This window comes from Gobio gobio (assembly GCF_949357685.1).
Source record: "Gobio gobio genome assembly, chromosome: 25".
Lineage (NCBI taxonomy): Eukaryota > Metazoa > Chordata > Actinopteri > Cypriniformes > Gobionidae > Gobio > Gobio gobio.
Window position 1 is genome coordinate 33,397,382 of NC_137121.1, and position 257,090 is coordinate 33,654,471.

A 257,090-nucleotide genomic window follows, 5' to 3' on the forward strand; every position below is an offset into this window, starting at 1 on the left:
TTCCACACATGCCAGGATCACGAAACTTAGTGTATTTATAGTTGCCATATCAACACTATATAGCGAAACAATTGCGCCAAAATTTTTAAATCTTTGGAAGATATTACCAAACATTTATTTAAGCATAGGAAAAGTAAATTTCTTACTTAAGTTTATTTTTCATTTCTGTTTTTTGTGTTTATTTAAAATAAGACAAATCTGATATTATTGTAATCTTATATCGGTTATTTAACAGTTAACTTTAATGCTGACCTAACAGCAGAAGACACGAGCCGAGCCGTTACAATGAGCCTCTATTAGAACTACGATATTATATTCTACACTTTTATGAATTCTATTGAGAAACCATGAGAAAAAGGTGAATAATGACTGAGATTCAATGTTCAGAAATGCTTAATTATTATTATTTTCTGAACTATGCTGGGGTGCGTTTCCCAAAAGCATTGTTAGCCAACTATGGTTGCAGGTTCTGTGGTTATCAACACACACTCACCTAAAGGATTATTAGGAACACCTGTTCAATTTCTCATTAAGGCAATTGTCTAATCAACCAATCACATGGCAGTTGCTTCAATGCATTTAGGGGTGTGGGCCTGGTCAAGACAATCTCCTGAACTCCAAACTGAATGTCAGAATGGGAAAGAGCGTGGCATGGTTGTTGGTGCCAGACGGGCCGGTCTGAGTATTTCACAATCTGCTCAGTTACTGGGATTTTCACGCACAACCATTTCTAGGGTTTACAAAGAATGGTGTGAAAAGGGAAAAACATCCAGTATGCGGCAGTCCTGTGGGCGAAAATGCCTTGTTGATGCTAGAGGTCAGAGGAGAATGGGCCGACTGATTCAAGCTGATAGAAGAGCAACTTTGACTGAAATAACCACTCGTTACAACCGAGGTATGCAGCAAAGCATTTGTGAAGCCACAACACGCACAACCTTGAGGCGGATGGGCTACAACAGCAGAAGACCCCACCGGGTACCACTCATCTCCACTACAAATAGGAAAAAGAGGCTACAATTTGTACAAGCTCAGCAAAATTGGACAGTTGAAGACTGGAAAAATGTTGCCTTGTCTTATGAGTCTCGATTTCTGTTGAGACATTCAGATGGTAGAGTCAGAATTTGGCGTAAACAGAATGAGAGCATGGATCCATCATGCCTTGTTACCACTGTGCAGGCTGGTGGTAGTGGTGTAATGGTGTGGGGGATGTTTTCTTGGCACACTTTAGGCCCCTTAGTGCCAATTGGGCATGGTTTAAATGCCACTGCCTACCTGAGCATTGTTTCTGACCATGTCCATCCCTTTATGACCACCATGTCCCCATCCTCTGATGGCTACTTCCAGCAGGATAATGCACCGTCACAAAGCTCGAATCATTTCAAATTGGTTTCTTGAACATGACAATGAGTTCACTGGACTAAAATGGCCCCCACAGTCACCAGATCTCAACCCAATAGAGCATCTTTGGGATGTGGTGGAACGGGAGCTTCGTGCCCTGGATGTGCATCCCACAAATCTCCATCAACTGCAAGATGCTATCCTATCAATATGGGCCAACATTTCTAAAGAATACTTTCAGCACCTTGTTGAATCAATGCCACGTAGAATTAAGGCAGTTCTGAAGGCGAAAGGGGGTCAAATACACTATTAGTATGGTGTTCCTAATAATCCTTTAGGTGAGTTTAGTTCAACAAGTCAGTGTTTCCCGAAAACCATCGTTCCAACGAACATCCCCAAACAGCATCGCAAACTTGTGTGGTTGAAACGACAGCTCTCGACCTGTGGTCAGAAGCAGAGTTTCTTGTTTGCATGACATGTGGACTTCCTTAAACCCTTATCTTGAGCAAAATAAGCAAGCTGACATTCAGTACAATCTATATCTTTTATTTAAAATACATAGGCCTACAAATATCATTTACGTCTTTTAGTTTGTCAAGAGATTTAAAGCACCGTTTTTGAAGAGTGTGCATGTGTGCTGTAGTACGTGAGGACGAGCCTATGATTGATTCGCCGTGCTCGGTCGCCGTTCAGGTCGCTCCGCTAAGACTTTGCTTTTATTTATTATTCTACTCTCTTTTACTCTCTATTTTTTCCAACGGATCATCTGCTTTGATCTGTTACGACAGCAAAACACTTCTGGAAATTGGTTACCGCTACACTGACCTGTTTCAGGACACTTTCTCCAATCTTCCATCTGATATTCGCCGGGACGCCGAGTTGAACAATGGCCACTCGAGTCGACGGCGAAGATTCAAAAAACACCGCGGGAAACGCGCTGGGATCCGCAACAGACTGAGAAAAAGAGCATTCAGTCCTCCTCTCCCGAGCATTTTGCTCGCAAATGTCCAATCCTTGGAGAATAAGATGGACGATCTTAGAGCCAGGATAAGTTTTCAACGGGACATGAGAGACTGCAACATCTATTGTCTGTCCGAAACATGGCTCACGCCAGCGGTCCCGGATACAGCCGTGACGCCGTCCGAGAACTTCTCTGTTTTTCGGATGGACAGAACAGCCGAGGCCGGGAAATCTAAAGGCGGTGGAGTGTGTTTCATGATAAACAAGAAATGGTGCGATCCTAGGAACATCTCCATTCTTTCGCGATCCTGCTCGCCTCACTTGGAACATTTAACTCTCATGTGCCGGCCTTTCTACCTGCCGAGGGAGTTTTCCTCGGTCATCGCCACTGCCGTTTATATTCCACCACAGGCAGACACGGGGCTGGCTTTATCTGCCCTCCATGATGTGACCAGCGGCTTCATAAACAAACACCCCGACGCTGCTTTCATCGTCGCGGGTGATTTTAACAAAGCTAACCTAAAGAAAGTATTGCCAAACTTTCACCAGCATGTCTCCTGTCCCACACGAGGAGCAAACACACTGGATCATTGCTACTCTCCGTTTAAGAACGCCTACAAAGCTCGTTCACAGCCAGCTTTTGGCAAATCGGACCATGCCGCCATTTTCCTCACACCGGAATATAAACAAAGGCTCGTTCAAGAGCCCCCGGTGAGGAGGGAAGTCAAACGCTGGTCATCCCATTCAGAGATCACGCTACAGGCAGCTCTTGATGACGTCGACTGGGACATGTTCCGCGCGAGTTCTGAAGACGTCAGCGAGTTCACAGAAGTGGCGCTCTGCTTTATTAACACACTGACAGAGCAAGCCACACAAACAATAACTATAACGTCCTTCCCTAATCAGAAACCGTGGGTGGACAGTTCAATCCGCACTGCAGTTAACACGCGCACTATCGCGTACAATGCCGGTCTCCAAACGGGGGATATGAGGGAGTACAAAGCTTCATGTTACGCCCTCCGGCGCGCCGTTAAAGCCGCAAAACTCCGCTATAAAGACCGAGTGGAATCTCATTTCCAACTCAACGACTCCCGGCGGATGTGGCAGGGACTGAGGACCATCTGTGCTTTTGGAACTAAATCCTCTGCAGAGGTGAGAGCTGATCCGTTGCTGGTGAACGAGTTAAACTCTTTCTACGCTCGCTTTGATGGTAATCGCGGCAGCGCGACTCCGGCGAGTGACGCGTCAGAGAGAGTCCCTCAGAGCAGCAACGGTCACGTGATCTCTGTCTCGGAGGACGAGGTTCGGAGGGCACTCAAACGTGTGGATGTCAGGAAAGCTGCTGGGCCGGATGGTATTTCAGGTCGTGTTCTGCGGTCCTGTGCTGATCAGCTCGCAGGGCTCTTTACATCCATATTTAACGAGTCCCTTGCTACATCTGTTGTCCCCACCTCCTTCAAACGATCCTCCATCATCCTTGTACCTAAGATCAGTAAACCCTCTTGCCTAAATGACTATCGTCCAGTGGCTCTCACATCTTTAGTCATGAAGGTCTTTGAGAGACTCATTAAAAACAACATTTGCTCCTCCATTCCTGACACTTTGGACCCTCTTCAGTTTGCCTATCGTCCCAATAGATCGACTGAAGATGCCATTTCTCACGTCCTTCACTCCTGCCTCACTCACATCGACAGCAAAAGTGGGAACTATGTCAGGCTGCTATTTATTGACTATAGCTCAGCCTTTAACACCATAGTTCCCATTAAGCTAACACACAAACTCCTGGATCTAGGCCTGAATTCTTCTCTCTGCCTCTGGATTGAAGATTTCCTCACTGGCAGACCCCAGGCGGTGAGAGTAGGCCAGTTCACCTCCACCTCCATCACCCTGAGTGTTGGAGCTCCACAGGGCTGTGTGCTGAGTCCCCTGCTCTACTCTCTCTACACCCATGACTGTTTGTCCACACACAGCTCCACCTCGATCATCAAGTTTGCTGATGATACTGTTGTCCTGGGTCTCATCTCCAACAACAATGAGACGGCATACTTGGACGAAGTGGAGCAACTGACATCATGGTGCCAGGACAACTGTCTCTCTCTGAATGTTAACAAGACCAAAGAACTGATTGTGGACTTCAGGAAGAGACAGCATCAGTCATACTCCCCTCTCATGATCAGCGGGACACCGGTAGAGAGAGTGAGCAGCTTCAAATACCTGGGTGTGAACATCTCCGAGGATCTGACCTGGACTACACACATCCAGACACAGGTGAAAAAAGCCAGGCAAAGACTGTACCACTTGCGCCAGCTGAGGAAATTCAGGGTTTCACCAGCCATCCTGAAAACTTTCTATCGAGGGGCGATAGAAAGTGTCCTGACTCAGTGCATCACAGCGTGGTACGGTAACAGCACCAGTCACGATGGCAAAGCCCTGCAAAGAGTGGTGCGCTTATCCGAGCGCATCTCAGGCTCAGCTCTCCCGTCTCTGCAGGACATCTACACCAAACGCTGCAGAGGTAGAGCTACCAAAATCATCAGAGACATTAATCACCCTGCAAACTCTCACTTCACCCTGCTGCCATCTGGTAAGCGCTTCCGTAGCCTGATGGCAAAGACTGAAAGACTCAGGAGGAGTTTCTTCCCCCAGGCCATCAGACTCCTGAACTCAGTCACGTGACTTCACTTCACCCCCGCACACACATAAACATCCAGTTTAAACATTAACATCCACATACTGCCATTGCACTGCACTTTACTTTCCTATTGTTACTGCGTAACAACCTGTAATAAACCTTGCACATTATACTTCTTTATATATACATATATATATATTTATGTTAACCACTTATTTCTAAGTCTACAGTTTATCTCACTTATCATATCCACTTATTTTTTTATTTAAATTTTTATATTTTTATTTTTATCTTATTTCCTATTTTTATCTTTTACTTGATTTATTTATAATTCTACTTATGTTAATACTTTTTATTCTAATGTTATTCTATTTCTATTTTAATTTCTTGTAACTGTTATTTGCACTGTCCATGGAGCGGACCTGTTTACATTTCACTGCCAGTTGTATATTGTGTATATAACTGTGTATGTGACAAATAAAACTCTTGAATCTTGATTCTGGATATAAAGCTAAGTAACTGAGAAAAATTACAATTAGTCCTCAGGTGCCATGTCTGTAATTTATAGCAAACAAATCTAGTATGAATTCGATCTCAAACTAATTAAATAAAATAAGATAATACACCTGCGTGACATTATTACCCAATGTGGTTGAACGACAGATTTGCGACAATGCGGTTTCGGGAAACAGTCGTGACTAGGGCCTTAATTAAGAAAAAAGTATTAATGAAACAAAACCACATTATTGTACTAGACGTGTGGGAAATTGATGTGGGGAAAAATAAATACTCTGAACCCCAAGTGGATTTACACAAACTGAGACAGTCAAAAAGCGTTAGGTTGTGCCCGCTGTCCCTTACTTCAGGCCATATTCTATATCCTATTTGATGAAGGTTCCAGAAATCCACTGAACTAAGAGTTTCTGCAGAGTCAGACATCTGTGCAAACACACGGATGTGGATTCTCTCTTGTTTTTTTTTTCATTTCAGATTCCAGCGTATTAAGAAAGCGAGATGCTGTGTTAGCAAACCCTTCTTCCAAAGCATGCTAATGTTTTACTGAAACAGATATTCACATCCTGACCTGAAAAAACACTGAAGCAGTCACAGGCATTACAGTTACTGGGAAATCTCCAAATTTGTTCCTGATTTTGCAATTTCTTTTTTCCTTCATTTTTAATGTTTCTGACGCAAATATGGAAATGGAGAGTTGATTTGGAAAATTTTAATGTTTACCACAGTTAAAAGACCCTACCCTACCCAAATGTGAACATCGACTGACACATGATCTTCTAAAACAATATTTTCCACACTTTACTCACAGACAACTAGAGAAAAAAAAAGATTTCATTGCAGAAGTCTTGGATGACATTGAAAATCTGCTGTAAATTCTAATGTAGACCTGCAAATAAATTTTTTATAAATAAATCAATTAATTAAATGTAATTTTCACTCAAAATGTTGTGTTATGATAATACAATTAGTTGTGAAAAAGTATTAAATTATGAAAATGCAAAATAGATGTATTAATTTTCCCAGACCTGTGAACCCTCTGGCCAGTTTACAGAGAACTCTGGAATTATGTTGAAGAACAGGCCAAAAAAACACCATCCAATAAGAACTTTGTGAGAAAAAAAGCTATACCACATGAGAAATGCACACGTTTTCTTTGCTAAACCGCTGCACATTGAAAATATTCTAAGTCAAGCAATATTTTTTGAATGAACTGTTTTTTGTTTGGTTTGAATCTAAAGAATGCTTAGCTTGGATGAGGCAAATCTTCTGTCCGAGGTCATGGTGGATTTGGTTTGGAGGAGTGAAGATCTCAGGAACCCAAAATAAAGTTCATGACTTCTGTTCCCTCAGGCACTGAAATAGGAGCTTCACAAATCCTAAAAATAAGCACAACCAGAGTGCATGAAAGTAAGGGTCTGGTGTACTGAGGTTTCAGTACATCTGTCAGAAGTTACTAAACCCATTGTAAACATATTGTGTTGTGTGACGTCCTGTTCTATGTACAGTTTTATACTGAATGAACTGGATATTTGTGTTTGTGGGTAAGATACAAATATTTGTGCAGACTGGTTTCCAGAATTACTCAGCATTAAGCCAAAAAGTTGAGTTGCTGTGTGAGTTTGATGGTGATGGAAGATCAGACATGGTTATTTCTTTATTTATAGTGTTTGTTAATTTATTTATTTTTTCAGTAAAATGTTACTTTGAGTTGAGGTTATAAAATTGAGGTTCATTGAATCGGAGAGGTTGTGGCATATGTTTATTCCTAATGTAATATTATTTATTGTGAATGGTGTTTCCATGCTAGTGTCATGTGGCTTCATATTCAATGGTATGATTGCTGATTTGGTCCAGTTTATGGTGTACTCTGATATAGTAGAACATTCATTGATGAGTTTCATTATTTCTGTCAGTGATGTTTTGCAATTTTGTACTAAGAGTAATATGTCATCAGCATATAAGCGAAATGTTATGATTGGTGTTGTGTGAAGAAATTAAAAAAAATAATAATAATAATAATTTATATAGCGCTTTTCTAGGCACTCAAAGCGCTTTACATATAGAAAGGGGGGGAATCTCCTCAACCACCACCAATGTGCAGCACCACCTGATGATGCGATGGCAGCCATATTGTGTCAGAACGCCCACCACACACCAGCTGATTGGTGGAGAGGAGACTGAGTGATGAAGCCAATCTGTATATGGGGATGATTAGAAGGCCATGATGGACAGAGGCCAATGGGCAAATTTGGCCAGGATGCCGGGGTTACACCCCTACTCTTTATCAAATGACATCCTGGGATTTTTAATGACCATAGGGAGTCGGGACCTTGGTTTAACGCCTCATCCGAAGGACGGTGCTTGTTACAGTATAGTGTCCATCACTATACTGGGGTGTCAGGACCCACACAGACCACAGGGTGAGCGCCCCCTGCTGGCCTCACTGACACCTCTACCAGCAGCATCCTAGTTCCCTTTCGTTCAGTCACTACGACGTAACGTTAGTGACTAACGAATGGGGGTTTCGCTTAGAAGCCAATCATCTTAGAGAATTCAAAAATGCCCAATGGCAGTGCCAATGCCATGGGCATACGGAATTTGCATACGTAACTCCGCCCCACCGTGTGGGTATATAAGGAAGTACGTGGGCAATATCGCATTATGTTTCTGCATCGGAGCCAAGAGCATCTCTTCACTCCTGCAAGCCCAAATTCTGAATTCCTCTCTTCAGTCTTCGAGACGAGCGGTTCTCCAGGGTGTTGGTGTGACGGTGCGTTCCAGCGATCTCACATTGCCTGCCTGCTGATCTGTGCAGTGATCTGCAACAGCTGTGTGTGTGTTTCCCTGGGCGCTTCGGCACTCTGCAGAGCTTTCCTCTCACAAAAAGAGCTTGCGCGTGGCACTTCTTTTTCAAGACGCCTCGCCCACGCACTTCTGGGTGCGATCGATCTCCGTTGCTGTCTATGGGCACATTCACTGCTCGACATGTTTGAGCTTCAGCACGTTCGGGCAGTGTTTGTGGATGTGTCATGTTCCCACTGCGGGAACGTGACCATCGGATGGTCGAGACTCAGTGATATCCGTGAGGAGAGAGAGTCCCCTCTGCCACCCCCCAATCTACCGTCTCTGAGAGAGGTGGTACTTTGGCTGGTGGCCAGGGTGACCTGAGGGCGGTGCTGTGGTATTAAGAACCCCGACGATACATTCCTCGGGCCATGCCCCCCTCTCGCACATCGAGTGCTGATGCCTCGTTCGTTTCGTTCACACTCCAGATAGCATTGAGATGTCGATCGCCGCATCCCAAGGTGGGCTAGAGTCCTTTGGGGATGACGATTAGGTTGTGCTCCGCCTTCGGGTGTGCCAGCGCTGCCTGATCTGACCTAGAGTTGACAGCCATGTTATCTCAGGCAGCCGCGAGCCTCGCGCTGGTGTGGAACTCCACCCTGACGCGAGTGCTCGTGGTTGCGCAATCGGTTTTTGGGGGCGGCACCCGACAGCTGTTGAGCCCCGCCCCCAATGCCTTTCGCTTCCGAGGTGCATGAGGAGATCACGCGGTCCCGGAAGTCTCCGTGCTTCACGCGACCGTTTGGTGGCCTCCTCCGCCTTCTCTGCCTTGATGGGGCCGCGGCCTATGTTACACTGGAACTCTGAACTCTCTTTTGCACACTACGGTGTCCACAGAGGGCTTTGACGTGGCGTGGCTGTCCTAACCACCCTCCCAACCCCTGTGGGCTCATCTACTTCGGTGGTGTGGTCCTGCAGAGCTACGGGGCAGGCCGCCACCCCTTTGCACAAGGGTGGAGCTGACCCAGGGCTTTTCTATGAGCTGCGTGCCACCACTGATCCCGCCCTCTGGGCGGTGAAGGTGGCCACACGCTCCCTCGGTTGGGCGATGTCCACAGCTGTGGTCCGGGAGAAACACCTGGCCTTACCTGGTGATGTGGGGGGGTTGAGTGAGCCCGCCTCCTTAACTCGCCCATATCCCAGGCTGGCCTCTTCGGCGGCACGGCTGAGAACTGCGCCCAACGGTTCTCGGCCGCCCCAGAGCAGGTGGTTGCAGGATGACGCCCAGTCCGCTCCCCAGCCTGGTTAAACGCCAGGCTGGAGACGGACAACTCAGAGATGGGTCCCAGTTGTTTCCAGGGGATGGTAGCAGGGCTTCTCCTTCCCCCGGTGGAGGGCCGGGGGAAAATCCTTCTGCTGCTGGCCCCCGGGCTGGCGGCACTTGGAAAGAACTGGTGTCCCCATCTCTGAGGTCCCAGAGACCCAGGGCCGCGCCGCTCTCTTCCCTCTCTGTCGCCAGCCTCCTCTCAGAGCAGACCCCAGTGGAACGTGCATCCTTCCCTGGTCTCCTCTGTCAGGACGCAGCTAGTGACTGTGCCCCCACACCGGGACGCTACGCCTCCCACGTCCGGGCCAGTCACGCTGCCTCACTGCCCCACCCGGGGTACGTATGTGGTTCGAGTGACCCCGCTGGTTAGTTCCTGGGAGCCTGGCTACAGCTTCAGGGACTGTCCGCTGGGTCGCGAAGACCAGCAGGCTCGGCTATGCGATTCAGTTCGCGTAGGCTCCTCCCCGCTTCCGGGGAGTCCGCGCTCCAGGGTGGGGCCCAATAAAAGGCCACGGAGGTTGCCACCCTACTGGCGAAGGGTGCGATCGAGCCTGTCACTCTAGCCGAAATGAAGTCCAGCTTCCTCAGCCCTTACTTCATTGTACCTTAGGAAACCGGTGGGTTACGGCCAATCCTGGACCTGCCCGTCCGATTTAGTACGATTGCATGCACATCAGCAGCGAACCGTACCGGAGTTCACATGAACCGTACCCCAGACCACCCTTTTCAAGCGGACTCTGGTACGGTTTCACATCATCCAAACGTAGCGAACTCTGACATCAATCGAACCCGGGTGCGCACCAAAACTGCTAGTGTGAAAGCACCCTAAATCAATCTGTGCCAAATTTCGGTACCTGAGAACACATCTGGTGATATAGACTAGTGTCTGTGAATATTAAACCGTAAAAAGACTATTTAAAAATGAATCCTGCGTGTCTCTGTGCGAATGAATGCCGTAGAAGCGCTTTTTACCACATGCACACACTCACTATTGCGCTCACTATCACGCTCACTATCACGCTCACTATCACTATAGTGGGGGTGGCAGTGGCTCAGTGGTTCATGTAGGTTGTCTACAAACCGGAAGGTTGGTGGTTCAATCCCCGGTTTCACCTGACCAAGTGTCGATGTGTCCATGAGCAAGACACCTAACCCCAGCTGCTCCCGATGAGCTGGATGGTGCCTTGCATGGCTGACACCGCCATCGGTGTATGAATGGGTGAATGTGAGGCAAGATTTAAAGCGCTTTGGATGGCCATAGGTCTGCTGAAAGCGCTATATAAATGCAGTCCATTTACATTTACTATGTCGCGTGTTTCCATCTCTGTCATCTCATATGAGGACATGAACGCACAAACGTCATCTCCAGAGTCACTTTATGAGCATTTTACCGTTTTATTTGAGAAAAACTTCCGTCATATTATAAACACAGAAACACAAAGGTCTTCACGGCAACGCGTCAAAATAAAAGTCCAGTTTATCTTGACAAATACATCACTGTTGTACAGTAGAATTGAGATACGTCTCAATGTAATAATAACACTAACACTAATGTAATAATAATAATCAAAACTTAATTTTTTAAGTAATAAACTAAAATTTTTCTGTTTTAATGTTTTAATTTTAACCGTATAAAGGCCTGTACACACCGGGACGAATATCGCACACGCTTATCACCAGCGTTTTTCGTGACGTTTTTCGGCGCGTCTTGAGTGTTCACACCCGAGCAATTTCCACTGGCGATGCGCCGAGTGAACGTGCACATTCAGTAGATGCGCTCCCGGTACACAAGGTGGTGCTGCGGCACTTACGCTTCTGACACTCGCTTGTCACACAGAAGAAAAGGAGAGACAGTATTTACGTGCTTGCCAAAACCACAGATATATTTTGTATATGGACAAAACCATTCACACACTTTTTGCTAACTGGCAAGCAGCATTAGCAGCCCATCTTCTTCTTTGTCTACTTACTACTTCTTCTTCGTATCAATGTGTGCTCTGCAAGACCGATTTTGTGCTTGAGCGCCACCAAGTCGTGTTTTACTGTCACTTCAGCAGCTCCAGGCACGTGAACAAAAGCGCTGATCTCATTGGTCGGCCAGTTTTAAACGCGCCGCGTCAAAATAAAAAAACTAACCCGAGGCGGTTTTTTTTAAATGACGCTTTTACGCCTGCCGTTTTACGCGTCGGTGTGAACACTCACATTGGCGCCCTTTGTTTAGTCACGAGGCGTTAAACGTCGGCGATAAACGCGCACGAAAATCGTCCCGGTGTGAACAGGCCTTAAAGCTCAGTTGTGCAGCACTTTGTTTGACAAAAAAAGTTTAATTAAATTAAAAGATAAATTAAACTAATGTCTTATGTCTTCATTTGATTACCAGAAAATACACAACACATAATTTGTGGGAAATCTTTTCATACAATTGAAATTAAAAAGAAAAAATAATATGGCTGTTTTTATGTATTCATTTAAGTACCTAGTAGCCTGCTATTTACTAGTAAATATTACAGTATACAAACATCACAGACAATGGCAGACAGAGACCAGGGCAGCTCTGGCATATTGTCAATAACGTCTCGGTTACGTATGGTAACCCTCGTTCCCTGAAGGAGGGAACGGAGACGTACGTCGGACGTACCGACTGAATGGGAACACTTCTATAAATGACTTACAGGTTATTTATAGTTATTGATGTAAACATCCCTAATGTAGCGAAAAAAGGTACCGTTGGATACCGATACCGAATTTCGGGTACCGGTACCGATACCAGTTAAAATGTGAACGGTAGCCAACCCTATCCTTCGCTGAAGCTGGAATGATGATATGACGCCATTTATTTAGACGCTAGTGGTGTATTATATAATATTTTAATCCAGTGAATAAGGAGTTTCCCCAACAAAATGTTTAAATGTTGTGTAAAGAATGTACCAATCAACTTTATAAAAAAAGCCTTTTCTGCGTCGATTATTACAACCGCCATTTTCTGCATTGCCCATGATCTCCACCAGAGGGCACTCCTCCCGACTCCTGGGCTATCTTATGAACTGCATTTCCCTTAACCCATTGCCTGGACTTATTATGTTTAGATTTTTTACACCTTTTCATTATCTTGTTAATGCCTGCCTATTTAAGCCCTGTGTTTTCACTCATTCTTCGCAAAGTCTTGTTAAGGCCATTACATACTCTGCAAGAACACAGAAAAAAGTTCTCGCTCCCAGGGCTTGCGAGAACAAAATGACGTCATTTTGTTCTCGCAGCCCTGGTTTGGGAGTTCTTGCAGTTTGTCCTCGACATACCTGAGCAGAACTTTTTTCTTCTGGGTGTCCGAGATCTATTGTGTGATTGGTCAGAAATTGAAATGCATGCTGCAGTGGGCAGGGCCTCTGAGGACTCCCTGGAAGTTTGGCACTTGCTTTTCTCGTGAAGTATGGAATGTCCTGGCCAGAACGAACTTTGTTCTTGTGCTTGCCACCTTGAGAAAACGAACACATTTCTTTGTTCTTTGTACCAAGCTTCAGGCCCAATCCCATTTCTAGCCCTTAGCCCTTCCCTTACCCCTACCCCTTCGTTTTGCGCATTCACATGAAGGGGTAGGGGTGTCTCGATTCTCTTTTGGCTGGAGTGGTAGGGGTAAGGGAAAAGGCCAGATAGCCCTTCAAACGAAGATTTTCAGGTCCACACTTCGAACAAAGGGGTATTATGAGTTTCCCTCCACCAACTACCGTGCTGTATAGAAAGTGTGTATGTTGCCACTCGGGATCGATCGCTTGCGTGTCGCCTGGCTGCCAGTTTCTCCGTAGCTTGCTAAACGCACCATTTGAGTGATTTGAACACATATTAATAATAGTTAAAAAATATATATCTGGTCATCCTTCATAACACAGTCGATATTTACAATACATATCGTCTATAAACTCTTGTGAACTGAAAACAAGGGCCATTTTATTAAGTCAAAATACAGCGCAAAACTCTGTTGGGAGTGAGTAATTTGTTAAACGTGCTCGCGACTGATTTCTGTTAGATATAGCCTACGCACTTCACTGCTGTTCATACTGGTTAAATGGTACAGGACACTAATAAAAGAAACGGGGTATGTTGACGTGTAATGGTATAGTAGTGGTGTCCCATTTCTTAGGGGAATATTTTCACCCCCACGCCTTGGCACTCTGTTTCAAGGGGCAAGGGGAACGGTAGGGGAAGGCAAAGGGGTATAAAATAGAATTGGGATTGGGCCTTGGTGTTGCTCAGCATTTCTGAGCGCTCTCTGATTTCCTGTATAATGGTTCTGATTTTCCTGGATTTGCCTGTTTTTCTGCACTGTTGCCGTTTTGAATTATCTGCCCTGTGTTTTGACCTATTACCTGTTTTATGAATTCTGATTCTGGATTGCCCTAATAAAACTGAATTTGCATCAACCCGTGTGTTTCGGAGCAGTTTTGTGACATTTACATAGGTTCATTATGTTGAATAATCGTCTGCCGTTCTTTGATGAACCCCGTTTGATCTGAATGGATAAGAGACGAAATGATTGATTCAAGACACATGGCCAGACCTTTGATCTTTAAAAAAAAAAAAAATCTGCATTAAAAAGGGATAATTAGTCCTCTGAACATATATTGCCCCCTGTTTAGTTAGTTCATTGTCTGGTGTTGTTTGTGTTGTGCACACTTTGCATTTCCTTTCTCCTGTTTTATAAAAAATAAAAAAGATCTTTTAAGATCTGCTTCACCTCACTTCGTCTCGTCTTCATCCTCAGCCAACCTGTGTATTTATAGTCCTCGGTTCTCACAGTTCTTTGTTCTTTGTCACTGTTATTTTTTTACGTGGTTGTACGTTTCTGTATTCCTTGTTTTCTTCTGCATGTTCCTTGTTGGATTTTGGATTTATTAAAGACTGTTTGTTTGATACTCTCCTGCGTCGTGTGATTACTCCAACCACCTGTGACAGAACACCTAGACCTAGCCAAATAAAATTTACCTACCAGCTGTCTGCATGCTCAGTTCAGAGCAAGAACATCGCACCCTTGAGGACCACACAAGTGACTTTTTAGATCTGGCTCGTCTCACTAACTTTCCCGGTCACTCCCCGTGCTCCCTTTGCCCGATGATCCTCGAGGAAATTTCACTGAGTTTGTGGAGTGGGGGCTGGTCAACTGCTAGACTTTAGCCACAGCCCACATGGACTAAGATCCTGAGCCCACCACAGACACAGAGCCCGGGACCACTGCAATGTCTGCGCTAAAGCCAGCGCCTGAGCGCAATAGAGAGTCTGGCATGATGCGTCTGTCAAGGAGGGCATCCTTGTGGAGTTTGATGGCATGGAATGGAGCCCTCGCCGCCTTGGCTCCACCTGGTACTGACGTCCTTGCGGCTCCACCAGGCTCCCACATCCCTCTGGCTACGCCTTGGTCGGTCATCGCTCTGCCTACCTACACCATGGACTTCCGGGACTTCGACTGAGCCTCGTCCCTCCACCCCTTTAGGTGCATTCATACTACCAGCGACAATGCGTCACGTTCCCATTCATTTCACTGGAGAGCAGGCAATTTCAAGCGACTGATGGGGTATGTCCAGTGACGCGACAAAGTTGAGATATGTTCAACTTTATTCAAATGAAGAGCGACTTTCAGGAGTGACAACCAATAGGAGTGAAGTTAGTGGAGTACGCGTGATTCTTCGCTCTTCAGTGCCGAGGCAAGTTAAAGAATAAGCTCATTTTAGCGGTCAGCAACTGTCCTATAATTTATGATATGTCTCTGTGTACATACAGTGGTACTCGCTGTGCTGACTCTGAGCCTGAATGGTTTTGTGAGCCCAGATAGATGGCATTTGCCCTTTTGCTGCAGATAAATAGATGGCAAAGAGCACTCACTGTTTCTCGTTAATTTTTAATATTAGGCATTTTCTGTACTGATTCAATTTATATTTAGACTAATCATTCCAAATGTTTGTTTGTAGCCGCAAGAAAACTGATTTGTTATCTACAACATGGAGTAAAATCCGTGAATGTCATTCCCAAACATTACTAGGCAACCGGTAGGGGGAACGCCCACTAGCGACCTCATCGTCAGCCACTGGCAACAAAAGTCGCTGGTAGTGTGAATGCACCTTTAGGCTTCGTCGGGCTCCGCCTTTCCTCCAGCTCTGCCTTGGTCTTCAGTCACACCGGCTCCTCCTCAGTCAGCCGGCACCCCGGCTTCACCTCGGCTGCTCGTCGCTGTGGTTCCACCTAGGCCTCCAGGTTCTTTGGTGTCACCCGATCTCATCATCCCCTCAGCTCCACCTGGATCTCCACTTTTCCTGTCTTCGTCGGTCAGCCTCCAGGAAAAAAGGTCCAAAGAAAGCTCCACCCTGTCTCCTCCCTCCGTCATCTCTGCCATTGTGTTTAGCTTTGCACCCACTTCCATCCTCCCTCCTCTGTTGGACTGTTGTTGTTGTTGTTATGCCGTGAGATTGTACATTTACATGTTTGTACATTTGTTTGTATGTACATTCACTTTGGATTTATTAAAGACTGTTTGTTTGATACTCTCTGGTGTTGTGCGATTACTGCAACCACCCGTGACAGTAAGTTACTGTAGCTTATGCATGAGGATTATATTTATAATACAATGCTTTTGGTCTTACTGTAAATTGTTTCAAATGTTTTTTTTTCTAGAAGTATACATTATACATTTCTGGTGAAATTTTTTTTTTTTTAACAAAACAAAATGTGTAATTTACAGTGAAATATTATTAAAATAATCATCAGATTTATGTTATTTGAGTAGGTTGGTATATTAACATATAAGCATTTAGTAATATATGCAGATGATCATTGAGTCATTGTGTGATAAAGTTTTCACAACCATATATGTTTTTAATTCGTATTGTAAAATGTACTTTTAACAGTGTACATTTTCAAACTATCATAACTCTCAAATGTGTCCTGCTCTTCATGGAATGTTTATGTTTAGTCTTTTTTAATATTTGCACCTGGTTTAAGAACAATAATGGAAATATGAAATCTCATTAAAAAACAGTCATCAAAAGTTCAAAGGCTGCAGAACATAACAACCACAGAGATAAATACTTCAATTTGTGGTCTCATTAACTGTGTTTTATGTACCCAGCCAGAAAATCTACTGGAATAAAAAATCCCAGATACATAACAGAACATAATGTTCCAAACTCACTGGCATTATGACTGAACATTGCTTCATAAATCCAAAACAACAAAGTGAATCACATAATAACCAACGAATGATGATTCAGGATCATTTTATTAGAAAAAAAATGTTCATAAATCATATCATAATTTCAAAATAAATATGTCCGGGCTAATTTCTCTTAACACTGCTTTTCAAAAGACTCCCCGATAATGAGGTTGTGCACAAAGAGAGGGTTCATTTTCACATATTGCCTCCAAAATTCGCTTTGCTTGTGCTATTCGACATTTTCATTTTTTGATTTTTTTTGTTACATTTATAGGAAGACACTGAGGACAATAGTATTTATGTATTTGTGCCTTGTTCTGTTGTTCTCTTTTCTACATAGCAGGCAAAGCAAAAACACGGAACAGTTTATTGAACGAAAATATGAATCTGTCATTCTCTGAGACATTTCCACTCTTTTAAATCCATTGAGAGACATAAACAGGGGAAAGGAGGGGAGAAACAGATGGGGGAAGCAAAAGACACAATCATTAAGACAGAGAGAGATAGACAGATATGAACATAATTACAGGCAAAAGATAAAGATAGAAAGAGAGCACCATTAGAGACAGAAATCTTCAGTCAAATATCAGCTATGTATGTACCAGAGAAGAAGTCTGTCTGTCTGCGTTTAGTCTAATCAGTATTTTTGCTTTGTTTTCCAGTAAAAACATCTAAACATCCTTAAAACAATATAAATTCACTTGACACCAGGGCTAGTTGGGGAAGGGTGATCCCTTGTGAAATAAACTTAATTTCATGTTATTTATCATTAAATGAAAACGCATGTAGTTTGAATTTATATTAAATGCAGTTAGTTTGACCCTCTTATATAGCACTTAAGTACATCTTTATGTCTAAATTCATAATTCAGTTGGTTAAAGTGCACTGCCAAATCCACTGATATAGCAGTTATAATAAATGAAAATACATGTTGATGTCATTTCTATTGAAACGTGTGCATCATGTGTTTAAATAATTACACATTTGCAATGTTGAAGGTGCAATTTAGCACATTTCCATTATATTACATTAAAGGGTTAGTTCACCCAAAAATGAAAAAAATGTCATTTATTCCTCACCCTCATGCCGTTCCACACCGTTCATCTTCAGAACACAAATGAAGATATTTGTGTTGAAATCCTATGGCTCAGTGAGGCCTGCATAGCCAGCAATGACATTTCCTCTCTTCAGATCCATTAATGTACTAAAGACATATTTAAATCAGTCCAGAGGACAGTGGTTCAATATTAATTATAAATTATAAAGCCACGAGAAAATTTTTTGGGCGTAACGTGTAATAAACCAATCAGAGTCTCATCTCCCATTCCCTTTAAAAGCCAGTTGTGCTCGCACCGTGGCAGATTCGCTCCTTACATGGAAAGACTGAACGCTTCTCAAGAGAGGAATCCTTTTATTTTAAATATTTAAATGTGTGTGTGCGCTGCTGCGTGCGTCCCTGTTCATAACGCTCCGAACCGCTGATTTAATTCCCTGATTCATAACGCTCCGAACCACTGATTCATAACGCTCCAAACCGCTGATTCAATTCGCTGATTCATAACGCTCCGAACCACTGATTCATAACGCTCCAAACCGCTGATTCAATTCGCTGATTCATAACGGTCCAAACCGCTGATTCAATTCCCTGATTCATAACGCTCCGAACCACTGATTCATAACGCTCCGAGCCGCTGGTTCGATTCGCTGATTCATAACGCTCCAAACCGCTGATTCAATTCCCTGATTCATAACGCTCCGAACCACTGATTCATAATGCTCCGAGCCGCTGGTTCGATTCGCTGATTCATAACGCTCCAAACCGCTGATTCAATTCGCTGATTCATAACGCTCCAAACCGCTGATTCAATTCGCTGATTCATAACGCTCCAAACCGCTGATTCATAATGCTCCGAGCCGCTGGTTCGATTCGCTGATTCATAACGCTCCAAACCGCTGATTCAATTCGCTGATTCATAACGCTCCAAACCGCTGATTCAATTCCCTGATTCATAACGCTCCGAACCACTGATTCATAACGCTCCGAGCCGCTGGTTCGATTCGCTGATTCATAACGCTCCAAACCGCTGATTCAATTCCCTGATTCATAACGCTCCGTACCACTGATTCATAACGCTCCGAGCCGCTGGTTCGATTCGCTGATTCATAATGCTCCAAACCGCTGATTCAATTCGCTGATTCATAACGATCCGAACCGCTGATTCGATACGCTGATTCATAACACTCTGAACCGCTGATTCGATACGCTCCGAACTGCTGATTCGATTCGCTGATTCATAATGCTCCAAACCGCTGATTCAGTTCGCTGTTTCATAACGCTCCAAACCGCTGATTCAATTCCCTGATTCATAACGCTCCGAACCGCTGATTCATAACGCTCCGAGACGCTGGTTCGATTCGCTGATTCATAATGCTCCAAAACGCTGATTCAATTAGCTGATTCATAACGCTCCGAACCGCTGATTCAATTCCCTGATTCATAACGCTCCGAACCACTGATTCATAGCGCTCCGAGCCGCTGATTCGATTCGCTGATTCATAACGCTCCAAACCGCTGATTCAATTCGCTGATTCATAACGCCCCAAACCACTGATTCGATACGCTCATTCATAACACTCTGAACCGCTGATTCGATACGCTCCGAACTGCTGATTCGTTTCGCTGATTCAAAACGCTCCAAACCGTTGATTCGATTTGCTGATTCATAACGCTCCAAACCGCTGATTCAATTCACTGATTCATAACGCCCCAAACCGCTGATTCGATACGCTCATTCAAAACACACTGAACCGCTGATTCGATACGCTCCGAACTGCTGATTCGATTCGCTGATTCAAAACGCTCCAAAACGCTGATTCGATTTGCTGATTCAAAACGCTCCAAACCGCTGATTTGATTTGCTGATTCATAACGCTCCAAACAGCTGATTCGATTCGCTGATTCATAACGCTCCAAACCGCTGATTCGATTCGCTGATTCATAACGCTCCAAACCGCTGATTCAATTCGCTGATTCATAACGCCCCAAACCGCTGATTCGATACGCTGATTCATAACACTCTGAACCGCTGATTCGATACGCTCTGAACTGCTGATTCGATTCGCTGATTGATAACGCCCCAAACCGCTGATTCGATACGCTCATTCATAACACTCTGAACCGCTGATTCGATACGCTCTGAACTGCTGATTCGATTCGCTGATTCATAACGCCCCAAACCGCTGATTCGATACGCTCATTCATAACACTCTGAACCGCTGATTCGATACGCTCCGAACTGCTGATTCGATTCGCTGATTCAAAACGCTCCAAACCGCTGATTCGATTTGCTGATTCGATTTGCTGATTCGATTTGCTGATTCATAACGCTCCGAACAGCTGATTCGATTCGCTGATTCATAACGCTCCGAACCGCTGATTCGATTCGCTGATTCATAAGCTTCATGAAGCTGTGTTTTGACATCGGCCATCACTATATATGTCGTTAATTAGTTTTTGTGGCACACCAAAAATATTCTCGTGGCTTTATAATATTAATATTGCACCACTGTCCTCACATTTAGTACATTAATGGATCTGGAGAGAGGAAATGTCATCGCTGGCTATGCAGGCCTCACTGAGCCATAGGATTTCAACACAAATATCTTAATTTGTGTTCGGAAGATGAACGAAGGTCTTACTGGTGTGGAACGGCATGAGGGTGAGGAATAAGTTACATTATTTTCATTTTTGGGTGAACTAACCCTTTAATGTAATATCAATTAGCACACTACAGATAAAATTATAATCATGTAATTTGCATGTGCTTTGTATGTTAGTCAACATCAAAATAAGTGTACTTCTTTAAAGCATGACAACAGATTAACACTTAGGGCCCTATTTTAACGTTCTGAAGCTCATGGCACAGCTGCACTTAAGGTGTGTCCGAAACCACTTTTGCTAGTCTAACGACGGGAAAAAACGGTCAGCGCGCCCGACCTATGATCCAGAAGGGTTGTACTCGTCTCTTAATGAGTCATGGGTGTGTTTTGGGCGTAACGTGCAATAAACCAATCAGAGTCTCATCTCCCATTCCCTTTTAAAGCCAGTTGTGCTCGCGTCATGGATGATTCGCTCCTTACATGGAAAGACTCCTTTTATTTTTTATATTTAAATGTGTGTGTGTGTGTGTGTGTGCTGCTGCGCATCCCTGTGTGTGTAATAAGCAGAGTGTACGCGCATTGTGCTCCCACCTATAGGCACATATTACTAACACACCCTTTAAATGATAACTGTCGGGCTGAAACTAGCAAAAAACACTGCCTGGTGCCTGGTGTCACATTGCGCCGGGTGTACGATAGGGCCCAAAATGATTTAAAATGCACTTTTAAGTAAAACTGTGTGCGTTTTTTTTTAAAGTACTTAAGTGTGTAAAGAAACACATTCATGAAAGTGCATTTTTTATTCTTATTTTATTAATATTACTATGTCTGCAAGTACAGTTTTTAAAAAATATACTTTTAAGATTTGAAGTACACTACAAGTGCACATTCAGTCCAATAAATGATATGGTATAGTTATTTTTTCTGGAAAATAAGACAATAATACTGATGTAAAAAAAAAAAAAGCTTTGTTTTTGTTTTTTGCAGTGCTTTTTTTCCTTCACCGCCAGAACGTTTAGCTCAGCTGCACTCATGATTTACTTTCACCTTCCTATTATAGAAGTCTTGCAGTGTATCTGCCCAAAGTCTGCTGTGTGTGTGACTGTTTTTCTCTGACCGGTAAAGACACTCGTCTACATCAGTATGACATGTCTCTGCTAACTCTGCACATATGGTGGTGGCAGTGTGCGAGCGTCACACCATGCCGTTCTCCTGTCGTGGTTTGTGTGTGGTGGTGGTGGTGGTGGTGGTGGTGGAGGTCTGGGGACTGTGTAAAGAGGGCGCTAGTGTGCACAGAAACCCAGCCAGCAGCGTCAGGCCCAGACCGCCCCACGCGCTGAACATGGACCAGCCGTACCCGTGGCTGATGTCCTCCGGCAGGCCGTACAGGTAGCGCGGGTACCGCGAGAGCTCGAAATTAATACCGGCCACACATGTACACAAAGAAATGATGCAGCAGGTGCCTGCGAAGCACAATCACAAACAAAACCACACAGTGAGCTTATGGCAACAAACAGCTTGCAAAATTGTGGGTTATTTTCAGGTAAAGGGTTAGTTCACCCAAAAATTAAAATTCTGTCCGTAATTACTCACCCTCATGTTGTTCCAACCATGTAAGACCTTCGTTCATCTTCGGAACATAATTTAGTATATTTTTGATGAAATCTGAGAGCTGTCTCACTCCTCCATAGGCTTTCAGAGGGAATGAAACTTGATGGCCCAGAATAGTAAGTAAAAACGTCATTTAAGGAGTCCAAATGACTACAGTGGCTCTGTATTAAGTCTATCATGCGACGAAAATACTTTTTGAGCGGAAAAACAACAAAAATAACGACTTTATCCCACTATTATTGTTGTTCAATTTGAGCCTCTGACGAGAGTTTGCGGGAGTGCCACGACGCATGCGCGAGAACTGAGATTAACCCTACTCCGAAAGAGTGAGCAGCCAGTAACAAGTAGTAGTAGAAGAAGAACGCCGTAATCTCAGTTCTCGCGCATGCGTCGTGGCACTCCCGCGAACTCTCGTCAGAGGCTCAAATTGAACAACAATAATAGTGGGATAAAGTCGTTATTTTTGTTGTTTTTCCGCTCAAAAAGTATTTTCGTCGCATGATAGAGAGCCACTGTAGTCATTTGGACTCCTTAAATGACGTTTTTACTTACTATTCTGGGCCATCAAGTTTCATTCCCTCTGAAAGCCTATGGAGGAGTGAGACAGCTCTCAGATTTCATCAAAAATATACTAAATTATGTTCCGAAGATGAACGAAGGTCTTACATGGTTGGAACAACATGAGGGTGAGTAATTACTGACAGAATTTTCATTTTTGGGTGAACTAACCCTTTAACTTTTGAAGTATTTCTCTGGCTAACTTAGGGGGCAGCGCGATTCGGACAAAGTCTTTGACAAAACACAAATTTCTAAGCTTTTTGTTCGTAATGTTTTGATGAATCTTACCCACATTTAAGCGTTCATGAGTTCACACTTACAAATAACTGATAGAGTAGAGAGAATGCGTATTTGGCGTGCTGTCCGAGGGGAGGCTCCGAGCTCAGACTTTGGCCTGAACACAGAGTACTCTCCCCGTCTCTCTGTCTGGGATAGGAACCAGCCGAGGCAGCAGAGGGATGCAGAAAAAACTGTTGAGAAACATAGGTGAGTCGGCTTCGTATATACACACTATATTACCAAAAGTTTTGGGACGCCTGCCTTGAAATGCAAACGAACTTTAATGACATCCCATTCTTAATCCGTAGGGTTTAATATGGAGTTGGCCCACCCTTTGCAGCTCTAACAGCTTCGGCTCTTCTGGGAAGGCTTTCCACAAGGGTTAGTGTGTTTATGGGGATTTTTGACCATTCTTCTAGAAGCGTATTAGTGAGGTCAGGCACTGATGTTGGACGGGAAGGCCTGGCTCTCAGTCTCCACTCTAATTCATCCCAAAGGTGTTCTATCGGGTTGAGGTCAGGACTCTGTGCAGGCCAGTCAAGTTCCTCCACACCAAACTCACTCATCCATGTCTTTATGGAGCGACACTTTGTGCACTGGTGCAGTCATGTTGGGACAGGAAGGAGCCGTCCCCAAACTGTTCCCACAAAGTTGGGAGCATGAAATTGTCCAAAATGTCTTGATATGCTGAAGCATTAAGAGTTCCTTTCACTGGAACTAAGGGGTCAAGCCCAATCCCTGAAAAACAACCCCACACCATAATCCCCCTCCACCGAACTTTATACTTGGCACAATGCAGTCAGGCAAGTCCCGTTCTCCTGGCAACCGCTAACCCAGACTCATTCATCGGATTGGCAGACAGAGAAGCGTGATTGGTCACTCCAGAGAACACGTCTCACTGCTCTAGCGTCCAGTGGCGGCGCGCTTTACCCCACTGCATCCCACGCTTTGCATTGCACTTGGTGATGTTAGGCTTGGATGAGCTGCTCGGCCATGGAAATCCATTCCCTGAAGCTCTACACACTGTTCTTGAGCTCATCTGAAGGTCACATGAAGTTTGGAGGTCTGGAGCGATTGACTCTGCAGAAAGTTGGCGACTTCTGTGACCCTCAGCATGCGCTGACCCCGCTCTGTGTTTTTACATGGCCTACCACTTCGTGGATGAGTTGCTGTTGTTCCCAATTGCTTCCACTTTGTTATAACACCACTAACAGTTAAGCGTGGAATATTTAGTAGTGAGGAAATGTCCCGAATGGACTTATTGCACAGATCGCGGTACCACGCTTGAGTTCTCTGAGCTCCTGAGAGCGGCCCATTCTTTCACTAATGTGTGTAGAAGCGTCTGCATGCCTAGTGCTTGATTTATACACCTGTGGCCATGAAGTGATTGCGTCCCAATACTTTTGGCAATATAGTGTATATTGGCCTCCTCTCGAGCTGAAAGTTTGTTCCTCCCAAACTTTGTTCATAAAACCTCATTTGATAAAAAAAAAAGAGTGAATGAATGTATTTTTGTTCATTTGTTTGTTTAAATGTAGAGGCTCTGTTCTTTCATTCACTTTTTACATATTCATTCAACAAAATACTCTGGAGGCCATGACGGTTTAGTTAATATGATTGCAGATTGCAATGATTGAATGTTGCTGGCTGGCAACTTAAATAAAACGCTGGCGGGGAAAGAGTTAATTCAATACAATGGAAAGTCAAGTGGAGCACATTGCATTGTGGAGTACAATTTTCTGTGCATACACAAACACTGCATACTCAGTGCACACTACATTTCTAGTAATATGCCATTCCAAACGTGCCCTTTTTTTCTTCTCTCAGTGTTAAGCTGCCATCTAGTGGTTGTTTGTACTGTTACACGAGACGTGTGTGAGTCTCACCTCCCATCAGGAAGAGCAGTCCCGCCACATACTGCATCAGCTCATTGTGCTTCCAGCAGCCCAGCAGTCCAACGATCCAGCCGAACAAAATGATGGATACAGCCATGCCGATAAAACCTGCGGTCATCCGCTGCAGATCTGCAGGAGAAAACACATTCTTAATTGTACTGAATGTGCGTTTGTACCGTAGCCTACTTTAAAGTTTAAAAGTATATTTTTACTTGCAAAATATTATAATGTTAATACAATAAAGGGTGTAAGTGTACTCACTTCCATGACATTTCTTTAAACACTTAAGTGCAATTTGTAATATTGTCAAATTATTATATACATTAGATTACATTTTGAAATCATTATGGTTCATTTGTCGGACACTTATTTTGATGTGTTGGCTTACATACTACAGCACACGTAAAGTGCAAGAGTACAATCTGTAGTGTGTTGAAAGTTGATATATTTTACAACTTCAGGTAACACTTTTTTTTAAAGACCCAAATTCGCAAGTACATGTTGTTAATTAATATTACTCAGCATGTAAATGATTCATTACACTGTACCAAGGACGACTTAAAGTGTAACCCAACTTCATCATTACAAACGTGTAATTACAAATATATTCATAATAACATTCGAGTGTATTTTAGTTTAACATAACTGCTGGTCAGTGCATTCGGATGTACACTTTAACCGTATTTCAAAGGCAACATACGCAATTATGAAATTACAAATAAAGATGTGCATAAGTCCTATTATTAACCCCTTGAGTCATATGGAGTACTGTTATGATGGATGGATGTGCTTTTTTGGGCTTCAAAATTCAATTCAAGTTACTATTCACAGCCATTATAAAGCTTGGATTAGCCAGGATATTTTTTTAATATAACTCTGATTGTGTTCGTCTGAAAGAAGAATGTCATATACACCTAGGATGACTTGAGGGGGAGTAAATCATGGGATAATTTTATATCGTGGCTGAACTAACCCTTTAATTTAGTGTTTATTACTGTGAAGCTGCATTGAAACAATCCGCATAAAGAGCCATATAAATAAATATGACTTGACTACATGGATTTAAAAACTTCCAACTACTTATACATTTAGACTTCAAACTTTTAAAACTCTTTCAGCTTTCGGACCAGGCTTTCTCAAGCCAATATCAAAGTTGTAATCTAGTTTGTGTTACACAAAAAAACTATTGTAGTGTATTTATTGTGGAGATATATACAGTGGGGCAAAAAAGTATTTAGACAGCCACCAATTGTGCAAGTTCTCCCACTTAAAAAGATGAGAGAGGCCTGTAATTTTCATCATAGGTACACTTCAACTATGAGAGACAGAAGGAGAAAAAAAATCCAGAAAATCACATTGTCTGATTTTTTAAGATTTTCTTTGCAAATTATGGTGGAGAATAAGTATTTGGTCAATAACAAAAGTTCGTCTCAATAGTTTGTTGTATACCCTTTGTTGGCAATGAAGTCTCCACAAGGTTTTTACACTCTGTTGCTGGTAGTTTGGCCCATTCCTCATGCAGATCTCCTCTAGAGCAGTGATGTTTTGGGGCTGTCGCTGGTCAACACGGATTTTCAACTCCCTCCAAAGATTTTCTATGGGGTTGAGATCTGGAGACTGGCTAGGCCACTCCAGGACCTTGAAATGCTTCTTACGAAGCCCCTCCTTCATTTCCCGGGTGTTGTGTTTGGGATCATTGTCATGCTGAAAGACCCAGCCATGTTTCATCTTCAATGCCCTTGCTGATGGAAGGAGGTTTTTACTCAAAATCGCACGATACATGGTCCCATTCATTTTTTCCTTTACACGGATCAGTCGTCCTGGTCCCTTTGCAGAAAAACAGCCCCGAAGCATGATGCCCCCCCCCCCCCCCCCCCTCTCTCATCTTTTTAAGTGGGAGAACTTGCACAATTGGTGGCTGACAAAATACTTTTTTGTTGATTTATTTTATTAAAGATGTTAAACCTTCGCCGGTTCCCGCCTCCTTCTTCCCACACGAACAAACATTACTACAGTTATATTTTTTATTTGAATAATTTGTTACTCATTGTCAAGGATCACAAGATGTTACAGACCATAATATTTTCTGTAAAAGGTGTCTTTAGTTGAAAATAATGATTTCTTGTTGTCTGAATTAGTCAGTGTATATTTTTCTATCATGCATGATTGTGTAATCAAAATATTTTATTTAACTTTTCTTTTGGTAATATTTCATTTGTTGTATTTATAAAAGCCCCAAATAGTAATTTTCCTAATTCTACAACATTAAATTGTTCAAAAATAACTTTTATCTTATAAAAATGTCTCCATAAATATTGCGTCAACTCTGTTACAGTAACACTTTGCCTTTAAATCGGTGGAATTATCTCCCACACGTGTGTAAGATACAGGAAATGATGTCACTTTCCCTCACTGATAAGATCTGGAGCACTGAAAGGTGTGTGTGCTCTCTCTGAGAAAATATTTTAATCTAAAGTTCTTAAACCAAGAGTTATTTTGTAAAATAATTGTTCCCACAATATCAAAGGCTTAACAGCATTGATCACTGAACACACAGTGGGTTGAACAAAGTCTTTTAATCATGATTTCATTAGTGTCATGTGCTCTTAGCATTTATGCTAGCAAGTGGAGTTTTTGGCTAAAAAGTTTGTCAATTCTGTTACCGTCAAACTCTGTTAGAGTAACACTGCTGACAGTATGTAACAGAGTTGACAAACAATACTATAAAGAAATCAGTTTTTTCATTAAAGTAATTTGTCAAGCACTGAATTATTAAAATTGAATATGTTTTTAATTGAATACTAGAAAGGATTTCTGTTAGTGAACAACTTTTTGAAATGCTAAATGTATCTCCAATTATAGAATCACTCACACATTTATTGTTTTAAATACATCATGAACATTTATACATGTACATGTTAGACATCGATATAGTCATAATCTGTCACATATGTCAGTCAGGTTATAGGTTTGGTATTCTCATTATATACAGTAGCATATTATGCAAGTGTTTAGTGTTTATGAGACCATTTCAAGATTTTATCATTATGTGTGTTCTGGAAGGCCAGAAAAACGGCTCTTTTCTTTCTGAGAGATTCTGAGAGCTGGATTTAAACATGGTAAAATGTGTTAAACCAAGCAAAGAGTATTACACCACAATTGATAGTTGAACAAAAATACCAAATTTAATAAATTATTCAATAAACAATCACCAAAGGGTCTGCACTCTCAGAAAAAAGGTACAAAAGCTGTCACCAGGGCAGTACCTTTTCAAAAGGTACACTTTGAGGTGCATATTAGTAGCAAGCCTGCAGCACTCCTCTCAGAAACTGAAGCCTCCGCGCCTCGATCGCCCCCCGGTGGCCGGTCCCAGTATAGCTCCTAAACCCCACCTCTCCATGTATTAGAATGGACGCGAGACACACTAAACAATTCAATTACACTTCAAATACTTGTTTCCTAAAGACGGTTTCTGTAATTTTAGGCAGTTTTTATCACAATGATTTCATTTCAAGTGTTAAAATAAGCTTAGTTTTAGTGAGTTATTTGATACTATAAAAACGGGGGGTGTGACGTCATGATTGACAGCTGAGTGAAGTTGTCACTGAGGCACTAACAGACTTTTTTGCTTTTAATAGAAATAAAAACAATGTAATTAATTTGTATAAGGGTCGCTTCAATTGTAATTGTCTGCTCAGCCAGCGCGGCCTGCAGCAGGAATCACAGATTGCTGATCACGTGACGGGAGTAAGGTGAGATGATCATGGCGGAAGATTCATACGCAAAAGAGCCTGATAGAGTGTCTGATTAATGTCTTATTATCTTGTTATTAAATGCGCGCTCAACACCGCCGCTCCACACAGAGTACGTGCAATCGCGAATCAAAAGCGAAAGTAAACGCGAGCTCCCTGATTCGCGCAAATTAATCGCTCAGAGTTTCACTCGCGGAAAGACGTCCATAAAACTACTTGAGAACAATGTCCCTTAACATTGCATTTACCTCAGGAAAACTTTATGAAAACTACATAATGACATTTCAGTTTCTACAATAGCCTGCCTCCCAATATCAAAGCTATCTTAGGCTTGGCCCTGTAGTTGTAACCACCTCTTAGCTCTGCTCTCTGTTTTGGTCGTTGTTTGCACTTTGAATATTGAGAGAGTACTTTGATTATGGTTGCACTTAAAAAAAGTTTTTTTATTGTTTTTATTTGTGGGTGTTTCTGCAACTAAGGGCACTTTTAAGTCCCAGCAGGGAAATTTTTGATTTATGTTCAAATTTGTCACATGATGCTTTTTAAATATATTCACAGTGCCATTACACACCTTGACAAAAAATATAATTACTGATTAATGTGATTTAATATAATATTATGAAGCATTTATAGCTCAAAACACCATTTTTGTTAATGTCCCACACCTGTGGTCTGAATGTTGAGATGCATTAAAGCTACACTGTGTGATATTTTCCCCCATCTAGCGGTGAAAAGGTATATGACCATCCAGTGAATATTAGTTTCTCTTCCTCTCAATTCCGATTTAGTTCAAGATTAACATGGCTTCCAGTTCGACCTCGTCCACATTCGACACGGTGCCATCGAGTGTTAAAACGCGAAAGGCGAAGCTTGAATTTACGGGTATGTCCCTCTTTGGCTAATGTACTTTCAAGATGGAGGGGCAACATGGCGACCGGCATTCGAACCCATTACCGTATGTATTTACAATGGCATATTATAAACTTACGAGAATACTTTATTACTTGAAAGAAGTAAATATACATTAATGAGGACATATATTTTTGAAAGAACTAAGTGTTTTTAGCTAAGAATAAACTAAAAAAGTTACACAGTGTAGCTTTAAATAAGCTAATTTAATTACAATTTGATATTATTTCAAATGGAATTGTTTCATATACAGATTCATTTACAGCATCATAAAATTCTTTGTATTATTTACTGATCATTTTTATGATTTTTTTAACTAAATGTGTCTGTCCCACACTTTTGAGTCCTTACCGCAACAATGAAAAAAAGCTTTTATTATGAAATTTTATCAAACACAAACAAGTCTAGTTTCTATGGAAACAGAAATGATCACTTGAGCCCATTGCTGACAGACTGGGCCACCACACTGCCTCACTCACAAGATACCAAAAAAAATAAGATTTCTGGGTAACACTTTAGAATAATGGTCATTAGTTAACATTAGTTAACATTAACTAATAATGAACTGCACTTATAAAGCGTTTATTAATCTTTGTTAATGTTAATTTCAACATTTACTAATACATTATTAAAATCTCGTTAACATTAGTTAATGCACTGTGAACTAACATGAACAAACCATGAACAGCTGGATTTATATTAACTAACGTTAACAAAGATGAACAAATACAGTAACAAATGTACTGCTCATGGTTAGTTCATGTTAGTTAATACATTAACTAATGTTAACTCATGACCATTATTCTAAAGCATGCAACGTCAACTGGCGGCCCGCGGGCCAAAACCGGCCCGCCAGTGATTTCCATCCGGCCCCCAGAATAATAGGCTAATGAATTCAGGAATAGCCTTGTAAGAGGAAAAAGTTTAGGGCTGGTCCGAATACCATTTTTTGAGCTTCGAAGCTTCGGAGAGAGGGGCTGAACATATTTTTCTCTCTAATAAAGCCAGGAATTTGTGTCCATTTGCATTTTTATTATTTCGAGAACCGTTCATCCAATCGACTTCACAAGGGAGTGCAGTGTCACATTTGGTGCAATATAGATGGACACACGAGACGCGACACATTCAGAATTAATAAACTTTTAGTAAACTACAGTCAGAACAGCGCGAGCGGGAAGCGGTGCACCTCACGCGGGCAGAGCTTAAGGCCCGGGTATACTTCGGCCGTCCGCGTTCGTGCACCGCCCGCATGACGTAATTTTCGTCATTCGGAGGGCTCGCGGCCGGACGCACACCCCGTCCGCGCGCAGCCCAAATTTTGAGACCGCGCAAACGGTCCGCGTGCAACAGCGCATGCGCCAGCAGTACAGAAGAGTCCACTAGGTGGCAATACACACAGTATTGAGCACAGTGTTCAGCCGTCGAAGAAGAGTGTGCAAAGACCGGTTTAAAAACAACACGCTTGAAAAAAAAGAGAGAATTTTTGATTCTTCAGTGTTTCTTCCAAACTATGTTGCAATGGTGGATCCACTACAGTTCTTCTCCGATCATGCCCAGCAAATGTCCCTTTGATGACAGGACTCAGTGCTGCCCTCCGATGTCTGGTAGAGCATAGACACTTTTTTACTGCGCATGTGTCGAACGCGATCCTCCGCGCGCATCCGTTGTGTAGTATACTTTAAAAGACGCGCGGACAGGGCTGCGCGCGTGACGCGTCCGGGCGCGGTAAGTGAAGTATACCCAGGCCTTAATGCTGCCTTCACGTGCTATCGGAAATTTGATAATTCCCATTTCTGAAGTCGAGATTACGAGCTCATCCCATTTAAATTTCGAAAGTGGAGTGCGTTCATGTGCAATTTTTACCTAGGAAACTCGTATTTAAGATAATTCCGAGAGCACGTGAAGGCAGCATAAGGCCCGGGTATACTTCGGCTGTCCGCGTTTGTGGCTGCGCGCGTGACGCGTCCGGGCGCGGTAAGTGAAGTATACCCGGCCTTTAAGCTCCGAGAATGGACACTAGTGATATAAAACGCACACACACAGGTCTGTTAAATTAAGCAATACTTTTAAGGTAGTCTAATATTTTTCTGACTAACAAATTGGCACAGTAAGGGTAGATTTAAATAAAGAAAAACGAAATTTAAATAAAGAAAAACAAAATTTGAATTAAGAAAAAATGAAATTTAAATAAAGAAAAAACTAAATTTAAATAAAGAAAAAACGAAATTTAAATAAAGAAAAACGAGATTTAAATAAAGAAAAAACGAAATTTAAATAAAGAAAAAACGAAATTTAAATAAAGAAAAACGAAATTTTAATAAAGAAAAACGAAATTAAGTTAAATTAAAAACGAGATTAATTTAGATTGATAATAACGGGTAAAAATGCTAGTACATTTTGCTTCTATTATTCTATTTTCCACAATGTCAAAGCAACAAAACACAAGCTCAGACATGCACTTCGGTCCATACAAACTCTGCTGTTCTGCGCTCTAGCCAGAGAACACTCCCGTTCGCGTTGGTTCTATTTCTAGCATACACGCGTTTTCCGCGTGGCTCGAGTGCGCCTGAGACGCCTGTGTCAGTGTGCAAACTCCAACCTGTTAAATATGGGAGCCGAAATAATGGACACCAAACAGCTGAGACGCTCACGCAGCCAGTGTGTCGCCGGCCTTATTCAAGAGGGAATGAGAACCGTTTCGCGGGGGGTCCCAGGTGTGCAAAAAACAAACAAACGAATATTCCAATGTCAAGCTTTCAAATCGAATACCAACCCACCGAACGAATATTCGAATATTCGGGTCCGTTCCATGTTTATTCATTTTTAAATCTAACGGAAAAAAAGCCTTCTGAAAAGTAGCTTGTGCCAAAGCCTGGCTTCAGTCAAGAATGACGATAAACGCGTTGCTCTCATTGAACATCTTTTATTGTTTCACGTGCTCATATTTTCACAAATGTCAAAATTTTCCTTGCCTGGGATTTGCGCACAATTGCGGTGTCTCAATAAGAACCATCAACATAACAGAGAAGAACATGGTAATTGCAAGCCTTGCACATCAGCAAATAGTTCTAATGACAAATGAAAGCGAAAGGCCTCAGTTTTTTTTAATATTACGAGTATCTGGCCCTTACAGTGTCTGCAGAGAAAAATACTGGCCCTTGGACAAATATAGTTGATGACCCCTGTTCTAAAGTGTTTCTGTTCTAGTATTTATTGTGCGTCCTTACCATTCAGCTTAATAATTGTGTATTTTGAACTACATTTGAAAAATAAATGTATATTACTGTTGAATTCATGTATATTAAGATGCTAAGAGTCAAAACTAATGTAGTAGGCCTTGCTAGCTGCCAATTAGCTAAAATATTGTCATTACCGCAACATGTCTTTACCGCAGCAAATTTAGGTGTTGCGGTAAAGACCTTGTGTCGCGGTACAGACAAATTCAAGGTTTACTGTATATTAAATGACAAATATTCAGTTTATTATTAGTATGCTATGTTGTTCTCTACAGTAGCCTGTTTTTGATTTCGTGGCACTTTAACATTGTGTCCTTACCGACACAAGATGTCATTACCGCAGCACTGCTCTATTTCTATTTTTTGTTTTTTCACATTTTAATTGGCAAAAAAAAATATTGAGATGATTAACACATTGAAATTGCAACATCTGTCATAAAACGTTAAATATGTTATATTTTGTGTGTATGGAAACAATTGACATCTAAGGTTACTGCAACATTTTTACATGGCACAGAAAAAAACAAGAAATTCCCTATTTTGTATATTATTTTTTTATATCAATACTTACAAAACTGCATCAAATTTGAAAAAGCTATTACATTTTTATAGAAATTAATAAAGAAAAATGTATAAAATGAACGTTATTAAGTGACACTTTTTAAGAAGGTGACCCGAAAAACAGAGAAAATAAACATGTTCATGACTACATTCAATTTTGTGTAACTTTTTATATGCATTACAGACTGTTATGGTTAAATTTGATATTCATTGAGATTGAGATTAAAATTGGGGTGCCCGTAGTTGCAGAAACACCCTTATACTGTTCTTATTTCTATGTTCAGTTTGTGGAAAGGAGTTGAATTAGGAGCCTCAGTCAGAAGTTCTGGAAGCTCATAATTCATGTACAGTAATATCTGAAGAGACTCGTGTGAAATCATCATACAGGAGAGAAGCCAGTCAGTGGAGTCTGTTTGCTACAGTGCTTGAGTATTATCGTCTTTCATTGCGTTTGATAATTCATACTCAAAGAGTAGAACTAATTAAGACTATTTTTCCAGTCATGAATTTTGTCATTGAGGATTTCTCAAAAATAATGTGAAATAAAAATACTCGTGAACCTGATCCCGTGTCTCGTCACAGCCCTAATAAATACACTTATTACATTAAGTGTATCAAGTGTGTAGAAGAGCACAATGGTGATGGTTCATCGATCAATGCTTGTGAGACTGAAGCTACAGACTTTCAGACTCAAACCTTGCAGTAAACATGTCATGATCTGACTTACGGAGAGCATGCCATTCGTCTTGTCTTATAGTCTTGGTGATGTTCACTGGCAGATTCCGTGGGATATCCGCGGAGGAATAGTAATACTTCACCGGCGTGCAGCGCTGAAGCAAACCTGCAGACATTCACAGAAACTTCAGTAAGTGGATCGCTTTAACACAGATGAGTGTGTGTGAATGTTTATGTGGAGCAGTCACAAGTAGTCATAGACAAGAACGTCTACACACATTTACAGGCCCTTAAAAGATTAGTTCACTTCAAAATGAACATTTCCTGATATTTTACTCACCCCCGTCTCATCCAAGATGTTCATGTCTTTCTTTCTTCAGTCGAAAAGAAATTACATGTTTTGAAACATTCCAGGATTTTTCTCCACATAATGGACTTCAATGGGAACCAAAATGTTGAAGGTCCAAATCAATGCAGTTTCAAAGGAAGGGCTTCAGAGGCTCTGCACGATCCCAGACGAGGAATAGGGTCTGATCTAGACAAACCATCGGCCATTTAAAAAAAAAATATATATATATATACTTTTTAACCTAAATTGCTCATCTTGCGCTGCTCTGCGACTCAAGGTCACGCTAAACGTAGGCAGAAGTGCCGCCCCCGTGTTTACAAAGCGCTCGTGCGAAGACTAATAAAAACGGCCTTTAGCAAAAAAAGGTAAAACAACGATGTCGGACGATTTTGAAGTTGGATATGGAGTGGTTTTTTTTGGTAAAGGGCGTTTGTATTAGTCCGCTTGGGGCGGTACTTCTGCCTACGTCTAGCGCGACCTTTCCGACGTGCTGTGTCGCAGAGCAGCGCAAGATGAGCAATTTAGGTTAAAAAGTAGGGAAAACCGGGGGGGGGGAGAACAATTTTCTCAGAGCCCTGACTACATTTGCTATGACAAGCTATGACAGCAGGTTCAGCACACAAGCCATATCATGTGATTTTGACATAATTTCCCGCGGTTAGGTCCGAAATACAGTTTTTGAGTAAGGCAAGTAAATGACTGAAGCGGTACTTTTTTTCTAATTACAAGTTGTGTTTCTCATTCCATGTGCCACAGTGATGATCAATCTACAGGTTATTTAGTGCTGTTACACACCCTGAAGGTTTGTCTTTTCAGAGTTTTTCAGTATAAAAGTACATCGCGTTTAAATGTCAGGACTTCCTGTCGGGACGAAAGCAACACTTGTTACTTTTGTCCCTCTATTATATATATATATATATATATATATATATATATATATATATATATATATATATATATATATACACTCACCTAAAGGATTATTAGGAACACCTGTTCAGTTTTTCATTAATGCAATTATCTAATCAACCAATCACATGGCAGTTGCTTCAATGCATTTAGGGGTGTGGTCCTGGTCAAGACAATCTCCTGAACTCCAAACTGAATGTCAGAATGGGAAAGAAAAGTGATTTAAGCAATTTTGAGTGTGGCATGGTTGCTGGTGCCAGACGGGCCGGTCTGAGTATTTCACAATCTGCTCAGTTACTGGGATTTTCACGCACAACCATTTCTAGGGTTTACAAAGAATGGTGTGAAAAGGGAAAAACATCCAGTATGCGGCAGTCCTGTGGGCGAAAATGTCTTGTTGATGCTAGAGGTCAGAGGAGAATGGGCCGACTGATTCAAGCTGATAGAAGAGCAACTTTGACTGAAATAACCACTCGTTACAACCGAGGTATGCAGCAAAACATTTGTGAAGCCACAACACGCACAACCTTGAGGCGGATGGGCTACAACAGCAGAAGACCCCACCGGGTACCACTCATCTCCACTACAAATAGGAAAAAGAGGCGACAATTTGCACGAGCTCACCAAAACTGGACAGTTGAAGACTGGAAAAATGTTGCCTGGTCTGATGAGTCTCGATTTCTGTTGAGACATTCAGATGGTAGAGTCAGAATTTGGCGTAAACAGAATGAGAACATGGATCCATCATGCCTTGTTACCACTGTGCAGGCTGGTGGTGGTGGTGTAATGGTGTGGGGGATGTTTTCTTGGCACACTTTAGGCCCCTTAGTGGCGCCAATTGGGCATCGTTTAAATGCCACGGCCTACCTGAGCATTGTTTCTGACCATGTCCATCCCTTTATGACCTCCATGTCCCCATCCTCTGATGGCTACTTCCAGCAGGATAATGCACCGTCACAAAGCTCGAATCATTTCAAATTGGTTTCTTGAACATGACAATGAGTTCACTGTACTAAAATGGTCCCCACAGTCACCAGATCTCAACCCAATAGATCATCTTTGGGATGTGGTGGAACGGGAGCTTCGTGCCCTGGATGTGCATCCCACAAATCTCCATCAACTGCAAGATGCTCTCCTATCAGTATGGGCCAACATTTCTAAAGAATGCTTTCAGCACCTTGTTGAATCAATGCCACGTAGAATTAAGGCAGTTCTGAAGGCGAAAGGGGGTCAAACACAGTATTAGTGATGTTCCTAATAATCCTTTAGGTGAGTGTGTATACAGGGCTCAACATTAACGCTTGTCTGCTTGGATTTTTTGAAGGGGCAAGTGAAAGAGAATTTTACTTGCCCGACCGGACAAGAGCCTGATTAAAACGTCAATAACAAAAAAATAACCAGGGCATCACCGAAATGCAAGTGATTCTGCGTTCATTTAGAGTAAGTGGCGATCCATAGTGGATAATAGTATAATATATAATGAACTGACGGAAACAAGGTTGCGCTGTTGATGCTTGTGCAGCCTCTCGAGGAGAAATCAAAACAAATGAGCGCCGCTCACACAGAGAAACTCAGTTAACACACTGTGGTAAACATTCAAAATGTGAAGTTTTTATATTTAGAACATATGATACTGCATTACAGTTAAACAACATCACACGACCAAGAGTGCTGTTTTCCTGAATAACATCACGACTGAAAGTGACACTGATATCATATGAAAGCTCCATAAACAATTAACATTAAGTCACTTACATTTTAGATGCAATATTGATTGTTTTTGTTCGATTTCAGCAGCGAAAATAGTTCCAAACAAAGATCACAGCAGAACCATAACGCATCTCACAGCAACAGCGTGTTACTGAACGATTCAGCGTTTTGAATGAATCGGTTGAATCAAAGATTCAATGACCTATTTGTAAACGACTGCCTCATTCTTGAATGAATCGTTTGAATGAATCGTTTGAATGAATGACTCAATGACTCACTTATTCAGACGGTCACCTGCCGCCACCTACTGGTGGTTTAGTTTCATGTTTAACATACTTTCCAACATTTCTTATTTGTTTATTCAAAAATACAAATCTCATAACATTATTTAAAGTAGTTGTACTTTTTCAGTGTAAATTATTTAATTTGAATGGTAACAGCACTATAGTGTCATTTTTTTTATTTAATGTATAGATCAAATTTAAGAATATAATATCAAAGCTGAAGCATATCCTATATTTAATAAGATGAGGGGAACAAATGCCCTTTATAAAAGGTAAAAATGTCACAAATATGCAGATTTAAATATGTCAAAGCTGATCGAACACTGGTGAGAATATTGCTTCAGGATGAATTTTATATTTACAACACACACACAAAAAAATCAAACTTTTTTCACATTTTTTACTCAGACAAGTGAATGACCGACAAGCACATGAAAATGCTTAATGTCGAGCCCTGTTTATACATACATATATATATATATATATATAATGCATATTATGCTAATTTATTTTAATTTAATTTTCATATTGTTCATACTGTTGTATCAAATAGATTGACATTGCAAATAAAAAAATATTATAAACAATTCAAGTTTGTACTGTCGGGTAACATTTGAAACATTTGTTGAAATTTAAAATGAAAATGTAATTTAAAGGACAAAATATGTTTGCAGTTACATATTAGCAAGGTCATAGTCAGGTATGTTTAATAAAAACAGTATTAATACAAAAAAAATCTAGCTTTCATTGTTGTGTTACTTTCGTCCCAACTGATGGGTCACAATTAAGTAACAATAGTGCAGCTTATGTTCAAAGTGAAATTATACTGTAGTCATTCTACATTTATACAAAATACCACCTGCTACTGATAGGCCACACTTGTGAGTTATTGACCACAGCAAAAATATATACATTTATGTTGCCAGTAAGTCATGGAATTACCATGTCCTTGGTCCTTGGACGTCCTTGGTTATCTAATAACGTTAGGAGATCGTACTGGCGACGTTGTGTGTTGGTAATTTGATGGTAATGATATTACAGGCATGCAACGTTGTAGTTACGTTGTCATTGAGTCATAAAATTACCAAAATATTACGTGTGGAGTACGTATCTGGAACGTTGTTGGTAATCTTGTATCGTCCAGAGATCGTACTGACAACGTTGTGAGAAGGTCATTTTATGGTAAGGAAATTACAGACATACGACGTTGAGACTACGTTGTCAGTTGGTAAGTCATGAAATTACCAAAAAGTACGAATAAATTACATAACTGTTACGTCGTGTGTTAGCTGGGTCTCTCTGTCTGAAACATTATCTTTTAAAATGACGTTTTTCTGAAAATTTGTACTTTCGCCCCTGCTCTCCCCCTATATACATTTTGTTTTTGTTTTGGCTGATGGTTTGTCTAGATCAGACCCTATTCCCCGTCTGGGATCGTGCAGAGCCTCTGAAGCCCTTCCTCTGAAACTGCATTGATTTGGACCTTCAACATTTCGGTTGCCATTGAAGTCTATGATGAGGAGAAAAATCCTGGAATGTTTTCCTCAAAAAACTTAATAAAAGAGAGACACGGACATCTTGGATGAGATGTGGGTGAGTAAAATATCAGGAAATGTTCATTTTGAAGTGAACTAATCCTTTAACTTTGGTGACAAACCCTTCATTTGGATTAAGATCAAATCAACTTTATAACTGGGCCACAAACTGCATCGAGAGTGTTTTCCTTTATTAAAAGGGTCTCTCAGACCTCACAAAGAACACGTGTTTTGTCAAATGCACTCTATATTTTTCTGTATTTCAGATGAAATGTGATTAATGTGTGAGCTAGTGTTAATGTGGGACATCGGCACCTGGGATAGCGCCAGACATAAACACACTGTTCCAGATCAACTACTGCTCATCACCTTTAAAAATCAGATCCTCGTTCTCCAGGTCGAACCCTTCTCGGTGGCATTTCCTCCACAGCCCGGTTGTGGTCGAGTTGTAGCGGCGGCTGCAGCGGGACTCCATGACGGGCGCAGAGTGCAGGGATCCCCGCAGAGGAGCGAAGCGCTCAGGCTGCCTCGCTGTCGGTCGCACCCGGAGAGGGAGGTTTTGGTTGGAAATATATATGTATCCTGGGTCATTTCTCTTGCTGGCGTATTTTTTGCATCGGTCCCGGTGTTTCCGCGCATCTGTTTCGTACCAGTAGTCTGTGCTGATGGCCATGGTCAAGAGCCAGATGGAACAGAAGGCCAGGAAGAGCCCGGAAGCCGTCAATATCCTCATGATGCCCGCGGACAGCTGTCACATTTTCCGTCGAGCCCATATCATCCTAAACCCGACATAACAGGCCGGTAAATATGGTGTCGGAGCTCTAGACAGACATGCCTGTGCCTCCGCCGCCGCTGCTCGTTTGGAGTCGGGATGAAGGAGAGCCAATGCCGACACTGGAGACTGCTGATGAAAGCGCTCCGGATTCGCCAGACCACAGCTGTGTTGCCGCTGCCTCCATAAAGGATGCTCGGGCGAATCGAATAAAGCCTGTCAATACGCGTCCGGGTGATGTTTATAATTTTTTTTTTTTTTTAAATAGGAAAATTATATTAACGGATAAAAATGCTGGACCGTCGCGATTTTTGACAGTAAAACAATTTTGTTGAAATGAATCACAACAATTCTCGTTAAAATGGGCCAAATAACGTTGTAGCATCACATCTCTTAACGTTTTTACAGCCAATCACATGAACTGATCTTGCACTTGTTTACATGTAACAATAGTTTTGATTGGTGTGAGTTGTTTATTAGTTGCATGAAGCTTGTCAGAGGAATAGTAAGGTGAGCCTGACATAGTACATTTCATCCTTCATTAATAGTACTAAAGCAATAAGTAAGCTTACCAACACTTTTAAAAAAGAAAATTCGATTTCTGTGTAAAGGGTTTAGGTAGAAATGGCTGGTTAAGCTAAAATGGGCCACAGTTTTTAGCTAAAATGGGCTACACACACACACACACACACACACACGCACACACTTTTACACAGAAATTGAGGGTGAAAATAGGTTTATAGGCCTAGATATGTATCCATACAAAATCTTAACAGTCTTTTAAAAGAAAATTGCATTGCAGTATGACAAGTAAAGAAATGATACAGAGAGATAAGAAGAGAGAAGAGAAATGGAAAGAAAATAATATGTCAGTGCGACCAGTGGAGAAATTGTGTGGGGTGATGTTCTAATCTTTGTTTGACAAATATTTGACAAGCATATGCACACAAAAGACACCAATGCACAGAAACAAACCTTTGATCAATTCATTTTTAATTGCTTTTTTTAATGAAATATTTGTCCAACTTTCTGTTTAACCCTCTGGTGCATCTAAAAATTAAACTTCCCAGTAAAACCAATGCAATTTATTTTTCTTCAATAATATTTTTTCTTTTTAATTTTGAGATGATTTGATGGTATTTTTTCATATTTATGCAATAATTGTGGTCTATTTTGCCATTGAAAATGATACACATTTTTTTTTTTTTTTTTTTTTTTGCAGTATTTCAGGTTAAAATAGAGACTAGGCCTTCAAAAAAAAATGTATAATCAGATTAGCGCCCTCTTTTGGAATTATTTAAAGGTCCCATGGCATGAAATTTTCATTTTATGAGGTTTTTCAACATTAATATGAGTTCCCCTAGCCTGAATATTGTCCCCAAGTGGATAGAAATGTTGATCGGTGTAAAACCGAGTTCTGGCTGTCTCTCTCTGCCTTTGAGAAAATGACAGGCCAGACGAGCCAATCCTGAAGTCTCCTGGTTTGACGTCCAAGCAGGAACGGTTTCCTCCCTTTCCCCCGCCCAGAGAATCTGGCACGCCCATGCAAACGCTCGAGAGATCATGGGTTGTGAACGAGTGAACGCTGCCAGTTTCTCAGTGTTTGGATGTACAAATGAAAACAGAAGTCTTTCTTCAGTTCCTTCTGATCTGTGATCATTGATTTCTTATGTGTAGCTTATTATTTATTATTTGTGGACACGCAGCGGCTTCTCTCTCTCCCGACAGAACAGTGTTTTCGTGTTTTCTATCTTGTGAGTCAGTGTTTTTGTACGTCCTTGTCGCGTCTATCTGTTCTAAAATGTGCATACAGTCTTTTCTGTTTAACATCAGCAGTCACATCTTTAGAGATAAACCTCACACACGCCGAAGCTCGGCCTCCAACATCCCCGACCCCCAGTACTGCATCTGGCCCACAGCGGAGGCACCAAACGCGGCGTTAGATTAAGCAGAAGGGGGGTAAGCGTGAGGGTATCTGGCTAGGCTAGCCAGCTTTCCCCACAATAAACTGGATTACATTCGATTACAGCTGTTGTGTCTTTGTTTGCGCTGTGTACGTTACTCAATGCGCATCACTGACGCTATTCATATGATTGGAACATATCTAGAAATAATGCTTTAATCAAACTTACTAACTCGTTCATCTTGCTGTAATGGTACATTGCATGTGTTACAAAGTTGGTAGAATAATGATGAAGAGGACTCGGTGTGACTGGGACTCGTGTTTATTCAGAACTCTCAGATACAAACACAATAAACTCGCGCTGACAGACAGCGCTCTCATAACTCAGTAGTTACTATAAATAACTTTGTTAGCAATCGCTCCGTCTCCGTGATGTCCGGTTCGCGAACGAATCATTCTTTTGAATCGGTTCTTTTTAGTGAACCGAACCAGTTCACCAAATCGGACTGAATCGTTCTAAACGGTTCGCGTCTCGAGTCAGCGCTGATCCATAATTTACTAAAGTTACTAACTTTCTGACATGAGTGACAGCCTCTCCGACTAGAAATAAACTAATAACCTGAAGTATATGCTAGTAACTACAACAGTTCACCCTGAACTGAGACATGCTGACAGAACTGATGTGAAGTGAACACAGGTCCATCGTCTCTGGCAGACTCGTGCCTCGTTAAACCACGCCCCCTCCGCTCATTTAAAATGCAAAGATGTCAGCCAATCACAACAGTGGTTGTTTTTACTGAAGTCTCACAGCAGACACGCCTCTTGAAGCAGGGCAGTCAGCCACAGGGTAAACAGCAGTATAGAAAAAATGCCTTTTATTTCTAAATTATGACATTTTATGATGTAAAAATCATACTAATAATATAAGTACACCTCAGAAAACACTATAAAATAATAGAAAAATGCCATGCCATGGGACCTTTAAGGAATCATGCAACCATGTGTGTAATCACTAGAGGTCTCTATGGAGACGCTTGAGAATTCACTAGTTCTGTTTTGAACACATTTAATGATTTTTATTTTTTGATGGATTTGAATATATATTTTAAAAATCTCAAAGACTATTTATTATAAAGTTTTAGATAATTTTTTTTTGTTAGAAATATAGATTTTTTTCTGTGAATTTGTGTTTTTGCAGATTTCCCATTAATTTCCTATGGGGGTCATTTTTGACCGAAGAGCACAAGTGGGAGTATTTTTTTTTTGAAGCAATTAGCATGCTCGAATCTTGGCCCCAATTTTTGTGTGTGTTTACATAGCTAATGCTAGGAAAGTCACCAAGTTTAATATCATTCTGATGAAGCTGTGATTTTTAAAAATGTGGTTCATTCAGTTTTTCATAGGTGTGTGTGTGTGTGTGTGTGTGTGTGTGTGTGTGTGTGTGTGTGTGTGTGTGTGTGTGTGTGTGTGTGTGTGTGTGTGTGTGTGTGTGTGTGTGTGTGTGTGTGTGTGTGTGTGTGTGTGTGTGTGTGTGTGTGTGTGTGTGTGTATAAGTGTGTGTGTGTGTGTGTGAGTGGGTGTGTCAATATCACACTCTTGATGTTTTAGAGTGTCACCCCTTGACTGCTGTGTACTTTTTTTCAGCATTGTGGCCGATTTGTTGATTGTACACGCAAATATTCGGAGAATTTTTGTGTTTTTGCCGATTTCCCATTAATTTCCTATGGGGGTCATTTATGACCGAAGACAATGTACGGTACTTTTTTTTTTTTACGACCAATTAGCATGCTCGAATCATGACCACAATTTTTTTGTGTTTACATACCTAATGCTAGAAAAGTTACCAAGTTTCATATCATTCTGATGAAGCTGTGATTTTTAACATTTCAAAACAGAACATTTTTCGGTCAAAAAATGACCGACGAGCACGAGAGGGTTAATTAAATACATTTATGGTGTTGCTGTGGCACACTAAATATTTATATATTAAAATAATATTAAAATAAGGTAGATAACAATTAAAGTTAACAAGATAGTAAAGGCAACGTAACAAAACTAAACACAGATTGTGGCACATACATAAATACATACATACGACAAAATATATGGCATTGACGTATATTTCTGAGATTCCCCATTAGTGCAACTTCATGCAGTATGAATCTAACTGAAGAAATCTCAAAATAACTCTTGACATAGAGTTGACATATTTTTTAGAGCGAAATAATTAATTCATATTAATTGATACTATTATTATTATTATCAAGATAGTATTGCTTGGAATCTTGGAATTCAAGCTGGTCCATATTACTGATCTAAACTCATTTTCAGAAATGAGGTAGAAATACCTCTTCATCACCAGCAGATGTGGACATAAACACGATGCTCTTCATTGCCAGATGATGGAGGTAGAGCATCAGTCCTGCTCTGCTTGCCATGCACTTGCAAACTGCGTATTGGATCACCACAGTTGAGCAGTGATCCCTTTTACCCTTGAGGTATGACTTTCAGAACTTCTTTATCCTCTGTAGGCTGTCATCCAGCACTGCAGTACTTAAAATAATTGGTTGTTAACTGTAGTTTTTAGCATCTTTGTTTAAAAAAAAAAAACAACGTTTTCTCTGTTTCCTTTGGAGGTTATTTGGAGAAAAGTCTTCAGGTTCTTCAGAGTGAATTGGTTCATGAGATCTTAGCACTTGTCACAATAAAAAATCATTTCAAAACAGCTTTATAAAGAATAGTGCCTTTCAGTCCCCAGCAAGCGAGCCAAAGGCGACAAAAATAATAATTTCAACAAGAAAAACTCTATTCCCTCTTATTAATGTTCATCCTCTGGGCCATGGATAGTAGAGAAGTTGTCCATTATTAATGGGGTAGATCGTTACAGGGTGTATGTAAAAATGCTATGGACTGGACAAGTAAACAGTAAAAAGATTATTGGAATTCACCCAAAAGTACATGAAATAATCAGGTCTAATGATGAATAGATGGACTACTTTTTCAGTATCATAATAAGAAAATGTCCTGTAACTGTCAGGGGTTACATGTTTTAAATCCACCAAAGAGTCGCACGATGTAGAATGAATGAGAAATGGTCTTTTAATAAGGGCAAAGTGCAATAACATATACCAACGTAACGTTAACACAAGACCATTGTTACGCCCCTCGTCTAGGGTCAGTGAGGCCAACATAAGATCAAAAAATCCCAAACTGTTGTTACCGTGCTTGTGAACTTTTTTATTCTTTCTGTTAGAGCTTCTTATATGTACACAATAAGGCAATCTCTTCAGGATTGGGTAGTGCCAAAATAAGAAACAAAACTTGACGCTAACCTACGCGAAAGAAAAAACAGCAGTCTTCCCTGGCTCCCTGTCTACAGCCAAAAACAGGAGAAAAGGGTATTTACAATAAAGAAAACTGGCACCCGATCCCTACGGCCTTTAAGATGAAAGGCACGGTAATATTTACAGTGTTTACAATAAAGTACCAAAAACAGCAGCACACTCGCCAACTCACAAAATACAAAAAAAGAAAAGACAACAGTTGACACGGAGAGACAAAGGTTTAAACAATAATGGATATGTACAACAGAGTTAACAACAGAATAAAATTCAACTCCAATTCACAACACACATCAACGCCAACAACAAATCTGCTTTCTCTCTTCCAGTCTCTTCGCGTCTGGATATTTAAAAAGACGCGGGCCTCAGATGACGAATCAGTAGGCACGTCTTTGTATGTCCAATTAGGTCCAATTAGACCTAAGAGCAAGAAAGAGGAGAGAGAGATAGAGAGAGAGAGAGAGAGAGAGAGAGAGAGAGAGAGAGAGAGAGAGAGAGAGAGAGAGAGAGAGAGAGAGAGAGAGAGAGATAGACACCGAAAAATACATCTCCAGACGTAACACCATGAACTGAAGAATAATTTGTTACATTTATATAGCGCTTTTCTAGGCACTCAAAGCGCTTTACATATAGAAGGGGGGAATCTCCTCAACCACCACCAATGTGCAGCACCACCTGATGATGCGACGGCAGCCATATTGCGCCAGAACACCCACCACACACCAGCTGATTGGTGGAGAGGAGACAGAGTGATGAAGCCAATCTGTATATGGGGATGATTAGGAGGCCATGATGGACAGAGGCCAATGGGCAGATTTGGCCAGGATGCCGGGGTTACACCCCTACTCTTTATCGAAGGACATCCTGGGATTTTTAATGACCACAGAGAGTCGGGACCTCGGTTTAACGTCTCATCCGAAGGACGGTGCTTGTTACAGTATAGTGTCCCCATCACTATACTGGGGTGTCAGGACCCACACAGACCACAGGGTGAGCGCCCCCTGCTGGCCTCACTAACACCTCTACCAGCAGCTACCTGGTAGGCATGTGCCGGTATCAAATTTTCATGTTGCGATTAATTGCTGAAGCTTTTATCGCGGTATACGGTATCACGATATTGAAATAAGTTGCAAAAAGTGTTGTCATACTATAACAGGTTAAATCACTTTCTTATAACAAAAGAACCAAACATTTAAATACAATAAAGCAATACACAAAAATGCATAAAGTAAACAAATATTTAAAACAGATTAAAGTGCAAAAGAATTATAAAGAACAATAGGTATGCTGAAATGTACATTTAACTAAGATTAATACATGCTTTAGAAGTATTTTTCATTGTCAGCTTGTTAATGAAGGAACTAATGTTAAATACCTTGTAAAGTGTGTGATTGAACAACAGTCAGAACATATTCAAACAATATCTAGGGCATGTAATTTAGTCCAGATTAAAATATAAAATGCAAGTTTGAAAATGAATAGCCTTAAGTCTTTAAGTATTATGTATTAGGTTATGTGATTACTGGGGAAACGGCTGCATTTCTGCAGTTGCGTCAGCGCCTTCTGCTGTCGAAGAGTGAATGTGCACTTCAGCGAGTCTCCTCATTCTGCCATGTGCTCGGCTCATGCACGCTCTATTTACATCAGTGCGCGTTCCTCTTTGACGTGTTTTTCATTTTAAACGGTTGATGGGTAAAGTATTCTTAAAATTCATTCTAAAAATCTGAATAATTCGTAATAAATAATTATTCACGGTATTTTGAAGTGCCCACGATAACAATATTGTGCATGTTCATTATTGCGGTATATCGTATTACCGTTCACCGGCACATGTCTACTACCTGGTTTTCCCAGTTGGTCTCCCATCCAGGTACTAACCAGGCTCAGCCCTGCTTAGCTTCAGTGGGAAACCAGTCTTGGGCTGCAGGGTGATATGGCTGCTGGTGAAGAAACTGAGGGCTTGTGAGGGCTTGTGCTGTGGGTGATAATCAACAGAACAGGGGACAGGTGATAATCAATCATGTCCTTGTGCTGCAAACCATACTCCAAGGCTGAATCCGAAATCGCCCCCTATACCCTCAAACCGGAATTATTTGAGGGGACAGCCATTTGTAGTGGTGTCCGAAACCCTAGTGGACGTTATTGAGTGCACTCATTCTATCCCACATTGCACCACAATAACGAGTGTACAGCTGATGAACACTCAATGGATGTCCAAATGTCCTCACTTGTTTTCATTTACTCCTTCAAGTGAACTGTATTAGTGGACTAAAGTAGGAAATAGTGATTGAAGGTTTAGGGGGTGATTTCGGATCAGGGGCTCTGGAGGAGGATGAGGAGCAGGCAGAGGAAGACCCAAATGGTACACTTCATATGCACTTTCGGTCTTACAATGGCTGCCGTGTGCTTGTTAAATTCATAAGACTGTAGGGTGTCCCATTTGTCATTTTAGGTTTCAGAAGTCTTCATCTCGCGAGCACCCTCCTTTTTGGTTGATATGCGCCCTCGATGCACACTTTTGCCGAGCCTGCACTGGTGCGAGCTCTGCAGCACATTTCTTCCTGACAGTCAAAGCAGTGTTACGTCAAGAAAGAGCGGACTCGTTGGAAGACCATGAGTGTTTATGGGACAGGGCCACCGATAGGACGATGACCAGGGAAGAGATTAAAGTGGGAAGTGCCAGGGCAGAGACAGGAGGAACCTAAGCAGAGACATAAAATGTTTGACGCTCTATTCGCATTTGGTGTGAATGCAGCATAAGAATTACAAAAAACTAGGTTAAAAAATAATAATCAAAGTACAACGAGATCATACGACTCCTTATGCTTTTGAATCGCTCATGCGGTATTTTGATGTCATATGCTGATCGGTCTGCGAAGCGCCGATGCATCTCGAACAAGCCTGGTGTGTGTGTGTGTTTCCCGCTGCCTCGCTAGCGTTGCTGAAAAAAGACGAGACGTATATGTACCCCTTTTCCACCAAGGCAGAGCTAGAGCTAGATCGGAGCCAGAGCCTAGTTTCAAATCGTTTCTTTGTGTTTCCACACCCAAAGCCCCAGCTCCGAGCCAGGAATAGTGGTTCTTAAGTAGCACCAAAACATTGCTGGGCTTGAACAGGGCTAGAAGTAAGAACCGATTACGTCAGGCGCTGGGGGGGGGGGGGGGGGGGGGGGTCAACAAGACCAACACAAACTGGAGATCTGCCATTGTTGAAATAGCAGCTAATGGAGCTAACAGCTGCTGCTCGTTTGTAATCTCCGTCTATACAAATTACGGCGAACTGCATTAAAGCGTTGGATTCGCTGTGTTTTCGTTGTGTTTTGATGCCGATGTAGGATCGTAAAGCCATGTGAATCAATAGTAACGCAACGTTTGCATTGTTGATGGAAGGCTTGTTCGCAGCGGTGCTGTGCAGACCGATCGCCGTATGACAACGAGTCCAGCGAGAGCACACGACTCCTTTTGATTCACTCATGCGTTTTTTTGTTAATATCATACGTGGATCGGTCTGCGCAGCGCCGATGCATCTCGAACAAGCCTGGTGTGTTTGTGTTTCCCGCTGCCCAGGGTTGCCAGGTTTTCACAACAAAACCCATCCAATTGCTACTCAAAACAAGCCCAATCGTGTTTCAGGGGGGCTTCCCCGGTAAAAAGCACATTTGGGGGTAAAATATGTGTTTTTTTGGCATGGTTGCCTACTTAAATTCGCATTCCCGGGGCTAAATATCACATAATTGTGGTCGCCTTAACCCGCGGAGATGAAAAACAGCCCGCAGCAACAGTGATGATGTAGCCCAACTTGGCAACACTGCCGCTGCCTCGCTAGCGTTGCTGAGAGAGATGAGACGTACACAGTGACGTAAGACATGGCTCTGTTGTGGCTCTCAGCCCGTGGAAAAGCAAACGGTTCTTAGGAGGCTCCTCAGTCGAACCAACTATGAACTGGGACTAGCACTGGCTCTGAATTAGCTCTAGCACTGCCTTGGTGGAAAAGTGATGTAAGACTGGCTCTGTGATGGCTCTCTAGCCCGTGCAAGGGCAAACCGGTTCTTAGAAGGCTCGTCAGTCGAACCGACTCTTAACTAGCACCTGGTTCATGCTGGCGGATAAGGGGTATGGGAGGTATGAAAAAATAGTTGTTACTGATTAGCTAATAGTGAACTACCACACCAAATGCTATTATGCTAATTTGTTAATTAGAGTTTCTTGTTAGTTAAAGGGTTAGTTCACCCAAAAATGAAATTTACTCTCCCTCAAGTCATCCTAGGTGTTTATGACTTTCTTCTGTCAGACGAATACAATCAGAGTTATATTAAAAAAGTCCAGGCTCTTCTAAGCTTTATAATGGGAGTGACTGGCTGTTTCTGTTTTGAAATCCATAAAAGTGCATCCATCCATCATAACTGCTCCACGCGGCTCTGGGGGGTTAATAAAGGCCTTCTGAAGTGAATCGATGGGTTTGTGTAAGAAAAATATCCATATTTAAAACGTATATTAAAAACTTTCGCAGTTCAAAATGCTTACGCTACGTCTGACGACAATGCACAACAGTTACGCTCGTCATTTTGAACTGCGAGAGGCACTTTCAACACTTTTTCCGTAAGTTGAATACGGAAGGCGATCGGCCGGAACTTTATTTTGTAAAGTTTTAAATATGGATATTTTTCTTACATAAACGCATCACTTCGCTTCAGAAGGCCTTTATTAACCCCCCAGAGCCGTGTAGAGCAGTTATATGATGGATGGATGCACTTTTATGGACTTCAAAAACAGAAACAGCCATTCACTGCCAAGAGCCAGGACTTTTGTAATATAACTCTGATTGTATTCGTCTGAAAGAAGAATATCATATACACCTAGGATGACTTGAGTGTGAGTAAATTATGGGATAATTTTCATTTTTGGGTGAACTAACCCTTTAATAGTAGTTACTAGAGTGTTAATGCATTTCTCATTTGTTCCTGTGTAGTTATTCATTAATGATGGAACAGTATTCTAAAGCAGGGGTTTTCAAACTTTAACATGCCAAGGACCCCCGAATATGAAGGCATACTTAATGTTGGAAGTATAAACTCGAAGAAGAAATTTTCATTTAAAACTTGTATTTATAAGCAACTTTCACAATAAATGTATGTAAGCATACTGCGTTAAGAATATTGCCTTACAACCCCAGTGAGCGAGATAAAGGACTATAGTGAGAAAAACTCACTAGAAAGATACAAAGCAAACATATACAATTCTGGAAAGTACGTTTACGGCAAGAAAAGAGAGAAACGTTTAGATTTAACATGAGATTTAACATTTAACATGAATGTTCGGTAGAACTTTATCCATTTTTGCTTTATTCTCTGAAATTTTCTGGGGACCCCTTAGAACCTTCTGGAGGACCCCTGGGGGTCCCTGGAGCCCAGTTTGAAACCCCTGTTCTAAAGTGTTACCATTTAAATTATTTAGCATGTATACTTTGATTCCACATGTGTTGGCCAGAGGAGAACTGGCACCCCGACTGAGCCTGGTTTCTCCCAAGGTTTATTTTTCTCCATTAGGTCACCTAATGGGATTTTGGTTTCCTTGCCACTGTTGCCTCTGGCTTGGCGTGCTCAGTTGGGGACACTAAATTTTTCAACTAAACATCGAAATAAATCTAATTAATAAACTAAATTAACCATATAAACTAAATTACTGATCTAATTATTGATCTAAAGCCCACACTGTCACTGTATGATAATTGAAATGAACTGATGACATCAGCATTTTCTCCAGAATGGCTATACAGCTGAATAAAAATTATGCTGCATTATTTTCCTGTTTAACACTGTAAAGCTGCTTTGAAACAATCTACATTGTTAAAAGCGCTATATAAATAAAGCTGACTTGACTTGGAATTATGAATTATTTTGGCTAATCCGCCAACAGGACCCCGATTTTGGCCTCGCTAAAATTCTTTTTCTTGCCGCCCAGGCACCCACCTTTCTCAAGTAAAGAATTTGGATGTTGACTGGTGCTCTTTTATATATTAATGACATTAATTAGGCGCCGTTTGCAAGGTGGAGATCTGAAACCATTCAGCTGCGCACAATTTCAAGATCATTTGCGATTTATAGATTTCACATCTGGAAGACGTGGAATATGCATGTTTCTTTTGTGCGTACATGTTTTTTTCGGGACATGATCTCAGATCACATGTAGGACGGTGTCTACAACATTCTATAAATGAAGCCTCAGGTGTGTAACTAATCAGAGCTCAAGCAATGGCAATGAGAACCATGACAAAGAAACCCGTTAAAATAAACATAACTGTGACAGGCAATATTTCTGAGGTGGAAACTGTTGTTCTAGAGACATTAGATATGTATAGCTATCAAAATACAAAGTCATCTAGACAAATGTTATTGGAATTATGATTATAATTTAATTGTCTTCCTTAATATTTTGTATATTTTTCTATAATTTTATCTGGAGGATATATATAAAGCTGTGTCAACTATGAAAATGAATGCCATGCTGCCTAAAAATATCACCAAAAGCGATCATGTACATTGAGAACAAGAAAGGGCACAAGACTGAGCCTTGTGGCACACCATACCTGGGTTGAGTCAGACAGCTAATTTACACAAATGAAATACAGTGGATAGATCATTTTCTGAATAACTAGGAAATAAAAAGTTCAATGTGGAACTTAATGTTCTCCTATGACATCATGCTGAAGAAATTGAAGAAGAAAAAAAACCCACATTAAATATTAATTTATTTTGTTTATTGCGTGTTGATTTTTTGTAACAGGTGTTTCCGGCACTCCTGTACACATACAATTACTAAGAATCTTACATGATTTCCAGTATATGAACAGTGTCTTTGCGAAAGACCCGAAGACGAGAGAAAGCGAGAAAACCTGCTCAAACATGTGGCTAGTCAGAGTGTGGTGCGGTTATCATGGCTGTAGTGGCTGTAACCTACAGGAAGTTTGTTCACAGAGATAAAGACCAAGACAAACAGCTGTCATTCATCTCATTGCCTTTGTTACGGTCATTCCCTGTGACTCACTCATCATGCCCTTGCCTGTGATGTGTGTGTGTGTGTGTGTGTGTGTGTGATAGATGTATAAAATCTGTATTATAGAGAATTATGCTTTTATATTCATGGCAGCCAAGTTACCAACATTTTTAAGGCACTTTCCACAAATAAGGTACAAAATAAGGCCTGAAAAAATGAGAAAATCAGTTGTTCAACAAATGGTCAGTAATGGTAAATTCTGAACAAAGAATATTGATTGTCATCTTTAGGATGTCAAATTATAGTTGTTTTGTATATTATGAATAAGGTCTGATTTTTTTTCCCAACCCTGTTATCAAAATTTGGGACGTCTGAATTCAGTATAAAATTCTGATTTGTATATGATTTTGTAGTTATCAAATTATACACAAATTAAATAGGCAAATTGGTCATTTTTTGAGCGAGATGCTAATGGTCTAATCAGATTCAATGATCTATGCTAAGCTATGCTAAAAGTGCTACCGCCAGACCCGGAGATCGGCTGAATGGATTCGAAAACGGTAAAACTCAACTGTTTAACTCTAGGGGAGTTGGAAAATGAGTCTATTTTCAAAAAAAAGTGCCGTGTTCCTTTAAAACAACTTACATTTGAAACTATTTAATGTTAAAATTTAGAAGTTTAATGTTAAATGATTTGATAAAGTGATTTAAAAGACCAAAAAATGCAGTATTTAACTGCACCTTGCATTATTAAATTGAACATTGCATAAAATTATGGTTTGAAATAAATATTTCAATTGTCAACCCTCAGTGTTTATTTTATTAGAATTTGCCAATTCAATTTGTGTATAATATTTATTTCTTAAGCTATGCTAAAAGTGCTATCGCAAGACCTGGAGATCGGCTGAATGGATTTGAAAACGGTAAAACTCAACTGTTTAACTCTAGGGGAGTTGGAAAATTTGCTTTTCACAAATAGTGGCGTGTTCCTTTAACATTAAATAGTTTTTACTACAATTGATCCGAGATCAATTTAACAGATTATATCAAAACTACAATTTTAATTAATGATTTTAGTTATTGTATACAGTCAAGAAAGTCTGATGAGGCACAGACCAAATTTTATCACAGTTTTAAGTGAGGACAGATATAGACATTTGATGTGTGAATGATCAATTTTTTATGGTTGGTTAATAATAATAACTATTTTATCTCGTGTGTCAGTCCCACTTTATATTAGGTGTCTTGAACTACTGTGTACTAGCATTTAAATTAATGATTTTTAATCGTTTTTACGTTGTACTTATATTTCAGAAATACCTGAATGTAATTAATTACATCTATAATTACACAGTTGACTTTCCCCATACCACCAAACCTGTCCCTAACCTTATCCGTATCCACCTCAGTATCAGTGTTTTGCAGCACAACATGAACATAAAAAAGTACATTGTACCTTTTTTGATGCAAGTACATACACTCTCAGAAAAGTGGAGGTACAATTATGTTCCTTGTGGAACAAAACGTATAACGGTACCTTTAAAGGTACACAATTGGTCCTTAGGGTACAATTATACCATTGTTTAGATCAGGGGTAGGCAAGTTCAGTCCTAGTGAGTTGCTGTCCTGCAGAGTTTGGCTCCAACTCTGAAAGACATTACTCTTTTTGAGAATTAACTGAGGTTTAGATGTTGATGTTTTATTGAAAATATTTGGTCGCCATTATGGTGATCAGTGTTTCCTTTAGTTGGGCAGTTTGACTCTTGTCTTTTTATGTGAGTTTGTGGTTTTTGTTACAGTGTTAACAAGACAGTGTTAGCATGTGTATCTCAACAATGGTGACATACTCAATGTTGCAATGCATGCTGGGAGCCATGAGTTTTATGGTGGCTTAGTAGGGTTGGAGCTAAACTCTGCATGACGTCAGCTCTCTAGGGCCGAACTTGCCAACCCCCTGACATAGAGGTACAAAAACCCCAATTTTGCACTATTTTCTTTGAGAGTGTAGTAGTTACAGACACCTAATATAAAGTGTTACCTGCATATCTAATAGGTCTTATGACTTCATAATACTTACTTTTACCATACATACATACAACATTTTCATACCTTTTTTTCTTTATTATAAGGAAAGCCTTTTCTGACCAATATAACAATATAAACTCAAATCTTATCAGGCTTAATGTTGGGGTGTTGTGGCTGTTGTCCTCTGTTCTACAGTGAGACAGTTAGTTATAGAGCTCTTCAGGGCTGTTGTGCAATAGAGACAGTGACTGTGTGTGAGAGAGAGAGTGTGCGTGTGTGTGTGTGTAGATGTAACGGACTTCCTGTGGTGCCTGAAAATACCCTGCAATGCACTATTGGGAAAACATGAGAGCACACAGACAAAACCCTCGGGTTCCCACTCAGGAGTCACAGTGTACCGGTCAGCTAGTTAAAAACTAGCCACAATACCAACTCGGTACAAACTCAGAATCCAAGCTCACTTGTTATGTTGATATAAAAACAACATTTGAATCTCCATTAAGGTCAGATTCCTTTTTGAAATACAAAAATAAACACTTGCAGAGTACTCAACTCCAGAAAAGAGATGACATTACACAAGTGTCCATAAAAGTCTCTCACATTCACATTTAGGGAAGTGAATGTGAAAGCTCCAAACTTCCCCATTTGTGTGTGTGTGTGTGTGTGTGTGTGTGTGTGTGTGTGTGTGTGTGTGTGTGTGTGTGTGTGTGTGTGTGTGTGTGTGTGTGTGTGTGTGTGTGTGTGTGTGTGTGTGTGTGTGTGTGTGTGTGTGTGTGTGTGTGTGTGTGTGTGTGTGTGTGTGTGTGTGTGTGTGTGTTTGCGTGTGTGCGTGCGTGCGTGTGTGTGTGGTTCAGGTACTGTATACCCTCAGTTATGGAGACAAAATGTCCGAAATCCTTGTCCTTTTCGGACATTATTGGTCCCCATGAGGAAAACAGCATATCAATCTTAGGTGATGTTGAAAATGTAAAAATGCTGAAAGTTGTTTTGTGATGGCTAGGTTTAGTGGGATAGGGGATAGATAGATCCATTTCACAAATGGACTTATTTCACAGGTGTCAACCGATCACGGTACCACGGGTTTAGGAGTGGTTTAGGAGTGTGTTTATGGGGATTCTTCTAGAAGCGCATTTGTGAGGTCAGGTCAGGCACTGATGACTGAGAGACTCTCAGTCTCCGCTCTAATTCATCCCAAAGGTGTTCTATCAGGTTGAAGTCAGGACTCAAGTTCCTCCACACCAAACTCGCTCATCCATGTCTTTATGGACCGACGCTTTGTGCACTGGTTCAGTCATGTTGGGACAGGAAGGGGCCGTCCCCAAACTGTTCCCACAAAGTTGGGAGCATGAAATTGTCCAAAATGTCTTGATATGCTGAAGCATTAAGAGTTCCTTTCACTGGAACTAAGGGGTCAAGCCCAACCCCTGAAAAACCACCCCACACCATAACCCCCCTCCACCGAACTTTATACTTGGCACAATGCAGTCAGGCAAGTCCTGTTCTCCTGGCAACCGCCAAACCCAGACTCATTCATCGGATTGGCAGACAGAGAAGCGTGATTGGTCACTCCAGAGAACACGTCTCACTGCTCTAGAGTCCAGTGGCGGCGCGCTTTACCCCACTGCATCCCACGCTTTGCATTGCACTTGGTGATGTAACTGTGTGTTCATACCGCCGCCGGCGAGAGCGTCAAAGTGGCCGGAAGTCATTCATTTTCAATGGGAGCCGGCGGCGAGCTCCGGTGAGAGCGGTGTGGCGCCTTTTGGGCGATTTGGGCGTTGAGGAGAGTTGAAATCAGCTCAACTTTATGGTAATGAGCTATGACGCGGTTCGGCGGCAACCGGGCGGCAATCAATCGGGATGTAGAAGTGCTCCGCTTGAGAGGATTCCAGAGAGCACATGGTTGTAAAGTCTGGTTCCGACCACATTAGTTCCCAAGCAAAATAGAGGAGAGATTAATCATTGCTGTGGCGGTTTTGATAAGAAGGCACTCTATTTATAGGCAACATTTTCATAACACCAGTTTGACCAATTGCATTAATACTGCACTTCAACCAGGACTGTTATTGTAATGTAGGCTGCACACAAATGAATGTTAATGTTAATTAAAGACCACAGCTAGCAAACGTCTCCTATAAACTGCATGTTGAAATTAAACTAGTACATAACCATGAACACAAAAGCCACACCACAATTGTTTTATTTCGTGAACAAACATGCAACTATAAATGTTGTCAGTCAGCACAAATGGCTATCAACATGACTGTTTGCTTTGTCCCCTTTAAATAATGTTTAAAGCATTCAATCTACGTCAGCGCATCCACAAATATTTCTACAGTATAGCGTCGATGGCAGGGCGGCCAGAGCGAATTTTGACGCTCTCGCCGGCGGCGGTGTGAACGCACAGTAAGGCGTGGATGAGCTGCTCGGCCTTGGAAACCCATTTCCTGAAGCTCTACACACTGTTCTTGAGCTCATCTGAAGGACACATGAAGTTTGGAGGTCTGGAGCGATTGACTCTGCAGAAAGTTGGCGACTTCTGTGACCCTCAGCATGCGCTGACCCCGCTCCGTGATTTTACGAGTTGCTGTTGTTCCCAATTGCTTCCACTTTGTTATAACACCACTAACAGTTGAGCGTGGAATATTTAGTAGTGAGGAAATGTCCCGAATGGACTTATTGCACAGATCGCGGTACCACGCTTGAGTTCTCTGAGCTCCTGAGAGCGGCCCATTCTTTCACAAATGTTTGTAGAAGCGTCTGCATGCCTAGTGCTTGATTTATAGATAGATAGATAGATAGATAGATAGATAGATAGATAGATAGATAGATAGATAGATAGATAGATAGATAGATAGATAGATAGATAGATAGATAGATAGATAGATAGATAGATAGATAGATAGATAGATAGATAGATAGATAGATAGATAGATAGATAGATAGATAGATAGATAGATAGATAGATAGATAGATAGATAGATAGATAGATAGATAGATAGTTTTATTTAGCTCTTACAATGCAAAATTTCCCACTTTCAAAACAGCTCCTGAAACACCTCATGTCAATCGAGTTTAACATATGAAAATCCAAGTCAAACACAGAATAATGCATTTGTCTATGCTGCAATAGTAGTTGCTTCCTCAAAACATGCGATAACAGTACAATGCTTTGATTAAAAAGGGAACAAAGTTCTCTCGGAACTTCACTTTGGCCAAACGCTGAAGTTTATGATTCTCAGACAATAGCACATGTAAATTTCCCCCCGACTGCCTGACTGGAGGCCACAACAACACGGCCTATTCGCTCGACAACTCAGACAAACTCAGGGCTTTCCATTACAAATGCAACTCAATGTATTAGTGCAAAACTCTTCAATAGAATCCATGAGTAAGATCTTTTTAAAAATGAAAAAAAAAAATCTATTTCATGGCAGAAAGTTTGATGCATTTTAATGAGGACCTTTCTATGTGTGAGTTTGTTCAATAATCGCTCTAAAATTAACACTTGACACACAATCATTAAAAGGAATTAATCATCTGAGAGATGGTGGAGATGCACATAAGGCCATCCCATCAACCGGATCACGATTGGCCGATATCCCTTGACAGTGTCACAAATGAAAAACCACGAGTCATCGCCACATTTGACCTATCAGAGGCCAGATCCTTCAGTAAAGTCAGGGCTAATCGCTCATGGGCGATACAGGAAATTTAGTCTTTTTTTCACATCAGGACAGTGAAGCTGAAGGCAGAAGAGTTTGAAAAACGAGATTTGACGCATTTGCCCATTTGAAAAGAGATACCACAGTAGAGCGCTCTGTGAAGTAATTTCCACGTTATGCAATATTCTGTAAATAAGTGTGAAACTGTGAGATAGACACCACAGAAGACGGTATACTGTATGATCGAAGGGCTTCATGTTGCATTACAGGATGGAGAGCTGTGTTATTTCTCCTGTAAGTATGTGTGATTGACTTCTCTTTCAAATGTTTACATTTCCTAAAAAAGTATTTTTAAAGTCAAATTTGATCCTTTTTATATCTTTTTTTTGGGGGGGGGTTAAGTTTTGCATGCAACACAACATTTTGTAAACTTCTAACTAAATGTAATTTTCAGTTGTCTGAAGAAATAATTCCGTATGACCACGACGCTCGGCCGATATATGACTTCTACCCATATCTCAGTACTGACCCTGAGACTCATCCTGGTGAGTTTGAAAAAATCTTTCGGTTTTTTTCCCATATACATTTGACTCTCATTGTCTCATAGTGTGATGATCCATTGGTTCTAAATGTCCGGATCTGGTTTGTTGGTTATTGACACTGCAACGAGCTCTACAGTCTTTACTTTAACTTTGAGCGCACTTTTGTTCACCCTTTGTCATGGAAGAAAGTGGATGGGAATACACAAGTGTTCATGCCCACCACAGTGAATTTGAGCCGCCTCAAGGAAACCATTTCACGGAGCTTCATCCCACCGCATACCGCTATGGAGACGCCGAGTCCTTCCATCCATCTGTAGACGCAGGGATGGGAACACTTCTACCTGTGATTCCCCCACAGGTTAGTGGCATAATGGTATACAATCTCTTATATTTATTTAATAACTTATTCTTATCGTATGTATTGAAATGGCTCTGTTTTGCTATATGAAGCCTGAAATCTTACATCAGATTTTAGTGCGATGGCATCTCTCAAAATGTACAAATGAAGTAAAATAAGACATTAGAGGTGTGGCTATTTTACTTAACACTCAAATTATTTTGCAGAGATGACAATATTCAGCTATTAATATTAACTCAGTAACCCATAGGGCACTGCAATCAGAGAAAAGGTCTGAGAGAAAGAAAGAGAGATGGGCAGGATGTGAGTGGAGGAGACAGACTGATTGCTCAACACTGTCTTTTCCTGACTAAAGACTGTTGCTAATACACAGTGACACACACACACACAAACACACACGCACGTTCGCTAAACACAATCTCAGTCAAACCTCAATAATGACAGGCTCTGGGTTTAATGCAAACTAGGCGTTTTGAATTTGGTTTGGTAACATAAGCGATTTCAATGCAAATATCTGACTAAGTGCCGTTCACCAACATATCAGTAAAATTATAAAGAAGAAAAAAAAAAACCTTGTTCTGTATTTACTCACCTTGTTTTGTTCTAAACCCATCGGATTGTCCTTGTTCTGCAAATTGGCCCATATATGGAGATGTTTCAAACCGATCTCACGGGAAGTATTTTACGAGGTGGCGATTTCGGATTAATTCGTACGATTTGATGCGTACATAAGCTAAAGTATCTCATTATGAAGGATCACTGAGGTTTAAACAGACCGCCACCATTTCAGCAAAACGTAAAATAGATATGAATTACCGTGAGATTGTGTTGGATATTTAGCAAAATATCCAAGCTGCTCCTCTCCGTACAACAGAAGTGAATTAAAGGTGCGGTATGTAAGTTTGACAGCTAGTGGCCGAAATTGGTACTGCAGTCCAAATTCAAAATATTGGAGAGTCGTTTGCCCCGCCCCCTCCTCCTCAGACTCGACGCTCACGCGGGTTGCCAGATTGAGGACACGCAACAGGATCGAGCGCAATTGACAATGGAAGCCAAGGAGACTTACACACTGTAAGTTGATGAGTTGATTTATCCGTGTTTATAATATTATAATATGTTGGATTTAATGTGGATGAAAACAAGGCTGACGTACAGTCTTTACAGTGGCAAGGTTATTTTCGTAAACGAAAACTAAAACTAAGACTAAAACTATTGGTCAAAAAACATTTTCGTAAACTGAAATAAAATTTAAAAATCGTAATAAATGAAAATCTAAAACTAAACGAAACTAACAACTCTTACTGAAAAACTAACTGAAATAAAATAATAATTGGCAAAAATAAATATTAGTTTTCGTAATTAATAAGCTCTCTTTACTGTGGCGGAAAATCTGACCTGTTGCGGTTGAGGGAGTGTCTGTATATTGAGCTACAGCGCGTGACGCGAGCAGTGAACACACATCGCGCTACAAAGAATGCGTTCGTCGCAGTGAAATGGGAAATGACAGAAGGTAACAAGACGCACGTTGAACTTCTTTTAACTTAAGCTCACTGCTTTTAGAACGCCATTTCATACGCGACGAGAGACGCAGGTGCAACAGCAACTATAGTAGCACGTACTACTGAGTGTTTGAGATTTCATGTTTGCAATATTGACAGGCTCAAAGGTGTTATCATTGGTTTTACGAATCATTTACTACTGATAATATTAGTAGTAAATGATCCGTGTGGAGACATTTCCCCACAAAGTAGGGAATACCAGGACACACACACACTCACAGACAGACAGACACACACACACAGCATATAGGCTACACTTCATTATTTAATCACACTTTCTAAACAACAGTTAGTGTTGGCTGTAGTCAGATGACTTTAGCTGTGGTCAGTCACACTGCTAGCCTACATTGTACTACTCAAATAAACTTTAAATTGTTTAACAATATTTCATCTTTAATATGAATGAGTTTGTCTGGAATTTATAATTTTTACTTTTATATATTTACATTGCATTTAGTTGGTTCTTTGTTCAATCTCAGACCATTGTTTGTCGTATAGGTCATAGTTTGACTCTTAAAGGTGAAGACCCAACTTTATGCTTGTTTTGTAAGATTCCCCTCTCCGTAAACATTTTGTTGGACTGTCCTGGGTTAAAACAAGAACGCTCTTTTATCAAGTTATTTCACTTAAGCACTTATTTAGTAAGATTATGCATGAAAAGCATCATACATTTTTTTATCATAAATTGATTTAAAAAATCTTGTATAATATGACTTGTTGTGTTTGTTTGCTCTATTTTATTGTATTTTTATGATATTTGTATTTTGCCATGAATATAGCTTTAGATGCTGACATGACATTAAATAAAACAATCTGTATTCCATTATTTTATTTTTATTATTAAGATGTCTGCATTAGAGCAAACTCTAATCTGTGCAAACATTAAACTTTGCTGAAATTAAAAATATTTATTTGGTCTCTACACTGCGTTCTGGTAACTCTGCTAAACTATAATTACTAAAACTAAAACTGAAACTAAATATATAAAAACTAAATAGAAATGTGATCACAAAATAAAAAATAAACTAAAACTAGCAAAACAATGTATAAAACTAACTAAAACTAAACTGAAATTTGTAGAAAAATTGAAAACGATAATAAAATAAAAACTAATTTAAAAATGCAAAACTATAATAACCTTGGTCCCAAGCAATGCATAAAGGTCCTAGATCACATAATTTTCACAACTCACAACCTTCACAAGATTTATTAACAGCTTGCTCCAGCACAAAAACTACTGTCAGGATTTACTAAAGACACGCAGTGAAACATTAGCACTGAAAAGGCGTGAACAGGGTTATTTTTGCAGCTGATCTTATTGCATATGCATTTGTAGGAGAGTTAAGATGCAGTATTTATGGGAGGAGAGTATATCACCCTTAAACCCATACCTCGGGTCTTTAGTGACCTGGGACGTCATTCACCACCTCCTTTTATTTTTTTTAAAATTAGACATCAACCTTAGTATTTCTCAATCAATTCATTATAAACAATATAACAAGAAAAAATAATAATAAAGGTATAAAAGATTGTTTTCCCATTCATTTTTTGGTAAAAACTGCACTCTAAAAAAAAAAAGGTTCTATATGGCACCAAAAATAGTTCTTGGCTCGTAATCATAGGGGAACCTTTTTTAGTGCTATATAGCACCATTTTTGGTGCTTCAGTGGTTCTTCACCGGTTCTTCACCGGTTCTTTGACTAAGGTGCTATATAGCACCTCTGAAGAACCACTGAAGCACCAAAATTGGTGCTATATAGCACTAAAAAGGTTCCCTTATGATTACGAGACTTTTTTTTTAGAGTGTGTATAGGGTCACTAACGACCCGAGTTGTGTAACAGTGTAAGTATATTATTCTCAGCACAACAATAATTGAATCTTTGATGACTGAATAAGCGCAGTTCACCTTTATTCCACAAGGGGACAGTGTCTGATACTCAATGATGAAGTGACGTTTCACTCATAGTCACCGCAGGCAGAAAACAAAAGAATAGGAGGAACCATCAGCAAAACTTGAAACGGCTCAGATTTACTGCAGAGCAAGTTCTGAACGCAGTCAAACATGAGTGTCACTGTCACTGGATCTGCTGAAGAAGCTGTCAGCGATCAAAACATTGATTCTGAAGATGTTGAAAATGATAGTTTTGAGTTTGAGATGGTGAATATGGGGCAGATGCTGAATGCACTGAGAAATGAGCTCAGATGAGGACAGTGATGATGGGATAAAACATCTGCTCAAACTGAACGCTTACAAGCTCCAAAAACTAACAAAATATGCTTTATTTTATTCTTCTGTAATTGTTACTCTAATATCAGGAGAGTTTTATATTATCGTGACAGGCAGAGATCCATCCGTGTTAGAAATAGATCTGGGTCACTTAAGACCCCAATATGTAATAATGATTGCCAAAACATTCATGCATTTCACCCAAAAATAAAAAAATTCTATGGAGGGGTCAGAGAGCTCTCGGATTTCATCCTAAATATTTAAATTTGTGTTCTGAAGATCTTAGAAGGTTTTACGGGTTTGGAACGACATGAGGGTGATAAAATAATGACAGAATTTCATTTTTGGGTGAACTTTCCCCTTAAGTGAATTACGCAAGCTGATTTGCTAAGGTTTATGCTCGTCAATTTACTGGTATTTGCACCATTATTTACAGGGCAAAAAAGCATGTCTTAATCCAGACGCTAATTTGTGCTGCTCTTGGTAGATTGTGTTGGTCATGATGGAAATGATCCGGCTGCGTCTGTGTTCAGTAATTTGTTTGTCGTCAGTAGATCACGCGCTGAACTTTACACTCCAATCAGCGCTTTTATGGAATTGCGCTCTCAAGCTAATTTGCGTAATCGCGTAATTGCGTAAATTAAATTTTTATTTTCATTTAATTTCGTTTCAATTCATTTCGTCAGCTGAAAATGTATGCTGATAAACAACAGTGCAATCCGTTGAACGCATTGTAATTCTGTCCCTCACAGCCTCGTTTTCATTCCTGTCCGCTTGACACAAACCTTAGTAAATCAATTAAATGCTCTCCTCCCATAAATTTTGTGTCTGAAAGGGAAACTCTTGTCTGGCTATCAGCAGACCAAGCTCAATCTTTTAAGAATGAACATTGGACTGGGGAGTCTGCTCTGTAGTTCTAAGAGACGTGATCAACGGGCATAGTTCAAATGACTCTGTACTCAATTGGATAGTCCTTCAACCAATCAGACCACAAGAGGCGTGATCAACAGGCATAGTTCAAATGACTCTGTACGAAATTGGATAGTCCTTAAACCAATCAGACCACAAGAGGCGCGATCGACGGGCATAGTTCAAATGACTCTGTATGCAATTGGATAGTCCTTCCACCAATCAGACCACAAGAGGCGTGATCAACGGGCATAGTTCAAATGACTCTGTACGCAATTGGATAGTCCTTCAACCAATCAGACCACAAGAGGCGTGATCAACAGGCATAGTTCAAATGACTCTGTACGCAATTGGATAGTCCTTCAACCAATCAGACCACAAGAGGCGTGATCAACAGGCATAGTTCAAATGACTCTGTACGCAATTGGATAGTCCTTCAACCAATCAGACCACAAGAGGCGTGATCAACAGGCATAGTTCAAATGACTCTGTATGCAATTGGATAGTCCTTCCACCAATCAGACCACAAGAGGCGTGATCAACGGGCATAGTTCAAATGACTCTGTACGCAATTGTATAGTCCTTCAACCAATCAGACCACAAGAGGCGTGATCAACAGGCATAGTTCAAATGACTCTGTACGCAATTGGATAGTCCTTCAACCAATCAGACCACAAGAGGCCTGATCAACAGGCATAGTTCAAATGACTCTGTATGCAATTGGATAGTCCTTTCACCAATCAGACCGCAAGAGGCGTGATCAACGGGTATAGTTCAAATTACTCTGTACACAATTGGATAGTCCTTCAAGCAATCAGATCACAAGGCGTGATCAACAGGCATAGTTCAAATGACTCTGTACGCAATTGGATAGTCCTTTCACCAATCAGACCACAAGGCGTGATCAACAGGCATAGTTCAAATGACTCTGTACGCAATCGTATAGTCCTTCAACCAATCAGACCACAAGAGGCGTGATCAACGGGCATAGTTCAAATGATTCTGTATGCAATTGGATAGTCCTTCAACCAATCAGACCACAAGGCGTGATCAACAGGCATAGTTCAAATGATTCTGTACGCAATCGTATAGTCCTTCAACCAATCAGACCACAAGAGGCGTGATCAACAGGCATAGTTCAAATGATTCTGTATGCAATCGTATAGTCCTTCAACCAATCAGACCACAAGAGGCGTGATCAACGGGCATAGTTCAAACGACTCTGTACGCAATTGGATAGTCCTTCCACCAATCAGACCACAAGAGGCGTGATCAACAGGCATAGTTCAAATGACTCTGTATGCAATTGGATAGTCCTTTCACCAAACAGACCGCAAGAGGCGTGATCAACGGGTATAGTTCAAATTACTCTGTACACAATTGGATAGTCCTTCAAGCAATCAGATCACAAGGCGTGATCAACAGGCATAGTTCAAATGACTCTGTACGCAATTGGATAGTCCTTTCACCAATCAGACCACAAGGCGTGATCAACAGGCATAGTTCAAATGATTCTGTACGCAATCATATAGTCCTTCAACCAATCAGACCACAAGAGGCGTGATCAACGGGCATAGTTCAAATGATTCTGTATGCAATTGGATAGTCCTTCAACCAATCAGACCACAAGAGGCGTGATCAGTGGGCATAGTTCAAATGACTCTGTACGAAATTGGATAGTCCTTCAAACAATCAGACCACAAGAGGCGTGATCGACGGGCATAGTTCAAATGATTCTGTATGCAATTGGATAGTCCTTCAACCAATCAGACCACAAGAGGCGTGATCAGTGGGCATAGTTCAAATGACTCTGTACGAAATTGGATAGTCCTTCAACCAATCAGACCACAAGAGGCTTGATCGACGGGCATAGTTCAAATGACTCTGTATGCAATTGGATAGTCCTTCAACCAATCAGACCCCAAGTGGCGTGATCAACAGGCATAGTTCAAATGACTCTGTACGCAATTGGATAGTCCTTCAACCAATCAGACCACAAGAGGCGTGATCAACAGGCATAGTTCAAATGACTCTGTACGCAATTGGATAGTCCTTCAACCAATCAGACCACAAGAGGCGTGATCAACGGGCATAGTTCAAATGACTCTGTACACAATTGGATAGTCCTTCAAGCAATCAGACCACAAGAGGCGTGATCAACGGGCATAGTTCAAATGACTCTGTATGCAATTGGATAGTCCTTTCACCAATCAGACCACAAGAGGCGTGATCAACAGGCATAGTTCAAATGACTCTGTATGCAATTGGATAGTCCTTCCACCAATCAGACCACAAGGCGTGATCAACAGGCATAGTTCAAATGACTCTGTGCGCAATTGGATAGTCCTTCAACCAATCAGACCACAAGGCGTGATCAACGGGCATAGTTCAAATTACTCTGTACACAATTGGATAGTCCTTCAAGCAATCAGACCACAAGGCGTGATCAACGGGCATAGTTCAAATAACTCTGTACGCAATTGGATAGTCCTTCAACCAATCAGACCAATGATCCATCGCTTCTCTATCCATCATTGTCCTAAAACCGCCAATAGCACACCAGGTGGATAAGCCGGTTTGTGATTGGTCCCCGCAGATTTGTAACAGAAGCAGGATAGAAATATGTACAGGTTTCCAGCCTGAGCTGCAGGGAGAAATCAAATCTCCAGCAGATCGGGCTGGGTTTACCCAGTCTAGAAACTCTCCTTTTCACTGCATCTTTAGTAAATCCTGACAGTAGTATTTTAACGCCAAAAGAGGGGTTTTCGCCGGAGCAAGCTGTTCATAAATCTGGCACAAAAGCTCCATAAAAGTTAGTGAGTTGTGAAAATGATGTGATCTAGGACCTTAATGCAGTGCTTGCCACTGTAAAGACTGTACGTCTATCCCACACAGCCTTGTTTTCATCCACATTAAATTCAACATGGCGTCTGACCTGACTGAGGTTTCGGTGTCGACGTTTGCTATAAACGTTTGCTATAGGCGAGCTAGGCGGTTGCCTAGGGTGACAAATTTGTTGGGGGGCGCAGCCAGGCGCCCTCTAGTGGCGCCCTTAAACTTACTTCCCATTAAGCATAGAATTAAAACAAGCGAAATAAAACATACTGTTTATTAAACATGATCATCCTTGGGCGCCCCCTCAGCCACACGTTTAATTACTTAACCTGATTATTAGATTGAATAGATGGTGAGTATTGTCGAGCACAGGCGTTCAGGCGTTAGGTCAGGCAAGTGCTCATCACTGGCGCGTTCTTCAAAAATGAAGCGGTCTAAACCCTCGAGTACACAGGGACGGAAAAAGAGAAAGGCAGAAGATCAAAAGAAAGCCCAGTATAGAGGTAAGTCTTCTCATCTCAGCCATAAAGCTGTCAAACGAAATAAATTTACTTCGTATTATCGATATTATCAACTAATATTGGACGGCATTGGACGTTTCATTGCTGTCACTAAGCTATCACTAGCTAGCTAGTTATCTACATATTACTACGCATTTCACTGACAATAAGGAAATCCAGACGAGCCAAATTTGAATGCTGCGTCAATTTTGAAGGTGAATAGAAATGCCAGAAACAACTGTTCATCTTTTATTATTTAAGATAGGTATAGAGCTACAAGAACTTGTATATTTTAATTTTGTAGTGGTAAGTACAGTGTATCCATAATAGCACTTTTGTTTGTAGAGGGGTTAGTTAATCCAGTTTATGGGTCATAATTTGCTTAAGTGTCTTTACAGGTGCTTAAGAGAGTTTTTGCACAGTTTATGGAGTTAATATTTGGTAAATATCCTTGAACATTCTTTCTAGCATTTGTGTATGACCAATTTATTGCAGTTGATCCTTCAAGTCTTAATTTTCTTGATTAAGTGTTGGAGTGACTATAAAAGCATTTTTGTTTGTTCATCCATAGTTTGAGTCATAATTTGTTAAATATGCTCCAACGTTCTTTGTAGCATTTTTGTATGTGCAATTTATTAGAGTGTATTAAGTCATAATTAGCTTTTTAAGTCTTGGAGTAACTATAGGAGCATTTTTGTTTGTATAGTTTTTATAAATACTTAACCCATTTGTGCCCAATTTTTTCTGAATGGCATGTTCTGCATTTATTTCCCCCAGGTTTTTGTATTTTTTCTTGAAAATCGTATTTGAATCTGTGGCAACTATAGTTGCCGGTGGGCAAATATGTCGTATGCACCCCTTCAATGTCAAATATGAATGAGAGGAGAACATTTAGCATCTAACTCAAAATAACTGCTTTCAACAGATCAATCTTTATTCATAATCAAATTTATTATGTTTGACTAAGTATACTAAAAACTATAGATCTGTTGTAAGTTTTGTTTGGATGATTTCTAGAGACCTTCATGATTATGTTGATATATATATATATATATGTCAACAAAAATACTTATTAGGAACACGAAAATATCCTTTCTTTGGGAGGGTTTGCCTTCGTTATGCTCCCTGGAAGTAGGGGTAGGAAGTTGGCAGTCTCATGTGACAGGAAGGAAGCTAATACTTTTTTTTCGCAAAACTCAATCTCGCCTAGGGCAACCAAAGAGCTAGAGCCGGCCCTGGGTGTAGGTTAGAGTTAAGGGTTAGTATTTATTTAGCATTATGTAGGCAGTCGTCATTGCGATTGACAGGACTAATAACTGACACTAACTGGTTTGGGGAAAAAATTATGCGTATGATCTCAAAATAATATATTTTTTATTGTGTGTTTTTGTCATTTTTGGAGCTTGACAGCACCAGTCCTTAATTCACTTCTGTTGTATGGAAAAGGGCAGCTCGGATATTCTGCTAAATATCCAACTCAATCTAACGCCGTAACTATTTTATGTTTCGCTGAATTGGTGAATTGGTGGCTAAACTGCACACACTCACACAACAAAAACTCTCTTATCTAGTTACTTATTAGAAACCTAAGTTTTCAACAATGAACTGCTTCAAAATGTGCGTTTTCGGTATGGGTGTGTGTAGAACAAAACATGAAAGTGATGAAAATCAAGGTTTTACTGTTGTTTTTATGTCTATGTGGTGTTTTTAATATGCTTTCAGACAAACCATGTGCAAATTCATGTCAACACGATTGCTGAGTATGTTTTTACAGAGTCCCACACATGACATGCAGGGAAAAAATAGTAGGCTAAATTGTGCACGCGATTTATAAAGCGAGGGAACGAATTATTAAATTAGTTCATGTGTGGGGCTCCGAATGTTCTCCTTAAAACTGCAGTGAACCAAAGTCTCATAAACGCAGTTTGAAATCGCTGGTGTTTCTGACGTCACAAACTACCTTGTAACCAATCATGTCAACGCATGATCATCAACGAGTGGCTCTCTGAGCTGGTGTGAGTGAGTGGAGGCGGCAGTGGCGCAAAAAGTGGGTATGCGCTATATGCGGCGCATAGGGGCGCAGCACCTTGGGGGCGCCAAAGCGATGGTATGAAAACATTTTTTTTTTGTGGTATTTTCTATATGCTGTTGTGCGTCTCTAAATAATTTCTGTATTTCCTCAATATTATATAACATTTTAGAGGACTAACAGGCTAGATTAGGCGCCCTCATAAGATTCCATAATAGAATTTTGGATAACAATGAAATATCGCGAGTGGGCGCGCCGGCGGCAAGCCAAAGTGTTCATACACCCTACGCTTGGGCGGGCGTCTGATTGCGCATTGACACGTCAAAAGCGTGCGATTTGACAGCAAAACCCGAGTCCTTGACGCGTGATTTACCACAAAAACAATGCAGGTTTTTATATCAAAGCGCACGTCCTCGACGCGTGATTTGCTATTTAAAAAACCGACGCGCGTTTTCCGTGACCCCAGTGCGCACGGGGGCTTATATGATAAATCACGCGTCGAGGACGCGCGCAATGAGTCGGACAAAACGCACGTTATTTAGGCTAAACAGGTAAACCAAACAGGCAGTGCAAACTTGTGTTTGAAGAATCCAAACAGACTAAAGAATGTGCTCTTTGTGTTCTCAAAATTGCATGCTTACTTTTTAGGGCACACCTCTTATAAAGTAAAGTTACATATTGTTGACCATCTTTTTAAGTCATTACACTATTTACCACGATACACTATGGCTGTTATAAGAATTAAATTAAATTAAATCAGTATCAACAAAATCCATCTTACCATTTATCAAAATCCACTTACACTGTAATTACAATTGCCTAAATAATGTAATGAGATTTTTAGATTTATGTTCTAAATATAATATTTCAATTATAGAAATTTGAAATTATTCCAGGCCTATGAAATTATAAACTGCCAGTATATTTGGCGGCGTGAGTGGATTCTAGAATCATTCAACTAATTTGTTCTAACCGACTGTTCAAAAATGGTGAATTATTCGAGAACGAAACCTATACTTTGTTTGAATCTATTTTTGTTGGAAAAATAGAGCAAAACTGTAAAAAATGACAACTTGTTGTTTATTGAACTGTTGTATAAAATTAATATCGGATTTTGCAATTGTGCTGATATAGGCTACTCTGGAAAATAGCACTCTTGCTCGTATGATATTGCTTAACGCATAATTTCCTCTTTAATTACTTTCAAGCAAATGTTTATTTTTATGTTTGTTTTTAGCCTATTAATAAGTAGCCTATTTGTTACTGCATACCCCTCTGGCACTGGGTAGTTGCGCCCCTGGGAGGCGGGGCTAATTTGCATATTTAATGAGCCGCGGCGAGGGTGTAGAGTTACAGTCAAGCTATTTTAAGGCATGAAGACATTTTTTTACACAGGGAAAAACATTTAAATATGCAATTTTGGTGATCAAATATGAGTTTTAAGGGATACAATTATAGACTACAGGGGGAATTTAAAGTATCATCAGGTTATGTTTACCACAGGCTTTATTTTACTCATAATTGAAAACCCCCATTATAAAACCCCACAGGAAAATCTCGAAGGAACCAGCGGTGAATTAGTCTTCCGGGTTTTGACGTCATCCCTGCACCACTCTATAGGTCTATAATATTCGGAGAAAGCTGTTAGCATTGCCACTCATTTAAATGGCTATATGAAATCCACATCTTTGCACACTCAGTTCCTGAAATATATATTTTGAGCCACTCAGCAGAGATGTAACACCATGTGGCTAATGGTCTGCAGCAAAATGGCGTCCAGATTAGTTGATGGCTGAAGTCCATCATTAGCGACTAACTTTAAAACAGGTCTCTGGCAAAACATCTACTATAATACAACACAATATTTGTGATTCATTTTATCAGTAAACAGGGTTACTTCTGAACATCCAGCCAATGTTTTGTTTGTTAGTTTGTTTTTTGCTTGTTGCGACATCTAACTCGATCATGCTAACCAGTCAAAAATCTCTTTAAAGAAGTTTAAAATAAGAGTAACTTAAGTTTTTAGATGCAACCCTATGATTACGAATATAACTAAATAATAAACAGGCCATACCTATATACCAAATGTGTTTGTGTGGTATTATTCTGCTGATAGAAATGAAACTTTGTGGCTCTCTGAGATGATTTGGAAGCAAAACGTGATGTGCACTTGATTTGTAAACCTGGGACCACATCATTGTGTGTCCCTTTCTGTTGACACTGACTTTTTGTACTTCCTCTTTCAATGTAAAGCAATTCTGTGGTTTCCAAGTATTGGTACCACTAATATAAGATCATGCTAAACCAGCATTTTCTTCTCGAAAATAAGTATGTGGGAATGTACAGTCGATAAACTTTTCAAAAAACATTGCATGATCATTTGCATTTTTCAGACATTTTGCTTTTTCCAGTGAAACGAGTCCTCATGACAATTTTAACTCGCAAACTGTTGACAAAAATGTGTGCATTTGCACATGTTTCTCATCTCATTCACATGTTTTCGAATAACCTGTTCATGCCCCACTGAGGGTTAGTTTTAGGGTTGCAGGTCCAATGTTTTTTTTAACTCTTTCCCTGCCATTGACGGAAATTTTCTGGCTTTTAATGTTTTCACTGTTATAATTTGGGGGGGGGGGGGGGGGGGGGGCGCTATTACACATCTTCTGAAAGAGCACAGAATCTCCTGAAAAACACAGGCGAAAAAGAAGCAGAAACAAGTGATCGTATGTAAGCAGGTGCATATGTAAAATAACGTGATCATCAACATTAAACAGCATATAAATAAAAACTATCTAATGTTACTGAATGAAATGTAGACCCAGGGTGAGCTCTAGGACTGTGAAGCTTTGGAGGTGTTGATGGACTCCAACTGTGTTTTGATCATCGTTCTGAATCCCATCCGGACATGGTCTTTGACAAAAACATGATTTTCTCCACTTTTTGTTCAAAATTTTGTTGTTTTTAACCCACATTTAAGTGTTGATAAAAAAAGAATACATGGTGCTAGAATAAAACTTATTTTTTATAAGTTAAAAATCACTAACTTTTGATTTATTGCATGTTCAGATATTCATACAAGAAAATATTCTGGGGGCCATGAAACTTTTGTGAAAATGATCAAAAATGCAATTTTTTTCACTGGCAAGGAAAGAGTTGAAAATCATGTTTTCTCTTGAGATCGAGTTGGTCATTGATTGCTTTGATTCTGTGAGTTCCTGTGTCTTGGTTAGCACAACAACTAGGGCTGTCAATCGATTATTTATTTTTTTACTTATCGTAAAATTAAGCATACGCAATTAATCTCATTAAAGACATTCATTTTGTCATCAATTGCTTTATCCAGCAAAGTAAACAATCAGAAAACTGTATTTTCTGCAAGCTTCAATTGGAGACTCCAAAAGGACACCAAATAACCAAATATAAGGAGTCCATATAATTCTATTATATAATATATTTATACACACCTAAGCACCCATGAAAAAAAACATTACAGAAAAAAAAGTTACAGAATTCACAGTGTATAGTGTGTGTACAGAGCAACAACAACGAGATTGTTTTCATTTTAGACTAGTCAAGCTGCAATACCGAACATGACCACAAGAAGACCCCAAAAAAACTCCTAAATCAACCGCTTTGACTGCATAAACCAGGGGTGTCCAAACTCGGTCCTGGAGGGCCACTGTCCTGCAGAGTTTAGCTCCAACTTGCCTCAACACACCTGCCTAGATGTTTCTAGTATCCCCAATAAGACCTTGATTAGCTGGTTAAGGTGTGTTTATTTGGGGTTGGAGCTAAACTTTGCAGGACAGCGGCCCTCGAGGATCAGGATTGGACACCCCTGGCATAAACCTACGATTACTAAACACAACAACGTACACATGACAAATCAAACATTATCCTTCCCGAGTGTGTGTGGAAACGACGTGAATGTACTGAAATGTGTCTGTACATGAATGCAGCGATCAGTGATCGAGAGCGCACACACACGGTTTGTTCTTTTTGCATCAATATAACAGACTCTCATGCGCTTACTGTACAACACCAACGCTCTTCAGAAACAATCGCAGAATACGACAGAGCTCTTGTTTTAAAGCAAAGCACATTCTGAAATGAATAATTCGCTAAAAACGCGATGTGAGTCTCTATTCTCTCTGATATGTGTGACGTGATCAGCCTGGCCTTCTTTACATTAGCACTGCTTTGGACTGTTTGAATGAATTCGATTACTGGATCACTGAACACTTTCCCAGAGTTTAACTGCGTGAAATGTCCTGATCCCAAACAGAGAAGCAGAATCGGTAAAGGAGTTAGAATGGACATTTCCTCCAGGGTTACAGGTGCTGTAGATGCTCAGTGTGATTTTGATCAACTCCCGACTTCTGACATCATCTCTGACTGCGTGACGAACATTACATTAATGACGCAGCTTCATGTTCTTCTGTAATTTATTTGCGTTAATTGTGTGAAATTCTACACATTAACGCGTTAAGGACTTTAAATTAATCGCATGCGTTAACACGTTAACGGAGACAGCCCTAATAATAACATTCATATTATGGAGGTAGGACTGATGATTGATGGTCTATTTCTACAGTATACTTATGTCCCCCACCCGCTGTACCAACGGTCCCCCGTCCCCCACTGCAGTACTGATGATGAGGACCCTGGGGGACGCAGTCCACCCTTTGAGGTGTCAGAAGGTGAGGAGGACAACGATGGACATCCGGGCACCTCCAGCACTCTCTCAGGTGAGCTCTCGAAAATGAGTCCAAGACTATGACTGTGTCCGAAATCACACACTCTTGAAGTAGGTACAATTACTTCACACTAAAAAAAATATGTTCTATATAGTATGAATGTAATCTGAGCATACTACAGTCGCCATGTGACCTACCAGTGTCAGTTCATCACTGCTATTCATAAATCCTCTCCTGTGGCCTCATGGGATAGTTAAGTGCATCAGATGGACACTCGGAAGTAGTCAGTCATCCGCATACTTTTTGCTTACTCTTTATGAGTACTGTAAATTCAGACATACTTATTTTGTCACATACTGTTTGTCGCCTACTTTATAGTAGGGAAGTATGCGATTTCGGATGCAGCCAATATTGTTATGGTCTTATCATGGACTCAACCCTCTTCTGGTCTCGATTACAACACTGCAGCATACTATCATAACACTCTTATTTCTTCTGTAGTATGAATTAAATGACAGGTGTGGTGGGATGGGTAAGTTTAAGGGTAAAGTTAGTGACAGGTGTGGTGGTGTGGGTAAGTTTAAGGGTAAAGTTAGTGACAGGTGTGGTGGGATGGGTCAGTTTAAGGGTAAAGATAGGGACAGGTGTGGTGGGATGGGTAAGTTTAAGGGTAGGGTTAGGGACAGGTGTGGTGGGATGGGTCAGTTTAAGGGTAAAGATAGGGACAGGTGTGGTGGGATGGGTAAGTTTAAGGGTAGGGTTAGGGACAGGTGTGGTGGGATGGGTCAGTTTAAGGGTAAAGATAGGGACAGGTGTGGTGGGATGGGTAAGTTTAAGGCTAGGGATAGGGACAGGTGTGGTGGGATGGGTCAGTTTAAGGGTAAAGATAGGGACAGGTGTGGTGGTGTGGGTAAGTTTAAGGCTAGGGTTAGGGACAGGTGTGGTGGGATGGGTCAGTTTAAGGGTAAAGATAGGGACAGGTGTGGTGGGATGGGTAAGTTTAAGGCTAGGGATAGGGACAGGTGTGGTGGGATGGGTCAGTTTAAGGGTAAAGATAGGGACAGGTGTGGTGGGATGGGTAAGTTTAAGGGTAAAGTTAGGGACAGGTGTGGTGGGATGGGTAAGTTTAAGAGTAAAGTTAGGGACAGGTGTGGTGGGTTGGGTAAGTTTAAGAGTAAAGTTAGGGACAGGTGTGGTGGTAGGGGTAAGTTTAAGGGTAAAGTTAGGGACAGGTGTGGTGGGTTGGGTAAGTTTAAGAGTAAAGTTAGGGACAGGTGTGGTGGGATGGGTAAGTTTAAGAGTAAAGTTAGGGACAGGTGTGGTGGGATGGGTAAGTTTAAGGGTAAAGTTAGGGACAGGTGTGGTGGTGTGGGTAAGTTTAAGAGTAAAGTTAGGGACAGGTGTAGTTGGATGGGTAAGTTTAAGGGTAAAGTTAGGGACAGGTGTGTTGGTATGGGTAAGTTTAAGACTAGGGTTAGAGACAGGTGTGGTGGTGTGGGTTAGTTTAAGGGTAAAGTTAGGGACAGGTGTGGTTGGATGGGTTAGTTTAAGCGTAAAGTTAGGGACAGGTGTGGTGGTGTGGGTTAGTTTAAGGTTAAAGTTAGGGACAGGTGTGGTGGTATGGGTAAGTTTAAGGGTAAAGCTAGGGACAGGTGTGGTGGTATGGGTAAGTTTAAGGGTAAAGTTAGGGACAGGTGTGGTGGTATGGGCAAGTTTAAGGCTAGGGTTAGGGACAAGTCTGGTGGTATGGGTAAGTTTAAGGGTAAAGTTAGGGACAGGTGTGGTGGTAGGGGTAAGTTTAAGGGTAAAGTTAGGGACAGGTGTGGTGGTATGGGTAAGTTTAAGGGTAAAGCTAGGGACAGGTGTGGTGGTATGGGTAAGTTTAAGGGTAAAGTTAGGGACAGGTGTGGTGGGATGGGTAAGTTTAAGGGTAAAGTTAGGGACAGGTGTGGTGGTGTGAGTCAGTTTAAGGGTAAAGTTAGGGACAGGTGTGGTGGGTTGGGTAAGTTTAAGACTAGGGTTAGGGACCGGTGTGGTGGTGTTGGTTAGTTTAAGGGTAAAGTTAGGGACAGGTGTGGTGGTATGGGTAAGTTTAAGGCTAGAGTTAGGGACAGGTGTGGTGGGATGGGTAAGTTTAAGGGTAAAAATTAGGGACAGGTGTGTTGGTATGGGTAAGTTTAAGGCTAGAGTTAGGGACAGGTGTGGTGGTATGGGTGAGTTTAAGGGTAAAGTTAGGGACAGGTGTGGTGGTATGGGTAAGTTTAAGGCTAGAGTTAGGGACAGGTGTGGTGGGATGGGTAAGTTTAAGGGTAAAAATTAGGGACAGGTGTGTTGGTATGGGTAAGTTTAAGGCTAGAGTTAGGGACAGGTGTGGTGGTATGGGTGAGTTTAAGGGTAAAGTTAGGGACAGGTGTGGTGGGATGGGTAAGTTTAAGGGTAAAGTTAGGGACAGATGTGGTGGGATGGGTCAGTTTAAGGGTAAAGTTAGGGACAGATGTGGTGGTGTGGGTCAGTTTAAGGGTAAAGTTATTGACAGGTGTGGTGGTTTGGGTAAGTTTAAGGGTAAAGTTAGAGACAAGTGTGGTGGTTTGGGTAAGTTTAAGGGTAAAGTTAGGGACAGGTGTGGTGGGATGGGTAAGTTTAAGGGTAAAGTTAGGGACAGGTGTGGTGGGATGGGTCAGTTTAAGGGTAAAGTTAGGGAAGTGTGTTGGGATGGATAAGTTTAAGGGTAAGGTTAGGGACAGGTGTGGTGGTATGGGTCAGTTTAAGGGTAAAGTTAGGGACAGGTGTGGTGGTATGGGTCAGTTTAAGAGTAAAGTTAGGGACAGGTGTGGTGGTATGGGTCAGTTTAAGGGTAAAGTTAGGGACATATGTGGTGGTGTGGGTCAGTTTAAGGGTAAAGTTATTGACAGGTGTGGTGGTTTGGGTAAGTTTAAGGGTAAAGTTAGAGACAAGTGTGGTGGGATGGGTAAGTTTAAGGGTAAAGATAGGGACAGGTGTGGTGGGATGGGTAAGTTTAAGAGTAAAGTTAGAGACAAGTGTGGTGGGATGGGTAAGTTTAAGGGTAAAGATAGGGACAGGTGTGGTGGGATGGGTAAGTTTAAGGGTAAAGTTAGGGACAGGTGTGGTGGGATGGGTAAGTTTAAGAGTAAAGTTAGAGACAAGTGTGGTGGGATGGGTAAGTTTAAGGGTAAAGATAGGGACAGGTGTGGTGGGATGGGTAAGTTTAAGAGTAAAGTTAGAGACAAGTGTGGTGGGATGGGTAAGTTTAAGGGTAAAGATAGGGACAGGTGTGGTGGTGTGGGTAAGTTTAAGGGTAGGGTTAGGGACAGGTGTGGTGGGATGGGTAAGTTTAAGGGTAAAGTTAGGGACAGGTGTGGTGGGATGGGTAAGTTTGAGAGTAAAGTTAGGGACAGGTGTGGTGGGATGGGTAAGTTTAAGACTAGGGTTAGGGACAGGTGTGGTGGTGTGGGTTACTTTAAGGGTAAAGTTAGGGACAGGTGTGGTGGGATGGGTAAGTTTGAGAGTAAAGTTAGGGACAGGTGTGGTGGGATGGGTAAGTTTAAGAGTAAAGTTAGAGACAAGTGTGGTGGGATGGGTAAGTTTAAGGGTAAAGATAGGGACAGGTGTGGTGGGATGGGTAAGTTTAAGAGTAAAGTTAGAGACAAGTGTGGTGGGATGGGTAAGTTTAAGGGTAAAGATAGGGACAGGTGTGGTGGTGTGGGTAAGTTTAAGGGTAGGGTTAGGGACAGGTGTGGTGGGATGGGTAAGTTTAAGGGTAAAGTTAGGGACAGGTGTGGTGGGATGGGTAAGTTTGAGAGTAAAGTTAGGGACAGGTGTGGTGGGATGGGTAAGTTTAAGACTAGGGTTAGGGACAGGTGTGGTGGTGTGGGTTACTTTAAGGGTAAAGTTAGGGACAGGTGTGGTGGGATGGGTAAGTTTGAGAGTAAAGTTAGGGACAGGTGTGGTGGGATGGGTAAGTTTAAGACTAGGGTTAGGGACAGGTGTGGTGGTGTGGGTTAGTTTAAGCGTAAAGTTAGGGACAGGTGTGGTGTGGGTTAGTTTAAGGGTAAAGTTAGGAAGAGGTGTGGTGGGATGGGTAAGTTTAAGACTAGGGTTAGGGACAGGTGTGGTGGTGTGGGTAAGTTTAAGGGTAAAGTTAGGGACAGGTGTGGTGGTGTGAGTCAGTTTAAGGGTAAAGTTAGGGACAGGTGTGGTGGGATGGGTAAGTTTGAGAGTAAAGTTAGGGACAGGTGTGGTGGGATGGGTAAGTTTAAGACTAGGGTTAGGGACAGGTGTGGTGGTGTGGGTTAGTTTAAGCGTAAAGTTAGGGACAGGTGTGGTGTGGGTTAGTTTAAGGGTAAAGTTAGGAAGAGGTGTGGTGGGATGGGTAAGTTTAAGACTAGGGTTAGGGACAGGTGTGGTGGTGTGGGTAAGTTTAAGGGTAAAGATAGGGACAGGTGTGGTGGGATGGGTAAGTTTAAGAGTAAAGTTAGAGACAAGTGTGGTGGGATGGGTAAGTTTAAGGGTAAAGATAGGGACAGGTGTGGTGGTGTGGGTAAGTTTAAGGGTAGGGTTAGGGACAGGTGTGGTGGGATGGGTAAGTTTAAGGGTAAAGTTAGGGACAGGTGTGGTGGGATGGGTAAGTTTGAGAGTAAAGTTAGGGACAGGTGTGGTGGGATGGGTAAGTTTAAGACTAGGGTTAGGGACAGGTGTGGTGGTGTGGGTTACTTTAAGGGTAAAGTTAGGGACAGGTGTGGTGGGATGGGTAAGTTTGAGAGTAAAGTTAGGGACAGGTGTGGTGGGATGGGTAAGTTTAAGACTAGGGTTAGGGACAGGTGTGGTGGTGTGGGTTAGTTTAAGCGTAAAGTTAGGGACAGGTGTGGTGTGGGTTAGTTTAAGGGTAAAGTTAGGAAGAGGTGTGGTGGGATGGGTAAGTTTAAGACTAGGGTTAGGGACAGGTGTGGTGGTGTGGGTTATTTTAAGGGTAAAGTTAGGGACAGGTGTGGTGGTGTGGGTTAGTTGAAGGGTAGGGTTAGGGACAGGTGTGTTGGTATGGGTAAGTTTAAGGCTAGGGTTAGGGACAGGTGTGTTGGTATGGGTAAGTTTAAGGCTAGGGTTAGGGACAGGTGTGTTGATATGGGTAAGTTTAAGGCTAGGGTTAGGGACAAGTGTGGTGGTATGGGTAAGTTTAAGGCTAGGGTTAGGGACAAGTGTGGTGGTATGGGTCAGTTTAAGGGTAAAGTTAGGGACAAGTGTGGTGGTATGGGTAAGTTTAAGGGTAAAGCTAGGGACAGGTGTGGTGGTATGGGCAAGTTTAAGGCTAGGGTTAGGGACAAGTGTGGTGGTATGGGTAAGTTTAAGGGTAAAGTTAGGGACAGGTGTGGTGGTATGGGTAAGTTTAAGGGTAGGGTTAGGGACAGGTGTGGTGGGATGGGTAAGTTTAAGGCTAGGGTTAGGGATAGGTGTGGTGGTATGGGTAAGTTTAAGGCTAGGGTTAGGGACAGGTGTGGTGGGTTGGGTAAGTTTAAGGGTAAAGCTAGGGACAGGTGTGGTGGTATGGGCAAGTTTAAGGCTAGGGCTAGGGACAAGTGTGGTGGTATGGGTACGTTTAAGGGTAAAGTTAGGGACAGGTGTGGTGGTATGGGTAAGTTTAAGGGTAGGGTTAGGGACAGGTGTGGTGGGATGGGTAAGTTTAAGGCTAGGGTTAGGGATAGGTGTGGTGGTATGGGTAAGTTTAAGGCTAGGGTTAGGGACAAGTGTGGTGGTATGGGTCAGTTTAAGGGTAAAGTTAGGGACAAGTGTGGTGGTATGGGTAAGTTTAAGGGTAAAGCTAGGGACAGGTGTGGTGGTGTGGGTTAGTTGAAGGGTAGGGTTAGGGACAGGTGTGTTGGTATGGGTAAGTTTAAGGCTAGGGTTAGGGACAGGTGTGTTGGTATGGGTAAGTTTAAGGCTAGGGTTAGGGACAGGTGTGTTGATATGGGTAAGTTTAAGGCTAGGGTTAGGGACAAGTGTGGTGGTATGGGTAAGTTTAAGGCTAGGGTTAGGGACAAGTGTGGTGGTATGGGTCAGTTTAAGGGTAAAGTTAGGGACAAGTGTGGTGGTATGGGTAAGTTTAAGGGTAAAGCTAGGGACAGGTGTGGTGGTATGGGCAAGTTTAAGGCTAGGGTTAGGGACAAGTGTGGTGGTATGGGTAAGTTTAAGGGTAAAGTTAGGGACAGGTGTGGTGGTATGGGTAAGTTTAAGGGTAGGGTTAGGGACAGGTGTGGTGGGATGGGTAAGTTTAAGGCTAGGGTTAGGGATAGGTGTGGTGGTATGGGTAAGTTTAAGGCTAGGGTTAGGGACAGGTGTGGTGGGTTGGGTAAGTTTAAGGGTAAAGCTAGGGACAGGTGTGGTGGTATGGGCAAGTTTAAGGCTAGGGTTAGGGATAGGTGTGGTGGTATGGGTAAGTTTAAGGCTAGGGTTAGGGACAGGTGTGGTGGGATGGGTAAGTTTAAGGGTAGGGTTAGGGACAGGTGTGGTGGTATGGGTAAGTTTAAGGCTAGGGTTAGGGACAGGTGTGGTGGTATGGGTAAGTTTAAGGCTAGGGTTAGGGACAGGTGTGGTGGTATGGGTAAGTTTAAGGGTAAAGTTAGTGACAGGTGTGGTTGGATGGGTAAGTTTAAGGGTAAAGTTAGGGAAAGGTGTGGTGGGATGGGTAAGTTTAAGGGTAAAGTTAGGGAAAGGTGTGGTGGGATGGGTAAGTTTAAGGGTAAAGTTAGGGACAGGTGTGGTGGTATGGGCAAGTTTAAGGGTAAAGTTAGTGACAGGTGTGGTGGTATGGGTAAGTTTAAGGGTAAAGTTAGGGACAGGTGTGGTGGTATGGGTAAGTTTAAGGGTAAAGTTAGTGACAGGTGTGGTGGGATGGGTAAGTTTAAGGCTAGGGTTAGGGACAGGTGTGGTGGTATGGGTAAGTTTAAGGGTAAAGTTAGTGACAGGTGTGGTGGGATGGGTAAGTTTAAGGGTAGGGTTAGGGACAGGTGTGGTGGTATGGGTAAGTTTAAGGGTAAAGTTAGTGACAGGTGTGGTGGGATGGGTAAGTTTAAGGGTAGGGTTAGGGACAGGTGTGGTGGTGTGGGTAAGTTTAAGGGTAAAGTTAGGGACAGGTGTGTTGGTATGGGTAAGTTTAAGGGTAAAGTTAGTGACAGGTGTGGTGGTATGGGTAAGTTTAAGGGTAAAGTTAGGGACAGGTGTGGTGGTATGGGTAAGTTTAAGGGTAAAGTTAGGGACAGGTGTGTTGGTATGGGTAAGTTTAAGGGTAAAGTTAGTGACAGGTGTGGTGGGATGGGTAAGTTTAAGGCTAGGGTTAGGGACAGGTGTGGTGGTGTGGGTAAGTTTAAGGGTAAAGTTAGGGACAGGTGTGTTGGTATGGGTAAGTTTAAGGGTAAAGTTAGTGACAGGTGTGGTGGGATGGGTAAGTTTAAGAGTAAAGTTAGGGACAGGTGTGGTGGGATGGGTAAGCTTAAGGCTAGGGTTAGGGACAGGTGTGGTGGTGTGGGTAAGCTTAAGGCTAGGGTTAGGGACAGGTGTGGTGGTGTGGGTAAGTTTAAGAGTAAAGTTAGTGACAGGTGTGGTGGGATGGGTAAGTTTAAGAGTAAAGTTAGGGACAGGTGTCAACAGTGTAATTATAAATGTAACTACAGAAATTAATTACAGATGTAATTACATGCAGGTATTTTTTTTTAAATGTAAGTACAATGTAAAAACATGTATGTACACAACAAGTGCATTGTATCAAATGATTAATTTAAATGCTAGTACATAGTAGTAAGGCCACCTAATATAAAGTGGGTCCAATGCACGTTTATATGGTATTTTATGGGTTAGTTCACCCAAAAATGAAAATTATCCCATGATTTACTCACGCTCAAGCCATCCTAGATAAATAAAGGCCTTCTGAAGTGAAGTCATGCATTTGTGTAAGAAAAATAACCATATTTATAACTTTATAAACTATAATCACTGGCTTCCAGTAACGGTTTGTAAAGTAATAAATATGGATCTTTACACAAACGCATGGCTTCGCTTCAGAAGGCCTTTATTAACCCCCAGGGGCCGCATGAAGTACTTTTATGATGGAGGGAAGCACTTTTTTCAAGTTATTCACTCCCATTATAAAGCTTGGAAGAGCCAGGACATTTTTAATATAACTCAGATTGTATTCGTCTGAATGAAGAATGTCATATACACCTAGAATGGCTAGAGGGGGGAGTAAATTATGGGATAATTTTCATTTTTGGGTGAACTATCCCTTTAAGAGCAGTTCACTAACGCTATCCACAGATCTCATTGTGTACTTTACCCACAAAATTCCTTGAAAAACTGTCTGATGCATTGCACTTACATACTAACTCTCACTAGTGTTAGTAGACTGGTAGGTTTAGAAGAAGTGGACACGTAGTTGCAAAGTTACTGAACAGGATGTTCTAAAAGGACCATCAAAATAAAGTGTTTGGGGATTGTGTGCCGTCCAGACTTTCAAATGAATGTCAACTTCTACAGGAAGCAAGAGGAAAGTGCGTCTCTATCAGTTCCTCCTGGACCTTCTGCAGGACGGAGACATGCGGGACTGCATCTGGTGGGTGGACAGAGAGCGCGGCGTCTTTCAGTTCTCCTCCAAACACAAGGAGATACTCGCCGGCCGCTGGGGTCAGCAGAAGGGCAACCGCAAGAGAATGACCTACCAGAAGATGGCCAGGGCCCTGCGCAACTACGGCAAGACGGGCGAGGTCAAAAAGGTCAAGAAGAAGCTGACGTACCAGTTCAGCGGCGACGTGATGAGGAGGATGACCGTGGACAGGAGGCAGTATCACCACTGACACAAAGCTTTCCCTTCAGATCCAGCGTCTCTTACCTACGAATGCTCTCCTGTCACTGTTCTGCAGCAGAAATGTAATCTCAGGGATATGTAATGTGTAATAGTTGGGTAGCTGACCAATGGACATGGACAACAGACGTTATTTTCAACTTTTTTAGCTTAAATGTTTATATATGTGTATAAGGGAACAAGTATATGCTTGCAGGTTTTGATGCTGTATTTTTTTCACCAGCTTTTTTGATTATTTCACTAAACATTTCAACAGACCAGTGATGTGACACATGGATTAAAAAGTCTCTCAATTAATATGGTCATGATAATAATAATACATAAAAAAAGAAAAGAAAATGCTGTTTAACATGTTATACTGCAGGACATTTCGTACAGGTTGACTGCCATATGCTTCAAACTAAAGCCGTAACTTATTTTATGCTTATTAAAAAGTCTTTCTTTATATTGTGTGGTGTCCCACTGCTAAATAAATGAACCTGAAGTCTGCTACAACATCCGCTTATTTACTTCCTAATGGGTTTCTTGTTGCATTTGTTGTAGCAAAACAGTTAAAGATAGAGGCCTACAACAATATAAGTAGCATTATTACTGTGTAATTACATACTAAATAGCATTATTACTGTGTAATTACATACTAATGTTCATTTGACCAGTACAACATGTGACAGACATGCCACCTTCCTTAGTTTACACATGTCAGCTTTCCAATTCAGCCTGTGTCATGATAATAACATGCATTTTTAAGCCTAAATTCAAGGTAATTATACGTTGATTTACTTTATGAAAAATTATTTGAACTGGCAATCCAAAAAATGATTAGTTCACCCAAAAAAATGCAAATGAGCCCATGATTTACTCCCCCTCAAGTCATCAGTGATGTAGTTCATTATTAGTTCATGTTAACTAATGAAACCTTGTTGTGAAGTGTTACCAAAAAAAACATCTTACTCAGTATTTTTGTCTTTTTTTTTTTGATTGAGTACAAATATATAAACACAAAATACTTGAGAAGCAAAATGAAAAGATACGTCTTGTCTGATTACAAATTGATTCAAACTTAAAGCGTTTATGTGTAAAACAAGAAAAATGAGGCCAGAAAAATAAACGTGTGTAACTTGCTTCTCAAGTAAATATATCTTGGGTATTTTTATTAGAAAACCAGACAAAACACTTTAGGTTAGGGTCCAATTCTCACTTCGAGAAGCGTTACGTGTAAGCCGAAAACAGAAGGCGGTCCAGTGGAAGCTAGATATTTTACTTTATAACGTGTTAAATATGGATATTTTTCTCACACAAATCCCTTGATTGGCTTCAGAAGGCCTTTATTAACCCCCGGAGCCGCGTGGAGCAGTTATATGATGGATAGACTCGCCCCTGTAAATGCCTCATGGACACGGCATCCTCAATAAACCCGTCTCCAGCGTGATGCCTCCGATCTATCAAATGTTCTGATGTAATATGACCTCTGACCTGTTTGTTCGTTGGCCAGAGGAGAACTGGCCCCCGACTGAGCCTGGTTTCTCACAAGATGTTTTTCTCCATTCTGTCACTGATGGAGTTTGGGTTCCTTGCCACCGTCGCCTTAGGCTTGCTCAGTTGGGGACACTAAATATTCCACTATATTACTGATCAGCTCATTTCAATTATCATAAAATATCATTTATCAAAAAATATGATTTTAAAAGTCATAATAGTGAAATAAAAAGTTGATAATACGACATGCTGTCATAATTATAAGATAAATGTTGAAAACATGATTTTAAAAGTCCTCATTATTAGATAAAAAGTCAAAAATATGATTTTAAAAGTCCTCATTATTAGATAAAAAGTCAAAAATATGATTGTAAAAGTCATAATAGTGAGATAAAAAGTTGAAAATATGACATGCTAAGTCATAATTATAAGATAAAATGTTGAAAATATGATTTTAGAAGTCCTCAATAGATAAAAAGTCAAAAATATGATTGTAAAAGTCATAATAGTGAGATAAGTCGTAAATACGACATGCAAAGTCATAATTACAAGATAAAATATTGAAAATATGATTTTAAAAGTCATCATTATTAGATTAAAAAGTCAAAAATATGATTTTAAAAGTCCTCATTATTAGATAAAGTCAAAAATATGATTTTAAAAGTCATAATAGTGAGATTAAAAGTCAAAAATACAACATGCAAGTCATCATTATTAGATAAAAAGTCAAAAATATGATTTTAAAAGTCCTCATTATTAGATAAAAAGTCAAAAATATGATTTTAGAAGTCCTCATTATTAGATAAAAAGTCAAAAATATGATTTTAAAAGTCCTCATTATTAGATAAAAAGTCAAAAATATGATTTTAGAAGTCCTCATTATTAGATAAAAAGTCAAAAATATGATTTTAAAAGTCCTCATTATTAGATAAAAAGTCAAAAATATGATTTTAAAAGTCCTCATTATTAGATAAAAAGTCAAAAATATGATTTTAAAAGTCAAAAATACAACATGCAAAGTCATAATTATAAGATGAAATGTTGAAAATATGATTTTAAAAGTCCTCATGCTAAGACATGCTAAGTCATTGTGAGATTAGAATAGAGATACAAATTCAAAATTTGGGATTTAAAGTCAAAATCATGACTTAAAATCTAAATTATGATTAAAAGTCCAAATTATGAGATACAATTTTTTTGATTCACACTTATAATAATAATAATAATAATATTTACATTATTGTTTTCATTTTGTGCAATATATTTTTTACGTGCGTTTTGAACTTTTGAAATCAGTTTTTACAACAGAAATGAATCAATCAAAAACTAGCTTTAGCTTTTCATCTAAAACTAAACTCATCTCCTATCATCAGTGTAAAGCTGCTCTGAAGCGTCTGTGTGTGAAAGAGCTGCAGAGATAAAGCTGACTTGACCTTATGGACTTCATAAACGAGACAACAATTCACCTCCATTATAAAGCTTGCATTAGCCTGGACTTTTAGATATAACTCAGATTGTGTTCGCCTGAAAGAAGACCTAGGATGATGTGAGGGGGAGGAAATGATGGGCTAATTGTCCTTTTTGGGGGTGAACTAAGCCTTTAATGTCTAATGTAGTGATGTTGCTCTACGCTGCCACCCTGGGGTCAATCAATAACATGATTGCCCCATAAACAAAAACAAATTAATTCACAGAACATGTGATTTCTTTGCTCTGTAGGGACTTTCCAAAGTTATTTTCATCACTCAAAAAGTCATGTTACGGCTTAGTTTCTGATTTGGTTTCTGTTTTTAAAGTGGAAATAAACGGCGGGCAGAAAAATAGAGCAAAAGCGAAACCAGAGAAATCTTGAAATGACAGTCTGGTCTTTAGATTTGTGTGCCAAGAGTTAAACAGAAACCAAAACGAGCCGCACAAAACCAGAAATGACCACCACAGAGCGACTGCATAGAAAACGAGTGCAACTTATAGTTTATTATCACATTGCTCTGGTTCAGCTCTGAACAGTTAAAAACGAGATGTACGTAACATTACACACAGAGGCGTGTGCTGGAGAACTGAACCTCATGGTTAAAACAGAGTGTGTCCTGCTGAATGCTGGGTGTGTTATGCACCCAAAAATACTAAAATTTGACATTTTGAAATTTCACATAATCCGTATACTTTCATTAGAATCTTCACAAACCAACAAAAAGCAAAAAAACTGAATAAAATCACCCTTTAAGTATAGAATAATTATCTTTAGATCACCAGAGGTTGAAAATAAGCTTGAGCTCTACTATGTTAGTGTATTTTTTGTTTGTTTTTTAAATAACACTGTCATATCGTTTCCTCTTTAGGTTATTAAATAGTACTAAATGTTCTGTGTGCTGTCATTAAACACCTACAACGCTGCTCTGGGTTTAGGTCCGGCTGGAAGGAGTCCATGAGGAGGCCTTGTGCTGTCTAACAGCGATGATGTGCTAGCGTTAGCCTGACGATGTGCTAGCATTAGCCTGGCGTTCAGTTGTTGGCGGCGTCGGCGTGTCTGAGCCAGTTGTCTTCCTCAGCGGCCGGGTCAAACTCTTCCTCGGTTTCTTTAGGAGGAGCTCTGGATCACAGACACACAAACATCAACGTTTATCTGCACATGCTTAGACTCAGAAACTGACTATGGGGGCTACCGACATGACATATTAAAGAGTCAAATGACAGAATCACTCATAGATAGTTCATGCTCGAGGACGAATGAATGAATTGTTGAAGATATATCGCAGTAGTTGCTGATCTACAAAGTGATTTGAAGAACTAAAAGGGTCATAAGTAGGGCTGCCTCCGATTTAAGATTTTTCTAGTCGACTAGTAGTCGTTCATTCAAGCCATTAATCGACTAAATCGCACGTTTATATTCATTTAATTACTTAAAAATATACTAGGAGGAATACTAAATCATAAAGAGTTTAATATATATAGTAAGTAAAACAAATTAATCACATTTTTTTCTGTAATTAATCACGATTAATCGCAGTTTTTTATATTTTGATATTGTAATAATTTCAGTAACTCTCCAAATGAATGAATTTAAAGACAGCATATTTTAAATATGTGTTGTAATGGCATCTTTTTATGAATGAAGGCCAGTATCACTGATGTCTCTATGAAACATTAATGACGTTATATTACAATAGAACTGAAAGCTGCCGATTTCAACATTTATTAGACTTTACCCATATAAACCCATTATAATAAATGTTATATTTACCCATGGCCTTCCCTGTTAGACAGAGCCTACACAGAAATTAAATAAAGTTATAAACCCCTTTCTTAACTGCATAAATACTAAATGAAATATAGATTAATCATCATTAAAGCTACACTTTTCCCTGTTCCCGTTGTTTTTTGATGAATATTAATGACAGGCATCATCAGTGCTGCTGTCACTTTAAGATCGGCCGCTGCTGAACATGACGCGGATCATTTAAATCACAAGTTCATTTAAGACGTTGTTTAACTCATTTAAGACTCCTAATATGAGAATACTCCACACAACTGCATTTTGGCAAAATTCTCTGTGTTGTTGTTATTGTTTGTTCATGAGCAAAATAGAACTGGATGTGTGCACGAGACTGGCGTGTGTGTGTGTGTGTGTGTCAGCTCCCTAGCTTCCTGGTGAATCAGTATATCGTGTACATGAATGTGGCTGATCCCTGATCAGTGCCCTGACTACTGAACTAGGGAGCGGATTGAGACGCACACACACACACAGACAGGACATTGACATACAGCGCGTTCTCTTGTGTCTTGTCGTGCTTAGATTGTTTAAAAGCATTTACATGGATAAGAGCGTGATCATATAATGTAACGCTGGGTAAAAATGGATATAAAAACGGATGCTGCATTAATTGAGTTCAATATTTTTAAACGGAAAAAATTAATCGCCCGCGTTAACTCGTTAATTTTGGACAGCACTAATAGTAATATATGTTGAATACGAAAAGTACCTGCATAAGTAATCATTATGAATGTGTTGGAAAACATAGCAAGGAGACGTTTTACTTGTTTATTAATAAACTAGAGAGTCAGTGTCACTGCAAAGATGAATTTCACAATGCTGACTCATCTCCGCTATTTAGAAATAAATGCACTTTTCATGCGAATTACATCACTTGTTTTCGAATTGGTTAGTTTAAAAGTTGACATTTCATGATATATATATATATATATATATATATATATATATATATATATATATATATGCGCACACACCAATCAGGCATAACATTATGACAGGTGAAGTGAATAACACTGATTATCTCTTCATCACCTGTTAGTGGGTGGGATATATTAGGCAGCAAGTGAACATTTTGTTCTCAAAGTTGATGTGTTAGAAGCAGAAAAATGGGCAAGCGTAAGGATTTGTGCGAGTTTGACAAGGGCCAGATTGTGACGGCTAGACGACTGGGTCAGAGCATCTCCAAAACTGCAGCTCTTGTGGGGTGTTCCCGGTCTGCAGTGGTCAGTCTCTATCAAAAGTGCTCCAAGGAAGGAACAGTGGAGAACCGGCCACAGGGTCATGGGCGGCCGAGGCTCATTGATGCCCGTGGGGAGCGAAGGCTGGCCTGTGTGGTTTGATCAAACAGACGAGCTACTGGAGCTCAAACTGCTCAAGAAGTTAATGCTGGTTCTGATAGAAAGGTGTCAGAATACACAGAGCATCTCAGTTTGTTGTGTATGGGGCGGCACAGCCGCAGATCAGTCAGGGTGCCCATGCTGACCCCTGACCCCGCCCAAAGCACCAACAGTGGCACGTGAGCATCAGAACTGGACCACAGAGCAATGGAAGAAGGTGGCCTGGTCTGATGAATCACGTTTTCTATTACATCACGTGGATGGCCGGGTGTGTGTGCGTCTCTTACCTGGGGAACACAAGGCACCAGCTGCACTATGGGAAGAAGGCGTGGCGGCAGAGGCAGTGATGCTTTGGGCAATGTTCTGCTGGGAAACCTTGGGTCCTCCATCCATGTGGATGTTACTTTGACACACACCACCTACCTAAGCATTGCTTAGACCATGTGCACCCTTTCATGGAAACGGTATTCCCTGGTGGTTGTGGCTCTTTCAGCAGATAATGCGAATTTAAGTTGTTTCCGCTGTTATTAAGAAAAAAATGCCAGTGCCTCCAGTCGTACAGTAAGTGCGCTAATACTTCAGCTTCCACACAAACACAAACACTTGGATATGCGCCTAATAATAGTGCACATTTATCTAGGATAACGTTAGAGCGAGTGACCATGTAAAGCTGATACTACTAACATGTTATAAATGATAAGCTATATTTGAGGTCGATGGATGATAGGCAAACGTTTGGATTTCCTGCCCGACATACCGTTAACGGACTGTGTTACTTAGCCACTGTAGAGTATTAGTTTTTTCTCTGACTAACCAACTACATAAACCAATTTTGCTCGACTAAGCCTCTTCTTGTCTAATATCGACTATTAGGGGGCAGCCCTCCTCATAAGGGCGATTTATTGCTGTATTTTTTCATGGAACATTGATAGGAATGTTTGGGTGAAATATTCCTTTTATAATAAATGCTAACATAGTGATTAACAAGACTAATTAAAATGGTAGTCCATGTAAAAAGGTCGCTGTACCTAATGTAGCGTGGTTCACACTTGCCCTGGACCACATCCTTAGTCAGTTCCACAGCAATGATGTCAGATTGAGGCACCTCAAACATGGGCTCCAGCAAGAGCTTCTCCTGAATGACCAGAGATTACACACATCAGAGACACTGGAAGAACATTCATGACTAGATGAATGTGTTCTGTTGTTTACCATGATGGAGCGGAGACCCCTGGCTCCCGTCTTCCGTTCCAGTGCAAAACGGGCAATTGCCCTTAACGCATCTGGGGTTACACTCAGCTCACACTGGCAAAAACACACAAAACCAGAAGATGAATAACTAGATTTACTAGTGCCCATAACGTCAGCTTATGTACGTGCGTGATATACATACTTTATCCATACTGAAGAGGGCCTGATACTGAGGGACCACTGCGTTACGAGGCTCTGTCAGAATCTGCACCAGCATCTCCTCGTCCAGACTGTGCAGTGGGACCACCACAGGCAGACGGCCCACAAACTCTGGGATCATGCCGAACTCGATGAGGTCCCGTGCTTCGACGTGCCGCAGGAGCCGGTCCTTTTCCTCGATCTCTGCCATTGCGTCCACATCACTCCCTGAACTGTTGGCCAGATCGGCAGCTGCTGCAGCTCTACGCCCTTTGCCCATATTAGAGGGCGTCCCGAAACCAAGATACTGTAGGGGACAAGAAGAAACTATAACATCCTGAGAGTCGAATAAACGTTGAACAACCTGCAAATAAAATCACCTTTTCATTCTTCCTACGGCTGATGATTCGGTCCAGCCCGTTGAAAGCACCTGATGCCACAAACAGGATGTTGGTTGTGTCCACTTGTACGGTCTCTCCTCTCAACTTCCTGCTGTTCTTCTCTGGAACACTAACGATTGTTCCCTCGAGCAATTTCAGCAAACCCTGCAGACACACACAAACTTCAACGTCGACAATCTGACAATAATGACAGAAATTACACACTACAGAAATATAATTCAGCTTGAACTTTCTCTTGCACAGTCAATCACTAGATTCTTCCGTCTGTCCTACTCTGACCACTTGAGAAGGATTAGCCCTTTAAGCTACAGGTTGTGTGGAAGAGAAATCCAACTGACCAACACAATATTCTGTTGTTTATTTTGCTCGCAGCTCTTTAGATTTGGATGCAATGTGATGATGAGTTAACCAATAGCTACATAAATAAATTTGACTTGTATATCATTAGTTGCACATGGATTACTTTACTCAACATTCCTGATTGTACGATCAGACAGAGATTTCCAGCAGTGTGAAGTAGTTCAGTAGGCCAGCGACACACAGCTCTGAGAGAGATGAATGTGGTTGAAATATAAATCACACCTGCTGAACTCCTTCCCCCCCGACATCTCTCAGCTGATGAATTCCAGGCACGCTGCCGATCTTATCCACCTCATCCAGGAACACTATGCCTGCAAAAGAACGGGAAAGACGAATCACAGACCTCCGACTGGAAAGGGTTAATTTAAAAAAATAAGTTCACATGGAAAGAGGAATCAAAATGCTTCAGTGATGGAGGCGTTTTATATTTGTTAACTTCTGTTCCTCATAACGAAAGAATATGACATTGCTTATTAAATTATGTTTTTTTAGAGTTGGGCGGCAGTATTTTAGTGTCCTTGCTTCACTGGAATGCAGAACATAAATGTACAACGTTACAAAAATACCTTCAGCTCCATGAAACCATTCTCCAGTACACATTTTTTGAAATACCTTCTCTAATGCACACCAATTAAATCTCATACTCATACGGATTCATGAAAACAACAAAACTAGTCGACACTATTATTCATGCAGGCCAGTAGTTGGCGATTCCGCTTTGTAAAGAAACACTACGCACCTATAGACTGAACACATAATACACATGCGCATGAAGTCACTGTTTCCAAATTGGCGTTTTTGTAATTTACACAGAGACAATAACGGTTGTTTTCAAAAACTTGCACTTTGAAACCTGTTTTCAAAAGTGGGTTAGATATCCAAAATGCTATTTTTGTGTCAATAAGTGGTTCCCAAACTGGGGAACGTGAGGTGACAGACTTTTGTTAGGTGACGCTAACAAAATGCTGAGTTTTGCCATTAATTTAATCCATTAATTAACATTAAAATCAAGCATTTATTTCCAACATGCAAAATGCCACATCTAGTATAAAAATGGGAACATTGTAGAGCTGTAAAAAGTCAAATACATGATATCCAATCATCTATAGAGGTTAAAACCGACTGCATCCACACAAGCAGCGTGCTCATGATAATAGCTGCCTTAGCTAATCGCCCTACAATACTGCCGTTTTCAACAATATACCTTTGTAAAAGTGGGGATTTATCACTTACTAACATGAAGAACAAATATAGACACGGACTGTGCATAGAGATCGATTTAAGACTCAAACTCTATTGGATACAGAAACATATATCCATGTTTTTAATGTTGATCACATATTATATGAATTTGTGTGACTGATCTTATACAACAGTTCAACAAACAAAAAAGGTAGAGTCAAAAGGTTGGTATTGTTTGAAACTCAAGGGGAATTCACATCCATATATTATTTACATATGGATCTTGCGGGACTTCACGTACAAAAACTCACTCAAGTTCACTTAAAACAATTGTTTGTTGTATTATACGCCTTGAGACCTTTCAAATGACACATGCCTGTCTCTCAGCTGTGTGATGTTTTTGTACATAGTACAAATATTTCATAAATTATAGTACAAATATTTCATAAGAACACTTTTTTTATCAGCAAATAACTCAGCACTACTTAGGAGAGTTCACCAAATTGGTGTGCACTGTAGAGTTCAGACTCTAAACACTCAAATTACACCTATTTTGTGTTGATCAAGGCAGTAGTTTGGAAAAAATATGATAATTTTTTCCGTAGCTAGGTGGCGCCCACTGGCGGTGAACTCTGGTTTAGAGGGACGACTCAGCACTCATTAAGAGTTGATGGTTAGATGCATTAAGCTTTAAGATGATACATATTTTGTGTTAATCCATTCAGTGGTTGCTTAATAATTTGATTATTATGGGTTTAAAGGGGTTAATGTTTAAAAGTATTACTTCGTTTTTACCATCGTTTCATATTTCTCCATTGAACATTTTTATTTAAAAACTTGAATTGACTGACATTAATTTAATTTATTGCTTTATTTACTATATACATAAATAAATTAAGAGAATTTTTAGAATTTGACAGAATTAATGGGGTTTAGGTACGATAAAGCCTAAAAATTATATCACAATATTTCAAGAATATTTGCGATAATGATATTTATGACTATATAGAATTGCTGATTGCAGCTGGTAGGCAGCAGCATTTATTAGTGCAAACAAAATGAAGGGCATTTTCCATCCTTTTCCAAAGAGCTCCTGTCATTGATGAGAGAATACTTGATTCCAAGTGTAAAAGTATTGTCATAAGGTGGCGGCAGCTTTACAGTCACACAGCACGAGTCAAATGAAAGCAAAGTAAAAAAAAAGTAGCCTTGGTACGAGTTGGGAGTGTTTTCACAGGAAATCTTAAAGGGTTAGTTCACCCAAAAATGAAAATTCTGTCATTAATTCCTCACCCTCATGTCGTTCGACACCCGTAAGACCTCCGTTCATATTCGGAACACAAATGAAGATATTTTTGTTGAAAGCTGATGCTGAGAAAGGCTTCAGATAGGCCTCCATTGGCATTCAGTACATTCACACTTCCAAGATCCATGAAAGGCACTTAAAACGTTGTTACAAAGTCCATCTCACCACAGTGGCTCTACAATAATTTTACGATGTGACGACAATAGTTTTTGTGCGCAAAAAAAAAATCAAAATAACGCTTTTATCCAGCTTGTTCTTGTCTTCCGTGTGTGCCTCCACGACGCATGCGCGAGAATATGACGTAGCGCCGGCGTTCGGGAATCCATGAAATACACACTTAAGCCCCATTTTGAGAACTACGCCGAGACCTAAAGCACGATCAATGTAGAATCCAACAGCTTAGATACGCGCGTCTTCCTCTGCTTGTGAACAAATCCCTTCTGGGTCATGTGTCCGAACGCCGGCGCTACGTCATATTCTCGCGCATGCGTCGTGGAGGCACACACGGAAGACAAGAACAAGCTGGATAAAGGTGTTATTTTGAGTTTTTTTTGCGCACAAAAACTATTGTCGTCGCATCGTAAAATTATTGTAGAGCCACTGTGGTGAGATGGACTTTGTAACAACGTTTTAAGTGCCTTTTATGGATCTTGGAAGTGTGAATGTACTGAATGCCAATGGAGGCCTATCTGAAGCCTTTCTCAGCCATCAGCTTTACACTAAAATATCTTCATTTGTGTTCCGAATATGAACGGAGATCTTACGGGTGTCCAACGACATGAGGGTGAGGAATTAATGACAGAATTTTCATTTTTGGGTGAACTAACCCTTTAAGTAAAGTATAACACAACTTCTTAACACTTTAGTGTAACAATAACCCAAAGTAATTTATGCCATGTACTGTCTAAATATTCGATTCTGATTGGCTGGACGTCATTGATATCGCGAGATGACACTTTTTTATCATGTACAAATGTATACCGGTGTTATCGTGGACAGTATGATATGGCACATCCCTAATGGGGTTAAAAACTTTGCCTTATAAAAGGCAAAAAATGCATCTGAAAATCAATTTAAGGGGGGAAATATTGTCTGCAGTCGAAGAGGAAGAGAGGGGGTACACAGAAGGATGTTAAACACCTCAGGGGGTAAAGTTTGGTGACCCATACTTGGAATTTGTGCTCAGCATTTCACTCATCCCAGTGCACACACACACACACCGTGAACACACACCCAGAGCAGTGGGCAACGATATTGCTGCGGGAGCAGTGCCTTGCTCAAGGGTCTCACTTGAGGGTGGAGGAGAGCGCTGGTTATTCACTCCCCCACTGACAATTCCTGCCGGACCTGAGACTCGAACCCGCAACCTTCAGGTTACAAGTCCGACTCTCTAACATTAGGCCACGACTGCCCCAACCCTCTAAAGTATGGGAACCACTGGGGCAAATGAACGGCCAAAATGAATTCAAAAGTTTTTAGTTGAAAACAGTGTCATGTTGTCACGTGTTTGAAACTCTGAAGTCTGAGAGTCTGACCTTGCTGGGCTTTCTCCACCGAGTAGTTGGCGTCCTGCAGAAGTTTGGCAATGACAGATTCAATGTCCTCGCCCACATACCCCGCCTGGGTCAGGGTGGTGCAGTCGCAGATGGCGAAGGGCACATCCAAGCATTTAGCCAGAGTCTGAGCCAGCAGGGTTTTACCTGCAGTGTTGAATGTGAACAATATCATGTCAAGATTAGCAAAATGTCGAGCTTCAAGACACATTAAAATGAGCAAACATTTGATCCATCCAAGCTTTTGTTTCAAATACATTTGTCATTATTTTACTTGCATAGCTTGAATATTGTCAGAATGGAGGGGGGGGGGGGGGGGGGTCTTAATGGAATTAAAAAGGCTAAAATTTCATGCTTTATGCTTCAAAACATTTTCATTTTTGGCGTGAATTCTTGGTATTTTCATGATGTTCGCACTAAAATATAAATTGGATAAATATTTATCAATAGCCATTAAAGTTTAGGCGTCCCTTCAGGACGTCCACAAGAGGCAGTGCACCAAATATTGTAAAAATGGGCCAAAGTGTTTTGAGGAAAACCTGTACTAACCTGATCCAGTAGGTCCCAGTAGCACAATGTTGCTTTTCTCCAGTTTGATATCGGTGTGGGTGGCGTCAAGCACTTCCCCGCCCCTTTTGTCTTGCGGAGCTTGCTGATTGGTCTGCTGCTGCACAGATGCACCCAGAGCGTTGCCATGGGGACTGATGCCGGCGATCTGAAGCAGCTCTGAAAGAACAGCAGCACCACTTCATCTCAATCCAGTAAAGCATCTGCTGTTTATTTAAACACACAAAAGCGACATGACTCCGCAGGAATTGTGCTGTCAAAGCTGCTTTATCCCGGAACTCCTGTGGGAGAAATCTCTAAAAATATGAAGTAATCAAACACAGATGGGCCCAGATTTTGTTTCCTCAAACGTCTACTTTTGGTCGAGTGTGGAATGAGCTATTTTTATCTTCTGAGGGGAAAAAAGGTTTTAAAATCTTTTTACATTTTACAAAATATCTAATAGTATCTTATGGAAGGAAAAAATGACAGTTATTAATTTTGGGCAAACATTTATTTGATAAATATCGTAATTTAGAATCTATTTTTCACAAATTCATCACTTTTTTATCTTTATTTCATATCTCAGGGTCTAAGCTATGCTAGCTGTCACTGTTACGCAAACCAAATAATGATCAGTCATCAGAAGGGCCCAGTTTCCAGCCCGTGTCCAGACCGGAGGCCCAAGTCCACACTATAAATAAGAAGCAGTCGGTTCGAGGCCCAGTGTGAAATCAGAATGGGCAGACCGTGTGCTGGCCAAGTACAGACAGTAACTAGGTCATTGTGCTACTTTTTCCAACTTTCTGGAGGTCAGCGATGAGCCCGACTGATCCTGGAGCACAGAATGTTGATATGTGGACATAAACCTGGAGTCATGTCGGGTCTTTCAATGTTTGAATAAATCAAAGCCAAAGTCACTCCAAGGTGTTTCCTCTGATACATTCTTTTATGTAAAAGTGAAGAACACTAAAGAATCACTTACTTGTAAACCGGTATTCATCTTCACGTCTTCTGATCTCTAATTCTACAGAGAGAAGGAAGGTCAAATTACCACAACAACAGCACAAAATGAGTTGTGTAACAGTGACAGTAGGGGAAAGTTCAGACACCGTTAGCTGCCTAGAAACAACACAGATGCCACTGATCCGTGAGCTGGAGACTAGGGAAGCTATGGGTTCAAATATTGCATTGCATTGTTACAAAAAATAAATCTATTTTAAATAAATCCTGCTTGGACTTTCAATTCATCAAAGAATCCTGGATCCTTCACAAAAATATGAAGCAGCTCGACGGTTTTCAACACAGATAATAATCATAAATGTTTCTTGAGCAGCAAATCAGCATATTAGATTGATTTCTGAAGGGTCACGTGATCACAGGAATAAACTACATTTTAAAATATATTTAAAGAGTGATTTTAAATTGTAATGATCAGCCAGGGTCCTGTCCCCTGATTGGTGTTGTTTTCTGTCTGGGCAGGTGGCGGATGAGTGAGTGTGTTGGTCATGTGCTCTTCTGTCAGTCTTGTGTTTGTCAGAGCTGTGTCATGTGATGCGCAGGGGGCGTTAACGCTTCTCGTTTACTCTGAATGGGTGACGGCATGAGGAGCCGAACTGAAGGGAAGGAAACAAGGCAGGTAACGAGGGCGGACAGGTGGGGCATATGCACATGGCGCTTTGTTTGTTTCGTTGTGCCATGTGCTCTTCTGTGAGTCTTTAGTTTTGGCCCCGCCCCCCTTGTTACCCGGTCATTGGTTTATTTGCCCCACCTGCCCTCCCTCGTTACCTGCCCTATTTAATCTCCTTTGCTGCGTCCCAATTCGCATACTATCCGTACTAAATAGTATTCGAAAAAATAATTAGTATGTCCCAAATCGTAGTATGTTGAAAAAAGTATTCCAAAGATTCCCGGATGGTTTACTATTTCCGGTCAGAATCCGAAGTGCAGATCGATGCGCACTCTGACGGCTGATATTTCCCACAACCCATTGCGAGATGGACGAGGATTCGATTAGAACTACAAACGCGGATAAAAAGTGTTAAAAAACTACAAACATGACGGTTATGCGAGTCTGACGGTTAAGTGGAGAGGATTAGATAAAGTGTTTTGAGTATTTAACCTGACGAAAAGATATTTATACAATATTATCCACATTATATTTCACCTTCAGCAGCACTGAGAACTTTTGTAATGATACTTTTGGCCATTAACTTTGCAAACACATGAGAGGAGTCTCTGCATTAAAGACCCACGAAAGGCAGATCAACATGCGACTGCATTTCTCTCCGATATGGTAGGAAATGAAATTGAATGTGGAGGATTTGAACTGTGACGATGATTGACAGGGCAGTTTAAACGGTGACGGGACGCACAGAGTCCGTTAAAGATGATGAAGTAGTTTGTCCCAAAGCTTGCATACTCTTCTGCTACACACTCAAAAGTATGTACTTTTGTCTTCACAAAAAGAGTACATACTTTTAGGTCGTAGTATAAGTAGGCGAATCGGGACGCAGCACTAGTGTTTTTCTGTCTTGTTGGTCGGTTCTGTCAGTCTCAGGTGATTCCTGCTGTTTCGCCTGCCCCTACAGAGTGGGTTTTGTTCCGTTTTGTTTGTTTTTTGACCTTAAATAAAGCTTCATTCTGCATTTGAGTCCTTGCCATCTCGCTGTACCCGCACTTGACAGAATGAATCAGCCAAAGAGGAGTAAGAGCTCCTTCCCTCTCTCATCTTCCACCACCCCACCGTGAGTCCCATCATCCTGCGCTTTCACCAGTTTAGACTGAGTCCCCTTCGTCAGCGGAAGGGAAATTACCTCTGAGTTCCAGCCCAGTGAACCTGGACCACACACACACACACACACACACACACACACACACACCTCCCTGCTGGTCTTTTTAAGGCTTTACTTTTAAGGCTTTAATTTGATTAAGGGTGAATTGAGTGAAGGTTAATTTTAAATACCTTTTTAAAAAACATACTGCTGTCAAAAGACTAAAATTAGTGGAAACATTTAACAGTAACTTCTCATGAATAACAATTTTTACAGCATTTATATATTGATTCCTGATAAAATACAAACCTCTGGGAGAGAGGGAACTCTGTTTCTCTGTTTCCGCTTGCTTTTGGCCCACTGGTGGGAGGTTTTTGTAGATCCGTTTGTAATGATTATAGACGGCAACCGACAACACTTTCTTGGCATACGACTGGCCAACAACAAATTTGTCAAGGTAGGCATAGATCTAAAGACGTTGAGACAACAGAAGAGATGTTTACTGCATATCCAAGATACCGATTCTAAGAGCAGTCGTCACAGGATTGGCTTTGAGAAGTTTACTTGATGCAATAATAATAATAACAACACTGTGTATGGTGTGTTTGAATCGTACCTTTTTAGGAGGCGGAGGGGGTTTCTGAGCTAATGCAAATTGAACATGCTCAGCGCTCTCTGCTTCCTTATTCAAACCTTTCTTGGAGTCAGTCTCAGACAGAACCACAAAGAAATGGTGGCACTTTTCACATTTCACAAACCGTGTGGAGGCTGTATGGAGTAAATACAAGACAGTCATTCAGTTGATGTATTAGCACAGACATGAATACTTGAACCGTTTGGAAATCTGTACATTCATAGTTTGAGCAGTTAATATCATATACCATTAGTTTTCAATATTGTACAAAAATTAAACAAAACGTCCAGGTCAATGATGTGATGCTCATTCTTTGTCCTATCTATTCATTAATTAAAACACATTTTATGTAAGAATCGCATTTTTTATCCATTTTATAATGCATTTGGTTTTAAACTCCAAATGTTTATATTTTATTGTGGGAATAACGTCGAAAATGTGACTGTGGTACAAATGTCCTGAATAGCCCCTTTCACACACACAGCCTTTACGGTAAATGACCGGTTAAGAGATCATGTGAGAACAAACAGGACCTTTTCGGAAATACCTGTATATCACTCCTGGCAATTTCCTGGTATGAGAAGTTGTAACATCAGCAGTAAATTACCAGTATGATGCCATGTGTGAACAAAGAATGAAGATGACCGGTATGAGCATGTACGGGGTCAGAACGCGCTGAAGTAATAAGTCTGCTTTGGGCCAATCATAAAGCTCCGTCAAAGCTACAATGTGTTCTGCTGCTTTTAATTGCATTTCTATGTAAACTTGCTGAAGGGGGTGGATTTACAATCTCTTGTCTGTCTTCTGGTATTATATCATGAATTAAAAAAAATCATGGTTTTCTTAAAATCAGAGCATCTATTCTGATATTTCTGTTACAGGCAATGTCTGTATTTGGTATCTGAGGGGTGAATGAGGATCTGTCAGGAGTGCAGCAACAGTGTTAACATTTGGTGTAACGGGTGGAATAATATTTACGCGTCGGGTGCGGGTTGGACGTGCGGTAGACACGGGGTGGGCTGCGGGTCCAATAGCCAAGATTATTTAGACACAATCCGGCACACAGTGATAGGCAGATGCTTCCAAACAGTGCCGTGATTGTGTTCCCGCTCTGTCTGCAGACCGTTAAAGGCTTCTGCGCCACTCGCACTGCATCTGATTGACAGCTATATTGATTATATTAAAGGGAGCGCACTTTGCTTGCTTTCTGTATTTAATCTATTCAAAATATGAATACAAGCCTTATGGTGCATTCACACCAGACGCGAATGAAGCGAATAAATCGCTCTATTCACGCGTAGTTGTACGCTTGGACATTTTGAGTTTACTCGCTTAATTCACGTGTGACATTCACTTCACAACAGATGCAAATTCGTGTCATGAGAGGGGCTTCTGCCAGCGGCTCGTCTCGTTGCGAAATGGCGGACATGGATTGTTTTAAAATACGGCGAATAAGCTCAATTTGCTGGCTTTACCTAGCTTGCAGTCTCAATAGGGTCAATTCACGGTGATTGGGACACTTTTTGCAAGCATCTCAATGGCAAAAAGTCACCCTGAAATCACCCTATGTATAGCTCAAATTGAGTAAAGAGCATTTTTTTACAACTTATCAGATTGTCCGACCTCCTCACTCTTTCTTCCAAGCAAGATCCTTTTTATTCCTGTTTCTATAAAGTACGTACAGCTCCGGGTATCCACGTATGATTTTGTGTCCTGATTGGTTAACGCGGCGCAAATATCTGCCAAAGTTCAGATTTTTCAACTGCAGAATGTCTATTTGCATCTTTGCATTGACTTAACATGTAAATCACTTGCGCGAAACGCTTCATTCGTGTCTGGTGTGAAAGCACCATTAGCCTATTTAGGAGCATCTAGCTTTACTCCCCAACTTGGCTCAGATCACAAGATCAGTCCTAGCCATCCCAGCATCAAGCGCCGCAAGTGAGAGAGACTTCTCCTGTGCTGGATTTGTAATTCAGCTTAAATCAACACTTGATGACATTCTGTTCCTACATAGTAACCTTAAGTATGTGTAATTTCTGTGTAAAAAAAAAAAAAGGTTTTTGTCTACTTCGTGTGGGAAATTTAATGCGGGTCAGGGTTTTCATGTTAAGCGGGTCGGGTATGGAATTAAATTGGTGTTTCTGTCAGGTATCGGGTCGGGTGTGCTGTTAATAAAGCGGGAGCGGGATTATCAAACAGACGATGATATCGTCCATCGGCACAACCCTAGTATCTTACCGGTAAAAAGACGAAACGCTGTTGTATGAACAGCACATTTGTGTATTTCCCGGGGAAATCGTTCTGGTATTTGTACAGTAAATGATCGGTGTTGTGCCGAATTCAGTGGCCCTAGATGCTGCTGTATTGAGCTAATCCTAATCCCAGTCCTAATTTCAACTCTACCGTCCGTCATACCATCATGTGTGCGGTCACAGAATTCAGGACGCCGCTGTGTGAGAGGGGCTAATCTTTTGAAATAATTTTTCAGGAAAAAAAACCTTCACTGCGTATTGATATTTAAAAAAAAATAAATGCATGCCAAATCAAAGTCATGATCAACAAAATCATTTGATACAACCAACAGGTTTATGAATTATTAATTCATGGTATTATTTGTAACCTTGCATGTATTTAAGGAAAGTATGTGTGCGAGGGATTACTTTTTACTTCATAGTACCACAACATTGACTTTTCTTAAAAATGGCATAAACATTTTACAAAAACCAACACAGAGATATTATTAAGAACATGGCACGTGTGTTTTAAACTAGATTTCTCCTTCCTTCTAACAGACATTTTCTTTTAACCTTAAAATGGCAACACTGCAAATGCACAATTGAATGTTTACATGTAATTAATTGTGTTGTTATTAACACATAATGCTCATCAAATACTGGTCAGTGGAAAGAGCGATACTTACACACAAAAGTCTCCACATGTGTGCAAGGATCTCCACATTTCGGACACCTCATCTGACTGCCACCTTTCCCTGCCCCCCCGCCGCCCGACGCCCGCTTTCCACCCGCCTCAGTGACGGCCTTCTGCAAAACAGCAAAATCCCACCGCATCAGTTATACATCCAACAAACATTCACGTAAATGCAACAAAAACGATGAAGCGACGACCTTTCCGCCATCGCCGTCTCTGGGTGAGCTTTCTTTGGAGGCGAAACACACTGCCGTCTGTGAAAACGCTCTGCTGTGCAGGAACGGAGGTAGAGGAGCTTCATCACACACTGGTCTGGTGAGGCTGAAGAGCTGAACATGTGAACGGGAGAAACCTGCAACCAAAACACACACAGGGCTCCACATTAACGCTTGTCCGCTTGTCCGGGACAAGTGGATTTTTTGAAGGGGCAAGTGAAAGAGAATTTGACTTGCCCGACCGGACAAGAGCATGATTGAAACGTCAAAAAATATCTAGAGAATTGCAAGAATGGTTATGCATTAATTTAGTGTAATTGGCGATCGATAGTGGATAATAATATATAATGTATAATGAACTGACGGTAACAAGGTTGTGCTATTGAGGCTCGCGCCGCCTCTCGAGGAGAAATCACCACAAATGAGCGCCGCTCATACAAAGAAACTAAGTTAACATAGCCTACACAGTTAAAATGACAAAGTGTGGAGTTTTTATATTTATAACGTATTATAGCCTACAGTTAAGCAACATCACACAACCAAGAGTGCAGTTACTGAATGATTCAGTGTTTCGAATGAATCGGTTGAATCAAAGATTCAATGACCTATTCGTAAACGACTGCCTCATTCTTGAATGAATCATCTGTTTGAATGAATCGTTTGAATGAATGACCAAATGACTCACAGCGCCACCTACTGGTGGTTTAGTTTCATCTTTCCAACATTTCTTATTTGTATATTCAAACATATTTAAAACAATCTCAGAACATTATTTAATGCAGTTGTAATTTGTGTGTGTGTGTGTGTGTGTGTGTGTGTGCGTGCGTGCGTGCGTGCGTGCGTGCGTGTGTGTGTGTGTGTAAGTTATTTAATTTATTTGGTAACAGCCCTACAGTGTCTTATTCTAATTTAATTTCTAGATCAAATTAAAAAAATAAAATGAAAGCTGAAGCATAGCCTATATTTAATAAGATTACGGAAAAAAATGTCCTTTATAAAAGGTAAAAATATCACAAATATGTCGATTTAATTATGTCAAAGCTGACTGAACACTGGTGAGAATATTGCTTCAGAATAGATTATATTTACAACACACACAAAAAAATTCCGGACAAGCAAATTTTTTACTCGGACAAGTGAGTGACAGATTTACTTGTCCGAACGGCTTAATGTCGAGCCCTGCACACATAAAGCACCAAACACTTAAACCATAATGTGAATATTTCTTGCATATACAAATATATGTGCGGTGTCTACTAAACATTTGCAGAGTCCTGTGGCAATATTTTTAATAATGATTTATATTTATTCAATATAGACGAGGCTATGGCTGCAAAACTAAACGATCCTTCTGGAACAGAAAAAAGTGCCAAGAATGAAGAAAGTATGCATTACTTTAACATTTTAATTTCTTGTTTAGTCTTGAAAAAGCAATAAATTCATAAGCAAGTCGTAAAGCAGTAACTCCAGGTCCAGGTCTCCACCGGGTTTCGTTTTGATGAAACGTAACCTTCGGTTCGAGTTGGCACACATCAATAATCAAAATGTTCTTATTTGTGGTTTAATGCAGGGGTTTTCAAACTGGGCTCCGGGGACCCCCAGGGGTCCTCCAGAAGGTTCTAAGGGGTCCCCAGAACATTTCAGAGAATAAAAAGACAAAGTAAAAATGGATAAAGTCGACCTAACATTCTAACAGTTTCATTTCTAAATGTTTCTCTCTTTTCTTGCCATATCCACTCCAGAATTGTATATATTTGCTTTGTATCTTTAGTTAGTTTTTCTCACTCCTGTCCGCTTTATCTCGCTCTCTGGGGTGGTAAGGCAGTTTTCTTAACACCGTGCATACGCTGCTTGCATACATTTATTGTGAAAGTTGCTTATACAAATAATTTTTAAGCTTTGACATAGGGATCGACCGATATGGATTTTTTAGTGCCGATGCCGATTTTTTTTCATCAGCCTTAGCCGATACGAGCTGCCGATTTTCTTGAGCCGATATTTGGAGCCGATACTGCTTTTCTCCCTCAATTTACATCATAAAAATGACACTATGATCAGGATGATAACAATTTAAAAAAGGAAAATGTATTGAACTAAAGAAAACAATATTTAACAAATAGTAAAAACAGGTGAGGTAGAACAAGAAAAAAAGAGTTCAGTGGTGAAACTAAATTCTGAAAATAAATATTTAAGCATAAATAAAATAATTACACTATTGCATACAGTATCAACAAGCAAGCATCATAATAAAGTGCACACTGACTGTACTATACTTAAAACTTTTATACTTTTAAAATTATTTACAACCTAGTCATTTAATGCTTAGGTGCACTTAACTTAATCTCTTGAAAAAAATATCGGCGAATGCAGCAGCCTTGTATCGGCCGATGCATGTAAAAATCGCAAATATCGGCCCGATATATCGGTCTAACACTACTTTGACGTCTCTCGCCGATAGTGCTGAGCAACAAACTCTTCGCCCCTCTTCTCTTATATCGAAATCTTCCGCCATTTCTCTTTTAAAATCTAATTCATGACTGTTTGTTTTGCTCTATTCTCTGCGCTTCTGCGAGGAATCCGCCGGAAGCTAGTTATTTTGGTCTATAAAGTTTTAAATATGTATTTTTTTCTTACACAAACGCATCACTTCGCTTCAGAAGGCCTAACCCTAACCCCTCGGAGCCGTGTGGAGCAGTTATATGATGGATAGATGCATTTTTAATAATTTTTAATTGAAAAGTTTCAGGTTTATACATCCAACATTAATAGCCAAGTTAAGTTGGGAAACAATATGTTGTATTTATAACGTCACACTATTTATCTAACAGTTTAAATGTTTTTTCGTACATAAAAATAGATGGATTTTAGGAAGGGGGTCCCTCGTAAAGGTTTGTCATATCTGGGGGTCCTTGGCATCATAAAGTTTGAAAACCCCTGGTTTAATGTATATAAGATATACATTACAAAATATAATAAAATCTTGAGGTCATGATGTAATGATTTTTACATTATGAGGAGTATGACATTATAAATGTGTCATATAGTCATAATTGTAATAGCTTTTAAAACAAAAAAATATTAGTATCCCTTTACAGTACATTTAAAAAAAATCTCAAATAAATCCAGTCTACCTGTGAAATGCAACAGATTTAAATACTCATGCAATTATTATATTGTTATTAAACATAAAGCATTGATATTTCTTTAATGTAATTTTTTACACTTTTAAATACAGTCTTAACCAGCCTACAAAATCCACCAGATTACCATTACATTGAGAAAATTATTACATTATGAACATTTTATTACAATAATAATGTAATACTTATTACATTATGAGTTGCTACACATGCTGTGATCTCGTTAGTAAATCTAATTGTGTTATAGTGTTTCTGAAAGCTAGATGGAGCATCACTATCAAAAAAACAAGCATTATACTGTCAACGAAAATTTGGTTTTAATTTGACTTAATTGCTATCACTGCCAGTTTAACGTGTTTTAACAGGTTTCCCCTTCAACATTTATATAAGTTTTTCATAACTTGAAGTTTGTTTCCTTGATGTTTTAATTCACACGGGGCGTCGGCGGTAACGCTTCTCATTTACTTTAAATGGGTGACGTCAGGCTTTGCTGAACTGAATTGTGGGTTCTATCGCATTGCAAGCGGCAAAAGTTGAAGATTTCTCAACTTTTCAAGCCCCAACGCAGGCATCATCCAATCAGATCGCCCTATGCAAATACCCTAGAGCAGATGCTAGCCAATTGCGTTCATGCAAGTAATGTGATTGTAGAAAACTGCCAGTGCACTTGCATAATGAAAACCATTTTAGTTATTACTTATGCTGCGTTCACACCAAACGCAAATAGAGCGTCAAAATCGCGTCTAGTTTGACGCGTGAACATTGTGAATCCATTCGCGCATCCGCGGCGAATTGGACACGCGTAGAAATCGAGCGTTTGAAGCAAAATAGACGCGGGTTCAAGGCACTCCAGGAGAAATATGTCATAAAACAACACTCTGCCTCTTTTCATTTTCATTAAAAATATATATTAAACATTAATAGCCACACAAATGTGGTCCAGGCAACGCCTACATTATCTTCACTGCATTTATATTTAAATATCCTAAAAAAATAAAGTTATGAAACTTCTCTTTGCTCTCAGTCAAAACGATTTGGCAGACAACAAATGATAGATTCATGACATCAAAGATCGCCCGTTAGATCCACACAACACGAACCACTACAGGACATCAGAGCCAGCGGCAGACGGCAGAAGGACTGGCCGAGGAAAGGCTGCTCTCGCCGGGGTTGAGCGCTGAGCGTCCGCTGATCGCCTGGGTCTCACAACTCCAAAAACACAAGATTATTTTTTTAAATAGGCGCTCTCTTTATAAATAAACCACCGATTTGAGCTTTAAACAACTACATTCCCACCTGAAAAAGTCTTAAAACTAAATTGTGACACAATAGGAGTATTTTTAATGAATGCAGGTTTCTCATCACGTCACTTTACCACGTGACCGCAGCGAGCAGGCTCCTGATTGGTTAACGCGGCGTGAATTGACGCCAAAGTTCAGATTTTTCAACTCGGGCGTCACACGCAAATTCGCTTCAAAAGCGTGAATGCACAAAAAGCACGACTCGCATAATGTGCAAGACACTCAATTCGAACTGTAAGCGTTAACGAGGCGGAATCGCGTCCATCACGCGGCGCGAAACACGTGTATCGCGCCGCAGGACCTCCAGACGAGCGTCAACGCGCCTTTCCATTGACTTAACATGGAAATCACTCGCGCCAGACGCTCTATTCGCGTTCGGTGTGAACGCAGCATTAAGTTTATGGAAATTCTGGGTTTTTTAAGGATGCACTGACTGGGGCCCCTTCACAAAGTTTTGCTTAGTCGTATTGAATGTGCACTTGTATGTGAATGTGGAAGTATATTTACTCGCAGTAAATATAATACTAATGCAGTAAAAGGCCACTTAAGAGCACTGAAGAGAGTGCACTTTCATGACTTAAGTAGTCTTTTTAAAAAGTGCACTTTACAATGTCAAATTAAACGTTTTATTTTCAAGTACATTTTAAATCATGGTTACATAATTTAAAGGAAATAACAGTAAATATGAAACTATATATAAAGATAAGTGGGTCAACAAGCGTGCATTTAATTTAGATTTAAACTATAATGCATTTTCATTCAATTGTAAATAGCATCCAAATAAGGGTCCAAAAACACATGTAGTTTTTTAAAGTGTTACTACCAAAATGTTTTTTTTTTTTTTTTAAGTATGCTAAAGTGTATTAATTTCACACAGAGTACCACTGGTTTAAACACCATTGTAACATCGTGTACTTGTTTGTTATTGATGCGACAATCATCACCTCAAACACGGACAAAGGTCATGAAAACATAACAATCGTGAAAACGACTGTGAAAACACAAAATCAATCAAATTGGACCCTATTTAAAGAGATAGTCATCATTTAGTCACACTCAAGTGGGTCCAGACCTGTATGAATTATATGTATAATGTATTTTTCCCCTACTATGGAAGTCAATGGGAGGCGAGATTTTTTTGTTATGAACATTATAACAGCAGAACAAAGAAACTCACACAGGTCTGGATCAACTTGAGGGAGAGTAAATGATGACAGATATTCATCTTGGGGTGAACTGTCCCTTTAAGAAACACCACTAATACTGTGATGTAAACATTAGTCGTAATGAATGTATGAATTATAATAATAACACACTGTCTGTTTGTTTATATTGTGCTGGCTGAGTTTAAAAATGTAGAGCTGCCTCAGCCTGTCTAGACATCCTGTCATGGCTATCATGAGCCAGCTTTCCATTCAAGGATTTTTTAGCAAAAAAAGGTTTAGCGCATCAAAATGTTTACCGATATAGCTGACAAAAATGCCAATTATCTGTCATTTTTTGCAAATAAATATTTTTCCGTTTAACTTTAGCATATAAATTCTGTCGATACTTCAAATGCCGCAAAAAAATAGTTTGGAAACACTTTTTCCGTAGAGGAAAGACGCTTTAACGCAAATAAATGTGGTGTCACATGACAGAATTAGCCGTTCTTTGCTTGGTGGCATTGCTCCCGTTAAAGTTTGTCTGTGCGCATTAAATCTATTAAATTCATATTATTAAATTGTATATTAAATTATTGTATTACTATTGGTAAGAATAAGACACATGACAGTAATTTTGTCTGTTTACCTAATAAAAGTTGATCAGAAAAATTGCTTGATCAAGTATTGATCTAAATAATCTGTATAACGAAGTACAAACAACATGACACTTGAAATAATAAAATAATTTGATGTAGACAGTTCAATAATATAGAATAAAGTTTTGTTTTTAAAATGGATGAGGACAATAATAGTGCCAATCTCTGCAGCTCGTCAAAAATAACTAAACCTAAAAATGGAAGGAAGGCTGTTGGAGTTTCTAATACTGACAAAAATATCAAGTGCAAGTGCAAATAACATAATAATAATAATAATAACGCGCCCTGTTGGCATGTGCTATTCACACTAGCTCCGCCCAACAATGCCTGTTTGGGAAAAACAAGATTAAAAATATAACAGGGATATTTTGACGTCTTCAGTGGTGTAGTCAGTAGAGCGTAAGGCTTAAAGATCTTTGGTTTTGACGCGTTCAACCCGGGTTCGAATCCGCCTTTTGCAGAGCTCGCTCTTCCCTCTTTTCCCAGCACATATTCCATCGGAAAGGCATTTACTACATGACAAGTCATTTAAATTGAAGAAAAGTTTCTAAAAGTGGAGATAAAGTGCCTAACGAAATGTTAAATAATAATAAAAACATTTATTGGGTAGGGTTAGGGGTTTAGGGAGGGCTTTATTGTCCTAATAAGACAGCATTAATTTAATCATTTTAATAAATATAATAATTTACACTCTGTTATTATTGCATCCTGTTAATGTACAACAACACTGAGGTGCAAATAGTGTGTATCTGTCAAAATAAAGTATAAATTGCACGTAATTACTATTTACACATATTGCAAAGAACTACTTTTACAATGTGTAAATAGATGCACTAAGTGCAAATAGTGATATATTCTATCACTTAGAAAATATGTTATTTTCACTAGCGCTGCCAGAAATAAAGACAAATAGACAACATTACGACTGAATAAATAAAATGAATGCCATAAAATCACTATTTCATGGACAGGATCTGCTACTTGACAAATGAAAATCACAAATGTCACACACAATGTTAATAAAATAATTTATAAATGCAATTTATTAATATGTAAAATATTTGTATCTCAAACTAATTAGAAAAAATAAAGTGGGTTGAATCCAAAAAGCTATTTTTTAGGATTAAGACGGCAGATATAGACCATTAAAACTGTTCAATATAGGCAAGTTTGATGTTTTTGATGGATTTGATGATTTTGATGGATTTGATGTTATTGATGGATTTGATGATTTTGATGGATTTGATTTTATTGATGGATTTGATGTTATTGATGGATTTGATGATTTTGATGGATTTGATTTTATTGATGGATTTGATGTTATTGATGGATTTGATGTTATTGATGGATTTGATTTTATTGATGGATTTGATGTTATTGATGGATTTGATGATTTTGATGGATTTGATGTTATTGAACTCTGAAACCGGAACGAATATCTGTTTTTGGTTTGAATGATCTGAATGCATGCGTTCTCAAACCGCGACTGGCTTGACTGGCTGTTCAAGGCTTACGTATATGACCAAACTTTTTACTGATCCTTAAATTTTGCATACAGGACAAATGAGTCCAAACCCATGGGCTTCTTCACATAAAGACAGGCAGTCCAGTCAGACCAGCCGTCCCACCATTCTCCTGATTTCCTCATTTAGTAATAGGCCTGTTATTCCTGAAAATATTAAGCAGTAAAGTGGCGAATACAAATTGTCTCATGCATTTTACAAATATTTGGGAAGCAAAAGATACGATATAATTTGCGATATAGGCGAAATTATGTGTGGAAAAGACTCAAGGGCAGATTTCTTTGGCGATACAACTAAACTTATGTGACTGTGTTTTTTTAGGGATGACGTCACATCATTTCATCTGTAAAAGGCCAACTGGACCGAAACTGAGACTTTCACTTCGTCCATAACAAAACAGCGAAAAAAATGGATGGAAACTTGGCAATAGGCAGATTTCGAGCATGTCAATGATGCACACGCTGATATTTAAATGTTCAAGCATGTCAGTGTTACTCTGAATATTTGAGTGCGATATTTGAAGGATCGAAAATACTTTGAATCGAATATTTGAGCGAAGTATTGCCTCAAAATACCATGATCCGATGCTTTTATCTGAACATTAACATTACTACACTTAATTATTACAATTATTATACAAAGGTTATTGCAATTCCCAGAAAAACACTTTAAATCGAGAGTTTGAATATAAAAAATAAATAAATAAAATGTTCCTAGAACGTTATTTTGATGTTCAAAAATACTTCCTCTCTTATACTTTCCCCTCCCGACCCAATCACGTGATTAATAATGATTTTGTTTCCAATCCCGCCGGATTCCCGAAAAAATGTCAGCCTCTAACTCGTATATTGAACTGTTTATTTTATGTTAGGTAGGCAGCTCGCTGGGTTTTGACACAACCCACAGAACGTTCCTATAAAAAAGAGATTTTGGTTTTATTTTTAAAAACGTTCCCAAAAAATAAAATAACGTTCCCAAAACGTTGCACAAGGATTTTTTCCCCTGGTTGTCAATAACACACATACAAAACAATTCTGGGAACTAAAAACTGTTAGTCAGGCTTCAGAGCCAATCATTAATGCGCTGTAACAGATATTACTTATTAGTATGTTTTGATCTAATACTGTATAAGACTGGCAAAATGCTTGAAACTGAACATTAGCATTGCTACAATTAATTACTACAATTATTATACAAAGATTATTGCACTTTAAATCGAGAGTTTGAATGTTAAAACAAATGTTCAAAAGTAAAATGTCCCTAAAACGTTTACATGATAATATTATTTACATGAAATCACGTTTACACGAAAAAAAATACTTTTGTCTCGTATATTAAACTGTATATTTTATGTTAGCAAAAATGCTAGCTAGGTAGGCAGCTCACTGGATTTTGACATAACCCATGACCCAGTAAACACAGAAAGCTCCTAAAAAAGTTCGCATTTGGTTTTATTTTATTTTTTACAACCATAAAATAACGTTCCCAAAACGTTGTACAAGGCTTGTTCAAACACCCTAAAATATGTCCTGGTTGTCATTAACAAAACAAAACAAAAACCTTGGAACTGGAAACTGTAAGTCAGGCTGTAAGTCAGGCCAGTGATGAATATGTGCCGTGACAGATATTATGTATTAGTATATTTTGATGTGTTTATGGCTCACTCACCTTTATGAACGGACTTTATAATCACCCTCGCTGCAGGTCTGCATGAACAGGACATATTTAAGAGCATATCTGATGAGAAAAATACACGTATTACTTATAAACTTGGACAAATACACATAAAGTAGTGTCGGAGTGCTGACAGACATCGTTATTAATCATGACAAGGCCTGAAACTGATATTTTCTTCGCTGTGAAGTTTAAACCGACAGTTTTAGTGACGAAGGCAGTTACGCGACCGAACTCCGCACGCGCTGCTGTGAATGACGGCGGACATACTTACACGAGCTCCGAGTTTCCTCTCAAACCGACACAGTCTCTCTCACTGGGCCAATCTAACAGCGGGAATAACAGCTTTCAGGGGGCTCATGCCAGAGTCAGGGTCCGCGGCGCTCATTAACGACGTTCGGTAAAGTTTAGTGTTGATCAGTGTGATATAACCTCTGCTGTCATGAAGTGTGTCAGTGTGACGTACATAGCCAGATACAGGTCTGTTTGTGTCACGTGACCGCGAGGGGGCGGGGCCAGTTTCCTATGAGGCGTAAGGTTTTTCTTCCTCCAGGGGGCGCGTGAGGACTGATAAAAGCGCGTTTGAGACGCGTTCAAATGTCACTTATTATTATGAACAGTTTAACGCTTTAGGGTGACATCGTTTAAAAAGCTTTTAAAGGACTTTTATTTTGTTTGTTTGATAAACAAATGCGAATCCACTCAAGAAATATCACTGGTGTTTTTTTCTTTTTTACTGTAACCTTAAACAATCCTGATTGGTTCGTTGCAATCATCGCTGAGAGAAGTAACAGATGAAACGTGACCGCGCCACACGTAATCAGCAGTTAGGAAATTAACTCAACAATATATATATTTCTAAACATATCCATATTGTTTGTTACAGTGCTATTTAACGTTTTTAATATTCATATGCAATAGTTATAAAATAATAATAGAACCCAATGTTATATTTGTTAAATATTTATTCAAATTAAATTCTTCTTCTAAACACCATAATCTAATTGATATAAATCTTGTTAGTCATTTTAATTTTATTATATTGATAATAACAGTATTCAATATACTTTACAAGAGTTGAAATAAACTTTAAATACCAAAAAATTGGTTGTATTGTAGGATAAACACAATTTGTGCACTATTAATATATAATTTTTTTTGTTTTAAAATATATTTATTTGAGTTTGAGAAACTGCATTTGGAACAAAATATGCATGTCCCCGCCATACCTCAGAGAGGTATGTAATGTAATTTTGACAATATAACATTTTTAACACAAATAAAGTGGTTATATTGTGAATATAGATTTTATTTAAAGATTTTATTAAATTGTTTAAAAAAAATACATATTTTGTAATATCTGAGAAAAAAGTAGTGTCCCCCAAATTCATGTCTGTTGTGTTCCAGCAATGGATGTCGCCCCTTTAAGAAAAGAGGGAAATCTATTTGGACTACTTTCTGTGTGTGTAAAGGTCATTTTTCTGTCTGTGGTGTTATGTTGATAGCTTGCAGATTTTACATATTTTAATCAAAATTTTGATAAATACATACTTATTAATATTTCCAAAATGTCCCCTGACCTTTAAATCATCATGATGGCAGCCTCCATTTGAGAAAAGTCTGGATTTAGGCTCATTTGTCTGTGGTGTGACTGTCTTTCCTGGTCTATAGTAACTCCACAAACCTTATGCAATATTACGTCTGTGGTGTTACTTCAAAATGTAGGCCTATCTGAAATGTCTTTCCTTCAGAGCCATTGAATCTTATAATTTAATGTTTTTAGACTGTAAAGTGGATTTAATCTTTTAGAATAAAGACTAGGTAGCACATTTTTCCAGCCTTTTTTATGTATATCCAATAAATAAAAAAAAAGAAACAATTCTTCTTTGGCAAAAATAAGGGCCAAGATGAACAATTAAATATTTCTTAAAAAAAAAAAAGTAATTTATTTATTTATTATTTATTTCCTAGATGCATATCCCTGCTCATTTTAGAACAAACCAAAATTTAACTTCAAAGATTTGTAACACCATAGACATAAGTGGTTGTTTCACCAGTGTTTGATTACAATTATTAAAAAATCTAAATGTTATTAAGCTTCAATAGTAATGGATATATCATATTAAACTAATTTTAAATGCATAGACATATATTTTATTAAAGGAAAACGTACAAGCATTTTTTACAATTGCTGCCTCTCTTTTGCCACCCCAATTGTTCTTCTAAACACCATATCTAATTGATATAAATATTGTTAGTCATTTTTATTTTTTATTAATAATAGTATTTAATATAAATTATATTTCTAGTAATATATGTATATAAATAATAAAATGTCTTACAACGATTGGAAATGAATGATGGAAAATAACAACAGACATCATACAAAATGACAAAACTTTATTAAAAACATACTTGGCGTACAGCATACAAACATAAATCATCAATAACAAAAGAATAAAAGTCAAAGGTCATATCTGTAACAAAAATTTGATCATAGCTTCTTTCATCTATGGCTTATCCTCCAGTTACATTTTGTTGTGCTTCACTTCATGAAGTTATTAAAAATAACGTGATTATAATTTCAAAGAAAGAGTGTAGTGTAACTGTAATAGCTTACAGGAGATTGCTTATGATTTAGCAATGGATTCTAATTTACATCATCATTTTAATTTAGAATCAATTCACACATGCCTTAGTAAACATGATCAGAGATTTAATAAATGACTTCATTAGCAATTCTTCATTATTAATATTAATGTGGGATTCCCTTCAAAAAGTATAAGTGTGTGATTTCACAATCCTAACCCTCTGGTGCTGCTCGTGTGGCGGGCAAAAATCATCACTTTATTATTATGCTTTATTTCTATGAAATGAATGTACTACGTTTTAGCTCGGTAGTAGAAAAATGCCCACAAATACTATTTTTAAATTTTTATATGAATATTCCAAAACATGTTTTACTTCAAAACTGTGAGAATATTAAAATCATAAATCTAAACAAGTTGTGATCCAATCAAAAAAAAAAGAGCTTTCAGTCAGATTTAGTTTGGGCGCAGTACCAAACGCTTACACTAGAGGACATTCGTTTCCATTCATTTCCAATGTGCTGTGCTCATTTTTGACCGCGAGGAGCAATAGCAAGTGCCAAAACCTTACAAAGTTTCATTTTCGATGAAGTAAAAAAAAAAAAAAAATTTGGTCAAAACCGACAGAAGAGCACCAAAGGGTCAAGTCTGGTTTATGACAGTGATTCTAGTTTCCGCTAGTATTTAGTCCATTGTTTTTTGCTAATAGCAATCACTGTAGTAACTATGGCATTCTAGCGAAAACACGCAATGAATTTGCGTAAGGGTCACTAGAGATGTTTTTGATAAAGTATGACTGTCTCCTCTGTTCTTCTGGCTCATGAATAAATAATACGACAAAATAATGAAGCTGAAATAATAAAGCTAACTCAAGTGTTTGCCATTTTCATTTAGGCCGCATGTCAGTTTCAATATAACCCAAATACATCCACAGCTTCATATGAGATGTAACAAAAATAAATGTTTCCCTTGACTGCAAAAAAATAACTTTTCATGCTAAATGCATTTTCCGCATGGGTCCCTTTTCATAACAGCAAAGGAGCAAATCGCATTTACCGTTGCTCGGCGGAATTACGCAGGTGAAATCCAGTCGTTTCAGGACAAAACATCCCACCCAGATTCAGCATCGGAAGTTTTTCGGAGAATTCGCCGTGTTGACCAACACAAATCTGCTTAGTTTGAAAGTGACTTCCGTGTGAGTGCTGATTCATGACAATGGGCTCTTTTAATTGAAATTTTGCTAAAGTGATCACACCTTAAACGAACACACCGACTTTTTGTGACTTTATCTTATTCACCGTATCCCCCAGAGTTGGATAAGTCCATACACACCATTCTTATCTCTGTGTGTGCCATAACTCTGTCTGACACTCCCACCGCTAGCCTAGCTTAGCACAAAGACTGGAGGTAAATGGCTCCAGCTAGCCTACTGCTCAATAAGTGACAAAATAACGCCAATGATATTACACAGCGCCTGAAAATAGTCCCCAGCACACTCTCTGTGCAAGTAGGTTATGTTGACAGAACATAGCCTATTTTCAGGCGCTGTGTAATCAGAGGCGGACAGTACTTTACAGTATTTTTTCTTGGGAAAACTTTTATTTCATTACATTCTAAAGCATAATTTATAATATACTTTTTACTGCACTACATTTCATAAATAAAAGTAGTTGTTTTTTTACCTTGAATACTTAATTACATAAAAAATATAGTACTTTCTTACTTGTACTCAAGTCAAATTTTAATGACTTTTACTTGAGTAAAAGTATACAATACTAAATGTTTAATGTAATTAAGTATTAAATTATATTCAATATGAAACATAGTGCAGTAAAAAGTACAACATTATGTTTTGGAAGGTTGTGAAGTAAAAGTTTTCCAAAGAAGAACACTGATAAAGTACATATATTTGAAAAATTAAAGGGTGAGTTCACCCAAAAATGAAAATTCTGTCATTAATTCCTCACCCTCATGTCGTTCGAGACCCGTCAGACCTCCGTTCATATTCAGACACAAATGAAGATATTTTAGTGTAAAGCTGATGCTGAGAAAGGCTTCAGATAGGCCTCCATTGGCATTCAGTACATTTACACTCACAAGACCCATAAAAGGCACTTAAAACGTCGTTACAAAGTCCATCTCACCACAGTGACTCTACAATAATTTTACGATGCGACGACAATAGTTTTTGTGCGAAAAAAAAAAATCAAAATAACACCTTTATCCAGCTTGTTCTTGTCTTCCGTGTGTGCCTCCACGACGCATGCGCGAGAATATGACGCAGATCCGGCGTTCGGACACATGACCCAGAAGCGATTTGTTTACAAGCAGAGGAAGACCCGCGTGTCTAAGCTGTTGAATTCTACATTGATCGTGCTTTAGGTCTCGGCGTAGTTCTCAAAATCGGGCTAAAGTGTGCATTTCATGGATTCCCGAACGCCGGATCTGCGTCATATTCTCGCGCATGCGTCGTGGAGGCACACACGGAAGACAAGAACAAGTTGGATAAAGGTGTTATTTTTATTATTTTTTTTGCGCACAAAAACTATTGTCGTCGCATTGTAAAATTATTGTAGAGCCACTGTGGTGAGATGGACTTTGTAACGACGTTTTAAGTGCCTTTTATGGGTCTTGTGAGTGTGAATGTACTGAATGCCAATGGAGGCCTATCTGAAGCGTTTCTCATCCATCAGCTTTCAACAAAAATATCTTCATTTGTGTTCCGAAGATGAACGGAGGTCTTACGGGTGTCGAACGACATGAGGGTGAGGAATTAATGACAGAATTTTAATTTTTGGGTGAACTAACCCTTTAAATTACTTGGAAAGTAAAAATACTTAAGTACTGTCCGCCTCTGTGTGTAATATCATTGCTGCACTCATGGTACGGCTCAAAGCTCCTTGATTCATACGCTGGATTGAGAGAATTCCTAGCCATATTGGTCTAGAAAATCACAACTTTTCATTTTCCGTTGGTCTTGTTACACGATGTAACTACACACATCACAACATGTAAATAGGAAAATGTTGGCGTCATTTTGTCACTTATTGAGCCGTAGGCTAGCTGGAGCCATTTACTTCCAGTCTTTGTGCTAAGCTAGGCTAGCGGTGGGTGTGTCAGACAGAGTTATGGCACGCACAGAGATGAGAATGGTGTGTATGGACTCATCAAACTCTGGGGGATACGGTGAATAAGATAAAGTCACAAAAAGTCGGCGTGTTCCTTTAAAGGGTTAGTTCACCCAAAATGAAAATTCTGTCATTAATTCCTCACCCTCATGTCGTTGGACACCCGTAAAACCTCCGTTCATCTTCAGAACACAAATGAAGATATTTTAGTTGAAATCTGATGGCTCTGAAAGGCCTCCATTGGCAGCAATGACATTTCCTCTCTCAAAACCCATAAAAGCTACTAAAGACGTCGTTACAAAGTCCATCTCACTACAGTGGTTCTACAATAACTTTATGAAGTGACGAGAATAGTTTTTGTGCGCAAAAAAAAATCTAAATAACGACTTTATTCAACAAGTTCTTGTCTCCCGCCTGGGCCTCTGACGTGAACTCACGAAGCACCACGACGCGAGAATATGACGTAGAATGCAAGTCCTCCTCTTCGTCGAAATCTGCTGACATATTTACGAAGACGGTTTGATGTACAGAACGATCAATGTAGAATTCAACAGCTTAGATACGGCGCGTCTTCCTCTGCTTGTAAACAAAGCTCCTCCTCGCTTCCGGGTCATGTGTCGGAACGCCGGCTCTACGTCATATTCTCGCGCATGCGTCGTGGTGCTTCGTGAGTTCACGTCTGAGGCCACTGTAGTGAGATGGACTTTGTAACGACGTCTTTAGTAGCTTTCATGGGTCTTGAGGGAGGAAATGTCATTGCTGCCAAAATATCTTCATTTGTGTTCCGAAGATAAAGATCTTACGGGTGTCGAACGACATGAGGGTGAGGAATTAATGACAGAATTTTACTTTTTGGGTGAACTAAACCTTTAAAAAGTCATAAATGCTAACGTTACATGTGCCTCAGCTGATGAATGAGAGGAAGTGATGCGCAGACAGAGTTCAGTCGAGGAGTGTTTCTCTCATTTTGCTGGTGATTTTGTCCCGCAGCTCACAGTGTCTGATCAGATCTCTGACCTCGAGAGGAAGCGAACTATTCCACACCGTCAGCACTGAATCCTCAGCTGAGGCCATCACAAACACAGGAAACATCAACAGGTTAGACACGTTCATCATGTGATCATCAAAAATAATATGTCCATGTTCTTTTAAGATAAAAATATCTTGATTCCAAGGGTCAGTGGAAGAGTGTATTCATTTGGTATTAAAATGATAAATTAACTTCAGAGGGAAAAAATCTATTAATTAAACACATTTTAATGAAACTTAAATAATAATTTAAAAAATAACTCCTTAATTACATATTTAAAAGGTTCTTACCTAGTTGCATTTGGTCTTGGGGCATGCGTTGCCGTCTACCCAATACTAGAATAACATTCTTTCGGTTTGGGATGTCTGCACAAGAACATAAACAAGTGTGCATGATATTAATTCTGAGTTCAAACAATTGTAGCTCAATTTAAAACAAACAAAACCCACAAAAACATACATGTGAAATGCCATTGCTTTGAAGGAGTCTTGCTTAAAATGCTGTCTTAAAGGGATAGTTCAACTAAAAAAACTACAAAACTACAAGTACACTTAAACATACTTAAGTGAATATTTAAGAAATGAAATAATGTAATGTACTTAAGTGACACTTAATTGCTTGTTAATTGCAATTAAATTAAAATGTATTATAAACTGCCCGGCCACTGTTTGGATTTAAAGTCCCTGTAAAGGCAATTCTAAGATTTGTTTCTAAACACATTATAAATGTTAGAAATGTATTGCTGAAACACATTACAAAGACTGTGAACTATGTAGTACTGAATTCAGAAGTTAGACCGTTAAACAGTTTTTCACCGTTGCTGTGTTCAGGATTTTCTGGGCGGGGCTAAAACGGTGGCTCAATGACGCACTGGAGCCACCGAGTCTGGCTCCTCCCCTAACACGATCATAACTAGAGCACATTCGCATCAGTTTGCCCGCTCGATCGCGAGTTACTGTCAGTACTGTTAGTTATTACAGCCTACAACTTACAAAACAGCTTTCAAAACAAAAACAATGATCAAGAAGAGGTGGATAAATTTTTTTAACAGCTACCTTGATGGAGAGCTGAGGATCACCACCGACACCTGCCTCTAAAGTGACTTAACACCGGATAGTTTTACAAACTTTCACCGGAGACAACTGGGATTCACTGATAATCCGCTGCAGAACCGACTATCCCCCGCCCCGGCCTTAGTCCTCCCGTCCCGCCGACATCTGGTGCGTCGTGATCATATACGGTCGTGATCAGTACACGAGTGTTTTGTCTTGTGCTACGGCAGCTTTCCCACGAGTGGGCGTGGTTTCGGCGCAGACAGCGGACACACCCCCAGCGTTTGAGAGCAGAGAATGCTGCTCATTTTTTACAAAGTATTTGATAAGCTGTTTTATGTACTTGCCGGATTTTTTTATGATTCAAATTTGGCTGGGTGGTTAATAACACATTTATCTGTGGTGTGAGGAACTCAGAACACTTGTTTAGTTTTGACTTTACAGGGACTTTAAACAGGCAAATGCTTAAGAGTCTATGATTGGATCATTACTGTAGAGATTATTATGTTTCTAGTAGCGGTGGGAATCGCCAGAGGACCCATGATACGATATTATCATTATAGGCTCATTTTCCAACTCCCCTAGAGTTAATCAGTTGAGTTTTACCGTTTTCTAATTCATTCAGCCGATCTCTGGTTCTGGCGGTAGCACTTTTAGCATAGCTTAGCATAGATCATTGAATCTGATTAGACCATTAGCATCTCGCTCATAAATGACCAAAGAGTGTCGATATTTTTCCTATTTAAAACTTGACTCTTCTGTAGTTCTGTAGGACGCGCGTAGAAATCGAGCGCTGGAAGCGAAATAGACGCGCGTTCAAGGCACTCCAGGAGAAATATGTCATAAAACAACACTCTGCCTCTTTTCATTTTCATTAAAAATATATATTAAGCATTAATAGCCACACAAATGTGGTCCAGGCAACTCCTACATTATCTTCACTGCATGTATATTTAAATATCCTTAAAATATAAAGTTATGAAACTTCTCTTTGCCCTCAGTCAAAACGATTAGGCAGACAACAAATTATAGATTCATGACACCAAAGATCGCCCGTTAGATCTACACAAGACGAACGACTACAGGACATCAGAGCCAGCGGCAGACGGCAGAAGGACTGGCCGAGGAAAGGCTGCTCTCGCCGGGGTTAATGAGCGCTGAGCGCCCGGTGATTGCCTGGATCTCACAACTCCAAAAACACAAGATTATTTTTTTAAATAGGCGCTCTCTTTATAAATAAACCACCGATTTGAGCTTTAAACAACTACATTCTCACCTGAAAAAGTCTTAAAACTACATTTTGTGACACAATAGTTCTATTTTTAAATTATGCAGGGTTTCTCATCACGTCACTTTACCACGTGACCGCAGCGAGCAGGCTCCTGATTGGTTAACGCGGCGCGAATTGACGCCAAAGTTAAAATTTTTCAACTCGGGAGAGTCAGACGCGAATTCACTTCAAATGCGTGAATGCACAAAAGCACCATTCGCGTGTAACGCGCGTATCGCGCAAGACGCTCAATTCGCGTCATTCACGCAAACTGGACACGCGAATGAGGCGGATTCGCGTCCTTCGCGCCGCACGAAACGCGCCTTCCGCGCCGCGGGACCTCCAGACGCGCGTCAACGCGCCTTTCCATTGACTTAACATTGAAATCACTTGCGCCAGACGCTCTATTCGCGTTTGGTGTGAACGCAGCATAAGACCGACGGAAAATTAAAAGTTGTGATTTTATAGTCTGATATGACTAGGAACTATACTCTCATTCCTGCGGATCAATGAACATTGTGCCGTCCCATGGGTGCAGCGGCGCAATGATATTATACAGCGCCTGAAAATAGGCTAACCTCCGTCAACATAACCAACGTGACAACCTGCTTAAACAGAGAGCGCTGGAGACTATTTTCAAAGACTTTTGGGATGTGCTGGAGGAGACTTTACAGAGTGCTGGACTCTTGCATTGGCAATACAAGATCTTGATCAAAAACTGATGCACTTCTTGATGGAAATAAATGTTGTGATGTTATTTCCATCAAGAGGCGCATCAATGGGGCAGTGTAAATGTATATTAAGTGTGATTAGCTGAACTTTAGTGTGTTTATTGACCCACATCTGCAGGACGTATGTGCCTTTTTATATGTAATAATTTGATAAATACTTCTATTGTCTTTGAAAGTGGACTGTCTTTTAAGTACACTTATGACAGGAAACAGAAAGTGTACCTAGCATTACAGAGCCCATGCAGCGGATAGAGTCGCAGTGAGGGCTGAAGGTCTGCAGAAGCTGACAGCTGGAGATTTCCACCAACAGGACGTGTCCGGTTTTGGTCCCAATCCACAGAGTACCACTGTGCTGGACCAACAGAGCTTTAACAATCACCAGAGATGGCACCATTTGTCTAGACTGGTCCTCATCCTGGGCTTTGGCCTTTTTGGTGGAACTTAATCTGTTGTGGAGATATACATTGTAAGGGTTAGGGATGTTGCCGTTACAAAAGTACAAAAAGTTGGGAGAGTGTTGCTTTACAATACATTTCCATCTTGCTACAAATGTGACGTTTGATACAAAATGTTTATTTTACTTTTAGTCAAATAACAACTGAACTCTAGATGTGCATCACATGATCAGTATCAGTGCATGTTGATATGAGGCAAATTTGAGATTTCCTTGTACATGTGTTTTTCCCCAAAAAATTTATGGACAGTTGATTTCTAAAAGCAAAGTTTAAACTACTTGTTTTAACACTATGGTTGATTGACAGATTAGACTAGATTACAATACGAATGCAATGTGGTCACGTGTGTTTCTGACAACCTCTGGATGTGGTGTGAGTGATCGAGCCACAATACATTTTGGACCCTACTTGTATTGTATTGCAAATTACTTGTGATCATATCAGCTGACGTGTATAGCAGATGTAAATGGAGTCAAAAGCGTGCCACTTCACCCAAGCAGTTGCATGCAGTCGATGAGGTTGACCATCCTCCCAGTCTTCTTATCCCAGACCTCCACAGTGTGGCTTCTTGTTTTACTCACATACACATGTTTGTCCACCGCTAACCGTGATATACAAGCATCACTGCTGACTCGACCCTGCTGCCTAAAACAAACAGATCAACATCTTTAAGAACGGAACAACACCGACAAAAAAATCAATAGAAGCGGCCGCTTAACTGACATGTAAAGCGACCAGAAACTACAGTTTTTGTCACAATTAGGCAAATCCAATTTATCCATCCTAATTCTTACTAAACTTGTCTGTTGCTTTTAAGATAGTGAATCAACAGAATCTCCCATCTACTGTCTCTGATCTGGTCATCACAGGAACTACACTTTTCTTTAATGAGTCTTACCATAAGGGCAATTTCCATCAGCTAACCAACCGGGAATGCCTCAGGGTTCTGTGTTAGGCCCCTTACTCTTCTCAATATACACAATAGCATTGGGCCTAATTATAAAGGCCTATGGCTTTTCCTATCTGGGCATAAGATAAGCCGCTCTAACTTGGAATATAGTTATTCATCAAGCTGGGTGACTCCACAATATCAGCACATATTAGTAACGCCCATTTTTTGTTGGTATTTTGGTATTTTTCTCTACCTTTGGCCATGTAGTGTACTGTTTACAGTATATTTACCTAGGTGAGTTTAAGCTGTTTTCCACAAGAAGAGAAACTGAACCTAATGCTCATTGTGTTACATTCACAGGTGTAGTTGAGATGTTTTCAGCAGGGTTTGGGGTACTTACGGGAGGAGCTGTTTGGGTTTGGTGTCTATGCTACTATAGATGTTGTATTCCACTGTGAGCAGGATGACCCTGGTGCCACAGGCCGCCCACAGCTCTCTGCGCTCCTGAGGGTGACTGGACGGGCCGATACACATCAGCGGAGTGTTCACATCACCAACCTGGAGGGTTTTCACTGGACCACCGTTCTTTACCTACAGGCATAAAATGACATATGTCAGGCGTCTGCATTTACTTGATCAAAAATACAACAAAAACAGTAATATTATGAAATATTATTACAATTAATAAAAAAAAGACATATTATATTTTTCTTAAAAATTATTTATTCCTGAGACGGCGAACCTGAATTTTCGAAATTTCATATTTCAAAATGTAATATCATCCATATATATTTTATTGAAAAACAACGTGGAAAATTAGATTGTTTCTGTATGTTATTTTTAACATTAAACATTTTTAATCTACTTGACCCTTTTAATTAACTTCATAACATAAATATTAACATGTACACTACTGTCTGAAAGAAGTCTCTTATGCTCACCAAGGCTGCATTTATTTGATCAAAAATGCAGTAAAACAGTAATATTTTGAAATATTATTCCAAATTATTATTATTATTATTTTAATATATAATTTAATGTTCAGCAGCCATTACTTTCTCTCTGTCACATGATCCTTCAGAAATCTGCAGAAAAATCTGCTGCTCATGAAACTTATCTTATTAATATAAAAGTTGAAAACAGTTGTTGAGATTTTTCATATTTTGATTTTTTTTTTATTTAGGATTCTTGATGAATAAATTCAAAATATTTTTTTTTTAAATGGAAAACTTTTGTAATATTATAAATGTATTTACTGTCACTTTTCATCAATTTAATGCATCCTTGCTAAATAAAATTATTTCTTTGAATAAAAAATCTTTGAATGGTAATGTATGCAACAGTGCTAACCAGTTATATTTCAGTATTTACCATCAATAAAGAAGGCATTCTCAGATGTTTCTCCAGTAAACCAGTACAATTGTATTATACTGTACATATTGAAATATAAAAATGATACATAATGAAAAAAAGCAATACCTTCAAGACTGAATCTTCATAAATGACTAGTGTCCCATTTGCTGTCCCGACCAAAAGGTAATTCTTTAAGCATCTGAAAAATGTAAACATCATTCTCTCATCTTAAGTTCATTCAAGCAGCCATGTCACTTCTTATTGAGAAATGTAGATGTGATCACCTGTGCTGGTCAGTGTGAAAGTACAGTGACGTCACGGAGTCATTCACACTCTTCAGAGAGTGCAGAACCTCTGCGTTCCCTGTGTCCATGATCAAGAGTGAACCCGACTGTGAACCAGCGACTAACCAGTCATCGCATGACCCTGGAGCTCTGGCGATCACCATGCAGAGGATAGGACTGCTGTCAATCTCCTTTAAGAGGGTGGGAACGCTGTTAGCTTGACTGTTAAATGAATTGACTGCCCAAAAATAACAATTCTATCATCATGTTATCACCCTCATGTCATTCAAAACCAGTATGACTGGAGATACTTTAAAGAATTTCCCATTGGTTTCCATTGTATGGACAAAAACATTCTTCAAAATATCTTCTTTTGTGTTCAGCAGAAGAAATAAAGTCATACAGGTATTAACTATTTATTTTTGGGTGGACTATTCCTTTAAAAAAAATGTAATTCCTCAAGGATTGAGGGTGAACTGGTTGACATCTAACTGAAAATATGTATAAATATAGCTGCAAGCAGCAACACCGGGGCCAAGCGCAACAGAAACAAACAAGGAAGCTAGCAGCAGACCAACTGAAAAAATGAGTGAAGACAATTGAAGATAATTTTAAGCAAAAATTTTAAAACCCCACATAAAAACATTGAGTTGTATAGAGGCAATTTCATATTTTGTTTAAATATAGCGCCACCAAGAGGCACAATCCTTCCATTTTTTGTATGTGTCTTCGGAGTGAGCCCATACATATGCGTGTCAATTTTGGTGAAAATATCTCATTTCGTTTCGGAGTTATAGACATTTATATGAATAGACATGGAAAAAATTACTGACACCTGACTTTGATTGGATTTTACTCCCCCTTACTATCAATATTTTGACAATTGCACATAAGCATAAAGCTGTCGACCTATGTTTCCGAACTTCTGACGCTGGTTTCGTCTCGATCGGACTAGCGGTTTTGAAAATATCAGCTAATGTTTTTGAAGCGCTAAATTACCACGCTGCACAAACCACACGCCGAAACCTGGCAAGTCTGGTATCGTTGGACTCTGCAAGGATTCAGGAGACAAAAAAAGTTAGTCCCATGAAAAAAATTCTCCACTAGGTGGCGCTGTTTCGAAACTTCCCAGGCTCCTTCAGGGCATCGTGCTGATGACCCATACCGAGTTTCGTAACAATCCGTTCATGTGTTCATAAAATACAGCATTTTAGCACATAATTCAAAATGGCCGACAGCCAAAATGGCCAATATGGTAAAATTGGATATCAGACGACTCTGCATGCCGTCCTGAATCTAACGAGACCACTTTTATGATGGACAAACGGTTCAGAAGTTAGAAGCAAAAATAGCCAATTTTTGTATCTCCGGCATGTTGCCTCCGGTCATGCTTGTGATGACTTGTACCAAGTTTGGTTTGAATACGATAAAGCATTGCGGAGATATTGCCTTAAGTGTATTTTCGCAACCGCTACGTAAAATTTGTTCGAACGTTTATCGAAAACGATTTGACGAATCAACTTGAATTCCATGTTTTTTTGTCATCATGGTCTGGAGATGATCTGGTTCAATTTTTGTGAAATTTGGAGCAACGGCCTAGGAGGAGTTCGCAAAAGTAGGTTTTTCGGGTTATTAAAAATGGCGGGAAAATTATAATGACGGAAAATGATGTCATAGGGTCAAATTGGTTTGAGCCAAGGAATCAGAGGGAAAAATAATTTTGTCTCTAGCCCTAAGGATTCAAAAGTTATTAGCAAAAATACTTTAAACTTTAAACTTTAGACAGGTGGTGGCGCTAGAGGGATTGTTTTAGAGACTCCAAAATTGGTGTGGTTAATGTTGGGCCAGTCCTCTATTTGTGTGCCCAATTTCATAACTTTCCCGCAAACGGTTCTATGGGCTGCCATAGACTTCAATGGCGGAATAATAATAATAAGAAGAAATCTAACGATTTCAAGAGGGGCTCCGCACCTCCGGTGCTTGGCCCCTAATTATATGTACTGTAGAAGACTAAAATGAGGATGATAGAATCATATTTGTTTAGATGAAATAGTATTTAGCAAGATAACGCAGTGTGTATTTATAATTCATGCCATTTGTTGGGTTAACAGTCTTTTAAAGCTCTTTAATACCTGGCTTAAGATCCCCCCTGTCTCCAAATCCGGTGACGTCACACAGCCCATTTTCTGGCTACTACTGCCGCCCCCGATCCACACACGTGTGTTTTTCCCTCCGTTTGCTCCTCCACCTGCACTGGAGACAGCGAAACACTCGCCTGGCAAACTCATCAGTGTCAGCTCTTGCAGCAAACAAAGCATCACCGCAGAATTCAGACGACCAAACACCTAAAACACACACAGAGACGCTGAATTACACAAATGTTTGCACTGAATTCACACTATAATGAGCCGAGAAGTGGCTCTTTCTCAGATGTTATCAGTTGTCTGACCTGAGCAGATGTAGGTCTGTCCTGAGGGTTTTCTCTCAAACAGTCTATCATCAAAGACTCAAACCCTGGCCACGGAGAACAGCCGTAATCTTTAACTGGATCTATATCAGTGATTGTAGAGAGTTATTAATATTGTTATATATTAACAATTAAATTAACATTTTATATGAATAATATCACAATACATTGGCATTCCCCCCACCCCTCTAACACAGGAAGTGCTTTGTTCTCCCTCATTCTTATCCACAAGTGTGAATGATCGTAAATTCCAAAGGATTCTTAGGAAAAACAAGTTTTGCCATGAGGTCTCGATTAAATAAGCTTGCATAATTTGCATATGAATGCGAGCGGAGACAACAGAAAATATATGTAGAGCATCAGCCGCGAGACCACACTGAACACTGAGTGTGTGTTGGAATTCAGGAATGGTGAGAGAACATCGTGCTTGGTACATTTTTCGTTTTAATACCAAACTTGGGTCTTGGCTAGTGCGCTTCCCATAATGTTTACGCGTTAGGTCAGTAAGCGGAGAGAAGAAGGTCGTTTGTGGCTGTTTGAACACACATTCGGCCACATGAGCGTTTAAACCATGAAAGCAATCCGGTCTAATGCTACGTCTGGAAGTGGTCGAAAGCTAAAAACATTTTAGACCCCGTTTACACCTGTATTTAGCGCCGTCCACTTGTGATCCGATCGACCAAAATGCATCTTAATAGCAGGAGTAAGCAGGGCCAAAGAAATTACAGATTTTCTCAGACTCCATGCATACTTATATGATAATAATGGACACAAAATGGAGCAAATCCATATCTGTTTATCTCCATATTTGTTTTATATCAAAAGTTACATCACAAAGCTTATTGCGATTTATTGGATGGGAGGCGCTACAAATAATGTTTAGAGAAGTTTTCTTCACACATCAAATGAAAACAGTATAGACTAAAATATTGATTCTTGGGATTTAAGAATCGAAATCAGCTCATCAAAATGAGAATCAATTGAAATCGAGAAATTCATATTTTCAACCGAGCCCTATAGTGTATAGCCTGGTCCTACCTAGGGATGGCGAAAACTAAACATTTTCTTGACCGACCACCGAGCCTCATTAGCCGGTTGAAACCGGTTAACCGATTAGTTTAAAACATGCTGCGCTATTTGAAATAACAGCCCCGAGCCGCGCCTGCAATTTCGCAACTCTGTCGCATCTCTCTGCCGCTCTGCCTCCCACTCTCACACACACACTGTCCCGGCCGAGGAGCTTGTTTGTAATCTGAGGACAAATGGCTCCTTAGTTTCGAAATGGTTTGGGTACAAGGTGATCGCGTTGAAAATAAAGGCATTTGTGTAGCGTTAGAAGCTCATTTGAAACATTGCCGCGGCTCATTTAAGAAAATGACAGCTCCGAAGAGACGCCGCTTTAGTTCGAGGAAGTGCTAACAATAATAATGAAAGACGATGATCAACACCTTATGTGTTACCACTGAAATGTAGATGTAATATATTTCCAAATGTAAGCCCATCTTATGCGGAATGTTGTCTAATAGACTGCAACACGATAAAACCAATGGATAAAACAGAACCTTCAGAATGCGTAAAAGACGCACCGGCCAAAGGCAGGTCTAACTCACTGTGTGCCTTCTAATTAAGCACTGTATCACACAAGTTGCAACTTACATCTGTGTCGTTCTTTTTGGTGAAATGGTCCCACACACTACTTTTCTTTGCACGCTTCATACTGTCGTCTGCCCTGGCTCTAACCTCGAGTGTTTTAGCCTGTTTACTTTTTGCAAACCTTGTGAGCGCGCAAACCCAACCGCTGTGACCTAGCGCCAAATGTTTTTATTGGTTTATTAAGTACAAACAGGCGAGTTATGAAAAATTGAGTGTGAGGGATTTGTTCACTTCACACAAAAAGATTTTGGAATGAGATGGCTAACTGTAGTAGCGTTTAGTCCACTGTCTATAATAGCCTAATTTAGAGATCACTTTTTTTTTTTTTAACCGACAACTTTGATCGGTTAACGTTGATACGGTCAACCATCGGTCAAACGGTCATCGGTTAACATCCCTAGTCCTACCAGACATTTCATTTGTTCAGAGAGTCTGGCCACACTCAATTGACAAGCATTAACTTCATTGAAGGCGGTACTCTGTTGAAGTTTAAAACTATTGGATCTGCCCAGAGCCGCTCTGGATCTGCCGTAACCAATCGCTAACGTTTGGTCGTGACGTTTGTCATCTCAAACTAGCGCATGACATCAACGTCATCGTTCTCAGCCACTCCCTCTGTTCGCTGATTGAACTGGTTAAAATTTGACCGGAGAGAACCAGAGAATATACCGCAATCCCAGACGGAGTACTGAAGGAAAATGAAAATTGAGCAGAAGTACGTAGGAGGGCGGAGCCAGGCTAAGTAGTGCATGTATAAACATCAAATGAAACAAAAAGACATGTTACCTGGCAGTTTTCCTTGCACAGCCACCTCATCAAACTCACTGGGAAACTTCATCCCATCAGATATCCGCTCGCCGTAGGTCAAAAGGTCATACAGGAGCAGACCGAATGAAAATATATCTGCCTGGACATTATAGATGACATTACCTCGGGCGACCTCCGGGGCTCTAAAACCTGTAAGTGTTTAAGACAAGATTAGAATATATGAAAAGAGACACCCTCTGTTTGTTTAATTATCACTTCATAGAGTATTATGGGAAAATACCAGGAGTCCCTTCTGAGCTGCGGACGCCCATACTGCAGCAGTACTGTGCTATGCCGTAGTCTGTGATTTTAGCGATGACCTCAGCGTCCGTCTTCAGGTTAAACAACAAAACGTTGTGCGGCTTCAGATCTCGGTAGATAATCATGGAAGAGTGCAAATATCTGTTTGAATACAAAACGTATCACATATACTGTCCTAAAGCTTAAAGGAACACGCCAACTTTTTGGGACTTTATTTTATTCCCCATATCCCCCAGAGTTAGATAAGTCCATACATACCATTCTCATCTCCGTGCGTGCCATAACTCTAAGCTAGCTTAGCTTAGCACAAAGACTGGAAGTAAATGGCTCCAGCTAGCCTACTGCTCAATAAGTGATTAAATAGTGATCAATAAGATATTACACAGCGCCTGAAAATAGTCCCCAGCACGCTCTCTGTGCAAGCCAGTTGTCACGTTGTTTATGTTGACAGAAGTTAGCCTATTTTCAGGCGCTGTGTAATATCATTGCGCCGCTGCACCCATGGTACGGCTCAAAGCTCCTTGATTATTACGCAGGAATGAGACTATATTTCCAAGCCATATCGGTCTAGAAAATCACAACTTTTCATTTTCTGTCGGCCTTAGTACATGATGTAACTACACACATCACAACATGTAAATAGGAAAATGTTGGCGTTATTTTGTCACTTATTGAGCAGTAGGCTAGCTGGAGCCATTTACCTCCAGTCTTTGTGCTAAGCTAGGCTAGCGGTGGGTGCGTCAGACAGCGTTATGGCATGCACGGAGATGAGAATGGTGTGTATGGACTTATCTAACTCTGGGGGATACGGTGAATAAGCAGTTTTTGCGTGTTGTCTAGCTAGCGTACCCACCTGAGACCATCCGCCACATGCAGTGCTATCCTGTGCTGTAGTTTGCGGCTGAGACTGCCATTTTCACGCTCAAACAGCGAGTCCAGAGAGCCACATGGGGCGAGTTCCATCACGAGAATCTGCGGATTACAACCGGCGGCCAAAAGCCCCACCAGACTGAGGTGACACAGCCGGCCAAGAACTGCCAGTTCCTGGAGACAAATCATTTTCAAGAAAATACACCAACAATGCACTGATGCTGCTACTAGGACACAACTTGTACAGCTTGCTTATGCCCCAACCAGGTTTCTTTTTCTATCACATATCTTACCTGTCGTACCAGCCGATGAACATAAAGCGCAGATGCATGTTTATTAAAAATCTTCACAGCAACTTCTTCGTTCCTGTACACAGCTTTATACACCGACCCGAAACCTCCATCCCCTTTAGTAAAAAACAGTTAGTTTATACTCGCATTACTTTCTTTCTTGACATTAACACTAGCCGCGTTTCTATTACCCAGCAAATTGCGCAAATTGAAATTGCGAATTGACAATACGCCCAATGGAAACACGTCAATTGCGCAAAAACTCCCATATATCGCAAAAACGTTTTTACGCACGCTTGAGGTGGTTTGCTTCTTATTTATTAAATATACAGGCAAATAGTTGATTAAACATTGATCAAAATTAAAATAAAATTTATACCAAACGAAATTAATTTTAAAGAAAGACTTTCTAGAAAACAAAAATTCAATGAAGTGCTCAAAATCATGTCTGACCCAAACATATGCGCATCTGATTTTGTAGCCTTACTCATGCTGCTCACTTTTCATAATCTACATATGAAATTAAAAAAAGAATAATATTTAAACATAGCCTAACTATGAAACTAAATAGGCTATGTTTTCTTTAACCCATGGCCGACGAAGGCGCCGGCGCGTTCTGATGGATTTTTTCCTTTATGACAGCGGAAACAACTCACAATACTCTGTCATTTTTAGCCATACAGATAGTGCAAGACATAATTATAAACTATAAACTGTCTACTTTTATTTGTGTACACTCACAATAACAACAAAGGCCGTGGACTCAGGGAACGGATTATTTTGCATGCACTCCACTCCAAAGCGGTCTTCATTTCAAAAATGTATTTTGTTTATTAAACCCAAAGTTTTTCATTTCAAAAGCATTTGTAAACTCAGTTCATATTTCCAACAAACGAAATTCAGTGCCAAAATAACGAAGTGGTTAAAAAAAACGTTGAGTTACCACCATGCAAATTCAAACATTTCGCTCATTTCTGTATGTGGCAGCAATGCGTCACAATAACCTGGCGTATGTAAAAGTCGATAATTTGTTACAGATGTCGCGATATGTTTGGACAGAAGACGAGACGAGTTCTTTATTGAACTCATACAAGACAATAGAATAGAAAATGCCACAATTTAAAGACCTTGCCACAAGACCTTGAAGCAGATAAGAGAGAGAAACACCCAGAAACACCTCATATGTGCCGCTCAAGTATAAGGGGCTTTCCTTAACCTCAATGCTTGGATAATACGCCTACGTCTCCTTCCATTAAAATAATGGCTAGTGCGGTGGATGGGATATACATAAACCTACCAAAATACGTGGCATACTTTTTGGAATGACTTATCACGAGAGGGAAAAAATAGTTTTAGTCGCATAATATCGGTTAATGGAAACGGCGTTATCGCGCAATATTTTTTTAACGACTTTTAGAAAATATCGCAAAAGTTTTGCACAAAACTGTAATGGAAACGGGGCTACTAAGTCCTACAGACGCCTCTGGCTATGTGTTCACTCATGTACTAACCCAACAGATACTCTTTAGAGAGCTCCATCTCCAGCTGCTCTGGATCCAGTATGGTGCTGGACGGCTGGTCGCTCAGCACCAGGTCCGGAGAGATCTGAGAGATGGGCAGAGTACAGCTGGGGTCCTCTGGGTTCACCAGCAAACCATCTTACAGACAAGCAACCAGTTAGGACAGCAGAGGTGGCACCATTTTTATACAGCAGGTTATCAATAAAATAGTTGCGTTTCAGAATTTGAACAGAATGGACAGAGACCTGGATTGATGTTAGAGAGTAGATCTTCCAGCAGCATCTTCTGGCAGTTTTGTCCATCGCTAAAGCTGTACAGAGCCCATTTCTTAAGCAGTGTCTCCCCAGTGCCATGGACGTCAGTGGCGAGGAGGCCTGGAAACCATTCCTCCAGCAGAGAGTCAATGTGATCCACCACCTGCCCAAACAACACACGACCTACACAGGACAGAGACTTCATCATCATCGTCATCAACACCATCATCACCCTCACCATCACATCATTAGAACCATAACCACTATAAAATCATCATAATCACCCCAATCATCCTATCAAATCCATGACCATCACCCATGCAGAGGTGGGGGACTCGACTCAAGTCACAAATTTAAGGACTTGCTTGACTAAGTGAAGAAAATGACTTGACTTTGACTTGAGGACCAATGACCTGAGACTCAACTTAAACTGCATGACTTGACAATGACTTTTAACGACTGTAATTATTAAAATACTGCAGCGTGCCAAATACAGAAGGTTTACACAAGTTTGCACTTACATATAATCAGATATAGTATAGGCAGAGATTAGAGCTGCATGATTAATCGATATTAAACCGTATGTGATTTGGCAAAGGCTGCGATTATTTTAAGCGCAGCTTGTAAATGAAGCACGGCTGTGATCAGTAAATGCTGCTCCATCTGAAAGCCAGAGGGCGCTCTCATGCAGAAACTCCAAATAACCCCCCGCAGAAGTGCGATAACGCAGGTCTTTCCCTATGGGCATCATACCATCACTGTAGCTGAATAAACAGAAGATTGAAACGCTTTGATTAAACATGACTAATAAACACACGACTGCAACAATATATGGTTTATCCAAGCGGCAACCTCCCGCAGTTTCTCTTGAAGCCAATACGGAAGTGACTTAAACTGCAATTCATCGACTGGCCACTAGAGACAGGCAAATATCATCATTTTGTGTCATCGGAGGCTTTTTTGGCCAGAGGCTAGAGACTAAAGCCAGTAGTAGGAGCTAGTTCTGCATGTTTTCAACCTGCCCATAGGGGAGGGATCTCACTCACAGAATGTAAGACACAGAGGGCCGCACGGACATTCATAACAGAGTGTTTTCAATGAATTCCTATGAAAGTTAAGCTTCCATAGGCATGAACTGAAAACACGCCAGACTGGACACACACCGTGAATAACTGTGAGGCCGTGAATGAATGCCGGTCGGCCGTGCTCATTTTAGTTTCGGTTTAAAATTAGTGCCAATTCAGGGGTGGGTTGCTTGAATTGTGGGTTCATGAAAACACGACAACAAAACGGTACAATGACAAACTCACTTAAATAGGCGCATTTCGTTTTGAAACCAAATCTTCTGCAATCATCTGGTCTGTCGGCTCCTCACTCTCTGATGAATGAGATCTGACTCCTGCTGTGTTTCGGCTCGTGCTGTATTGAGCACACGTTCAGTTTTTAACTGTAGTGTCGGTTCTCTAACTGAACTAAATTATTTTATTATTGTAAAAATGCACACGATGGTGGGGTGGTTCCGCGGTGGGCAAGAGATGTAACCGTTAGGCGTGGCTTGGGAGTGGCCTCGTAGGGCATGAAAAAAAGTGCATTCTGGGAGTTGTTGTCTTTCATCCGCATGAGCCAAAAATACATTTTCTGGCATTTATCAGTCTAGAAGTTACCAACTTCTAAAATAACTTCACATTTCTACTAAATAAATGACCCAATTTAAATACACATTCATCTTTCCAGCACTGAAGTACCCCTTTCATTTTACAACAAAAGAGGCAGGTTTTGAAAGGAACCCTCTATATTTACAGAGCTCAATGCAAAGGAGATTTACTACAGGTTCATTGTGGTCCAGGTTTTTACTTTTACAAAAATTTGCACTGGCCCCACCACAAAAAAAAAAGTATTATTAGTATTTTTAATAAATATTAAGACAGGTAAACAGTCAGTAAGAACAAAAGCAAGCAATAGCACAAATAAACAGAATCAGGGCAGGACTTGAGGGGTCTGGGCTTTATGTTTATGTTTATGTTTGGGCCCTAAACGCTACAAATGACCTCAACAACATCATTATAGAGTAGCAAACAATACACAAAAATGTAAATATGCTTTGAGGTTCATAGAACAATTAATATGTAACATGCCAAGCCTAGTCAAAGTTTAGAGGTAATATTAAAAAAAATATATAATACAATAAAATACAGGATGTTTTTTTCAAAACCCAGAAATATCACTGAGCAATAAAGCCAGGTATTGTCATATCTATCAAATAAAGTGCAGCTCAGATGCGGCATAAATTATTTACACTGCAGTTGCAATAGTGTTGGTGTAATGCATTACTAACTAATTAAGTAATTATTGTAATTTAATTACTTTTCCTTCAAAAAGTAAAGTAAAGAATTACTCTTATTTGTAATTTAACTACGGTTACTTCTGATGTGATTCCATCCAATACTGTATAGACTACAACAAGTCTATATAAAACAATAGTGGATGTAACATCAGAATTTCACATCTTATGTTAAAATGTAGTGTAACCTTCTCCCTTTAAATACTTTGGTCAGTTCAAGAATAATTTATGCAATTTTATATGATTTATTACGAATTAAAAGACCAGTTTCATCTTTACATTGTTCAACTGGTCGAGGTTGGTATTGGACTTAGAAAGTAATTGGTAATAAGTAATGGAATATTTTTAGAAAGAGAGTATTAGTAAAGTAATCTAATTACACTGTTGAAGATGTAATTAGTAGCTAGTAATTAATTCAATAATAGGCTACCTACTTAAAAAAAAAAAGATGAAACTAAAACCGCCAGTAGTTGAATCCTTCATTCAACCGATTCGTTCAAAGTACTCATTTATTTAATTTAGCAAACGACTGTATTTGTGAATGATAGCCTAAATAAGCATAATCATTTACTCATCTGACTGAGGATCTTTGAGGAATAAAACACAGTGTTCCTCGGAGACGCAGCGGTTGTGCTGTTTGTTCTGTTTTCTCTGATAGAGCAAACACTGAATGTATCTATGGAAGTTACTCAGTAACTTGTTTTTTGAACTGTGCAGTGCAGATGTTCAGAAAGACAGCACTGTTGCTTGTATGATGATAACTCATATATCATAGATATATGTTATAAATATAAAGAACAGGAACTCATTAAATAGATTTTTTCACACATTTTGATGGCATCTCTGCCCCAATATGGCAGTGAGAAGGGAGAGAGTGCTCAAAACCCTTCAGATCGCATAGTTCAGTGGAAAAATAATCAAAAACGACCATTCATAAGAAGCGGAAGCGAACCGTCTAGATCCGGCTCTCTGTGCGCACTCGTATTCTCGCGTCTTTTTGCGAAATGGTTTAAAATCTTTTGATGCTTAAACTGAAAAAAGAGACGTAAATCAGGCTTTCTAGTTTCTTAATAACAAGCAGATTTTTTTGATGGTAAGCAACCGAAAACCATGATCTCTCTTAAACGCTGGAGCTGAAACATTGAAAATCGGTTATTTGGCGTGGGGCCAGGGTGGGCCAAGCTTCTGATTGGGTGGGCACGGGTTCGGGAACCCGCGGGTACCTATATTGCTGAAAATGGGTGAAAAATATCCTGGTGCTGCTTTACGTGTGAAAATAGGCGGGGCAGCCAGAAATCTGCCCCAATGGCTCTTTATGAGATCGCGCTGCAGTTCCATTTTTCACCACAGATTTACATTGGAAATTTGTGGGGCGCTGTAGAGCAGGGGAGGGCTCAGTGACCAGCTGCCCCACCTAGAATCATAATACATGCCTGTCGAATCCATGCACTTCATTTTAATATACCCTGCTCACTTCACAACTAAACTGGGTCGGATACGGGTGTGGGTCGGGTCGGACAAGGGAGAAACACGAGTCTAAACACGGGTTTAAAATGCATATTTTTAGGAACACATCTACAAAAATATGCCTTGCCTGTATTTTAAGTTAATAAAATAATTTCAAATCCATATCAGTTTATTTGTGCCCGCGCGATCTGCCTGCACTGCAGTCGTCGAGATGGATCCTGAGGAGTTGAAGAAAAGATTGTATATTGGATAGCCGCAAATGTGGAACTTCATTGCTGAGGAAACGCGCAGATAACTGTGGTAACAAACCAAGCACAAGCAGTTCTATCGAACATTATTTTTCAAAAGGGGACAGAACTGAAAGTGCCTCGTAGAGATGATAAGGACACATAACCATGTTCTTCATGATGTAGCCGTTTGACAGCTTCGGCTGAAGTTGTCCTTGTGTTAATGGTTGTGTAATAACTTCTGTATGCTGGCAATAAACATTTTTGTAAGTGTGTCTATGATGTGATCTGCTAAACTGATTTTATTTCGGGTCGGGTGTCGGTTCTATTTTAAGCGGGTCGGGTCGGGTACGGATTTTAATTAGTGCTGCTGTCGGAAAACGGGCTGGTGCGGATTTACAAATCGGACCCGTGCAGGACTCTGGGCCAGGGTTTTATTTGTTATTTGTTGATTTTCAAATCTAAAACTTGTTGAAATGTTTTCAGTGTGTGCATCAGTTCTTTTTAACAAAACCGTGATAATATTGATAATCGTGATAATTTTGGTCACTATAATCATGATATGACTTTTCATCCCGTCCCATTCCTAATCACACCAAACACTGAAAGACTGCTTTGTATGTACTGATTGGGATGTATTCAGAACAGCAGCAACACAGCACGAGTCCACAGTCAATACTGATGAATATGCATCAACTGTTACAGCTTATATCAGTGGATAGATAATAGGGGTGTAACGGTACACGTATTCGTACCGTACTGTTTAGGTACAGGGCTTTCGGTACGTGCACGTGTGTACCGCACGGTAACGAATGCAATCTTTAACAGTTAACAGTCTGCTTTTTTAAAGCGTGGAACACACTTAAACCCGAGTTCCCACACGAACATATCAAGTATTCAGGCCATTTTATCACGAAATTCAAACGATAAATGCCGTTTTGACGCTGTTTAATGTGGCGTGACTGATCACTGTATATCGAGCGGCTACTCTGCGTGTGAACGCGATCATCTCTTCCTAAAGAATAAACATGAATAAATATCTTAAGGTATGGTGAGGATACATCACAATTTACTGAAATGTATCATGTTTGGTGTAATCGCTCAATTAGTGTTTCAGCGGCGGAAAGAAATAAAGCAGCTTGAGAACAATGTCACATAGCATCACATTTACCTCAGAAGTCCTTCAGTGTCCACAGCTGTGAGTTCACTAGAGAAACAAACTCTTTCACTAAATATATGACGTATATTAGCCGTTATATTCATTATATTCAACTGAACCTGTTAGTGATGTCTGGAATATTAATGTGTGTTTATGAAAATCACAGCCACTGTGTTTAAATTATTATATTTCAACAACGAATTGGAGAAAAAAACATGTTATTATTAGATTTTGAAGTATGGAAAAACTGCCTGATGTGAAGTTTACATGTTTGCACACAATGTGTCATTTAAGTGTTGATTATTATATCTAAACATGAATATCAACTGAATTTAGGCTAATAGTTTGTGCTCTGTCCTTTAATATTATAGTAATGTGTGAGTAAGGGCGCCCTATATAGTGTACAGCATTATCTTTAAGAAACTTTTAGTTATAATTGAATTCATTTAAGGACAGACACTTTTTTTTTCAGTAAACCACTGTTTAATAAAAACAAATAAAAAGCTAATTTGTAAAACTGCTGTACCGAACCCGTACCGAACCGGGACTTCAAAATATCATACCACAGAAGACCATCTGTACATATCCAAATCAAAAACAATGGGTTACTGCTCAGGTCTGCCACAGTCTACGTGCTCGCTCTATGGCATTTACATCTGGTGATCCTAAAGCTTACAAAAAGGCAAGATATGATGTAGGAGCATAAAAGCTGTCAAACTAGCTTGACAAGCCAGACCCACATCAAGATGTTAGTCTGGGAACACACCATTGGCAGGGCTCAATCCGAGGGGCGGGATAAACGGTTGTCTTTCAAATTCCCTCTGCATGCAATAGGATAGCGCTACAATCAACCAGAGCAACCAAGAAGGTGAAGTGGAGCTAGTTGATAGATTAAACTTTCGCCGTATCCGGTCGGCAAAACTCTACACACATCTTCCTTTCTTAAGATGACTTCAGTGCCGTTCTTTGTTAGCAGGGAATTCACACGGAACCGCCGCAACTCTGCAGGCATTATGTTAAGCCTGCCCACCGACTCTATACACAATGTGATTGGCCTGACCAGAGTTAGTTTTTTCCAGCTCGCAAGCCAACGGAGAGTTGCTAGACGCCCTGGCTGCAAATCACATTTGCTGCCGCTAGGGTGCGTCTAGATTTCTAGGCTACTGCCAAACTATCCTACAGACAGAAACTGGGAAAACACTACACTACACAGGACTCCATGAAAATGTGGCAAGGCCTAACACACATCACAGATTACAAAGGCCAGACATTTGCAAACAACACCTCTGCATCTCTGCCTGATGAGCTCAACCTCTTCAACGCTGAAAGTGACCCCTGACGAGGTGGAACAGGCATTAAAGGGTTAGTTCACCCAAAAATGAAAATTCTGTCATTAATTACTCACCCTTATGTCGTTCGAGACCCGTAAGACCTCCGTTCATATTCGGAACACAAATGAAGATATTTTTGTTGAAAGCTGATGGCTGAGAAAGGCCTCCATTGGCATTCAGTACACTTATACTCCCAAGACCGATAGAAGGCACTAAAAATGTCATTACAAAGTCCATCTCACCACAGTGACTCTACAATAATCTTACAATGCGACGACAATAGTTTTTGTGCGCAAAAAAAAATCAAAATAACACCTTTATCCAGCTTGTTATTGCCTTCCGCGTGTGCCTCCACGACGCATGCGCGAGAATATGACGTAGCGCCGGGGCTCGGGATTCCATGAAATGCACACTTTAACCTCATTTTGAGAACTACGCCGAGACCTAAAGCACGATCAATGTAGAATCCAACAGCTGAGATACGCGCGTCTTCCTCTGATTGTAAACAAATCACTTCTGGGTCATCTGTCCGAACGCCGGATCTGCGTCATATTCTCGCGCATGCGTCGTGGAGGCACACACGGAAGGCAGTAACAAGTTGGAAAAAGGTGTTATTTTGATTTTTTTTGCGCACAAAAACTATTGTCGTCGCATCGTAAGATTATTGTAGAGTCTCTGTGGTGAGATGGACTTTGTAACGATGTTTTGAGTGCCTTTTATCCGTCTTGGGAGTATAAGTGTACTGAATGCCAATGGAGGCCTTTCTCAGCCATCAGCTTTCAACAAAAATATCTTCATTTGTGTTCCGAATATGAACGGAGGTCTTACGGGTCTCGAACGACGTGAGGGTGAGTAATTAATGACAGAATTTTCATTTTTGGGTGAACTAACCCTTTAACACTAACCCCTACACAGGTTTATAAGTCACTGAGTAGCAGTAGCGGCTCCTGGTCGTAAATTTAGGTAGGGCAGATTCTGTTTATGATTGACATTTTGTAAGCTTTATATTGTAATCGCTGAACATAGACTCGCTTTGGGCAGAATTCTAATGTCATTGCATTATTCAGCCTGAGGGTGGTGTGCGGTGCTCTAATGATGATTGACAGAGTTGGTACACAGGACTAACACATAGAATACCATCTTAGAATTGCCTTCATGTGGTATTTATTGCCTCAGATGTTGTTTCAGAATATTGCAAGTTGTGTAGGAATTCCAGTGAGGAAAGTCATGTCTATTCTCAGAACAAACATAAAACAGAACTACTGTATATAAAGGCCATTCACTTACTGTCACCCCCCTTTTTGAGAATATACATGAAAATGCACTCCAAACTTAAAGGGCTGCAATTCAAGAATGCTTTGGAATATAGACCTAAGTTTGGTCTTGTTTTGCAGATTATTGCGGAAGTGAAAGGAATTCAAATATGAAAGTATGAAAAAGTTATGGAAGTTTAAATTTACTGTAAACGAAAAATACTGTACTAAATATTTTTTATTTTTTATATAATATATATTTTACAAAATATGTTTTACTCTAAATTACTATAAAATCAAAGCCATATGTCTAACCAAGTTTTGTTCCAAATTTGAAGTTGATATCACAAAAAGTTCCCATGAGATTTTGTTTAGGCGCTGTACCAAAAATAGCCACCGGCTGTCATCCAAATTCCATTGATTGGTTTTTTTTAATGCATTTTCCAGTAAATTTCTGTCAAAATATCACCAAATATGGAACCTTGAGACTCAGACCTTTCCGACGATATGTGTTTTGTCAAGATTAGAAAAGATTTCGATTATAAAGTAGTTCAAATAAATGTTGTAATATGAAACATGACACCGCCCACTAGGGGAGGAGCCCGCTAGAAGAATTTAGAGTACCATTTCCATGGTACCACAACGTCCGATTTCAAAACGGTTTTAACAGGATGAATTTTGAGTTTGTAAGCTTTCAAATTATACCTAATTTATGATAATTACTAAAACATATGATACGAAAAAAGGTGATCAAAAAAAGAGCGGCAGGCATCCCGCCAGCGGGACTGTGACAGTAAAGGGGTTAAAATAAAGGATTTATACTCTCATTAATTTAATACGCTACTCCACATAGGAAGAACAGACATGCCAACTAGTTACTGACCTGATGCAGACACATAGCTGAAGCGGACTGATATCGTCTTGGTCTGGAGCGAGGTTTACGTGTGAAAATAGGCGGGGCAGCCAGAAATCTGCCCCAATGGCTCTTTATGAGATCGCGCTGCAGTTCCATTTTTCACCACAGATTTACATTGGAAATTTGTGGGGCGCTGTAGAGCAGGGGAGGGCTCAGTGACCAGCTGCCCCACCTAGAATCATAATACATGCCTGTCGAATCCATGCACTTCATTTTAACATACCCTGCTCACTTCACAACTAAAAAAGTCTAGAAAATTTACAATTTATTCAGTGTATATAGAGGTCTACAGGGAGTGCAGAATTATTAGGCACGTTGATTTTCTGATCATATTTTTTTTCCAGGCACATTTGACCAATTCCAAACCACAGTAATCCTAATAACTACTATTGATTTAGTATTTAATAATGTATAAGTGATATATTATTGTTCATGAAGGCTGGAAATGAAAATCACCTTATATTCAGGTGTGCAGAATTATTAGGCATGTTTTCTTTTACAGATAAATTGAGCCAAAAAAGAGATTTAACTCAGACTGAAAAGTCAAAAAGTATTAAATGCCCATGAGAAGGATGCAATACTAATGCAATACTAGACATTGCAGTTAAGGCATGACCATTGGACAGTGAAATGCTCGTTGGGTCAGCAGGATCTGACAAAAACAGGTGGTGAAGAAAAGACACCTGTTAACTGCAAAAGAATGAAGAATTAAGGTGAAGAATTAAGGGTGAAACCATCAGGAACCCTTTAGTCTCCAGCGCCACCATTTTCCAAAGCTGCAACCTACCTGGAGTCTCCAGAAGTGCAAGGTGTCAGGATCTCAGAGACTTCAGTTAGGTAAAGAATCCTAAAAAATGACCCCCACTAGATAAGAATCACAAGCTGAAGTGTTGTAAAATACATGAAGAAGGTTTTTTTATAGGCTTTATGGACAGATAGGTTGAGAGTGACTCTTGAAGGACCAGCACCACATCCTCTATTACCACTGTTTGAAGAATTCATCTTCCAGAATCTGGCAGTACGTTTTGGGAGTTCATTTTAGTCCATCCTGAAGTCCGTTTTGCAGAGATGGACTAAAAATGAACTCGAAAATGAAAATGAAATTGAGCATCTGTGGGATGTGCTGAACAAACAAGTCCGATCCATGGAGGCCCGACCTCGCAACTTACAGGACTTAAAGGATCTAAATTTATTGTCTGTTTCCCTTCTACCACGTTTTTCTCGTAAGGGGATGAACAAAATAAGAATTTCATTGAACCTAGTGCATATGACAATAAAGATCTTGAACTTGAACACCATCATCATCATCACTCTCACAACCACATCATCACCAACATCTTTACTATTACAGTTCATTATTTTCACCATGAGAACACCTCTATCATAGTCCCCACCACCATCATCATCATTACATTACTATTGTTAAATCGCATCCGTCATTACCATTACTGTAGTTTTTATAATGGACCAAACACTGGGATACAACCATGTCTCTGTCTTACCTTTGCGAGAGCAGGGGACGGTGATCTTGATGAAGCTAGCAGAGTTCTCTTCTAGAGACAAGGCCTCCACCAGACAGTAAGCATCAGCAGACCAACTCAGATAGATGCCCTTCCTCCAGTAGATCCGGTTTGGCCTTAACGCTTTCTCTGCAGAACACACACACAGTTGACCACCTTACATCCTGTTCATTTGGCAGATACTTGAATCCCAATCAAATCGTTATTATGCATTATACACTCACCTAAAGGATTATTAGGAACACCTGTTCAATTTCTCATTAATGCAATTATCTAATCAACCAATCACATGGCAGTTGCTTCAATGCATTTAGGGGTGTGGTCCTGGTCAAGACAATCTTCTGAACTTCAAACTGAATGTCAGAATGGGAAAGAAAGGTGATTTAAGCAATTTTGAGCGTGGCATGGTTGTTGGTGCCAGACGGGCCGGTCTGAGTATTTCACAATCTGCTCAGATACTGGGATTTTCAGGCACAACCATTTCTAGGGTTTACAAAGAATGGTGTGAAAAGGGAAAAACATCCAGTATGTGGCAGTCCTGTGGGCGAAAATGCCTTGTTGATGCTAGAGGTCAGAGGAGAATGGGCTGACTGATTCAAGCTGATAGAAGAGCAACTTTGACTGAAATAACCACTCGTTACAACCGAGGTATGCAGCAAAGCATTTGTGAAGCCACAACACACACAACCTTGAGGCGGATGGGCTACCACAGCAGAAGACCCCACCGGGTACCACTAATCTCCACTACAAATAGGAAAAAGAGGCTACAATTTGCACGAGCTCACCAAAATTGGACAGTTGAAGACTGGAAAAATGTTGCCTGGTCTGATGAGTCTCGATTTCTGTTGAGACGTTCAGATGGTAGAGTCAGAATTTGGCGTAAACAGAATGAGAACATGGATCCATCATGCCTTGTTACCCCTGTGCAGGCTGGTGGTGGTGGTGTAATGGTGTGGGGGATGTTTTCTTGGCACACTTTAGGCCCCTTAGTGCCAATTGGGCATCGTTTAAATGCCACGGCCAACCTGAGCATTGTTTCTGACCATGTCCATCCCTTTATGACCACCATGTCCCCATCCTCTGATGGCTACTTCCAGCAGGATAATGCACCATGTCACAAAGCTTGAATCATTTCAAATTGGTTTCTTGAACATGACAATGAGTTCACTGTACTTAAATGGCCCCCACAGTCACCAGATCTCAACCCAATAGAGCATCTTTGGGATGTGGTGGAACGGGAGCTTCGTGCCCTGGATGTGCATCCCACAAATCTCCATCAACTGCTAGATGCTAACCTATCAATATGGGCCAACATTTCTAAAGAATGCTTTCAGCACCTTGTTGAATCAATGCCACATCGAATTAAGGCAGTTCTGAAGGCGAAAGGGGGTCAAACACAGTATTAGTATGTTGTTCCTAATAATCCTTTAGGTGAGTGTATTAATATGTGAGTATTCCTTGGAAATCAAACCTATGACCTTGCCATGGCTAGCATAATGTTCAACCACTGAATTCTACAATTTGTGTTTTGTTACCTCTGCCGTGGAGCAGGAAAGCAGACACTTCCAAAAGACGGCTGATCTGTCTGGACCAGTATCCCATAGGGAAGTACGGCATCTCATAGAGCCGGATGATCACCTCTGAATTCTCACAGTGAGGGAGCTCAATCACCGGCCTTTGATCTGACAGGCTGGACACATAACAAACACAAACAATTAAAACCATACAACTTATACATTTCATACAAAAAAAATGGGTCCTATCGCTACCTGCTAGGTATAAGTAACTGGTCATCTCCGAAGGGCAAGGCTATTTGAAACTTCTCCAGGAGTTTGAAGTACTGAGTCAGATGATTCTTGGGGAAACAGCGACTTGTGTCCAGAAATGTCTCTACAGCGGAGCGATGCACCACTCCTCTAGTGCTGTCCCACTGACCACTGCTCCTCAGTGTCAGCGTCTGTTAACCAACACAACAGATGAGGCGTCACTGCGGTGAACGTGTTAGTGTGTCAAAAAGAGGAGTAAGGTGTGTGTGTATAACCTGTGAGATGATGTCACAAAGCCATTGTGGGTCAATGAAGTACAAATCTTTTAGCTGAAGCACTGGGTCATCAAAGTGCAGCAGGACACCTGGAGACAAATACAGACAAAAGGGCCTGTTTACTCTAGCAAGTGATCAAATTTCAATACAGGTGTGCAAGACTGGAAAAAACGAGCAAATGCCGGGCTGTCTGATTGAGGAACGATTACTCCCCGAGAAGACAAAGGACACTTTCTGGAAATTAACATCTGAACTGTCTCTTATGAAATTAGCATCACCATTCGAGACGCAAGTCTCTGCTCAGTATCATCTTAAACGACATCTTTCTCTATTGACCCCTTTGCCCTCTCCCCCCACTCCTACTCCCTCTCATGCTGAGATCACCTAAAATTCACCCAAAATCTAAGTGGTTTAATGTGAACAAGTATCATACAGAATTATACATGTTTGGTGTCATTTAAAATGTCTCAGTGCGATTGGTACAAAGGTCTCATCCCCACAAAAGTAAACCAAAAGGTAATAAAGGTTTTAAGAGTTTAGAGATATTTGGCTTGCAGTGGATCATGCAAATCATCCTCTGTCCCCAGTAAGGTGTAAAATACACACGTCTGGGACAGTGGTTAATGCTAATTCCCATTGCAAACTCATGTTTACATTTGAAAGAGTATCTTGTATCTTGGTCTGGTATTTAAGGAGATGTTACAGGAGGTTCAGGGCGCAATTCTGTAACCAGATTAGCCCGTAATGCTATGCATTATGTATCCAATTTTCTCGAAGTCAGGAAACATTTCTTACTCTTTACTTCAGAGCATTTGATGTTATGTATCTATTATCTTTGAATTGATTATGTAATTGGCATGATACACTTACCTGACTAATAATAAATTGTTACATTGATTTATTATGACTTACTCTGAAATTATTGATTTTAGTGCATTATGATGTATCCTTTGTTACAACAAATCTGCGACCAGGGTTAAGTACATACTAGATCTCGGACTGTATGGAGCATGGGGCATATGGCGAGATTCTAGAATAGCAAACATGGGTTGCGTTGTTAAATCGCTTTAGCCATAACCTCTAGTTGATGATCGGACTGGTGTGTTTGTGATCATGGGCCCGCATAACGGCCGGTGTGAGGACCCTGTGCGACTCTGAGAACCGAATGAATCATTACAATAATAGTAAAGAGTTAAATAGATTAATCAAATGTGTAGTTAAATTGTTAAACAAATGACCTAATAACCAATTGGCATTCTAACCTAAATTCGAGGTCATGATAAAATGGAGTCAGATAAAGATAAATTGGAATAAAATCTTTTTGCCCCGCTGAAAAGGCAGAACGCACAAGAAACCTTCACCCACCAACTGTAAGTCTTCATTGGGACGATTGGACGGGCCTTACAGGTGTAACACAATTTGTGATCTGATCACCCAAGCTACATTAGGACGCTGAAACACACATTCAATTTGTAGTGTAAACACTAATCCGTCTTGATGCTTCCAGTGACAGCAACATTTTAAGTCTAATTGTGTGTTCAATGTGATAACATTGTGTGAGGGGTTAAACTAATTAAATACCAAAAAGGATTTATATATATAAAACGATTTATGAAGCACTATTTTGTGCTGAAAGGTTTTCTGTTTGCAGTGCGAGAAGCCCAGCCCACACATGGGCACATATAAAGCCGTGTGGGTTTAGTAGGAGAGTGTTTTAGTCATTCCCTGCGCCTGAGGAAGATAGAAAAATATCGAAACGTTGCGAATACAGGTTGAATGACACAAAATGGCTGCCACCATGTGAGTGAATGGTGTAGCAAAGCCCAGAAAAATTTAGGGATCTTTTGTGGACCTTTTGGATGCCTGTCCCTCGCCAAAATACTACACTAAACCTACCCTTTCATGTTGTGCGAACCCTCGATGGGATAGCCTGCGTCGCATATATGAAATATGAAAACCTTTTTGTCTGAGAAAGCCAACACGATTCTGTACGAAAGCCAACATTGGCCTGAACACACTCTCAAAGCATTAAATAAAATGATGCCCGGGTTGTGATGATGCGGGCTACTTCAACGAGGGTTCATACAAAACAGAGGGGTAGGTTTAGTGCAGCATTTCGGCGAGGGACAGGCATCCTTATGGTCCACTGAAGTACCCTGAATCACCAAAGTCTGTCTGGACTAAGGTAAGTATTTTTTCTAGGGCTCTGCTACATCACACACACAGCTGATGGCGGCCATTTTGAGTCATTCTACCTGTATTTGCAACGTTTCTAATTGCAACGTTTGACACGTTGTTAATTATGTTCTGTACAGGAAACAGAAATGATTAGTTAATCTCTCAAGTCTCGATTCGAGTCATTCGTTCATCAAGTCCCAGCCCCATTAGGCAAGGCTATGCAGTCACCGGAAACAGAAAAGATTAGTTCATCTCTCGAGTCTTCTCGTTCAAATCGTTCGTTCAATTCCCCATAGGCTGAATGCAGAAACAGTTCATCTCTCCAGTCTCGTTCTTTTGTCACGTGACGTGACAGCCGTGTTGGATACAGAAATGAGTTAATTCACAACTTTCCTTACAAACAAGTGCATCGTTTTTTTGTTGTTTATTTCAGTTTTTTAGCTAGTAAAATAATTTATTTTCCTATGAAGCCTGGGTTGGACAGAATGGGTAGGCATAACAAAAGTTTATTGCACATATCTTCTGATGATTTTATAATAATAAATATGTTACAACATAGTGGTGTCAACAATAATCGTTTCGGCAATGCATCGCAATGCAGGGCATACATGATTCAGCATCGATGCGGCTAAGTGCCATAATCGATTATGTCATAGTTTATTTTCTGGCCTTGAGTTGGACAATGAAGTTGTGAAGTTTCAATTACTTCCGGGGTGATAACAACAACAACAATCAAGATGGCTGAGGCGGAGGGAGATTACTGATTAATTAAAACACTTATGTTCACTGCTGGAAAAAGTTGGCTGTTATTATTGCTCTATTTAATTTCAAATGGTTCTAAAGCAGAGAAGAGAAACATTTCTCATTCAAAGCACTGAAAGCAGTGATTTATGTTTTCTTTTTCAGGTTTGAAAATGCCATATACCCTGTACCATTCAATTTTATTTTATTTAATGACATTTATGTCAAAGATACAGGAGAGTGATAATACACACATAGCAGCCAATAAAATCTGTTGTTCAATATCTGACTGCTTGTATTGCCTCATGACTGATAAAAAATTTGCCTTGTTGTGTGCAGTAGAATTTTGATGCATCGCAATGCATCGTAGAATCTAATTGAATCGAATCGTTACCTGGTGAATCGTAATCTAATCGAATTGTGAGGGCAGTCCCAATGCACACCCCTATTACAACATGCAGTTAATAATACGACTGTAATGTTGTATATGTTGCGAGACACTGAACCGAGAAGCGGTCACGTGAAAAAAGAACGAGACTCGAGAGATATACTAATCATATCTGTTTCCGGTAACTTGTCTATGGGGCTGGGACTGGATGAACGAATGACCCGAGACTCGAGAGATTAACTTATCTTTTCTGTTTCCGGACGCATGTATTACATATATGAGGCTGTCACGATGACAAAAGAAAGAAATTGAAATTGAAATTGAAATTGAAATTGAAATTGAAATTGAAAATAAATAAATGAATGAATGAATGAATGAATGAATGAATGAATGAGTAAATACATGAATAAATAAATATACAAATATGTAAATTAATAAATCGATAAATAAATGTGATAATAGGAAAACAAATAACAAAATAAATAACTTGATAAAATAAATATGATTAATCTTTCCTTAATTTATTATTTTCTGCTTTTATACATTTTTTAAAAATATTTTAAACTTTTATTTGATGTTAATTATTTTTAGATTCATTTATTCCCACATACATTTTTAGATTTATTTATTGATTAATTTATTTGTACTTTTCCATGTGCAACATGGAAATGAGGAGGGCGGTCCTTGTGTAGCTTCAGTGCATCATTGGTTGAAAGCTCACGCATAAAATCGTCAGACCAGCGATAGATTAAGGGAAAGATAATACAAAATTTTATTTGATAAAAGTGTTATTTTATCAAGTTGTTTATTCTGTTATTTATTTTCCTATTATCACATTTATTTATCTACCGTAAATCCTCTAATATAGGCCCGGGCCTTTATTTTACTCAAGCGCATCGCGGTCCAGGCCTTTATTGGAAGGAGGCCAGAATTAGAGGCAGGCCTCAATTTCTATTTGAGCAAATCAAACTACCAGTAGAATGACTAAAAATGAGATTTTGCGTCTATTTCAACCTATAAAATACTAGGCTCATTTATTGAAAACGTACAGTTACCATAACATTATGGTATGCATACAGAACATTAACAACAAATACCGGTAATTCAGGCTAAATTCCAGTGTAGAAATATGGTAACAAAAACGTAGCAAACATAGGCTACCGGAAGTGCATTGTAAACACTTAAACATACACGTGATAATTAGGTTATTGATTCATAACAAAAGGCAACAGACACCTTACCGCTCCAAAGTTTAACCATTCCTGTCTCGTTTGGTTTGAAGTTATAAAAAAAAATCCTGCAATTCTGTTTAATCCTCGTCCTCCTCAGTTTCCTCCTCCTTTTCATCTCTCCCTGTAAACTCCTCATCACTCGCGCCAGCCTCTACAACAAGTTCATTATTGTACAGCTCCTCTTCGTCCTCCTCATGTTCCGCTACGCGTCTGTTCTCATCCTCGCGCCGTAAGCGTTAGCCTACTGGACCCGGTGACTGAAGTCTCACGTGCGAGTCAAGAGTGAGGTGATTGACATGACCAGTACCCTGTGGTACTTGCATGTTCCTATCACAAGCATAATGTTGAGACCTGCCCAGAAAAACGTTGGTTCTAATAATAGCCCCGGCCGCTATTAGAGACCGGCCTTTATTTACCTTCGGTGACAGCGAGACCGGCCAATGTTGGAGACCCGGCCGCTAATGGAATACAGGCCAATATTAGAGGATTTACGGTATTTATCTGTTGCTATAGTAATCTAATAATAATAATGCTAGAGTTTGTGGTTTTTATTAGTAGTCTATTCTTTTTTTTATAAAATAAACCATTAATATAATATATATTCATTGTTAAAAAAAAACTCTTTTCACATTTGTCTTGACCCCCCTCATGCCCCCGTGGTGCCAGCCCTGGAAACACCTAAATATTGGACATAAACAGCAGCAGGAAGATATCAGAAAGAGTTTCAGGAGTGAAGCAACTCTCACCGGCCTCGCTGAGGAAGTGGATAGCGTGCGGTAACTCTCCCTCCTCTAACTGGAGCTGTGTTTCCTGTATGATCTCCAGTAGTCTGCTGTGCATGAGCACCGGGAAATCAGCCGGCACATGTGACCTCTCCTGCAGAAATCTCCTCTCCAGCTCCACATAACAGTCTGGAATCAGCTGCCCCATTACCGGCTGACCCTGGATCTGCAAAGAGCACAGATCCGATTCATTAAATAAATGCAAAGCGGTTCCGGTGACGTCACCGAAGTGATGGCAGCTTGAAAGATCAGTAAAACTTCAAAACAACTATTACTATTAAATGCTATTATTATTATTATTATTATTATTATTATAATTATTATTATTATTATTATTATTATTATTATATACTGTTATCATCGACATGGAAGAGGATGAAAACAAAAGAAGCAATTACTGCCACAACTTCATGACTTAAAAAGATTAAGCAGGAGAGATTTAATAAAATGCAGCAAAATTTAGGCCGCATTTACACTGCAGATCTTGACACTCAATTCTGATTTGTTGAATATATATGTTTTTTTTAACAACAAGCTTACATCTTCTATTAAAAGTGACCTGCAGTGATGTATGCATTTACATTCAAAACAACCCAAGGTAGATGTACTGACCCGGAAAAGCTTAGGCCAGAAAGGAATAAAAACAGCGCAATATGTAATGAACGGAGACTAAAGGGGGTCGCACACCGGACGCTCAACGCCGCGCCTCAGGTATCTCACACATTCTATACGCGCAAGCTCAATTTTGAATCATCTTCTGACAGAAGAGCTGCACGATGGGTGAGTTCTTGTAGCACAGGGTGAAATCAGTATGTACATTGACGATTTGAGGGAAATATAATATATATTTAATATAAAACCTTGAAATAGCGCTCTGTGGCGCGGCAGGATTTTGAACAACTTCCTGAGTCGTAGCTGAGCTTCGCGTCCGATGTGCGACCCCCTTAAGGCCCAATCCCAATTCTATTTTATACCCCTTCGCCTACCCCTACCCCTGAAAAGGAGTGGTCCTGTAACATTTAACCAGTATGAACAGCAGTAGAGTGCGTAGGCTATATCTAACAGACATCAGGCGGGAGAACGTTTAACGAATTACTCACTCCCAACGTTGTTTTGCGCTGTATTTGGACTTAATAAAACTACGGTTGTTTTCAGTTCAAAAACGTCTGAGCTAAAGAGTTTCCTAAGACGATACAGAATGATGCAGAACATACAAGACAGGTGAAGCCGCTTTTCCAGCCTTCGCTCCCCACGTGCATCAATGAGCCTCGGCCGCCCATGACCCTGTCGCCGGTTCTCCTCTGTTCCTTCCTTGGAGCACTTTTGATAGAGACTGACCACTGCAGACCGGGAACACCCCACAAGAGCTGCAGTTTTGGAGATGCTCTGACCCAGTCGTCTAGCCATCACAATTTGGCCCTTATCAAACTCGCTCAAATCCTTATGCTTGCCCATTTTTCTTGCTTCTAACACATCAATTTTGAGGAAAAATTTTTCACTTGCTGCCTAATATATCCCACCCACTAACAGGTGATGAAGAGATAATAAGTGTTATTCCCTTCACCTGTCATAATGTTCTGCCTGATCGGTGTACATGTTAAGAAACATGAAAGTGTAAAGAAATTTGTATGGTTTCAGAAAAGGTAATATATAGAATTTATTTAGACTATTTATAGACTAGACCATTTATATTGACTACTTTTATTGAAAACTTTATGGTGTTCTATTGGTTAATATCATTGCTAATACTTTCTAATAAGTGCCATGAAAAACTGAATTTGTAAATCACCTTAAATTCATTGATCTCTCTGTAGATGGCCTTGCGTAACCTGTTGATGGACTCGGACTCCTCGCAGGCACAGAGCATGTGGTTTTCTTTGATCGATGGAAACCCGGGCTGAGACAGCAGCTCCTCTCGCAGCTTCAGAACACACTCCTGCAGGTGGCGCTCTTCACACACATCCGCATGAGTTCCAACCACAATCACAGGAGACTGTCCAGCTAAGGCCTGAGAGAAACAGTTTTTATTTATTGTTTTAAATATGCAAATCATGTAATTTTAAAACCTGAACCAAATGTTCCACCAGAGTTAATTTCGTTGACAAATAATTTGTGTCATAATTTTCGTCAGTTTTTTACTGACGAAAACGAGATGATAACTAAATAAAAAATGAATGAATGACAAAACTATGCCAAAAATCTATCTGTCATTTTTGTCAACGAATAAAAACGAGACAAAATTGTTAGGGAGGGACGACTAGGGAAGAGATCTATGGGAGATGGTGGTCCAGTGGGTTAAACCATGGAACTGAAATGCAGAAGGTTGCTGGTTCGATCCTAGCGGTGTGCGTATTACTATCGATCACCACCAGTGTGTCCTTGAGCAAGGCACTTTACTCCATGTTGCTCCAGGGGGATTCTTTTGGATAAAAGCGTCTGCCAAATGCATAAATGTAAATAAATGTAAATCCGGTCAGAACTGATGTCCTGTATAATAGATGCTCTCAGTTGAATTGTAATGTGCAGATCTAACCGTGGGAAAACACAGGTGTGCTTACTACAACGTTTTAAAACTATATGGCATCTTGGCAGCATGATTGTTTATATTATCGCTACATTTAAACGATATAATTGCACAGCTCTCTATATGAAGTTGAATATTAGGGGTGTAACGATATTCAAACCGAACCGAAAAAACGCGATTCACCACCCACGGTTCGCACCGCGATGTCGAACCGAGCGTGCCCCGCCCCCTGCTGTCCCAGCCCAGCTCTCACTTCACCTTATGCCACAAAATATTATTTTTCTTCCATGACATAAGATTAAATAGTAATTAGTACACTTTTAACAACTAATAAGAGCTGTATTTTTACTAAATATTATTATAATAATATTATTTACTAAATATATTGTCTTCCAAGTGCATTTCACGTGACTTGGGCGATTGCTCAAGCTGCATGGTGGGAGGACAAAAAGCCAGTTTCCCCAAAATGCTACCTTAGAGTCCCAGCTCTTTTCGTAGCTTGTTACATAATAAAAAAATCTCTCTCACCTCAGAAACCATTTTCCTGTCCTGTAAGCCGTTATACTGCACCCGTAGCGCAAACTCTTTAGCTACACGCGTACATGCGGTGGCGTGCGCTGTCTATCACTTCATATATAAAGTGCAAGAGAAACTACGAGCATGCAACGTTACGATTAGGGTTGCCACCCGTCCCGTCAAATACAGAATCGTCCCGTATTTACAAGCAAAATGACGCGTCTCGTATCAAACCAATACAATACAAAATGGGGTATTTTACATAGGTCCACACATTGTTCATTAAACACATAAGGATTTTGCAGTGATATAGCAAAATATAAAGAAATCAATTTCACAATAAGTAGTAGAGAAGCTAATTTTTATATTTTATATGGGTTCATTAATGGGTGTTCCTTATTTTGCCACAGTGAATGTGGCAACCCTAGTTACGATGTCAATTTGTACCAATAAATCACGTAACTGGTTCGACGTGTATTTGCTGGGAAGGATTTGCATTCGGTTATGATGTGTATTCAGGAGCAGTTTTCATGTTTCATTAACAGTTCATGAAGTATTGTGTAATCACAGGAGTAACTGTTGTTTCCATAACCACAAAATGCCACTTTATTTTCACTTTATGTAATTTTGTATATTTTTAAATTAGTGTGGTGCCTACTTTACAGTATTAACAAAAACTGCTATTTAATAATATCTTTAACATATAGGCCTATTTATTCATCAGTATTAGTATTCAGTATTCATACAATTTATGTGTTTGTTAAGTAGGCTACAGTGGGACATTTACTTGTGTCTGTCATCAATTTTGATTAAATAAATGTGCTTTTTTTAAACATTATGGTAAAAATGAGTAGATTATTTCTGACTAGTCTACATTGCAGACATTTATTTCATTTGAGTTTACTCAGGTACGCTAACTTGCTCTAAAGAAAACGTGAAGCCAATGTATAAAGTTAAATTATTGCTGTTGTTATTATTGAGTTAAAGGTGAATCTAGTGTCATTATTGCTGGTGCCCGGCCATGAACCATGGCTCCACAGCAAACCGAACCGAACCGTGGCTCCAAAATCGTGACATGAACCGAACCGAGGCATAGGTGTATCGTTACACCCCTATTGGACATACTGTACACATTATTGCCTGTTTTGGCTCCACTTTGCAAACGTAAATATTTTGAAACAAGCCACACAGCGGTGTTTCGTTCCTGAATGAATCAACTATTTGAACAAATAAGTTGAATGAATGATTCAGTGACTCACTCATGCTTCGTTCCTGAATGAATCATTCGTTTGAATGAACCGGTTGAATCTCAACGACTCACTCGCTGTCCTAAACCTGCCACGGTACCAGCACAATAACACACTCAGCAAAATATCGTCTAATTATCGCTATCGATAAAATCCCGGAAAATATCGAGATATAATTTTTTGTCAATATCGCACACCCCTGTTTCACACCACATCAAAAAGCATCAGAACGCAATGTATTGTTTGAATTTCCTGTAAATAAATTAACAGAACTTGAAAGAGGAGACCAAATGAAACAGCATAGACTAAAAGATCGATCTTGGGATTGAAGAATTGATATTGATTCATTAAAATTAAGATGTTTCAAATCAACTTTTGCATGTAAAGTGGATAAAACAACACCGTATTTGTTCGGTACACACGCGCACAAAACCGAAAGACCCATACTGAGTACATGTAACGTTACAGCACTACTACAGTATATACTGTGCTATATAGTAAACCCCAACTGCTTAACCCTCTGGGGTTCTTCGGGTCAAAAATGACCCGAAGCGTTTTATAATTTATTTAAAAAAATCGTAGCTTCATCGGAATGGTCCGAAACTTTGTGACTTTATTGGTACTTGGCATATGAACACCCACACAAATTGGGGACAGGATTTGAAAAGTCTAAGTGGTCGTAAAAAAAATAGTCACACTTCGGGTCAAAAATGACCCCCATAAGGAAATGAATGGGAAATTGGCAAAAATATGAAAATATAGAGTTTTTTTGTGCATACAATCTACAAATCAGCCAGGATGCAGAAAAAAAGGACTCAACAGTGAAGGGCTGAATCTCTAAAACATCAAGAGTGCCAAACAGACAAAATAAGAATAACACACACACACAAAAACACAACTAGCTTTTGGAATGGCACGAGTTCATTTGTGTGTGTGTGAGTTTTTTTGTCTGTTGTAAAGTGTTGTAAAACTTACTTTAATGTTAAAGAGCCAGGGTTTTATGGCATCTATCTCGCTGGGCCCTTTCTTCAGGTCATACAGCACCAGATAGAGCGCCCTGGAGCTCATGAAGTGAGGGTGAAACCCACTGCATTCTTCAGCACCTGCACAATAACAGAAAACCTGCAGTTTCCGGATCATATTTTTCCACAGTTGATTTGTTGCTAGCCTTGTGTAGATGCTCACCAGATAACTCCCAAACATTGAGCTGAATGTTCCTCTTTTCTTTGTTCCTGAAGGCCCAGTTTCGGACGCTGACGCCGATGGTGTGCTGATCAGATCTCCACTGAGAGCGCTTGAGTCTCATCAGCAGCTGAATTAAAGAGCTCTTCCCGCTACACGGGCCGCCCACCACGATGAGCTTCATGCGGTAATACGGGACCGCTTTCTTCAGACGCTGCTGCAAGAACCTGAACCACAGCGATCATATTATTACTCAGCGTTAAACACTCCATGAACTGGCTGGACGAGGCATTTGAAAACAGGACAATTGAAGGCAGGCGGCGGGACATATTACAAAGCCCTTCCCTTTTTAAAAAAGCCAATAATCTTTCATTTATATCACTATAATGCAAGGGGGGTTTGAGTAAATTCAGGAGAAGAAGAAGAATATACTGTTTGAAAAATAAGATCTTATATTATCATCTGCCAATACCGGCAGATGAAATAAAATAAAATATAATTAAAAGAAAAGAAAAGAAAAGAAAAGAATGAAAAATAAAATATTATTTAATAATAATAATATTTATATTAATATCAATATATATTTAATAAAATACAATAAAAATAAATAAATAAAATAAAGAATAACATAAAAAATATAATAAAATAATAAAATAAAATAAAATAAAGAGGAAAAAAAAGATAAAATAAAATAAATAATAATAAAATAAAATAGATAAAAAATAAATAAAATAGATATATAAAATTACAAAAAAATTAAATAAAATAAAACAACAATACAATTTTATTAAAATACTATTTAATAATAATATTTATATTACAATCAATAAATATTACAATAACAAATAAAAATAAAGAATAAAATAAAATAAAAAATATATAAAATAAAAAAGAATAAAATAAAATAAAAAAGAATAAAACAAAATAATAATATTTTTTTTTTATAAATAAATAAATAAAAAATAATATATATAATAATAAAAAATAATCATAATACAATCAAATGAAAAATAAAATATTGAAATATTATTTAATAATAAAATTTATATTAATATCAATAAATATTATTTAATAAAATACAAAAAAATGAAAAATGAAAATAAAGAATAAAAAAAATATATAAAATTATATATAAAATATATATAAAAGAAATAAAATAAATAAAAGTAAATAAAAGTAAATTTTGTAAATGGCAATCATCAATTCAGATATGGTCATTGATGCATTTACAAGCTAAAATAACATAAAGTCTATTAATTTAAAGGAACAATGTCTAAATGAAACATGCAGGCAGGCTTAGACCTTATGATGTCTTTGGTTTTGCTCCCGATGTGTTTGAGGTCCAGCTGGAGCTGCAGACCATCTAGAGGCAGATCCCATAAATGAACCAGCTTTCCCATCTCATCAGGGAAAGAGCGCAACCCTTCATTCTGACTGACATCCAGAGACGTCAGGTCCTCTAACATACCAATCTGAGGAGGGATCTAAAGCACAAAACACTTCAAACTAACAAATATACCCTTTCAGACACAAAGACAGACCAAAACTGCATTGAATCAGAGTGTGATATGAATCGTACCTCAGTGAGTTTATTGGAGCTTAGAAGAAGTTTCTCCAGTCTGGCCCACTTGTACACCGGCCCGCTCAGGTCGAGCGCAGAGATGTGATTGTGACTGAACATCAGCTCTCTCAGGTTTACACTGACCCAGGAAGCCGGACCCAGAAGGACGCCAATGCTGTTATTTCTCATGTCCACTGAACGCAAACTAACAGACAAAGAGACAGGTGTTATAGGAACACGCCGACTTTTTGGGACTTTAGCTTATTCACCGTATCCCACAGAGTTAGAGAAGTCCATTCTCATCTCCGTGCCATAACTCTGTCTGACGCTCCCACTGCTAGCCTAGCTTAGCACAAAGACTGGAGGTAAATGGCTCCAGCTAGCCTACTGCTCAATAAGTGACAAAATAACGCCAACATTTTCCTATTTACATGTTGTGATGTGTATAGTTACATCGTGTACTAAGACCGACGGAAAATGAAAAGTTGTGATTTTCCAGGCCGATATGGCTAGGAACTATTCTCTCATTCCTGCGTAATAATCAAGGAGCTTTGAGCCGTCCCATGAGTGAAGCGACATATCACTCTAGAAAATCCCAACTTTTCATTTTCCATCAGTCTTAGTACACGATGTAACTACACACATCACAACATGTAAATAGGAAAATGTTGGTGTTATTTTGTCACTTATTGAGCAGTAGGCTAGCTGGAGCCATTTACCTCCAGTCTTTGTGTTACGCTAGCGGTGGGTGCGTCAGACAGAGTTATGGCACGCACAGAGATGAGAATGGTGTGTATGGAGCTACGGACTTATCTAACTCTGGGGGATACGATGAATAAGATAAAGTCCCAAAAAGTCGGTGTGTCCCTTTAAAGGAGCAAGCTTTAAAACAGTATAAAAAAGGAACCGTCCAAGTTCAAAACAAGTTAGGCTTTAGTAACAGCATCTCAAATAGAGAGAGAGAGAGAAACACACTTACTATGGCAAGTTCATGATTATTTCAGGAACACTTGTAAAATTGTTCTGTGATAATTTGATGGTGGTTATTTTTGAAGGAAGGTGCGACAATGAACCTGCATGAAAACAACAGAAACAATAAAGAACACGATTTTTCAGAATTAATCATCTTAGTTTTCATGAAACAACATTTGGAAACTATTTAAAGGGGTCATGAATTGAGAAATCAACTTTTCATTCACTCTTTGGTATATAAAAGTTCATCGTGATGAAGTTCACCTGAAAACTTCCTTGTTAGTCAAAGAAAAGCTTTTATAGACACCAGCAAACGCCCGATCTCAGAATATCTCAGAACACCTTGACGTCATCGTGTGGTGAAACGCCGCCTCAACAGAAGAACGCCTGATTCTGTAGCCCCGCCCACCGATGATAGGCCTACATGGAGCTAAACCGGATCGAACTTCCAAGCAATAAACACGCTGCATAAGCTCCATTCGGATTCCAATATTATGAATGCATGGATGAACTTTATTTTTAATGAATATTCAGCTCACTTGGGGAAGACATTGTGCGTTTGATAGATATTTTGCGAGCCCCGTGGGATGAATCATTCCGGTTGCCGTTTTCTATATAAATCTCTATCTTTATAAAACAATGCCTCAAATGTACTCAAGGGGGAGCCGTTCGCTCATTATAATATGCAAATCTTATCCAATCATAGCCGTGGGCGTTTACTTCCAAGTCTTCAGTGCGGCACGCCCATAAAAACAGAGGATTCCAGGAGAGAGCCTCAAAACCAGGGCAGAAAATTGCTTATTCATTATGTTTTTGAATGTAAAAACCACACGAAAGTCATAAGTTGACCTCAGACAACAGTTTAAAAAAATTAAAAAGCAAGTTCATGACCCCTTTAACATCTGTAATGTGACATTCTTGATTTTATCCAACGTAAACTGATTGGATGGTGAAAAGTAGACGCCCATTCTGTGATGCTGTAACTTTATGTGAATTGTAATAATGTTAACCGGCATTAAATAAGAGCGTAAAGATTTTAGAAAGGCTGCATTATTTACAACTGTAGCTAGTGTTGTTATTGTTAGCTAAAACTAAAAGTACTAAAGACTGTTTTCCGTTAATGAAATAAAATACAAGTACTCAACAAATAACTTTAAAAACTTCAACTGAAAATTAGCAATGTCCTGGCAACTAAATGAAATAAATAAGTTGAAGTAGTAAAATGACTAAAATGAATTAAATCTATATAGAAATATAAAAAACGAATTAAAACGACAATGACAAAACTGAAAAAAGCTGTTAATAGCATATTCATAATAGTAAAATAACACTGATTGTCTAAAACAATTACTAAATAGATATTTGCCTGTTGACTAACATTAACATTTGATTCATGTTTGCGTTAAAGAGTTGGGCAGACTCACTGATTTGGTTGACTGAAGCGATGAAAGTTTCCATCTTGAGACATTCAGTGAGGAAGTTGTCTGAAACCATCTTAACCTGATTCTTACTGACATCTAAAACTTTCAATTCAGCCAGACAGAGAGGGAGAGACAGTTCTGAGATCTGATTGCTGAAAAAATAAAGAAACAGTTTACCGTTGATTTGTGCATACAAGCTTTTCCCACTTATGTATATCCCATAACAATTATAAGAAGAGCAAATAGAAGAAATGACAGCACCCAGCCCTCTAGAAAAACAATCATCCCATAATATACCCCTCCAACGAGAGCTCCTCCAGTTTGTCCATGGCCTGACCCAGCTGGAAGGGGAAGACAGTGATCTGGTTGAAGGAGAGGTTGAGTTGGCGTAAGGTTGGACTGCACACCATTGTGTCCAGCTGCAGAAGTGGACCAATGCAGTTGCGTGACACATTGAGCGCGCTCAGTGCGGGTAAACGCAGGAGATCTCTGGGAAGTGACTGCAGTTGGTTACCTTGGAGGTCTAGACGGGTCAGACTTCTTAAACTCTAAGGAAAAGAAAACACAACATTTTACACATATTATGTAATTATACTATTATGCCACCGTTATGCTAGTAGAAAATGTAAATATAGCTGCAAGCAGCAATTATCAGGGCTGAGCGCAACAGAAGCAAAAAAGGAAGCTTTCAGCAGACCAACTGCAAGACATTTGGAGACTATTTGAAGCAAAATGCTCGAAAACCCATAAATACGATGGGCCCTATTTTAACGTTTAAATACTGACTCGTCAGGTTGTGTATTGTAATAATCAGAGTGTACGCGCATTGTACGCTCATATTACTAACACGGCCTTTAAATAACACTAAAAATACTGCACTATTGACTTTAGACCAGGGTTTTGTTGGTCAATGACGCAGTCGTTTTCAGTTTCCTCAAAATAGCAACACACCAACAATGCGCCTGAACACACCTGGTTTTCAGACCATGGGCGAACAGATGGCGCGAGTACATTTGATATTTAAACAATGTGGCACTGGACGTGAAAATGAAAACTGCGTCGTGCTGAAACTATCTAAAAAACACCTGGCGTCGCATTGCGCTTGGTGTAAGATAGGGCCCATTGAGTTGTAATGACATATAATTGCTTAAAATATAATTTAATTACAATTTTGTCCTGAAACCTGTACCTTCAGGGCATGGTGTCAAAGACACATACTGAGTTTCGTAATGATATGCCAATGCATTTGTAAAATACAGCAATATGCAAAACCGTTACAGCTTTGGATGTTTTTTGTAATTAAAAATGATGGCTATGTTTTTCAAGGTACATCATTGTCATAATGGACTATGATAGCAACTGAGACAAAGACACTGCATGTCAATTTTCATGTCAATCAGACCAACGGTACTGTAGTTAGAGCCAATTTATTATTTTATTAAATTATAGCTCCACCAAGTGGCGCAGTCCCACCACTTTTTTGTGTTCTTAAGGCCTGTGCACACCGGGACGATTATCACCAGCGTTTTTCGGCGCATTTTTGTGTTCACACCCAAGCTATTTTCACTGGCGATGAGCCGAGTGAACGTGCACATTCAGTAGATGGCGCTCCGGTACACAAGGTGGTGCTGCGGCACATTACGCTTCTGACACACGCTTGTCACGCAGAAGAAGAAGAGAGACCGTATTTACGTGCTTGCCAAAACCATTCACACACTTTTTTTTTTTAAATTACGCTTTTACACCTGGCATTTTGCACGTCAGTGTGCACACTCACATCGGCGTCCTTTGTTTAGTCACGAGGCGTTAAAAATTGGCTATAAATGCGTGCGAAAATCGTCCCTGTGTGAACAGGCCTTTAGAGTGCGTGTCAAATTTGGTGTAAATATCTAGTTATAGACATTTGTATTTATGAGCATTTAAAAAATGACCACCTGATTTGATTGCATTTTTTTACGCTTACTATCAAAATTTTGAAATTTAGCCATTAGCATTTGGTCAACGCGCTATGATTATGATTTTCCTACAATGTTTTCGTCTCGATTGGACTAATGGTTTTGGAGATATTTGCGGAAGTTGTTTAAATGTTAAATCACAGCGTTGCACAGACCATAAGGCAAAAACTAGCGTGTTTGGTATCATTGGACTCGCCAAGGATTGAGGAATCTAAGGAGATGACTCCTGTGAAAATAAGTCAAACAAATCTAAAGTTATAAGCATGTGAATATTTGATTTTACCACTAGGTGGCGCTGGCTTGAAACATCTCAGGCTTCTTCAGGGCATCTTGCCGATGACCCATACAGAGTTTCGTAACGATACGCTAATGTGTTCATAAAATACAGGTTTTAATGAAAAATTTCAAAATGGCCAATATGGGATATCATTCGACTCGGCATGCCGAATCTAACGAGACCCCTTTTATGAATTTTGGGCAAACTGTTCAGAAGTTATAAGAAAATGTTAAAAGCATTTCCGGACCAGTAGGTGGCACTGCACCAAAATGCAGCATGTAACCTCAGGTCATTGCAGAGATAAAGCCTTATGTCTATTTTCGCAAATGCTCCATAAAATTAGTTTGCGTGTTATTCTAAAATAGCTGATGAATCTTGAAATCTTGAAATCCATAACTTTTTGTTGGCAAACCGTCTAGGAGGACCGTCTTGTTTGTTCGGCACATCCCACAGATGCTCGATTGGATTGAGATCTGGGGAATTTGGAGGCCAAGTCAACACCTCAAACTCGTTGTTGAATGAACTCATAGCCAACAGGGAATATTGTTTCCATGAAAGGCTGTACATGGTCTCAACAATGCTTAGGTAGGTGGTGTTTGTCAAAGTAACATCCACATGGATGGAGGACCCAAGGTTTCCCAGCAGACCATTGCCCAAAGCATCACTGCCTCCGCCGGCTTGCCTTCTTCCCATAGTGCACCTGGTGCCATGTGTTCCCCAGGTAAGAGACGCACACACACCCGGCCATCCACGTGATGTAAAAGAAAATGTGATTCATCAGACCAGGCCACCTTCTTCCATTGCTCTGTGGTCCAGTTCTGATGCTCATGTGCCACTGTTGGTGCTTTGGGCGGGGTCAGGGGTCAGCATGGGCACCCTGACTGATCTGTGGCTGTGCCGCCCCATACACAACAAACTGAGATGCTCTGTGTATTCTGACACCTTTCTATCAGAACCAGCATTAACTTCTTGAGCAATTTGAGCTACAGTAGCTCGTCTGTTTGATTGGACCACACAGGCCAGCCTTCGCTCCTCACGGGCATCAATGAGCCTCGGCCGCCCATGACCCTGTCGCCGGTTCTCCACTGTTCCTTCCTTGGAGCACTTTTGACAGAGACTGACCACTGCAGACCGGGAACACCCCACAAGAGCTGCAGTTTTGGAGATGCTCTGACCCAGTCGTCAGCCATCACAATTTGGCCCTTGTCAAACTCACTCAAATCCTTACGCTTGCCCATTTTTCCGGCTTCTAACACATCAACTCTGAGGACAAAATGTTCACTTGCTTTAACAACATGCTGCTTTAATAATACTGTCAAAATGTTTCCACACACCTGACAGAGAACACTGGGAAACTCTGATAGACTGTTGTTGCTCAAATCCAGCCGAAGAAGGTTTTCCATCTGTCGCTTGAGAGAGCTCACATCCATCAAACAGGACAGATCACTCAGCTCATTCCCTGATAGGTCGAGCAGACAGATGGGGTCTTTGTCTATGGCCAGAGGAAGAGCACCAGGAGTCGAGCTTTCAATGAAACCCTGCCCTGTAGAGTTAACACAACAAAAGACACATTGATAGGGAGAAATTTGTAGAACTAGTTCACGTCTGACAGCTTATTATAGAGTATGTACCTCTGGTGTTGTGAGAGTTAAACCGCTTACGCAGAGGGATGCTTTGCTCTGTCTCACGACGGCTTCCCTGTACAAAGACATGAAGTTAAAGACCCTCATTGTAAAAATCCAAGCACACAGCCCACCAAAAGTGCATCTGTTTGATCTGGCACCTCTGAATTGGCACGTCTGCGTCGACTGTGATGTCTCCAAGAAGGTTTCCTTCCCACTTCAGGTGAATCGTTGGAAAGCAATAATCCATGTGGTGATCCGTCACTCCCTACCAATGGAACAGCACATTAAAGGGATAGTTCACCCAACAATGAAAATTAGCCCATAATTTACTCATATGACATTCTTCTTTCAGACGAAAGAGTTATTTTTTTTAGAGTTATATTACACAAGTCCAGGCTGATCCAAGCATTAGAATTGGATTCATAGTTGCTCTGTTTTTGAAGTCCATAAAAAGTGCATCATCATGTAACTGCTCCACGCGGCTCTGGGGTGTTAATAAAGGCCTTCTGAAGCGAATCGATGTGTTTGTGTAAGAAAAATATCCATATTTAAAACTTTATCAAGTAAACTTTCGACCGACCGCCTTCCCTTTTCAATTTATGGAAAAATTGTTGAAAGTTCCCCTGCCGATCGAAAGACTAACGCGACCAGGTCCGCTCTCTCACATTGTCCCACAGCAACATTACAATAGTGTACATTAATGTACAATGTTTTCTAATAATAATTTATTCTATTTAGTGTCCAATGCATTCATTTAACATATCTAATATTGGGGGCATCCAAGTTATTTGACATATTTGAACATTTGTGGAAAAAAAAAAAAAAAAAGGAACGCAGTAATTACTTTCCCTGGTAATTAGTTACTTTTATAATGATGTAACTCAGTTACTAACTCAGTTACTATTTGTAAGAAGTAACTAGTAACTATAACTAATTACTTTTTTAAAGTAACGTGCCCAACACTGGTCATGACGTCACGTACGCATCTTGAGTTTCACTTTCAACATTCAACACTTTTCCACAGGAGGCGGTCGGTCAAAAGTTTACTTGATAAAGTTATAAATATGAATATTTTTCTTACACAAACACATCGATTCGCTTCAGAAGGCCTTTATTAACACCCCGGAGCCACGTGGAGCAGTTATTTGATGGATAGATGCACTTTTTATGGACTTCAAAAACAGAGCAACTATGAATCCAATTCTAATGCTTGGATTAGCCTGGACTTTTGTAATATAACTCCGATTTTATTCGACTGAAAGAAGAATGTCATATACAACTAGGATGACTTGGGGGTGAGTAAATTATGGGCTAATTTTCATTTTTGAGTGAACTATCCCTTTAATTCTTCCAGATAAATAATGATAAAATATTGTGAGTGTGATTTTCTTGCTGTGATTCAATTAACATTATTAAATTAATAAAAGGATATGCAGATTGATTAATCAACTTCATTGCAATACATAATTTGTCAATATTGATTCTGAATAATAAAAAAATGTATCCATCCAAACTTTTTCAGCATATCATGAGGTTGAAAAGGCAATGCAAAAAATTAGTTTCCATGAGAATCATCTTACCGTCACTCTCCAAGTCATCAAACATGAAGACCAAGCTTTCATCGAAGGAAATGTGCGAGTCGTCACTTTCCTCATCCGTAAAATATCCTGATGTGCTGACGTCACTCTGTAATCTACTGACTCCCAAAAACCCTTTCCTCCTCTGGAGTGACAAGATCTGTTTAGCCAAACATTGGCCTTTACCTTAAGAGATATTTACCACAAAGAAAAGATTTATAATCAACACACAGGCTAGTTATTGTTATGTAGAATTAAATTCCCCAACATAGTTATAAAGTAATGACAAACTGATACTCTAGAAGCCACAAGTGACAAGTGATTTCAACTTCAAATGAAAAAAGTGTGGTTAATTTTACTGAATGTGCATGTGGCTAGCAGGATGGGGCATTTGCGTGATTGCTAATGAGTGTCACCTTCACGCCACACCAGTCTCGAGTGTCTCATGGAGGAGCTCCGGATTGATGAAAGGATAAGCGACGACAGCGAAGGACGAGAGAGGACCAGGCCTGGGACATTTATGTTATGTTTTGTTTATGTGTTTGTGGCCGTTTTACTTTAATTTTGTGTTTGTTTATTTTATGATATTAAAGTTACATTTGAACGTTCGCCGGTTCCCGCCTCCTTCTTCCCTCATCACTAACCTTGCTACATTGGTGCCAAAGCCTGGGAGGAAGGAGGAACACGCTGTTGTAGAGCCCTTGTCGCTGTGGGAAATCCGTGGTGTCATCGAGCATGGCTGTGCAGAGTCTGCTGCCATGGGCGTTCGAGGCGGTGGGCTGGAGTGAGTTGTTGGTGGGACAGCCGTCGTTTGCTGAGCCCGGAGCCTGCTGCTGTCCACCATTATGGGGAGGAGCAGGGAACGGGACACTCTGCCGGCTACCCGAACCTGGAGGAGTCGTTGCCGTCCACCAGGCGTCAGAGGAGTCAGAGGGCCGTCCACCGAGGGCTATCCAGCGTCACCACCAGGTATTGTGGCACCAGGCACCAGGCCAGAATTGCGGAGGAGTTCACCCAGCTGGCGAAGGACCGGATGGCAGTGCGTTTTGGGAACCGGATCCAGATTTTTTTCTTTCTCTCCCCTCTGTCATCTCTGTCTCTCCTCATCCTTCGGTCTCCTTTTCTCTCGCCTCATCGGTCCTTACCCCCAGGTGTTGCGGCCACTGTGAGGGGTAGACCTCAGTCTCAAGGGTACCCACCTGGGGTATGTGGCAAGCAGGACGGAGCCGAGAGCCATGAGAACGGTGCGAGGCCTGTGGCGCGATTGCTAATGAGCGTCACCTGCGCGCCACACCGTTCTCAAGCGCAAATTAAAGAACACAGACGCAGCTGGATCATTTGCATAATATCATTATGGATCATTTGCAATCTACCAGAAGCAGTGCAAATTAGCATGTGGTTTAAGACATGCTGTTTTTAAAGGAACACGCCGACTTTTTGGGACTTTAGCGTAATAATCAAGGAACTTTGCTGCCGTACCATGGGTGCAGCGGCGCAATGATATTACACAGCGCCTGAAAATAGGTAATAGAAATAAAACTTCCGTCAACATAATCAACGTGACAACCTGCTTTCACAGAGAGCGTGCTGGGGACTATTTTCAGGCGCTGCGTGATATCATTGTGCCGCTGCACCCATGGGACAGCAGCAAAGTTCCTTGATTATTACGCAGGAATGAGACAATAGTTCCAAGCCATATCGTTCTAGAAAATTTTCATTTCAACTTTTCATTTTCCATCTGTCTTAGTACACAATGTAACTATACACATCACAACATGTAAATAGGAAAATGTTGGCGTTATTTTGTCACTTATTGAGCAGAAGGCTAGCTGGAGCCATTTACCTCCAGTCTTTGTGCTAAGCTAGGCTAGCGGTGGGTGCGTCAGACAGAGTTATGGCACGCACAGAGATGAGAATGGTGTCTATGGACTCATCTAACTCTGGGGTATACGGTGAATAAGTTAAAGTCCCAAAAGGTTGGCGTATTCCTTTAAATAATGGTGCAAATAACAGTAAGGCCGTTGGAAGCTCAGGATGTTCAGTCTTCTAAATTGAAGGAGCACTTCCCGAGTGGCTCTGACTCTTGCCCAGCGCTTAGGAAGCAGCCATTCATAGACGATCTTTACATAAAAGTGTCAAGCATCTGTTCTCAGCCTGACTTCACCGGCCTCTTTAGTTTAGTGGAAGAGGGCTATGCTTGCGTCCCTGCAAAAGAGTACATGCTGACAGCACACCTCTCATCCCTCACCAACGTAAGTTCCACACAGCAAAACCACAATTGCCAGCGTTTAAGCAGTTCATGCCACAAAGAGCTCGAGAGCCTTCGGCAGCTGCCAACCACTCCAGAGAGAGATCTCTGCAACTGAAGGAGGCTCCTAAGGTTGATGAGATGTTGCCTCCATCACCTCTTTGTGTCAGCGCCCTCGCAGGTTCAGTGAGCTGAATTTGCAGGCCTACCAGCCTTCAGCAACACAGAGCCGTCCCTGATCAGTTTGTCAGGAAGCAGAGGGTAGGCCTCCCAGAGTTAGCAGCCAAACTGCCAAAGCATATTCACCTTAAGAGCAGTCGTGGCCTAATGTTAGAGAGTCGGACTTGTTACCCGAAGGTTGCGGGTTCGATTCTCATGTCCGGCAGGAATTGTCAGTGGGGGGAGTGAATAACCAGCGCTCTCCTCCACCCTCAATACCACAACTGAGGTGAGACCATTGAGCAAGACACCGAACCCCCAACTGCTCCCCGGGCGCCGCAGCAATATGGCTGCCCACTGCTCTGGGTGTGTGTTCACTACTGTGTGTGTGCACTTGGATGGGTTAAATGCAGAGCACAAATTCCAAGTATGGGTCTCGTCACTTCACTTCACTTGCAATATTGTTCTCGGTTCCTGAAAGCCTTGCCTCACATCAGATGTCGTAAATGTGTCAGAGGAGAAGCTTGGCCCCAAGAATTATGCTTTCTCCCCTCATTTGAACTTGAGGTGCACTGTTTCCTGGGGAAGTGAAATGCTTTCCTCCACAGTGGAGATCCAAATTCAGACATGCGTCGGAGAGCCTCTCATCTCGGGCATTGTTGGTAGGAGATGCAAAAGACTTTCTCCCCACAACGGAGTGCCGAGATTAACTAAGCGGTTCGTAGCAGTCCGGGGCACAAACCAGTCTTATATCCCTCATATTTTTGACACAGTTGGTTTGAGATGACCTATAGTACAGTGTCAGACGCTATTTTCTTGTGCTTTTCTTGGGTCTTATTTTGGACCTTTTTGGTTGTGCTACTGAATTTGGTTGTGCTAGTGGTTGTGCTTTCCTGTAGCTCAAACAGTAGAGCATGGCGCTAGCAGCGCCAAGGTCGTGGGTTCGATTCCCAGGGAAATTAAGAACTGACAAAATTTACAAAATGTTTTTACCTTGAATGCAATGCAAGTCGCTTTGGATAAAAGCGTCTGCCAAATGCATAAATGTAAATGTAAATGTAGTGAATAAAACTCTTTTGCCCTTTTTTCTGATATTCATATTTAACATGTTTAGAACATGGCTTAGAGATCTCAACTGAAAAAATTTATGCCAAACTAAATACATGCCAAACTTCAAACATTAGTCATTGCCAGATCTTGTGAATAGACTCACTGTTCTTGTTGCTGGATGGAGATTGAGTCCTGCACTCAGAGAGCAGAGCGCTGAGCCATGTTGCCTTCATTTGTCCGAGGCGGAAGCTCCCAAGGCACAGGGCGTTGTTGGTGTGGTCCAGGCCCAGACGGCCGAGCAGGAGGGTGACCGCAGGGTCGTCACCCCTCCTGACACACACGGTCAGAGCTCCACGTAACTGCTGCTCATGAACACCTGCAGAAACTAGCAGCTCCAGCAAGGCCAGAGGAGCCCCCCGATCACATATCTGCACAGATACAGCCACATGTTCTTCATTTCTAGAAATGGCAATAAAGGTCCTGTCCTTTTTTAAATAAAGGAAGTGGAATGAATCCAAATGGATGTCGCACACTGTTTGATGAAAGACCCCCTGATATGATTGTAAAGCGTTTTGGGTGTACTGTAGTACATAGCAAAGTGATTGCAGGGCTCGACATTAAGCTTTGTCATGAGTTTGTCCTTTGGACAAGTAAATCTGTCATTCACTTGTCTGAGTAATAAAGTTGCTTGTTCGGAAAAGGATTTTTTTGTGGTGTAAATCTAATTTATTCTGAAGCAATATTCTCATCCATGTTCTATCAGCTTTGACATATTTAAATCTGCATATTTGTGATATTTACCCCGAGGGCTGAATGCTGGGGAAAAAATGATACATGAATGATAACCATCTTAATGAGTGAATCATTGAGTCATTCATTCAAACGATTCATTCAAACAGCTGATTCATTCGAGTGAGAATGGGTCACTGAATCTTTGACTCAACCAATTCGTTCAGTAATGAAAACAATGTATCAGCTGTTATCTTTGTTTGGAACTATTTTCACTGCTGAAACAGAACAAAAACAGTTAATATTACATCAAAAAAGTCAGTGACTTAAACCTAATATTAACTACTTGTTTATTGAACTGTTGTATGAAATCAGTGTCATTATTTCAATCATGATGGTATTCAGGAAAACAGCACTCTTGGTCGTGTGATTTTGCTTAACTGTACCATATGCTATAAATACAAAAACTTCACATTTTGATGTTAACTGAGTTTCTTTGTGTGGGTTGCACTCATTTGTTTAGATTTCTCCTCAAGAGGCTGCGCGAGCCTCAACAGCGCAACCTTGTTACAGTCAGTACATTATACATTAGCCTATACACGATCAGGCATAACATTATGTCCTAGTGTTGTGTTGGTCCCCCTTTTGCTGCCAAAACAGCCCTGGACTCCACTAGACCCCTGATGTGTGCTGTGGTATCTGGCACCAAGATGTTAGCAACAGATACTTGAAGCCCTGTAAGTTGCGAAGTGGGGCCTCCATGGATCGGACTTTGTTTGTTCAGCAGATCCCACAGATGCTCGATTGGATTGAGATCTGGGGGATTTGGAGGCCAAGTCAACACCTCAAACTCACTGTTGTGCTCCTCAAACCATTCCTGAACCATTTGTGCTTTGTGGCGGCGCATTATCTGCTGAAAGAGCCACAGCCACCAGGGAATACCTTTTCCATGAAAGGGTGCACATGGTCTGCAACAATGCTTAGGTAGGTGGTACGTGTCAAAGTCACATCCACATGGATGGCAGAACCCAAGGTTTCTCAGCAGAACTTTGCCCAAAGTCGGCTTGCATTCTTCCCATAGTGCATCAGGGTGCCACATGTTCCCCAGGTAAGCCACACAGACACTGGTGATGTAATAGAAAACATGATTCATCAGACCAGGCCACCTTCTTCCATTGCTCCTTGGTCCAGTTCTGATGTTCACTTGCCCACTGTTGGTGCTTTCGGCGGTGGACAGGGGTCAGCATGGGCACCCTGACTGGTCTGCGGCTATGCTACCCCATGCGCAACAAACTAAGATGCACTGTGTATTCTGACACCTTTCTATCAGAACCAGCATTAACTTCTTGAGCAATTTGAGCTACAGTAGCTTGTCTGTTTGATTGGACCACTCGGGCCAGCCTTCGCTCCCCACGTGCATCAATGAGCCTTGGCCGCCCATGACCCTGTCGCCGGTTCTCCACTGTTCCTTCCTTGGAGCACTTTTGATAGACACTGACCACTGCAGATCGGGAACACCCCACAAGAGCTGCAGTTTTAGAGATGCTCTGACCCACCCAGTCGTCTAGCCATCACAATTTGGCCCTTGTCAAACTCGAGATAATCAAATTAGAGATAATCAGTGTTATTCACTTCACCTGTCAGTGGTCATAATGTAATGCCTGATCGGTGAATATTATCCACGATCACTCACCACTTACACTAAATGTAATAAAAGAGTCATTCTAGAATTTGTTTTATTGTTATTGATGATTTGATCAGGTCGGGTAAGTAATTTCTCTTTCACTTGCCCCTTCATAAAATCCATGTGTCCCGGACAAGCGGACAAGTGTTAATGTAGAGCCCTGAATTTTTTGATTGATAGATTGATTAATGAATTAACAGTTGGCACCCTCTCTCTAACCATTATAATTAAACAGGCTGTTGTCATATTGCCATACGTAAATGACCACTAATGTAATTGTCAAATGTCAAAAGAGTAAAAACATAAAAACACCCCCTTTAAAACCACAGAATGAGTAAACTATTTTTTGTTGTTGGAAATACTCCTTTAAGGTTCATATGCCAGACCTGATATATGAGCGAATCGCTCTTTGTTTTCTTGTTGATGTCAGCGCCCAGCGTAACGAGACATTCTGCCATGTCCACATCCGCGTCCTCACACGCTCTCTCCAGCAGCACGTACATGATCTCCGTGTCCGCCACCATCTTAGACAGGCACAGGCAACTCATTCTCTGCAACTGATGCCGATCACAAGTGGGATTTATCAGGGGATCTTGCTTTTCTTTTATTTGTTTGAGTCTGAGAGCTTTTAATTTAATTGTCTTACTTGATCTCGGCGCTGGTCTGCCGTCTTCTCCCGCAGGACCTGAAAGATCTCTTTCTCGAACGCTTCTTTCTGCAGCCATACTGCGGCGCTCGAGCAGGTGTCCAACAACTTCCACACCGCCTGAAATCCCTAATGGCCAAGAACACACACTGTTAGGAACAACAACAAAGCTTTTGATTTTGAACTGATTATAATTGTACAGAACTACCTTTATAAGCATGACTGTGTCCTCTTTGTGTTGCCGTACAGAGCTGACCAAAACAGAGGCCAGGACCGGCACCATCGTACGGGACAGCTTCTTCTTAGAGATGAGGTGGAACAGAAGACTAAGAGCCCAGAAGTGAATATCTACAAATGGTGATGAGTTTCGATTATTATTCTGTTGTGCTTATGTTAACATACCCTACGCAGACTCTGTAAGATGTTTAGGCTTTTTTTTTTTTTTTTTTTTTTTTTTTAAACCTTTACATGTCAGTCAGATGGTCTCTTCCTGTCTAAGGGACCATACACACCGAATGTGTTTTTTTGTTCAAAAACGTGAGACACAAGTCTCACTTGGGAATTAAAACTTAAGGTCTAAAGACACATTTTTAAAAAGTATTAATGTTTTTAGAATGTTGGGTCATGCGAGAGACGCTTCAAAAGACACAAGCATGATGTTTAAACACATTTGTCTAGCATGTTTGCAAAGAAAAACATTTGAAATGCAGCACGGTGGAACTGTGTGAATGGTGAGTGTTTTTTTGGCCAGAATAAGCTGCAGTGTGGACCAGACCTTATGCCGACACTCAAAAGTCTGGCAATGCGTGGCTGGGATTAGAAGCAGAGGCTTATGATTTCCAGGCATTGAGGAGTGATTAAACTCACCACGCTCGTGTGGAAACATCTGCAGCGTATGAAGAATCGTGTCTATCGCCCCCTGCTGGCACATGAGGTCAACAGCTCCAGAACAGTCAGCTAGCGCTGAGAGTACACCAAGTCCACACTCTTGAATCTCCTTACTACTGATAAACTAAGCACACACACATCAAAATAAAACACTCTACACATTTATTTACATTTTAAATATAAAGTATATTACTGGACCAATACAAGTTAAAGTCTATGGACAGCATTTCTGGCAAAATGTTGACTACCACTAGACTGGGTAAACCCAGCCCGATCTGCCGGCGATTTGATTTCTCCCTGCAGCTCAGGCTGGAAACCTGTACATATTTATATCCTGCTTCTGTTACAATTTTGCAGGGACCAATCACAAACCGGCTTATCCACATGGCGCGCTATTGTCGGGTTTAACACAATGATGGATAGAGAAGCGATGGATCGTTGGTCTGATTGGTTGAAAGACTATCCAATTGCGTACAGACTCATTTGAACTATGTCGGTTGATCACGCCTCTTGCGGTCTGATTGGTTGAAGGGAGGGAATCCAATTCGGATGCACCGAATCCAGATTTTTGGGGTTCGGCCGAATACCGAATCCACTGGTTAAGATTCGGCCGAATCCGAAACCGAATACCGAATCCTACTCCCATCCGCAGTCCATTATCACAGTAACACATTAATGAAGTTAACAACGTCCACAGCAGTGTAGGGATGCTATTGACCATTAACTGTTTTGGTCAAGTTTACTAAAGTAAACATTGTCGTGCATGTTCTTCTCGACGCTATTTCATGATGGTTTATAGAAAAATTACCCCGAGTCGTCCTCTGTCATTTCAAAGAACAACCCAACGGAGAGCGCAGGAGGCGCACGCTAGGGTTGTGCCGACATCAAGATGGAGCGCCACCATCGTGATGCCACGCCCCCGTTGCGAGTCTGTTGTGTGCGGCACACACAAATCCTCTTCTATAGTATTAGTTAAACTAAAAACTTAGCAGGGATTGCTCTGTAAATTAAATTGAGAATGTAACTAATGCATATATGCTATTTTAAATACTGTAGTCTATGCCAGATATAAAGCCTACATTTTGAAATCATTTGAGGCTGAAACATCCATAAGCATGCGTGTTTATTTTAGCACTTCCGTCAGTGAAACAACACAGCCTATAAAACAAAAACGATTTTCAGTAAATAATGGTAACCTCAAGAATATATGAAAAATAAATATTAGTTAGAAAAATATTTGATTCATACTATTTCCCCACAAAGATGCGTCATATAGGCCTACTGCTCTGCGCTTTGAGAGGAATGGGACACTGAATAGACACCTTCTTGAATATCTTCGTCTTCATATGTTCTACTGATGTTGCAAAGCAACACTTGTTGTAAAAGGTCTGAAGAGCGGATTTTATTTTCCACAGGGTCAAGACATTTAGGCAATGTTTGATTATTCACTGCCAGAGAAAACAAAACTAAAATCACCGGCGCGTGTGTGAAATGCGCTATTCAAATAAACCAAACTTGACGCGCCTTACCAAGTTTAATAACAAGAACAAACTGTGTTAAATAAAATTTAAAGTAAAAAGGTATTCGTCTTACAGTGTTTTTTATACTTTCCCACAGTAAAGGATGTGAATAGTTATAATAGACTTAATTATAAGCAAACGAAAGGAAGAAACGTTGATAATCCCCTGCGAACATCAGTGCGACGTGAGTGAAGATTTGGGAAAAGAAACGAGATGTCCATGTCCATTGGAATAAAATGGACTACTAGGCCTATTGTTCAAATTCACGGAAAATCGAGTGACCATATCCAGATCGCAAAACAGAATGAAAAAGTGCTATCTGACCATTAGGCTATTTCCTTTCTAGGCTAAACAAAGCTTTGTGCTTCACTCCTGTGGTAATATTCACGCGAAACAGCATTCACATACAAAACACTGGGTTAGTAAAATAACGAAGTTATTTTTTTTTTAAAAGTAGAAAATAGTATTTATGTAAAGAGATATATTAAAATAAAAAGAACTCAACTCTTAAGTGGAAGGAACCTATTTTTCCCCCTCACGTGCAACCTAGCGGATGAGTCATTATTTGGGTTAGTAAAAATAACGAAATGATGGTTTTAAGAGAATAGTATATATGTAAAGATATACAGTAGGCCTATATTATCTACCTATTTACCTAATTCCGGTTCTTCAAAGCTTACGAATTCAGTGTATTTTCGTTTTGTCATCTTAATTTGGTAATTATTTAAGTGAAAAATATTTAGTGTAGGCCAATATATTTTATTAATTTTATTTATATTTTATCTGATCTATAGATCTATAGGCTGTTTGCACGGTAAAATAAAATACATTTTGGCTGCTGTCTGTAGATTCCTTCATGCACAACTCGTATTCTCTCGGATGTTTCATATGCAAATGTTTTAACAGCGGCTGTTGTTTAGGGTCCTTGTCATCACGAGACAAATCGGCATTGCAAATTGAACGCGTAGCTCGACTTGAATCGCCTTCTTTTGACTTAAAGTATACTGCCACGTTTTCTGTTCATGAGTTCCACTTTCAACAGCGGCGTCATTACGTTCGACCAGCGGGGCGCGCATAGTGCAAGCCTAGGGTCCCAGTCAAAAAGCCCAATATTCGGCCGAATCCGAACCCGAACCCTGGATTCGGTGCATCCCTAGTTGAAGGACTATCCATTTGCGTACAGAGTCATTTGAACTATGCCCGTTGATCGCGCCTCTTGCAGTCTGATTGGTTGAAGGACTATCCATTTGCGTACAGAGTCATTTGAACTATGCCCGTTGATCGCGCCTCTTGCAGTCTGATTGGTTGAAGGACTATCCAATTGCGTACAGAGTCATTTGAACTATGCCCGTTGATCACGCCTCTTGTGGTCTGATTGGTGGAAGGACTATCCAATTGCGTACAGAGTCATTTGAACTATGCCCGTTGATCACGCCTCTTGTGGTCTGATTGGTGGAAGGACTATCCAATCGCGTACAGAGTAATTTGAACTATGCCCGTTGATCACGCCTCTTGTGGTCTGATTGGTGGAAAGACGATCCAATTGCGTACAGAATCATTTGAACTATGCCCTTTGATCACGCCTCTTGTGGTCTGATTGGTTGAAGGACTATCCAATTGCGTACAGAGTCATTTGAACTATGCCTGTTGATCACGCCTCTTGTGGTCTGATTGGTGGAAGGACTATCCAATTATGTACAGAGTCATTTGAACTATGCCCGTTGATCATGCCTCTTGTGGTCTGATTGGTGGTAGGACTATCCAATTAGGTACAGAGTCATTTGAACTATGCCCGTTGATCACACCTCTTGTGGTCTGATTGGTGGAAGGACTATCCAATCGCGTACAGAGTCATTTGAACTGTGCCTTTGATCACGCCTCTTGTGGTCTGATTGGTGGAAGGACTATCCAATCGCGTACAGAGTCATTTGAACTATGCCCGTTGATCACGCCTCTTGTGGTCTGATTGGTGGAAGGACTATCCAATCGTGTACAGAGTCATTTGAACTATGCCCGTTGATCACGCCTCTTGTGGTCTGATTGGTGGAAGGACTATCCAATCGCGTACAGAGTCATTTGAACTGTGCCGTTGATCGCGCCTCTTGTGGTCTGATTGGTTGAAGGACTATCCAATTATGTACAGAGTCATTTGAACTATGCCCACTGATCGCGCCTCTTGTGGTCTGATGGGTTTAAGGACTATCCAATTACGTACAGACGGAAGGCAAGAACTTGTTGAATAAAGTAGTTTTTTTGCGCACAAAAACTATTCTCATCGCTTCATAAAATGATTGTAGAACCACTGTAGTGAGATGGACTTTTTAACCATGTCTTTAGTGCCTTTTATGGGTCTTGAGAAATGAAATGTTATTGCTGCCAATGGAGGCCTTTCTGAGCCATCGGATTTCAACTAAAATATCTTCATTTGTGTTCCGAAGATGAACGGAGGTCTTACAGGTGTCGAACGGCATGAGGGTGAGGAATTAATGACAGAATTTTCATTTTTGGCTGAACTAATGTCATGCAGTTATGGTACTCACCCACTGACATGACACTGATCCAAACCTAAGATTGTGTTAGCTTTCAAAAAGCAAGTTTTTTATGAAAGCTGAGAGATTTCTGTCCCTTCACATTTACCACCTGACTGCTGCAGATTCATTTCGGCGTTGATAGTCTTGACATAGAAACGCATAAATCACTTCACTTCACTTCACGGGTTGTTGTCTCGTAAAAACAGACATGGCGTGAGCGCAGCATAAGCTCATTGCTTTATCCCTTTAGCTTTATTGTCCATGTTGAATTATGGAACTATTTTAGCTTGTAAGAAACAAGTATTTACCCTATTGAGTGCCTCTAGATAGACGGCATGAGCTCCCTCTAGCACACACTGGTTCTTCAGCACCCGCAGAGACACGCCCACCGTGTCAGGATCCGCTACGGAGCTGCCATGTTCTCTTAAACTCCTGTCTGTGCTCACAGTAAGAGTCAGAAATCATGTAGGCATATTCCATTGATGGACTAAAAGGACAGTCAGTGGACAGACACTCTACCTGGGTTGAGAAGAACTAAACTCGCTCTGAGTCCCTCCAACTGAACTTCAGGAACGAAGTTATGTGCCTTCAGAGCGATCAGGATCTGCCCGAGAACCAGCGCCCCTTCATCTAGACCGGCCCTCCTGGAGTAATACAAAATTATGATTCCAGTTGCATACGTCATATATAAAACTGTCACCGATCAGAGGTGTGCTTACCCTCCCTGAAAGAGTGTGTGAAGTAGTTGGCAGGCACTTTCACACACGTCACTGGAGCTTGCGTGTTTCCGCATCAGATCCACAATGTTGAAATGGATGCCGAGTGAAAGTAGCAGAGCTCTCATCCTACCTAAAGCCACAAAAACACAAACTAAGCCATTTCTGAGAGTGCAGATCTTAAAGTGATATTAGGCACCAAGTGAACATTTTGTCCTCAAAGTTGATGTGTTAGAAGCAGGAAAAATGGGCAAGCATAAGGATCTTAAAATAAACCTGCTGCTATCTGTCATTAATGTTAATCAAACAACTAAAGAAAAATAGAAAAATCACACTGAATAATTTTTGTAGCTTTAACAAGGATTAACCTATATTTAATGTACAACCCCAAATCAGAAAAAGTTGGGACAGTATGGAAAACGCAAAAAAAAAAAAAGAAGTGATTTCTAAATTTACTTTGACTTGTATTTCATTGCAGACAATATGAACACAAAATATTTCATGTTTTGTCTGGTCAACTTCATGTCATTTGTAAATATGCATCCTTTCCTGTCATTCAGACCTGCAACACAACAAAAGTTGGGACAGTAAAACATTTACCACTTTGTAATGTTGCCATTCCTTTTCACAACACTTAAAAGACGTTTAGGGACTGAAGACACCAAGTGATGAAGTGTTTCAGGTGTAATTTTGTCCCATTCTTCCTGCAAACAAGTCTTAAGGTGGGCAACAGTACGGGGTCTTAGTTGTCGCATTTTGCGCTTCAAAATGCGCCACACATTCTCTATTGGAGACAGGTCGGGACTGCAGGCAGGCCAGTCAAGTACCCGTACCCTCTTCCTCCGCAGCCAGGTTTTGCATTGTCTTGTTGAAAAATGCATGGACGTCCCTGGAAAAGATGTCTTCTTGAAGGCAGCATATTATGCTCCAAAATCTCTATGTACTTTTCAGCATTAATGGTGCCTTCACAGAAGTGCAAGTTACCTTTGCCAAGGGCACTGACACAACCCCATACCATGACAGACCCTGGCTTTTGGACTTGTTGCTGGTAACAGTCTGGATGATCCTTTTCTTTGGTCCGGAGCACACGGCGTCCATTCCTCCCAAAAAATACCTCAAATACTGATTAATCTGACCACAGTACACGTTTCCACTGTGTGATGGTCCATCCCAGACGCCTCCGAGCCCAGAGAAGTCGGCAGCGCTTCTGGACACTGTTAACATAGGGCTTCCTTTTGGCACAGTACAGTTTTAAGTTTGTGGATGTAACTACGTATTGTGGTACTTGACAAAGGTTTGCCAAAGTAGTCCTGAGCCCATGTGGTGATATCGCTTATAGATGAATGACGATTCTTGATGCAGTGCCGCCTGAGGGATCGGAGATCACGGTTGTTCAGCTTAGGCTTGCGCCCTTGTCCTCTACGCACTGAAATTCCTCCAGATTCCTTGAATCTTTTAATTATGTTATGCACTGTTGAATGTGAAATATCCAAATATCTTCCTATCTTTCTTTAAGGAACATTGTTTTTAAACATTTCAATAATTTTCTCACGTATTTGTTGGCAAACTGGCGATCCTCGGCCCATCTTTGCTCCTAAAGGATTAGACCTTTCTTGGATGCTGCTTTTGTACCAAATCATAATTACAATCACCTGTTGACATCACCTGTTTCAAATCACATCATTATTTAACCATTATACCTCATTACTAGCCCTAAATTGCTCCTGTCCCAACTTTTTTTTAAATGTATTGCAGGTCTGAATGACAGGAAAAGATGCATATTTACAAATGACAGTTGACCAGACAAAACATGAAATATTTTGTGTTCATATTGTCTGCAATGAAATACAAGTCAAAGTAAATTTAGAAATCACTTCTTTTTTCTTTTTTTTGCGTTTTCCATACTGTCCCAACTTTTTCTGATTTGGGGTTGTATAATTTAAGCAGTCAAGACTGAAGTGTGTGATAACTTTATTCAATTTCTGTATATTTCCTGCCTGTTAGACCTGCCTGAAAATCTTGAAGCCCTGTTTACAAGGTTACATGGGTCAAAAACAAGGAAAACAATGACTTTTTGTGCAATTTGGCAGGGCAAGTAAAAATCTGGGCCAATAGAAAGAAATGGGCCCTGATATATTGAAGGGCGGGTAAATATGACATTTATTATAATGGGTTTATGTGAAGAATTTTTTAAGCTCACTTAAATTAAAAGGTATATTTTTTTTAAAGCAAAAAACAAATGTGATGTCCGCACACTGATATAAATGCTCCAATCTATTGCAACGTTTCGACCAACAGGTCTTCGGCAGGCACGAACTTGCATACAAGCACTTGCATACAAGTGTCCCACAAAACATAAATAAATAAATACAATTAGAATATTAAAATAAATATTAGAATACATACACATACACATATACATATACATATACATTATATATATATATATATATATATATATATATATATACATATACATTATATATATATATATATATATATATATATATATATATATATATATATATATATATATATATATATATATATATATATATATATATATATATATATATATATATATATATATATATATATATATATATATATATATATATATATATATATATATATATATACATACATACATACATACATACATATATATATATATATATATATATATATATATATATATATATATATATATATATATATATATATATATATATATATATATACACACATACACAAAATGAATTAATAAAAAAATAAAATAAAAAAATAAAAACAATATAAAATAAAATAAAATAAATTATTAATAAAAAAAAGTATATATACATTATATAACTGTTTACAGTTATATTTCTACTTTTAAATGTAAGTTTGCTGGTCGCACCACCTGACATTTCAAACTCAATTCAAATCTACAAGGCATTAAAATGGACACCTATACAAATGTTTGACCATATGCTCAAGGTTATACATACATTTTTTAAATCAAAGACACATTTTTATAATAACAACACATTTTCAAAGTTTTCCAGGGATCACACCACCTGACATGATAAATTCAATCAACCTCATCTTTACTCAAAAATGTCAAATGATCTAATATTCATGGGTGACTAATATTGTTACTGCATGTCCTCTGGGGTCTTCTGTGTGATGTCATATGCGGTCACATGGTTTTCTTAAAGGAACATGGCATAAATTGGCATTTTTATGTCAGTCGCTCTCCCTGACATGTGGAGAAGTACATTTTTCAGTCAAATTTTTTTAATAGTAATAGAATAGTTTTGAAATGGGACTGATACACTATTTCCCCTCATTTATAAGGAATTTTACGTAAAATCAAGGCAAACTATTTGATTAATAATTTTGCTGAGAAAATGAACCTTCTTATTGCAGTTTTGTTTTCTGCTTGTACGTTCGGACGGTCGCACCACCTGACATTTTTGGTCTTTCAAACGCCACAACTCAAAAAGTCGATTGAATATCAAAAAATTGAAAAGGGTTTCTTATAAAGGAAATATTGAAGATCAATTTGATATATGACACGTGTTTATTAAAATTCTTTTGAGGAAAATAATGAATTCGGACAAAAAAAATACATGTCATGTCATTGACCCACTTCTTTTTCACAGGGATCTGAGAAAAAATATTTTGTGTAACATTGGCCAATTACTTATTTATATACTAGTTCTGTACGGAAAGTATGTACATAGGAAATTTTATGGACAAGCAGGGGAGAGTAATCGAAAAAATGACCAATTGGATTCAAACTTGTTGACCAGTGTTGGAACAGTTACGTCAAAAAAAGTATAACTACTATTTATAACATTTAGAGAATGGCAGAGAATTACTTCTCATAAGATTGTGGGCGGGACTAATCAAAAAGCACACACACACATCAGAAATCATACAATATCGGACACCTTTAGCAAACTATTTTAGTTAGACCACAGTACTATAATAATTTGGTATCCACTGATTCTAATCTCGCATAGTATAAAGGATGGATAGCATGTGAAATGCAAAATAATCCAGTTAATGTTAGAGATAATACGTTTTAAGTCGGGTTGAAACTATCATTTCCTGCCGCATACTCACTGTGGTGCTGTGTTAGTGTGCGTAGTGTACAGGAAGCCGCTTGGAAAACCCCCCCACTGGACGAATGCAAAAGCATGGCAGCCATGATGAGCGTGTGAAGAGGAGGCCTGTGGGACGGAGAAACACATCACAACCTGAGCTCATTAACATAGGACTGCCTACATTTACATATCATCACCTATTGGGTTTTCAGCAGCTTGACTTGGGCTAACTACACTCGTATGCAGAGGTTAGCCAATCGTAACCCCTATACATATAGAAATATAATAACTTTTGTTATTATTGTGTCAAAATGCAGGAATAAAACAATTAAAAAGTACCTGGAGCAAAAAATGATCTGTATGATGATCATATTGCTTGTAAAACAATAATATTGGTCTCAACGAATGCTAACCTTCCTTCCAGTTCCACATGGTTGGACGTGCAGTGGAGCAGGAAGCTGTTTAAGGCCCAGCATGCAGCTTCCTGATTGGACAACGAGATAGAAAGTTACGTATCATCTCAATATTTTGGTTTTACTAAAGTGGATAAGATCTTTTCCGCATTGCAGGCTAAAGCGTGTCACCTGTACTGTGGCGTCTTCAGCGTGTCTCTCTAAAGCCGTGTAACAGGCCTCTCTCCACACCAGCATCTCCTCCGCTTGGCCGGCTTCTTTCTTTACCAGAACCTTCCGCTCCACCTCGTCCTCCTCCTTCCACTCTTTATCCAGCCCTTCATTCTGTACAATACACTCCACTGAGGAAAAAGAGGGGGAAAATTAGGATGGAGCCATAAACATCAAACATCATGAAAATCAAAAAATAATAATATTATTATTATTCACCGATCAGGCAGAACATTATGACCGGTGAAGTGAATAACACTGATTATCTCTTCATCACCTGTTAGTGGGTGGGATATATTAGGCAGCAAGTGAACATTTTGTCCTCAGAGTTGATGTGTTAGAAGCAGGAAAAAATGGGCAAGCGTAAGGATTTGAGCGAGTTTGACAAGGGCCAAATTGTGATGGCTAGACGACTGGGTCAGAGCATCTCCAAAACTGCAGCTCTTGTGGGGTGTTCCTGGTCTGCAGTGGTCAGTCTCTATCAAAAGTGCTCCAAGGAAGGACCAGTGGAGAACCGGCCACAGGGTCATGGGCGGCCGAGGCTCATTGATGCACGTGGGGAGCGAAGGCTGGCCCGTGTGGTCCGATCAAACAGACGAGCTACTGGAGCTCAAACTGCTCAAGAAGGTAATGCTGGTTCTGATAGAAAGGTGTCAGAATACACAGAGCATCTCTTACCTGGGGAACACATGGCACCAGGTGCACTATGGGAAGCCGGCAAGCCGGCGGAGGCAGTGTGATACGCTTTCACTGCATGATTTAGTCTAAGCTATATTTATATAATTTCATATAGTTAATAAAAAACACACAGAGTGCAGTTTTTCTCCAGATATCAGCATGATAACAAACGGGATATTGATTTGATACAAGTTTACTAAACACAAAGTGTTAAGTGACTTACATTTCAGCCACCATATTGCCAGTTTTTGCTCTATTTCGCCAACGAAAATAGTTCAAAACAAAGCCACATGACTGTAATTGCGTCTCTGAGCAACACACAGAGGTTTTTCCGAATCAATTGAATCAATGATTCAGTGACTCACACATTAAGGCTGCGTCTGAAAACCTAGGCAGTGAATCGTTGCCTCGCTGCCTTATCAGACAATGGCTTGTAAGGCAGCTTTTGAGCATGAAGGCACCTCACGAAACTGATTTCGGACAGACGACTTAGGCTGTGTAACCGTTTAATGATCTACAGCAAAATAGCGAGAGCTTTGGTGAGACCTAAACACATATTTAATTACTACAGTAGTAATTTCTCGCGTGAAATGACATCAGAAGGGGAAAATATTGGTAAAAAACTTTCACACAAACTGACCAGCAAATGCAACTTCGGACGCCATCTTTTTTTCCCAGCTCAACTGTCACAGAAAGGAAAGCACAGGATTGTGGGATATCAAAGGCAGCGAAGGATACAAATATGCTGCCTTCCAAAATCAATCAGATGAAGGTCTCTCAGGAGACTGGAAGTGAACCGAACATTAGATTCAGACGTGCCTTGATGCCTTCCTGATGAACTGTCTGATATTGTGATTTTCAAATATGTGTGAGTGAATGTGTGTTAGTTGATCTATAATGCGCGATGGGCGCCTCCATGTTAGTTTGCACCGCAATTCAGAGAATCGGATCTGTCGGATTTACATCACCTAAATTCCTCCACGTCTCAAGAAATACATGAAAGTGAGTGACCGCTGAACTGGGAGTAGAGTAAAGAATAGAGTAGACTATAGAGTTAACTATATAATGTGTATCTGATATGAATAAAACACGTAGTCAAATTATAACTGTCTGAAAGGATTGTTATTGCCGCGTCCATAGACATCAGTGTGTATTTTTGCTAGTACTTTTTGCTAGTGCATTTAAGGGCGTTTTCACACCTGAAAGTCCGCACCAAGGTCCGAATCGAAGTTCATGTTTTGATACATTTTATACATTCGGTTAGTTTTGGTTTGGTTTCACATTGCAATTATGTGAGCGCACTAAAGCACTTTACATGACACACTTGCGTCCACTCGTCATCATCTGTGTGGGCGGCATCTGGACATTGATTGGTTTGTAAACGGACGTGCGTCTGACATCAGCGTCTTTGACAAGAATGAATGAACAGACGCATATCATTGCCACTATTGAACAGTGCGCATTGCTTGACTATTTTCTTTTCGTTACGTTTAAAAGGACATTTCAAGCTTTATATACACATATTTCTCATGTTTGTGAGGCAAGTAGCTGCTGAGTTTCGGTTTATTTGAGACCCGCTCCAGTTCATGTGCAAAGCATGTGATCGCTCCCGCGATTATTGTCTGCTTTAGACTATTTGCTTCTTATTTATTAAATCCAGGCAATTATCTGATTAAACGTTGATTAAAATTAAGACACAATTTATACGAAACGAAATTCACATTAAAGAAAGGCTTTCTAAGCAAAATCATAAAAAATGTATTTCAAAATCATTTCTGACCTTCTGTCTTCTGACATATTGCGCATCTTTTCACTTTTCATAATCAATCTAGCCTAGATTGAATTTAAAAATAACATTATAATATTTAAACATAAACAGGAACTTCCTGTAAATGGTCTGAAAGTCCGAACCATACAGAAAATGCTTTCACACTAGAAACGAACCGAACCTTTGTTCAGTTTGATCCGGACCGAGACTGCCTCTTTTCGTCGGACCAAATTACGTCTGTTTGGTCCGGACAGTGGTCTGGGGGAAGTTTCACACCTGTCATTTTGATTGTCATTCGGACCGAACTGAAAAGTCCAAACAAGGTAGGTGTGAAAACGCCCTAAATGTCTGAAACCTAAAATAAACATGATGTGGTTGAAAACACTGAATCGTTGTGATATGTGACGAGCGCTGAGCGCGTCTGTCTCTGGCTCGCCGGCCAAAGCGCGAAAGCATGTTTGAATTTAAGTGGCACCGAAATGAGGTACCGAAATTTGCGTTCTGATTCGGTCCGGTTACATACCGGTCATATAGGTACCAGTGTCATATTGGCACCGGGTTTCGGTACCCAACCACATTTCAAGCAGGAAGGCATCAAGGCACGTCTGAATCTAATGTTAGCTTCACTTCCTGTCTCCTGAGAGACCTTCATCTGATTGATTTTTGAAGGCAGCATATTTGTATCCTTCGCTGCCTTTGATATCCCACAATCCTGTGCTTTCCATTCTGTGACAGTTGAGCTGGGAAAAAAAGATGGCGTCCGAAGTTGCATTTGCTGGTCAGTTTGTGTGTAAATGTCCGTTTTTGACCAACATTTTCCACTTCTAATGTCATTTCTAGCGAGAAATTACTAATGTAGTACTTCAATTTGTGTTTAGTTCTCACCAAAGCTCTCGCTATTTTGCTGTAGATCATTAAACGGTTACACTGCCTGTCCAAAATTAGTTTTGTGAAGCCATTGTCTGATAAGGCAGCGAGGCAACGAGTCACTGGCTAGGTTTTCGGACGCAGCCACTGACTTGCTTCCACCTACGGGTGGTTTGAATTTCACATTGAACGGATCTTTTCATGTTTTAAATCATTTCAAATATCAATATTCAACGTTTTATGTTTTAAACATCAAAACATTATTGTTCATTTGTCACATCGGAGCTCATTTATCCGTCTGTGTAAATGATCTAAATGCCACTTCAGATCCACGTCTGTGTTTCCTCTGCATTGCAAAGATGAATTTTGTTGATACTGATTTAATTTGATTGGTAACAGCCCTATTGTGTCTTATTATTGTAATAAAATTGTTTTCAATTTATGAAATTGACACAAAAGATGATGCATGCATATAATTAGGTTTAAAAAATAAATGTATAAAAGGTAAAAATGCCCTTAAAAGGTAAAAAATCAATTTAAATGTTTTGGAAAAGATGATTCTGTCACTGCTGTGAACTGACCACCACACAGAATATGAAGAGTATTATGGGTCAGCTGACCACGACAGTCTTTAACCTGCCAAGGTACCAACACAATAAAACACTCAGCAAAATATTGTCTAATTATCGTTATAAAATATTGAGATATCATTTTTTGTCAATATCGCACACCCCTACTAACAACAAGAGACACAGAAAATCACTCACTGCTCTTGACTGCTTGAGCCCTGCTAGAGCAGCTCTAAATATTCACTGTGTTATTAAATTAAACATAAAAATATGAACAGTGAAAGTAACAGTTGCTCCTTCAATGCATTTTAACAGACCTAATTAGGCATAATGATAAGTAAAGGAAATATCTATTTGCTAAGCCAACTAATTTAATTCATATTCTTTTTGTTTCTCTGCCCAATATAAAAAAAAAAAATGAAAATGCAATGAAAATACAAGTATCGTTATCAGACTTAAAAACAGAAACAGTGGTATTGGTGCATCCCTATCGGTCTACTCTATACCCTCCTGTTTTCCCAGGCAAAACATTTCCAACATCAGCAAAATACCTTTTTGGGTTCGTTTGTGGCATCATTTAAATTTCATGTAAATGAGGACCCAGTCAACAGTTAATCATGTCCAAAATCCCCAAAATGTATGTACAAACAGTCTGACAAATATGAATCATAATTAAAAGTGTGGGCTCTAAGGGATCCAGTGGAGAGCCGGGTTCTCCATTTACACGGTACTATCATGTTCATGTTAATCATAATGACTCACCGAGCGCGCTCAGACAGGAAAGTGCGGCGATCTGCACTGTGGCATTCTCAGGATAAGACACGCACGCTTTCACTGCTACTTTATGGACACCATTCAGCACCAACATATTGTAGTAACTCTCTGGAAAAAGTCAAAAACAAGACAACACAACTCAAAAAAGCATCAAAACTAAACAGTACTTTTTAAATGTTGTAAGAACAGCCTTGTTTTAACATGACCTTTGACCTGGGCTCACCTGACGTAAATTTCCGTAACAAACAGCAACCAGCCTCCTGTATCGACTCGGAGTCGAGCCAGATCTCCATAGCCTGACACGTCAGACTGTAGCATTTAACGGTTTTGGACATCAGAATCTCAACGTTGCTGGCTAGATCCAAGAAAGAGAAGCTTGTTTAATATTGTTCATAATGATAATCAAGACATTGATCATGAAAACATTGAGTGAGCAGTGTGTTATACCTGGAGCAGCCAGCGGTATGAGGACCCTCAGCACCTGCAGCACCACATGCTCACTGTCCATGAACCGGACCAGCGCATTCAAAACCACCTCATGGTCCTTCTTCTCAATGAACTCCACCAGATGATCCTCAGAAACTGACAATCAAGCAGGTTACTTTAACAGTTCAATCATTCTGTGTTGTATTATTTCACTCAGATGTATTATCAAAAACTGCATAAAACTTTAACAATATAATATTTTAAAATGTAATCAAATTAAATGTGAACGATTCCTTTCTTTATTGGCAAATAAAGAGATGCACGACAAACAGTCAAATAGTGAATTAAAACATGGACAAAATATTGTGTGATATTCCTTAAAAATGATTGACTATAAACTGTATTGTATTGTTATTATTACTTTGAGAAGTACATTCTGCTGTCCAGCAATAATACATTTCTCCAAGAGAAACCAAACATTTATTTTGGCGGGTTGTTGTGAAGACGTTTGACTTTCTGTGTATCTGATGATAGCTTTATCAAATGAAGTGGTGAAAACTCCAGCTCTGGAGAAGAAGTCCTTATATAGTTTCCTTATATAGTTTCCTTATAGTTTCCTTATATAGTTTCCTTATAGTTTCCTTATAATTTCCTTATAGTTTCCTTATATAGTTTCCTTATAATTTCCTTATAGTTTCCTTATAGTTTCCTTATATAGTTTCCTTATATAGTTCCCTTATAGTTTCCTTATAGTTTCCTTATATAGTTTCCTTATATAGTTTCCTTATATAGTTCCCTTATAGTTTCCTTATAGTTTCCTTATAGTTTCCTTATATAGTTTCCTTATATAGTTCCCTTATATAGTTTCCTTATAGTTTCCTTATAATTTCCTTAAATAGTTTCCTTATAATTTCCTGTAATTTATTGTATTGTTATTATTACTTTGAGAAGTACATTCTGCTGCCCAGCAATAATACATTTCTGTTCCAATTTCTTCAAGATAAACCAAACATTTATTTTGGCGGTTTGTTGTGAAGACGTTTGAATTTCGGTGTATCTGATGATAGCTTTATCAAATGAAGTGGTGAAAACTCCAGCTCTGGAGAAGAAGTCCTTATATAGTTTCCTTAATTAGTTTCCCTTATAGTTTCCCTTATAGTTTCCTTATATAGTTTCATTATAGTTCTCTTACGAGAGGTTCTCTCGTATTGCGTAAGTTCCTTACGCTACGGGAAAGTATTCTTTCTTCGAGATTTCTGAAAAACCCAAAATTATCCTTAATTTTGTAACATTGTCAACGCAGTGCGGCAGCCTGGCAGACCATAGCAGGCTATTCCAGCGTGCTATTGGCTGCTCTGCTGGCAACTGCAGCAGCCTATCGGTGAGCCCGCGTGACGTGGCGACCAATGAGGGCGCTTCGCGCCCACCTGGCTTCATTTGCCTACAGGTGGGGCGTGGCCACGTGTATATAAGCAGGGCTCACGGGCTGCATATTCGATTTTCTTTTCTTCAGCGAAGCCCTTCGCATCGCTGGATCTGGAACCCGCCGCCGTGATCGTGCAGACGAGCAAGCAGAGGACAGCGCCTGAAGAAGCCGGCAGCATCGCGCCACCTTCAGCCATCCGTGCCTGCTCTGCTATCCGGCAGCATTATATCCTTTCATTGCATGTGTTCTCGCCGTTGCGTCACACGTTTCATAAAAGAGCACGAGCGTTTTTATCAAAACGCCTCGTTCCACCTGCGGCTCGTGCCACGTGCAGCTCAGCACCAGAGACCGCCATGTGTCTGCGCTCTCTGTCTGGGCCGTGACCACGCCGCCGCCGCACTCCTCGCGGGCGATTGCCCCGAGTGCGAGGAACTCTCTATGTCGACCCTGCGGGCTCGACTCGAGCAGTTTTATGATGACATCACTCCGCTGTTCCCCCCCTCTGTTCAAGCCGCGCCACCGCGCCGCTTATAAGGGATGGTTGAAATGAACGGTCTCGGAGCGAGCCTCCTCCCCCTCTGTTCAAGCCGCGCCGCTTACAAGGGATGGTAGGAATGAACGGTCTCGGAGCGAGCCTCCTCCCCCTCTGTTCAAGCCGCGCCACCGCGCCGCTTGCGAGGGATGGTAGAAATGAACGGTCTCGGAGCGAGCCTCCTCCCCCTCTGTTCAAGCCGCGCCACCGCGCCGCTTGCAAGGGATGGTAGAAATGAACGGTCTCGGAGCGAGCCTCCTCCCCCTCTGTTCAAGCCGCGCCACCGCGCCGCTTGCAAGGGATGGTAGAAATGAACGGTCTCGGAGCGAGCCTCCTCCCCCCTCTGTTCATGCCGCGCTAATGCGCCGCTTACATACAAGGGATGGCAGAAACGGACGGTCCTGCAGCTCTCTTTACGTTACAAGAGAGCTGTTCCACCCTCGCGCACATTTCTCAGTCCCCTCATGAGTTCAGGCGACTGGAATTGTTCATATTGCTGTACACGAGCCTGTTAAGACACGCACGCCAGCGAACAAACGCCGTCATGAGACATGACGCTGACATATGCTCTCCAACGAACCCGCATTCCCCCCTGTTGGACCGCGCAGATTGCGCCGTTCACAAGGAATGAGAGTGCGCATGGTCACGAGCATGTTCAGCGCGCGCGTGCGCGCCGCACTCACCGGGAAATTAACAGAGGGTGTTTTCGTCCCGCTGTGGCCGGACGAACCGCCTTTCTCTAGCATTTCTCAGCCCCCTCTCCAGTTCAGGCGGCTGGAAATATTACTATTGCAGTAACGAGCCTGTCTTTTATGCACACACGACTGCCAACAAGCACGAGGACGTACTGCCGTATGCTCGCGCTAACTGAACGCTATTGTGTCCCTCCCGGTAGCACAGTGGCAAAATCAGCGGCTGAAACGCCGGAGACCCGAGTTCGAGCCCAGCTCTCGCGGCAGATAAAAATGTTTACTGTCCGCTTCCCCGGGCTCGCGGCCAGCTTTTCTTACATACAGAAAGCTAACTTGCACCACGTGGCGCTAGAGTATTTTTGGGCGTCTATACATAAGGAGAGAATAGACGGTTAAGTCCCGCTGCGGCCGGACCACCGTTAAAACTCTGTTTTCCTGTCAGTCCCCACTCCTGTGGCTACTGCAGATGTTTTCCACGCAGCCTACGAGCCGGCGGACTCGCCCTCTCGCCTGTTTCCAACTGAAGCCCCTCCAAAGTCCTCCTAGCAGAAGGGGGAAGTGACGGTTAAGTCCTGCCGTGGCCGGACCACCGTCAAAACTCTTCTTCCTATCAGCCCCCACTCCTGTGGCTGCTGCAGATGGCTCTCACGCAGCCAACGAGCCGGCAAAACTGCCCTCTCGCCTGTCTACAACCGCCGTTTTACGACGAACCAGAGAAATCACGAAGTTGCTTTTATTTCTGGTTGCACGGCTCACGCCGTATGTGTTTTCAAATGCAGTAAACGTGCCCACTTTTGTGTTCACCCCTGCACCCAAGCACCACAAATCCCGTGTCTCTCACTCACATAAAGCGGCCACCGGCCGCTCGAGTGCTAGAGTTAGGTCACGTGTCCGCTTATTTGCGCCCACGCCTAATCACCACACGCGCTGTCACACAGACACTCTTAACCGGTCATGTTCCACGCGTAAGAGTTGTGCCCGCTCAAACGCGCTCACACATTTTCGCGAACATTCTGCCCCCGGCGCCATGCGCCACGCCACACACCATTTGTTCTCCGCCCAAGGTGGCCGGAACGACGAGTGTAGGGCCACACACAAGCCACTCCCCGCTCGAAGCGGCAGAGATACAGTGTGTAAGGCGGCCAGCCATCGAGAGCGATCGGCTGGCCCACAGCACAGAGAGCGCGCGCACTGCGCCCGCCCCTCCTATACAGGCCGTCAAACCCGCGAAGCGCGGCGTTTTGAGCCCGGAGGCCGTTCTATCCCGTGTGGCACACGCGAGAGCGTGGGAAGCCATTCCAGGTGTATCAGAATGGGTGCTGAAAACAGTGAAGCACGGCTACACTCTGCAGTTCGCTCGCCACCCTCCGCGCTTCTGTGCGCGTACAGAGACGAGAGTGAGCGAGGAAGTAGCACATCTACTTCGAGCAGAAATAGCCATGCTGCTGTGCAAAGGGGCTATAGAACCGGTTCCCCATTCTATGAGCGAGTCAGGCTTTTACAGCCGGTATTTTCTCGTGCCAAAAAGGGATGGGTCGCTCAGACCGATTCTGGATCTGAGGCGTCTGAACAAAGCTCTAATGAGAAGATCGTTCAAGATGCTCTCGACCAAGCAGATCCTCGCGCATACTCGCCCGAGAGACTGGCTAATCTCCCTAGATTTGAAAGATGCATATTTTCAAGTCAAGATAACGCCACGTCACAGGCCATTCTTACGATTCGCCTTCGACGGCCAGGCTTATCAATACACCGTCCTTCCGTTCGGCCTGTCACTAGCACCCCGTACATTTACGAAGTGCATGGACGCGGCCCTCGCTCCTCTGAGAAGTCGAGGGATGCGAGTGTTGAACTATCTGGACGATTGGCTCATCCTGGCGCAGTCAGAGGCCGAGCTCCTCGCCCACAGGGCAATGCTGCTCAGCCATCCGGACAGCCTGGGGCTCACGGTCAATTGGACCAAGAGCTCATTAGTGCCCACGCAATCAACCTAATTTCTGGGTTTGAATCTGGACACTGTGGCAATGTCAGCCCGCCTGTCACCCCAACGCGCGCGCCAAGTTCAGCGCATGGCTGAGTACTTCCGGCCGGGCAAAATCGCACCTCTCAAGCTCTTTCAGAGGATGCTGGGACGTATGGCCTCAGCTGCAGCTGTGCTCCAGCTGGGCTTAATGCGCATGCGCCCGCTGCAATGCTGGTTAAACGCCCGAGTGCCTCACAGAGCCTGGGCGTCCGGAGGCTTCAGGATCAGAGTGACTCAGGGCTGCGTGTCAGCCCTAGAGCCCTGGTTAGTAGCCGACTGGTACCAGAGGGGAGTGACGATGGGAGCCATCTCACACCGCAAGGTCATCTCGACGGACGCCTCCACCACGGGTTGGGGCGCCGTTTTCGAGGGCGGATCAGCCTCGGGCCTCTGGTCGAGCGAGGAAAAACTCCTACACATAAACTGTTTGGAGATGATAGCGGTAGAGAACGCGCTCAAGCAGTTTCTCCCGCTTATACGAGGACACCACGTGTTGGTCCGGTCGGACAATACCACAGTGGTGTCCTACGTGAACCGGCAGGGCGGTGTCAGGTCCAGGTGTCTGGGCAATCTGACAGAACGCCTGCTCGTGTGGGCAGACCGCTCGCTGCGCTCGCTGAGAGCTGCGCACGTACCGGGCCACCTCAATGTGGGCCCGGACAAGCTGTCCAGGGGCCTCATTCTCTCAGGAGAATGGTCCCTGCACCCCCAGACAGTCCAGCTGGTATGGCGCCTATTCGGCAGAGCGGAGCTCGACCTCTTTGCAACAAAAGAGAACGCCCGCTGCCCGACATTTCTGTCCAAAAGCGAGGATGCGCTGTCCCAACCTTGGCCCAGCCTCCCGCTGTATGCTTTCCCGCCGATTTCCCTATTGCCCCAGGTCATAGCGAAAATCAGGGAGACGCGCCGCCCGGTGCTCCTTATAGCGCCGCGCTGGGAGAACCAGATTTGGTACCCAGAGCTGGTGAAGCTGTCGCACTCACCCCCCTGGCCAGTTCCGCTGAGAGCAGACCTCCTCTCTCAAGCAGGAGGGTCAGTTTGGCATCCCCATCCAGAGCGATGGTCTCTGCATGTATGGGTGACCAACGGATACCCGTTGACCTGCCCGAAGGGGTTATGAACACGATTTCACACTCTAGAGCCCCCTCGACGAGGCGGTTATATAGTTCTAAGTGGTCGGTGTTCACTGAGTGGTGTGTTTCCAAGGGATTGGACCCACAGCAATGTGGGGTCCAGCGGGTGCTCTCCTTCCTCCAAGAGCTTTTGGAACTGGGCAGGTCCCCTTCCACGCTCAAAGTGTATGTGGCGGCTATAGCAGCGTTCGCTCAGACGACGCTAGGTAGCACGCTAGGAAGGAACAAGCTCATCATCCGTTTCCTCAGAGGAGCCAGACGGATGAATCCCCCGCGGCCCCCTTTGGTTCCTATATGGGATCTGGCCTTGGTCCTAGAGGCCCTGAAGGCTCATCCCTTTGAACCGCTCGAGACTGTGGAACCAAGGTTCCTTTCGCTAAAAACCGCGTTCCTGATAGCTCTGGCTTCAGTGAAACGCGTGGGGGATCTACACGCGCTCTCAGTGAGCCCGACGTGTATGGAGTTCGGTCCTAATGACTCTAAGGTCATTCTCAGACCGAGGCATGGTTATGTCCCCAAAGCGATCGGCACTCCCTTCAGGGCGCAGATTATCTCCCTCTCGGCTCTGCCAGCATCCGACGAGGGGGACGGTGGCAATATCCTCTGCCCTGTCAGGGCATTGAGGGTTTATGTCACACGCTCCGCCGCCTTCAGGCGTTCTGAGCAGCTATTTGTTTCGTTTGGAGGGCGCACTAAAGGTCTCGCCTCCTCGAAACAGACCCTGTCCAGGTGGATAGTGGACGCGATTGCAACTGCATACGCTTCCAAACACCTGCAGTGCCCGCTAGGTGTCAGAGCACACTCCACCAGAGGCATGGCCTCTTCGTGGGCTTGGGCCAGAGGGATTTCCATCCACGATATCTGTATGGCGGCAGGCTGGGCCTCCCCGTCTACGTTTGTGAGATTTTACAATCTGGAAGTTCCTGCCTTACAGGCGAAAGTGTTATCAGTTCAATAGGGCTGTTGGTTCTGCCCAGTGATTCTGCGCAGACATAGCTCACATACTGGTAGTAAGTTCGGTACTAGGCTCATGTGAATTTGAAGGAGACCGGCGGTGCCGTTCCCTCATTTACGAGACGAGCTGTTGTGAGTTTGAAGGTGACCGGCGGTGCCGTTACCTCACTCATATAACAAGATATTGTGAATTTGAAGGCGACCGGCGTTGCCGTTCCCTCATTCATGAGACAAGGTGTGGTGAATTTGACAGGGTGTTGTGTTTGACAGGGTGTTCTGTCCCATGAATTTGACATTCATGGGACAGGGTGTTGTAACCACCTGTTGTAACCACCCGTCAGTTCAAATGAAGTGTCCGTATATGTGGTGGCCCGTTTCCTTTACCGGCCACCCTGCCCGAGCAGTGTTTTTTCCCCGGTTCCCTGGGATACATATGCTGTATGCGAGGCGCGCACGGCGTTGACAATATGTTCCCGTAGCGTAAGGAACTTACGCAATACGAGAGAACCTCTCGTAAGAGAACGATACTCGGTTACTTAACGTAACCTCGGTTCTCTCTAGAAGAGGGAACGAGTATTGCGTTCCTTGCCGTGCGCCCTGCGGGCTTTTACGCTTCAGAACTACGAAAACCGAATATGCAGCCCGTGAGCCCTGCTTATATACACGTGGCCACGCCCCACCTGTAGGCAAATGAAGCCAGGTGGGCGCGAAGCGCCCTCATTGGTCGCCACGTCACGCGGGCTCACCGATAGGCTTCTGCAGTTGCCAGCAGAGCAGCCAATAGCACGCTGGAATAGCCTGCTATGGTCTGCCAGGCTGCCGCACTGCGTTGACAATGTTACAAAATTAAGGATAATTTTGGGTTTTTCAGGAATCTCGAAGAAAGAATACTTTCCCGTAGCGTAAGGAACTTACGCAATACTCGTTCCCTCTTCTAGAGAGAACCGAGGTTACGTTAAGTAACCGAGTATCGTTTCCCTTATAGTTTCCTTATAGTTTCCTTATATAGTTTCCTTTCAGTTTCCTTATATAGTTTCCTTATATAGTTTCTTAATAGTTTCCATATATAGTTTCTTTATAGTTTCCTTATATAATTTCCTTATATTTTGTTTATATAGTTTCCTTATATAGTTTCCTTATATTTTCTTTAAATAGTTTCCTTATAGATTCCTTATATAGTTTCCTTATAGTTTCTTTAAATAGTTTCCTAATAGTTTCATTATATAGTTTTCTTATAGTTTCCTTATATAGTTTCCTTATAGTTTCTTTATAGTTTCCTTATAGTTTCCTTATATAGTTTCATTATAGTTTCCCTTATAGTTCCCTTATATAGTTTCATTATAGTTTACCTTATAGTTTCCTTATAGTTTCCTTATATAGTTTCCTTTCAGTTTCCTTATATAGTTTCCTTATATAGTTTCTTAATAGTTTCCTTATATAGTTTCTTTATAGTTTCCTTATATTTTGTTTATATAGTTTCCTTATATAGTTTCCTTATATTTTCTTTAAATAGTTTCCTTATAGTTTCCTTATATAGTTTCCTTATAGTTTCTTTAAATAGTTTCCTTATAGTTTCATTATATAGTTTTCTTATAGTTTCCTTATATAGTTTCCTTATAGTTTCTTTATAGTTTCCTTATAGTTTCCTTATAGTTTCCATATAGTTTCCTTAAATAGTTTCCTTATATAGTTCCCTTATAGTTTCTTTATATAGCTTCCTTATAGTTTATGGGCGGCAGTGGCTCAGTGGCTTGGTGGTTCGATCCCCGGTTCCACCTGACCAAGTGTCGAGGTGTCCATGAGCAAGACACCCAACCCCAGCTGCTCCCGACGAGCTGGATGGCGCCTTGCATGGCTGACACCGCCGTCGGTGTATGAATGAGTGTGTGAATGGGTGAATGTGAGGCAAAAATGTAAAGCGCTTTGGATGGCCGTAGGTCTGTTAAAAGCGCTATATAAATGCAGTCCATTTACCATTTTTACTTATTTAGTTCCCTTATATAGTTTCCTTAGTTTCTTTATATAGTTTCCTTATAGTTTCCTTATATAGTTTCCTTATAGTTTCCTTGTATAGTTTCCTTATAGTTTCTTTATAGTTTCCTTATATAGTTCCCTTATAGTTTCTTTATATAGTTTCCTTATAGTTTACTTATTTAGTTCCCTTATATAGTTTCCTTAGTTTCTTTATATAGTTTCCTTATAGTTTCTTTATATAGTTTCCTTATAGTTTCCTTATAGTTTCTTTATATAGTTTACTTATAGTTTCCTTACATAGTTCCCTTATATAGTTCCCTTATAGTTTCCTTATATAGTTTCCTTATATTTTCTTTATAGTGTCCTTATATAGTTTCCTTATAGTTTCTTTATATACAGTAGTTTCGTTATAGTTTCTTTATATAGTTTCCTTATATAGTTACTTATATAGTTTCCTTATAGTTTCTTTATATAGTTTTCTTTATATAGTTTCTTACTATACTTTAATATTCAAAGACACTATTTCATATCACAATTGTATTTAAGTGTACAGCCCTATCAAATAATGCCCTATTTGAGGGTATAGGGGGACTCAGCCTATGACTGGGTCATAGGGTGCTATATTAATATTGCACATACTCAAAGGAATTTGTGACAAATCATGGTTACCTGTCTGCAGCAGTAGCTGTAAAGCAGCACATCCCTGTAGCTGAACCTCTTCTCTGTCACTGAACGACCTCATGGCCTCCAGAACCAAAAAAAACACATCCACTTCCTCCTCATCCAGAACTTGCATCACAATTCCACCTGACCCACAAACAAACAACACATCCATCAGAACCACATTTGAACCACAAACACCAAACATTAGTTTAATTTCAGGAGGCGAGTGAGAAAATGCGGCAAAATGTTGGTGTACCTCAAGTGCTAATCTAACCATCATTAGGGGTTCAAGCTTAACACTGATTGTAATTGTTAGAATTTCCCAGGCTCAGCATTTTCTAGTGTTGTAGTCAAGACCACCTAATTCGAGATCAAGTCAGGACCAAGACCAATGTGTGTGGAGACCAAAACTTTGAGGGGTTGAGACCAAGACCAAGACCAAGGCAGGGCGAGACCGAGTCGAGACCAGCACTCCTTCAATTCATAAAGATCCACATTACCGCCTGAGAAATGACTTATTTTTAATCATGACACTACACTATATAGAGCTGATACCAATCAAATGAAACTACCTAATTACATTAATGATGTTAATAAATAAATCAGACAATGCATTTATTAATATCCCAGCAGTTGTGGTCTTGACCGGTCTCGAAACAAAATCCAGAGTCCTCTTAGTCTGCGACAGAGACAAGACCTTCAAAAAATGGTCTTAAGACCGGTCTCAAGACCAAGACCGGTCTCGAGTACTACAACACTAGCATTTTCCCATAAAAGTGATCGGGCAGACCAAACTCTAAGTCGTAGAGACTTGAAACTTTGAAGGATGGTAGTACCCACCCCGTCTACAATGTCACCAAGGCTCGCCCCCAATCGGCCTGATGGTGGCACTATAGCGATCAAAAGTGCATAATGGCTTATGACTCCTAAACCGTTCGTTGTAGACTCAAGTAGACTCAACCTACTTTTAATAGTCCTAGGTTTTTCGCCCGATTAGAACCAAACCAGTGCAGAAATATTCTCTGGAGTCTGATTGTCAATAGTTATCAAAGAAAAGTTGAATTTTCTATTCACGTCTGCACTTTTACTGAAACGGCTTCATCCTTCTTGAACGGAATGAGATCATTTCACCAAACTTGGTACACCCATGTTTGGGCTCAGTCTGTAGTCGCGTGAAAAAGGATGTGGCGACTGGCCACTTGGTGGCGCTACAAAACATGAAAACAGCTATAGCTACACAACAGTCAGTCCGATTGACTTAAAAACGAACTTTGTCCAAGGTGCCGCGATTGTCTATGAGGACATTTGTGTATCTCACACAAGCACAGCTGCCTTTGGCCAGTGAATATCGACCGGTTGTCAAACAAGTTTAAAGGAGGCCGATCGGAACGAAACTCACTGTTTGACTCGCAGCCCTAGAGCCCTGTGAGACATTCAAAAGAAATCGGCCTCCGGGGGGTGCCTTCACATTTTTTCACGCGTGTAAAGGATTGTACAACCCCAAATCAGAAAAAGTTGGGACAGTATGGAAAACGCAAATAAAAAAAAAAGAAGTGATTTCTAAATTTACTTTGACTTGTATTTCATTGCAGACAATATGAACACAAAATATTTCAATGTTTTGTCTGGTCAACTTCATGCCATTTGTAAATATGCATCCTTTCCTGTCATTCAGATCTGCAACACATTTAAAAAAAAGTTGGGACAGTAAAGCATTTACCACTTTGTAATGTTGCCATTCCTTTTCACAACACTTAAAAGACGTTTAGGGACTGAAGACACCAAGTGATGAAGTGTTTCAGGTGTAATTTTGTCCCATTCTTCCTGCAAACAAGTCTTAAGGTGGGCAACAGTACGGGGTCTTCGTTGTCGCATTTTGCGCTTCAAAATGCGCCACACATTCTCTATTGGAGACAGGTCGGGACTGCAGGCAGGCCAGTCAAGTACCCGTACCCTCTTCCTCCGCAGCCAGGAGTTTGTAATGTGTGCAGAATGTGGTTTTGCATTGTCTTGTTGAAAAATGCACGGACGTCCCTGGAAAAGATGTCTTCTTGAAGGCAGCATATTATGCTCCAAAATCTCTATGTACTTTTCAGCATTAATGGTGCCTTCACAGAAGTGCAAGTTACCTTTGCCAAGGGCACTGACACAACCCCATACCATGACAGACCCTGGCTTTTAGACCTGTTGCTGGTAACAGTCTGGATGATCCTTTTCTTCTTTGGTCCGGAGCACACGGCGTCCATTCCTCCCAAAAAACACCTGAAATACTGATTCATCTGACCACAGTACACGTTTCCACTGTGTGATGGTCCATCCCAGATGCCTCCGAGCCCAGAGAATCTACGGCGCTTCTGGACACTGTTAACATAGGGCTTCCTTTTGGCACAGTACAGTTTTAACTGGCATTTGTGGATGTAACTACGTATTGTGGTACTTGACAAAGGTTTGCCAAAGTAGTCCTGAGCCCATGTGGTGATATCGCTTATAGATGAATGACGATTCTTGATGCAGTGCCGCCTGAGGGATCGGAGATCACGGTTGTTCAGCTTAGGCTTGCGCCCTTGTCCTTTACGCACTGAAATTCCGCCAGATTCCTTGAATCTTTTAATTATGTTATGCACTGTTGAATGTGAAATATCCAAATCTCTTCCTATCTTTCTTTGAGGAACATTGTTTTTAAACATTTCAATAATTTTCTCACGTATTTGTTGGCAAACTGGCGATCCTCAGCCCATCTTGGCTCCTAAAGGATTAGACCTTTCTTGGATGCTGCTTTGGTACCAAATCATAATTACAATCACCTGTTGACATCACCTGTCTCAAATCACATCATTATTTAACCATTTTACCTCATTACTAGCCCTAAATTGCTCCTGTCCCAACTTTTTTTGAAATGTGTTGCAGGTCTGAATGACAGGAAAGGATGCATATTTACAAATGACATGAAGTTGACCAGACAAAACATGAAATATTTTGTGTTCATATTGTCTGCAATGAAATACAAGTCAAAGTAAATTTAGAAATCACTTCTTTTTTTTATTTGCGTTTTCCATACTGTCCCAACTTTTTCTGATTTGGGGTTGTATATCACACGATTGTTTGCACATGCCCACGACATTCATACCATATGGTAGAACTCCTCATTCTGAGCAACTTTGCCTCTAGGATCGCCGCAGTCAATCGAACCGTTTGTGAAATGTTGGAGATTATTTAGGGTGACCATATTTCGATTACCGAAAACCAGTACACTCGGCCCGGCAATGAGATACTCAAATAATACTCGAAGTTTACTCAAAGATTCCTTATTCATTTCAATACATTTAAAGAATGCCCCCTCTGTATGAATAGAAAATTGTTATATTAAGCCAGGACAGGACAGGGAAAACAGGACGTTTGGTCACCCTCGATTATTTCAATAACATACTTTTGCCAACTACTCCTAGGTTTTTGGCTCAACTTTGATAACTGATAAAAAGCTTTAAAACTACTATATTTCCTTGGTAAATTTCATGTATTGGCTGTAAATGGTCTTTTCCATCTATGATCTAGACGGTTTCAGGCTTGACAAATAAAACAATTTCGTTTTTTACGAATGTGCTTAAAGGCCTTAATGCGCTTGAACCCCAATGAATGCTGCTCACTGCTATATTCATAAATATGTCTGTTTAAGGCGAATGTGGCTATTTCATAATAACCAACTAATGAAGAACTCCATGTTCACGGAACTCGTGAACAACCATCACAAAACAAAAAAACAGCTGTGGATCATCCAGGGAACGACACACCGCACTGAGAATCAATGGTTCAGAAACTTTTTATCAGGGTTATTTTAATAAATTCAGCAATTTTTTTGTCTTGTGGACTATATGTAAAAAAATTGTATGTAAAATATCTTATTCAGGACAGTACTAAATAAAAAATAACATGCATTTTGTATGATCCCTCTTATTTAGTTAAAATTATTCCCATTTTCACAGATTCTGCAAGCGGTTCACATACTTTTTCATGCCACTGTTTATAATGTACTGTCATATAATGTCATTCGCAATGCTTCATGGGATGAGATTGCTTCATAAAATACATTAATAGGTACACATTACTGCAGGGCTGTCCAATCCTGTTCCTATCTACCTACCTAGGTGTGTAATGCGGTCTTCACGTGCTCTCGGAATTATCGTAAATACGAGTTTCCTAGGTAAAAATTGCACACACATCCTCACATTTTGAAACATGAACGCAATGAGCTCTTAATCACGACTTCAGAAGTCGGAATTATCAAATTTCCGATAGCACGTGAAGGCAGCATTAGATCAGGGTTGCAGCAACTTTGCAGAAAGATAGATAGAACAGGTTTGGCACCCTTGCAGTGCAGCACTGTTTGCTTGCTGTAATTCATATGGGAGCTGGCTGGTTTGGTTGGAAAGAAGTGTTGGCTGTATAAACGCCTCTATGGAAAAGCAAGTCTTACCTGACTTAAGTAGCAGAGCCAGAGCTCTCAGACCCACCATCATCATCTTGGCGTCTTTATGATACATTGAAAGCACCTTAAGAATCTGCCTGTGAACAAACATGCAAACATAAACCTGATGAACATGAATTTATGGGTTTATTCATTAAAAGCCGGTTTAAGTATCTTAGGCATCATGCCATGTTACAACCAAGCAGCAGTTTCAACCATTTACTGTTGTAGGGCTGGGATTTCAAAACGTCTTGTCGCTTCAAAATCGTCTAATTGTATTCATGAACGACCAAAAAAAAATCAGTTTTATTTTTACCAAATTTGGTGTTTTTCTGGAATCCATTTTAATGGTTTCATTAAATTAATAATCAAAAATCATGTCTAATTAATTGAATTACAAAAAACCACATATCTATTTTTTTTTCCCCAGAAATTCTGTGTTGTGTATTTTTTTTCTTTCTGGCAATCAAATGAAGGCATAACACATTAATTTAAATGATCATTTAATCATATAAAATTAAACTTTTTTTTTCTAATGCTCATGTGCCACTGTTGGTGCTTTCGGTGGTGGACAGGGGTCAGCATGGACACCCTGACTGGTCTGCGGCTGTGCCGCCCCATACACAACAAATTGAGATGCTCTGTGTATTCTGACACCTTTCTATCAGAACCAGCATTAACTTCTTCAGCAATATGAGCTCCAGTAGCTCGTCTGTTTGATCGGCCCACACGGGCCAGCCTTCGCTCCTCACGGGCATCAATGAGCCTCGGCCGCCCATGACCCTGTGGCTGGTTCTCCACTGTTCCTTCCTTGGAGCACTTTTGATAGAGACTGACCACTGCAGACCGGGAACACCCCACAAGAGCTGCAGTTTTGGAGATGCTCTGACCCAGTCGTCTAGCCATCACAATTTGGCCCTTGTCAAACTCGCTCAAATCCTTATGCTTGTCCATTTTTTCTGCTTCTAACACATCGACAAAATGTTCACTTTCTGCCTAATATATCCCACCCACTAACAGGTGATGAAGAGATAATCAGTGTTATTCACTTCACCTGGTCATAATGTTATGCCTGATCGGTGTATGCTGCTCTATTTAAGAGCTCTTATTTTTCTATTGTTATGTCATACTCTGTAGTTAAAACCTCATTTGTAATGTCCCTAGAACAGCATTCTTAAGTTACAGAATATTATGTTTTCAATTGGAAATAAAATTGGTTCATACATTCATAACTTCAAGACTTGCGAAGCACTTTTTACTGGATTCCCCAACATATTCATAAATACGCCGCAGCTTCTAATCAAATCTTCAAAATATAATCTTATACACTCACCTAAAGGATTATTAGGAACACCATACTAATACTGTGTTTGACCTCCTTTCGCCTTCAGAACTATGTGGCATTGATTCAACAAGGTGCTGAAAGCATTCTTTAGAAATGTTGGCCCATATTGATAGGAGAGCATCTTGCAGTTGATGGAGATTTGTGGGATGCACATCCAGGGCACGAAGCTCCCGTTCCACCACATCCCAAAGATGCTCTATTGGGTTGAGATCTGGGGCCTCATTTATAAACGTTGCTTACGCACAAAAGAAGGCGTACGCCGATCTCTACGCAATAATTGGTATTTATAAAAAGCAAACTTGACGGGAAAATGTGCGGTCCTTCACGCAAGCTCTGACCCAGGCGTACGCACAAAAACGGGTGAAATGAGAAATGGCGACACCGTCGGCAGATGAAGAAACACGTGAAAGTGTGTGAAACTGTAGACCGTTGTGTAAAAGAAATGGCTATACTGCCTCTCATAAATAACTTGAAGACTTCACAAAGCAAGTCTTACAATTAACAGCCTACACGAACACCCGTTTGATCGATCTGCAGTGTAAAACAAACGAAAATTACAACAGAAATGCAAATTAACACATATTTGCAAAAAGAAAAGTGAAATATGTTCTGCAATAATATTGCCATGTTATGCACTTCATCCTCATAAATAATATGGTAAACAGAACGAAATAATGTACAAAACTGATATTCTCGTCAATGTATCCGTCTGGTGGAGCAGATATAGATGCAATTAGACAGACAGACAGACAGACAGACAGACAGACAGACAGACAGACAGACAGACAGACAGACAGACAGACAGACAGACAGACAGACAGACAGACAGACAGACAGACAGACAGACAGACAGACAGACAGACAGACAGACAGACAGACAGACAGACAGACAGACAGACAGACAGATAGATAGATAGATAGATAGATAGATAGATAGATAGATAGATAGATAGATAGATAGATAGATTTATTAATTGTCAAAAAGTTATTTTTGATAAAATAACATATGACGTATGTCTCAACCATTCAGAAAACTGCAAGAAATTACATTTGCACTGAACTATTTCCCATTTCCACGTAGATAATAGGGATAGGGATTAATAGGGATTCCCCAATAATTGCCGCCAGTCTCTCAGGGTCAGCTCCGCTGTCCCCTTTCCCCACCCGTGGCAGAAACACTCTGGCGATGGAGCGCTAGACGCTTTTTTGCCTCGACTTTGATGTCCGACCATTTCTTTTTTATTTCGGCCATGGTCCAAGGTTGTGAGGCTACAGCATTTACGGCGTCTGCAACCTTTTGCCACTCAAGTGCCTTTTTGGCATTAGTAATGCCCACACTGTGCCCTCCAAACAACATTGTTCTCCTCTTTTCCACCTCGCCAACGATAACTTCTACTTCACATTGAGTGAAGTTACGTTTTTTTTTATTTCCTCTCTGTGTTTGCCATGATTTCGCAAATTATAAATATTAACTTTTGGGCGTTTCACAGACTATTTATCGGCAACTATGGGCGTGACATGAAGCCGCAAAAGCTGCGCTACATTTAGAATTGATTGTGATTTATTAAGGGAAAACTGCGTAGGACGTGCGTGCGCACGGTTTTATAAATCCGAATATTTCTGTGCGTACGCACGTCCTATGTCCTATGTCATCCGTACGCCACTTCTGACGCAAATCCTACGCAAAGTTTTATAAATGAGGCCCCTGGTGACTGTGGGGGCCATTTTTAGTACAGTGAACTCATTGTCATGTTCAAGAAACCAATTTGAAACGATTCAAGCTTTGTGACGGTGCATTATCCTGCTGGAAGTAGCCATCAGAGGATGGGGACATGGTGGTCATAAAGGGATGGACATGGTCAGAAACAATGCTCAGGTAAGCCGTGGCATTTAAACGATGCCCAATTGGCACTAAGGGGCCTAAAGTGTGCCAAGAAAACATCCCCCACACCATTACACCACCACCACCAGCCTGCACAGTGGTAACAAGGCATGATGGATCCATGTTCTCATTCTGTTTACGCCAAATTCTGACTCTACCATCTGAATGTCTCAACAGAAATCGAGACTCATCAGACCAGGCAACATTTTTCCAGTCTTCAACTGTCCAGTTTTGGTGAGCTTGTGCAAATTGTCGCCTCTTTTTCCTATTTGTAGTGGAGATGAGTGGTACCCGGTGGGGTCTTCTGCTGTTGTAGCCCATCCGCCTCAAGGTTGTGTGTGTTGTGGCTTCTCAAATGCTTTGCTGTATACCTCGGTTGTAACGAGTGGTTATTTCAGTCAAAGTTGCTCTTCTATCAGCTTGAATCAGTCGGCCCATTCTCCTCTGACCTCCAGCATCAACAAGGCATTTTCGCCCACAGGACTGCCACATACTGGATGTTTTTCCCTTTTCACACCATTCTTTGTAAACCCTAGAAATGGTTGTGCGTGAAAATCCCAGTAACTGAGCAGATTGTGAAATACTCAGACCGGCCCGTCTGGCACCAACAACCATGCCACGCTCAAAATTGCTTAAAGGTCCCATGGCATGGCATTTTTCTATTATTTTATAGTGTTTTCTGAGGTGTACTTATATTATTAGTATGATTTTTACATCATAAAATGTCATAATTTAGAAATAAAAGGCATTTTTTCTATACTGCTGTTTGCCCTGTGGCTGAATGCCCTGCTTCAAGAGGCGTGTCTGCTGTGAGACTTCATTAAAAACGCCCACTGTTGTGATTGGCTGACATCTTTGCATTTTAAATGAGCGGAGGGGGCGTGGTTTAACGAGGCACGAGCAGGCACGAGTCTGCCAGAGAGACGGATGGACCTGTGTTCACTTCTCATCAGTTCTCTCAGCATGTCTCAGTTCAGGGTGAACTGTTGTAGTTACTAGCATATACTTCAGGTTATTAGTTTATTTCTAGTCGGAGGGGCTGTCACTCATGTCAGAAAGTTAGTAACTTTAGTAAATTATGGATCAGCGCTGACTCGAGACGCGAACCGTTTAGAACGATTCAGTCCGATTTGGTGAACTGGTTCGGTTCACTAAAAAGAACCGATTCAAAAGAATGATTCGTTCGCGAACCGGACATCACGGAGACGAAGCGATTGCTAACAAAGTTATTTATAGTAACTACTGAGTTATGAGAGCGCTGTCAGTCAGCGCGAGTTTATTGTGTTTGTATCTGAGAGTTCTGAATAAACACGAGTCCCAGTCACACCGAGTCCTCTTCATCATTATTCTACCAACTTTGTAACACATGCAATTACAGCCAGATGAACGAGTTAGTAAGTGTTGAGTATAGCATTATTTCTAGATATGTTCCAATAATATGAATAGCGTCATTGACGCGCATTGAGTTACGTTACACAGCGCAAACAAAGACACAACAGCTGTAATCGAATGTAATCCAGTTTATTGTGGGGAAAGCTAGCCTAGCCGTATACCCTCACGCTTACCCCCCTTCTGCTTAATCTCACGCCGCGTTTGGTGCCTCCGCTGTGGGCCAGATGCAGTACTGGGGGTCGGGGATGTTGGAGGCCGAGCTTCGGCGTGTGTGAAGTTTATCTCTAAAGATGTGACTGCTGATGTTAAACAGAAAAGACTGTATGCACATTTTAGAACAGATAGACGCGACAAGGACGTACAAAAACACTGACTCACAAGATAGAAAACACGAAAACACCGTTCTGTCGGGAGAGAGAGAAGCCGCTGCGTGTCCACAAATAATAAATAATAAGCTACACATAAGAAATCAATGATCACAGATCAGAAGGAACTGAAGAAAGACTTCTGTTTTCATTTGTACATCCAAACACTGAGAAACTGCCAGTGTTCACTCGTTCACAAGTAACGTTAATGATCTCGAGTGTTTGCATGGGCGTGCCAGATTCTCTGGGCGGGGGAAAGGGAGGAAACCGTTCCTGCTTGGATGTCAAACCAGGAGACTTCAGGATTGGCTCGTCTGGCCTGTCATTTTCTCAAAGGCAGAGAGAGACAGCCAGAACTCGGTTTTACACCGATCAACATTTCTATCCACTTGGGGACAATATTCAGGCTAGGGGAACTCATATTAATGTTGAAATACCTCATAAAATGAAAATTTCATGCCATGGGACCTTTAAATCACCTTTCTTTCCCATTCTGACATTCAGTTTGGAGTTCAGGAGATTGTCTTGACCAGGACCACACCCCTAAATGCATTGAAGCAACTGCCATGTGATTGGTTGATTAGATAATTGCATTAATGAGAAATTGAACAGGTGTTCCTAATAATAATCTGTGGACATTAAAAATCCCAGGATGTCCTTCGATAAAGAGTAGGGGTGTAACCCCGGCATCCTGGCCAAATTTGCCCATTGGCCTCTGTCCATCATGGCCTCCTAATCATCCCCATATACAGATTGTCTTCATCACTCTGTCTCCTCTCCACCAATCAGCTGGTGTGTGGTGGGCGTTCTGGCGCAATATGGCTGCCGTCGCATCATCAGGTGGTGCTGCACATTGGTGGTGGTTGAGGAGATTCCCCCTTCTACATGTAAAGCGCTTTGAGTGCCTAGAAAAGCGCTATATAAATGTAACAAATTATTAATTAATTAAATTATTATAATCCTTTAGGTGAGTGTAGGTCCAATATTATCATCACTACACAGCTTCCCAGTTCAATATTAAATTATTTCTACTTATTTATGGAGCTCTTAAGGGTCTAGCCCAGGGGTGTTCAATCCTGCTCCTGGAGGGCCACTGTCCTAGAAACTTCCAGCAGGTGTGTTGGAGCAAGCTGGAGCTAAACCCTCCAGGACCGAGTTTGAACAGCCCTGGTCTAGCCTTTTAATACCTAACAGTCCTGTCACCTTATTACCCATCATGATCAAAAAATTCCAAAACCTCAACTTTTTATAATGCCAAAAACAGATAAATCCAGTTGCAGATGAAGAATATTTTCTTAAATGTCTCTACCTAAGCCTTCCTAGCAATTTTCAGTTTGTTCATGACTATAAAGCGCATCATTAGGGCTACAAAACCAGGTGGAATTTGGTTATAAAATGCATTTATTATGTATTTACAGCAGCATTCAAAATAGTGTATAAAGCTGCTGTGTGATCATAGGTACAGTTAAATGACCATAGTCTGCACTTCCTTCCTTGTTAGAACGCTAACCTCTTGTTTATATACACACATTGGGACAGCCATCCCAAAGTTTATTAGCCTCTGTCATACTCAGATCCACCCTTGACTGCCATCACCCTCGAGTTGTTGTGCCTGCATCCCTTCTATTTGCATGTCACATGAATTTGTGTATGTATGTGTGTATGCATTAGTAAAAAAATGTTTATGGGTCAGTGACAAATAAGATGAAAATAAGATGTTTTAAAAGCATGCATCAGGTATGTTAAAATTGACAGTGTATTTATATTGATTTGATGACATTTGCACCGTTTTTTATGGAAGTTAAGATTGAATGTACCTGAAACTGTCAAATGGTGTAACTGCCAAAGAATGAGAAATATTCAATATATTATCCACCTAGATGTCATGTAAGCGAACTCTAAATACTTCATTTTAAAATATCACATGATTATTTTATTTTATTAGAGTTCTCTAAATGTAAATTGTATTGCGTTTTTGCAATACTTGGCGGGACATATGCGGAAAACACCTCCGTTTTCTAAATAATATTAGACAAATTATGTAAATAAAAAATTTGAAAACCATGTTATTACAAAACCTTTGACCTTCTCTGTGATATAATTATATAAAATGACCCCTTGAATGGTGGCTACACCACCACGACACTTCAGGAATTTGACATGATTCCCAAAGTAATTATAATATTCAGAACAATTGCGTTCCATTTACTATTCAATAGTTCTGATGTAAGATTATGCCAAACTAGCTGATATGGTGTTTTAATGAGAATTTCACCTTTTTTCAAAGAGATCAATTATTTGGTCCAAAGTTTTTACGGTTACACCACATTGACATTTTTGCAATCATCTCCCAAATATTCTCTCAAATTTTAGACTTGGTTCTCAAAAAAGAGAATGTATGCAAGTAATTTGGTAATTTATTTTGAAATTTTAACTCTTTTAAATGTAATTAAACCATATGGAAACCAAAAAAAAAATCAGCATCACGTCATTAACCCTTATATGCACATTAACTTTAATGACATCCCAATCTTAATCCGTAGGGTTTAATATGGAGTTGGCCCACCCTTTGCAGCTCTAACAGCTTCGGCTCTTCTGGGAAGGCTTTCCACAAGGGTTAGGAGTGTGTTTATGGGGATTTTTTCTTCTAGAAGCGCATTTGTGAGGTCAGGCACTGATGTTGGACGAGAAGGCCTGGCTCTCAGTCTCCGCTCTAATTCACCCCAAAGGTGATCTATCAGGTTGAGGTCAGGACTCTGGTGTGGAGGAACTTGACTGGCCTGCACAAACTCGCTCATCCATGTCTTTATGGGCCGACGCTTTGTGCACTGGTGCAGTCATGTTGGGACAGGAAGGGGTCGTCCCCAAACTGTTCACACAAAGTTGGGAGCATGAAATTGTCCAAAATGTCTTGGTATGCTGAAGCATTAAGAGTTCCTTTCACTGGAACTAAGGGGCCAAGCCCAGCCCCTGAAAAACAACCCCACACCATAATCCCCCCTCCACCAAACTTTACACTTGGCACAATGCAGTCAGGCAAGTCCCGTTCTCCTGGCAACCGCCAAACACAGACTCGTCCATGGGATTGGCAGACAGAGAAGCGTGATTGGTCACTCCAGAGAACACGTCTCCGCTGCTCTAGAGTCCAGTGGCGGCGTGCTTTACCCCACTGCATCCGGCGCTTTGCATTGCACTTGGTGATGTAAGGCTTGGATGAGCTGCTCGGCCATGGAAACCCATTCCCTGAAGCTCTACACACTGTTCTTGAGCTCATCTGAAGGACACATGAAGTTTGGAGGTCTGGAGCGATTGACTCTACAGAAAGTTGGCGCCTTCTGCGCACTGTGACCCTCAGCATGCGCTGACCCCGCTCTGTGATTTTACGTGGCCTATCACTTCGTGGCTGAGTTGCTGTTGTTCCCAATTGCTTCCACTTTGTTATAACACCACTAACAGTTGAGCGTGGAATATTTAGTAGTGAGGAAATGTCCCGAATGGACTTATTGCACAGGTGTCAACCGATCACGGTCCCACGCTTGAGTTCACTGAGCTCCTGAGTTGATGCACTAAATTGATGCACAATTCTTTAATATGCATCCGTCCACCTAGTCAATCACTTTTAATCTTAACCAGTAGAACAAAGGAACTTTGAAACTCTCTTTCACTTTGTACTTTTAAGTTTTCTATAATGATACAGAAAGTGGCTTATTCAAGGAAAGCAATGATAATTCTGCTTTAAACTGTTGAAAGTTACTTCAACTGCACAGTCTATATAAACAGGAATATGTACGACAATATAAGTTCATAAATAACTCTGGCTTACTTGTGCACCTCTATAAACTCATAGTCCACTGGGTTGGTCAGGCTATCCAGAGTGCTTGGACAGATCTCCATCAGACGACACAGCAGAGACCAGCCTACCTACAGTACCAAAACAGTAAATCACTCTTTTAAAAACCTTTACTGGATCCTAGATGCACAGTCGATAAAGCTGAAATGAAAATGTCCACCAGAAAAGATGTCACAAGTAACAGCAAAAAATATTTTCTTCATTTACTTACCCTTATGTCCTTCTAAACCCACATGACTTTAGCCTCATTCAGACTATCAGTCCAAATCCGAATCCGGTCGTATTTAGCATTATTTTCATATTATTTTATGTTTATATTTAGGATTTCAATCCACATATGAATGCAGCTCAAGACAGATTTGTAAAAAATGCATTTCATGTGATTTGTTTGCCGTTCACACTTGCTAAATATGACGGGATTCCAATCAGATACGCAAATAGTGGGATTTGGACTGACAGTGTGACCGTAGCCTTTGTTTCTTCCAAGAATAGTATGTTTTAAAGAATTTTCATGTTGCTCTTTTCCATGAAATGAAAGTTATTATGAGCCAGAAAGAAAGTCCATATGACATTAAAATATTATGCTCTCTTCTTACAAACATGGAACTAGTAACAGTGGACATCATCGATTTCAAAGGCGATTTTTCACATTTGAACTTGCCCAAGTGCAAATAACAAATGGATTTTAAGCAAATTACGACTTCATGAATTGAGAAATAAATGTTTCTTTGATCTTTTAACATGTAAGTGTCACAAGCCGCGTTTCCACCGCAGGAACTTTCTCCAGGAATTAGGGACTTTGGGGTGGTACTCGGTGTGTTTCGACCACAGGAACCGGGGTCTAAATGAAGTTCCGGGTAAATATTTCCCCCTCCAAACCATAGATATACATAATAAAGGCTAGATGCCTTACGACGGAGTCTCTAACGTCATCACCGGCGGCCATCTTGTCACAGGTAAGCTTTCTGGCGGGCTCTGATACAAGGCGAGTGATCTGCATGAACACAAATACTCTTATCTCACTGAAATCTTGACGGATTTACAAATGGTTTGGTTTCTTACAAACGTTATTAATGTGGCTGTAGTTATGGATGCTTGAACAAATTATGAATAATTTTTCATAAGTATGCAGTGTCATAACTACATCTCTGACATTTATAACAAACCAAACAGTTTGAAAATCGGTAGAAAATTGAGCAAGTTATGATTATTTAAAAAGTGCAAACCACATGGAAACAATGTTACGAGTGAGCGAGCTGCCTGTGACAAGATGGCCGCCAGGTGCGGACGTCGACCTCCATTGGCCAGCAGCGCGGACGAGACATCTAGCCTTTATTATGTAAATCTATGCTCCAAACGGCCCTGCTCCCGAGGTAGTACTTTTTCAAAGTTCGGGAACTTTCGGGGGTGGGACTTGGGCGCTGAACATGCTGATTGGTTGAACTCATGCAGCGTTTTATTTCAACCAGCATTTTTAAAAGTCTTTTGCGAGGTTCGTTCTGCGTTCAGCAAATATCAGTCTTGCTCTTAATGTCCGATGGCGCGCGCTGTCTCAGCAATCGCACAGTCAATGTCTGTTATAGCTGATAATAACATACGTTGTCTTATTTTAAATCTAGCTTTACGAGCTTTCATGGTGCGTTCACACCGGACGCGAATGACGCGATTTGCGCGAGTGATTTTTATGTTAAGTCAATGCAGAGATGCGAATAGGCATTCTCGAATCGCTCAAGTTGAAAAATCTGAACTTTGGCGGATATTCGCGCCGCGTTAACCAATCAGGAGCTTGCTCTAGTAGTGACAACAATGAGGAGAAAATCTGTATATTAATATCTGGTTCAAACAATATGATTATCACTGTGATAACATTAAATTACATGAAACACAACCCAGTCTCTTTTTGTTAAATGCAAGTTTATGTTTGATCAATAATACAAAGTATAAGTAAAAGGTATAATAAGCTATACATGAAATAAAGCAAACAATTCAGTCAAACATTCAAAGTCAGTGCTAGTCGGCTACAACTGTAACGTACAGTTATAGCCTAAAAATTAAAAAGTAATGAAACTTCTCTTTGCCCTCAGCCTAAACGATTTGCCAGGGAACAAATTATAGATCCATGAGACCAAAGATCGGCCGTTACATCTACACAAGACGAATTATAGCTTGAGACACCACAGAGACATCAGAGCCAGCGGCAGACGGCAGAAGGACTGGCCGAGGAAAGGCTGCTCTCGCCGGGGTTGACGAGCGCTGAGCGTCCGCTGATCCACTGGAGCTCACAACTCCGAAAACACCAGACAAAATGTTCAAATAGGTGCTCTCTTTATAAATAAACCACAGATTTGAGCTTTAAAAAACTACATTATCGCCTGAAAAAGTCTTAAAACTACGTTTTGTCACACATTAACAGTAGAATTAAAAAAAAAAGACGTGTAAACACAGCCCATGTCAGCCATTTTTCAACGAGACGAGCCGGCTGGCAGAAGCCCCTCCCATTAGGCGAATTCGCGTCTGTTGTGAAGTGAATTTCACGCGCGAATAGGGCGAGTAAACTTAAAATGTTCAAGCGTCCAACTTCGTGCGAATAGCGCAAATTATTCGCGTCATTCGCGTCCGGTGTGACCACATCAGAATACACTTTAGTATCAGTGCTCGTCTCTTTTCCGCCATTTTGTTAATTACATATTTAGTAAACCAATACATAACCAGCAAAAGCAGCTCTCCTCCATACTTGTTATTGTTGCAGACAGTATCGCACAAAAAAAATTCCTGTCCGTCGCTGACTGGGAGGAGCAGCCGCGCGCAGTCCCACGTCTCTGGACTAATTTGCCTAATCTTCACGGTACTTTATACCGCAGTGGAAACGCAGGCAGTAGCAGGTCTGGGGGAGAAAAAAAGTCCCTATAAAAAAGTTCCTGGTACAAATTGTTCCGGGTAATTTCGGTGGAAACGGGGCTACAGTCATCAGCTGGTGTGCCCAGGTTGGCCACTAGAGGGCATTCCTTCCCTGACCTTTGCCACGCAACCATGAACTTCAGTCCCCATAATCCTTTGCCCGAACTCATCATGAATTATTGCATTCACCTGTTTATCATAAAAAAATGTTTGTCTCAGCCCACTTATACCTAGCCTGGCTCCGCCCTCCGCTCAATTTTAATTTTCCTTCAGTGCTCCGTCTGGGACTGCGGTATAGTCTTAGGTTTTCTCCGAACAAATTTTTACCGGTCCAATCAGCGAACAGAGAGAGTGGCTGAGAACGATGACGTTGATGTTGTGCGCTAGTTTGAGTTGTAGTTCAGTAATGGCGGCGGAGAAAAGGCGCGAGCGAATCCATTCATCTGTTGTGGCACCGCGGGCGAATATCCAGAAGTTAAAGCCGTTTTTTAGAGGCCATGATGTTGTGTCCTAGCCTGGATGCCAGCCGAACGTAGCCCCGCCCACAACATTTTAACTCGGCCAGTTCGGTCTGGACTTGATCTGTAGAGGAGTAATTATGCCCAAACAGAAACTATTCAGACCAATGAAATTTGGGCTTTAGATGATGATGGACAGATGATAAACAGTAACGTAATCATCCACGTCATCAAAGGCGCTTGGGTTAAATTTGTTCTAATCCTAAACGGAGAACTTGTTCGTATATGCATTCACCTTTACTATTTCTCTCAGAAATGATGATGGTGTTGGTAAGTACTCTTTGTATCCTTAAATTTTTTTTTTTACAACACCGGCAAAGATCGTTTACACTCATCTTCTTCTTCTTCTACTTCTTCCAGTATGCGTGCAGACAGGGTTGCCAGGTTTTCACAACAAAACCCACCCAATTGCTACTCAAAACTAGCCAAAAACAAGCCCAATAGCCTTCCAGGGGGGTTTCCTTGAAAAAAAATGGCATTTGGGGAGTAAAATATGTATTATTTTGGCAGGGCTGGCAGCTAAAATTTGCATTCCTGGGTCTGTATATCACATAATTGCGGTCGCTTCAACTCGCTGACATGGCAACACAGTGCAGTTGAGTTCTGTTGACATTTGACAACTAACGTTATGCGTCTCTCCGTTGCTCTGATTGGTTGTAGGTCTATCCAATTGAGGTGTTTCCTGGTTCGGTTGAAACACGCCCCATAATCACAGCCCAACGGAGCAGCATCAGACTCATATTCTCACTAGAATTGAGTATGACGACGTCAGGCTAGTTGTGTCCCGGGAAAAGTTTGATTTTCCAGTTCGCTCCGTTAGTGGTGAAGGAGTTGCTGAAGCCCCGGTAAGTTAATTGTTTCTCGTGCGGTCGGAAGGTACTGTCATCATTTACAGGGGCTAGTCAGTGATTTTATTGACCCACTGTTTTAGACAAACACCAAGGTCGTGTGGTCATTAAACTGCTGTCCGAATACACATCTCTGAGTTTTCAAGAATATATCACTTCAAAATTCACTGTTAATATCCTTTTTGACCCCTGCAGAGCACCGTACGGTTGACCTTCGCAGTCATTTGGAATGCATTTCTAGGCTTGAATTTCTTTAAATGCTGGCAAGTGTTTACAAGAGCAATATGTTTCATCACCGCTCAAAAATTTCATCTGTTCTCTCTGTCATTTCTCATGGCGGTTTTGTAGTTGTCACTCCTCGTCTGAGCACTCTCCTTTGTCTCTTGTTTTTGTGGATTGTTTTGTGTTTTGACCCTTTGTCCGGCATATTACTACGATTCTGGATTTTCCAATACATCTGCGCTTGAATCTTTCCAAAGTCTCCTGTACGTTTCAGAACTCAAAACTTCCTCATTAGTCCAAAAACAGCTTTTATTTAATTCAAGCGTGTCACATTATGACGGAATAGTGCAACGAAAGACTTAATCAGATCAACGCCTACTTCTACATCATCACATCTTTGGCTCCGCCCACTGGTGTGTTAGTGAGATGATAAGGAGAAAAGAGAGACACGGGATAACACTACCTTCTAAAGGATCCTAATGCTTGCAAAGTGCTTAGGCTATTTGTTTTCAGCTATTTGAATGTCTCAGTTTGTATTTGCATTATTTATTTGTATTCGGTACATTTCAATGTGGATCTTTTAGTAAATCAGTTTACACTTTACACTGAAGTCTCACAGCAGCCAATCACAGCAGTGGGCGTTTACACTGAAGTCTCACAGCAGCCAATCACGGCAGTGGGCGTTTACACTGAAGTCTCACAGCAGCCAATCAAAGCAGTGGCCGTTTACACTGAAGTCTCACAGCAGCCAATCACAGCAGTGGGCGTTTAAACTGAAGTCTCACAGCAGCCAATCACAGCAGTGGGCGTTTACACTGAAGTCTCACAGCAGCCAATCACAGCAGTGGCCGTTTACACTGAAGTCTCACAGCAGCCAATCACAGCAGTGGGCGTTTACACTGAAGTATCACAGCAGCCAATCACAGCAGTGGGCGTTTACACTGAAGTATCACAGCAGCAAATCACAGCAGTGGCCGTTTACACTGAAGTCTCACAGCAGCCAATCACAGCAGTGGCCGTTTACACTGAAGTCTCACATAGTGGCCGTTTCAGGGTAGAAATTGGCTTTTATTTCTAAATTATTTATGTAAAAAATCGTACTAACATTATGAACACCCAAGCAAACAAAAAAAATTGTTATGGCCCCTTTAAATTCATAAAATGATGGAGAACTTGGGGGAACATGCACAGTTAAAAGTGTTTTTTTTTTTCTCATATCCTATTCACTCTCATTATGGAAAAGAGCAGCGTGAACATTCTTCTCAATATCTCCTTTTGCGTCCCACAGGGAAAAAAAGAAAGTAATTTGGTTTGGAACAAAATTTATAGAATATATTTTGGGGTGAACTATTAAGCATTTGCCAGGAAATTTGTGCAGACAAAAAATAAAGAAGAAGAAGAAGAGTACCTGCTGGACTTTGCTGTTGGAATGCGATGACAGCACCAGCATCAGAGGCACATGGACGTTTTGATCCGCAAACAGCTCAACTGCAGGACAAAAGAAGAACACAAATCTAAAAATATCTCAGCAGATGTCCCACTGGAAAAAGCACAGAGAGGGGGGGCTGAAACGTCACATTGCTGTCTGCCTATATGAATGTATATTAAGACTTTAAAGCATCAGAATGTTAACAAAGCACAGTGGTCATATTAATAACTCACCACAGTGATCTGTATGGGACAGGAACAGGAGGTCCTGTATGATCTGGACCATGGTGCCCAGCTGTTTCCCCTCTGTAAGATTCAACCGGACCAGCAGCTTCTTCAGTCGGACCCCTAACTCCTCTTTCTCAGCCATGATCTTCCTCTGTCTGAGCTTTAAAGCCCCTTCTGATACTCTCGGACCATGTGGACACAATGTTGCCGCTGCAGACCATCCTCTGTTACACAGCGCAGACAATCTTCTGCCATATTTATGCAAACCAGAACACGAGTTATGGGTATAGAGTAAAGACTGATATGACTAATATAGTTCCCGATTTCATTCTCGGCTTGGTAGAGAAGATCCTGGCTGACCGTGACCGCGCGCTGCGTTATGAATCATATGACTGCAAGAATTCACAAACTTCCTGTTCGACGAGCACAACAGCAGAGTGAAAGCAAGAGAAACACAGTCACTTATTATTAAAGCAAATGGCACCCAGAAAAGCGTCTTGCTGGTAGGTCACAGAGGGACAACGCAAATATGATTTGAAGTTACTTATCATGCATGTAACGTATATTGTTCATATTTTAAAGCACGTTAGCTATTGCTATAGTATGTGTGTGTGTACGTGCATAGGTGGTACATTTTCATGTTTTACGAATCAATATTCTAAGATATTGAATAAAGGTACATACAAAAACTTTCACGGAATGCTTAACAGGCGTAATATGTATTTCGCGACTTTTTAATTTCGATGTATTTTTGTAGAAGCTAATATTGCTAACGAAAGACAGCTGTGTTTGATGAAACCTTTTGCTGCTCGCTACACTTCATATCGTGATTTCGAGTTTTTTGTATTATATTCGGCGTTTTAGACCCAAAAAAAGTCCACAGTTCGCTACACCGAACTGATTCCTGAACCGATTCACTGAATCATTTGAGTCAGAATCCGTACACTGTCTTTTTGTTTGTCTGTTTTTAGCTAGTTAATTACACTGGATTAAACAGTGTAATCCACCACTAAATGTTATATTATGCCAAATGCGAGTCATTCACAAACGACAATGCGAATCATTCGACTGAATCATTAAATAGAATCGATTCAGTCGTTTGCTAATCACTGCTAGTAGAGTGTATATTGTCGAATATTCTTAATCTTTCCCACAAAATCACATTGATTTTGCTGTTGTGCGTGTGTTATAAACGAGTCACTCATAATTAGTGCTACGCAAGGATTTTAGCATAACCACCAATATTTGGTTTGCAGATGTTGTGGTTTGAGGTGTGTACAATGCCAACGTGGTCATGCTGGGTTGGGTTTGGCTTGGCTATTGTTGTTCATGTGCTCAAGGTGTTTTCTTTGTGACAGGAGACAATGTGCGTAATCTCTGGAGAATGGAGGAGCTGATAGGAGACAGGGCCGTAGAGGACGAAAGGAGTTTGATAAAACCACCATCCAACAACCGAGAAAATGAGGTGCCCGCACCCACAGGTCAGATCCATCAGGCCACGCCATGTTTCGTCTACACCCTGGCTTTCTTCTCAGCTCTGGGTGGATTCTTGTTTGGCTATGACACAGGCGTGGTGTCCGGGGCCATGCTCCTGCTCAAGAGAGAGATGAACCTCAGCTCTCTGTGGCAGGAGCTGCTGGTCTCCATCACCGTCGGCGCTGCGGCCATCTCCGCTCTGGCTGGAGGGTATCTCAACGGACTTTTCGGTCGGAGAATCTGCATTCTGCTCGCTAGCTTCATCTTCTCCGCTGGAGGAATCATCCTGAGTGTCGCGCAGAGCAAAGAGGTTCTTCTGTGTGGAAGGCTCACGGTTGGGCTTGGCATAGGTAATTCATTACGGTGCATACGTACAGCTGTTTGTGTGCCTTATCCTTCTCTCACGTCTTCTGTTTCTTTTTTATTAGGGATTGCGTCTATGACTGTGCCCGTCTACATCGCTGAGGTCTCCCCTTCTCACCTCCGAGGTCAGCTGGTCACCGTTAACACTCTGTTCATCACCGGCGGGCAGTTCGTAGCCAGCGTGGTGGACGGGGTCTTTAGCTACCTGCCCCATGATGGCTGGAGGTGGGTTCAAATGGAAGTTTTACCTCTTAAAGGACTATTTTCACTTTAGTGAGAGGGTCCATTGAGTTTGAATCTAAAAAAAAGTGCAACCATCCATTAAAAACAAACTCCACACAGCTCTGGGGGTTAGTACAGGCCTTCTGAAGCAAATCGGTGGAGTTTTGTCAGAAAAATATCCATATTTAAAACTTTATAAAGTAAAATATCTAGCTTCCGTCAGGATGCGCTTTCATGAAAAAAGGAAATACATGACAGGGAATGTTAAAAGCTAATGCTATAGCTTAAAGCTTAAAATAAAGAATTCTCATGTTTTTGGCGCTTGGATCATGTCCGTAGAAATGCATTATTCAGTGCTGTAATTTGGAGCGATTGGTGGAAGACCCGATTAATCGATAATGAGAATTGTTGTCAATGATTTTCATTAACGATTATTATCGATTTTATCGACTAGTTGTTGCAGCCCTATTAATATTTAATTAACAGTCAATATTAATGCAAAATATACAAAAATGTATCCAAGTGGCTCGCTTTTTTTATGTTTCTATACAGGTTTCATATACATTTTATTTCAGATTTAGTCATTTCAGTACTTAAAGGGTTAGTTCACCCAAAAATGAAAATTCTGTCATTAATTACTTTCCCTCATGTCGTTCGACACCCGTCAGACCTCCGTTCATCTTCAGAACAGAAATGAAGATATTTTAGTGTAAATCTGATGGCTCTGAAAGGCCTCCATTGGCACAATGCACAGTTCACTCTCAAGACCCTTAAAAGGCACTAAAGACGTCGTTACAAAGTCCATCTCACTACAGTGGTTCTACAATAACTTTATGAATCGGCGAGAATAGTTTTTGTGCGCAAAAAAACCCTAAATAACGACTTATATAGTGATGACGATTTCAAAACAAGGCATCATGAAGCTTTGAAGCGTTATGAATCAGTGAGTCGAATCAGCGGTTTGAATCGCCAAATCTCAGCAGTTTGGCAGTTTGACACGCGATCCGAATCATGATTCGACTCACTGATTCATAACGCTTCGAAGCTTCATGATGCCTTGTTTTGAAATCGTCCTGAACCAGCTAATCAGTATCTAACTAGGGCCTTGTAAGACACTGATTAGCTGGTTCAGGTGTGTTTATTTGGGGATTGGAGCTAAACTCTGCAGGACAGCGGCCCTCCAGGACAGAGTTTGGAGACCCCTGACTTAAAGGGTTAGTTCACACAAAATTGAAAATTCTGTCATTTAAAGGTGCACTATGTAACTTTTCCGTCCGCTAGAGGTCGCCTATTCAAAACAAAGGCGTAGTTTGATGACGACACGTTTGAGCGCAGAATCTTGGGACATGTGGTCTTCAGCTCACAGCCGGTGGGAAAGAATCGGGACAGGACTCGGGCAGAAATCATGTTGATGTGATTATTAACGTTACTGTAGTCTGAAGCAGAGCAGGAGCGAGTGTTGAGGAGCTGAGGAACCGCTGGAGCGAGTGTTAATGAGATGAACGCAACACACGCCTCGCGAGCAGCGGGACTTTTATTATGACACAGTCACCGGCGCTACTTCCTCTTTTCCGGTCATGAGTGTGAGGTAACGCAGCTCTGCTGATCATATTAGACACTTCTGAGTGTGTTGATGATGTGATGACGTTACTCTGTGTGTTCTCTCAGCGGCTGCTATGACACTTGTTCACTGCAGTGAGAGTAAAGCGTTTCTGCAGAATAAAACCGGAAACCGAGGGGAGCGCAGATATGATGTCATCGACAGGCCACGCCCTCACACGTCCCGGTTCCTCGGGTAAAATAGCAAATTCTCACGATTTACAAATAGTTGGAAACATTTGGGATATTGTAAGTACTCAACTGAACAAAATATATAACACTGGCCTTGGGGTTTTTGGATATTTTACTGAAAAGATGTTACATAGTGCACCTTTAATTATTCACCCTCATGTCATTCCAAACCCGTAAGACTCGTTTTGTTTTTGTGCACAAAAAGTATTATTATAATTATTATGATCTTTTACGAAGTCTTGATTTTGTTTTTGGGTCTTCTACTGTAGAAAAGATTTTCATGAATAAATGTTCATAAAAAAAAACGTATTTTCCCCATATTCTCCATTGTTGCAGCTCGTCTCTTCCCAGCCAGTCTGTCTGTAATGCTCTGTTTAGTTCCTGAAGGCCCTCCTTCTGAATAGCTCACTGTGCTCTGATTGGTCGACTGGATCAGTGTGTTGTGATTGGTCAAGCACTTCCAGCGTGTTTGGGGATACTCCTCCCCCTTACCATAACCGCATGTTTAAAGGCACAATATCCAAATTTAAAATATCCAAAAAGCACTAGAACAGTGTTATATATTTTGTTGACTTGTGTACTTGCGTTATCCCAAATGTTTCCAAGAATGTTTAAATCTAGAAAAATAAGCATTTTTAACCAGGACACGGACCGTGCGTCGCCTATCAATGACATCATACCCGCGTTACCCTCGATTTCCGGCTTTATTTTGTAGAAACCATGGAAACACCAAAGAAGCTTTAATATATTGTGTGTTTTATTAGACAGGACAGCAACTGTTTGGATCATTCATGGACAGAAACTAATGATTGTGCTACAGCTCAACACAGTGAGTCTTAATGTTTAAATCTGGTGTTCTTGATTTACCCTGAGTGCCATGTTTTACCGCCTAATATCGACCTAGCTACTGCAGTGTGAACAAGTGTCTCATAGCAGCCCCGAGTGAACGCAGCATTATAACATAACTTTAACACACTCAAATGTGTGTAATATGATAAAGCAGCGCTGCGTTCCCTCACATACGCATGAGTGGAAGAAGCGGAAGTGCTCGTCTGTGGCAGAATAAAAGCTCCTCTGCTTTCGAGCTGTGTGACTCACTCGTCTCTCATTATCAATCGCTCCAGCACCTCGTCCCCCTCACACACTGCTTCATCCTACAGTAACAGTAATACATCTGTAATACATTAGCTCATCCATGAATATGATTTCTGCCCGAGTCCCGTCGGATTCCACCGGCTGAGGTGAAGACAACAACTCCCGTGATTCTGTGAAATCAAGGTGTCATGAAGCTAAGCCTTTGTTTTGAATAAGCGACCTCTAGTGGTGAAAATTACATCTTGTGCCTTTAACACACTAGGCCTGTGTCCGAAATCGCCCCCTATAACCTTAAATAGGGCACGATTTAACCCTCTGGGGTTCTTCAGGTCAAAAATGACCCGAAGCGTTTTATAATTTTTTTTAAAAATCGTAGCTTCATCGAAATGGTCCGAAACTTGGTAACAAAAAAACTCACACACACAAAAACACAATTAGCTTTTGGAATGGCACGCGTTCATTTGTGTGTGTATAAGTGTGTGAGTTTTTTGTCTGTTTTGCACTCTTGATGTTTTAGAGATTCACCCCTTCACTGTTGAGTGCTTTTTTTCTGCATCCTGGCTGATTTGTAGATTGTATGCACAAAAAAACTCTGTATTTTCATATTTTTGCCAATTTCCCATTCATTTCCTATGGGGGTCATTTTTGACCCGAAGGTCCTGAGTGTGACTATTTTTTTTTACGACCACTTAGACTTTTGAAATCCTGTCCCCAATTTTTCGGGGTGTTCATATACCAAGCATTCCGATGAAGCTACGATTTTTATCTTTTTTTTTTTTATAAAACGCAAGATCCACTATAGTGGTAAAAATGTGCTATTGCGTGATAAAAATGCTCAATGTGTCCACCGGATGGCACCGATCTCATTTAAAAAATTGCTTTCACTAGGCCTAGGCTTGACTCTAAAATGAGATACAGCTTTAATAAAAAATTTAAAAAAATTATATATATATATATACATTTTTTATTATATTCAATGGGAAAAAATTGGTCATAATTATTGCATAAATATTAATTATAAATCATAAAATTATCTCAAAACACCAAAAAAGAAAAGAAAAAATATTATTGAACAAAAATATATTTCATTGATTTTATTCAAATCTTTATTATCTTAATCCCGCCCTCCTGAGTGTGACCCATAAATGAAGAACCCCAGAGGGTTAAGGGAACAGCCATTTGTAGTGGTGTCCGAAACCATAGTGGACGTTATCGAGTGCACTTATTCAATCCCACAATTCACTGCAATAACGAGTGTACAACTGATGTAGGCTCAAAAGCTAGAGAATACCCATAATGCACTGTGGGAGTCGTGCATCGAATGAATTCCCGCGTCTGACCACAAGATGGCGCCCGCAGCTTTTCCAATGTGACTTAAACAGCGAGCACAAACTATGCAAAAGCGGCAGCTTTTCTGATGCACTCAGTGTCCGCGTTCACTCGTTTTTATCCGCTCCTTCAAGTGGACTGTATTAGTGGAGTAATGTAGGGATAGTGAATGAGGGTGATTTCGAACACAGCATAGGTCTGCTCTCTAATCGCTCTCGCGGTCCTTTGATGTCATGCCGGTCTGCGCAGATCGATCAAGTTGAACACGCTTACTATTATCCATCTCAACCAGGCCCGCCCCTTTATTCTGCGTATAATTATTTACATGAGGAATGTTGTGACGTGTTCGTTCAACATTCTGCTGGAAAAGCACAGCTGAGTTAAACATGAGATACAAATCTGATTTTAAAAGGATGTTTTGTAATTGTTTTGAATAACTTTTGTGTTTATGTATAGATATATGTTGGGCTTGTCTGTTGTTCCCGCTGCCCTGCAGTTCGTGGGATTCCTCTTCCTCCCCGAGAGTCCTCGCTGGCTCCTGCAGAACGGAGATGCCCAGAAGGCCCGGCTGGTGCTCCGTCAGATCCGGGGCGGTGTCAGTGTGGATGAAGAGTACGAAAGCATCCGGAGCAGCATTGAGGAGGAGAGGAATAATTCTACTGGTGAGGTCATGATTAGTTGTCAAATGTCAACAGAACTCAACTGCACTGTGTTGCCATGTCCACGGGTTGAAGCGACCCAATTATGTGATTATACAGACCCAGGAATGCGAATTTTAGCTGCCAGCCCTGCCAAAATAAAACATATTTTACCCCCCAAATGCCATTTTTTTCTGGAGAAACCCCCCGGAAAGCTATTGGGCTTGTTTTTGGCTAGTTTTGAGTAGCAATTGTGCGGGTTTTGTTGTCTGCAGGGTTCCCACACTTCTTGAAAGTACTTGAATTACAGACACATGGATTCAAGGCCTGGAAAGTACTTGAAAACAAACATAGGTCCTTGAAAGTGCTTGAATTAAGCATGAACTGCATTTTGTTAGAGTAGCATGGTGCTATTACAAAAATGGAAGCCATTTCAGTATATTTCTGCTGTTCCATAAGCGCCATCTACTGTCTAAAGCCCTAGTCGGATGGTAATTGTTTCTCGTGGGGTCGTAAGGTATTTTCATCATTGTCCGGGGATAGTCTGTGATTTTTATTGCCGCCTGAATCCAGAATGTCAGTGTTTTTCTCCCACCACCCGCGTAAAAATCCTCGGCCGAATTACCCACTGTTTTAGACATACGCCAAGGACGTGTGGTAATTTAATTGCGTCTGAATCCACGTCTCTGAGTTTTCAAGATGAGATCACTTCAAAATTCACTGTTTATATCCTTTTTGACCACTGTAGGCCACCGTACGGTTGCGCTTTGCTGTAATTTGGATGCATTTTAAAGATCTAGACTTTCATTACTGAAATGCTGGCAAGTATTTACAAGAGCAATATTTCATCACCGCTCAAAAAATAAATAGAAGAAAAGCACGTAAACATTTGAAATGAGCCGTTATTACGGCAGCAATTATATATGTTAAATATAATATATGTGCAGGTCTTAAAAGCCTTCAAATTGATTTTTTAAACAGATACAGGTGATTTAATAAATAATTTTGCATATTTTTAATGCCTAACAATTAACATTTTTTTCATTTAATTGGAAAATTCGTGTATACAATATTATCTCTATATTTTGATGTTTTAATCAAGTAATGATTTATAAAAAAGAAAACTAAAACTAGTGTGAAATAATAAATGTTAAAAGCAGGAATAAGAGCTGCAAACTGCTTCTCTCGTTAAAACTCGCTCATTCTTGTACACCAGCCTCTTTCCTCATTGGATTTTGTAAAATTGGAAATTTTTCCTCATTGGAAATTGTATTTTAGTTGTCAGTATATGCCTCAGCGTTACTGCATTAATGATAGACACAGGTACAGTAGGTATTTGATATATTGGCAGTAACACACCCACCTTTATCGTATTTATTGTGCTTGATTTTAAATAAAAGGTGCTTTAAAAAGTCCTTAAAAGTCCTTGAATCTGGTGTTCATGAAAGAGTGGGAACCCTGTGTCTGCCCGCACGCTGGAATAAGTAACATTAGAAGAAGAAGATGAGTGTAAACGATCTTTGCCGGTGTTGTAAAAAAAATATTTAAGGATACAAAGAGTACTTACCAACACCATCATCATTTCTGAGAGAAATAGTAAAGGTGAACGCATATACGAACAAGTTCTCCGTGTAGGATTAGAACAAATTTAACCCCAGCGCTCTTTGATGATGTGGATGATTACGTTACTGTTGATCATCTGTCCATCATCATCTAAAGCCCAAATTTCATTGGTCTGAATAGTTTCTGTTTGGGCATAATTACTCCTCTACAGATCAAGTCCAGACCGAACTGGCCGAGTTAAAATGTTGTGGGCGGGGCTAAGTTCGGCTGGCATCCAGGCTAGGAATAAACTACATTTGAACACATTCACATAGAACACCGCTTTTTTAAACTGTAACAGTATTTCACAATATTTCAGTTTTTACTGTATTTTGATCCCATAAATGCAGCCTTAAAGAGACTTCTTTCAAAAACATGAATGAATTGACCGGCAGTGTAAATATTTTTATAAAAACCTAATCAAGTAATCACAAATGACATGAGCTGAAGTTGTGTAAACTCTGACAGCTGTATAAAGGGATGCTATATTGATGGATGATGTTGTAGGTGGTCCAGTGCTGTGGCGTATCCTGGCATCCGCTCCAACACGGCGGGCTCTGATCGTGGGTTGTGGCCTGCAGATGTTCCAGCAGCTCTCGGGAATCAACACCGTCATGTAGGTTATGAGTACACGTGACTTTATCAACGCTTTATCAGAGGCCATATGGCTCCTTGTAAAAGTGCACAATTGGATACTAGTGTGTATTATTTACTGCATACTACACCGTTTACATGCTGTACTTCATTTTTTTTAAAAATACTATGTGAAACAGTCTAACTAAATATAATTGAAAGTGTGTGTGTGTGGGGGGGGGTCTTATTGTGAAATAAATGCTTTTCTCCAAAACTCGTTGGCCATAATTATTGGCACCCTTTTTGCAACGTCCTTTTCCCAAGATAACAGCCCGAGCCCGATCTGCCGGCGATTTGATTTCTCCCTGGAGCTCAGGCTGGAAACCTGTACATATTACTATCCTGCTTCCGTTACAAATCTGCGGGGACCAATCACAAACCGGCTTATTCACTTGGCGCGCAATTGGTACGATAGATAAGCGATGGCAAGCAGGTTCTTGTTTACATTCAACATGGCCACCGAAGCGCAGCAACCCGTTGATTCCATAGATATGTATACGTAGATGCCCTATTAACGACTGTTTCTATGGGCCGCTATACGTTAGCCGTCCTCCATTTTCGAACGGTCAAAGCTGGTCTTGAACGCGCTTTGTGAATATTCAAATGTTGCCTGTGTGTCTGCAACCGTAGATATACACATGCATGTATGAAATGAATATCTCTACATCAATAGACTGAAGCAGATGAGTTAGGATTTAGTGTATCATTAATGGTAGATAGTTCTGCATATTCTAAAAAATATTGGTTAAAGATCTTTACATTTTCTTAATATCATTAATATTGACCATCAGGGAACCCTACAGACACATTGCTCAGCTTTAAATGAACGACGTGAACTCATTATAAACAAGTTCATTGGAAAGAAATCATAAACCATCAACCAATCAGCCATCAAAGTAAATCAATGATAAAAATAGTAATAAATTAGCTAGTAATGTGTTTAATAAACATCAATATAGCCTATTTATTCAACCCATGTTTTAAGTAATCATCATAGGTATTATCCGAAAGCGTAAATTCTCAAAAATCATCCCAAAAAAACGTCATAAAATTATCAACATCACATACCTGAATTTAAACTATTTTTAAGAACAGGGAAATTATAAATTATGAGTCAAAAGGATAAATTATTATACATTTACGTAAAATATGAAAACACAAACCAACACATTGTCACCTGTGAAAGGTGATCCAATTTCTTTGGGAATTTAAATCGCGCTGGGCTTTACAGAGGCTGTTGTTTTTTATGCGAGTGATGATTGACAGGATCTGAAGTGTTGACGGTTCTAAAATGGCGGCGCGTCGACGTGCCTGGAGAGGTCGAATGGGGCATCTACGTATACATATCTATGGTTGATTCCGCTGTCCCTGCTGTTTTAAAAGATTTCAAAGGCAAGTTTTCTTTGAAAACGGAACTGAAACTTGCGCTGGAACAATTGTTACAAAAGAAGGATGTGTTTGCCTTACAACCGACCGCTCTGCAAAGTACGTCACCCAGATCTTTGGTCTGATTGGTTGAAGGAATATCCAATTGCGTACAGAGTAATTAGAACTATGCCCGTTGATCACGCCTCTTGTGCAGTAGAAAATATAGAGCAGACTCCCCCTAATGTTCAATCTTAAAAGTTTGAGATTTAGATTTTTTTATCTGTTGGTATTTGCTAGAATCCATGATACCATGAATCTGAACAAGATGTCCAGGACCTCCAGCAAAAAAAATAGGTCCACAACATTAAAGATCCAGCTGTATTTTTAACCGTGGACATGGGAGACTTTTATCCCCGTTTGCACCAAAGCCATCTGGTGTGTTAGGGCTGCCAAAAAGCTCTTTCTTTAGTGTCATCTGACCACAGAACCAGGTCCCGTCTGAAGCTCCAGTCGTGTCTGAATCTGCTGGAGTTTGTTTCCGGATGAGCGAGGAGGATTTTTCCTCAAACCCTCCTAAACAACATGTGGCGATGTAGGAGTTGTTTGATCATTTTTTTTGTCTTTCTGACCCCAAAACTCAACTAATATCTGCAATTCTCCATCTGTGATCTTGTAGAGTCTTTGTCCACTCAAACTCTCCTCCTCTCATGTGTTAGGGCGATATACACACGTCGTCTTCCAGGCAGATTCAGAACATCTTTAGTTGATTGAACTTCTTCATTATTGCCCTGGTGGTGGAAATGGGGATTTCAAGGCTTTATCTTTTTTCTTTCAGTCACTTTCTATTTTGTGAAGCTCAATCTTTTGCTGCACATCAGAACTATATTCTGTGGTTTTACTCATTGTGAAAAAATAAATCAAATAAAAAGTAGTATGATTCAGAAAAGATGCATATTGTTACCATTATACATACCGCATACTGCGGAGATAGCTCCAGTAGTGTGGTAACATGCCATTTTGAACATAACTCCATTTACCAATTATGTAACAGTCTGTTTTAAGGGACTCAAATGATCTCGTTGAATGCTGCAGGTACTACAGTGCCACCATTATTCAGATGTCTGGAGTGCAGAATGATCAGATGGCCATCTGGCTGGCCTCTGCCACAGCCTTCACCAACTTCCTGTTTACGCTATTAGGCGTTTGGCTCGTGGAGAGGGTGGGCCGCAGGAAGCTGACTCTAGGCAGCATACTAGGTGAGGATTCAAAAACACAGCCATAGACATTGGCTCTTTCCATAGACTGTCAATTCACTTCCTTCCACTGTAGAAAAATGAAGCCAAAACATCCCTGAAAACGTGATAAGAGTGACAAACATAAAAATGTGTTTGGCTTGCGTCCCATTCGATTACATGGAGAGGACGGGGGTTTTCAAAATGTTTTGGCTTCACTTTTCAGGACGTGTGTGGCACACTTGGCTCTTTACTAACAGACTGAAGTATGAAGTGATGATGGTTTGCTGTGAATTACTCAGGAACTGCTGCAAGTCTGATGGTTCTCGCTGCGGGCTTTCTGCTCTCCGCTCAGGCCTCTCCACCCGTGACCTTTCACCCTAGTGACACCTCCCTCCACAACTCCACCTGCATTAATTATGGGTGAGTTTTACATATACGTAGACCAGATTGACCTAGGGATTGTACCTGGATTAGGACCGTTCACAAATAAGACAGTGAAATATACCATACAATGTTTGAAGATAATATAATAAGATATGCTTCTCTTCAGGATTATGAGTGTAGTATAGCAGCAGGAATTACACTATTATTCAGTTTGTTTCTGTGATTGTCTGTACATGAAGGTTCTGTGAACCCTGCATGTTGAATCCAGATTGCGGTTTCTGCTACGGTACGAATGGCACAGCCGTGATTGAGTCCTCGTGTATGCCTGTAGATGCAGCCAACACTGAGACAGCTGGAGCGGGCAGGTAAAACATCTGTCCATAGCTCTGCCCTTGTGAAAAACTAGTGCACTTTTCACTTAATTGTGCTGAATTTGTATTTCAAATCAACTGTTATTTCATTAATATTATATTATTTGCAAGTAAAGGCCACTTAAAGGGTTAGTTTGCCCAAAAATTTAAATTCTGTCATTAATTCCGCACCCTCATGTCGTTCCAAACCCGTAAGACCTTCGTTCATCTTCGGAACACAATGTAGATATTTTAGATGAAATCCGAGAGGTTTCTGACCCCTCCATAGGCAGCAACATCATTGCAACTTTCAAGACCCAGAAAGGTAGTAAATGTCACGTGTGGTACAATAGAAAGGAGCGAGGACTCAATAGCTGGAGGAAATAAAGATTTATTAAATAAAATAAAACCAAAACAAACACCCACGAGGAGGAAAACCAAACTTAACAAAGACAAAACACCTGGGTCAGGAACATGAAACCGGAGACAACGATCCAGTACAGGACAGCAAACACAAGGAGACTATTAAAGGAACAAACAAGGCAGGTGATGAGGGAGGAGAGGTGGGACAAATTAACCAATAATCAGATAACAAGGGGTGGTGTCAAGACAATAGACAGGAGACATGAAATCACACCAAACATGACAAACACAAGCACATGGCCAGAATTGACAAATACAAAACATGTGCTTACACAAGACAGACATGTGACTGTAAAATAATCCATGTGACTCCAGTGGTTCAACCTTAATGTTATGACGCGATGAGAATACTTTTTGTGCACAAAACCCTCCCAAAATAACAACTTTATTCAACAATCTGTTCCCTTCAACGTCATTCTCTGACGCTTTTCACGTAGTAAAAATAGTGCAGGGCTTCCAGGTTCTACGTCAGAACACCAGCTCACTATTGGCCGACGCTGTTCACGTGAGCTCCACGACGCATGCATGTGATGCTGACGCAGGAGCTGGCCAATAATGGGCTAATAAAGTTGCAATGACGTTGCTGCCTATGGATGGTTCAGAAACCCCTCAGATTTCATCAGAAATATCTTCATTTGTGTTCCAAAGATGAACGAAGGTCTTACGGGTTTGGACAGAATTTTCATTTTGGGGTGAACTAACCCTTTATGTATATTTACTTTCCCTACACACCTGAATATTTTTCTCACTTTGTAATAATGTCAAACTAAAATTAATTTTAAGATTTTTTTGTCAAGAAAGATTGAAGTGCACTTATTTAAATATGTTGAGTAACATATATTAAAGGGGTCATGAATTGAGAAATCAACTTTCCTTTGAGCCTTTGATATATAAACGTTCATCGGGATATAAGAATATCCTGTAAGTTTCAGAGCTGAAAACTTCCTTATTAGTCCAAAAAAAGCCCCAACAAACGCTCAATCTCAGAAAATACCAACCCTTGACGTCAGCGTGTGGTGAAACGCCGCCTCAACAGAAGAATAGCGTACGCCTAATTCTGTAGCCCCGCCCACCGACTTGTGGAGCTAAACGGATCGCGCTACCGAGCAATAAAATGCAGAAGATAGCAAGATATTGCGCTGTGCCTGGTTGTGGAAGAATACAGTCGCTGCATAAGCTTCCTTTAGATTCTAATATTAGGAATGAGTGGTTGAACTTTATTTTTAATGAAAATCCAGCTCACGTGGGGAAGACGTTGCACGTTTGTTCACTTCATTTGACCGCGGATTCGTTTGTAAACAAGACAGGTCGAGACTGGATTTGCAGACATATTGAGATTAAAACAATGCTTTGCCTTCTATATTTGATCCGACAGGAACGGTGCAACACACTTATGTGAGTAAAACATGTTTTTAATATGTGATAGTATTGCATTGTTACAGATAGTGTTGTCAAAAGTACCGACCACGATACCAAGTTGGTACTGAAATTTAAAAAAATGTGACGCTTTGAGCGGAATCTTAAACACCTCTGACTGGCCATTGTGCTCAAGCGTCATCAAATATGTCTGTGATTGGCTACAATGACCAGCGCTTCAAAAACATATTGTAAATGTACATCAATGACGCTTTTCACAGAGCGCTTACACAGATACACACTGGAGCGTGTGAATGTAGGCGCCTATCACTGGTCGATGCCTGCTCGTGCTTTCAGATGCTCCTGCTCCAGCTTTCAAAACGCTTTCACTTCCGTGCGTTGATCATTGTAGCCAATCACAAACACATCCGATGAGCGCATGCGCACAATGGCCAGTCAGAAGTGTTTATGATTCCAGCTCAACAGAGCTCAAAGCGTCACATTATTACAATTTCAGTACCGACTTGGTACTTTTGACAAGACTAGTTACAGATCGTTTGATATCTGCTGATTATGTTGCGGAAGTTTGGAACATGCTGATTTGTCTGCAGAGAAGTTTTGCTGATGCACGTACTTGCTGTGTGTGTGTGTGTGTGTGTGTGTGTGTTAGTGATGCGTGGTTTATGGATATATCCACCGATCGAGCGGGCCAAGTAATAAAAAATAACATTCATATTAATTGCGGGTGGACGAGAGATAACTCATTGTGTTTGTTTGATAAAGATATTTTGCGAGCCCTGTGGGCGGATTCCGGTTGCCGTTTCTCCACATTGGTTTTTCAAAACAATTCCCCACGTGTACTGAGGGGGGAGCCGAAACTCATTATTATGCAAAACTGTTATCCAATCATAGCCGTGGGCGTTTACTTCCAAGTCTTCAGTGCGGCACGCCCATAAAAACCGAGCGTTCCAGGAGAGAGCCTCAAAACCAGGGCAGAAGATAGCCTATATTACTTATTCATTATGATGTTGAATAATGTAAAAACCACACGAACATCAGAAGTTGACCTCAGACAACAGTATAAAAAAATGAAAAAGCCAGTTCATGACCCCTTTAATATAAATTTAAACTATAATGCATTTTCATTCAATTATAAATAATATGCAATTAAGTGTCTGAAAACATTACGTTCAGGACATACGTTTAAGTATATCCTTTTAAAGCATATTATTTCCGTAATAAATGCTCTTTTTTTAAAGTATACTAAAGTGAACTTTTTCACAAGGGTGCATTTCATTTATTAAAAGGAATTTAACCTACAGTAAATGTTGAATTTCACACCTCTGTTTACATAAATGAACAGTATAATATTGTTTTAGTTTTAGTTTCATTAAGTCTCGTCTTGTTCATATCTTTTCAAGGTGTTCCAACGGCACAGAGGAGAGCGCAGGAATATTCTGGGCCTATAACTACTGCCCAACGTCCTATTCCTGGATTGTCCTGCTGGGTCTCATTCTGTATCTGGCCTTCTTTGCCCCAGGTGAGAGTTCTCTCAGTTCATCTGGAGTTCAGAGTAACTGTTACAGATGTTAAAGCCGTCTGTAGGCACTGCACTGATGTCAGATTGTGTGTTGGAGTAGGGATGGGTCCTATGCCGTGGACGGTGAACTCCGAGATCTATCCGCTGTGGGCTCGGAGTACAGGAAACGCCTGCTCTGCCGGGGTCAACTGGATCTGCAACGTCCTTGTGTCTCTGACCTTTCTCCATGTGGCCCAGTACCTCACGTACTACGGTACAGCACAGTACACACACAAGACACTGAACACAACATTTAGGTATTGAGTCCACGTACTATCATGAGCAGCTATAATACAAATCTAATTTATTTTCTGCAATGGAAACAGTGTTTCGCATTTACAGGTCACCTGGTACGGTGACGCATTGCTGCCACATAGGGCCTACATATTATTTTTTTCCTCTCAAGTATTTCGTAATAACGAGATGTCATTTTAACAACATCTTTTCTTATATACATATATTTTCTCCTAGTAAGGACAGTGGTGTAACTTTAACCTAGTAATGACGGACCCCAGTGCAGCCACAAATATCATAACTATCTATAGGCCTACTGTAATTAAGACATATATTCAAGAAATTTATTAAAATAGAAAGACGCTATAGTTTCAGCCTTACTCAAGAAGTAGAAGTGGATAAGTAGAAGAAGTAGAAGTGGATAGAAGTGGATAAGTAGAAGAGTAACTGAAAAAGAAATGGCCTGAAGGAGGTGAGTGGGGATAGGATCAAGTGGACATGTAGTGGGTTGATTGGAAAGGATGAGTTTGGAGACATCTGCTTCAGAGAGCAGAGAGAAGGAGGGGAGCGTGGGTGTGATGGTCGTTGAGATGTGTGTGTCGGTTTGTGGTGTGGAGAATTGGCTGCTGATGGAAGAGGTTTTGTTTGTAAAGAATGATGCAAAGTCATCAGCTGTAAGGTTTGACGAAGGAGGGGGGGGGGAGGAGGACAAAGGAGCGAAGAGTGAATTGGTTATGATGTGAGTCAAATGTGACGGTTCGTAACATAACCGTCGTCGGGGGGTGATGTGATGATGTTCGTCTGTTATAGGACAACTTAGTTTGAATAAACGAGCAGACACTGATTAGCCACTTGCTATAAGTTTATTTATATACACACCGTAAACAAATCCTTAACAAAAAAACAAACAAAAAACCTTTGCAATGAACATGCTTTGTTTTAAATAAATCACACACAGTAAACTAATCCTTTAAAACAAGTAGGCTACTTAAATTCTATAAGAGCTGCATAAAAATGAATGAGTAGCCTAGGCCTAAATTACAAATGATAAAATCTACATACCTTCATCAAAGAAATAGAAAAAAGTCGAACAACGACTGTTGTGATAATACCTTAATTAAACTAACTAAATACAGGAAACAAAAAAAGTGCAATGACATTTTAAATTCCTAATCTTTTTCGACTTCCAAGTTCCGTGACAGGAACACCAACATGTTCACTTTACTTGGTTTTAGTGACGATCTGACAGGGGTAGCTATGTTACCCGCAGTGCTAAAAACTCGCTCTGATGCTGTGCTTGTAGCAAAAATACACATGTATTTACGTGCCAATTTTGCTAAAAGTGGATAGCGTGTTTCATTGTCTCTCCACCATGCTAGTGGATTAGCCGTAGAGTCAATTGGTTGTTCTTGGAGATAGCGGGTTAACTCCGTGTCAGCGCGCGCTCTGATCGGTAAAGGGGCAGAGATTTCAGACCTCCGTTTATTAAGGAGATCTCCAAGATTTCTCTTCTTGGTAGGGGGTGGTGCACAGACCTCTCCCGAATCATCTCCAGCAGTAGCAGCCTCCGAAGCACCACTAACTCCGCCTCTGTTTCCCTCGTCAGCTGAGGGAACCTATCTAAAAAATGATTTTTTTTTTTCTTGGGGGCCAAGCACTGAAGGTGCGAAGGAACCTATTGAAACCGTATCCGTTCCTATTATTATTATTATTCATCTTCTTCTTCTTCCGCCACAAAGTCTATGGCAGCCGATAGAATCGTATGGTAAAAAGTTGTGAAATTTGGCACGCTCATAGAGGACAGTCTGAAAAGTCACCATAGCAAATTTGGAGTCTCTAACTCAATCCCTCTAGCGCCACCATCAGTCCAAAATTTGACTCATGTTTATGCTAATAACTTTTGAACAATAAGGGCTAGAAACAAAATTTCCTCGAATTCCTTGTCTCAAGATGATTCGATTGCACCCTATTTCCGTCATCAAAATTTTCCCGCCATTTTGAATTTTCCGAAAAACCTACTTTTGCGAACTCGTCCTAGACGGTTCATCCGATTTGCACGAAAATTGAACCAGATCATCTTCAGACCATGCTGACAAGTTGATTCGTCAAATAATTTGCGATAAACGCGCAAACAAATTTTACGTAGCGGTTGCAAAAACACACTTAAAGCAATATCTCCGCAACGCTTTATCGTATTCAAACCAAACTTGGGCCATCTCATCACAAGCATGACATGAGGCAACATGCAGTGTTTCGGCGCAGCGCCACCTACTGGTCCGGAGATACAAAAAATTGCTGTTTTAGCTTATAACTTTTGAACCTTTTGTCCAAAAATCATAAAAGTGGTCTCGTTAGGACGGCTTCAGGACGGCATGCCGAGTCGTCTGATATTCAATTTTACCATATCGGCCATTTTGGCTGTCGGCCATTTTGAATTATGTGCTAAAATGCTGTATTTTATGAACACATGAACGGATTGTTACGAAACTCGGTTTGGGTCATCAACACGATGCCCTGAATGAGCCCAAGAAGTTTCGAAACAGCGCCACCTAGTGGAGAATTTTTTTTTTCAAATGCTTATAACTTTAGGTGAGATTGACTTATTTTCATGAGAGTAACTTTTTTGTCTCCTGAATCCTCGCCTAGTCCAACAGTACCAGACTTGCTAGGTTTCGGCGTATGGTTTGTGCAGTGTTGTAGTTTAGCACAAACCAGCGTCAGAAGTTCGGAAACATAGGTTGATAGGTATATACTAATGCCCAAATGTCAAAATATTGATAGTAAGGGGGAGTAAAATCCAATCAAAGTCAGGCATTTTTCATGTGTTTTTTCATATAAATGTCTATAACTCCAAAACGAAATGAGATATTTTCACCAAAATTGACACAGACATGTATGGGCTCACTCCGAGGACACATAAAAAAAATGGTAGGATTGTGCCTCTTGGTGGCGCTATAATAGAACAAAACATGAAATTTCCATTGACTACAATGCAGTATTATGATATAAAATGCTATGCTTCACAAATTAATTGGTGTATCATTACGAAACTTGATATTTGCCATCAGCACCATGCCTTTACGCTGCTTAAATGGTTTCAAAACAGCACCGCCATGTGGTCCATACTTATAATGAAAAGGCCTCTTGAGGCTATATCTCTGCAATGACATATTGACACTATATTGACACCCTGCTTTGTCATTGTTCCCTTATTCTGACCACACCACATCAATTTCGTAACTGTGACACCTATTGGTTGAAAGTGATAAATCATTAAATCATTATTTATTGACTGTATTTATCATTTTACAGCTATTTTCCCTAAAATCACCTTAATAGGTCTTTAATTGCTCATTGCTCCAGTTGATCTGACATTGCCAGCATATTTTGGCATGTCTTGTCTTCTTCTTTGCGCTTGGCCCCGGTATTGCTGCTTGCAGCTATATATTTTTTTTTATGTTTGGAAAAAATATTTTAATGTGGTTTTGGCGGTTATAGAGTTCTAATGACGGTGTTTAACTATAACCGTCGGTCTCACGGTTATATACTAACCGTCACACCCCTAGTGACAGGTGGATTGGCGTTTGTCTGCTGTCTGTTAGTCATCACGTCACCTCAGCTCCGCCCACGTCCCGCCTCTTTGCCCATTTTCTGCTATTCGGGTGGTGACGCGCTGCCAAGATGGCGACGGCCACCTCGACCCTACTTTACGCTTCAAAACCTGCTCTTCAGAATCCTATGGGTGACGTCACGGACACTACATCCATATTTTTTTACAGTCTATGGTATTTGCATTACCTCCAGAGCTGAGACTCGCCGGTTATGGTGAGGGGCGTTACATTTCCAACACACACTTAAGCGGTAGACCAATCACAACAGACTGGGGCCGGCTGACCAATCAGCGCAGACTGCATTTTTGTAAGGTGGGTTTTAAAGAATCCGAAACTAAAACAAAGCGTTCAGACAGAGAGTGAAAACAGGTGCTGCAAAAATCTAACGTGTAGTGAGTGTTTTGAACATTAAATGATGTAAATGTATTCTACAAACAAAATTATGAACCTGTAATGGTTATTAGGGTGTTGCTAGGGCGTTGCTAGGTTGTTGCTCTGCAGTTGCTAGGTTGTTCCGGGGCATTGTGAGGTTGTTGCTTGGGTGTTTTGAGTGGTTGCCAGGGCATTGCTTTTTAGCATGTTGGCATGTAGGTTGCTAGGGTGTTGCTAGGTGGTTGCTCTACAGTTACTAGGTTGTTCCAGGGCATCTGAGGTGGTGTTCTTGGTGGCTGTTCCAACTGGGTGGTTGCTAAGGTGTTCAAGCATGTTGTTGTAAGGTTAAATTATGCAGTTGCTAGGTTGTTCTGCCTAGTTGCCTTGCAGTCAATAGTGTGTTTGGATGGTTTTTACGGTTGCTAGGGTGTTCTAGGTGGCACAATTTGGGTTTTGGGGTTTGTTAGCGATGCTTAACTAGGTAGACTATTGCCATATATGATTGACATTGAAAATATTGCCATATGGTTTGCTAGGGGGTTACTGTACAGTTGCTATGTTGTTCTAGTACATTGTGATGTAGCTGCTTGGGCATTCTGGGCTGTTGCCAGGACATTGCTAGGGTTTCTAAAGGTAAAGCATGTTGATCTGTGTGGTTGCTTGGTAGTCTTGGTGGTTGCTAGGACATTGTGTTGCGGTTGCTATTCTGTGTGAATGCCAAGGCCAAGTTATTTTTGGTTGTTCTGGGTAGTTGCTATGCAGTCAATTGGGTGGGTGCTAGAGTATTGTTTTGGGGTTGCTAGGATGTTCTGAGCGTTTTGATAGGTTGATAGGGTGTTCAGGTGGTTGCTTGTGTGTTGGATGAATGCTAAGGTGTTTTGTGTATGTTGTTATGCAACCTTTAGATTGTTCTGGCTGGTTCCTTGCATGTTTGAGTGGTTGATAGGCTGTTGCCATGCGGCTGCTACAGTGTTTGTGTGGTTGCTAGGGTGTTCGAAGTGTTTTAGGTGATGTTTTTAAATTGTTCTGGGTAGTTACTTGGGTGTACTGAGAGGTTGATTGGCCAATGCTGTCACGTTTGGTTTTGGGTTTTGAATCACGTTTAGGGTTTCATGTCTTTTATTTTGTCATAGCTATGTTCTTAGTTTTGTTGTGTTCCTGGTTGTGTCATGTGATTCCCCTGTTCCTCATGTGATCATGTCAACTTTACATTTACAGAGCGATTGCATAAAGAAATATACATTTTGTACATGGAAAACCATATAGAATTTTTTTTTATTTACTTCTCAACTTTACATTTATGCTGTGTTTTTGTGGATATTTGGTAGTTTTTTTTAACCTATTTACTGCACAATTACTTAACTAGGCCATAAATTGGCTGATTCAATTTTTTTTTTGTGGACAAAATCACTTAAATGATGATCTTAATGAAATCTAAATAGTTTTTGGACATTGTTCTATGTGTTAGGGATAGAATACCGCCATCTGCAGGTTTGTGGAAAAACTTTAGGAATTATAGTTAAAGAAAGTGAGTATAATGACCACATATATCCAGCAGAGGTCCATTCATTTTCACTTTATTGATTTATTGATTGTGTGTGTGTGTGTGTGTGTGTGTGTGTGTGTGTGTGTGTGTGTGTGTGTGTGTGTGTGTGTGTGTGTGTGTGTGTGTGTGTGTGTGAGAGAGAGAGAGAGAGAGATAGAAAGTTTGTTCCACTTTGTGTTTATGCGCTAGGACCAGACCTTGATTTAAATGTAGAAATGTTCTGATTTATACAGGATTTATAAAAAATTTTTTGATAAACAAATAAAAATAAACAAATAATAATTTACATTTTTCCATTCATTACCAAAATCTAAAAAATGCCCCAGACACCTGTGTGTGTTTGTGTGTGTGAGAGTGAACATGATTGTTCCATGTTGCATTTGTGCTCTAGTATTAGTCCTTCATTTATGTATGGCAATTTTTCAGATTTATGCCAGTTTTGTTGATTTTATTTGCCAATTTTTATACAAATGCTCTCTGTTGCAGTCACACACGTGTGTGTTTGTGCGCGCATGTGCGTGTGTGTGTATGAGATAGAAAGTTCGTTCCACTTTGTGTTTATGCTCTAGGACCAGATCTTAATATAAATGTAGAAAATTTCAGATTTATATTGTATTTTGTTTTGTTTTTTTATTGTATTTATTTTGTCCCATTCATTTTCAATATGGCGTCAATCTGACCCCGAGGACCTTAAATGTTTTTGTTTTTTAACTCATCTTTAGAACAACCAGTCTCATACCCCTGAGATGACGGGGACACTTTTTAAAAATTAAGCAAAAGTCCAGTGGGGTCAGCTGGACCCCAAGGGGTGATTTAAGGGTTACGAATGTACACAAGCAACTATTAAATGATAGGAACGTGGTACTTGTATGTATTGAAATGTCTTAAATGAAATGGATAAAATGATCTTGTTTTTCTCTTTTGTCCAGGCGCGTTCTTCCTGTACTCCAGTCTGGCTCTGCTGGGCTTTGTGTTTGTGCTGGGCTGTCTGCCGGAGACCAAGGGTCTGCGTCTGGAGGAGATCGAGTCTCAGTTCGGCAGGCGACTCTGCAGCTGTGGAGCCAGCGGGGGTCAGGACGCTCATTACATCAGGGTAAAGGGAGGAGACGACCGCTCCGACGGAGACGTTACTGACCATGACTAGAGCTTTAGCACATCATTCTGCCCCGTCTTTCCTGACGATGATGATGATTCATGGTGTGCGGGACGCTGTGGTTCTCATTCCAGAGATTCGACATGCTAGTACTGATTCAGTTTAACTACACCGATTCTAGTTAAACAAACGATGTTTCATGAAGATGTTATCTGATAGTTCTGTGGCGGCTGTATTTGCACATGTACAGATGAGTGTTAGGGTTTTGTTTACTTAAGTAAAGGCTGTTTCAAGCACAGCAGGCCTGACTGGATTTATGAGAACAGGAAGTGATTGTTATTCAAATCAGCGCTCTGGAGTGCGACCCATGCGCTTTATTAAACTACTGGGACTCGGAGCTTGTTCTTTTCACAGTGTGTAGAGCTGGACATTCATCTTCTTGAAATTCTAATACTGAATATTTGACACAAAAATCAATTATCAACTCTTCTTTTTTCCCCTCAAATCTCATTCTCATATTCAAACTCCATGTAGACGCACATTAAAGGAATAATAATTCACCCAAAAAGGAAAATTCTGTCCCGCTCATGTCATTCCAAATTTTTTATGAATAAAATATATTTTTTATAGTGACAATGAACTCCGAAAAATGCACTTATATGAATTGTACATATAAAATATATATAAATGTATATTAAAATTTGTATGAAAAAATTTAAAATAAAAAAAATTACTGCAAACTGGTAATAAATAATGGCAGATTTTTCATTTTGGCTGAATTGTGGGTGTGGTTTCAGGATGTGGTGGTGGTGGTGACCAATGATTTTGTACACTTGGGGCCAGATTTACTAAAATCAAATAAATCAAATAGGAGCGCGTTGGAAGACGAATCCTGAAAGCTCAATTTTTCAGATATCAACCTCAAATTTGGAACACAGCTTGTTTAGATCTATGGCTTTGATTTTCTCACAGTTTTAGAGTGAAACGTGTTTTGGAAAATATTCGGGATGCACGATATGTTGGCCACCATCGGTATCGGCCCATATATGGTCATTAGGTCTGGAAGTCTATGGCATCCCATAGAACCGCTTGTGGGAAAGTTATGAAATTTGGCACACAGATAGAGGACAGTCTGAAATGTCACCAGAACATATTTGGAGTCACTGAATCAATCCCTCTAGCGCCACCAACTGTCCAAAGTTGGACTTACGTTTATGCTAATAACTTTTGAACCTTAACAAAATTCGTTTTTCCTCTGATTCCTTGGCTCAAGATGATCCGATTGCACTTCAAACCTCCTAGACGGTTTATCCGATTTGCGCAAACAATTGAACCAGATCATCTTCAGACAATGCTGACAAAAAGTCAATTCAGTGTTTTTTAATAATGCGCAAATTAATTGTATGTAGCGTTTGTGAAAATAGACATAAGGCTGTATCTCCGCAACGCTTTATCGCATTCTGACCAAACTTGGTACATGTCATCACAAGCATGACCTGAGGCTTCATGCAGAGTTTCGGCACTGCGCCACCTACTGGTCCGGAGATCGGAAAAATGTCTATTTCTGCTTATAACTTCTGAACGGTTTGCCCAAAAATCATAAAAGTGGTCTCGTTAGATTCGGCATGCTGAGTCGAATGACATCCGATTATTCCATATCGGCCATTATGAGAAGTTTCGAGCCAGTGCCACCTAGTGATAAAATCAAATATTCACATGCTTATAACTTTAAACATTTTCATGGGAGTCACATTCTCAGTTTCCTGAATCCTTGCGGATTCTAATCAGAGTATGTGATCGGAGTGGAGCTTCCCCTCCACCACTAAGCATTCAATAATCACTCCGCTCCAGCTCCGCTCCGGGTTTTTCCGGGTATTTAAGTAAGCTCTGAAATATCACAAAAGTTCGGTTTATAACATACTTTAAAAGAAAAAAATAGGAAATCGTTTCAACGTGGTTTATTGGAACGTGTTTATTCGTGGTTTATTATAAACGTTTATTGCGTGTATGAATAAATGCTACATGTTTAAAATGTGCTTTCACCCGATTATATTCAGTATGTAGATGGTAGAAAAAAAATCCTTGAACTATGTCCATCGCCGTCATCATAACCTTTACATTCTTTCTGATTTGAGTGATCCATCTGAATCAAGCTAGTTAAATGTGTTTAACGTGTGAGTTCTGGCTAAAAATGCAATTATATTATGGGTCGTTGGCATGAAATGTACTCGTGATGGAGCGGAAGTGGAGCACTTTAAAAAAATCCGCTCCTCATTCCATTCAAAATCACGCCGCTCCACTCCTTGCTCCGCTCCCACTCCACTCCGCTCACATACTCTGATTATAATAGCAAACATGCTTGGTTTCACCATATGGTTTGTTCAATATTGTGATTTAACAACTTTCACAAATATCTTCGAAACCGTTGGCCCGATCGAGACGAAACCCTCGTAGGAAAATCGGAATCATAGCAGGTTGAGGAAACGCTTAAGGCCAAATGTCCCAATGTTGATAGTCCATGGCAAAATCAAAATCAGTTGTGCATTATTTTTGTGTGCTCATATTTTCACCAAATTTGAAACGCTTATGTTTGGGGGCACTCGGAGGACACACACAAAAAAGTGGTGGGACTGCGCCATTCGGTGGTGCTATAATTAAACAAAACTATTTTTTTTCAAAACAATGAAATTGGCTCTATACAACTCAATGGATGTATGGGTTTTCAACCTTTTTGTTTAAAATGATCTCCAAATGTCCCGATAATTGCTGCTTGCAGCTATATTTTTTAATGTTATCGTTATCTGCCCAATAAGAAATTTTGGCCGATATATTAAAGCCGATAAATAATGGATTTATTTCCTTCAGCTGAGACCCTTTAGATGTGCACTGTTCACCATAATGGTTTTGAATTGCTTGAAATATGATTGAAATCACAGGAAAACATGTACAGCGCAAGTCTGTCATATCAGCTACATACAATTATAATAAGAATATCATAATGGTGTGCTTGCGGCATGGATTTAATGGTGAGACTTTTGTTTTTGTAATCAGGCTCTCAAAAATTATATAAAAATTTGGATTTAGATTTATCGGTCAAAATATCGGTTACCGGCTTTTAAATGTAAAGAATTATCGGTTATTGGCCAAAATCTCCGTATCGGTGCATTCCTAGAAAATATATATTTAATTTAAGAAGTTTTTGTGCATTTTTCATAACAATAAACATAATTGTATAACTTTTTTCAAGCTCACTTTTTTTGTTTTCACTTCAGCTATAAAAAAAATTTGGATCTAGATTTATCGGCCAACATTTTCATATTGGTGCATCCCTAGAAAATATATATTTAATTTAAGACGTTTTTGTGCATTTATCATAACAATAAATGTATAATTTTATAACTTTTTTTCAAGCTCACTTTTTTTTTTCTACACTTAAGCAATAAAGAATTATTTAAAAAAAATTGGATTTAGATTTATCAGCCAAAATATTGGTTACCGGCTTTTAAAACTCAAGAATTAACGGTCATCGGCCAAAATCTCCATATCGGTGCATCCCTAGAAAATGTATATTTAATTTAAGACGTTTTTGTGCATTTTTCATAACAATAAACATAATTGTATAACTTTTTTCAAGCTCACTTTTTTTGTTTTCACTTCAGCAATAAAACAAATTTGGATCTAGATTTATCGGTCAAAATATCGGTTACCGGCTTTCAAATATAAAGAATTATCGGTTATCAGCCAAAATGTTCATATCAGTGCATCCCTAGAAAATATATATTTTAGATAAGACGTTTTTGTGCTGTTTTCATAACAATAAATGTATAATTTTATAACTTTTTTCAAGTTCACTTTTTTTTTTCTTCACTTAAGCAATAAAAAAAATAAATACAAATTTGGATTTAGATTTATTGGTCAAAATATTGGTTATCGGCTTTTAAATATAAAGAAGTATCGGTTATCAGCCAAAATGTTCATATCGGTGCATCCCTAGAAAATATATATTTCATTTAAGATGTTTTTTGTGCATTTATCATAACAATAAATGTATAATTTTATAACTTTTTTTCAAGTTCACTTTTTTTTCTTCACTTCAGCAATAAAAAATATATAAAAATTTGGATTTAGATTTATCGGTCAAAATATCGGTTACCGGCTTTCAAATATAAAGAATTATCGGTTATCGGCCAAAATGTTCATATCAGTGCATCCCTAGAAAATATATATTTTTATATAAGTTTTGTGCATTTTTCATAACAATAAATGTATAATTTAATAACTTATAAGTTCACTTTTTTTTTATTTATATATATATATATATATGAATAGTACAAATTTTAACATATCTAACAAAATATATATATATTTTTTTAAATCAAACTAAAATATAGTGCAATCATTTCATTAAAATAAAAAAACAGAAGCTGATTAGCGCTGCTCTTGGTAGATTGTGTTGGTCATTATGGAGATGATCTGGCTGCGTCTGCGTTCTTTAACTTGTCCGTAGATCTCGCGCTGAACTGTCCACTCCCATCGGTGCTTTTATAGGATGCGCCCTCACGCTAGTCTGCCCTGTTTAGTAAATCTGGCCACTGGTATGACATTAGACTGCAGCCCAATGAAACTGCCAGTGTTTGATGTTCCAGCCCAGATTGGAGTTGGGAGCGTTGCATTATTCGACTTTGGAACCAGAGGGCAGAATTTCCTACATATCAGTGAGTATCAGTAAAAAGCTTTTCCACACTTTTAATGCATTAAATACTGCATTTTTGCTTCTTATTATTAACGGGGGAACAAGTTAAAAAAAGGTCAGTAGTAATCAGAAGATTCAGTCGTGTTGTGATCAATTCAATTATTGTCGACTCAACTGTGTTGTTTTTTTTTTTTTAATTTCTCTGCTGCAGTTGCAGTAATGATGCCCTTGATGGACTTGAAGATTCATTGTTTGGAAATAATCAAACTGTTGTATCATATTTCATCTCTGATGCACATTTGACACTTATTTGGGAGTTTTGATATGCGTCTTTCTTATGTGCACGAGCCCTTTCTGGTCTCCTTTCATCAGATTAGAGGAGCTTGTTCTCAAGCACAGAACATCTCAATAGTTTAGCCTCGTTCTCATGTTTAGATCACGTTCCTGACGTGCTGATAACTGTGCAATGCTGTATTTGTACGTTTTCATATGAATAAATCAATCATTTGTAAGGTGGTGGTCTGTAAGTCTGTAAGTCTGGGCTCTGTCAGACTGAAACCTGTTCAGTCACGTCCCGACCTGACCCCGTTTGACCTCTGGAGCCCTCATTTAGCCCTGATCCACCACCCTCTGCGTTTCACTTTACATACAGAAGATTGTGTGAGCATCAAATCTGTTGGGTGTTTTTTCACACCTCACAGGAAAGAGAATAATATAATTTAAAATAAAATAATGAAATAAAACTATTGTACTTATATTTTAAAAAATACCTGCATGTGATTAATTTCTGTATTTACATTTATAATTAGACCCTCCGTTACACCTTAAAACCAATGTACTTATGTCTTTAATGTAAGTAAATAGTAGTTAAAGACCGCTAATTGTCACGTGTGAGCAGGGATGAGGCTGAGTGAGAATCCAAGTGCGGCATGAACGATTTAATAACACACAACATCAACAGAAAATCCAAGAACAAGGGTATCAGAAACGGGCAGGAACGACCGACAAACAACAACTGAAGCTCCGCTCTAATGCTGCCTTCACGGGCTGTCGGACATTTCCTACTTCCCACTTCAGAAGTCGTGATCACGAGCTTGTTGCATTCAAGTGCTTTGTTGTCGGAATGAACAGGAGTCATGGAGGACACCATATTTATTCTTGTTTAATCTTATTAAAACCAAAATAATAGTCACATGCACTATTTACGATGCCAGATTGATCAGGACATAAGTCAGTGGGCTGACTCCCTGATCAGTGCCCTGACTACTGAACTAAGGAGCTGATTGAGACGCAGCCCTGGCCTGGATGCCAGCCGAACTTAGCCCCGCCCACAACATTAGAGTTCCGGAAGTTCGGTCTGGACTTGATCCGTTGTGGAGCAACTATGCCTGAGCAGAGGCTGTTCGGACCAATCAGATTGTCAGGGCGGGCTTTAGACGATGATGAACAGATGATCAACAGTAACGTCACCAAAGAGCGCTGGGGTTGAATTTGTTCTAATCCTAAACGGAGAACTTGTTCATATATGCGTTCACCTTTACTATTTCTCTCAGAAATGATGATGGTGTCGGTAAGTTCTCTGTGTATCCTTACATTCTTTTTTTTACAACACCGGCAAAGATCGTTTTCACTCATCTTCTTCTTCTTCTTCTTCCAGCGTGTGTGCAGACAGGGTTGCCAGGTTTTCACAACAAAACTCGCCCAATTGCTACTCAAAACAAGCCCAATAGCTTTCTGGAGTTCCGAGGGGGGTTTCTCTGTAAAAATGGCGTTTGGGGGGAAAATATGTGGGTTTTTTTGGCAGGGTTGCCTGTGTTCCTGGGACTAAATATCACATAATTGCGGTCGCTTCAACCCGCGGACTTGGCAACACAGGTCAGTTGAGTTCTGTTGACATTTGACAACTAACGTTATGCGTTGCTCCGCTGATCTGATTGGTTGTAGGTCTGTTTTGTAAGGGCCCTATTGTGAGCCTGGAGCTCATGGCGCAGGTGTCCGAATCCACTTTTGCTAGTTTTTGCTCGTACCACGGTGGATTCCGCAAGTGGAAAGACTGAAATATTATTTTCAATATTTGGCGTGTGTGTGCTGCTGCGAGTCCCTGTGTGTGTAATAATCAGAGTGTTCATACATAACACAACAAATACTGCACTATTGACTTTAGAGCAGGTTTGTGTTGGTCAATGTCGCAGTCGTTTCCAGTTCCTCAAAATAGCAACACACCAACAATGCGTCTAAACCATAGACTGTAAAAAAATATGGATGTAGTGTCCGTGACGTCACCCATAGGATCTGAAGAGCAGTTTTGAAGCACAAAGTATGGACGAGATTGCCGTCGCCATCTTGGCAGCGCGTCACCCCCGGATAACAAAATGGGCAAAGAGACGGGACGTGGGCGGAGCTTAAGTGATGACTAACAGACAGCAGATAAATGGCAATCCACCTGTCACTCAAAGTGGCCATGCCCTTAATTATGCAGAACTTTAAGGCTTTATATAATGTAAACGAATGAGTTATAAAATATTCACCCCCCTCACAGTCGTCATGAAGGGCAAGATTAGCCGTATAGACCAAAACCACAATTTGTCCCAGACTGTAAACATGTGTTCTTCTGCTGTAAAGTTGGGCATTTTAACATGAGCTCAATGAGATTCTGCTCCTTCTGGAGTCTGTCTCTAGCGGCCAGTCGATGAATTGCAGTTTAAGTCACTTCCGTATTGGCTTCAAGAGAAACTGCGGGAGGTTGTCGCTTGGCCTGAACACACCTGGTTTTCAGACCAGACGCCCATGGGTGAACAGATGGAGCGAGTGCATTTGATATTTAAACAACAGTGGATCTGGACGTGAGAATAAAAAATTTCGGGCTGAAACTAGCAAAAAACACTTGCGTCACATTGCGCTCGATGGGATCTGCGATAACGATGAAAACGCTGTAGTATCCATGCCAGGCCAGTAGATGGTGATGACACTTTGTAAAGAAACTACGCGTCTTTAAGGCACTTTTTACGCTGACGCAAGTGTCAGGTTACAGTGACGTGAATTCCGTCATCAGAAGAGTATGTGCGCACCAGTGTTCATTTCGACAGCAAATTTTGATTTAGTTTCAGTCATAGTCTTTTGCCTAAAATGCCATTTAGTTTTAGTCATATTTTAGTCACCTGAATTGTTTTTAGTTTTAGTCTCGTTTTAGTAGTTATCATAAGATTTTAGTCGACTAAATCTACTGTAGATTTAGTCTCCTAAAATCTAATGAGTTTAGTTCAATTGTAATACATTAAGCATTTAAGCATTACATAACCGACTGTCACTTGAACTGACATTTTGAAATCATTTTGTTTTTGACATTAAAAATACACGAAAGAGCTCAATTCACTTTGTCTGTTTTTAAAAAACAGCTATAGGCTATAGTTTTTCTAACTTTGTATTTCTGTTTTAGTTAGTAGGCCATATCAGGTTCAGCTAAAGCTTCAAATAAGTTTTTTTCAGTTAACATTTATTTAATTTCAAGTAATGAAGATTTTTTTTTATGGTTTTAGTTAACTATTATAAGTAAGTAAGTCAAATTTTATTTATATAGCACTTTTAACGCTACAATACACAAAGAGCTTTACACAATAATAACAATAAAAACAATCATTTAAACACATAATGAAGCGCTATACATAATGAAACAAAATATAATATAAGGTATCAAACCCAAACTACACAAGGACATAATTGAATACTAAAAGCACGTCTATACAGAGAAGTTTTCAGACATTTAAAAACAGTTCCATAATTTTGGAGCTCTCACTGCAAATGCTTTATCTCCTTTTGTTTTAAATCTAGTTCTTGGAACATCCAGCAGCTTGTTAACAGATGACCTCAGACATCTCCCTGCTTCATAAGGTCTCCGGAGCTCAGTTTAATATAAAGGTGCCAGACCATTTAATGCTTTGTATGTCAACAATAAAATCTCAACCCTTGAATAAACAGGTAACCAATGTAAAGACGCTAAAACAGGTGTAATATGATGAGATCTCTTTGTTCGTGTCAGTAATCTGGCTGCAGCATTTTGCACTAATTGTAAACGAGATTTAACTGCAGAAAATGTAAGGCCATCCAATTTTTTATGTCAGTTAAGCAAGCCTGGAGGACATCCAGACTATTTAGATCCTTAGAACTCAATGATAAGTATAACTGTAGGTCATCTGCATAACAATGAAAATGTATATTATGTTTTCTGATTACTGCACCTAATGGCAGCATGTAAATTGAGAACAAGATTGGTCCTAAAAGTGAACCCTGTGGAACTCCACATATAAGTTCAGAGCGTTGGGAAACTTCATCTCCTACTGACACTACAAATGTCCTGTTTGACAAATAAGATATAAACCAATCCAATGCCCTCCCCGAAACCCAGACCCATGTTTGTAATGTTTTAATTCAAATCGAATGGTCCACTGTATCAAAGGCCGCTGTCAAATCTAATAGAACTAAAACTGAACATTCACCAGCATCCTCTACCATCAATAAATCATTAGTAACTCGTAAAAGTGCAGTTTCGGCACTGTGACCTGCTCTAAAACCTGACTGGAATTTCTCACAAATATTATTTTCATATACAACCTTCAATAATTGATTGGCTGCCTTTTCTAATATTTTTGAAATAAAAGGTAGTTTTGAGATGTGTCTATAATTATTTACAACTGCAGGATCTAAGGAAGGCTTCTTCAGGAACACATCCAGAGACAAGAGAGCTATTCACTATAGACAGTAAAATGGGACTTATATTTCCAATCACTTCCTTGAACAGTCTAACAGGAACCACATCATTAAGACAACTCGAAGGTTTCAAATGTTTCACAATCTCAGAAATATCTTGCTCGGATACAGGTGAAAAGGAATCCAACAATACCATTCTACAAGGCAAATTATCCACATTTTGAACCAAAGGCGGCGAAATTGAAGCCCTTATATTTGCGACCTTATCCACAAAAAATGTCATAAAAGACCTACAGTCTATAGGACTCAAGGTACTGCTAGACCGCGGGTTTGTCAGTTCATTTATTACATTAAATAAAAACTTGGAATTGTGACGGTTAACGTTGAAGCATAAAAACTTGCTGAGAATTTATCAGCAACTTCTGGGTTTATAACACGAGATAAATAAGTACCACTTGTCTTAATGTTGTTTCGTTCTACCGCCAATTGAATATCAAATATAATGTTTTTATGATCAGATATCGCACTCTCTTCTATTAAACAATTATTTGCTAATCCAAAAGTAAGTAAGCTAATCCATAACCCTGAAACTTTATTGAATATTACTCAAATACTGGTCTTTCTTCCTGACTATAAATTAAATGGGAATTAAATTAAATACATTTTATTGTGTAACCAAAAACGAATATATAATGCGTGACTTTTAATTATAAACAAGCTCGAAATACACCGGGACTCTTATTTTGAAATGTCTGCACCTTACTATTGCAGTTGCAGGAGCTCATTCAAGTTCAGATGAGGAGATAAAATATGCATTGTTACAACCGTCTAAAACATATTACTATATAAACATCGTAAAGTAAACATTGTCATTATTCATCAGCATTAGTTCATAAACAATTGCCTGGCATAAATGTGCGCTAATGTTCATTGATTGTGAGCCGCTCTGGAGCGCTGGATTGGGGATGGGGAAATTATTAGTCAATGAAATTAACACTGGTGCGCACCGCCGGATTTTTGTAACGGCACATACTTTGTACCAAGCCTGCCACACTCGTGTTGAAAACTAAAGCCGACCCGTCTCGATCGCCCTCAGGTGGCTGGTCCCAGTATAGCTCATAAACCCCGCCCCTCCGTGTATTCAAATTACACTTCAAATAATAGTTTCGTCATTTTAGGCAGTTTTTTATCACGATGGTTTCATTTCAAGTGTTCGCTTTTGAAATAAGTTTGGCTTTGGTTAGTTATTTGATGCTAAATAAACGTGTGTGAGGTCATGATTGACAGCTGAGATTGATTGACGGCTTCTCTGGGTGAAGTTGTCACTGAGGCAGTAACAGACTTTTTGGGTATTTTCGGGAGATTGGAGCTTTAGCTTTAATTTCCACATTTCCATAACTGTTTATTTCACACCGACAGCATGAGTTGTTCTGCATCTGTGAGAGTGTGGGCGGAGTTTTGATATCGCGGCTCTACTTCCTGCTCTCGACTGCGCAGACTCCGGTCCCAAATCTGCACAAGATGTCCGCGCCATACCTCCGGCGGCTTCACTTTTCTTCAGTGGAAGAGAAAGAAGTCGCGTCGTCCATATTTTTTTACGGTCTATGCTTTGTACGTGCAGGTCGCACATGCGCATTTCTTTTTTTTTGCGGTATTTACATGGGTTGTAACCAAGTGGCGCCTCCCGCGGTCTCTCTTGAAGCTAACACGGAAGTGACTTAAACTGCAATTCCTCGACTGGCCACTAGAGACAGGCTCCAGAAGGGAGTCAAATCTGTACCTCCCCCATATTAAAGGGCATCTCAACCCCTGGTCAGAGCCTAACTCCACCCACCGGCAATATTTGAAAAATGCTGGAAAAGTGGGCAAAGCCCAGCAGAGACAGAGGGCGGGACTGAGCGGGGGGCGTGCACCTGAGACCCGCAGTGACGGATTGATTGACAGCTGTCAGACTCGCAAAGATGGGGAGTGACACCAGTAGCTTTGCAACAGAGCAGTCATTCGAAGTTGAGGACTTTTCTCCTCCACTTTCACCTGAAGTGGAGGAGGGTGAATTGTCTGTAGACATAAACATGTTTACAGCCTGGGACTAAAAGTGGTTTTGGTGGCTAATTTTGAGGGGGGCGAACTTAATTTAGTTTAAATTATATTAACCCTCTGGGGTTCTTCATTTATGGGTCACACTCAGGACCTTTGGGTCAAAAATGACCCGGAGGGCGGGATTAAGATAAAAAAGATTTGAGTAAAATCAATGAAATATATTTTTGTTCAATAATATTTTTCTTTTCTTTTTTGGGTTTTGAGATAATTTTATGATTTATAATTCATATTTATGCAATAATTATGACCCATTTTTTTTCCAATTGAATATAATAAAAAAGTATATGTATATATATATTATTTTTTTTATTAAATCTTTATTTCATTTTAGAGTCAAGCCTAGGCCTCATGAAAGCAATTTTTCGGTGCCATCCGGTGGACACATTGAGCAGTTTTATCACGCAATAGCACATTTTAACACTATAGTGGATCTTGCGTTTTATTAAAAAATGTTAAAAATCGTAGCTTCATCGGAATGGTCCGAAACTCGGTGACTTTATTGGTACTTGGCATATGAACACCCAAAAAAATTGGGGACAGGATTTGAAAAGTCTAAGTGGTCGGAAAAAAATAGTCACACTCAGGACCTTCGGGTCAAAAATAACCCCCATAGGAAATGAATGGGAAATTAGTTTTTTTGTGCATACAATCTACAAATCAGCCAGGATGCTGAAAAAAAGGACTCAACAGTGAAGGGGTGAATCTCTAAAACATCAAGAGTTACAAAAAAACTCAAACACACTTATACACACAAAAACACACGCACACAAATTAACGCGTGCCATTCCAAAAGCTAATTGAGTTTTTTTGTCTGTTTTGCACTCTTGATGTTTTAGAGATTCAGCCCTTCACTGTTGAGTCCTTTTTTTCTGCTCCTGGCTGATTTGTAGATTGTATGCACAAAAAAACTCTGTATTTTCACATTTTTGCCAATTTCCCATTCATTTGCTATGGGGGTCATTTTTGACCCGAAGGTCTTGAGTGTGACTATTTTTTTTACGACCACTTTACAATTTTTTTGGTTGTTCATATACCAAGTACCAATAAAGTCACCAAGTTTCGGACCATTCCGATGAAGCTACGATTTTTTTAATTTTTTATTTTCAAAAATTCGGGTCAGAAATGACCGAAGAGCCCCAGAGGGTTAATAGCCTTAAAGTTCTGCATAATTAAGGGCGTGGCCACTTGAGTGACAGGTGGATTGCCACTATGATCAAGCTAGGAGGGCGTGGTTTCAGCAACCAGGCACCTCAGCTCCGCCCACGTCCCGCCCTTTTTACCCATTTCCAGTTATCCGGGAGTGACTGCCGAGATGGCGACGGCCGGCTCCGCCCACTTTATGCTTCAGAACTGCTCTTCAGAAACCAACGGGTGACGTCACGGACACTGCGCCCATATTTCTTTACAGTCTGTGGTTATAACTCATGGCCAGAAATTCCTCAAAACTGCGCATGTGTTGAACGTCTGCGTACGATAACGGTATCGTTTCCAAAAACTTGCCCCAAAACACTGCTGTCATGCAGACAAAACACACTAAAAGTTTTTCGCTTTTAGTTGAAAATGGTGTCAAAAATGCCCCCTAAAATCTAGTCCTCTCAACAAACAACATGTGCTCTGTCTGAGGAAGCTGAGGTGTACAGTACTGGTGCTGTACTTGAGTGTGTGTGTCCTCAGGAAGCTGAGGTGTACAGTACTGGTGCTGTACTTGAGTGTGTGTGTCCTCAGGAAGCTGAGGTGTACAGTACTGGTGCTGTACTTGAGTGTGTGTGTCCTCAGGAAGCTGAGGTGTACAGTACTGGTGCTGTACTTGAGTGTGTGTGTCCTCAGGAAGGTGAGGTGTACAGTACTGGTACTGTACTTGAGTGTGTGTGTCCTCAGGATGGTGAGGTGTACAGTACTGGTACTGTACTTGAGTGTGTGTGTCTGAGGAAGGTGAGGTGTACAGTACTGGTACTGTACTTGAGTGTGTGTGTCCTCAGGAAGCTGAGGTGTACAGTACTGGTACAGTACTTGAGTGTGTGTCCTCAGGAAGCTGAGGTGTACAGTACTGGTACTGTACTTGAGTGTGTGTGTCTGAGGAAGCTGAGGTGTACAGTACTGGTACAGTACTTGAGTGTGTGTCCTCAGGAAGCTGAGGTGTACAGTACTGGTACTGTACTTGAGTGTGTGTGTCCTCAGGAAGCTGAGGTGTACAGTACTGGTACTGTACTTGAGTGTGTGTGTCCTCAGGAAGCTGAGGTGTACAGTACTGGTGCTGTACTTGAGTGTGTGTGTCCTCAGGAAGCTGAGGTGTACAGTACTGGTGCTGTACTTGAGTGTGTGTGTCCTCAGGAAGGTGAGGTGTACAGTACTGGTACTGTACTAGAGTGTGTGTGTCCTCAGGAAGCTGAGGTGTATAGTTCTGGTACTGTACTTGAGTGTGTGTGTCCTCAGGAAGCTGAGGTGTACAGTCCTGGTACTGTACTTGAGTGTGTGTGTCCTCAGGAAGCTGAGGTGTACAGTACTGGTGCTGTACTTGAGTGTGTGTCCTCAGGAAGCTGAGGTGTGCAGTACTGGTGCTGTACTTGAGTGTGTGTCCTCAGGAAGGTGAGGTGTACAGTACTGGTACTGTACTTGAGTGTGTGTGTGTCTCAGGAAGCTGAGGTGTACAGTACTGGTACAGTACTTGAGTGTGTGTGTGTCCTCAGGAAGCTGAGGTGTACATTACTGGTACTGTACTTGAGTGTGTGTGTCCTCAGGAAGCTGAGGTGTACAGTACTGGTACTGTACTTGAGTGTGTGTGTCCTCAGGAAGCTGAGGTGTACAGTACTGGTACTGTACTTGAGTGTGTGTGTCCTCAGGAAGCTGAGGTGTACAGTACTGGTGCTGTACTTGAGTGTGTGTGTCCTCAGGAAGCTGAGGTGTACAGTACTGGTACTGTACTTGAGTGTGTGTGTCCTCAGGAAGCTGAGGTGTACAGTACTGGTGCTGTACTTGAGTGTGTGTGTCCTCAGGAAGCTGATGTGTATAGTACTGGTGCTGTACTTGAGTGTGTGTGTCCTCAGGAAGCTGAGGTGTATAGTTCTGGTGCTGTACTTGAGTGTGTGTGTCTCAGGAAGCTGAGGTGTACAGTACTGGTGCTGTACTTGAGTGTGTGTCCTCAGGAAGCTGAGGTGTACAGTACTGGTGCTGTACTTGAGTGTGTGTCCTCAGGAAGCTGAGGTGTACAGTACTGGTGCTGTACTTGAGTGTGTGTCCTCAGGAAGCTGAGGTGTACAGTACTGGTGCTGTACTTGAGTGTGTGTCCTCAGGAAGCTGAGGTGTACAGTACTGGTGCTGTACTTGAGTGTGTGTGCTCAGGAAGCTGAGGTGTACAGTACTGGTGCTGTACTTGAGTGTGTGTGTCCTCAGGAAGCTGAGGTGTGCAGTACTGGTGCTGTACTTGAGTGTGTGTGTCCTCAGGAAGCTGAGGTGTACAGTACTGGTGCTGTACTTGAGTGTGTGTGTGTCTCAGGAAGCTGAGGTGTACAGTACTGGTGCTGTACTTGAGTGTGTGTGTCCTCAGGAAGCTGAGGTGTGCAGTACTGGTACTGTACTTGAGTGTGTGTCTCAGGAAGCTGAGGTGTGCAGTACTGGTACTGTACTTGAGTGTGTGTCCTCAGGAAGCTGAGGTGTACAGTACTGGTGCTGTACTTGAGTGTGTGTGTCCTCAGGAAGCTGAGGTGTGCAGTACTGGTACTGTACTTGAGTGTGTGTGTCCTCAGGAAGCTGAGGTGTACAGTACTGGTACTGTACTTGAGTGTGTGTGTCCTCCGGAAGCTCAGGTGTACAGTACTGGTACTGTACTAAAGTGTGTGTGTGTGTGTCCTCAGGAAGCTGAGGTGTACAGTACTGGTACTGTACTAGAGTGTGTGTGTCCTCAGGAAGCTGAGGTGTACAGTACTGGTGCTGTACTTGAGTGTGTGTGTCTGAGAAAGCTGAGGTGTACAGTACTGGTACTGTACTAAAGTGTGTGTGTGTGTGTGTGTGTCCTCAGGAAGCTGAGGTGTACAGTACTGGTTCTGTACTTGAGTGTGTGTGTCCTCAGGAAGCTGAGGTGTACAGTCCTGGTTCTGTACTTGAGTGTGTGTGTCCTCAGGAAGCTCAGGTGTACAGTACTGGTACTGTACTAAAGTGTGTGTGTGTGTGTCCTCAGGAAGCTGAGGTGTACAGTACTGGTTCTGTACTTGAGTGTGTGTGTCCTCAGGAAGCTGAGGTGTACAGTACTGGTGCTGTACTTGAGTGTGTGTGTCTGAGAAAGCTGAGGTGTACAGTACTGGTACTGTACTAGAGTGTGTGTGTCCTCAGGAAGCTGAGGTGTACAGTACTGGTACTGTACTTGAGTGTGTGTGTCCTCAGGAAGCTGAGGTGTACAGTACTGGTTCTGTACTTGAGTGTGTGTGTTCTCAGGAAGCTGAGGTGTACAGTACTGGTACTGTACTTGAGTGTGTGTGTGTCCTCAGGAAGCTGAGGTGTACAGTACTGGTGCTGTACTTGAGTGTGTGTGTCCTCAGGAAGCTGAGGTGTACAGTACTGGTGCTGTACTTGAGTGTGTGTCCTCAGGAAGCTGAGGTGTACAGTACTGGTGCTGTACTTGAGTGTGTGTGTCCTCAGGAAGCTGAGGTGTGCAGTACTGGTACAGTACTTGAGTGTGTGTCCTCAGGAAGCTGAGGTGTACAGTACTGGTGCTGTACTTGAGTGTGTGTGTGTGTGTGTCTCAGGAAGCTGAGGTGTACAGTACTGGTGCTGTACTTGAGTGTGTGTCCTCAGGAAGGTGAGGTGTACAGTACTGGTACTGTACTTGAGTGTGTGTCCTCAGGAAGGTGAGGTGTACAGTACTGGTACTGTACTTGAGTGTGTGTGTCCTCAGGAAGGTGAGGTGTACAGTACTGGTACTGTACTTGAGTGTGTGTCCTCAGGAAGCTGAGGTGTACAGTACTGGTACTGTACTTGAGTGTGTGTCCTCAGGAAGCTGAGGTGTACAGTACTGGTACTGTACTTGAGTGTGTGTCCTCAGGAAGGTGAGGTGTACAGTACTGGTACTGTACTTGAGTGTGTGTCCTCAGGAAGGTGAGGTGTACAGTACTGGTACTGTACTTGAGTGTGTGTGTCCTCAGGAAGGTGAGGTGTACAGTACTGGTACTGTACTTGAGTGTGTGTCCTCAGGAAGCTGAGGTGTACAGTACTGGTACAGTACTTGAGTGTGTGTCCTCAGGAAGCTGAGGTGTACAGTACTGGTGCTGTACTAGAGTGTGTGTGTCCTCAGGAAGCTGAGGTGTACAGTACTGGTACTGTACTTGAGTGTGTGTGTCCTCAGGAAGCTGAGGTGTACAGTACTGGTACAGTACTTGAGTGTGTGTCCTCAGGAAGCTGAGGTGTACAGTACTGGTACTGTACTTGAGTGTGTGTGTCTGAGGAAGCTGAGGTGTACAGTACTGGTACAGTACTTGAGTGTGTGTCCTCAGGAAGCTGAGGTGTACAGTACTGGTACAGTACTTGAGTGTGTGTGTCCTCAGGAAGCTGAGGTGTACAGTACTGGTACTGTACTTGAGTGTGTGTGTCCTCAGGAAGCTGAGGTGTACAGTACTGGTGCTGTACTTGAGTGTGTGTGTCCTCAGGAAGCTGAGGTGTACAGTACTGGTACAGTACTTGAGTGTGTGTCCTCAGGAAGCTGAGGTGTACAGTACTGGTACTGTACTAGAGTGTGTGTGTCCTCAGGAAGCTGAGGTGTACAGTACTGGTACTGTACTTGAGTGTGTGTGTCCTCAGGAAGCTGAGGTGTACAGTCCTGGTACTGTACTTGAGTGTGTGTGTCCTCAAGAAGCTGAGGTGTACAGTACTGGTACTGTACTTGAGTGTGTGTGTCCTCAGGAAGCTGAGGTGTACAGTACTGGTGCTGTACTTGAGTGTGTGTCCTCAGGAAGGTGAGGTGTACAGTACTGGTGCTTTACTTGAGTGTGTGTCCTCAGGAAGGTGAGGTGTACAGTACTGGTACTGTACTTGAGTGTGTGTGTGTGTCCTCAGGAAGCTGAGGTGTACAGTACTGGTACTGTACTTGAGTGTGTGTGTCCTCAGGAAGCTGAGGTGTACAGTACTGGTACTGTACTTGAGTTTGTGTGTCCTCAGGAAGCTGAGGTGTACAGTACTGGTGCTGTACTTGAGTGTGTGTGTCCTCAGGAAGCTGAGGTGTACAGTACTGGTGCTGTACTTGAGTGTGTGTGTCCTCAGGAAGCTGAGGTGTACAGTACTGGTGCTGTACTAGAGTGTGTGTGTCCTCAGGAAGCTGAGGTGTACAGTACTGGTACTGTACTTGAGTGTGTGTGTCCTCAGGAAGCTGAGGTGTACAGTACTGGTGCTGTACTTGAGTGTGTGTGTCCTCAGGAAGCTGAGGTGTATAGTACTGGTGCTGTACTTGAGTGTGTGTGTCCTCAGGAAGCTGAGGTGTACAGTACTGGTGCTGTACTTGAGTGTGTGTGTCTCAGGAAGCTGAGGTGTACAGTACTGGTGCTGTACTTGAGTGTGTGTCCTCAGGAAGCTGAGGTGTACAGTACTGGTGCTGTACTTGAGTGTGTGTGTCCTCAGGAAGCTGAGGTGTATAGTACTGGTGCTGTACTTGAGTGTGTGTGTCCTCAGGAAGCTGAGGTGTGCAGTACTGGTGCTGTACTTGAGTGTGTGTGTCTCAGGAAGCTGAGGTGTACAGTACTGGTGCTGTACTTGAGTGTGTGTCCTCAGGAAGCTGAGGTGTACAGTACTGGTGCTGTACTTGAGTGTGTGTGCTCAGGAAGCTGAGGTGTACAGTACTGGTGCTGTACTTGAGTGTGTGTGTCCTCAGGAAGCTGAGGTGTGCAGTACTGGTGCTGTACTTGAGTGTGTGTGTCCTCAGGAAGCTGAGGTGTATAGTACTGGTGCTGTACTTGAGTGTGTGTGTCCTCAGGAAGCTGAGGTGTATAGTACTGGTGCTGTACTTGAGTGTGTGTGTCTCAGGAAGCTGAGGTGTACAGTACTGGTGCTGTACTTGAGTGTGTGTGCTCAGGAAGCTGAGGTGTACAGTACTGGTGCTGTACTTGAGTGTGTGTGTCCTCAGGAAGCTGAGGTGTACAGTACTGGTGCTGTACTTGAGTGTGTGTGTCCTCAGGAAGCTGAGGTGTACAGTACTGGTACTGTACTAGAGTGTGTGTGTCTGAGGAAGCTGAGGTGTACAGTACTGGTACTGTACTAGAGTGTGTGTGTCTGAGGAAGCTGAGGTGTACAGTACTGGTACTGTACTTGAGTGTGTGTGTCCTCAGGAAGCTGAGGTGTACAGTACTGGTACAGTACTTGAGTGTGTGTCCTCAGGACGCTGAGGTGTACAGTACTGGTACTGTACTTGAGTGCGTGTGTCTGAGGAAGCTGAGGTGTACAGTACTGGTACTGTACTTGAGTGTGTGTGTCTGAGGAAGCTGAGGTGTGCAGTACTGGTACTGTACTTGAGTGTGTGTGTCCTCAGGAAGCTGAGGTGTACAGTACTGGTACTGTACTAGAGTGTGTGTGTCCTCAGGAAGCTGAGGTGTACAGTACTGGTGCTGTACTTGAGTGTGTGTGTCTGAGGAAGCTGAGGTGTGCAGTACTGGTACTGTACTTGAGTGTGTGTGTCCTCAGGAAGCTGAGGTGTACAGTACTGGTACTGTACTAGAGTGTGTGTGTCCTCAGGAAGCTGAGGTGTACAGTACTGGTGCTGTACTTGAGTGTGTGTGTCTGAGGAAGCTGAGGTGTGCAGTACTGGTGCTGTACTTGAGTGTGTGTGTCCTCAGGAAGCTGAGGTGTACAGTACTGGTACTGTACTTGAGTGTGTGTCCTCAGGAAGCTGAGGTGTACAGTACTGGTGCTGTACTTGAGTGTGTGTCCTCAGGAAGCTGAGGTGTACAGTACTGGTGCTGTACTTGAGTGTGTGTCCTCAGGAAGCTGAGGTGTGCAGTACTGGTGCTGTACTTGAGTGTGTGTGTGTCCTCAGGAAGCTGAGGTGTACAGTACTGGTACTGTACTTGA

General features: G+C 40.7%; 5 protein-coding genes across 8 annotated transcripts; 2 read left to right on the plus strand and 3 right to left on the minus strand.

The window, feature by feature from the left end:
* Window positions 1-21,606: 21,606 nt before the first annotated feature.
* Window positions 21,607-39,408, minus strand: tmem276a (transmembrane protein 276a; the record flags this gene model as incomplete). Its single annotated transcript, XM_079809245.1, has 4 exons — window positions 21,607-21,875; window positions 24,747-24,884; window positions 33,941-34,054; window positions 39,045-39,408. 4 exons carry the CDS (start codon window positions 39,406-39,408, stop codon window positions 21,607-21,609), a joined length of 885 nt encoding a protein of 294 aa, XP_079665371.1.
* Window positions 39,409-57,365: 17,957 nt separating this feature from the next.
* Window positions 57,366-82,385, plus strand: spi1a (Spi-1 proto-oncogene a). 2 transcript variants are annotated; one of them, XM_079810092.1, is made up of 5 exons: window positions 57,366-57,667; window positions 57,828-57,918; window positions 58,101-58,288; window positions 72,928-73,081; window positions 81,572-82,385. In XM_079810092.1, exons 1-5 carry the CDS (start codon window positions 57,629-57,631, stop codon window positions 81,886-81,888), a joined length of 789 nt encoding a protein of 262 aa, XP_079666218.1. In that variant the 5' UTR covers window positions 57,366-57,628; the 3' UTR covers window positions 81,889-82,385. The 2 variants fall into 2 exon arrangements, with proteins under 2 accessions (XP_079666218.1, XP_079666217.1); XM_079810091.1 differs by having other exon boundaries at window positions 57,367-57,667; window positions 58,101-58,273.
* Window positions 82,386-84,641: 2,256 nt separating this feature from the next.
* Window positions 84,642-111,216, minus strand: clpxb (caseinolytic mitochondrial matrix peptidase chaperone subunit Xb). Of its 2 annotated transcripts, XR_013816015.1 has the most exons (16): window positions 110,985-111,216; window positions 110,705-110,773; window positions 101,254-101,408; window positions 101,049-101,169; window positions 98,108-98,259; window positions 97,801-97,960; window positions 95,703-95,744; window positions 94,721-94,897; window positions 94,154-94,318; window positions 90,353-90,441; window positions 89,750-89,914; window positions 89,374-89,676; window positions 89,193-89,285; window positions 89,009-89,115; window positions 85,436-85,962; window positions 85,326-85,360 (listed from the first exon to the last, which is right to left on the minus strand). XR_013816015.1 is itself a non-coding variant. In XM_079810090.1 (15 exons), exons 2-15 carry the CDS (start codon window positions 110,769-110,771, stop codon window positions 85,875-85,877), a joined length of 1,884 nt encoding a protein of 627 aa, XP_079666216.1. In that variant the 5' UTR covers window positions 110,772-110,773; window positions 110,985-111,216; the 3' UTR covers window positions 84,642-85,874. The 2 variants fall into 2 exon arrangements, 1 of the variants encoding a protein (XP_079666216.1); XM_079810090.1 differs by having other exon boundaries at window positions 84,642-85,962.
* Window positions 111,217-117,287: 6,071 nt separating this feature from the next.
* Window positions 117,288-215,046, minus strand: lrrk2 (leucine-rich repeat kinase 2). Its single transcript, XM_079808751.1, has 51 exons — window positions 214,857-215,046; window positions 214,603-214,682; window positions 208,682-208,779; window positions 199,884-199,972; window positions 195,419-195,556; window positions 186,040-186,174; window positions 185,816-185,947; window positions 185,581-185,700; window positions 180,898-181,067; window positions 180,727-180,797; window positions 180,333-180,439; window positions 176,223-176,352; window positions 176,023-176,147; window positions 175,812-175,939; window positions 171,432-171,576; window positions 170,773-170,912; window positions 170,565-170,693; window positions 170,305-170,475; window positions 167,669-167,933; window positions 164,052-164,234; window positions 162,630-162,736; window positions 162,478-162,544; window positions 162,181-162,389; window positions 158,912-159,162; window positions 158,618-158,766; window positions 157,201-157,294; window positions 156,240-156,426; window positions 155,963-156,144; window positions 154,664-154,887; window positions 154,454-154,581; window positions 150,981-151,199; window positions 149,156-149,357; window positions 143,871-143,959; window positions 143,599-143,786; window positions 143,365-143,519; window positions 141,812-141,958; window positions 131,607-131,798; window positions 131,353-131,499; window positions 129,845-129,957; window positions 129,535-129,725; window positions 128,662-128,822; window positions 128,400-128,570; window positions 125,943-126,043; window positions 125,626-125,838; window positions 123,494-123,684; window positions 123,336-123,408; window positions 122,257-122,447; window positions 121,457-121,609; window positions 120,732-120,955; window positions 117,747-117,821; window positions 117,288-117,490 (listed from the first exon to the last, which is right to left on the minus strand). Exons 1-51 carry the CDS (start codon window positions 214,990-214,992, stop codon window positions 117,369-117,371), a joined length of 7,608 nt encoding a protein of 2,535 aa, XP_079664877.1. The 5' UTR covers window positions 214,993-215,046; the 3' UTR covers window positions 117,288-117,368.
* Window positions 215,047-215,086: 40 nt separating this feature from the next.
* Window positions 215,087-242,753, plus strand: slc2a13b (solute carrier family 2 member 13b). 2 transcript variants are annotated; one of them, XM_079808750.1, is made up of 13 exons: window positions 215,087-215,353; window positions 216,209-216,676; window positions 216,755-216,914; window positions 221,583-221,788; window positions 223,874-223,982; window positions 226,460-226,623; window positions 226,902-227,022; window positions 227,226-227,351; window positions 230,537-230,655; window positions 230,756-230,908; window positions 237,387-237,550; window positions 242,197-242,265; window positions 242,455-242,753. In XM_079808750.1, the coding sequence occupies exons 2-13, from the start codon at window positions 216,235-216,237 to the stop codon at window positions 242,461-242,463; spliced, it is 1,842 nt and encodes a 613-aa protein (XP_079664876.1). In that variant the 5' UTR covers window positions 215,087-215,353; window positions 216,209-216,234; the 3' UTR covers window positions 242,464-242,753. The 2 variants fall into 2 exon arrangements, with proteins under 2 accessions (XP_079664876.1, XP_079664875.1); XM_079808749.1 differs by having other exon boundaries at window positions 242,197-242,659.
* The last annotated feature ends 14,337 nt before the right edge of the window (window positions 242,754-257,090 follow it).

Coding starts and splice junctions, on each gene's coding strand:
- slc2a13b (XM_079808749.1), top strand. CDS start 216,235: ATGGAGGAGCTGATAGGAGACAGGGCCGTAGAGGACGAAAGGAGTTTG. Junction 216,915..221,582: donor CTGCCCCATGATGGCTGGAG/GTGGGTTCAAAT, acceptor GTTTATGTATAG/ATATATGTTGGGCTTGTCTG. Junction 237,551..242,196: donor AGGACGCTCATTACATCAGG/GTAAAGGGAGGA, acceptor TTGATGTTCCAG/CCCAGATTGGAGTTGGGAGC.
- lrrk2 (XM_079808751.1), bottom strand. CDS start 214,992: ATGGCTGAGAAAGAGGAGTTAGGGGTCCGACTGAAGAAGCTGCTGGTC. Junction 149,358..150,980: donor GAGAGATCAATGAATTTAAG/GTGATTTACAAA, acceptor TGCTCTTTGCAG/ATCCAGGGTCAGCCGGTAAT. Junction 123,685..125,625: donor CAGGGGGGATCTTAAGCCAG/GTATTAAAGAGC, acceptor ACCCTCTTAAAG/GAGATTGACAGCAGTCCTAT.
- spi1a (XM_079810092.1), top strand. CDS start 57,629: ATGTTGCATTACAGGATGGAGAGCTGTGTTATTTCTCCT. Junction 58,289..72,927: donor CACAGGTTAGTGGCATAATG/GTATACAATCTC, acceptor CTATTTCTACAG/TATACTTATGTCCCCCACCC. Junction 73,082..81,571: donor CACCTCCAGCACTCTCTCAG/GTGAGCTCTCGA, acceptor CAACTTCTACAG/GAAGCAAGAGGAAAGTGCGT.
- clpxb (XM_079810090.1), bottom strand. CDS start 110,771: ATGCTCTTAAATATGTCCTGTTCATGCAGACCTGCAGCGAGGGTGATT. Junction 101,409..110,704: donor TATAAAGTCCGTTCATAAAG/GTGAGTGAGCCA, acceptor TTTTGGTTGCAG/GTTTCTCCCGTTCACATGTT. Junction 89,915..90,352: donor GGGGGGAAGGAGTTCAGCAG/GTGTGATTTATA, acceptor GTGTGTCTGCAG/GGTTTGCTGAAATTGCTCGA.